General features: G+C 48.6%; 8 protein-coding genes, 2 long non-coding RNA genes and 1 other non-coding gene across 22 annotated transcripts; 6 read left to right on the top strand and 5 right to left on the bottom strand.

The window, feature by feature from the left end:
- The first annotated feature begins 14,823 nt into the window (after positions 1-14,823).
- On the top strand, positions 14,824-16,508 carry LOC149346628 (uncharacterized). Of its 3 annotated transcripts, XM_089586545.1 has the most exons (7): positions 14,931-15,006; positions 15,076-15,186; positions 15,274-15,522; positions 15,581-15,752; positions 15,886-16,034; positions 16,115-16,312; positions 16,398-16,508. In XM_089586545.1, exons 1-6 carry the CDS (start codon positions 14,943-14,945, stop codon positions 16,294-16,296), a joined length of 927 nt encoding a protein of 308 aa, XP_089442671.1. In that variant the 5' UTR covers positions 14,931-14,942; the 3' UTR covers positions 16,297-16,312; positions 16,398-16,508. The 3 variants fall into 3 exon arrangements, with proteins under 3 accessions (XP_089442669.1, XP_089442670.1, XP_089442671.1); XM_089586543.1 differs by having other exon boundaries at positions 14,824-15,186; XM_089586544.1 differs by lacking the exon at positions 16,398-16,508 and having other exon boundaries at positions 14,824-15,186; positions 16,102-16,309.
- A 319-nt stretch (positions 16,509-16,827) lies between these two features.
- On the top strand, positions 16,828-17,736 carry LOC149346627 (uncharacterized). Of its 2 annotated transcripts, none has more exons than XR_016292437.1 (2): positions 16,828-17,122; positions 17,261-17,736. It is a non-coding gene; the product is annotated as an uncharacterized LOC149346627 (long non-coding RNA). The 2 variants fall into 2 exon arrangements; XR_016292436.1 differs by having other exon boundaries at positions 16,828-17,181.
- A 6,544-nt stretch (positions 17,737-24,280) lies between these two features.
- Positions 24,281-26,067, bottom strand: LOC149346626 (uncharacterized). Its single transcript, XM_089541401.1, has 2 exons — positions 25,589-26,067; positions 24,281-24,437 (listed from the first exon to the last, which is right to left on the bottom strand). Exons 1-2 carry the CDS (start codon positions 25,852-25,854, stop codon positions 24,281-24,283), a joined length of 423 nt encoding a protein of 140 aa, XP_089397527.1. The 5' UTR covers positions 25,855-26,067.
- A 34,406-nt stretch (positions 26,068-60,473) lies between these two features.
- Positions 60,474-61,400, top strand: LOC149346625 (scoloptoxin SSD976-like). Its single transcript, XM_089541400.1, has one exon. It carries the CDS (start codon positions 60,474-60,476, stop codon positions 61,398-61,400), a length of 927 nt encoding a protein of 308 aa, XP_089397526.1.
- An 8,896-nt stretch (positions 61,401-70,296) lies between these two features.
- On the bottom strand, positions 70,297-206,113 carry LOC149346620 (uncharacterized). Of its 4 annotated transcripts, none has more exons than XR_016292434.1 (6): positions 206,020-206,112; positions 205,080-205,250; positions 203,532-203,633; positions 203,090-203,175; positions 138,803-139,054; positions 70,297-70,392 (listed from the first exon to the last, which is right to left on the bottom strand). It is a non-coding gene; the product is annotated as an uncharacterized LOC149346620 (long non-coding RNA). The 4 variants fall into 4 exon arrangements; XR_016292432.1 differs by lacking the exons at positions 70,297-70,392; positions 138,803-139,054 and adding exons at positions 198,838-199,072; positions 199,647-199,983 and having other exon boundaries at positions 206,020-206,111; XR_016292435.1 differs by lacking the exon at positions 138,803-139,054 and having other exon boundaries at positions 70,302-70,392; positions 206,020-206,113.
- LOC149346623 (uncharacterized) lies at positions 120,712-163,559 on the top strand. The gene is made up of 8 exons (XM_089541399.1): positions 120,712-120,820; positions 121,404-121,528; positions 125,471-125,491; positions 129,448-129,495; positions 156,421-156,519; positions 156,772-158,704; positions 160,012-160,038; positions 163,415-163,559. Exons 1-8 carry the CDS (start codon positions 120,747-120,749, stop codon positions 163,548-163,550), a joined length of 2,463 nt encoding a protein of 820 aa, XP_089397525.1. The 5' UTR covers positions 120,712-120,746; the 3' UTR covers positions 163,551-163,559.
- On the bottom strand, positions 137,589-138,459 carry LOC149346624 (uncharacterized). Its single transcript, XM_089585427.1, has one exon. It carries the CDS (start codon positions 138,433-138,435, stop codon positions 137,797-137,799), a length of 639 nt encoding a protein of 212 aa, XP_089441553.1. The 5' UTR covers positions 138,436-138,459; the 3' UTR covers positions 137,589-137,796.
- On the top strand, positions 168,026-168,188 carry LOC149346622 (U1 spliceosomal RNA). Its single transcript, XR_016282592.1, has one exon. It is a non-coding gene; the product is annotated as a U1 spliceosomal RNA (small nuclear RNA).
- Positions 168,060-189,767, top strand: LOC149346621 (uncharacterized). Its single transcript, XM_089541397.1, has 9 exons — positions 168,060-168,076; positions 169,160-169,281; positions 170,295-170,451; positions 172,287-172,449; positions 173,435-173,559; positions 180,368-180,515; positions 183,662-183,829; positions 186,315-186,476; positions 189,585-189,767. The coding sequence occupies exons 1-9, from the start codon at positions 168,060-168,062 to the stop codon at positions 189,765-189,767; spliced, it is 1,245 nt and encodes a 414-aa protein (XP_089397523.1).
- Positions 206,114-213,381: 7,268 nt separating the features above from the next.
- On the bottom strand, positions 213,382-243,456 carry LOC149346619 (uncharacterized). Its single transcript, XM_089541396.1, has 10 exons — positions 243,441-243,456; positions 239,283-239,392; positions 236,390-236,624; positions 232,496-232,597; positions 227,306-227,413; positions 226,503-226,574; positions 222,047-222,143; positions 220,460-220,582; positions 216,673-216,790; positions 213,382-214,513 (listed from the first exon to the last, which is right to left on the bottom strand). The coding sequence occupies exons 1-10, from the start codon at positions 243,454-243,456 to the stop codon at positions 214,487-214,489; spliced, it is 1,008 nt and encodes a 335-aa protein (XP_089397522.1). The 3' UTR covers positions 213,382-214,486.
- Positions 243,457-251,049: 7,593 nt separating this feature from the next.
- Positions 251,050-282,322, bottom strand: LOC149346618 (uncharacterized). Of its 6 annotated transcripts, XM_089586537.1 has the most exons (13): positions 281,866-282,322; positions 279,715-279,839; positions 277,556-277,648; positions 276,697-276,802; positions 275,766-275,861; positions 274,180-274,302; positions 271,326-271,403; positions 268,342-268,459; positions 258,144-258,247; positions 255,292-255,393; positions 254,850-254,935; positions 251,871-252,209; positions 251,050-251,292 (listed from the first exon to the last, which is right to left on the bottom strand). In XM_089586537.1, the coding sequence occupies exons 6-10, from the start codon at positions 274,254-274,256 to the stop codon at positions 255,384-255,386; spliced, it is 387 nt and encodes a 128-aa protein (XP_089442663.1). In that variant the 5' UTR covers positions 274,257-274,302; positions 275,766-275,861; positions 276,697-276,802; positions 277,556-277,648; positions 279,715-279,839; positions 281,866-282,322; the 3' UTR covers positions 251,050-251,292; positions 251,871-252,209; positions 254,850-254,935; positions 255,292-255,383. The 6 variants fall into 6 exon arrangements, with proteins under 6 accessions (XP_089442663.1, XP_089442667.1, XP_089442664.1 ...); XM_089586541.1 differs by having other exon boundaries at positions 258,144-258,257; positions 271,326-274,302; XM_089586538.1 differs by lacking the exon at positions 251,871-252,209.
- Positions 282,323-286,910: the final 4,588 nt, after the last annotated feature.

Below are 286,910 nucleotides of genomic sequence, written 5' to 3'. Positions count from 1 at the left end.
CGGATGTCCCAGAGGCGAGCAGCGAAGGGAGAGCGCGACCAGGGCAGTGCGCGCGGTTCGAACTGCTTACCCTGCTTGCTTGCCTGTGCTTCCTCTGTTGTTTTGCGTGTGTCGGTGCTGTAACCAAGCGGAAATGCGTAACGTCTTCATAGAATTCGCGCCGTGCTCGCGAAAACAACAACCCCGCGGGCACTGGCGTGCTATTGGCTCCTTATGTTTGAACAAAATTCTCCTGATTGGTTCTGACAAGCGCATTTCATATTGGTTGCAAAAAGGGTCCCCAGGATGCTGGGCAATGGGATTTAAGGGCGAGTTTTTGGCGCGAAAAGGGAGATCGGAGGACGGGTCGGTGGTGAGCGCCCGTGAAATAAACTACATAGTCACGAAGAAGTTGTCCACTCTGTTCCTCAACGTGTCGCCGGATCACCGAACCATCAGAAGACATCGAGCTCAACACCATCGATCGGTCGATCAACGCCATATTCAAAATTAACTGTCTCCACCGAAACGCGGCCTCAACGTGGGCGACTGATGACTGGTTATCTTATATTCTTCGCCTGGCAGGCGCGGCTGACGTGACGTAACAGATCACTGTGCCACTTTCATGTCCATCCTTACGGTGGTCTCGTTTGCCTGTGAGTCGTCATGACCGCTATAGGGGCTTTCTTTTCCTCATCTGTGGCCACCCTCTTTGCCGTATCGCATCCTCTTTCGGTTTTCGCTCTCATCCATCCGTTTTTGTTCTCGCTGACTGCGGGTGAGATGCACTCCTCTTATACCGCAATGTATTCCATGACTGTCCAGATCCGGCTGGACGGAGCCCACTGGCCGAAGAGAAGCGGCGTCTCCGTCTGGCTGGCGGCCGCAGTTCTGAGGTCGACGTTGAGTTTAGCACAGCCGCTAGAGCGGATGCACCGAATGCATTGACGAAGGCTTCAATAAAATTGGTTTAACCACTGCCCTCTTGGGATCCACGTGGTCCTGGGCCCTTCCGATGTCTATCGTGATTGTTCATAGTCTAGAGGCTGCTGAAATTCCACCAAAATTAGGCAAAGTTTATGAATCCCATGTGAGACAAGTTTGCACACGCCGGCGCCCTAGCGGCCCCCTCGATGCAGTAAAGAAAAAAATGGATTGTGGCAGTGGTCGTGTGGTTAGAACATCAGCCTAGCTCCCAAGAGGCGCGGGTTCGAATTTTACTTCAATGTAATTTTTTTCTCGATATTTACATCCGCGAGTTTTCCCCTTGTGTGGATGGAAAGCGGACGGACGAATATTTTCGTACACGGAAGATCAAAATGCAACTATTGAACGCACCCTGCATCAAAAACCATAATATAAAGTAGCTTACAATATTGCCACGCATCATTGTAGCGTCCGTTCGTTTGCGAAAGGCCGTAGGAAAGGGGTGTTATTATTTTTGTTCGTGATGCGAGAAGCGACCGGACTAATCTCGATTGATCACAGCCATGAAGAGCTGTGTCTACGTTTTTCCAGATTACAGTAGGTGATCTTGACCTGTTATCTCGAAGCTTCCTTGCCGGCTTTAAACTGAGCGATGCAGGGAGCGACGGGCATTCGTAGGTCGACGACTGACGAGCACGATTGTTTCTTACGCCGCTGCCGTGCTGTTCAGTTCTTTTGCGGGCGCAAGTCAGCCCTAATAAAGAGCTTCGTTTGCAAGTCATGTTAGTGTCTTCTTGACCGCTGAACTGCCTTCACTACAACGTGACAATATACATGATTCACCAGTGTGCTTGGTGATTTACTTTAAAGGGTCAGTCTACTGAATTTTATCGACCATATTTTCTTTGCGGCAACCGATAGCTCTTTACTCAAGTTACCGTTTAGCCAGCTGTGGTGCCAAGGAGTGCGGCAGAACAATTTAAAATAGCATTTATTAATGTGGGAACACATCTGTATGAGATGGTAGTCTCATCTGGCAACAACCTGGATTTCCGCCGCGCGGCGACAAACATGGCGGCGCCCGTCGAAGCCGGACCTCTCGCTTCGGACTGAATTCTCGTTGTTGCTGCCTTTTTCAGCGCGTTCACTGGCCATAAATGGGGCGCCTGTCTTTCGCTTCGTCTCATCTCGCGTATAAGAAAACATATAAGAGATAAATTTGCTTTATTTTAATCATTAGGGTGACGATTCTGCCGCTCCTAGGCTTAAGTGGAGAGTCGGGTTGTTTACAGCAATGGTTCCCGTCCTGACGACCAGATGGCGCCACTATAGGCTAAGTTTATTTTTGCGTCGCTGCTAGCATACGCTGAACTAAAAGTGGGAATGTGCCTGCGTTTTGCGTACGTGTAACTATAAATATTCATGTGATTTACAGAAAAAGCGAGCGGTACGCCTTCTACAGTTTACTAGAACAAAACGTGCGTTTCTCTGACATTGGGGCATACAAATGGTACGTAGTATATTCACTTATGCTTCTACAAAAAAAGACTACCACTTTCTTGAACAAAATGAACGTTTGGGGTCGCCACCATGCGTTTTTACGCGACTTTTAACACCGAAATAAAATATAAATTCCTGCCTAAACCGGGCGCAGACCCCTCATTATTGATGTTATAGGGTGCCAACTACCAGAATATGCCATTATTTATACACTCATCTCGGTGAGTAGACTGACCCTTTAAGTGTGAACACGCGAGTGCATGGCCGCGTGCTTCGGAGACACAATACGTCGGTATTAGCTGCCCATCCAAGCGAAACGTTATACTACGTGAATGAGCTCCTCCAGGTCGCTTTCCTTCTGCGCCACTTTGCTGCGATGCGCGGCCGCGACGGAGAGGGGATAATCTTGAAAACAGAAGCAAACTCAGGTTGTGGTAACGGAAGTTCGGCCGCTTACGTATCTTTATGGATAACATGTTTCTATCATCGCAATATACAGATTTTCGATCAGAATGCACCCACTAGGACAAAATTGCTGTTTCCGTAGTGTCTCAGAACAAGCGGTATAAGAAAAGGCCGACTGTGGTACTTACGTCAACGTCTGCCCGTTAACTGAACAATTTCATTTCATTCTATGGCACCCGTCCCGACGCCGCCGCGTCGTTGCGAAACGCACCATGAGTTCTTTAACTACTTTAACAAACTATCCTTCTCAGGCTAAAAGTCCTGTATGCTAACAATTTAGTTGATATTTACGTAGCCTTTATTTTTTATATGTTTTGTACCTGTGCACCTCAGCGTAAAAATTTGCAGCAAGTGTTGCAAATTATGATGGAAAGTGACTCTCCGTAGGGCCTTCAAATCTGAGATGGGTGCTCCTGATGTACTTGCCGAGGTGCCTGCGTTGGCTGGTACCTCGAAGCTTATTCCATCAGGGGTGGTTTCCTGCGCTTGGTAGTAGATACAGTTATTGTCGTGGCTTCACGTACTGATCATGAAGATCTTTTAAAATAGCTCTGGTTCTGCCCCCAGAGTCTGCAGAAGGCATTAGCCCTGTGCGAGCTGTGGCTCGAATGTCGTGTACAAGTTTGATAGCTCCCTATTTAACGACGTCGAGGCCCCTTCGTGGGTGGAAGATGATTTTGATGTCTTTTGAGGGGAGTGGCGGCAGGAAAGGAAGGCGTTTGCCTTGGGTGACCGTTTGCACGGGTGATGAGTATGGCACACCTTTTCTGTGACAGTACTCCATGCCAGAGAATGTCGCTTGATTTGATGTAGGTGTCTATTCAACTCTCGCCTTGGCATTCGGCCGGGTCCATGGCTTCGCCGGCTACCCAGATCTCTATGCCCGACGAGCCTAGAGCCCAGCTGGAGTTGCTTCGAGGCGGCAGCAACGTCCGTCGCCTCGATTACGTACGTCGGCGTTAGGCTTAGCCAGGCCCGTCTTCGCTTCCAGTTTTCAGAGTTGAGTCGAATGGGCAAATTGAATTCACGGTGGTGGCGAGCAGTATCCATGGCGTCTTCTCGTAAAGCGGCACTCGATGATAAAATAGCGTTGCGAAGGGTAGCCGAGATTTGCGCTCAGAGGGTGATACAGCCGGAGTCCTTTCCGAGTAAAGCCGCAACCTGCTGAGCGAGGGGATTTAACGGCCTTTAGTACTCTTTCCTGTAAAATCGTGCCAAAAGACAGCGAGGCACCAAGGGTGGGCTTATCGATCTAACAAGTGGAACAGGTATATAGCTACAGTTAAATATGCACGCATTGTTTTTACTTTTTAATAACAAAAGAAGGATAAGCTTTATCGCAACGGTGTAAACTTGGGCCTAGTAGCTCATAGTCGGTTTGAACAAGGCGGGTTACTCCCAGCCGAAAGAAACTAGTTAGCGATGTTAAGTTTCGGACTCAAGTGTTGAAACATGCCGAGATACAAAGCGGCGTGCTTTTTTTTTCAGCTATCGACACCCTGGAATAGCATTCACAGTAGCAGCAATTAATTATACAGCGCCAATATATGAAGTTTTGTAGTAAAAAGTATTTAAGGCGATATGTGGCAGGCGACAACTTCTGCGCTGAACTATTCGCCAGATAGAGATCCAGGTTTACCGGGGAAGGTAACGCCCTCAGAAATGCGCAATATCCTGTGTGATCACTTGACGTAGACGAAGTCATGCGGTCAGGATCGAAGAAGGGCATTTCAGGTGAGCATGCTGCGGGGCTAGCTGGTGCAGCATGATGAAAAGAAGTGAGCGCGAAATCTGGACGAGCGATGGGAGAGAAGACGCTGGAGGATGGGTTATGTGTTTTGTTATCTTCACCTCGTCTAGGTTTCGCTTCGACTTCTTCATAAAATTGCATTATAAACGAATATGCGAAAGATCCGTGAGGAATACCGAAAATGGGTTATTTTGGCCCCTGTAAAAGGCAGCACAAGCCTGGGGCCGCGAAAAAGATGACACTGGAACTTCCAGGCCATATTTCTTGCCAGTGTCCTGTTGGCGGGTGTGCAACAGTAACAGAGCAAAATAAAGCAACTTAAACATTCTATGGAATATATTCAAGGCCGCTCAATGAGCTGATGCACAAGGGAACGCGTTAGCATCTGTGCTCAGATTTCATAGCACTATCAATAGTGGCGCCTTCTTTGCACAGGGACGTAAACTAGCGCGTGTGTCATGTATTTGTGACGCCCTCTGTACGCAGCTGGGCAAGCTAGTGCACAGCGCAAGAGGCTGGCAGTTTAAAACAAACGGATTATGGTTGTTCTGCATGTTTTCAGATTCTTTGAAATCATTTTGGGTTTTATCCATTCGTTTAAATGCGATGTAAAGTCGGGTCAAGTGTTTGGTCGAGTCACGCGTGTTCATCCTTTGGCTTGCTCTTGCGTTTGGACTATCGAGCGTGGTTAAACTTGATCAAGACGACAATATCCAAGGCACAGTGCGCGATTCAGGCAGTTTAACCTGCAGGGATATAAGCCCTGCTGAAAAAAAGTTGTATGATGCAATATACTCATGCAGTTTATCATACAAATATCATAGACGTATCATGCAAATCATAGAAAATTATCGTACAAATGTCATACATTTCTGTAAAATCATAATATCATCTTAGAGATGACATACAATATCATACAAATTGTATGATATATCATTCAGATTGTATGATATTCTATGATGAAGCCTCTATGAGGTTATTGCATCATAGAACTTTTTTTCAGCAGAGGGAGGAAGCGAAACTCATTTATTCGCGCCGTCTCTGCATATAATTCCACTGGACAACGTTAGCACGTAAATTGTTTTGCCTTCTCGGAGCCGATACTTGTAGCCTTATAATGTTAACGCATTCAAGCCGCACCTCGTATATGCCCTCTACTTGTAAGAAATAAACTGAACTGAACTGAGCGAGCTTGATCATCGCGATGTTGAAGAGCAGGGGTGGTATGACAGATCCCTGCTGCGTGTCTTTGTGTGGCATTTCTCGAGCCTCGGAGCGCGTTTGGCCTATCCGTATTGTCGCTGTGCGTTCCGTGTGGAATGCTGGTGCGTAGGAAAAGACCTTTTCGCCGCAGTTAAGGTTAATGATGCTTTGAAGGATTGTTTCGTTCGGGATGTTATCAGAGGCGCCCTTCAGATCGAAGGTGAGAATGATGTGCTCTTGACCTTTGGGGATAATTGTGAGGACCTCTTCTCTTATTAGCAGGAAAGCGTCTTGAGCCCAGGGGCCCGGCCGAAATCTAATCATGATGGGGAGAAAGAGGTTGTTGTTCTAGGTGTAATTTTGAAGCCGGGTATGGACGACCCATTAGTAAAGTTTGTCTATGCAAGACGTTAAGAGAATTGGTATTGTGTATCCAATGTAGGCTTCTTGCCTTGTTTGGGATCCATTCCTTTATCCCATAGCTCGTTGTTGGACTAGTTCGTGAGAGCCTGACTGTGATCTCATCTGAGGTTACCAATGATGGCATTTGTTTGGTCGTCTTAGGGGGCACTGTTTCGCTGCGAGGCGTGAACTACCGCTCGGACCTCTGTCACTGTAATAGGGCGTCCAGCGTAATATTGGGGTGGCCGGTGTAACGAAGCATACAGGGAAGGATGAGAGTGTCGCCTACATAGCGCGTCAAGACATCTTCTGGCAGCGCCTCTTCCGTGCCAAGGGATTTGCAATTGTTTGAAGCGTTCGATCTGTAGCCGTTTTGGTTTTATCAGGTTCAATTATACTGCAGAGGATTGTCCATGCCTGGGCGGTGCTCAGGGTGTCCTTAAGGGATGAACAGAACGGGGCCCAACTTTGTCTTGCCAATTGCGTCGAGTATTCTTGGGCTTCCTCCGTGAGAGAGGCTGTGCGAAGTTTGAGTTCTTTGTCGGGACATTGAGGCTTCCATCGTTCAATGAGTTTTTCTCTATCCTGCCTTAACGCGACGAGATGGCGATCTGTATCATGTGCTGAGGCTGTACGCTGTATGGGTCACTTGAGGGCTGGTTGTGTGTTCTTCCCTCAAGTGTTGTGTCCATTCTCTGATGTTGGCGCTCCCTCCTTCGAGGGGGGGGGGGGTGAAGTTTTTTGGAAGTTGTCCCTATTTGTGATTTTGGTGTCTCCGAGTATTCTTCTGAACTCGGGCGTGGAGACGTCTGTACTGAGGATATAGTGATCAATGCCTAACGCCTCGCCTAGATGTGTCCAGGTGACCATGTGGACATTCTTCGCAAAGGAGAAATACGGTGTGTTGTCTCCACAAACGCGACTGCATATGCATTATAGCGAGGTCTGCGCTCAGGTGGAGGCCTTCCCTGTATGTTGCTTACAGGAATGAATAGCCTTTTGGGGTGCGTCTATCATAGCTCCAAGCCATATGAGGTGCGTTGATGTCCCCTGTACCAACAAGTCGATTGTTGTCTGCTTATTATTGTCGAAGGCTTTGGTTAGATCTAAACATAGAATTACCTTCTCGTCTTTGGATCTCGAATTTATAATGTCGTGTGGTAAACGAAGCACCACGTCCTGCTTGCATAAGTTGGGCTGGAACCCGACCATCTTCAGCGTACATAGTTCGTTCTGCTCGGTAAAGTGCGTCAGTCTGGCCTGAATCACGCATCTCACAAGCCTCCCTTCCATTCTATAAGTTAGGAAAATGGACCTGAGATTGTCCAATTTGGGTGGTTTAGCGGGTTTGGGATTAGTACCAATTTTGCAATTTTTCATTGTTGAGGGCGACGGCCGCCACTCCTCACCTCCTGCATGTATTCGGTGAGTGCTGTTGTAGACGTGTCGTCCAGATTCCTTAATATTTTTTTCATAACTCCGTCTGGGCCGCGTGCAGGGATCTTCAGGAGGGTCGCGCTCAAGGGCAGAGGCTTCAAAGACCGTAGCCTTCTGAAATTGACGCAGGCCTAGGTCGTTAGCAGAGTACGCTACACCACGCCGTTTCTCGATACTAGTGCGAGCGAGAAAGATAGGAACTACGCACTCATTAGGCGTGGCGTCAAGAGGGCGCTGAGCCTACCCATGCCTATCTCTACAGACCGCCTGTTAGAAATGGGGGCTCATAATAGTTGGACTCAACTTGCCGAGGCGGTGCGAATCGCCCAGATCTAAAGAATGAGAGGACGAGTATGGGCCGGACAATTTTTTAATGGGTCGGCCGAAACTTCTATACACGCTGATATTATCGCGCCACAATGCCGCGATAATATCATAATGCGTCCCCCACAACATGCACACAGAACACCATAGGGAAAGGCGGGAGGAAAGGGCGGAGTCGCTGGCTAAAATGGCCGGGAAATTTAGAGCAGGAGAGGTAGCCTACGTGGCCTCAGGGAGTGCCAGTCGGGGGCGGCAGTCGCCTCGGCAGTCGACGGCCGAGGTGCACCAGTCGTTGCCGCCTCCATTAGGAGTAGAAACGTAGATACAGCTGAGGAGGCCGCAAGAGCGGTCACTTGTGCCGGAACCAAGGCTAATTTGATTCTTAACGACAGGAAAACTGCAATCTGCAACATCGGAAAAGGTAGGGTCTCTCCGGAAACGGCTCGCATCCTGAACGCAGCCAAAATCGACCTCATGATCGCCTTAATTTTGGACCCAGCACACACATCTATCTTCAGTAGCCAGGCGGCCCACTGGGTCTCTACTCCCGGGTAACCGTTGAGTCACCCGACTGCCAGGGGATGGACGAACGCTTGCAAACGTACGCGGAAATCGTCCAGAACTATAGGTGAAGAAGACATCTGGTTCCACCACCGGATCGAAGCTGAAACAATAAATAGTTCGTCTCCTGACGACGATTACAGGCCGAAAATTTTGCGAGCCCTGTCTGGCTAATTCGCACTTAGGTAGACGATAGGAAAGACGATAAATTTAAGACCTGCGGAGCGAGGGAGACCCCGACCACATAATTCGAGGATGCCCGAGATCTCCGGGCGCATGGGACAATATTGAAAGTAGAGAAGCCTGGGAGGCACTGCTGCGGAGCGTGGTTCAGCGCCTAACTTCCGAGCAGTTGGAGGCCGTGCTGCTCAGCCCGGATCCGGAGACCCAACTCCTGGAAGTGGAGCCAGCCAACGAGGTCACCGTAAGCCACGGGCTGACGGCCATCTATAGCGCGACCAAAATCTCACCTTAAACCGCTTTCTGGTGGTGAATAAATGTATTCAAATCTAATCCAGTCCACATATCTACCGCTACATTATATTCTGCCAGCGCATGCTTCGCTTGCCTTTTTTTGGAACCCGCTCAGTTAAAATTTATTCTTATCGGTTATCTTGCGTTACAGGCACGTGCCTCCCCTTGCCTATTTTTATGCAATGACTACATCCGCCTTAAAGCCAGCGCTGCTTTGTTCCTTTTCTGTCATCTCTTTGCTTGCTTGCACACTATTTTGGACCTAATTCTAATATGATACTCAAAGAGTTGAATGCGCATACATGCGATGTTTTTTCAGAGTGACGTATGTAAATTTTTATTTCACCTCGTGGCACTGGCTGTGCCTTTAATAATATCGTTTTTTTTTAAAGAGGCAATGAGGATAACCTATGTGGGCTGTCTGGAAAATAAGTGCCAAAAAATTAATTAGCCGGTGTTTGCAACAGCGGGTGGCGGCAAATCTTTTAGAAGAGTTTTCGCGTATTGCAGCATGTTATAAATATTCCGTTTTCATTTTAATTGATGCGTTTTCTGTTGACAAATGAAGCAATAGTTTGCCAGAGGACGACTGCAGCTCGTCTTCAGTGTCATTTATATCATGACAATGTGCTCTGCCATAAAAGAAAATCTCGGAGAGAGAAAATGTCAGCCGTGAAAGGGCAAGTTTTTATCTGTAGCAACTTGACCTACCAGGCGCCTGCAACATGTTTTTTGCCCTTCTAGGAATTCGCTGCATTGGGGGTCCGCTCAGCGTGGAAATTATTCATTTCTAAGAGCGCTTGAATTTTAGAAACGTTAAGGAAGAAGCTGTAGTAACAAGTAGTATCTTGTTGGTACTCCTATACCTAGAATTCTGGGCTTGCCAACAGGTTTGATGTATATTCGTTTCTTTATTTTTTCAGTTGGTATTTCTTGTTAAACGGCTCAAAACTTTCTGGTGGTTTAGCACTGCTAAGCACGGCTTATTATGCGATAGCAGATTTCTGCCGGTCGACACCATCACCACTTAGGTGAAAGTGCGAATGTGGCGTCCACGCACACAGGGGAGGCCAGCTAAGCGCTTTTCGTTACCTCAAAATCAACGGAGTCTACATCTTTGACACCCACAACCTCAGTGAACCCATGAATTGGGTTAAATATTTGTTTTTTTTTTGGAAAAGAAATGGCGCAGTATCTGTCCTACATACCTCGATGGACGCCAGAACTGCACCGTAAGGGAAAACACGAAGGTAGGACTGAAAGAAGAAAGAGAGAGAAAGGTGCGATAGTGAAGGCCTCTGAAATAATTTTGTCCACCTCGGGATCATCAACGTCCACTGACATCTCACATCACACGGGCGCCTTTTACGTTCCGCCTCCATCGAAAGGTGGCCGCCATGGTCGGGTTTGAACCCAGTACTCCGGCTCGGTAGACGAGCTCCTTAACGACTGAGCCACTACACCGGGTGCCAATTGCTCCAGTGCGGTTTCTGCCAAAACATTGAACGAAAACGCAGCAGCGCAAATCTGTCAATACCGCCACGTAGCTTAAAGCACAAGTGAGGTGTCCACTGACCCAGGGCGCCCGTTAACTACCTATTGCTCCAGTGGCCCGTTTCTGCTGCAACATTCTGAACGGAAACGCAGCAGCGCACATCTGTTAATACCGCCCCGTAGCTGAAAGCACAAGTGAGGTGTCCACTGACCTAGGGCGCCAGTTAAGTTCTCCTATTGCTCCAGTGCCGCGTTTCTGCTGCAACATTCTGAATGCAAAACGCAGCAGCGCACATCTGTCAATACCGCCACGTAGCTGAAAGCACAAGTGAGGTGTCCACTGACCCAGGGCGCCAGTTAAGTGCTCCTATTGCTCCAGTGCTGCGTTTCTGCTGCAACATTCTGAACGCAAACGCAGCAGCGCACATCTGTCAATACCGCCACGTAGCTGAAAGCACAAGTGAGGTGTCCACTGACCCAGGGCGCCAGTTAAGTGCTCCTATTGCTCCAGTGCCGCGTTTCTGCTGCAACATTCTGAACGCAAACGCAGCAGCGCACATCTGTTAATACCGCCCCGTAGCTGAAAGCACAAGTGAGGTGTCCACTGACCCAGGGCGCCAGTTAAGTGCTCCTATTGCTCCAGTGCCGCGTTTCTGCTGCAACATTCTGAACGCAAACGCAGCAGCGCACATCTGTCAATACCGCCACGTAGCTGAAAGCACAAGTGAGGTGTCCACTGACCCAGGGCGCCAGTTAAGTGCTCCTATTGCTCCAGTGGCGCGTTTCTGCTGCAACATTCTGAACGCAAACGCAGCAGCGCACATCTGTCAATACCGCCACGTAGCTGAAAGCACAAGTGAGGTGTCCACTGACCCAGGGCGCCAGTTAAGTGCTCCTATTGCTCCAGTGCCGCGTTTCTGCTGCAACATTCTGAACGCAAACGCAGCAGCGCACATCTGTCAATACCGCCACGTAGCTGAAAGCACAAGTGAGGTGTCCACTGACCCAGGGCGCCAGTTAAGTGCTCCTATTGCTCCAGTGCCGCGTTTCTGCTGCAACATTCTGAACGCAAACACAGCAGCGCACATCTGTCAATACCGCCACGTAGCTGAAAGCACAAGTGAGGTGTCCACTGACCTAGGGCGCCAGTTAAGTTCTCCTATTGCTCCAGTGCCTCGTTTCTGCTGCAACATTCTGAACGCAAACGCAGCAGCGCACATCTGTCAATACCGCCACGTAGCTGAAAGCACAAGTGAGGTGTCCACTGACCCAGGGCGCCAGTTAAGTGCTCCTATTGCTCCAGTGCCGCGTTTCTGCTGCAACATTCTGAACGCAAACGCAGCAGCGCACATCTGTCAATACCGCCACGTAGCTGAAAGCACAAGTGAGGTGTCCACTGACCCAGGGCGCCAGTTAAGTGCTCCTATTGCTCCAGTGGCGCGTTTCTGCTGCAACATTCTGAACGCAAACGCGGCAGCGCACATCTGTTAATACCGCCCCGTAGCTGAAAGCACAAGTGAGGTGTCCACTGACCTAGGGCGCCAGTTAAAGGTGCACTGAAGAGGATTCTGAACATGTCTTTTTGCCGCGGGAACTTGATGTACACGTTCCCAGCATTCTTAGGAGCTGCGACTTATTGCCCTGTGTGGCCGATTTCCTCAATTAAATCTAATTAACGTCCGGCTCCCGCCTTTTTTTTTTGAATTCGGCCTCATACGATGGGCGGAGTCTACAAACGCGTCGAGTGCCTTTCAGTCAGCTCTGTGGAGGCTTTGCTTTGGATTTATTTTGTTTTTTAAGTTTCCGTGAATAAGTAGTTGCATTCGTAGATAATATAGCCGCAAAATAAGCCAACAGAAATAAAATTACGCGCGGACTATTTGCTTTCGCCAATGACTTGACTGAAGTGAAATGAAAACCGCGAAAATAATCGAACTAATTTCTATTACTCTTTCTGGACACGCAGGATACAATAATTTGATAAATCCGCGACATAGTTGTGGTTCATAGAGCGTATCACTAAAAAAAACAAGCCCGAAGCAGCCGGACTATGTTTTCTCCTCGTCTGCTGCCATAGGAGTGATGCGCCCTACCGCGGTGGCTTCGGCCTGCTCCGAGGAAGCGCTCGCCTCGCTTCTTTTACTTGTCGGTTGTTGGTGCACGCGGTCCTTACTCCCAGAAGGTCCTGTGTGCCCCACTTCCTACTTTTGCTATCCTGCGACATCCTTGGATCTACACTTTTTCGTGTGATCTGTGGGACGCCATCGCGTTTTGTTGCGAGTGTTGTTCGGTTCGCGAGTGATATTTTCGCGATGCCGGACGTTTGTGCGGTGATGTTGTGCCCTCATCGGACTAAGAAAAATTGGCACAAGGGCCTACGTTTGTTCGCCTTGCCGAAGGACGAACCGCGACGTAGTGCATGGCTACGTTGCGCGGGGCTCGATAACACCGAGACGCTACCAAAGTGTGTCCGCTTCTGCTCTGAACACTTCGAGATAAGCGCTTTCCATCGGCCCGACGTGAGTCACTCTCGCCTGCGTTGGAACGCTATGCCCACGCTTCGACTTCCCGTCGTCGATGGAACCGAGCAACAAGCCCCGAAGCGCCAAAGAGTACTGGTAAGTATTTCTATGAATTAATTTTCTTAGCATGGCTCGACAGTGTCGTTCTGTAGGATCGCTGACTCGAACATGCGTCAGGCTGAAGATATAGTTTGTTCTAAAAGTTACGTGGCTGTATCATGACGCGAATGGTCATCATTTGCAGAAGCGAAAGAAGTAACAGTGTTCCGTGCTTCGCGTTCGTAAGTGTGGGGTCGGCTAAATAAGCTTAGAAACTTTGATATACAGCTTGTTCGGCAATTTTACGCGCGCCGTACAATGCTTCCGCCGGCTAAAACGGTGCATTGTTCGCGCTCAAATTTCGCGCAGACATGGCGTTTGGTTGTAAATGCTGTGATTCACGATGCCGTGCACCCGATAGAAACTAATCAAGTTCCCAAATCGGTGTATTTATAGTGAAGGCATGGAATGTAGAGCAATCCTGAAATGCTATGTTGCACCACCTCCAGCTTTGTAAACCGAAGTGACTGATCGGCCTTTGTACAACCATCTTTCAGAGCAAGGATCTTCAACCAGATCCCTCTGAGGCAAGGCTTTCAACAGCTGCAGCCAGCAGTGGTCCGTACCAGGACAATGGTTCTGTCGAACACAGCACTAGATCTGAAGCTGTCTGTAAGTCCTTATTGCATTTCGTCCATTCTGTGTGGATAAATATTTGTTTCCCTACAGTGACGCCAGCTGCGACTTCTCCTGGCCGTGTCACAGAGGAGCCCTTGCTGCTTCCACCCTTCGTCCCGGCCACATGCAGCAGTGATCCACTTGACTGCACATCTCCACAGGGTGACAGGCTAGACTCTGACTCCAGCTACTCTCCAACCTACCATGACGATACCGAAAGGTGGGCTCTTCACAGCTGCATGGGTTTTGGGCCTAACAGTTGGCTCTATTCTGATTCCAGTGAGTCATCCGCAGAGAGTACACCGGCCCCCCCAGAAGAAGAACGGCAGTTCTTGGTCTTTGAGAGCTGTCTGAGGGAGCTGTTCCAGACATGCCCAGAGTGCTCGAGGCCTTGTGAAACCACCACTACCACCAAAGGCAGCTTCATCAATGTCATTAGCATCTGTCCTCTGGAGCATGTCCGGACGTGGAACAGCCAGCCTGTCATCAATGGAAGGGCAGCAGGAAACCTTCTGCTGTCCAGCCACCTCCTTTTTCAGGAGCAAATGTAGCTTCCACACTGAGGATGCTGCGCCACATGAATGTGCAGGTCCCAAGTGACCGGACCTTCTACAACTATCAGGATGCCCTCCTTTTTCCTGCGATAGAAAAGGTGACCAACAAACCATACTGATATATTTACCCCAGCTTGACCAGATGTTTTCAAAAAAGTTCAATTCTCGTTAGCCAGAAGGCAGAAATGAAGTTCAGATTAAACGAACACACTTCTCCTGACATCACTTTTTTGTTGTTTTGTAGTAACTACCGCTGCAGTAGTGCACAATCAAACTAAGTTGTAATTTTACACTGGGCTAGTCAAGAAATGGAATAACATTTGAACAGATCTGGCTACAAGAACAAGCTGAACTCATGGACCAGTTGAACAACCAAGAGGTTGATGTCACCGGTGATGGACGATTTGACTCCCCTGGGTTTTCTGCCAAGTTCCTGACATACACCACGCATGTTGAGCAGATCAACAGAATTCTTCACTCGGTCCAGGTCCAGCTGGGGTAGGTCAGTAGACACGTCTGTGGAAAGTTGTTGCAGTAATTCAGTGATAAATATTTATGTAAGCCGTTGGTAAGTAGAGTGGAAATACAGGAATGTAATGTTTGAAACCCGTCTTCATGCAGTCGGAGCAGGCAATGGCCAGCGTGAACATGGAGAAGGAAGGCCTAATCAAGCAGCTGGAATTCTTCAAGGAGAAATGTATGGCATGCCACAAAGGTTTATATGGTAGACAATTTATCGTTATCCCACCGACAATGCATAACACAGGTATCAAGATCCGGTCTCTCACAACTGACCGTCACCCTGCCATACGAAAGCACATGCAGACCCGTGAACCCAAGATCAAGCACTACTTTGACATTTGGCACATCTCAAAAGGTAAGAAAGTTGAGAGCATGATTGAAAAGATGCTTGCTTGCACAGAATGTGCTGCAGGCTTCCTTGATATGCCTTTTTAAAATTAAGGTGTCAAGAAAAAGCTAGCTGCGGCAAGCAAGCGGGCTGGATGCAAGGAGCTGGACCTCTGGATTCAGTCAACTACCAACCACATGTACTGGGCAGCCCGCGCTGGAGGGGGCAATGCAGAGCTGGTCGTCGACGTCTGGCGGAGTATGAAAAATCACGTCATCAACCAGCACTCTGGACATGGTGGACTGTACCCAAGGTGTCTCCACAGCGACATGCCAGAGGAGACAAGAGTTTGGATGGACCCCAGTGAGTTGTTTTTGCCCTTGTCTAAAGAACTTGTTTTAAAGCATACCTTTTCCTCAAGAGTCCCAGGCATACGAGCAATTCAAGCACATCACTGAGGACAAGCGTCTCCTCGAGGATATCACACAGATGTCCCCCCATGGCCAAACGTTTGCTCTGGAGGCATTCCACAGCATCTTGATTGACTTCGCGCCAAAGTCTATGGCATTTTCTCCAGCAGGGATGCTCGCAAGGTAATATTATATTGTAGTTCTGTCCTCTGTCTAGAGGCAGTTGGTTTATTCCAAGAGTCAGCACGTAACCACATCCACGTACTCCAGATCATTAGGCAGCATTGCCATCCGATGCGATATCCTCAACTTACAGGACGCAGCTTGCCATCCTCCACTTCAATGAAAATGCAGACCGGTCCCAGGCGAAGACAAAGGAAGGCAATTCACGCTGGATGATGAAGACTACCAAGGCGCGAAAAGGCCATCACACAGTGTGCCCCATCAAAACAGCTACCACTTACAGTAAGTATTATGCTTCATCCCAAATGAGTGACTTGAGGGGAGCCTTTTGGAATGAAGTAATGTGAAGATTTCATTTCCAGAGTATGTCGGAAAGCTTGTAAAAGAAGTTATCAGCAGCAGCGAGCTCTGGCAATCTCTCTCTGATGCATCAGAGGCCAACACAAGTACTTTCCCAGCACCAATGACCTCGGCCTTCACAAGGCCTTCTCTTCAGGACCTTGTGGAAGCAAGGAGGTCCCGCTTCAGCCTGGGTCCCCAGTGAGGCTAGACCAAACAAGGTGAGGGCGACAACATCCAGCGTGTTTGAAAGTCTGAACTGTCTGACGAGCTGCAAGATGTGTGTTCCCCCTTCTGCTGCACCAGAGGCCGACATAGCATCTTCGTGGCAGGGCTCGGAATCCTACTTTGCAAGTGTAATGAGGACCAATGGCTGCCAATGACATCACTCACACTGTGTCCCATGCAAACACTTCCAACTTTCAGTGAGTAACATGTGTAACTTCTGCATGAATGACATTCGGGGCGTATTTTCGAACAATATCATGCTCCAATTTCCCTTCCAGAGCGCACCTGAAAGTTTGAGAAGGAAGTTATGAGCAGCGCCAAGAGTCAGCGATCCTTCTCTGATGCATCAGAAGCCAGCATAAGTGCTTTCCCAGCACCAACGATCGGCTTTCGCCAAGGTGAGGGTGACAACATCCAGCGTGTTTGAAAGTCTGAACTGTCTGATGAGCTGCAAGATGCGTGTTCCCCCTTCTGCTGCACCAGAGGCCGACATAGCATCTTCGTGGCAGGGCTCGGAATCCTACTTTGCAAGTGTAATGAGGACCAATGGCTGCCAATGACATCACTCACACTGTGTCCCATGCAAACACTTCCAACTTTCAGTGAGTAACATGTGTAACTTCTGCATGAATGACATTCGGGGCGTATTTTCGAACAATATCATGCGCCAATTTCCTTTCCAGAGCGCACCTGAAAGTTTGACAAGGAAGTTATGAGCAGCGCCAAGAGTCAGCGATCCTTCTCTGATGCATCAGAAGCCAGCATAAGTGCTTTCCCAGCACCAACGATCGGCTTTCGCCAAGGTGAGGGGGACAACATCCAGCGTGTTTGAAAGTCTGAACTGTCTGACGAGCAGCAAGATGTGCGTTTCCCCTTTACTGTAACGGAGGTCGACATGAACGTCTTGTCAGCACATACTTTTACAAGTTTCTTGCATGCAGGTCCAACCAGCTACAGATTCCCAGGTTCCTGTCTACCCGGCCCCAGATTGTATGGACATGCCAAGACACGTATCCTTTGTTGAATGGTCACCTTGGCAACCAACATCTTTTGCAGAAAAATGACTGGTTCAGCCAGATCACACAGATTTTTCTCTCGGCAGAACCTGCCTGCTAGAGAGCGCGTATCCCAGTTGGCGGATAGGGATGCTCTTATCACAGTCTGGCCGTTCTCCTCTGCAATTTGTGCAGTCACTTGCAAGACACTGTTAGCAGGAATAAACTTTGATTCAGTGCACCTGCAGTTACATTCCCCTTGACTGGCAGAGGAGCAATTGAGGCAAGTGTGATAAGAGTGGTGCTTGCACCCGCGGACCAACAGGCATTCAGATTTGAGCAGGATCCCGGCCACCTACCAAGTGCCGGAAGGATTCTGCAGATACATCTAAGCAAGTCAATAAACTATTTTACAACTGCTATTCTGAGTGGCTTTGTGCATCTTTTCGTACTTTATCGCATGGCTGAAATACAGAGCTATACATTATGCTGCAAAAGAGCAATGGAGCCACCTAACTTACTGATTTTGAAACGCTGCTAGGCAAATACATTTCCTGCAATTCAGTTGTGTATGGCAGTTTGATGAGCTGCAGAACAAAATTTTGTGAAGATGTGGAAGGTTCACACCTTGTTGGTTCATGTATCAGCAGGTTAGTTGAAGTCTGAAAGTTTTGGTCCACCACCACAGTTCTGTAAGCCTTTTAAACCAACTCTTATAGAGCAGTTGAATTACAAATAAGTCTTTGCTACACGGAGACTGAATAAGCTTAGTACATTCCAAAAAAAAGTGGTCTGGATGAATTACAATGTGCAAAAGCTCTGATGCACTGCAAGCAAAAATGTGGTATGAGGTGATCCAGTTCTTTATCCTGCCAGTGGAAAGCTGAAATCCCATGTTCGGGTGCGTAGGATGCCTACCTTTGGACGATTTACAAGGACTGTGGGTCGGCACACTCACTCGTGAGTGCACTCTTATCACCTCACTCGCGTCTGTGAGCATGAGTGGTCATGATTGGAGGCAAATGCCGCGTGACAGTGAAGTTTGTTGCATGTGCTTATTTTTTTTCTGTTGATAGCTGAGGGAATTACATATTCACTGCCGAAGGCGCTCGAGGTAGCATAAGGCACCATACCGGTGTCTATTTACGAATGACGCAGAGGATTACGCTGGCGCGAGAATGGAAATATTTCGTTGTTGTTCACCTTACTAGTTCACCGTTGGCATGGGCGCAGGTTCGCGGGTGCAGTGAACCGATACGAGTTGTGTCCGATCCTTTTATCGAATTTCGCATTACCACAGCTAGAAAGGCAGATGTCTGTTGACATGCCTCCTACACGGCTCGAGCTCTGTACACAGAGTTCCAATGCTTGCTGCTGAAACCACGATGTCAACTTCTCAGCAATAACTAGCGTAAGGTGGGATCTCGAGTACTGCAGTGGACGCTTCGTTTTTTTTTTCTATGGCCGGCCGTGTGCACTGTAGAGCTCTGCTCGGGCCATAATTTTTTTTATTGGGCCAGACCCATGCAATGAGCCTGATCTACTTGGCCTAGCTCTTCAACCACACAAGCGAAGCTTGTGCGGTTGAGTGAGTGGTCATGAGTTTGGGTGACGGGTTGTGAATGTGAGTGAACATTAGTGCGAGTGTGTGAGAGGACGTGAATGAGTGCTTGTGAATGCGAGTGGACATGAGTGTAAGTGAGTGCAAGTGGCCGTGAGTGTGAGTGTAGTTGAGCAACCTCTCATGGTGCTGAGGTATGACAAGGACGAGCTTGTCCTTGCCTGTCAGGCAGAGACTTTGTCTATACTACTACACAGACACTGAATAAACTAAGCACATTCCCAAAAATGGTCTGCATGCAATCTGTAAATGCTGTGACGCATTGGAAGCAAAAATGAGGTGCGAAATGGTTCACTATTTTTCAATATATTTCAATGGTTCAATATATTTACAAATAGGGAAGAACAGCTGCGAGCGGCACCGAGAACACAGTCCGAACTTCGTTGTCGTCTTCTACTCTTCCCACGCTCTTGGTCGTCGTCTACCCACTTCAGGACCCCCGGCTGCTGAAACGCCGTCTCGGCGTTAGGGCGGCGACGTATGAGCGTCGTGATAAGGTTTAAGGCGACAGACGTGGACGATGTCGGTGGTGGCGCCAGAGGACGATGGCGAGGTTTCAAGGGGAGCAATTTCATAGTTCACGTCGGTAACACGGCACACGACACGGTAAGGGCCACGGTAGTGCGAAAGGAGCTTCTCGGAGAGACCGACGCTGCGAGAGGGCGTCCAGAGAAGGACGAGTGATCCTGGGGTAAATTCGACGGCCTGGTGACGGCGGTCGTAGGCTGACTTCTGGGAAACTTGAGAGGCTTGGAGCCTACTACGTGCTATTTGGCGCGCCAGCGTGGCCTGGGAGATGGCGTCCCGAGCGTAAGCAGTGGTGGGGGCTGAAGAAGGCGGCATGAGTGTGTCCAAAGGCAAGGTGGGATGCCTACCAAACAAAAGGTAGAAAGGAGAATAGCCTGTTCTGTCATGAAGGGAAGAGTTATATGCAAATGTCACATAAGGCAAGGCTGCGTCCCAATCTCGGTGGTCTGGCGATATGTACATGGCTAACATGTCGGTGAGCGTGCGGTTGAACCTTTCCGTAAGCCCATTGGTAAGCTGTCGCGAGCTGGTGCTGCGTGTCACACGAACGAAGAATGTCGTGAACTACTCTGGATAGAAAATGACCGCGGTCGGTGAGCAGTTGACGAGGGGCGCCGTGGTGAAGGGTGACGTCTTGCAGAAGAAAATCGGTGACATCGGTAGCGCAGCTGGACGGCAAAGCACGCGTGATGGCGTACCGAGTCGTATAATCAGTTGCGACAGCGATCCACTTGTTGCCGGAGAGGGACGTGTTGGAAAAGGGCCAAGAAGGTCGAGGCCAACACGGTGAAAAGGTTCCGGAGGTATGTCGATGGGTTGCAGAAGACCGGCAGGCAAAGTGGAGGGCCTTTTCCGACGTTGACACAGGTCGCAAGTGGCCACGTAACGCTTGACGGAACGATAGAGAGCAGGCCAAAAGAAGCGATGCCGCACCCGAGCGTACGTGTGGGACACGCCAAGGTGACCGGCTGTCGGCAGATCGTGCAGTTCTTCCAGGACAGAAGAGCGTAGACGTTGGGGTATCACGAGCAGGAGCGGAGGGCCATCGGAGCGTAGGTTTCGGCGATACAAAATGCCGTTCTGGAGCACATAAAGGTTCAGAGACGGAGATCGGTTTGCAGAACGGATGCCATCAAAGATAGGTCGTAAAGATGAGTCGTGGCGCTGTTCGTTGGCAATATCGGCAAGATCAGAGATAGCTAAGAGGCAGGGCAGGGTCTCTGCGTCCTCTAGGTCAGGTGGTTCCACAGGGTATCGGGATAAACATTCAGCGTCCTGGTGATGGCGCCCTGACTTGTACACGACGGAGTATGAGTATTCTTGGAGGCGCAATGCCCAGCGACCAAGGCGACCGGTGGGATCTTTTAGTGAAGACAGCCAACAGAGAGCATGGCGATCAGTGACAACAGCGAATGAAGGGCCGAACAGGTAGGGTCTGAATTTAGCTACTGCCCAGACAAGGGCGAGACACTCACGCTCAGTAATGGTGTAATTTTGCTCTGCGGCTGAAAGTAGGCGGCTGGCATAAGCGATGACTCGATCTTGACCCTGTTGACGTTGGGCTAGGACGGCGCCGATGCCATATCCGGAGGCGTCGGTGCGAACCTCTGTGGGAGACGACGGGTCAAAATGTGCTAAGATGGGCGGAGTGGTCAGCAAATGGACGAGGGATGAAAATGAGTTCTCTTGAGCAGGGCCCCAGGTAAAGGGGGTGTCGTTCTTCAGAAGATCGGTGAGGGGACGAGCGATGCCGGCGAAATCTTTGATAAAATGGTGAAAATACGAGCACAAGCCGACAAAGCTGCGCACATCTTTCGACGACCTTGGAAGAGGAAAGTCCTTCACAGCTTGAATTTTGATGGGATCTGGGCTTACACCAGAAGCGTCAACGAGGTGTCCGAGAATAGTGAGTTGGCGACAACCGAACTTGCATTTCGATGAGTTCAGCTGAAGTCTGGCGTTACGAAACACTGTCAGAATATTGGAGAGGCGCTCGAGGTGCGTGGAAAAAGTAGGCGAGAAAACCACAACATCGTCTAGGTAACAGAGGCAGGTGGACCATTTAAAGCCATGAAGAAGGGAGTCCATCATTCGTTCGAAGGTAGCCGGGGCGTTACAGAGGCCGAGCGGCATGACTTTAAACTGGTATAAGCCATCAGGCATCACGAAGGCGGTCTTCTCGCGGTCCTTTTCATCAACGGCAATTTGCCAGTACCCCGATCGAAGATCAATTGAAGAGAAATATTTGGCGCCGTGGAGGCAATCTAAGGCATCATCGATCCTTGGGAGTGGGTATACGTCTTTTTTTGTGATGCGGTTGAGGTGCCGATAATCAACGCAGAAGCGCCAGCTGCCGTCCTTTTTCACCAGGACGACTGGTAAAGCCCAAGGACTTGACGAGGGCTCGATGATGTCTTTTGCGAGCATCTTGTCCACCTCTTGATTTATGACGGTGCGTTCGGCGCTGGACACTCGGTACGTACGTCTGCGGAGAGGAGCGGAATCACCGGTGTTTATGTGATGCGTCACCACAGAGGTCCGAGCCAAAACACGGCTATCAAAGTAGAAGATGTCGCGGAAAGATGATAAGAGGCACCTAATATCGCGAGCTTGCATCGGCGGTAGGTCAGAAGCGATCATGTCAGGGTAGTCGTCCGTTGGGTTCACTGTTGATGGGGCCGCAGGCAACCGGCATTGCTGAGTGGAAGGTAAGCAGCTGTCCACCACTGATATCACACATTCGGCAGCAGGGCACAGCGTGGCGAGTGAGATGCCTTGCGGGAGCGGTTGGATGGATGAACCAAAGTTCAGGACAGGAAGGTACGCGCGGTTGGCCGACAATGTAAATACAATGTGTGGAAGCGCAATGCTGCGCGTCAGGGCGACGTCAAGTTCCGCAGTGACTACGTAGTGACCATCAGGTACAGGGGAACAGATGAGAAAGAAATGTAAGTTGCGGCTTGAGGCGGTAGACGAACAAAGTCGACAGCACAAAGACTGTATAACTGGGGACGGCGACTCAGCAGAAAGAGGAAGGTCAAGCTGAACAACATTAGTGGCGCAGTCAATGAGGGCTGAATGCTCAGACAGGAAGTCGAGGCCAAGAATGACTTCATGAGGGCACTGGTCTAGAACAGAGAACAGAATGGATGTATGGCGGCCGGATATGGTCACACGGGCTGTGCATAGTCCAACAACATGAGGCGTTCCGCCGTCGGCAACGCGGAGAACGGCTTTGGGTGCAGGGGTCAGTACTTTTCGGAGGCGGCGTCGTAGGGCTGAACTCATGACAGATACATGCGCGCCTGTATCGATCAGGGCTCTCACAGGCACTCCATCGACATGAATGGCGAGCAAATTATGGTGTGCACGAAGGGCTAATCGAGGATTTTGGGACTGGGGCTGTACTGCAGCATAACCTCCAGATACTGCAGCGTCTAGTTTTCCGCTTGCGAGAGTCCGTAGGGGCCAGGAGAGGAGCGACGGCATTGGGGCGAACGAGACTGTCGACGCAGGGGGGACGGGGAGCGGCTGGAGCGGGGAATCTGGCCGTCGACTGTAGCACCGTGCTGGGCTTGAGGGGGCGTGTAGTGGCTGGGCTGTTCGTCGTCGCGATGGGAGCTGAGAGGACGGTATGTGCTGCGACGGGACCAATAATTTCGACAGTGGCGGGAGATGTGGCCAATACGGTGGCAATGGAAACAAATGGGCCTGTCGTCGGTTGTCCGCCAGTCGTTAGGGTTTCGGCGACGTGGAGTGAAGTACGAAGGTCGTCCAGGAGCAATCGCAGTGATTTCGGGTGGTGGTGAAGACCGTACAGGGCTGACGGGCTGGAAACCAAGGTTTGCAAACTCTTGGCGGACGACAGCTTGTACCAGAGAGATGGTAGGCAAGCGGTTGTCGCCATCATGTAGATGCAGGGGGGCAGGGGACATAGCTTCGAGCTCGCGTCGGATGATGCGGGTCACATTTTCTGGGGGCGCTGAAGTTTCCCTGTGTCGCAGGTCTTCACATGAAGAAGTCGCAGCCGTGTTGGGGAGGCGTGTGTACGGCTGGCTAATACGCCTGCTTTTGGCTTCCTCGAAGCGTCGACATTCCTTAATAATTCCGTCGACTGTAGTGCAGTTCTTGTATACGAGCAAGTTGAAGGCATCGTCGGCGATTCCCTTCAACACGTGGCCGACTTTGTCAGACTCGGGCATGTTGGCGTCAACTTTGTGACAGAGGGCCAGCACATCTTGAATGTACGACACATAGGACTCCGTAGATGTTTGAGCTCGGGAGGCGAGGTCCTTCTTAGCAGCAAGTGTTCGGCCAAGCGGCGGTCCAAACAATTCGCGGAGTTTCTCTTTGCACACGTCCCAGCTGGTTAGATGGTCTTCGTGGGTCTCATACCAGACCCGGGCAGTGTCTTTTAGGTAGAATATTACATTTGCGAGCATAAGGGTCGGATCCCAGCGGTTGTAGGTACTCACTCGCTCGTACATGTTGATCCAGTCGTCGACGTCAGTGTTGTCGGTACCAGAAAATGTCCCAGGGTCACAAGGGGGAGAAAGAACGAGTGATGTCATGGCCGGGGCTGAGGTTTGCTGGGAGGCGTCTTGGGTCATGATGAGGGAAGGCAACTGGCGGCCGCTGCGGAGCTCCGTCGTTGGTAGACGTAGGGGAAAGCCGCACCTCCACCAAATATGTTGCGGGAAAGAATATATTTACAAATAGGAAAGAACAGCTGCTAGCGGCACCGAGAACACAGTCCGAACTTCGTTGTCGTCTTCTACTCTTCCCACGCTCTTGGTCGTCGTCGTCGTCTACCCGCTTTAAGGAGTTGCAAGCTGAAAACCTACATGGTTTTCACCAGGATATTTTGCCCTTATTGCTTTCACCATGCAGGCGGGCAGGGGCCTTCTGTTGTGGCACCCAAGCCGCCCCCACAGCCAGAGCACACACTGCCTGTAGGCAGCAAACCGGTAGTGCCTGAAACAATGCCAATGATTAGATGTAGCAAGCAGTACACAGGATGAAGTTGATCAGATGCGCATCCAAGTCGGGAGGGGACAGAATGTTCTGACCCCTAGCCGCCTCCTAATTTTTTTAATTCAGCCAGAAGAGTGCCTGTTCTGCATATTTACTCATTTGAACCAAAAACAATCATTCCTGTAACTACACTAAACAATGGTGACTTGAGTAAGCATGCACACCAAGGTTGAGGCCCAATGTTCACTCTTTTCTAGATGTCTCAAGCTGACCTCCCTTGTTGTTGCTAGTGGCTCTTTATTGATAATAAAAAAAATAACAATGGAAGCTAACGATGTTGCTAGCCGCGGCATCTGCCATCCAAACCTGAGCTGCGGCTAGCGAGAATAAAAGGACAGGGAGAGGGAAAGAAAGGGGGGAGCGATAGTAAGAAAGGATAGGTGTTGGGCGGCAATATACACTTTGTACAATTCCATATATGGGAACCAAGTTCTACAACTCTGCTAAATGCTCCAAAAGCACACTTTTCATCACACTTACTAGTATTTATGTTATCACTGCAACTAAGGAAATTTATATATATAGGTGCCAGAAGCCCACTTCTGATAGGACAATCTCCTTTGAAATTTCGAATTGGCTCAGCAGTTGCTGCCAACTGCAATAAAGATAAATTTAAACCAGCCAAAATCCCGACGTACCTGAACCCGGACATGTATTAGACTAGCAGTCAATAAGGTCTGCCTTATTTTCAGCCGTTCCTGAAACTGTAAATAAGGTTCCTTTTTCTGAAAATGACAGCATGTAAGGTAAAAAAAGGTTCCATGCTTCTTATGCTATATAGCTCGTAATCTAATTCCTGAAAGGAGAATGAGTCTGTCTCCTGCACAGTAATGGGCTTTGTCAGTGCAAACTATCCTGATCCCATTTGTTTGCGCAGTGGACAGCTGCAGTCTTTTGCAGTGGTTATGGCCATAGCACACCGTGATTCCGCACTGTATACGAAGTTTTAGGCATTCTCTGTCGTTTTTTTTAAATAGAACAGCACCGCATGCGTATGCGCTTTAGATCGCACTGTGGTCAATAAACGTAGTTGAAAGAGCTAGCACCGGTAGCGTTATTACGCAATCCGTGAAGCTTGCAGTTGTACTTACTCGTTCGCGGTGTCGCCCATGCCTGGCTGCCGGTAATGCCGCATGTTTAAATATGCAAGCTGCAGCACACCCTCGTCCAGGCAAAGATACCCGAACTCGGGGTGCGCTGTGATGCAGTTGTGTCCCGGCTGCTTTTTAACGGCGGCCGGGCATTCCCGGCAGCAGACGTTCTCGATGGCTGTCGGCATGGCAGCGCAGCCGTCGCACTGGCACCTTCGCAGAAAACGGATGTCAGCGATGCGTGCCACGAGCATAATAGAGTTCATATCACTCACCAGTCCATGTTTCCCACTCGTTGCCAGCCGTCCTCGGAGCCATCGGCGTCCGAGTCTTCGTCCGTGGTACGGCCGGACGGATGGCCACTGCTGCTATCTTCGGCCGTATCGCGCAAAGGCGTACTATCGTAAGAGATGGCGCCTAAATCTGCCGTCCGCCGAAGAATCTCTCTTTCAAGCTCTGTGAGATCGTCGATGTCCATCTCATCGGTTTACAAAAACACAAATGGCTGAACGTAGTTCGGCCAACAACGTGCGCATTTTCAAAAAGTCACTCCGCGTATTACTACGTATTACTCCGCCGATGACGGAGCGGCAAGCCTCCACGGAACTGGCTGAAAGGCACTCGACGCGTTGGTAGACTCCGCCCATCGTATGAGGCCGAATTCAAAAAAAAAAGGCGGGAGCCGGACGTTAATTAGATTTAATTGAGGAAATCGGCCACACAGGGCAATAAGTCGATGCTCCTAAGAATGCTGGGAACGTGTACATCAAGTTCCCGCGGCAAAAAGACATGTTCAGAATCCTCTTCAGTGCACCTTTAAGTTCTCCTATTGCTCCAGTGCCGCGTTTCTGCTGCAACATTCTGAACGCAAAACGCAGCAGCGCACATCTGTCAATACCGCCACGTAGCTGAAAGCACAAGTGAGGTGTCCACTGACCCAGGGCGCCAGTTAAGTGCTCCTATTGCTCCAGTGCCGCGTTTCTGCTGCAACATTCTGAACGCAAACGCAGCAGCGCACATCTGTCAATACCGCCACGTAGCTGAAAGCACAAGTGAGGTGTCCACTGACCCAGGGCGCCAGTTAAGTGCTCCTATTGCTCCAGTGCCGCGTTTCTGCTGCAACATTCTGAACGCAAACGCAGCAGCGCACATCTGTCAATACCGCCACGTAGCTGAAAGCACAAGTGAGGTGTCCACTGACCCAGGGCGCCAGTTAAGTGCTCCTATTGCTCCAGTGCCGCGTTTCTGCTGCAACATTCTGAACGCAAACGCAGCAGCGCACATCTGTCAATACCGCCACGTAGCTGAAAGCACAAGTGAGGTGTCCACTGACCCAGGGCGCCAGTTAAGTGCTCCTATTGCTCCAGTGCCGCGTTTCTGCTGCAACATTCTGACCGCAAGCACAACAGCGCACATCTGTCAATACCGCCACGTAGCTTAAAGCATAAGTGAGGTGTCCACTGACCCAGGGCGCCAGTTAAGTGCTCCTATTGCTCCAGTGCCGCGTTTCTGCTGCAACATTCTGACCGCAAGCACAACAGCGCACATCTGTCAATACCGCCACGTAGCTGAAAGCACAAGTGAGGTGTCCACTGACCCAGGGCGCCAGTTAAGTGCTCCTATTGCTCCAGTGCCGCGTTTCTGCTGCAACATTCTGAACGCAAACGCAGCAGCGCACATCTGTCAATACCGCCACGTAGCTGAAAGCACAAGTGAGGTGTCCACTGACCCAGGGCGCCAGTTAAGTGCTCCTATTGCTCCAGTGCCGCGTTTCTGCTGCAACATTCTGAACGCAAACGCAGCAGCGCACATCTGTCAATACCGCCACGTAGCTGAAAGCACAAGTGAGGTGTCCACTGACCCAGGGCGCCAGTTAAGTGCTCCTATTGCTCCAGTGCCGCGTTTCTGCTGCAACATTCTGAACGCAAACGCAGCAGCGCACATCTGTCAATACCGCCACGTAGCTGAAAGCACAAGTGAGGTGTCCACTGACCCAGGGCGCCAGTTAAGTGCTCCTATTGCTCCAGTGACGCGTTTCTGCTGCAACATTCTGACCGCAAGCACAACAGCGCACATCTGTCAATACCGCCACGTAGCTTAAAGCATAAGTGAGATGTCCACTGACTAAGGGCGCCAGTTAAGTGCGGCTCCTTTCCGGTCCTGAGTTTTGCGTAGAGATGAAAGTTGATGATTATGTGCGCTGCACATCGCGAGAATATGGCAGTTTGTAATTTTAATTTATTTCATTTTTTAATGTTCTGAGCTTTTTTCAGTCGCCGCCTGTGTCTTGGCCAATCCCCCGCTGTGGTTACGCCTCATTATCTTCTTGAGGACAAGTTTAACACGCAGCATTATCGACTGCGGCGATACCGCAGTGCTCTCGTGCAATCAATCACCAGCGAAGTTGATTTCTTCACGCCGCAGATGGAAGTTGATAAAGTCGAAGATATGCAATACACAGCGCGATACTGTCGCTGTTCGCGAGACTGCTCCGGTGAAGTGATGGTCCCGGGTTTGATCCCCGGACCAGGACGAATTTTTCATTAACTTTGAAGTTTCTGAGAAAGCTGTATAGCTTTCCCCTGTAGCCGTATGGCTGCCCTCGGGTGGATGTCAATGAGCAATTACTGCTTTATAATAGTTTACTCTATGATGGCTTCTTTGATGTGGACCGAAGGAAAGTTCTGTGCATGTACAGTTGGTTGATCAAGTGTTCTAGCAACTCAAAGTTCGTCTAAAAATCCAATAACGTCTAAATAACGCAATTAGAGTATGATTTAACGTCACTGCTAGCTGTAGCAGTCTAAAAAACCTAATATAGAGTCCAGTGTCAGTGGCACTAAGCTGACAGACTGCATGCATTCTCCAAGGCGCACACGTTGATTGGCGTGCGTTGGACATTCGAAGAGGATATGAAGTACAGTCTCAATTGAGCTGCAGTTATCACAATAGACTGTCTGCTGGCTTGAAATGGTTTTCTAGACTGTTCGGAAGTGCAACAATAAAACAGAGGCGATGAGAAATTGCTTCTAGATGGTACGGAAGCCCCAGTGGTAGTCTTGATTTGAGCTGTGGGTCGATGGTATTGAGATAGGGGTACCGATGCCTTGGCAAGATTTAGAGGCGGTTATTTTCATCCTGGGTATATTGTTTGGCGAGTTGGGATGCATCTGATTTTGTGAAGAAGATGCGCACGCATATAATTACGGCGCTGTAGACCTTTGTGGGTCCTTCGTCTGCTCTCACGTTTGCCAGGATTCCGGAATGAGCTGGATTCCATGAAAAAATTATACAGTGGCCTTCAGCAACAGCGAAGTGGTGCAAGTATCCAATGTCATGGCATATTGGCTGGTGGTTTGCTCTCTTTAGTAGGTTGGACAAGATTTGTAGCGCTCCATGAGAGTCCTTGGTTTTTGAAGATCATCCAACGTCTTGGGTTACGGCGCAAGATATAGGAGACTGCTGCCTTTATTCCTCATAGCTCTGCTGTGGTGGAGGACGTCCTTCGCTGTATGCACCATGTAAACTTTTGGCCTAATCAGGGCACATAAAGGCCGCTTAATGAGGAGTTATGAGAAGTTGACCCATCAGTGACGATGTGTGTGTCTTGCGAATACAGCTCAGATGAGTGGACCAGAGCTGTTTGTAGCAGCACAGCCTACGGCATGCCATTCCTCGCAGTGACACTCGGTATTAACTGCCTGATTTCAAGGGGTGAGAGTGTGCAAGGAGGAAAAGTAGGAGCCAGTAGTTTACGTGGCTGACTGGTGGCAGGAAGGTGCCATAGCTGCACAGCATGACCAAAGCCGGAATTGCTGTTGGTTATATGAACTTGATGGCAGGAAGTGTTTCTTCCCTTGAAGTACATAACGTAAATGGGTTAGAACCTTTACCTGCGCGGCGATGACTTCGAGCTGCAGACATCCTGCTTCCGCAACTGTTCCCGAGGTGGAGCAGCTCTTCGAGAAGACGATACAGCTCCGCAGGCAAATGTGCCGCGGTGCTCCAGCGTCCTATTATTTGATGGAGGCATTTTCTGCAAAATCGGCAAACTATGGCACAAAAGATCAGCTACGTAGGCCTTATGAAGGAGAACCATAGAGCAACAATTGCAGCCCCAACGTGTTACAGCCGTAAATTTAATGATTTGTGATGCTATACTACTATTCTCGCATGGAGTTTTTAACATGAGGTGTCCAAGAGAGGTTTCGGTAGATGACAATACCGAGGAATTGTTGGGTGCGTACGTAGGGTGGCAGCTTCTTACCAAGAAGGAGCGAATATTGAGTCATTTTTTTTCCTGGTGAATGCTATGGCAACACTTTTTTCTGGGGAGTGATGAAGTCCTCGGGGACCCAGTTAAAGAAGCGGCAAGGCAAGGTAGACTGCCTGCTAAGCTAATAAATAACAATGCTGATATGTTAATAAATCAGCTGTTGTATATGTTTATTCACTATCTAGCAAGTTGGGTGTATCCATATACAAAGTAAGACCGTGCGAATGTCGTAGTAGGCTTTAAAGTCCATGCACAATCCACACTATTCAGTTACAGGCTGATACAACTGTTCAGGGCTATTAACAAGGCACTTGAAAAACTGTTTGCAGACGAATGTAGAATTTCTTAAGTAACTAAGCCAACATCTACACTTCTCCTTCCACGGCAACCCTCTTCCTCTTTCTGGGGTAACTACGCTCCAGTTGGTTCCCAGGGCCACCACCTACCTATTGCGCCTTCTGCTCTCGCTATACCTTCCTGGTTCCACGGTAGTCATCCGTAGCTTAAGGATTTCTCAGCTCACGCCACACCCTCCTCCTTCCATGGTAGCCACCTTCCGGATGGTAACCGCTGTGACCACCCACTGGATACGCCTTGCCACACTCTCGCCATGGTCTCCTCCTTTCATGCAACCCTTCTTCTTCCACGGTAACCCTCCTCGTCCTTCCACGGTAGCTACCGTGCGGATGGTTTCCGTGGCAACCACCGACTGGTTGCGCCTTCTTATGCCCTCCCCATACCTTCCTCCTTCCGGGGTAACCATCCAAGATTCCATCGCTCTCGCCGGTCCGTCCTTCTTTAGTGGCAACCACCTTCCGGACTTTTCCAGGGATAATCCCTCTCCGGTTACGGCTTCCTACTCTCTCGCTATGAAGCTTTCTTCTACTGAAACTTTCCTCGTTCTCCCAAGATAATTGTCTGCTGTTTCCGAGGCAACCAGCGACCGGTCGCGCATTCTGACACTCGCCGTACCCTCCTCCTCTCAGAGTGACGTTTCTCCAGTTGCGAAATCCTCCTCTCTCCTGATATCCTTCTGCTTACTCCGCAAGCACCATCCAGACAGTACTTGTGATAACCACATATCAGTTGCGGATTTCTCCGCACATATCGTACCTTAATCCTTGCACTGTAACCACCCCTAATAGGTTCCTATGGCAACGCACCCACCGGTTACACCTACGCCTACAACGTACTCTGACATGCTACTAATATGAAGCGCTACCCAGGATCGAAGTTTAACAGCCATAGCTGCAGATGTAATACAATATGGAGCATGGTGATCATGCTCCACCTGATGGCCCTTCCCATTCAATGGATACTTCCGTCCGTCCGTCCGTCCGTCCGTCCGTCCGTCCGTCCTTTATTCCAAAGTTTAAGGGGGCATATACTGCGGAGTACAGAAGTGTTGTGCCATCGAAAGTAAGGAGAAACTCATCGACGCCTTTGGCTGCGGAGGGTTCCAAAAACCCCCGTGGAGCTAGCGCTATACAATCTTAACTTTTCAAGCATGTAATTAAACTTCCTGAAAGGCGCCTTCGAAGCGCCGTGTAGTGGCAAAAACTCGAACTATGTCTAGGATTGCGCACAGCGCGGATGCTTTGTGATCCATTGCCGGCTAAAAAGAGACCGCAGCCAGCTTGTTTTATTGAAAGAATTGTAAGTTCTCAGTACGTTCCAATATATCAGCGATTTCATGATGTGCTCCTCCTGAGGTGATTTGACGGACGAAAAAGGAGCAAAGGTTGGGAGTATGTTCGAAAAGTGACAAGGAGGACGAGAACATACTTTTCAAATGCCATAAATAGAGAAACTGTAGTAGTTACACTTCTGCAGGCCGTTCACAATAGCCACACCTGTGAGGAGTACGACTGAATGCATAAGAAGCTAGTGAAGTTAAATATTTCAGTGAACTGCCTAATGTAAGTGGCCAGACAACCATGCTAGCACTGCATCCGCCACCTTAGATGGAGTGGCTGCCTACGTCCCGTCCTCCTAGCAGTAGCTGAAAATTGCCTAAAGATCCTAATGGAAGCTGAAACATAAGCTTGGTATGGCGGAAAAGAAAACAGTAGTTACATTTTGAGTGCATAAGGTAGCGCAAGATTTCGATAATGTTGCGGGGAAAGCAGAACGTCTGAATTGTGGCGCATTCCAAGCTGAAACTAAAAGGGTTTGACAGCCCGGCAAATGAGACAAAGACATGCCACGAGAAGAAGTAGCCCTTTTTCTCATGTGCCAACGGGACAGTATATTACTTCAGACTTTTCTGCCACAAGGCATATATATTCCAAAGTGGAGGATGAGATAAGCAGATTGACGGAAAGCATGAAAGAGTTGATTATTTACCACAAAATTAACAAATATGGCAAATCATTGTAAAAGATGTGGAAACTGTGCTGCATAATTTAAGAATATAGTTATTCTGGCCCAGTCGAAAGACAGGCTAGCACGTGAGATGCTAGAAGCGTGCCGTTTCTCTCTTGGAGAGCACTCGGCTGCCACATCGTCCCAACACTCGCTCTCACGAAGAAGACGGGAATCGACGGATAGAACGGCCATCATCATTTTGAAAACCTATCCAGTTGAAGCTAGAGCTCCAGAAAAAAAGCATTCAGCCATTTGATGCCAATTGGAACTTCACCCTACGTTTCTCTCATGTTTTGTCAGCTTTTCTATCATGTGTTCTAGCTCCCCGAACAAGCGCCTCAGCGGAGGTAATACTTAAGAATACTTAGTTTTGATTAGTTCATCACAAACTTTATTTTACATTTTCGAATGTAACTTTCCTGCCAGCGTACCAATTTCAAATTACAAAACCCTGGCAGAGGAGCGCTAAGAAGCTACTAATTGCAACCAGCAGCCACTAGTAGGTTTTTCGGACAAATACACAAGCTTGAAAGACACGTGGACTTCCCTAAAGCGTTTCGTTGAACCACTGGTCGTCTTAAAATTGAATGGTTTCCTTTTTTAAAGAAGCACAATGTTCATTTTTGAGTAATAATTGCTATATTACTATTGTCACGAAGTTGCGAGGACGGGAACGGGTTTATTTACAAGTCGGGATCGGGGACGTCACTGGACGGTCAGCGTCAGGCGGGCTCCACCACGGTCTCGCGCACACCGAGTTCTTCTTCTTCTTTCCGCTGCACTGCAGTGCGCCAGCGCCGCAGCGCGGCGTAACACTTCGCCCGGGGCAGTCGAAGCTCGACCTCGAGCGAGTTAGTCAGCGTTGTGACTGCAGCGTTTAAGACGGGCGACGTGAACGACCTGGACCTTGCGAGAGCGGCGATTGCCTGGGGTGACTTTGGCGATTGTGTAGTTAACGTCACTGAGGCGATCCAGAACAACAAAAGGGCCGCAGTACTTTGCGAGGAATTTCTGATAGAGGCCCCGTCGACGCAGTGGCGTCCACAGCCAAACGTAGTCACCGGGCTCATACGTCACCGCAATGTGTCCACTGTCGTAACGGCTCTTGGTGCGAACTTGTGCACTGAGTGTTCGGAGGCGAGCTAGTCGTCGCGCTTCCTCCGCACGGCAGAGAGTCTGCGCAATGGACGGATCACGATGGTCAGAAAAAGGAAGAATCGTGTCCAGAAAGGTGCGTGGTAGGCGCGCGTGGAGCAGAAAGAACGGGGAGTATCCAGTGACGTCGTGTGTTCCGGTGTTGTAAGCGTATGTTACAAACGGTAGCACAGTGTCCCAGTTCTTATGGTCGGCCGCTACATACACGGACAACATGTTCGTGAGGGTGCGGTTGATGCGCTCCGTCAGGCCATTCGTCTGCGGATGATAGGGTGTCGAATGACGATAGTCACAATTGCAGAGCCGTAGGAGTTCTTCCACGACATCGGCAATGAACTGGCGCCCACGATCGCTGATTACGACACGAGGAGCTCCGTGGCGAAGGATCACCGAGTGTAGCAAAAAGGACGAGACGTCTGTTGCTTTGGCGGACACAAGAGCAGCTGTCTCCACGTAGCGAGTCAAGTAGTCGACGCAAACTATAATCCAGCGTTGGCCCGTGGTAGACTTGGGAAGCGGTCCAAGCAAGTCGACCCCGATCTTCTCAAAAGGGGAGTAAGGTGGTCTGATCGGTTTCAAGAAGCCGGCGGGCGAGGCAGTGCGATGCTTAAAGCGTTGACACTGCAGACAGCCTGCAACGTACTGCTGAGTTGACTTGTAAAGGCCAGGCCAGTAAAAGCGTTGCCGCGTCCTGTGTAACGTGCGAGAAAACCCTTGATGTCCAGCAGAAATATCATCATGCATGGCATGCAGGACAATGCCACGAAGACTGGCAGGGACAACCAAAAGCAGACGTGCACCCTCCACGGAATAGTTCTTATAGAGCACGCCCTCTGATATGACGAACGGCGTTACAGGAGCAGACGTACGGGCTTGATCAAACAACGGCTGGAGACTACGATCCTTGAGTTGTTCTTGCTTAAAAGTCGCAAGGCTAGGAAACTCGGTAGAGACAGAAGATAAACAGTCATCGAAGTCCTCTTCACAACTTGCCGTGTCTGGCAGAGGGAAACGAGACAAACAGTCGGCATCAGCATGGTGGCGACCGCTCTTATACGCCACCGTAAAGTCATATTCTTGGAGGCGTAAGGCCCAGCGAGCGAGTCGACCGGAAGGATCGCGGAGGCCAACAAGCCAACACAACGAGTGATGGTCTGTAACAATCTTGAAGTGACGTCCATGTAGATATGGTCGAAACTTTTGCACAGCAAAGACGACAGCGAGACACTCGACTTCCGTCACGGTGTAGTTGCCTTCCGATTTGGTCAAAGTGCGACTTGCGTATGCGACCACGTGCTGGGCGCCGTTGTGAAGTTGGATAAGCACTGCGCCGACGCCCACACCACTGGCGTCGGTATGGAGCTCTATCGGCGCCGCCGGGTCGAAGTGGCGCAAAACAGGCGCAGAAGTGAGCAAAAACTTCAGCTGCTGGAAGGCAGACTCACAGGCAGGCGACCACACAAACGGGGCGTCTTTATGAAGGAGGGAAGTCAAAGGGCGAGTGAGCTCGGCGAAACCTTGGATGAAGCGGCGGAAATATGAGCAGAGGCCCATAAAGCTTCTAAGGTGTTTCAAAGAGCGTGGCTGTGGGAACTCCCGCACGGCAGCGATCTTCTGTGGGTCTGGCCGGATACCATCCTTGTCGACAAGAAACCCGAGGACAAGGGTTTGCCGTTCACCAAAGTGGCATTTCTTGGAGTTTAAGACCAGTCCAGCTCTTGCGAAGCAAGCCAGCACCATACCTAGTCTTTCGTTATGCTCGCGGAAGGTCTTTCCATAAATGATCACGTCGTCGAGGTAGCACATACAGACCTCCCACTTAAGCCCACGCAATATTGTGTCCATAAATCTCTCAAAAGTAGCGGGGGCATTGCATAACCCAAAGGGCATGACATTAAATTCATACAGTCCATCGGGCGTGATAAAAGCTGTCTTCTCCCTGTCCGACGGATGCATGGGGATCTGCCAATATCCAGAGCGCAGGTCAACCGACGAGAAGTACGATGCAGATTGAAGACTGTCCATGGCATCATCAATACGCGGGAGCGGGTAGACGTCCTTCTTCGTCACAGCATTTAACCGACGATAGTCTACGCAAAAACGCCAGGAATTATCCTTCTTTCGTACCAGTATAACAGGAGCAGCCCATGGACTTGACGACTCCCGGATGACGCCTTGCTGTAGCATATCCTGCACTTGCTCGTTGATTAGCTTCCGTTCAGCCTGGGACACACGATAAGGCTTCTGTCTGATCGGATGAGCAGTACCGGTGTTGATGTGATGCTGCGTGCGAGTAACTGGCAGCGAAGGTGGAATGGCTGGCTGAGCGAAGTCAAATACCGACGCATACTGGGTAAGAACAGTCTGTAAAGCAAGCCGTTCGGACGACGGAAGCGACTTGCTGATCATGCGCATGATATTGACGGAAAAGTCTTCTGCTCGACTGGAAGGCTCGCACTCAGACACAGATTGGATAGTAAGAATGTCGTAAGCATGAAACCGAGCGAGTTTAAGCCCCGATGGGATCAAAACAGGCTCCGACGAAGCATTCACTGTCCATAGTTGTGCGTAACCGTCGACAACGGCAACAATGGCCCGGGGCACCAGAACATTCTGTTTCGCGGCGTTGTGCACATCTGGCTCAACAAGCAAATGGAAGGTGCCTTTGCGGTTGTCCGAAGAGCGAACAGAGACGAACATTGCTGCCATGGCTGGCAAACGCACATCTTGCGTGACACTAAAGACACCATCACTGCAGTCGGATGAATCCTGCACAAAAGTAGATAGCATATTGCGCTGGAGAGAAATTTCTCCTGCTCCGCAATCCAAAGTGGCCCCGCATTGACGTAAAAAATCAATACCTAATATGACATCATGCGTGGCATGGAGTAATACGACAAATTTTGCTCGAAACTTCTCTCCAGCAATGGTGACTGATACGAAGCAGATGCCAACTGGGCGCAAAGTTTCACCCCCAACACCACGAAAACTGGCACTCTGGTCCCATGGAAACATCACTTTGCGTCCAAGGCGCTTTTTGAAAGAAAAACTCATCACCGACACAGCGGCACCGGTGTCCACTAATGCAAGAATGTTTAAGCCACCAACACACACAGACACTTTGTTCTTCAACATGATGACCGGCAGAGGAATTGTTGATGACGACCGTTCCGCGACCTCACCTCTATCGGCCGCAGGAGCTAGTTTTCCGGCGGTGGTGGGGAAGAACGACGACGAGGCGATGGTGAACGGCCACGTCGCGAAGGCGGTGGTGTGAGGCTGCGGTCGGAACTGGGAGAATTGGGGCGGAAGGGTCGGTCTTGGCGTGGCTGCCAGTCACGAGGAGGGTTCCAGGACTGGGGACCACGGAAAGCCAGGGACGGCCGGGCCGACGATTATGTGAAGAAGCGGGGTGGTTGGTCGCGACGCCGACAGTAACGGGAAGTATGCCCAGGACGACCACAACGGTAGCAAACTAGGGCCGCACGTGGAGCGTAAGTACCGGGGAAGTCGCTCGGAGGGGGGTAGGAGTTCCGAGGCGCAGAATAGTGCTCTTCCTCAGAGCGGGGATAGGACTGGTACGTTGGAGGTGCAGAGACGCGACCTTGGTCGGTATTAGTGCGTGGACCAGGGTAGGCCTGTCTGGCCCAGTTGACTTGTGGCTCAGGGAGTGGAGGCTGTAGCGAGCATGCGTTGTATACGGGAGCAGCGGCGGGGCGTTGAAATTGCTGGCTCAGCTCTTCTTGGACGATGCGTCGGACGATTGAAGCAAGGTCGTCACTGCCCGCAAAGTCCACGCTGGCGACGATGGGCACGTTGGAAAGACGGCCAAACTTGGGGGAAATGCGGCGAGTCTTGAGGGCCTCAAACGTTCGGCAATGACGAATGACGTCAGACGAATTGGCGAGGTCGTCCTTCGTTATCAGGAAATGATAGACGTCTTCAGCAATACCCTTTAAGAGGTGGCCAACTTTGTCGTCTTCAGTCATGGTGCGATTTACAGTGGAGCACAGCTTTAGGACTTCCTCAATGTACGTTGTACAAGTCTCGTTAGGTCGTTGAGCTCGTTGGGCAAGTGTTTGTTCGGCTTTCTTTTTTTTCGATATCGTGTCACCGAAACACGCCTTGAGCTCGTCGACAAAACTGTCCCATGTAGCTAGTGCGTCCTCATGGTTCTCGAACCATAAAAGTGCCGTTCCCGCAAGAAAGAAAACAACGTTCATAAGCTGCATCGACTTGTCCCAGCGGTTGTATTTGCTCACACGCTGGTAGTGCTTGAGCCACTCCTCGACGTCCTCGTCCGCAGCGCCAGAAAACATGCGGGGCTCGCGCTGAGGCGGCCAGAACCTGACCTGTTCGGAGCTGTCCCGGCTGGTTTGTGGACCCGGCTCAGAGGTGCTGGCAGGTGGTGGATTTGTGCCGTTGCGGGTAGCCATAATGGGAAATTCGGGTGGTAGCCCGTCAAAACCCCACCTCCACCAAGTGTCACGAAGTTGCGAGGACGGGAACGGGTTTATTTACAAGTCGGGATCGGGGACGTCACTGGACGGTCAGCGTCAGGCGGGCTCCACCACGGTCTCGCGCACACCGAGTTCTTCTTCTTCCCGCTGCACTGCAGTGCGCCAGCGCCGCAGCGCGGCGTAACACTATATTACTCAGCATAGGCTTTGTCAAAGTTTCAGGCTGCGACAGACCAAGTTCCGTGAATTTATTCCTCTCTTTGGCACCCCTACCTCGTTTAAGAGCACTATCGTTATATGACAGCTTATTTACAACGTTTATTTTTAGACCTTTCTATAATCACAGAGAAATGTCATCCCCTTTGACTCCAACTGGCACTTTATAAATTTTGATCCTTAAGAGCAAAGAAAACGCTACAGCAGTGTCTGCTAATTACAGAAGGTCACCTGACGTAGGAAAGGTGACATTTAAACTCGTACACAAAAGGTCTATAATGTGAAATGACGAATCGTGTCAGTAAACTCCTTAAGGGCTTTAGGAATGCTGAAATGCCATTAAAATAAAAAAATAATCACGAAATTAAAATCCTGACAGCCGACGAGCATTTTATTTAGATAACTGCAAGAAGAACCCTGTGAAAGACGCATATAAATTCGCATATAGAGTCCGCCATTCCAGGAGAAATAGCGTACATCCCAGACTGATACAGTTGGCGTGAAGGTTATTGTGAGTACATTTTCGTATTACGAATGACAAACTGAAAAATACATTTTGAAAGAATATTTACATCCGGTGACGTTTTTGAGAGATTATTGACATCCAGCGGAATAAGAGGCTATTTAGATGTTTCCAATACAAAGCTCTTGTGGCAGCAATTTCAGAGTAACTTTAGACTTTAAGGCGACGTAAATATGGTGATGCACTTCTCAGCCACACAAAATGGCTACTTCAATCTCACCAATCTACAATCTTCACCTCTTTGTCTACACCTCTGCTGTATACAGAGTTTTGTTCTGGCAACACTGCCGTTTCGCCACAGGACTCTTGCCGTTTTAACGAAAGCACTGCGACAGGCGTTGCCTGTACCGGAGCAAACATTTTCAAACGTAGTGCCATTCATAACAAACGCGCTGTGAGGCTAGTACCATCATCAGCAGCCACATATGTTCACAAACTTTAAAAAGAGGTATTAATCATAATGCGGAACGCTGTACCGTTTACATAGAGTACATAGCCCTCGACGACTTTGTCAGCCCACTCCACCGCCAAAACTTGCGTTCTGGGGTCAGAGCTAGCCAGCACGGTCTCCCACCGCTCGAGAGAAGGAGCGGTAACTAGACCAGCCCAGCCGGAGGTAGCTATATTTTCCAGTCCCACTGGATGTGATTGTAGTTGGCTCGTTGGCCGCAGTGTTTGCAGTTCGGGTTGTATAGATCCGGATAAATATGCACGAGGAGTGATGGGGTACGTATTGATCTCCTCTGTAGACGACGCTTGTTCTTTAGCCAGGCTTTTGTTCGGAGGGGGGAAAGTTTTGTCTGGTTTAAAAGGATTGATTAGATCATGGGGGCCTTCGTGAAATTCAGGGAGCCAGACTCACACTCTGCCCGGTCGAAGAAACTGCGGGCTTTATTGTGGGCTGCCTCGTTCCCCGGGTTCCCCTAATGGGCTGAGACTCATATCAGTTCAGAATAATTTGGAGGCGTTTAGAACTCGAAAGGAGCAGTTTGTAGTTTGCCCTTTTGCGAAATTATCGACAACCATTTTGGAGTCGCTGAGGATGATGCTCTCTTGGGTATGTGATAGGGCGAGAGCTGTAGCTGCCTCTTCTGTCGTTTCAGAAGATTTCGTTTTGAATGTTGCGCAGACGATGTGGTCACCGTTCTCGTCCATCGTTCACAGCCACAATTGCAAAGGCATTCGTATATTTCTAATCTGCGTATGTACAAAAATTGTTCCGGCACACTCTCTATATTACCCGCCGCGGTGGCTCAGTGGTTACGGCGCTCGGCTGCTGACCCGAAAGACGCGGGTTCCAAGTCTGGTTACAATACCCCTCCCAGTTCCGTTATTGGCTACTCTCCCCTCTTGAGCCATTAAACGGGCTGCTTTCAGTCCATTGTAGGTGTTGTGTTTTCCTAACCTCATAAGCCTTTCGATTGAGGCATTTAGTGGGAGTCCTAACGTAGCTTTGTAGGCCTGCCGTATCACGCTATCCAATTTGTCCTTTTCTGCTTTCGAAAATTTGAGATAAGGGGTGGCATAAAGTATCCTGCTTAGCGCAAAGACCTGCACTAGTCGGCATAAATGTCTTTCCCTCACCCCTTGTGTTCGATTAGCTGTGGGGCGTATTAGGTGCGCCGTTGCTTCTACCGTGCGTTTTGGCGTACTTAGTGTGTTATTATTCTTTCGATTTGTTTGTGAATAAAATCCCAGTATTCTTATGGTTTGTACCTCTCTGAAGAGTCGTCCATTAACATTGACGTTTACTTGGTGGAGGGAGGGGGAGCTGCATTTTTCCTACCTCTTTGTTTATGTCTTATCACGAAGAGCTCAGATTTTCATTTTGAACAAGGGAGGCCGGATTCCCATGCTCATGCCTCAGTGCTGCCCACTGTTTGTTGGAGTGTGTCTTTTGTGAAGCCTTCGCATCCTTTGGAGTTCAAAGCATGATGTCGCCTCCATAGAACGTGTGATGTAGGTCTGGTATTTTGGGGGGGTAGATTTTTATGACAGAGAGGTTAAAAGGAAAGGAGACAGGATGGCGCCCTATGGCGTTCCTTCTGTTCCAAGTGTGATTGGGGCTGGCGCGATCGGGTCCGAACCTGGGAACTCCGGCTGAGTAGCCGAGCGCCCTCTGCAATAATTTCGACCACCCGGGGATATTTAACGCGTACTGACACCGCAGAGCCCACGGGTGCCTTTTGCCTTTCGCTTCCATTGAATCGTGGCTGCCGGGGCCTGGTTCAAACCCTGCTATTGTTTCAATTCAGTAGGGTTTAATTTAGAAATTAAGCAATTTTTTTTCAAGGTGGCATGACTGCTTTACGTTAGTATCCATCGGAAGAGCGTCTTGCAGATTTGGATACAGTACGAAAAAAATACGAAGAAGAAATAACGTAACTGATCATAAAACGTGCACATGAATAGCAGCTATTTTGGTGCAGCTCGTAAAGCACAGCTAGTATGCCAACTTCGTATGGTAGAATTTGACGCAAAACGCGGCACAGAGACCAACTCGACACAGTTCGCACCAGTAGTACCAGTATTGCGTTTCCTTCTTTTCCCTCTGTGAAGCATCTTTGTTGCCAGACTGGTAGCACACTATGCATGCAGGCAGAGAGGCAGGCATGCTTCACGCGCGGGTGTGAGAAACGGAAATGTAACCGTAGGAGGTGCACAAATGGCACAGCAATGAAAAGTGCGGACACTTATTGCCGTTACTTGCATCTAGATGCAATAGGACGCGCATAGTCAATGTTTCACCGTCTAAGAAGATTTTGTTCAGTCATAAAGAAAAAATTTGCAGTTATTCATGCATAATGATACGCATGCATAATGCCAGGGGTAGCAAAATTTAATTATGTTGAGTGGTCCAGCAAATGTAGACATCAGCGTCAATTCCTCCCGTATTAGTCGCTACCAGTAAAGGAGTGCCAGTCAGCCTCTTACAGCGAACGCGCATCTCCCCGGTCTCCCAGGCCTGCGTGTCGGGGTCGGTGAGCAACGTCTTTTCTGATGGGAATAGAAAATTTTGTCCAATCAATCAATCAATCAATCAATCAATCAATCAATCAATCAATCAATCAATCAATCAATCAATCAGTCGGTCAGTCAAATTAATCAATCAATCAATCAGTCAGTCAGTCAGTCAGCCAATCAATCAATCAATCAGTCATGAAGACAATCAATCAATCAATCAATCAACCCTGTACTAGTTGGAGTGAACCACATTGGAGGGTCCTGTCTTCGTGATGGTAACAGTATCGAGAAGGAAAACCCCTATTCGGGACCGAGATTCAAGCCACTGCCGGTGAAAAAGCAGCAGTTTCATTTCGTCACGCTTCGCAAAATTTGGCCAGCTTTGCAAGATCCCCCGCTGCTGCGGGCTTTTCACCAGGTGCAGTGAAGTGGCCGAAACCGAAACAAATCGCTATTTCCTTGTCCTGACATAGGCATGCTAGCAGAATCATACTGAAAGGAACAGCGAGAGAACACAACCTCCTCTCAGTATCTGATAAGAGCAACCACGATGCCTAGAGTGACACAAATTTTAATTTCAATGTCTGCAAATAGGAGGGTGCGGGAGACAGTTACCTTCTTCCCTGCCATCCCCAGCTTGCCTGGGCCGCGTGCGAAAACGATTTGTTCTGCTACGCACTGCTCCCGTGCATGAAGTATTACACCGTTATAATAAACACAGTTCTTAATGCAATTCCATAAATTATCTTCTAATAATTTGTTCTAGTGTTCACATGCGGTTTATGCAGTTTATGCAACACCAAACGTAACAAAATTGGTAAGTTGTAAATGATTTGCTCATAACCAGGTTTGCAGCGCAAAGATAAGAGGCAATCCAATTTTGCAGGTCTAAATGGCACAAGCAAACTTAGTATTTATTTCAACTCGAGCACAAACTATAATTTGTTATCGCCTCATGATTACTAGGTTTCCGGCTCATAGCGCATGCTTTGAGCCGGCTCCGGTTCCAGCGTGCACCAAATTATTTTGCACAAGGTCTGACTGTTTTGATAATTCTTTTTATCGCTTTCTTTTTTTGTAGGAAGCTAAGGAGGGTTCAAGCAAAGATGGACAAGATGCTTTTAATTTTGTTGGCAGTTTTTCTTTGCGCCGGTGTTATGCACTGCAAGGAAGAAAAAAGTGAGCGATGCCTTGTAGGGCTAATATCACAAATGAGAACTTCATGCTGGGATTTACGGTTGCGCGAAAAGAATTTTTTCAAAACAGAATCGAATACGAACAATCCAGTCTATATGCTATGAGCGGTGTGCGAATAGTTTTTTTTTTCAGCACAGAAGCGAACACCAATGGTGTAGCTAAAAGCCTGATCGAAGATGAATTTAATTTGTTTATGCATATTCAGTGTATGTTCGGCTATTTAAGCAAATGACAAAGCACCCGCTGCGAATTCTGAAATAGAAGTTTTATTTTTATTCTTTTTATTTTGTTTTTTCTGCTCGCTGCCAGAAAGTCGGTACAGTGGATTGGTGCTCTTGCTGCGCTACCATGTGGGTAGTGTTAAGAAATCAACGGCAATATATATATATATATATATATATATATATATATATATATATATATATATATATATATATATATATATATATATATAGATATATATATATATTAGCTGGCAAAACTCAACACATGGTGGTCGCGAAGGTTCAGTCTCAGAACCTCTTCACCTGAGCGTACAGCTGGAAGTAGCTGGAAGCAGTACAGCTGGAAACAGTATGAGAGGCAACGTAGGAGAGCGTAGCCTCTGCGCTTCACAAAGCGCTTTCACCCATAGAGTACAAGAATCAGCAGTAAAGGCGCAGGCAAAGTAAGCGCGGCCGGCTGCTCATTGCTAGCATACCCCTGGTGCTGCCCGTTCTGGTCGTCTGTCCTCGGGAGCGCTATTTGAATCGCGGAGGCCACGCGCTATTGTGTTCCCTCTTACACTGCTTCTAGCTGTACCATCGGCGACAGCGCGGCGCCTACGTGTAAGTGGCAGCATTGGGTTAATGCCCTGCAGCCTAAGATGCTGCAGCTGCTTTATAAAAATTTCAGTGTAAGAGAACTTTTATCTTTCTTTCTAGAAGCGCGGCATTAAACAATGTAAACCCCAGCCTCTGTTATTTTTCCGACGCCAGGAAAAAGATTTCGGAAAAGTGAATTCCTTAAAGGTCCAGATTTTTGACCGCTTAGAGAGCAGTGAATTTTCTAGACGCCCATTGTTCAGACTTTTGATTTGGCTTATGGGGTTTAAAGTCCCAGAGTGACTCCGGCTATGAGGGACGCCGTAGTGAAGGGCTCCTGAAATTTCGACCACCTGGGGTTTCTGTAGCCTGCACATACATGGTTATAGTAAAAAGTGTTGGGCGAGGTTTTGAGACCCTACTGCGTTTCACATCTGCGCGGCAGCAACGGTGAGATATATGATGTGGACTGAGTCAGCTCAATATTTGAAAACAAATTATAACTTTTCCCATTGAAGCGTTTTAGGCCTCCAGGTTTAACGGTGGTAGGTAGGAGCTGCAAGAATTCCTAATAAATTTTCGAAAGTTACCACGACTGCCTTGTTCGGTTACAACGCTCACCCAGTATCGAGAAAGCATAGAGCATCTTGTTTTTCGCAAAGTTTTGCAGCGACGTTCTTTCTCCCTTAGTACGCACTTTTGGTGACAGAAGTGCCCAGGACTGCAAGCGCGCGCAAAATAAGTTGCGCTAAAAAAATGATTGTGCTCCAATTTTTTGCTTCGACACGAGAAGCTACGCTCCACCAGACCGCAGTAGCTAGATGCAGGCAAAATCCAGAAAGAAATGTAGCTTCCTGGCGCCTTATCTGAGAGCCGGCATATGCCACCCTGCTGAAAAAAAGTTCTATGATGCAATAACCTCATAGATCATTCATCATAGAATAACATACAATCTGTATGACATATCATACAATCTGTATGATATATCATACGAATTGTATGATATATCATACAGATTGTATGATATGTCATACAGATTGTATGATATTCTATGATGAATGATCTATGAGGTTATTGGATCATAGAACTTTTTTTCAGGAGGGCAGTGAGCTCACCAGTTTCTCAACTCGTCGTTGAGATATTTGTTAAGCACAAGGGAGGCAGAGCAAATACTTCAAGACGAGCCCCCAGAGGCACGAAAAATGGACGCCCCCCTCTTGGACCACTAGGTGACTCTTTTGTCGCAGATAAGCATTTGAGTCCGCAGCGACGCGTCATGGTCCCTTATTTTCACGACAGTACAGAGGCATATTCTTTTTAGTGAAGTGGACCACCGAGGATGCATTTTTTTTTAAATGCAATTCGTGAGATACCTTGCGTCTAATAAGTTCCATGAAGCAGTTACAGACGTCAAGCGACGGTATTTGAATGCTGAATGAAGAGCCAGGAAGCTAAGAAATATGTTGTCCAAAGCAGCACGCAATTTACGCCTGTGTGGGTAGGATGCTCAGGAGTGAAGGTTTGTGCCAGCAAATGAGGAACTTGGACAATTGCGTCTTTTGTTTTGTGCATAGCTTTTTCATTCAGAAGGTAGGTCTTCGTAAAGGTTTGTAGTCTCTCGTAACAGGAACCTGCATTGCTGCCTCCATTGATGTCAGTTCGTTTCTGCTCGTAAATATGTTGCTTCGAAGCTGAATTTTCCTGATAGCAACCCGAACAGCCTCCTCAAACATTTTGCCTAAAGGAGGCTACAAAAGTTATTTAGTTGTAAAGTGGAATCCGGCAGCTAATTCTGCTTTCTTTACAGAGTATTGTTACCATGAAGGAAAGTTTACAAATGTCTCATATGGAGAGTTGGTCTATCTGGAGAAGCCTTGCGAAGCTTGGTACTGCAAAGATGGACAGCTCCGCATCACAAAGTGAGGTTTTCATTTTATATTCCGTGTTTCGCAAGACAATTTGCAGTGCTTGAGTAATGTTGCGCATGAAAAGGCGCCGAGTGTTGGCAAAATGCTTTAATTTCACGTTAACGTTTTTGTCCACGAAAATATGGGCTTCTCGTAACGTTGCTCGATTGCGTGAAGAGCGATTCAATAAAGGCAGCAAAACGTCCAGGTTTTTTTCTTGAGACATGCACTTTTACAGGTGTGCGAAAAAGTGAAGACATCATCTGAGCGGTGCCCTAAATGCGTGCCAGTTCTCCCTGACGTCGAGCGCGTGCTGCCGGGATAGGCTCAACGCGTCTACCACAAATGCTGACAAACTCGCTCGTGAAGCTCGTTCAAGCATGGCTGTTTCGAGCGAAAAACAGCCAGAGGCATGAGTCGCATGGTTTAGCTTTTGCGCGAGCATGAAACTCTGCACTGCAGTCTGTATTCGACGGGCACAAAGCTCACATCTTACGAGATATCGTGGGGATGGTGGGGAGAGAGGGAACGTGCATGCTCTTGAAGGGCTGTGTCCATACTTGGGAATCTGCGACAGGTGGCACGGTATGGCTAGTTGGGCTGAGCTGGCTAAACTAGAACATAACTGAGAACTAAGGCAGAGAGAAATACCAGGAAGCGAAGAAAAAAAAACGGTTGCAGAGAAAGACGGAAATGAGGGGGAAGAGGGAGTGTGATAACAATGGCTTTCTGTGAAATGTTAGCAGGTGGTGCAGAGCTTAATGTGAGAGCAAGGGAAAATAAAAGAAAGAGACAAGAAGAAAAAAAAGAGCAGGAGAAGAGGATGGGTAGAGAGGGGTGTAGGATTAATTGTCAGTTCACGCACAGCGTTGATTTAAAAGTACAGAATTTATTGCGGGGCATGGAACACTGTCAAAAACACGTCGAAATCATACAAGCCGCTGAGATTCATCAAGACCATTAGGCACATGTGGCCAGGTAGGACCTTCATCCCAATTTCAGAGGCGTCCAAGTAATGGCAGACAACATGAAATATGCGATAACAAACACATTTAAGTGGACCTACATGCTCTGCCGCTCTATCCAGCGCTGAACAGCGGACTATTCACAAAAGCGAAAACACGCAGGAACACCCACGAACCCCCACTGCTAGGACCCGTGACACCTTCAAACAGCTGGAGCTTGACAACATCCTGGGTCCCCCACGGATCTGCACTCATGAAACCCGCTACACTTGCACACAGACGGAGGTTGTGGATCCAATACTAGCGGAACAGCACGTAGGAAGACAACAGCCAGCTGACAGCAGAGATTTTTAGTATAGCGTATGAGCGCGTACGTAAGTTATACGCAAGCATTTAGGGGGAGGTTAGAGTAAATTGCATGAACACCTTTAGTTTATCGTATGGTGACACGAAAGCAACGATAGCGCACGCCGCAGTGGCGCCACCTTGTGTTAAAATTTAAAAATATTTTGTGACACATTTTTCGCACTTAGCCCAGGTTATCCAAGACGTATCGCGTAGGTATCCGGTTGCATGGCTTGTTCAGTAAAGCAAGGGACTAATTTTTTTTGGTAACTTAACCGAGCAAGGCTTTTAATAACACCATGCTGAGTTCTTTCGGACCCTTCTGCTATTGCCGAAACGACTACCTTTGGTAAGGCTATGACTACCTTGACGTAAAAATCCAAATCAAGCCAATACATAGTCGGTGGTGTCTTGTTAGGATTACGAACGGCGGAATCGTTACACAGCATCGAAAATAGGGAATGTTTATCCCTCATTCGTTCGGCTGTCGGCGAGAGTACGCAAAGCGAAGATCACCTGTGCCATTAAAGACAATTAATATGCCTCAACACCAATAAAACTGACGAATTCTCTCCGAAGCGGGTGACATGGGCGCCACCATGTTGACAACGCCATTTTTCCGAGCGTAAGCAAGAGCAGGCATGCTAAACTCGAAAAACAGCGCACGTAATGCGGACGTAAGTAAAACCTCGATTTGAAATAACGTTTCGTGCATGCGCAGTACGAAGGACTATGTTTTATAGCGTTCGCTATGCCTTTGCGTATGTCTGTGTACGCTCTACTAAAAGTCTCTAGTCCTAGCTTCGCGTACGCAGAGCTGCCACGGGTGATCAGTGCGCATGCGCAGAAGGCACGGGGTCTAGCTCCCGTAAAGACGCCGGCGTGAACTTTGCCACCAACATCAGTCTTAAAGTGAAGTCCCCTAAACACTTGACACCCACCAGGAGAGTTTTTTTTTATTCGAGAAGTGTGCCATGAGGCATAAGTTGAGGAAGAAGGAATGGAATGCCGGAAATAGAAAGTTACAAGTTAGAGTGAAGACCAGTTTTGCTGAGCTAGTCGCAGAGGTTGCCGGAAGGTACGCTCGGAACAAGCATAAATGACTCAAAACTGGTAGCACTAACCATCCTGAACCCAAAAGAGCAGCATTCCTAGTTGCCAGAGACTAGCGCACAAAACAAACCGATTAAATATTCCACTTACAGGCTTACAAATTTTACTTGCGGCACAGAACAATACAAAGATGAATTAAAGTTAACGTCAGATGCTTCCTTAGTGCGCTTTGGACTGATGCTTACTCGATGGAAGAAGGCTTCAGCTGGCGCATCCCTGTCATTCAGAGCAATTTTAAAATAACGTTGTGAAGAACACTGAGTTCTTTTAAAGGCCAAATCTGTGAAATAGTCCCACAAGTAGGATGAAAAACAGGCACTGGCAGATTTTGTGGCGAAAGAAGAACGCAAGCTTCACGATAAACAGCAACGTAAAGAAAGCCGAGATAACCTTCCACTGGAAAAATAGACATATTATTAATTCTTTATTCAGGCGTCAAAACTGCAAGGGATATAAATTACCGAGAGACATTCCTAATCCACAAATTTAAAAGCTTAGAAGCAGTAGTGATCAACATCTCCAAAAGAAACTTACAATCTGTCCCGTGCATTCGGGCGCGGACCAAATTCTTTGAAAATTCTTGAACGTGATCTGAGAAAATAAAAACAATAAAAATCAATACCGTTTTTTTTTCAGTGCTGCGTATCGCCTCTTTATTGGGTTTTTCACTCTACTCTCCTAACAGACCCTTCTCTTCTCCTATCTTTTCCTTCCTTTTGTTATTGTTTATTCTTACTTACTTTTTTTTAAGCTCTGTACCGCCTAGTACCCTTTCACAGGAACCTTTGCTTTCACAGTCCCTCCCTCCCTCCTCCTTTCGCCCTATCTCTGCCCCCCATCCCTTTTTCTTCTTCGCTTCATGGTATTTCGTTCAGCGCTAGTTCTTAGTTATGTTCTAATTTATCCAGCTTAGCTTAAGTAGTCATACCATGCCACCTGTCACCGCTTCCCACATATGGGCACAGCCTTTCAAGCACACGCTCTCTACCTCTCCATCCCTGGGATTTTTTTCTACTCATCTGGCGTATTTCTTTTCACAGTTTTGCAGGTGAACCGTTTAATCCTCCTTAGCAGCCATAATGCGTCGACAAGATTCATGCTCCCCTACCCAACACTCTCCAATATTCCCGACCTCCTCTCCCTCACCATGAAGGGCATATTTAAACCCGCCTATGGTGAACGCTTTGCCCAGACAAGTCCTCTTATCGAAATGTTGTCAAGGTCCCTGAGGGTTCCCGCTTACTTTTTCTCCATGTGTTTACGCGAGAGCAGAACATTTAGGTTTATTTCCTCCAACTTGTGCTCTTTCCGTCTTGTTCTCCATCCAGCCATCGTACACTATCAGTGTCCATCACGTACTCGCGGCATTCTGAAACGGCAATTTCTTGTTGTCGATGAATCTGCAGAGAAATAGACTTAATCAAGGAAGACTAATGTATGGCATTTTACAGAAAAGAATTCTTCTCTTAGTTAGTAGTTTTAAAATATAATTCGAATATTCATTTATGTTCTTCACACAGGTGCGCAGAACACAAGGAAGGTCGCTGCCTCCACCGGTACTCTGGAGCGTTCCCCAGATGTTGCAACTGGTTCTATCTTTGCTAGTGGAGAGATTATGCTGTTCGGCGAGCACCACGAGTGCACGTTTGTGTTCGGGATGGTACCCTGGGTTTTTGTCTGCATCGCGCCACCAAGTTGATGTTGCTAATGCGTGTTTTGTTTTCATTCCTTTTGTTTGGGAGTAAGATTCTGGCAGCACTGGTGTTTTCAACAAACAATAAATTTTTTGCAAACACAAATGCGTTTTTTCTTGCGGGAACGGGAAGTCTTTAGTGGCGTTTCATGAACAGCTATGACACACAAGGGTGCTGTACGCTGTCATTCGCAATAAAATGTCCTTGATTCAGTTATGTGCTAGAGCAGTAGTAGTTGCACCAGCTCAACAACGAGAATATTGTTTATTTGCACAAAATAATACAGAACGCCGGTTTGTTTCGTTTTTATCGGGCCAGTACACCTAACGGCGCCGCCTGACACTACTAATTCTTGAATGTTGCAACGTTACGTTTATCATTCTAAGCCGGCTGGGCCACTTCAGCGTGCATCTGCTGCAGCTCATTCGGCGGTACACGCCACGGACGGAATAGTGCATTTGTAGAAAGCGCCTTATTACTCCCTGGTATACGTGTAGATATCACACCAGGTATTGCGTGGTTCAAAGCTGCAATTGCTGTATGGTGGAGAGAACGGCACACTGGTCATCCACTGCTCAAGATGATGAGCTCCAGTCGGTAAGACTGGAGAGGACTCCTAAGGTCTGCCTGAAGGGTATGACAGTGGGTTAGGCTTTCCATTCTTAGCCTGCAACGTTGTCAACGCCAGCGCTAATGAGTGCAATGGATGCCGGCGGCCAATTGCTAAAGAAAATTGGTTTTGAGGATGAGGGAGTGAAAGAAGAAAGAAAGAGGTGCAGTAGTGGAGGTATCCGGAATAATTTCGACCACCCGGGGATCTTTAACGTGCACTGACACCGCACAGAACACGGGCGCCTTTGCCTTTCGCCTCCATCGAAGCGTGGCCGCCGTGGTCGGGTTCGAACCCGGGTACTCCGGCTCAATAGAAGAACGCCTTAACCACTCAGCCATCGTGGCGGGTCGTATGATGGTAATTTGTGGTTTGAGGAACGTAAAGGCGCAAAGCAGGCTCCCTGGGTCAGTGGACGAAATCGGGCTTTGAGGTGTGCGGGGTGCTTAGAGAGAGAGATGTGCGCTGCATGTGTTGGTGCCGCTTGTAGCATGTGTCTCCTCTTATTTACACCTGGTATGTACTCATTTATCTTGAGAGGCGAGAGTGTCTAGGGTTGAATATTTGTAGGCAGGAATATTTTTGGCTTAGTAATATTAGGAAGGTTGAGCAGTTCCGGTGCTTGGCCGAAGCCAGTGTTCCTGTGCGTAATGTGAACCCAGTACAGGAAGCGCTTTTTTCCTTGGAGTACATGCCGGAGATGTGTTTGCATAGTTTTCTGAGCGCCGATGACGTCGATCGGAAGGCACCCTGTTTCGGCTACTGTTACTGAAGTCGATGAACCCTTTGGAAGGCCAAGACAGTTGTTATGCGCGGCCTCTAGTCACCTTTTACTTGTTAGCGGTAGTCTGTAGTCGTGATTTGCTCCTTGTGGAGGAGGGCTTCATTAGCGGAGGGCCAATTTGACCGGAAGATCACAGGTTCCCACTGCAGAATATCGCGTGCGAGGTGATGTACCAGCCTACTGCTTGTAATTATAGCGTGGCCAGGTATCCACTGGACCATTACTAGGGGAGTCTGGCGGAGAGGAGGGCGTCGGAGAGTTCACTGATGCGGTCTTCGGCGAGAGATTGTGAGATCGGAGAGCACGAACTGCGGCCTTCGAGTGGGTGTATATCGTGTAAAAGCGGGAGAATGGAAGTTGGGTGACTGAGATGATGTCATGAGCGAATAATAGAAGCTCAAGTACGGTGGTGAACGGAGGGGTAGTATACGGCCCCTCCGTGTGGGTAGTGCAAGGAGGGCAGTGGGGTTTTTAATTACAAAAAGGCCTGGTACGATTATGCCTCTAAAGGACACGGTGGTGCTCGCGGATGTAGTGATACGGTAGAAAGGAGGGGCAGGATGACGTAAGGGGTGGGTCTGTCTGTGGCCCGCGTGTAGGGTAGGGCACTTGTTTCGTGGGATTAGGGTGATACGGAGATTCGATGAGAGAGGACTTTTGGAATATGTTCAGGAAGCTCGATAGGAAGAATCTCAGCCCACTGCAGGAGCCAGCGGTCCTGCTGCATGCCTGAGAGTCGGGCAATCTGGCGGTCTTTATGGTGTTAGATGGCCATAAAGAGGAGCGAACATAACCCTGGCGTAAAGACTTTAGGTGTAGGTATGCACATATCAACGCAAAACCCACATCTTCTTTACGGAGACCATAAATTTTCAAACCCCGAAGCATGTTCCGTAATACATTTGCTACAAGTGCAACATCGGTGAAGTTGGCACTTGCTCCGCCTGTGCTCTATTCGTCTAATTAAATGCATACCTTTTAGCCATTGTCCTAAATGGCCAGCTTTCGCTGAGAATGAGTATTACTCTTGCTATGACACCCCTGGTAATTTCTAAGGCTGCTGAAAACACAACGCAAATGTTGTGTCTGTTCGTCTACCTCCTTAGATTGGAACAGCAAGATCAGCGCCGCAGGTGTGAACGTTGTACATCAACCTAAAAAAAGTGCTCCATCTCAAGACGAGCAAAGAGCTAATCGGACGGATGCTCAACGATCCATAAGGCCCTCAAGACTATTACGGAGGGCTCTAATTTTGTGAGCATGCTTTTCATTGCGTCAGACAAAAAGCAACTAAAATATGTGAGACGGACTCTGCCAAGGCAGGAAAAATGAAGGTTTGGTTCTTTTTTTTTCTTTCACTCACACTGGGACGTGCGCATGCCCTACGGAGCAGTATATGCAGGTTGTTCAAAATCGAGCGTTTCAAATTTCTTGAAATGAGGCACCGAATGGTGTGTGAGAACCAGCGGTGCACATATATTATGCGGTTATACGGCCAAGGGAAACCAAAGGGAGATGATAATTGCCATCGCAAGGCACGTAATTAACAGAAATATCTTAATGTATATTTTAGCAACTTAGGCTAACGAGAATGTCCATACTTTAAACACATAGTCGCATTTCCACCCGGCGCCTTTTGGTAAAATACTTCTAGAGCACTCAAGTTTCCAGATACTTGGCCCAAACGTTCCCACTGATTTGTTGTAATTACGCGTGCAAGGCAGTGGTAGTCGACGTGAAACCACTCATTAGTGTGACGCGGCTGTTGCATCGGGCGTTTCTTCCCTTATTTATAGCCGAAAGTGAAAGCAACACAGATTCAGCTTCATCAATCGTGTTATGGTGTTGGGAGACGAAACGCCGCATCACGCAGGTTACATGCGCATGCCCATTTACATGTATCAGGTTAAATGCACGGACGCGAATGTTCCACGAGCGTGCGGGAAAATTGTACAAAATGGTAATATTTAGAAATACGTCAACCTCTTAGTTTCGCATGCATTCCTAATGGGGTCACGAAAAAGTTCATTAACCGATTTTAGTTAATTAGGAGCTTGGCATTAAAATTACAATCTCAATTCTGTCTCCGAAGCCGCATATTTGATGTACACAGGTGGATTTCACGTTCCGCTCAGTGACTAATTTACAGAATTCTGCAAAGCCTTTTTTTTTGAAAACCTGGAACATACTTTCCCAGAAGTAAACATTGAATTGACGTTTCACTATCTTTGCTGTCTTATCTTTTACTGTCATTGCGTTAAAAGACATGCGGGAATCAAATGTTTCGTGGTTCATAAAAAATTCGATTTTTGGTTGGAGGGAACTCACGTCTCAATCCCGGATAACTCCCATTGCCTAGAAGGAAGTGACTTCACAATACTGGATAATTCACCTCTCCTTGATGAACGTAATATCATTACACGAAAGTTGCGTCATCTCACTAGAAGTCTTCTGGTAAAGGCATAAACAGCTTGTAATGCTACCCTGATGCCAGCACATAATGTACTTAGTTGTCTTTTCGAACTTTTACAGTACATATAGTTTTTTTAGTAAACTGAACCACGAACCACCCCTGCTTTTTTTCCTTGGCCGATTTGTATATCACCTACAGTCACCTATCTCAAGTGCCGATATCACGTATCACGTATAGCCGCCGCGGTTTCTCAGTGGTTATGGCGTTCGGCTGCTTACCCGAAAGAAGCGGGTTCGATACGGGGCGCGGCGGCTGAATTTCTGTGGAGGCGAAATTCTAGAGGCCCGTGTACTGGCGATGTCAGTGCACAGTAAAGAACCCCAGGTTGTCGAAATTTCCAGAGCCCTTCACTACGGCGTCCCTCATAGCCTGAATCGCTTTGGGACGTTAAACCCCATGAACCACAAACCAACCGATAACACGTATCTCTAGTGATCTTTTGCAGCTTTGTCCGCGTTAAAGCGGCATCGGTACGCAACCGATAAAACAAATTCTTTTGTTGGTTGTTGATCCCGCACGATACAAGGGAGGTAGCCACACGAAGCAAAGTTCTGTACCAACGGCTGCTTTTATAAATACTCGACTTGGGAACTCTCCCTGATGGTAGGCTTAAAGGACGAATGCACTGGTACATTACCAATGAGTCCAGCGAAAGAAAAGTCTTGTTTATGGACATTGTGAACCATTTACGCTTGAGTTTTTCTTTACACATGACCAAGCCTGAACCTGTCTAAAGATGTCCGACTTTGAGGGCACTGTAGCGCTGACTTAAAGTTACGAACATGGCACTCCAATATTCCGAGAAATGGTCATATTGTAATGGGAACGACCGGCATCCGTTCACGCGGTGCGACGAAGAGGTGAGCGAAGTGCTGTGCTGGTTCCGGAGTGACTCTGGGTGTGTGCCTGCCGTGACGCGTCTTTGATCAACGGCCTCCGACCTGCGCTTCGAAGACGCACCCGTACACTTGGTGGAGGTGCTTCGATCCCCGTCCCGGTGCTCAACCTGGAACTTCGGAGCGGAACGCAACTTGCACCGCCAACAATGCCAAACACTTCGACGCAGTCATCGCCGGCCATCCCTCCCACCGTCCTCTGTTCCGGAGTCCAACGCCAGCGCGACCCTTCCCCATTTAGCGGTACGGACGACCAGGACGTCGACGATTGGCTGGCCTCCTACGAGCGCGTTAGCACTTATAACCGGTGGGACGACGCCGTGAAGTTGAGCAACGTCCTTTTCTACCTCACAGACGTTGCAAACTTATGGTTTCGTATCCATGAGGCCGACCTTCCCACCTGGTCTTCATTCAAGGCAAGCTTCGCGGACGTTTTCGGCCGCCCCGCCGTGCGGAAACTTCGCGCCGAGCAACGTCTCCGTGCTCGAGCCCAGCTACCGGCTGAAACATTCACCAGCTACATTGAAGACGTGGTCGATTTATGTAAGCGCGTCAACCCTTCGATGCCAGAGACTGACAAAGTTAAGAACATTCTCAAAGGGATAGCCGATGACGCTTTCCAAATGCTCCTGGCGAAGAATCCCACCTCCGTCAGTGCCGTCATCGAGCTGTGCCAGAGCTATGACGAGTTGCGCAAGCAACGCGCTTCTACGCGGCAGTCTGGTGCGCCTACCGAGAGTCTTGCTGGCTTGTCTCTTGGTCCCTCGTCTTCGGACCAATCCCTATTCATGGAGCGCGTAAAAGATTTTATACGCGAGGAAGTCGCCCGCCAGCTTTCTCTTCTCCATCACGTTCCAGACCCTGTGTGCCCTACTGCCGACCTCGCGCCCTCCCTTGCGCCGACTATCCGCCGTGTTGTTCAGGAGCAGGTCGCTGCAGTCCTGCCATCCAGCCCCCCGCCTCCTCCTGTCGCCGCACCACTCACCTATGCTGAAGCCGTCACCCGGACACCGGGCTCGCTTGCCTCCCCCACGTATCGCAGCAGCCCTGCCTATTATGCTCCACCCCAGTCCATGCCACTTCCCCCAGCCTCGTTTCCTCGCACACGACGACGCCCTACGAACCCTTGGCGCACCGCCGATAATCGGCCCATCTGCTACGCTTGTGGACTTCCAGGGCACGTCGCACGTCTCTGCCGTCAGCGCTTGCCTCGCTCTGGGGAGGCGGTGCATCCGTACGGATACGATCCCGAGCCGCCCTTGACCAATGGCTCTTCTGGCTCGTCTATGCCTCGCTCCCAGTATTCTACTCGCCGCTCGCCTTCCCCTCGCCGCCGTTCAATTTCCCCAATGCTTCGGCGACCAGAACCCATCCGCGAGGAAAACTAACTGCCGCAGTTCCGGAGGCAAGAACTGCGTCTTTTGCGAACTCGCCAAGTCCTCCGTTTCCTCCCGCCAACGTGATTCATGCGATTGTCGAAGGTGTCCCTGTTCTCGCGCTCGTTGACACGGGCGCTGCCGTGTCTGTGATTAGTGACTCTCTTCGCCGCAAAATTCGCAAGGTGACGACGCCCCTGTCTGACTTTTCGCTCCGTACGGCCAGCTCACAGCGCATCCACCCCATCGCAGCCTGCACGGTACGAGTTTCTGTCAACGACGTAGCATATATCATCGAGTTTGTTGTGCTGAGTGCGTGCTCTCACGATGTCATCCTAGGATGGGACTTCCTCTCAACCCACCGTGCAGTGATTGATTGTGCTCGTGCTGAACTCGCGCTATCTTCGGTGTGTAACGTTTCCGTGTGCGACCTGCCAGTGCCCACCGCTAAACTTCTTGTAGCTGCCGACACCGCCATACCTCCCTTCTCTTCTGCCCTCGTCCCGCTCCTACCTGACTCCGCCTTCAGTAGCCCTGTTCTCTTCACACCCACCACAGCTGCCACCCGCCGACACCACCTTCTGATTCCTTTCGCCGTTCTCACGATTTCCGATGGTCACTGTGCCATTTATGTCTCCAACCCTTTTGCTTGCCCGTCCTCACTCCTTCGCGGTGAATGCCTCGGTCGTGTCGAAGAACTGGACCCTGCTCTTGCCCACGAGTTCTCCGATCACCGTGCCTGTCCCGAGATTGCTCCCCTGAACTGTTGTGCGACCACGCCCGTTCCGCTTCCCGTCGACGTCTTTCAACGCGCCATCGCTGCCGACCTTCCGCTCGCTCAACGTGACCAGCTACTCACACTTCTCCAGCGCTTCAGCACGTCTTTTGACCTTTCCCAACCATCTTTGGGCCATGCGTTTGCCGTCTCTCACGAAATCGACACAGGTACGCACGCCCCCTTGCGCCAGCGACCATACCGCGTCTCGCCCACAGAGCGCCGCGTCATCCGTGACAATGTCGACGATATGCTACAGCGCGGCATAATACAGCCCTCTCACAGCCCTTGGGCCTCTCCTGTTGTCCTGGTGACGAAAAAAGATGGCTCCATTCGGTTCTGCGTGGACTACCGTCGTCTCAACCAGATTACTCGCAAGGATGTTTATCCTCTTCTCCGAATCGACGACGCACTAGATTGCTTGCAGGGAGCGGAGTATTTTTCGTCCTTAAACTTACGCTCTGGCTACTGGCAAGTACCCATGGCTGCCGCTGACCGACCTAAAACCGCTTTCGTCACCCCAGACGGCCTGTATGAATTCAATGTCATGCCATTCGGCCTATGCAATGCTCCAGCCACATTCGAGAGAATGATGGATAATATTCTCAGCGGGCTCAAATGGGAAACGTGTCTGTGCTATCTGGATGACATTGTCGTTTTTTCCAAAGATTTTTCTTCTCATTTACTACGCCTCCAGCGCGTTCTCACGTGCCTTACTGCTGCCGGGCTACAGCTAAACCTGAAGAAATGTTACTTTGGTGCCACGAAACTGACGATATTAGGCCATGTCATCTCCAAAGATGGCGTCCTTCCTGACCCTGCCAAACTCCGCGCCGTCGCTGACTTTCCCAAACCGACCACCTTAAAAGAACTTCGCAGTTTTGTAGGCTTGTGTTCATACTTCCGCCGCTTCGTCCGGAATTTCGCCTATATCATTGCACCTTTAACACAGCTTCTTGCCGGCAGCCCGAATCTATCGTCTTGGTCCCCCGCTTGCGATGAAGCATTCACCACTTTACGTCGCCTCCTGGTCTCCCCCCCAATACTCCGCCATTTTGATCCCGACTGTCCGACCGAGATTCACACTGACGCGAGCGGTGTGGGGTTGGGCGCAGTTCTTGCCCAAAGGAAGTCTGGCCATCCGGAATATGTTGTGGCTTACGCCAGCCGCGCCCTCACCAAGGCGGAATCCAACTATTCTGTCACAGAAAAAGAATGTCTCGCCATCATTTGGGCGATTGCCAAGTTCCGCCCTTACGTCTACGGCCGGCCGTTCTATGTCGTCACCGACCATCATGCTCTCTGCTGGCTGTCCTCGCTCAAAGATCCCTCTGGCCGACTTGCCCGCTGGGCTTTACGTCTCCAGGAATTTGATATTCACGTTATTTATCGCTCTGAACGCAAGCACTCCGACGCCGACGCACTTTCCCGTTCACCACTCCCTTGCGATTCCGCCTCTGCCCTCGTCTGTGCCTACGATTTCTCGTCGTTCGGTGTCCCTGATATGCTTTCCGAACAACAGCAGGATCCTTGGATCAATTCCCTCCTCACCTTACTGTCTAATCCCTCGCCACTTTCTTCGTCCCGGACTCTTCGTCGCCAAGCCCACCATTTTGCCGTTCGTGATGGCCTCTTATACCCGCGTAACTACCTCTCCGACGGGCGGAAGTGGCTGTTGGTGATTCCTCGCCACCTCCGTGCTGCGATCTGCGCCTCTTTCCACGCCGATCCACAATGCGGCCATGCCGGTGTATTGAAAACGTATGCTCGCCTGCGTCTGCGCTATTACTGGCGCGGTATGTACCGCTTCGTACGTCAGTACATTCGGTCATGTACAGCCTGCCAACGTCGCAAGAACCCTCCCCGCCACGACCCCGCTCCATTGCAGCCGTTACCCTGCCCTGCCCGCCCCTTTGACCGCCTCGGCATCGATCTTTACGGTCCGCTTCGAACGAGTTCGGCTAACAACCGCTGGGTCATCGTGGCCGTTGACCACCTCACCCGCTACGTAGAAACGTCGCCTCTCCAATCTGCTACCGCACAGGATGTTGCTTCTTTCATCCTACACCGTCTTGTTCTTCGTCACGGAGCCCCGAAAGAACTGCTCAGTGACCGTGGCCGTGTTTTTCTCTCGGAAGTCGTCGCGGCGCTGCTAAAGGAATGCCAAATCGTTCATCGCTGTACCAGGGCCTATCACCCACAAACCAATGGCATGACTGAGCGGTTCAACCGCACACTCAGTGACATGCTCGCCATGTATGTTGATACCGCCCACTCCAACTGGGACAAAGTACTTCCTTTCGTAACCTACGCCTATAATACGGCTACGCAGACAACGACGGGATTCTCCCCTTTCTTTCTCTTATATGGTCGCGAGCCTACATCCACCATGGACACCATCCTCCCCTACCGTCCTGAGCCTTCCGAGACCACATCCCTTTCCGACGCTCACATGTATGCCGAAGAATGTCGACAACTTGCGCGCTCTTTCACCACACAACTGCAGGGGCACCAGAAGCACCGTCGGGACCCCTCGGACCCTCCCGTGTCATATCCCTCCGGTGCACTGGTTTGGCTCTGGGTGCCTTCCTCCACTCCCGGCCTCGCCACGAAACTGCTTTCCCGCTATCACGGCCCTTACCGCGTTCTACAACAAACTTCTCCCGTGAATTACGTAGTTGAGCCCCTTAACCCATCTCCGGATCATCGTCGCCGGGGGCGTGAAACTGTACACGTCGAGCGTCTTAAGCCCTACTATGACCCACCAACTCTTTCGTCCCCGTAAGTCGCCAGGATGGCTCCTTTTCGCCGGGGAGGTAACTGTAATGGGAACGACCGGCATCCGTTCACGCGGTGCGACGAAGAGGTGAACGAAGTGCTGTGCTGGTTCCGGAGTGACTCTGGGTGTGTGCCTGCCGTGACGCGTCTTTGATCAACGGCCTACGACCTGCGCTTCGAAGACGCACCCGTACAATATAAATAAATTGCAATGATAAGAGATTTCGTGACCATTGCGGGCACTACCTCGGAAGTAAGATCCTAGGAAATAAATTTTCTAAAAATTCACTTTTCGAAGAGTTTCCGAGGCTAAGCATACAGAAGTGAAGGAAAATGATAGCTCCATTTCAGCTATTGGGCCTTCAGTGCGCGCGTCTAGAATATCTCTGTATTCGTTGTTGAGATCACTGAGGGCCACAGAAGCCGCTCATGAAATGAGACCGATATAGAAAAAATCGCGCTGTCCAATCCCTACTTCGTAATCTTGATCCAGGATTTTAATGCCGCTAACACCAAAATATTTAGCCCAAAGTCACTTCTTTCTTGTGATCTGCATTGTCCTGGGACGGCGATTTTGTTCAACAGCGCTAAATTGCACCACGAACCTCCAGTAACGTCGTATGATAAACCGGCGACTACGCATTCGAGTCACATTTAGTAATTAATGGGATGTAATATAATGTCTTTTACCTCTCAGTCACCTACCTCACAGTGAATGACTTCGGTATTTATAATGCAAATCTGAATTCCTTTTATTTATTTATTGTTAATATTATTGTTGTTTCTGTTATTACTTTCAAAATTTGTTCATGTATTTTATTTCATTCTTTAACGTTTTGAGCCCCCGTCAGTCGCCGCCTGTGTCTTGGCCAATCCCCCGCAGTGGGCACGCGCCATTATCTTGAGGACAACAACAGCAGCAACATTGTTTACCATGCCTCTTCCGCTTCATGTTCAGTAGGCTGCCGGGAACGCGGCCCACTGCAGTAGGCGAAGAAAATGAAGCCAGCTTTCAAATATTTTTGTGTTGTACAAATTCTAGCTCTGCGTCCCAAAATTATCAAAATACTCCATTCCCTGTAGATGAGTGCGTTTGTATCCGCTATGCACCCTGGCCAATACCCCGCCGTGGGTATGTGCCATTAAGCCTGAGGATCTCATCATCATCATCATCATCATCATGCGCTTGAGGAAGAAGACTTGTAGACATGGAAGCACCTCGGCTCCTGCTCGCAGTTCTTTGCTTTTCTTCGCTCGTTCTGCCAGCTGTCCAGGAATGCAAGGTGGAGTACGTTAAGCGACGGCCAACCCACACGGCCTGCAAGCCCCCCAACAAAAACTGCTACATCGATAAGACGAAGGTGCTGGGCTCTGCCGAGCGCCGGCTGATTCTGAAGATGCACAACGACTACCGCAGCAAGGTGGCTTTGGGAAAGCTGCAGGGCTTTCCACCAGCTGCGGACATGTTTCGGCTTGTGTGGGATGACGAGCTGGCCTCAGTGGCTCAGGCACACGCGGAGCAGTGTACAGGCCCCGAACCTTACCCTGAACATGACGACGACCACGACCGCTTCACAATCAAGTTCAACAATACGGGACAAAACATGGGCATGATAGCCATGGATAGAGCGTTCCCTGGAAACCACTGGGCTAGCCGTCTCGAAGCGTGGTTCAATGAGCACACAAACTGTGCGCCGGACGAGGTTCGCAACTTTCAGGACAAAGGCCCGAGGACGTGCGGCCACTTCTCCCAGGTTGTGTGGGCCAAGACGAGCCACATAGGTTGCGGATATGCCGAGTTCACCGTCGTCGGGGCTACCCAGATGCCACACAGGCAGCTGTACGTGTGCAACTACGGCGTCGGGGGAAACGTTCTGAAAAGGCCGGTGTACAAGGCTGGTGAGGCATGCTCCGCCTGTCCGAAAGGGTCTAGCTGCGACAAACCCTCCGGACTGTGCACAACCGGACCGGAAGCAGCGGAAAGAAAAGTGGCCCACCATAGAAAGGAGAAACAACACCCGGCCGGCAGCGGCAGGTCGACTGCCACCAAGGTGTCATGGCAGAGGGCCTTCGGAGTAGCGACAGTGGTTGTTTTGGCCGCTTTGAACAGAGACGCTCTCTTACTGCTGCGATAAGTCAACGACATTTCCAGCCGGTCTCCAGTGAATGTAAGCTTCGGGCGTGAGCGACAAAAATTAATAACTGAATGCTATAAAAGCTGCATCAGCTGTTTTTGCAGAAGCATTGACCAAAGCCCATTTCTTAATTGCTTTCGGGAAACAAGCATATAGCACTAGACGTTCTTGACAACACGTCCAATAACGACAAGAATGCTCATGACGCAGCATGTGGCTCTGAAATATTTCCCGCCTGTGCGTATCGGTCCAACATGCACTTTTTCCAAACGCTATTAAGTACAATGATGAAAAACAAGTCATAAATTTCGTAATCAGGTTGAGTAGCCAGAAGGTAACGTACACTGTATAAATTTTAAACAAAGTTTCGTTAGTGTCCTTTGCAGCACATCCCAGACCAAAATTACATCCTTGCAGTTAATTAAAACTGTGTCCAATGGTTTCAGGTGCACTGCACAGACGACAGTTTACAGAAGCCACAAAATATTTTACTGCTGTAGCCACGGTTAAATTGGTAAAGCTTCGGTTTGTAATTTATAGCAAACGTTTTGGTGCAAGGAGGGAACAGCATTTTACCCAGTCGCTATAACACATCATGACCCTTGAGGCCGAAGTACACGGAATCATACAATGGCGGCGGAAAGATCATCGTTGTCGTATCTCTACATAGACTTTTACGCGGAACAGAATATGAGTACTCTTTAGAAAATCGAAGTGTGAAAATCCCCCAAGATGAACAAACTTTCTGCACTAAGCCTAGTAAAAAGGGGCGCTCAGTAAAATATCAAAACAACGCACGAAGTTTCAATACAGGGCCACGAAACTAAACTGCAGCAGTTCTCTGATAATCGGATTGGAACAATCCCAAAAAGAAGAAATGGGCTACTAAATGCATTGGAAACAGACCAACTAGGTCAAATACTCAGACAAATAGTCCTGAAAAGGTTATCACTGCTCATCGGGTCGACACTGGATGCCTGAATAAGAGTGGCAAATATTCGATGAAAATGCTCGATGTAATGCCTAGCGCAGCGCAAGACCTGGTGTGTGCGTAACTAATTTTTAGGGCAGAAAGGTATTGCAGGCCTGAGCACGACCAAAAAACGAAAGCCTATGTGGCACAAAACATGTGAGCATAACACTGAACTCCAGAACCCGCTCCTTCCAGTTTTGTGCACTTCACTCAAATGCATGAAGTGAAACCTCGAGACATTTACACGACACACATGACCATTCTATTCCGGTGTAAAGGAGTGGCGTTGAGCCCCATGAACTTATCCGCAGAGCCCAGCTATTAGATCGATTCATTTGAGCTCCAGAGAGGATGCAAAGTTGATCTATTGTGAATGCAGCTTCGTTAATGCTGTACTTGTCAATGCAGAAAAATCAAGAACGTCAGCATACGCTAGCACTTGACTTCATTACCCAAAATAGAGGAGCCATGGATATTATTTGTATACAGAGCACTGAAACAGAGCGGCTCCAGATAAACGGCAAAATGCGGAGGGGACATCGCGTAACCTTGCCTCACAGAAGAGAGTATTGTCACTGTCTTTGGCATAGACCATTAATGCTTGCGCTATGGCTTTTGGCTTAGTAAAGTGTCTTAAAGGCATGGACATTGGCGTACATAAGTAATTATGACTGTGCTAATTCGTACTTAGGTAACTGAGCAAGCGATATGAACGGGACACAGTAACTCTATCGCATTCCAGTCTTTAAAATGAAGCTTCAGCGTCCCCAAGTTTTTTTTTTTCGGAACGATAAGGTGGGAGGACTTATTGTGAATGTTTTCGGGTGTGGTGTATTAGGCTGAAACAGAATAATGGGTGTGCCGTGAGAATTTGCACGAGATCACTGCATGGGCCTCATTCTGAGTCCCAAAAATAACCCATTCCGGGGGTTTAATCATGGCCCCACTGGAAGCCATGGATATATCATTTTTCATTTGTTCAAAATTTTTACTCTCACAGAGTGCGTGGGAGATAGTCTGTAGTCACTCGTGACGTCACTGTGTTCGAACTACTCAACGTGTTGCTAGGATGCAGAGGCTATTATTGTTAAGATTAGACGGCAAATGGGCGATCCCCTTTAAAGGTCTGTGTCAGATAAGCAGCTGCCTAAATTTCTCGCGCTTCGTTATCTTTTTCTTCTGCTTCCAGTGGTAAACGGAGATACACTTGTTCCCGGGTCGTCGAAGCTTGCCATAAAGCAAGCGCGAAACCTAAGTTGACAGCTTTTCAGTCCATCACATGAGTGATCTATGTCTCCCCTGAGAGGCGATTTGAGAGGTATTTTTGAACAGCACCGTGTTTCCACCCTCTAGTTTCTCTCTCAGCCAAGATGCCGAACTAGACGGGTGCCTTCGCGTTCGCACTGCAGGACGCAGGCCCTTCGTAATAACTACCTCCCATTAGCTCTTTAACAGCACTGCATCATAGCCTAAAAGATTAAACCGAGGAATAGGGGTGCCATACAGATTGTCCTGCTTTTGAGAAACTCAAATCTCCCCGAGCTCTGGTGACGCTGAGAGACGAATAAACTAATGGTCTCAAAAAATAAATTTTGTTATTCGCCACACCTTCAGTTCCATTGGGTTATCTAGAGTGACTCCGTGTTTATCAGCACTTGGACGTCACCTCGTGTGCTTCGCGGGTGGTCCACAAAGTACGCTTGATTCATGTGATCATTCTCTCGGTGCCTTCTTTCATTTGTTTATCATTCCACTGAGTGCATTAGTTGTGCAACTAATTTATGGAAACAATACTTTTAGCGCATATATATTGCGCACATTACGTAAGTTCAAAAGGATTTTTTACTGAGCAAGTTACGCACTGAATGCGCTTTAGAATTATTTGTAATTGATTACATAATCGCTCGTACCGTGAATGAATGCTTTAGTCGCGTCATCACCTGTGGTGGCTTCAAGTAAACTTGCCATGGGGGCTGAGCTTCCATTGTACATTTTACCTGACAGACGGCACGCTTTATCTGAATGAAGGGTGGTTCTGCAGGTTAGCTGTGCACAGTCATGTGTGAACAAAGTTGACGCAGCGACTGCGCGGACGGCGGTGGAACAGCGAAAATTTGTGCTGTTTCTGTACACCTTACGGCAGCTTCTTTCGTCCTAGTAATAGCTGCACTCAAGTTGGGTACTTTATTAGTTTGCTTTGGTTCACGGGGTTTAACGTCCCAAAGCGACTCAGGCTATGAGAGACGCCGTAGTGAAGGGCTCCGGAAATTTCGAACACCTGGGGTTCTTTAACGTCCACTGACATCGCACCGTACACGGGCCTCTAGAATTTCGCCTCCATCGAAATTCGACCTCCGCGGCCGGGATCAAAGCCGCATGTTTCGGATAAGCAGCTGAGTACCATAACCACTGAGCCACCGCGGCGGCTTTGGGTACTTTATTAATAACACAGTCTCTTGCACCTTGAATCGCTGCGAAATGAATACAGCAATCGAAATTCGATCGGAAAGCATCGCGAAATTCGTATGGATTTATTAATTTCACCACTTCAGTTTCAAATGTCACACAATCCGTCCGTTAGCTTGCGTTCATCCCGCTAATTTTCGCCGCTTCTCTACTCTTCTGAGGCAGGGTTAGCCATATGTACCGCTCATTTGGGCTGCGTTTAGATTTCTTCAGGAGAAATACGGTTATGGAATATTAATTAGTTCCTGACTAGAACCCACTTTGCACTGTGGGCTAAGGGGTAGTTATAGCTGAGGGCTACCTTACTGCAAAACATTTTGCGCACACTTCCCCGATAACGCTGGGGATCATTCATCACATACTCAGGACATAGGCACGCACGCAGAGTGACAGGACGCCACGGCAGGATACCTCAGCTATTCACCTCAACTCTAAATTTCAGTATAAGCTTTCTCCCAGATGCCCAATCTTGTGTAGCTGTTTCTCAAACCGAAGATTTGTTAGACACAACAACTGTGTTCGACTGTGCACCCTAATAAAAAATTGACCATAAAGACTCGCAGAGAAAACGTAGGAAGATAAGCTGCCTTAAACAAGACAGCGTTTAATTTACTCCTATACTCGCCTTCAGAGCTCAACGTTTTTTCTTGGCAAAAAACACAAACCGTCCACGCCTCAAGTTGCAGGGAGTCAAGTACGTTTCTTAATTTGAAATCGTTGTATAATTGTGATAAACAATGTATTGATTCAATACGTCTGCACCTTTCAAACATTTAAACGCGTGAATGTACCCGGTTGCTACTCTTGTAGGCTTCCTGGCTCATAAAGAAAATCCTTTCATTCCATGATCGCGTCTGGACGAGGCCTTGAAGAAGCCTTTGTTCGTAGAGAATACATGCCTGTGTTAACTCTTTTTGTACGCGGCATCGTTTCAAAAATCGTATTTTTAGCTATATTTAGAGTTTTAGAAATGTACTATCGCGGACAAAAGTGCTATACTCCACGCGGCGCGAGCTGGAGCAATGGAAAACTGCGGCATTATGGTGAGCTAAAGCACGAAACACTGAAACGAGCCAAGTGACATGCCTGCTGATAATAAAGGTCACGCATTGGCTGTCTCCATCCCAGATGCCGACTGTAGATGGCGTTGCAATGCAGTTTTCTGTTGCTTCTGCTCCCTCCGCGTGGCGTATACCACTTTTGTCCCTGATAGTTCGTGCTGTAAGAAGCAGCGCCAAATCAGTACCAAGGCATATGAGCTGTATGTTTTTTTTTATCGAAAAAGCAGGAAAAAGAAACGCCAGCTTTATTCCACATTTGATGTGTTCAAACTTTTTGCTGGTCCGTCTTGTTCACAGCCGTTGTGCGCCACCTCATTCCTTTCCTGGTGATTCAGCTTCTTCATCGATAAAGAATCTTGCCAGGACTTCTGGGACGTCTCGGGCATTCTCGTCATCCGCTCCGGCGAAGAAGATCATCACGGTTACTGCGAGCAGGGAAACGAAAAGCGATTATGATGATGATGATGAATTTTAATGGGGCAGGGGCAGCTTTGGTCAGAGAGTGTGGTGGAACAAGACAGTTTTGTTGTACAAGGTGGTTCAAAAAACCCATTTCCGAACATTTAACCTCCCAAATGCTGAAAATCGGACCAAAGAAAACTTCTACGTATTTTTTCACTTGCGGGCAAGCTGCGGCACTGGGTATAGAAAACCTCGCCTCCCGTATGCCAGGAAACGAAAAGGAACCCCTTCAGCCTAAGGTCGAGGTAGAAAAACGCCTGTAAGAACACATTTGCTTCTGCTTTCACGTTACAAGTTCTAAAACAGAGCATGTTCATCACAAGTATGCTCTTCGTTATTTACGACAGATTGCTGTACTCTCCTCTTTCGATGAGTTTCTAATAAGACACCTTCGTTTTAAGACTGAGAGCTTCTTTTAAAATGAACGTACCTGCAGTATGAACACCTGCTTTGCTTTATTGTTTAGATATATCGTGGCTTGTGTACTCTGCAATGTCAGTGAACGTTAAAGAACCCCAGGTAGATGAAATTCACTGAACCTACCACTATGGAGTCCCTCATAGCTTGAGTCGCTTCGGGACGTTAAACCCAATAAAACCAAATCAAACCATTGTTGGGCCTGTACATTAGACGACGCTTCAGTTTACCTTCACAGTAGTGCGTCCCGTTAAATATGGCATTGTGCATGTCGCACGCAGTTTTCTTTCACAGGATGAATATGTTTTTTTAGGTGCACTTGCGAGTGTTAGAGAAATTTTAAGTTGCGAAATTATTTGAACAAAACAGTAGATCACGCTCAGACTGTCTTAAAATAATCTGAGGGGAAACACTAGAGCTGACAACGATTTAAATTGAAGGTACCAAAGTATGTACTTCGAGGCTCAGTGGTCGTTTTCAGTTGTCGAGACTCAGTTGTCGATAAAGGCCTGGAACTAAGACCAGCGGCCCACTTCACATTAATGATGAGAAATATTATTCTTCAGCTACGCTGCTTCGAAGGAAGCACACCACCGACTTCTAGCAGCACCTTGGGCATCGCATTTGGCATATCAGTGTTTCCCGCAGAAGCGCAGCGGAAGCGACGTCTATCGACACGCGATGCAGCTCTATGAAGAGGCGACACTCAGCCAGTAGCCAATACTTTTCGCGTTTAGCGAATGCTCTCAATTTGAATTAAATTACGATTACGTGCCCGTGCGCCCGGAATGGTACGCCTGGACGTGAGCTTTGTATTTTGGTCGCGGCAAGTTCGACAGCTGTTCCTCCACTAAAGTAGTCTGTGATGGCTTGTCGTGTCAGAAAAAAAGGACGCTTACGGTTTTATGCTCGATATGCGGGAGATATCTTCTCAATTCTACCGCTAATTTACAAACCCATTCGCTTCTTGAGGTAGCGTTCCTGAGAAAGACTTCATGCAGTGGTCTTTCGGTTACCCTTTGTAGAAGAAAACGCTACAATATGTTTAAAAGGAGGGGAATACTAGGTCTAGACCGAATGAAGGGATCGAGAGTAAAGTTGCTGCCGTAACTTTTTGGTCTCGAAGAGGGCTGAACAATGTGGTGTTTAATTTTCTCTTGTGATGCAGAAATTGTTCGGAGGAATTACATGTGAGATTTTTGTGGCAGTTTATTTGTGTTCACGTTTAATAGCTCGTCAGGTTGACAGAAGACAGCTATCAGCCTGGTGAGCTATTAAACATGAACCATGCGTAGTTTGGCGGCGTCAATGTCTCAGTGGTTAAAGCCGGTACGCCTGTACCTTCAGTCTCATTTTCAGATGCACAAACACACTTCTAACAGCAGAATGTACACAGCAAAAAAGGTTGTTTATAGGGGTTAATCGAAATGCGAATATGATGCGCTAAGCACTTCGATTTTCAGCTCCGTTTAGTTTCAGGGTCTGTAGGGACACTTAAGCTCCAATTAAAGGGCACGACGGGATAGCGTTCATGGCTTATGCACATATACGCGGAATTAGTTATTCTGTACTTTACACACGAAAATCACTGGGAGTCCTCATACCATTCCAGGCGCAGAGGTGCAGCGCTTAAACGATGCGCTAATGACCTGTGATGGCAGGCGCTGTCATCGGTGGGTCTTGTGAGATCCAGGCTAGTCGTCCCGAGCAACCTCTCGCGATCAATCATTAATTAAACTGCCACAAGCTACAGAGGGCAGTTTCCTCGCTATCCGGTGGGTAGGTTGTGATTACCTCCTAAAGTCATGTTACCTAAGCGGCCCACCTTACTCGTCCTGTGCAGTTTGGATGAGCCGGAAATAATCGAGAACGGCGAAATCGTTGAATGGGGGCTCTAGTGCTAAAACACTAAAAGGAGCATAACAAAAAGTCCTGAGTAGATGTTAAAAGTCTCCTCTTGTTGTTTGAATATTTTAATTAATCGACCACAAGCTATAGAGTTGACGGTAACAATATTTTTCGCAGAATAACGGAGGGATGCGTGCTGCGAAAGACAGACAGCGAAATCCAAGCGAAACCATGGTCGCTTTCACACAGCACAGGTAATCTAGGCCACAGTACTAACGGAAAAAGTGCACTCGCACTCGGTGTTAAGTCCCTTACATTTGAATTTCTCGACCATTCTTACTTTATGCTCTAATTCTGCGCTATTTCTCTGCTGTGTCCGTCTTTGAGTGTGAAATTGGAATTGCTTAAACTGTTCTTAAATGTTCTGTTTTTGGCCGATCTCCGAAATCGACCAGGTTGCTTTTTGGAGTGCTCTTAAGGTTTAAAAACGCGTGGAGTTGAAATGTATCTGGCGCTGCTTGCGTGTTCGTCTTCTTATTGAAAAAAAAACAACCTGTAAATTTTTAAAAGAGAAATACTCACAGAAGAGCGCCACCACCAACAGTTGCACTGCACTCCATTCCACGTTCTTTCATATGTCATAGAAGAGAAAAAAAAAAGAAACAGAAAGACAAAATTGCAGCACAGCAGAAATAAAATTCCCGTTCGAATGTTTGTTGTGGGGTTTCTCTTGGGTTTAAAAATGTAAACAGCTTAAGGGCTTCATGCCTACATTCCGCAGAAACTTTCATCTCACATTCTTGCTCAACAGCTAATCGAAAACTATTCTGAATCTCCAATTTCGTCATAGTGGTCAACGTGTTTGGAAGGATGTGCAGAACGGGAGCTTAAATTTTATCCTACTCACTCTGTGTAGAAAGCATGCCCTTATAGTCAACTCTGTATGCATATTGTAATATTGTGGCGGCTTGATACTTAATAATTAGCCTAGCAGCCTCAAGGACTGATGGAAAATATTGCAGACAGTTGTTGCGAGGCATTAGAGAGACCCTGTATGGGCAAAATGCTTATTTTCGGCAGGTCATTGTAGGTTGTTGTAACAGTACCTTTCTTGGAAGTCGTCTCGCTGCTGCAGAATTGTATTTGAGCGTTGGCTAAACTCTCGTCCTCGATCAGACCGCAGGTTCTGTGCCAGTCGTCGGCGGCTCGCTAGATATAGCAGCGAGAGCAACTCCAGATTGCACTCGTACAGGAAACGACCCACTCTGGGCGGTAAAAAAGCAGGCACCTACCAAAGGTGCAATGGAACCTCATAACTGTACTGTTTTTTGGTGACTGCTTCCATATTGACGCTAGGTTTCACTCGGCCGCTTAAAGCAACGGTATTTCGCTTTTGTATGAGCGACTGATGTGGCCAGATTGCTGCGATATGCGAGCATCGTCTATCGAGGCAAGGTGCTCGTGCATGATTGTTGCAGACCGTAGTAAAATATATACGGTTCGCCGCTGAATGCTGAAGCACTGCTCTGCGGATGCGATAAACAAAAGCTAGCTCTAAAAGGATCAAGAAAGTTATTTCCCCATTAAAACCCTGACTATCAGCGGAGCCAAGCTAGCATTCAAGGATTGTAAAAATACTGGACAAAGCTGAGCAGCACTTTCCTTTTACCATGCCACGCGATCTTTGCTTTGAGCCATAGCGTTTTCGTCGCCGCCAGCGTCTTCAAGTAGTGTGTAGGAACCACTTCGTGCCACACCGGCTTTCCTGCGAAACCGAAACATTAACGCAGTTGCCCGTTATTTGATTATGATAAATTGAGTAAAACCATTTTATGCGCATAGATCTACAGTGATTATAAATTCGAAACAAGTATAACGAAAAATAATAGCTAACCTCGAAATTATAGTCCGCAGAAGCCTTGCATCAGGTCGATCCTAAATATGTATTCAGCCGTATTCGCAGTGCGAGGAAAAAAATAGTATGAACTAAAACCGCTTTCTGTGGACGTGTGCATTGCAGACGTACTCCGGGATGTTTCCGGCGGATGTTACATCCGGCGCATGTGCCGTGCGCAGATGCTGCAGCCGATGTCAGCACGGTGGAATAAACCCGCATGACGTCTCCGGAAGTGCAGGTCACAAATCGCGGTTATGCTGCCAACTGTGCATTGCATCCAAAAAGCGCATTCGCATTAAGTGATAGGCCTGTTTCAAAGTCAATATGTATATAAAAAATCGTTTCTTTTTAATTTTTCTCGTAAAAAAGTGAATTCATTCATGAAAAAAATTGCAACAGACTGTTTTTGATTATCATAGTTCCAGATATACAGCCAAAGTTCTAACCTCCTTCACATGTCACCAAACCAAGACATGAAGTTCTCCAGCAAAATAATTCTCTGCTTTTAGCAGGATTAACTGTTTTTCCTCGATCATTTTACGGTGCATATTCATAATATTTGTTCGGCAACATCGAGGCTCTTTTTGTGTTTAATAACTAAACAGTCCCAACAGAGATGCACGACATTTGAAATTTATTGAAACGGATTGGTTGGCTGCTTAAGCCTACCAACATTGGTCGGCTTACACATCCTGAAGCAATCTTATGTCAAACCTCCTACACACACACTGAAAGCTTGCTAGACAGGTCGCCAGCAGCGCATTTGGAAATTCTCCCATCAGTATCATCATCATAATCATCATCATCAGTCTGACTACGCCCACTGCAGGGCAAAGCATCGAATTAACCCATTACATGGCCTGCCCAAGCCAATTTCTTCCTTATGATTTCGACTAGGATATCATTAACCCGCGTTTGTTCCCTCATCCACTCTGCCTGCTTCCGAGCTCTTAATGTTACACCTATCAGTTTTCTTTCCATAGCTCACTGCATTATCCTTAGCTTAACCGGAACACTCTTTGTTAGCCTCCACGTTTCTGCCCCATAGGTGAGTACCGGTAAGATACAGCTGTCGTATACTTTTCTCTCGAGGAATATTGGTAAACTGCCATTCATGATCTGAGAGAACCTGCCATATGCGCTCCACCCCATTCTTATTCTTCTAGTTTTTTCCCTCTCATGATCCGGATCAGCGGTCACTACCTGCCCCAAATAGATATAGCCGCCGCGGTGGCTCAGTGGCTATGGTGCTCGGCTGCTGGCCCGAAAGACGCGGGTTCGATCCCGGCCGTGGCGGTTGAATTTCTTTAGGGGAGAAATTCGAGGCCCGTGTACTGTGCGATGTCAGTGCACGTTAAAGAACCCCAGGTGGTCGAAATTTTCGGAGCCCTCCACTACGGCGTCTCTCATAGCCTCAGTCGCTTTGGGACGTTAAACCCCATAAACCAAACCAAACCAAATAGATATACTCTCCTACCACTTCCAGCACCTCGCCACCAATTGCGAACTGCTGTTTTCTTGCTAGTCTGTTGAACATAACTTTGGTTTTCGGCATGTTAATTTTTAGCCCCACCATTCTGCTCTGCCTGTCTAACTCCTTGGTCATGCTTTGTAGTTTTTGTCCTGAGTGGCTTAGGAGGGCAAAATCATCAGCGAATCGCAGATTACTTAAGTATTCTCGATTAACTCTTATTCCCAACTGTTCCCTTTTCACGCCCCGGAATATCTCCTGTAAACAGGCGGTGAATAGCATAGGCGAAATCGAGTCTCCCTGCCGGACACCTTTTCTCAACTGGTTCCGTCAGCATACCGATGCTGAAAATACCAAGAGGAAAGGAAGTGTGTCGTTACACGACCACAAGCAAGTAAAAGCAAGACTAACGAGAAAAGAAGCTAGAGATATGTGAGGTCTTGAACCCTCCTGCACATTGCTTTATGGTGTAACATGTGCAATGTTGACTTGGCCAATGTTGGCCAGTTGACTTTGTCCACTTGAATATTGGTCCCATTGGATATTGAAACATGCCTGTCTTAACAGAATTACTTTCTATTCTTAACATCAGGCCATACAAGTGCTGGTATGGGTGCTTTTATTATTACCTTTGCTGCACAGCCTTCCGTACTTACTGTGACTTCCCATGAAATGCTGACAGTTGTAAGTTTCGGTGCTTTATGCGCCATTGCAATCTTTATCATGCCTTGTTTCGCGTTTTTTTCTTTCATTTATCAGACAGCGGGGCCAGCAGCCTTCTTTACTACATATAGTTCGTTATGTGCTTATTATGCAGAATTGCCTTTTAGGATGTCTATATATTTTGTCTTCCGAAAGGACCTTTAGATTTTATTTTGTTACCGATATGTCAGGCATTTTCGGCTTTTTCATAGTTGCGTGTACTACGCCGACATTGAATCCGCCATGGATGATTACCATTGAATTCGCTAAGAGCGGCAAGAATTTTGCTGAGCAGACCGACATCTGATGCATGCGCCTGCCGAGAAAGAGCGCCAGCAGAAAGAAAAAATGTTTCCATACGAATGAATTCACCGTCTTCCCGCTAACGTGGATAAGGTTAAAGGGAAGCTAGCCTAACAGAGCCTTTTGTTCAAGAGGCCTAAAAAAGAACAAGAACTCTTGATATTCCAAATAAATGAGCGTTCGCACAAAGTGCTGTGAAATTCTAATAGCATAATTTTATTGTTCGGGCATAGTGGTGCCAGGTTGGTGGACCTACATGCTTACCCCAAATCACTGATACTCGAGCAGCCGCGCAGCGAACACGACAGCTGTATCGTGTTGACTTTAGACGGAGCACGTGCGCCTTGTATGATGATTTTTATCTGCTTATTTGTAAGTTTGCGGCTGTCGCTGCAGCATATTGCCACATTCCTGGACATTCTCGTGGCGCCGTCTCCTGGGCGATGGGGATCGAGACTGGCGTTGCGGCACGGTCTGAGCCTGCACGTTGGACGTCAGGTATTGTTCAATCTCCTGGGGTCGCTCGCCGTAGCGTGGTCGAGGAGCGTCTGAAGCGAAACCCCTTAAACCCATCCGACGGTAGGGGCAGTGGCGCAGGATGTGGCCGGGCTCACCGCAGTGGTAGCAGAGTGGCCGGTTCCTCGGCGTTCGCCTCATGTCCGCTTTATGCATGGCGGGCCGGAATTCCTGCGGCACGGTGGTGGGCACAGTTGGACGTGGGTACTGCACAGCCGGCACAGGTGAAAAAGCTTGTGCCACTGCCGCAGGCCGTCGAAGTGCCTCGCTGTAGGTCATGATGGAGGGTTGCGGCTGCGGCTCCGGAACAACTGGTGCTGGCTGCACCACTCGACGGATTTCATCCCGTACCACGTCCGACAGGGCGGCGACGCTGGCCTGTGGAGCTTCGAAGCGGAGTTTCGCGAGTTCTTCGCGAACGATGCTCCTTACAAGGTCTCGAAGATCTTCAGGAGGCAGCGTCGTAGGCGTGCAGGTTTGAGCGGCTGCCATACTAGCCTGCCGGCCGTACTGTGCACCGCGTTCCTGCAAGGAGCGTTCCATGCTCACTGCCTCCTTCGTAAAATCGGCCACTGTCCTTGGAGGGTCGCGGACAAGTCCAGCAAACAGCTGCTCCTTAACGCCCCGCATCAGGTGCCGCACTTTCCTTGCCTCGGCCATAGCAGGGTCGGCTCGACTGAAGAGGCGCATCATGTCCTCAACGAACATAGTGACGCTCTCATTAGGCTGCTGCGATCTCGAGTGCAGAGCGACTTCCGCCTTCTCTTTTCGTTCACTGCTGCCGAATGTCGCCAGCAGCTCGCGACGAAAAACCTCCCAGGTGGCAAAAGAGGACTCGTGGTTCTCGAACCAGATCTTTGCCGAGTCCTCTAGCGCGAAGTAAACGTTCCTCACCTTGCGCTCACCGTCCCACTGGTTGAAGGCTGCCACACGGTCGAAACTGGCCAACCAGTCTTCAACATCTTCGAACCTGTCACCGTGGAACGTCGGCGGTGACCTGGGCGCGTGAAGTACGAAGGGAGTGTCAGCTCCAAAATGTTGAGTGGTCTGGCTAGCTGTGGTTGATGTCATATCTCTTGCCGGTTTTGTCAGGCCGCTGAACTCTGGCTGTAGGCCTCGCAGGCGGCGGCTCGCTTTGTGGACGGGGGTTGTGTCCACGCACTGAGGGCTGGCTTCAAAGGTGTCTTCAGAGTCAGTGTGCATGGGACGTTACCCAGCCGGCTCCACCAAATATGTCACGGCTATACAGTCGGGACAGCCAGGTCACGTTTTACTGAACAGCGCCAGGTAGCAGCGAACTCCCGAGCGGAACCCGAAGAAGAGACGACGAAGAAGCCCCGCCCGTCATCATGTGTCTTGGCCACTCCCCCGTAGTGGGTATGTGCCATTCTACTTGAGGCCAACCAACCAACCAACTAAGGCTAGCCAGGATGGCGGTTGAGACAGTTCGGCCAGGAGACGGCGCCACGAGAATGTCCAGGAATGTGGCAATATGACCTTGAGAATCATTGTTTGGGCCCGAGGATAGAGGGTGCGGCTAAAAATCGACTTCCGTTCCCACCGACGCTATTCCCCCAACTTCATACTCATCCAATTTCCTGAAAATGAGATCGGGAAAAACAAGTGCACGCTGCGAATTTCGCAAAGCCGGCATCTGCTACCGCCAAGGCTGCGTACTACATGTAAAATTTTGAGCTCGGAAAACAGGGCACCTGATGACCTCGTTTTAATTTGTTCACGTCCTATAGAGGCTGGGAAAAACAAACTTTGCGAGTGGCCTTATTCGAGATTTCATCGCAGCTGGCTAAAAAAACTGAGCCGTTATGAGGTTGCGCAAGAGGAAACACACGTTTCATAATCGGTGAAAAAGCATACAATAATCGGCCTTGCGCCAATGTTGCTACCTAATTACAGAGGCATTTCGATGGGCTAGTCTTCACCGCGAAGTGCTGGAAATTAAAGACATTCGCTTCTGCGAAAAATGTTTGCCTGGCTTAACTCCAATAATTGTAGCTTTGGGGCTAAATCAGGACCAGTATTCTGCGTATAACCGTTCTGAAATCCGCTCATTTATTTTTGGGCCTCCCACATTTCTTTATTCGCTGAAACCGATGCACACCCTTCCATCCTTTGCAGAAAGCGTGCAGGAAGCATAGATAACACGGTGAAAAGCTTCTGAGCCCCACAATGGGAGTTCCTTCAAGCTGTAGTCGATGTGCGAGTCGAGACAGTGAGCAGAGCTCTTCTGTGCAAACTGGTTCGCCTATTGGTAAGGTGCGTTCTTCTGGATAATGTGCGTACCTGCATCGCTCGGCGTTTAGAATCCTTACTTGTTATTCTAGACCTTACGCTTCTTCCAGGAAAATTTAAAGGCTGCTCACACCCCAGGACTAAACTTTCGAGCTATGAGTGCTTTACTGGACTGCTTTATTTTGCATACAACGAACAGTCTAAAAGCTGCTTGTCTGGCGACGAAACAAAAAAGAGACAATCACGCTGGGGTCATGTCAGCCCAGGGCGTCATATAAACATGTTTTCTCGCGACTGAACGACTCAACTGCTCGTACTGAGCATAGGGGTGTGGGCTGTTCATTGTTCAAGCTCGGGGTTCTGAGGGGTGAAGCAGGGAAATTCGAGGGGGACAAAGACAACAAAAGTCTTTGCCTTTCCCTTTTTTGTGTAGCTTCTGACTGGTCTCAGCGACTTCACCACAATGTGCTACAGCCGGACTGAAGGAGGCACGCACTGAGCAACGCACGGATCGAGTGAGCGGAAGTTGAAGTTTTGCAGTAGACGACGGCGCTGACTGGTTATGACGTCCCTCAGGCTGCTTGACTATGGCCGCCGCCGCCAAAAGGTGGTGCTAAGGGGCGATAACTTGAAATGAAAATTTTTAGCCGAAATGCAAGCGTCGAGCCTTCGTTTTTTAAGTACGCATAATAACGTTGTGGCTAGTCTATGCTGCAACGCGAGAGCACGATTTGTTGTTAGACCATGTCAAGAACTGATGCAATATATCCGGATCATTGATTGAATGAATCCGGCTCATTGATCGTTACTAAAATTTTATGAGGAACAAATTATTTTTCCCTTAAGATTTCCCTTAAGATTTCCCTTAAAGAGAAATTATTTCAGACTCATGAAATATTCCGTTCAAGAAAATATCTTATAATGTTTGAAACACTATAAAACAGCGAGGAAAACATTACATCTCTCAAGCCCTACGTCTATTGCGTGTTGGGCTCAAAGAGATTTTCGTAAGGGTGTTGCCGGATATATTAAGTATGCATTGCCGTCAACTGAAAATTTCCCCGGCAGTGACAAGAAATTTTGTCTTAATGAATGCACCGCTTTTTTTCCCATATAACTTAACACAGAAAAACATGGTGTATAAGCGATAATTAACAGATTTTGTTGGGCGCAGAAATTCTTACTTTGAAGTCTGTTTAGCAGGAATGTAGTAATAACGTGAGAAATGGCATAAGGTAGAAGAAAAATCTGTGCCTCCCCCGTAACCGAGAGTAGGGTAAGCATGAAATGCAGAACGATGCAGAAGCGTATGCGGACATGACGAGACGCAGGCCTGACAAGAATGTATATGCAGCACGTTCGAAACTGTGTAAAGTGCGCAGAGGCGAAAGTGTTTTCCGCACCATTTTGCCTATGTGACACTGGTGACGTGACCACTGGATTACGTCACACATAATTGATGACGCAGTAATGACAAATTACTAATAGGTGACTAATTTGTGATTAATTACAAAATACTAATTAACTGCTAATTAACGACGCTTAAGCTTCGCCTTTAGGAGTGGAACGCGACAGCGTGTTGTAGCGCTGCCAGGCAGTCCACGGACCGCCACCACCCGTTCGGCGCGATGCCCTTCGAACGCGACGCTTTTTGAGGAAAGGAAATGGCGCAGTAATTCTCTGTCATCTCGGTGGACACCCGAACCGCACCGTGAAGGAAGGGAGGAACGCCACCACCTGTTCGGCGCGATGCCTTGCCCTTTGAACGCAACGCTTTTTGAGGAAAGGAAATGGCGCAGTAATTCTCTATCATCTCGGTGGACACCCGAACCGCACCGTACAGGAAGGGAGGAACGCCACCACCCGTTCGGCGCGAAGCTACCGGCGCTTGTATGCCGGTCCTGTAGGACGGCTTAGAGTGTCTCGTTAAATCTCGTACGGTGCCCGGATGTTCTCGTTTTAGTGCCCGGATGAGTGGAATTCAGAGCCTGGAAGAGTGGAATTCAGTGCCCTATGTTGGCTCTCGGTCTCGGCGTGACGTCACCCCCCTGCCGACAACGGGAGCTAAAAGCATTTCATGCATAAAAAATTGGCGCGGGCTTAGCTTTGGTTCAGCCTGGTAGGTTGCGAAAGCAGATGTTTTATACTGCATATGCAGCGCCTCTAGTGGGAAGAGTGCGGCGAGCCGTGCCAAGCGGCCTCCGTTACCCGACGAGCCGAGTTGGTAGCCCGTCCCTCGCTCCTAGTATGAAGTCACGCCATAACGTCACTAGCGCCTCTAGTGGGAGGAGCGCAGCGCGCCGTGATAAGCGGCCGCAACGCCGTCGTTACCGACAAGCCGAGTTGGCAGCCCGTCTATCGCTCCTGGTATGATGTCACAAAATTCGGCGCATTTTTGAAGCAAAGAAAAACAGCGCCGCGCGGACGCGTCTCGCCGGCACGAGACGAACGGGAGAGGAGGAAACCCCCCTCGGAGCGCCTAGCCCCTGTGTGCGTGTGCTCTCTCTCCCCTCCACCACCGCTCACCGACACGGCGTGCGCCGAGGGGATGAGTCATCCACGCCGAAGATTTCTCTAGAACATCCGAGTGGCTTCTACAGCTGACGGGGGGAAGAGGGGGAAGCCCTGCGTGCGCTAAGACATGTCCCCCTCCTCTGCACTCGGGCGTCGGCGACGCCGCCACGATGGCGCCACGCCAGAATACGCTCGAAACTTCGAGACGCGACCCCCGACCTCTGACCAATGGGTACGCGCGGCTGGCGAGAGAAAGGAAGGGAAACTGTACGGGAGATGCTGCGTGTATGTGAGCGCCTACTTTGGCGCGTAGAACAAACAGACGTGGAAGCGAGCCTATAAAAGAAGGCGTTGACCTTCCGGAGTATCTGTTCTCGCTTCGGCGAGCGCGGCTTCGGCCGCTTATCTGTTTTTTGAGCAGCGTCCGCTCCGGCGGACGCAGTTGTTGCTGCGACGCGCGTCTTTTCTTTCCTGTTTCTCTTTCCTCTGATCTTTTAACTCTCCTCGGTCTGCACGATGGCAGCGGTGGTGGCTCGGCTGGAGCCAGTAGCAGGCCCGTGCAATTTCCTTTTCATCCTTCTCTCAGTCACAACAACAACAACAACAACATCAGTCAGTCCGGACCGCCGTTTAAGCTTCATCGAAGCGCGCCCGTTCGACTCCCGGGAAAACACCACCCGGCCAGCATCGGGCCAACGAGGTAACGGTCGCCAGTCTGCGGGACGGCATCGTCGTGGAACTCTGGTCGTCGGACTGCCGCAGTGCCCGGTGAACAAATTGTGTTTTGCTTGTTTACCTCTCTCTCTCGTTTTAGTGCACTTTAGGTGTAATATTTCCTTTGAATTGTATTCTCTCTCGAGTTTAACATTGCACGAAGTTGCATTGTTCTGTTAATCACTTTGTATGTGCGTGTACTAGTGATTGTGAAATCCTCTGTATCGTGTCAATTGCTGTATAAACTTTGTTTTGTTTTGTGAACCTTTGGCTCCGACCCATTCTCTGGCTTGCGTCCAGCGAAAGGTGGGCACCGAACGCCCAAAAACCTCTTGTCACTTGGTGGCTGGTCTCCGCTGAGCTTGCCACGCTGAGTCGAGGGCATCTCCTTCAAGTCCGAGACCGCTACCCCCACACGCTCTAAGGGTGTCTGGGAGCTTCCCACTAAAAGTGCGCGAAGTGTGGGTGACATATGAGTCACGCCATAACGTCACTAGCGCCTCTAGTGGAAGGAGCGCAGCGCGCCGTGATAAGCGGCCGCAACGCCGCCGTTACCGACAAGCCGAGTTGGCAGCCCGTCTATCGCTCCTGTTATGACGTCACGCCATAACGTCACTAGCGCCTCTAATGGGAGGAGCGCAGCGCGCCGTGATACGCGGCCGCAACGCCGCCGTTACCGACAAGCCGAGTTGGCAGCCCGTCTATCGCTCCTGGTATGACGTCACGGCATAACGTCACTAGCGCCTCTAGTGGGAGGAGCGCAGCGCGCCGTGATAAGCGGCCGCAACGCCGCCGTTACCGACAAGCCGAGTTGGCAGCCCATCTATCGCTCCTGGTATGACGTCATGCCATAACGTCACTAGCGCCTCTAGTGGGAGGAGCGCCGCGCGCCGTGATAAGCGGCCGCAACGCCACCGTTACCGACAAGCCGAGTTCGCCGCCCGTCTATAGCTCCTGGTATGACGTCACGCCATAACGTCACTAGCGCCTCTAGTGGGAGGAGCGCAGCGCGCCGTGATAAGCGGCCGCAACGCCGCCGTTACCGACAAGCCGAGTTGGCAGCCCGTCTATCGCTCCTGGTATGACGTCACGCCATAACGTCACTAGGGCCTCTAGCGGGAGGAGCGCGGCGCGGCGTGCCAAGCGGCCGCAACGCCGCCGTTACCGACAAGCCGAGTTGGCAGCCCGTCTATCGCTCCTGGTATGACGTCACGCCATAACGTCACTAGCGCCCCTAGTGGGAGGAGCGCCGCGCGCCGTGATAAGCGGCCGCAACGCCGCCGTTACCGACAAGCCGAGTTGGCAGCCCGTCTATCGCTCCTGGTATGACGTCACGCCATAACGTCACTAGCGCCTCTAGTGGGAGGAGCGCAGCGCGCCGTGATAAGCGGCCGCAACGCCACCGTTACCGACAAGCCGAGTTGGCAGCCCGTCTATCGCTCCTGGTATGACGTCACGCCATAACGGCACTAGCGCCTCTTGTGGGAGGAGCGCAGCGCGCCGTGATAAACGGCCGCAACGCCGCCGTTACCTACAAGCCGAGTTGGCAGCCCGTCTATCGCTCCTGGTATGACGTCACGCCATAACGTCACTAGGGCCTCTAGCGGGAGGAGCGCGGCGCGGCGTGCCAAGCGGCCGCCGTTATCCGACGAGCCGAGTTGGCAGCCCGTCCCTATTTAAAATATTGAGCGTGAATTCTGCGTGCCTATCTTTGCGTGTTTATTGCCACGCAAAATGCAACGATTGAGCGAGGTCGCAGAACGCGAGACATATATCACATAATTTGCGCAAGCCGAGCAAGCTCGCAAGCTCGCAAACGCAAGACATCTCTCACATAAAGTGCGCAAGCCGCGTAAGGCTCGTAAAGCAGGAGACGTCCTCGCGTAATATGCGCAAGCCGGGTGAGGCTTCCAGAATGTCCGAGAGCCGAGGGCGAGTCCCAGAATGTTCAAGAGCCGAGTCTGGCTCACAGAGCACTAGTCAGTGTCAAATGGAGTTACCATCATGATAGCGATAATACCTTGCATGGCTGCAAGGCTCCTACATCACTGCTCAACACGTTACGCCAATCCCCTACCTTAAGGCCTCCTCATCTGTCTGTCACTGCCTCATTCAGCATGCATGTTGTGAGATAACAAGCTTTGCAGAAACGGTGCTTCGTGGCATGGCTCTCATGTGTGTAGCATGCTTGCAAAAGGACATAGATAAGGTCACCTTAACTGGCTTTATTAATGCCACATCCCTCATGATGAGTGCCACACAGTGGCTAAACAATTTCTTCAGTTTCTCCAAGTCCAGCAGGTTGGCGTCTTGATACAGGTTCTCACTATGCAGCACCTGCAAAAAGGTAGCAGTATATGCAAAAAAATTCAGTTCATCTGTTTTCTGGAAATTCCAGAAAAGGGCACAAGTAGTTCTTCCATTAATGAACTAATGATGATTTCGAAAAGTTTCAGGTTTGAAATGCAGACATTGGAAAACCCGACTCAAGCACGCAGGCTGCTCAGCATCAAACCTGCACAAAATCTAATAACCGTGTCACACAGGCATTTTGAAGGCTTTCAAATGGCTATCAGCTCAGTGGCACTTGAATGCAGCTAAATGGGCATTTCCAATAGCCACAGAGTCCCTAGAACAGAGTGGACATCTATCAAGATTTTGAAGGCTTTTCAGTGGTAGAAATTTGCACTCAGACATGAAGCACTCGCAACTTACACTAAGGAATAAAATCAAAGCAATTTAACCGCTGAAAGAATACTCAACATGAAATGTACAACTTATTTCACTGAAAAAAAAAGAAGGCTGGCCACAAAACACTGCAGCAAGCGTATTATCACTGTTGCCAATAGCACAAAAACAATGAATACCACCTTTTCAAAACTGCGTGAGTGCTACAACAGCTTCCCAGCAAAATTATCAACTGTGACAGTGGCGCCACAGCAGTTTGGTGCGAGATGATGAAATATCTCTACGGCGATCAAGCATTCTGTGTAGCAGTGGCATAACTCCAGAGTTGAAGTGCAAATCTCAATCTCCCACCTTAACTGTTATCTTTAAATACATATTTAATTTCATTGCAGCGTGCTGCAGAAGTAGGTGGTCAGATCATTCGAGAGGATACCTGCAAGCTATCTCAGGAGACGAAAGATCTGATGAAGAAACGCCAAAGCATGAGGACGTCTAACTTCAGAGATAGAATAGGACTAGGAGAGCTATCGAAGTTATTTATAAGTGCAAGGTAGCCAGCATAAGAAAGTTTAACATGGAGAAAACCTAGCATGCTCTAAAGCATGGAGGTAGCCTAAAATCAGTGAAGAGAAAACTAATCACTGGTAAAAACCAGATGTATGCGCTAAAAGACCAAGAGGGCAATGTCATAAGCAATATGGATAAGATAGTTAAAGTAGCCGAAGAGTTCTACACAAATCTCTACAGTAGTGAATGTAATCAGAACGTTACAGAGAGAGGCAGTAGAGCAGAGCAATGGGACATCCCGCCAGTAACGAGGGAGGAAGTAAAGAAAGCCTCAGGAGCAATGCAAAGGGGTAAAGCAGCTGGTGAGGATCAGGTAACAGCAGATTTGTTGAAGGATGGAGGAGAGATTATGCTAGAGAAACTAGCCACCCTGCACACGCTTGCCTCGTGACCACGAGCGTATCAGGAGCTTGAAAGAATGCGAACATTACTTTAATTCATAAGAAAAAAGATGTCAAGGACTTGAAGTTCTACAGACCGATCAGCTTCCTATCCATTGTCTACAAGGTATTTACTAAGGTAATCACTAATAGACTCAGGACAACCTTCGAATTCAATCAATCAAATGATCAGGCAGGGTTTCATAAAGGATACTCAACAAGAGACCACATTCATCCAATCAATCAGGTGATAGAGAAATGGGCAGAATACAACCAACCCCAATATATAGCCTTCATTGACTACCAGACAGCAATTGACTCGGTGGAACTACAGCTGTCATGCAGGCATTGTGGAATCAGGGTGTAGAAGAGTGTTATGTGAAAATATTGGAAGATATTTATAATGACTGCACAACTACCATAGTTCTCCATAAGGTCAGCAATAAAATTCCAATAAGGTGGTGTCAGGCAGGGAGACACGATTTCACCAATGCTATTCACCGCCTGTTTACACGAGGTGTTCCGGGGCCTCAAATGGGAACAGTTGGGGAGAAGAGTTACTGGAGAATACCTACGTAATTTGAGATTCCTTGATGGCATTGCCTGGCTAAGCCACTCAGGATATGAACTGCAAAGCATGATGAATGAGTTAGACAGGCAGAGCAGAATTTTGGGGCTAGAAATGAACATGCAGAAAACCAAAGTAATGCTCAAGAGTCTAGCAAGCGAACAGCAGTTCACAATTGGTAGCGAGGTGCTAGAAGTAGTAAGAGGATATGTATACTTCGGGCAGGTAGTGACCGCTGATCCGGATCATGAGAGGGAAATAACTAGAAAAATAAGAACGGGGTGGAGCGCATATGGCAGGTTCTCTCAGATCGTGAAAGCCAGTTTGCCAATATCCCCCAAGAGAAAAGTCTAACACAGCTGTATCTTACTGGTACTCACCTATGGGGCAGAAATGTGGAGGCTAACAATGAGGGTTCAGCTTAATTCAAGGACAACGCAGCGAGCTATGGAAAGAAAAATGATAGGTGTAACGTTAAGAGACCGGAAGCGGGCGGAGTGGGTGAGGGAAAAAACGCGGGTTAATGAAATCCGATTTGAAATCAAGAGGAAAAAATGGGCTCGGGCAGGGAATGTAAGGCGAAGGCAAGACAACCGCTGGTCCTTGAGGGTAACAGAGTGGATTCCATGAGAAGGTAAATGTAGCAGGGGGCGGCAGAAAATTAGGTGGGCGGATGAGATCAAGAAGTTTGCGGGGATACGGTGGCCACAATTGGCAGAGGACAGGGTTAATTGGAGAGACATGGGAGAGGCCTTTGCCCTGCAGTGGGTGTAGTCAGGCTGATGACGATGAATTTTAACTAATGTATACAGCACTCTATGCATTACAGTTATATGTGTCTGGCCTGCTACAGCCTAGAAATCTTCCATTACAAAATAGGGAAGTGGATAGCAAAACTACAGCACAACAGTGGCTGTGTTACAAACATCCCTTTGTAACACTGGCCTTGAATGCACCACTATACTTTTGTGGCAGGCCAAATACTTATACAATTTATGTTTTAAAACCACACAGAAATCCACAACTGCCGTTATGAAAACAACGTAGTAATGTAACCATAAGCGTACCTGGCCAGCATAATCAGCATGGAAAGGCGCACAGCTTGTGTGCAGCTCCTAAAATGAAAGCAAATTCACATGATTAATTGCAATTTCCACAAAGACATTCTTGAAAAATCATGTTTTTGCACCACTCAGCCTCAAGCCTGCCTTACTCCTCCTGCAGCATTGAGGCAAATCTGAGCACAGCTTGGGGTGAGCTGGTGGTATCACATTACGCACCTGACACTAGGTGCATCAATCCATTTGTATGATTGAATTTCAGAATGGCGAAAAAGACAGACACACAGGAAAAAATGGTGGGTGGATGAGATTAAGAAATTTGTGGGGATACAGTGGCCGCAAGTGGCAAAGGGCAGGGTTAATTGGAGAGACATGGGAGAGGCTTTGTCCTGCAGTGGGTGTAGTCAGGCTGCTGCTGCTGCTGCTGATGATACAAAGCACACGTACAAAGTAAAACTGCGAACTCGACCCAGCAGCACTTTACTGTGTTGAAAGAGAACAGGTACAATTGAATTACTGCATTACCTTGTTATTATCATTAAAAAGTACAGGGCTCTAAGGACTTCCTAATTTACATGGAAACGAATGGGTTACAGTGAACTTTCACGGATTACACTAACAGGCACTGAAAGTCCAACACAGCTGCCCAAGAGAATATTAGGCAGCCGCGCTAGCCTTCTTTTGCGCTATGCTACCTGATACCAGATTAAAATTCCAGAGCAATTTACTCATACTCTAGCACTGGGATACGTTATGCCCCAGACTGATGCAGCTGTCTTACTAAAGGCAGAGAAGCTTTCAGTGTGGGTCATGTGTGCTGTGGCGTGAACACATGCACAGGATCACCTGCTACCATTCAAGTCCTCTGTGTACACAAATGCAGGTGCAATAGAAAACCCACATCACAAATTTGGCTAGTCTGGTCGGCCAAGCATGGGCCAGCTGATAGCACGAAGCAGCAGGTGCGACACATACCATCATCATCAGCCTGACTAGGCCCACTGCAGGGCAAAGGACTCACCCATGTCTCCACATTAACCCTGTCCTTTGCTAGGTGTGGCCACCATATCCCCGCAAACTTCTTAATCTCATCCGCCCATCTAACTTTCTGCCGCCCCCTGCTATGCTTGCATTCTTTTGGAATCCACTCCATTACCCTTAAGGACCAGCAGTTATGTTGTCTTCCCATTACAAGCCCCGCCCAGGCCCATTTCTTCCTCTTAATTTGAAGTAGCATGTCATTAACCCGCGTTTGTTCCCTCACCAACTCCGCCCCCTTTTGGTCTCTTAATGTTAGACTTATGTTATACTCTCAGTGAACTCATCGACCAGCGGGTGGCAAACAGAGCTCGCAAACAGTCTCTACAACTTCATCGTTTAAAGACGCTCCCTCCGTGGTCGTATTGTCAGCTCACAGACAATCGCCCCACTGTTTCCCCGTCGGTATCAGCCGCGCATCTGCCTGAAGGGTGCATATTGTACACCGATGCATCACATACTGCAGAGCGGGGAGTTACTGCTGTATATAGTCCCTCCCATCCGCATCTCAACTCTCGTGCCACGTACACCGCAGATACATGTACCCCCCTGGCATTGGAACTTCAAGCCATTTACAATGCCATTGCTTCCCTTCCGCTCGTTCCTACATTCAATGCAGTTCATATTTATACAGACTCCCTCGCCGCCCTTAAACAGTTTAAGGCTGTTCGACGCACATTCCAGATTACACAATCAATTCACCTACTCTGCGCAAAATACAAATGTCCTGTACGCATACACTGGATTCGCGGTCATGCTCACGATCCACATAACATTCAAGCAGATGCTATGACTCACATTGACACATCAGACGATCCGCCACCTTCCCCTCTTCCCCCAGATCCGTTCCTGTCCCATGTCTGCGATTCACAAGCTCTGCGCCAGCGAACACGCGCTCTAATTCCTCCGTGTTCGCACCCTCTCCCCCGTAGTCTTACTCGGCAGGAGGAGGTATCAGTGCGCCGGATTCGGGCAGGCGCGGCCCTGACCCCTTCTGTCCGTTATCGGTGGGGTGATAAATATCTGCCAGCAACTGACAGGTGCCCTCACTGCGGCGCTGCACCGGACATTTGTGATGTGCGGCACCTGTTGTGGACTTGCCCAGCGACGGCCCCTATTAGAAAACGGCTCCTCAGGGAGGTCGGCCTGTGGTGGAACCGCGACGGGGACTATGTGAAGTGGACTATGGACAATCACTTCACAAGCAGCCTATGCGAGTACCTCGCCGAAACTGGTCTACACTCTTTCTTTTAACTTTCTGTAACCTACATTCCACTCCCCCTTTTCTCAACTTATGCCTCATGGCAGACTTCTCGAATAAAAAAAAAAAAAAAGACTTATCATTTTTCTTTCCATAGCTCACTTTGCTGTCCTTATAGTTTCGCACGTGTTTGTTTCTTTGTAATAAGGCATAAAGTATTATACAAGTATTACCACATGGCATCCTCCTACGACCGCTAAATAATTTATAATCAAATTTCTTTCTCCTGCTGTATTTGTTTTGGTTTCGACAGCTGAATGCTGGCTGTGACGTCAAAGCGAGGTTATTGGTCACGTGAGGCATGAAAAACTGCAATACAATTGGTACTTCTGGCTCTTAAGGAATGCTGGCGTCTGCGCTGTAGTGGATTAAAATGATGAAGCAGCGATTATAAGTGCAGTTTTTCCATGCCTCACGTGACCTATAACCTCTCTTTGATGTCATAGCCATAGTCAAATTGTTCACCGAAACAGGATGGCAGAAAAAGTTGTTTATAAATTATTTAGCGGTCTCGCGCGAATACCAGATGGTGATTCATGCATAGTGGTGTCTTCCGCATCATTATAGAGAAGAAAACATGCCACCAAGATTAGGTGTCTATACTCTTTTAAGCTGAACTCTTTTAATTAGCCTCCACGTTTCTGTCCCAAAAGTGAGAAACATGCAGGCTAAAGAAAAGATTTCAGCTTAAGTACCAAAGTGGCTCTAATCACACGATGAAGCGGAAAAACTCTCGACACTTGAACAGAGAACAAATAGGAATTCCAACAAAATTTTAGATTCTTGTAAGGCTATCAAGCATTTCTGAATATTGTAAACGGCACTTTCACACATACAGTACGCATGTATGCCAAGCTCACATTCAGTAGCCCTGTTTTCCGGCTGTAATTATCACGGTTTGAGCTCAGTTACAGATTTAAAACCAGCCAAAAGATGCAACACAGGACAAGAGAAGAAAACAGGTTGGACTATCAATTGAATTTTTTGTGAAGGAAAAGAAGGCTCGCATGAAGATGCGCCACACATGACCCACACCAGCGAAAGGCAGGACAACAAATAACTGTCACTGACATACAAGCACGTCATCTAAAAGAGAAAATTCTTTCCGTTGAAGATTGACTAATGGCTTCGCTACTCATACAGCCGTTGCCTTGGAGATATGCATCAAATACCTTACAGATTTGTTTACCACTTCTATACACCACTGAAGTCACAGAAATCAGGCGTACACACTGATGGGTCATCTTATGATTTACACTCACGACATTGGCACTGTAGTGCCAGATTAGAAGCTGCCTTCCCCCTAACGAGTTAGTGCTCACTCAGGAACACATTAGAGATACCTGCACATATCCCTGAAGTAGTTTCTTGCACAAGCTAGCGGAATGTGATAAACCACTTCCTGCAAGTCCTGAACCTAGCTTTATGAGATACCATACTGCTATCCCGGTTTTTAAAAGCAGCGCAAAGGCCACCAACACAACGCTTGGCGCAAAAATTACATTTAAAAATTTTCCCACCACTCGATTTGAACTCATGATGTCTACACAAAGGACTCCATGATAACCGTTCTGAGGTGAATGGCAGTTCAGCCTAGCCTCTGGAATCTGTGCCAAAAAAAAAACGGAGTCAGCGCATCGCAATTTACTTCCGAAATCAGCCGGTGCTGATGACAATTGTATGTTTTGCTTTCTCTGGCTTATAAAGCTCCTTTCAGAAAAAGTGTCGTCTTTGTGGTTAGGATGCGGAACTTCATCATCACAGGTCAACTTCAGCTTGCCATCAGTGTCCCTTTAATGCCTCAAAGTTGAACAATAGCTCCATTCATAGAGGAGGGCTGTGCATAAATTTCGACCACCAAAGATTCTTTAACATGCACTCACATTGCATAACACACGAGAAAATATGCATTTCGCCTTGTCGAAACGAAGCCACCACAATTCAATCCCGCGTCTTTGGGCTCAGTAGCCGAACACCAATGCAGTAGGCCACAGCAGCAGGTGAAAAACAAAAGAGAGCCCTTAATAGGCAACCTAACTTGCCAAAATCAACATAACGAGGGGTCACACAAGTAGCAGTGGACTAGGAAAATAAAAGCTACTTGTGTCGGAAGATGTCTTCAGTGCTTACCTCAAAAGCCTGCTTGCTTGCTGGGCATCCTAGCACCAAGTGAAAGGCTGGCACAGCTATACTGGAGAGCTTGGAAGAGGCATTGCTAGTAAAGCTATGTGGAGGTTGCTGCAAGGTAAAAAGACACATTTAACAGCAGCACAGTGCAAAAAATGGACTAGAATCAAGCATGCAAGGCACAAAAAGGAGCCGGTCGCAGAATGGAACACGACTGTTTAACCACATTTCGAAGCGGGCCAGACAACAAGAAATTCATAACCACGGCAGTCATTCACAAGCTAGCCTCAGACGAGACATCGCTTGCATATCGATATCCAGCATCGTTTCTACAATACATGCCACCATTCAAAAGAACAGACCACAGCACAACAATATTTTCAGTAGAAGGCTGGTTTGCTTCAAATTCTGCATGCGTCCCTCAATTTGAAATCTGGCATGATTAGCACTGATTTCACATTCACACAGGTATGATGAATTAATAGTGCCAATTGCAGAAAAAGCACACTTTTTTCTTTAACATCAAATAAGGTATTGGAGAGGTACCTCAGCATATTTAAGTCAAAGCCAGATTTATTTGCGCCATTGGTTATAATCATGAAACAATCAAGTTTATTCTTCGTACATATTAAAAGCTCAATTACCCTTAAATTTCACTGCAACTTCGGGATTTAGAGAAAATGGAGCTAGGGCACCTGTGTGCATTTTGCAGTTGTTTGTACCATTTCAGCTCCGAGCCAAAGTATGAAAAAGCGAATGCCATAATAGAGGCGAAAAACTTCAGAGCAATTTGTTTTTATCTCACCGTTCTGCTATTCAAGGCTCGACTACACTGGCTCGGCTATAAGTACGAACGGAGCTGGATCATACGGAGCTTCGTACCTTAAATACACAATTTATAAAAGTACAAGTGAAATACAAGTGAAAGAGGAGGAAGCTCAATCCTAACGCATACAGCTGAATCGCAGTCTACGTAGTTAAACTGCTCGAGCGCTGTTACTTCAATTACAGCGTAACATGCGGCGAGAATGTAAAGCCCGGGCCGAAGATCTATTGGCGGGCACATATTCCATTCTCGGCGAGAGATGAATGGCAGTACGGCGGCAGTACGGCGCCGATATCGTGCACCCCGCGATCGGATCAGCTGTGCATATTTGCATGGCATACTGACCATGACCGTGTGACCACTGACACTACACGCGCATTCATGACCGTGTGCCGCCAGCAAACAACCTTTCAGCGCTGCGTGCTGCGGCGATAGGCACTGCGTCTTCGCGTCTCTGTACTAGCTGTGTTGACGTGGCCAGTTGTGCGCAAAGGCTTTGAAATAATGAACAGGTCCGAAGAAAATTAACTTACCCCCAAGATGCGAGATGTCACCCGGGTAGTGGTCTCCCACCAGCTGCTCCGCCATGGAGGAAATGAGCCCCGCCGTCAGCATAGCGTTTCCAGTGAAAGCGCGCAAAGGACGACGCGCTATCCGTCGAGCCCGCTGACGCACGCTATACACACAGGTTTACACAGCACCTTACCACGTTTTCGTACATCGCACCAGCGAATTTCACTGCTGTCGGCACATCACATATCGGAAGAGTGACAAATGCTCATGCCAGCGATGGTTCATGCCCTCGGCACCACAAAGGAGGACCACGACAAACGTAGCAACGCTGACCGCCATGCCGTCCCTCCCCAGACGCTGCGTTCGTTGGCTAGCGCTTCGGCCAGTTCCGGCTTCCTTCGGCCCGTTTAGAAAGGCATCGCCTCCAGGCAATCCTCCAGGTCGTCTCTTTCAGGCTCTATGCTTTTGGGCAGTGCGATAGCAAAGGACTAAACCCAAATGAAACTTTCGTTACAAAAATAATTAAGTTCTTGTGCACATATTAGCATTAAAAACTTGAGAAATTTGTGACGCGTGGACGCATGAATATGCGTGTCGGTACATGCGGGTGTGCGTGCGTGCGTGAGTGGGCATGGTCTAGCGCGTCAAATCCAAAGCCTATCCGACATGCTGCATCATGGAGGAAGGAAAAAGAGAGGAGAGGCCTGCGCCGCACCGCAAATGCTACGCCATGTGCTACGCCGCGACCGTCTGCTACCGCCATGTTTGCAAGCAGCAACTACGACGCCGTTGCTAAGCTGCCTGGACTAGATGGCCTCCCGATCGCGAAAAAACATGGGAGAGGCCGAGAGGCCCTTTCCACTCAACACCATGGGAGAAAAGTGTGGAGGAAATCACGTGGTTTTTTCGCGATCGGGAGGCCATCTAGTCCGGGCAGCTTAGCAACGGCGTCGTAGTTGCTGCTTGCAAACATGGCGGTAGCAGACGGTCGCGGCGTAGCATTTGCGGTGCGGCGTAGGCGTACTTTTCTCAACTGCTCGAGTTTGTTTTTGATCGTGCTCACAGGCTGACGTTGGCGCCGTTCACTCATATCTCAGGTGGAATTCGCTGCAAAACTCTCGTTGTTGCGTGCATTGATTTCAACGTGCTCGGCGACCACGATCGCACGGGCATTTCGTCTACTGCGTCACTGCTCGGAGCCGTCGGGAGACTACCGCTGCTCACTGAGGAGCACTCGCGCTGTTCGTTCACCAGTGATTCAATACGCCGTGCGCTAGAGAGGTCGTCGGCGTATTGTGCGGACGTTTCACGCCCTGTGCGTGCCGTGTGCGTGTACCATTCGCGCTCCCGTTTCCATCGACAGTGAATCCTCGTTGCTATTAGGCGTGTTCTCGCAACGCTCCAGTGATCGTCACTGGTGTTAGTGTAACTGTCATTTTCGTTTTTCGCGATTGCGCTTGTGTGAGCGGCGGGGGCCATGACATGGGCGGAGGGCGATATTTTAAAGGAAGCATGCAGCTGCGCTCACTTTGCTCTTAGTATACTGCAGAAACTTTATTACTCGCCCGTTTCAAGCGTGTAACGTTTGAAGCGTCTAGCGAGCTCTAGCTTCTGGGACGTGCCGGGCTCAAGTGTATTCGTTCATATCGTGGCTAAGTCTGTGTTTCTGGTCGCGCGCTATGCTTAGACCGGTTTCCTGTTGCAGGTTTGCAATTGCTTTTCTATCTGATGTCATAGTCAAGAAGTGCCCAAAAGGCGAAGCTCTAACATAATTAGGAGGCCTTTTCTCACGTGTTTATTGTGCCCATGTCCTGTGATTGTGTTTTTTGGGGTAAAAAGTACTTAGTGAAATGAGGACCCACATGTGCGCTGAATTTTATTGATGTCGGTGGTTATGTTGAAGAAAAATAATTTGATGCATTCAATCATTACGTACAATAGATCAGCTTTCATTTTATGTGTTGTCATCACGAGTAAAGTGTGCTACTATGCAGTGACATTAGAAGCTAGTATTTCATCAAGTAGCGAAAAGCGGTGCGTACAGCTGCAGCTCTGCACATTAAACATGAAACACGGCATTGAAATGATGCACAACACCGCGAAACTTATACTGCAGCCACTGGGTACTCCTAAACTTCTAGAAGTCTGAAAAGCTACGGTAATATATATTATGCACAATACTAGATCTGTGGATATGTGAAACATGCTATGTTGCCATGCTACAAAGGATGGATTTATGGAGAGGGGCAGTCACATTTTAAACATTTATTTCTTGGACTTTTTTCATTCAGAAAAAGATGTTCAGAATGGTTATCCTGTGTAAAATTTCACATAAACCCTTCCCTGCTGTCTACTATATGCACTTTGGCCCTCTCCGTTTCTGTCACCTGCGTGAGTGGCTCTTGGAGTTGTGAATCAAAAGTCATTGCTGGCACGGCCACCAATACAACACGTTATGATATTACATTTTGCATTCAGGGTCAAGAACTCAAACCTTTTAGTATACTTGCGAATCCTCACTGCTGTATACGAGAAAGCATTCCTTGCATCACCAGCCGCACGAAAACATGCTATGAAGATAAGTATAGTATTTATGGCCAATAGCAAAGTACTGCAGAATTTTTCCTACCCTCACTGCTGCAACACAAGGCAACGTTGACATAGCCAGCTTCCCAAACATATGCAATGGAAGCAGACGGCAACATTCAGCAGCAAGAGCTGCATTAAAAGGCAGGTTGAACACTAAGGTGGGGTGTGACCATGCACGGCAGCATTGTTCACGACTCAGCCGAAAGCAGACAAGTGCACACTCATTCAGCATAAAACAGAGGTTTGTGCTATCCTCCAGAGAGCGCGATTAAAGTGCGGCCAGTAGCGGCACACTTTTATGCGAGCATAGCATGCAAACAACCCAATATCTATAACCTTGCTCAGGGATCTCGTGCATGAACCTCTAAACTCATTCTAGCAAAGAAGGATTTTTTTTACAACCTCATGAGCACATTTGACACCTGTCCACTCAAAAATCATTATGCTCTCAAATAGAAAGTGTTGCAGAGTACCATTCAAATATAAGTCTCGTGCAAGCAAGCTGTACATGAAAGGCTTCAAGCGCAGCCATGTACTAAAACATTTTAGGAAGCTTAAGTTTAAAGGCAGTACTTTACACTGCATTAAGGTGGGATAGTTTGTTCGGAAGCTTCATGAAATACACTGTGAGATCCAAGACACAAAGCATTAAAAAGAGAAAGAAAAAGAAAGGAAGAAGGAAAAAGAAAGTGCTTTCAGGCAATCGGTATGTGAAATCTCTTGACAATTTGACAAAATATTTTTGCAGAAGTGACAAAAAACCTGAGCTACTGGTGACTATTGCATGCCATACTTAGTAAAGAATGCAAGGGCTCGTTCGATCGAATGTGAAATTTACCGTTGATTTTATATGCGACTATTGCTGCGTATACCTTTATGCACTCGCTATACTTTCTACCGGCATCTTGCTTACACCTGCGATTAATTCGATCCCGACTTTACGTTTTCATTGATCACACGCGCCCTTAGGTTATTCTAAACTCAAGGTAGACACGTGCGCCGAAGCAGATGAGTAAATTTCTTTCACAATACAGCCACTACCAGTGGCGTAGGCAGAAGTATATTTCGGGGAGTGTTATACGCCGCTGGTAAAAAGAAAGAGACCCTGCGCTTAAATAATACCTTAGAGATTTTTCTTCTTGAATAAAGGCGAAGGGTTAGTTTTGTTCACTGCAATATCTATATAAAGATACGTATGCACACAGGATCCCGAGAACTTCATTCATAAAAAACATTTATTTTCTCACAAAAAACAACTCATACGGAAAAACGTGGCTATTTACAATATTTTCACATCATATACAACAACACAAAAGCTTCTGCTCTACAACAAAGTCATCAACTGCAAACAAATGGCATTTGTCAAAACTTCTACCCCGTACATGCAAACCTGCGGGGGCCTGTGCCCGTGCGGTAGCACGCCCCTTCGTTGGCTTTGAAACGCGCGCGCAATCGGCGCGGCGGCGAAACGTCAGCATGACGTCAGCCCGGACAAGATGGCGCCGAGCTTGTTTTTGGCTTCACCATGGAGGAAGGAAAAAGAGAGGAGAGGCCGTTTCCACACAACACCATGGGAGAAAAATGTGGAGGAAATCACGTGGTTTTTTATGCGATCGGGAGGCCACCTAGTCCGGGCAGCTTAGCAACGGCGTCGTAGTTGCTGCTTGCAAGCCGGGCGGTACCAGACGACCGCGGCGTAGCAGTTGCGGTGCGGCGTACTTTTCTCAACTGCTCGAGTTTGTTTTTGATCGTGCTCACAAGCTTACGTTGGCGCCGTTCACTCATATCTCAGGCGGAGAATTCGCTGCAAAACTCTCGTTGTTGCGTGCATTGATTTCAACGTGCTCGACCACGATCGCACGGGCATTTCGTCAACTGCGTCACTGCTCGGAGCCGTCGGGAGACCGCCGCTGCTTACTGAGGAGCACTCGCGCTGTTCGTGTACCAGTGATTCAATACGCCGTGCGCTAGAGAGGTCGTCGGCGTATTGCGCGGACGTTTCGCGTCCTGTGCGTGCAGTGTGCGTGTGCCATTCGCGCTCCCGTTTCCATCGGCAGTGAAACCTCGTTGCTATTAGGCGTGCTCTTGCAACGCTCTAGTGATCGTCACTGGTGTTAGTGTAACTATTTTCGTTTTTCGCGATTGCGCTTGTGTGAGCAGCGGGGCCCATGACATCGGTGGAGGGCGATATTTTAAAGGAAGCCGCTGCGCTCGCTTTGCATGCTCGCACGCCCCTATTATACGCCACCGGTAAAAATGAAAAGAGACCCTCCGCTTAAACAATACCTTAGAGATTTTTTTCTTTAATAAAGGCGGAGGGTTAGTTTTGTTCACTGCAATATCTACATAAAGATACGAATGCGCACAGGATGCCGAGAATTTCATTTGTAAAAAACATTTATTTTCTCACAAAAAACAACTCGCACGAAAAAACGTGGCTATTTACAATATCTTCACAACATATACAACAACACAAAAGCTTCTGCTCTATAACAAAGTCATCAACTGCAAACAAATGACATTTGTCAAAACTTCAACCCCATAAGAAAACTTGCGCTCGGCTGCAGGTCCTTTAAAAAAAAAGCACTTTTTATTTTCGCGATACCTGCATTTGAGGAGAATGCAAAGGATTAAAAAGTAAACTGGCGTAAAAAGGTCTGTTAATAATGGGGTGAACTGTGCCTAGAATTAAAAGGAGTGCCATACGCCGTGCGACGGTGAAGAATAAATGGGCACTCTTATTTTCATTTCCACATTTATTTTCGGTTCCATTATTTTCGTTTCCAATAAATAAATATAACATGTGCCCCCATCGAACAAAATTTCTGGCTACACCACTGCTCGTGTGGAATTCGCGCGGCTAGGGGCCCGCGTTTCTCGCGTGTACTTAGTTGTCCTTCGCCCACCGCAGTAATTGAAAGCGACGGTCACTTCCCGAGCTTACAAGAGTTGAGGAACAGGGAGGAGATTTTCGATACCGGACGAATGCCCTTCCCGGGCATCGGTGGCCGTCGTGTGGTTTCGCGCGACGAGGGGCCCACGTTTCTCGCGTGTCCTTCACCTCACCCGGTGAAGGCTAATTTCGAGCGCTGAGCTAAACAAGGAAGTATACTAGTTTCATCGGATGCAGCCTTCAACTTCAGAGTCCCAGGGACGGGCGTTGCCAAAGGGGGGCCACCAAAGATAACCACCGCAAGATGGGCCACCGCAGTAATTGAAAGCGAAGGTCACTTCCCGCGCTTGCAAGAGCTGAGATAAGTATTTTTCTCGGCTGCTACTAATTGTGACCAGGGCCGAGCAGTTGGAGACGGCGCGGAGACGACGCAGTACGAAGCAGTAACTGAAAGTAGCCGCCTGTCTCAAACGGGTATTTCCGCTTTATTAACTTTTCCGCTGACGAACACCGGCATAGGGCGCCTTAAACCGGCCGGTAAGCAGCCAAGCGCCACCAGCGCGGGGATCTGTGCCCCTGAGGTAGCACGCTCCTTCGTTGGCTTTGAAACGCGCGCGCAGTAGTCGAGGGCGGGACTTAGGCTATGACGTCAGCCCGGACAAGATGGCGCCGAGCTGGTTTCCGGCTTCACAAAATGTCACGTGACGGCCTCTCCTCTCTTTTTCCTTCCTCCATGGGCTTCACAAAATGTCACGTGACGGCCTCTCCTCTAATTTTCCTTCCTCCAAGTGCTGCATGGTTTCTGAGATCACCGCCGTGAGCTTCGCTTGTTTTCTCGTGCTGCTGCTGGGCGGTCTTGCGCGCCGCTGTTACTGTGCTGGAATCGCAAAAGAAGAAGGATTACCGGTGTGTGCTGCCGGTGGGCGTGCTCTCATCCAAGAGTAGTAGCAGCTCCCAATTAAGCGATCCGTCGGGGCATACGTGTTATGGATGTCTGGTCGACAACGATAATGAGGTCAGCAGTGCGGTGCCGTTGTTTGACGAGTCGAACCTTTCGGCCTATTGCACTGCTAACTTCGTTGCAAAAATGCCTGGCTCATAAGCAGCGACAGTGGCCATTGTTTCTGTGGTGTGTTTCGATTACAAGACGGCGCTCTTCTACAGTGTGGCTTCCTTGGAAACTTAGTCGGCGGTGTGCCTGCAATGCCTGTCGCTGTCAGCTCAAACTGAACGCCTGCGAGCGCTGCCTTCTTTTGCGATGTGAACGGTGACGGGACACTTACTGCCTGTGGCCGGAGCTTATAGCAAAAGCGAAGAGTGTTTTGTGTGAAGGTTTGACGAAGTGCGTGTGTCAGTCTGGACCCTTAGCAAGTCATACGAGATGCGACATGCAAAAGTGGTCCACCAGTCGCTTCAGCAGAAAGGAGTGCGGAGGTTTTTTACGTTACTTCAATCGAGAACTGCCCATGCAAATATTTCAACTCGTCTCTTGCCTAAACAGCATAGTAAAGAAGCTAAAGCAACAAAACTGCTGTTTCCATGCTGTATATTGATTCCGCACTCGTGCTAGAGGTGGGAAATATTGAAGGGGGTAGACGACGACGACAAAGAGGATGGCACGACTGGTGAGAGTAGAAGACGACAACGAAGTTCGGACTGTGTTCTTGGTGCCGCTCGCAGCTGTTCTTTGCTATTTGTAAATATTTGTAAATATATTCTTTCCCGCAACATATTTGGTGGAGGTGCGGATTTCCCCTACGTCTACCGACGACGGAGCTCCGCGGTGGCCGCCAGTTGCCTTCCCTCATCATGACCCAAGACGCCGCCCAGCAAACCTCAGCCCCGGCCATGACATCACTCGTTCTTTCTCCCCCTCGTGACCCTGGGACCTTTTCTGGTACCGACAACACTGACGTCGACGACTGGATCAACATGTACGAGCGAGTGAGTACTTACAACCGCTGGGATCCGACCCTTATGCTCGCGAATGTAATATTCTATCTAAAAGACACCGCCCGGGTCTGGTATGAGACCCACGAAGACCACCTGACCAGCTGGGACGTGTGCAAAGAGAAACTCCGCGAATTGTTTGGACGGCCGCTCGGCCGAACGCTTGCCGCTAAGGAGGACCTCGCCTCCCGAGCTCAAACATCTACGGAGTCCTATGTGTCGTACATTCAAGTAGTGCTGGCCCTCTGTCACAAAGTTGACGCCAACATGTCCGAGTCTGATAAAGTCGGCTACGTGTTGAAGGGAATCGCCGACGATGCCTTCAACTTGCTCGTATACAAGAACTGCACTACAGTCGACGGAATTATTAAGGAATGTCGACGCTTCGAGGACGCCAAAAGCAGGCGTATTAGCCAGCCGTACACACGCCTCCCTAACACGGCTGCGACTTCCTCGTGTGAAGACCTGCGACACCGGGAAACTCCAGCGCCCCCAGAAAATGTGACCCGCATCATCCGACGCGAGCTCGAAGCTATGTCCCCTGCCCCCCTGCATCAACATGATGGCGACAACCGCTTGCCTACCATCTCTCTGGTACAAGCTGTCGTCCGCCAAGAGCTTGCAAACCTTGGTTTTTTAGCCCGTCAGCCCTGTACGGTCTTCACCACCACCCGAAATCACTGCGATTGCTCCTAGACGACCTTCGTACTTCACTCCACGTCGGCGAAACCCTAACGACTGGCGGACAACCGACGACAGGCCCATTTGTTTCCATTGCCACCGCATTGGCCACATCTCCCGTCACTGTCGAAATTATTGGTCCCGTCGCAGCACATACCGTCCTCTCAGCTCCCACCGCGACGACGAACAGCCCAGTCACTAAACGCCCTCTCCAGCCCAGCACAGTGCTACAGTCGACGGCCAGATTCCCCGCTCCAGCCGCTCCCCGTCCCCTCTGCGTCGACAGTCTCGTTCGCCCCAACGCCGTCGCTCCTTTCCTGGCCCCTACGGACGCTTGCAAGCGGAAAACTAGACGCTGCAGTGTCTGGAGGTGATGCTGCAGTACAGCCCCAGTCCCAAAATCCTCGATTAGCCCTTCGCGCACACCATAATTTGCTCGCCATTCATGTCGATGGAGTGCCTGTGAGAGCCCTGATCGATACAGGCGCGCACGTATCCGTCATGAGTTCAACCCTCCGACGCCGCCTCCGAAAAGTACTGACCCCTGCGCCCAAAGCCGTTCTCCGCGTTGCCGACGGCGGAACGCCACCTGTTGTTGGACTATGCACAGCCCGTGTGACCATATCCGGCCGCCATACATCCGTTCTGTTCTCTGTTCTGGACCAGTGCCCTCATGACGTCATTCTTGGCCTCGACTTCCTGTCTGAGCATTCAGCCCTCATTGACTGCGCCACTAATGTTGTTCAGCTTGACCTTCCTCTTTCTACTGAGTCGCCGTCCCCAGTTATACACCGTCTTTGTGCTGTCGACTTTGTCCGTTTACCGCCTCCAGCCGCACCTTACATTTCTTTCTCATCTGTTCCCCCTGTACCTGATGGTCACTACGTAGTCACTCCGGAACTTGACGTCGCCCTGACACGCAGCATTGCGCTTCCACACACTGTATTTACAATGTCGGCCAACCGAGCGTACCTTCCGGTCCTGAACTTTGGTTCATCCATCCAACCGCTCCCGCAAGGCATCTCACTCGCCACGCTGTGCCCTGCTGCCGAATGCGTGATATCAGTGGTGGACAGCTGCTTACCTTCCACTCAGCAATGCTGGTTGCCTGCGGCCCCATCAACAGAGAACCCACCGGACGACTACGCCGACATGATCGCTTCTGACCTACCGCCGATGCAAGCTCGCGATCTTAGGTACCTCTTATCATCTTTCCGCGACATCTTCGACTTTGATAGCCGTGTTTTGGCTCGGACCTCTGTGCTGACGCATCACATAAACACCGGTGATTCCGCTCCTCTCCGCAGACGTCCGTACCGAGTGTCCAGCGCCGAACGCACCGTCATGAACCAAGAAGTGGACAAGATGCTCGCGAAAGACATCATCGAGCCCTCGTCAAGTCCTTGGGCTTCACCAGTCGTCCTGGTGAAAAAGAAGGACGGCAGCTGGCGCTTCTGCGTTGATTATCGGCACCTCAACCGCATCACAAAAAAAGACGTATATCCACTCCCAAGGATCGATGATGCATTAGATTGCCTCCACGGCGTCAAATATTTCTCTTCAATTGATCTTCGATCGGGGTACTGGCAAATTGCCGTTGATGAAAAGGACCGCGAGAAGACCGCCTTCGTGACGCCTGATGGCTTATACCAATTTAAAGTCATGCCGTTCCGCCTCTGTAACGCCCCGGCTACCTTCGAACGAATGATGGACTCCCTTCTTCGCGGCTTTAAATGGTCCACTTGCCTCTGTTACCTAGACGATGTTGTGGTTTTCTCGCCTACTTTTGCCACGCACCTGGAGCGCCTCTCCAATATTCTGACAGTGTTTCGTAACGCCGGACTTCAGCTGAACTCATCGAAATGCAAGTTCAGTCGTCGCCAACTCACTATCCTCGGACACCTCGTGGACGCTTCTGGTGTACGCCCAGATCCCATCAAAATTCAAGCTGTGAAGGACTTTCCTCTTCCAAGGTCGTCGAAAGATGTGCGCAGCTTTTTCGGCTTGTGTTCGTATTTTCGCCGTTTTATCAAAGATTTCGCCGGCACCGCTCGTCCCCTCACCGATCTTCTGAAGAACGACACACCCTTTACCTGGGGCCCTGCTCAAGAGAACTCATTTTCATCCCTCGTCCATTTGCTGACCACTCCGCCCATCTTAGCACATTTTGACCCGTCGTCTCCCACAGAGGTTCGCACCGACGCCTCCGGATATGGCATCGGCGCCGTGCTAGCCCAATGTCAACAGGGTCAAGATCGAGTTATCGCTTATGCCAGCCGCCTACTTTCAGCCGCAGAGCAAAATTACACCATTACTGAGCGCGAGTGTCTTGCCCTTGTCTGGGCAGTAGCTAAATTCAGACCTTACCTGTTCGGCCGTTCATTCGCTGTTGTCACTGATCACCACGCTCTCTGTTGGCTGTCTTCACTAAAAGATCCCACAGGTCGCCTTGGTCGCTGGGCTTTGCGCCTCCAAGAATACTCATACTCCGTCGTGTACAAGTCAGGGCGCCATCACCAGGACGATGACTGTTTATCCCGATACCCTGTGGAACCACCTGACCTAGAGGACGCTGAGACGCTGCCCTGCCTCTTAGCTATCTCTGATCTTGCCGATATTGCCAACGAACAGCGCCACGACTCATCTTTACGACCTATCTTTGATGGCATCCGTTCTGCAAACCGATCTCCTTCTCTGAACCTTTATGTGCTCCAGAACGGCATTTTGTATCGCCGAAACCTACGCTCCGATGGCCATCCGCTCCTGCTCGTGATACCCCAACGTCTACGCTCTTCTGTCCTTGAAAGACCGGAACGATCTGCCGACAGCCGGTCACCTTGGCGTGTCCCGCACGTACGCTCGGGTGCGGCGTCGCTTCTTTTGGCCTGGTCTCTATCGTTCCGTCAAGCGTTACGAGGCCGCTTGCGACCTGTGTCAACGTCGGAAAAGGCCCTCCACTTTGCCTGCCGGTCTTCTGCAACCCATCGACATACCTCCGGATCCTTTTCACCGTGTTGGCCTCGATCTTCTTGGCCCTTTTCCGACGTCCCTCTCCGGCAACAAGTGGATCGCTGTCGCAACTGATTATGCGACTCGGTACGCCATCACGCGTGCTTTGCCGTCCAGCTGCGCTACCGATGTCGCCGATTTTCTTCTGCAAGACGTCATCCTTCACCACGGCGCCCCTCGTCAATTGCTCACCGACCGCGGTCGTTATTTTCTATCCAGAGTAGTTCACGACATTCTTCGTTCGTGTGACACGCAACACCAGCTCGCGACAGCTTACCACCCACAAACCAATGGGCTTACGGAAAGGTTCAACCGCACGCTCACCGACATGTTAGCGATGTACGTATCGCCAGACCACCGAGATTGGGACGCAGCATTGCATTATGTGACATTTGCATATAACTCTTCCCTTTATGACAGAACAGGCTATTCTCCTTTCTACCTTTTGTTTGGTAGGCATCCCACCTTGCCTTTGGACACACTCATGCCGCCTTCTTCAGTCCCCACCACTGCTTACGCTCGGGACGCCATCTCCCAGGCCACGCTGGCGCGCCAAATAGCACGTAGTAGGCTCCAAGCCTCTCAACTTTCCCAGAAGTCAGCCTACGACCGCCGTCACCAGGCCGTCGAATATACCCCAGGATCACACGTCCTTCTCTGGACGCCCTCTCGCAGCGTCGGTCTCTCCGAGAAGCTCCTTTCGCTCTACCGTGGCCCTTAATAAGGGAGTAATTACTCATTGACGTCCACCCGAGCCCAGCCATACGGCCACAAAGGAAAGCTATACAGCTTTCATAGAAACTTCGTAGTTAAAGAAAAATTCGTCCTGGTCCGGGGTTCGAACCCGGGACCACCGCTACACCGGAGCAGTCGCTCTACCAATTGAGCTAACCGGGACGGCAAGCTTATGGTAGGGCGAGAGCGAATTGATCAATAACTCGAAGTGGGAAGTGTTGACCAAATATTTAGGGGAATCCCCCAAGGTGGAGTATATTTGTAATAAGGGAGTAATTACTCATTGACGTCCACCCGAGCGCAGCCATACGGCCACAAAGGAAAGCTATACAGCTTTCACAGAAACTTCGTAGTTAAAGAAAAATTTGTCCTGGTCCGGGGTTCGAACCCGGGACCACCGCTACACCGGAGCGGTCGCTCTACCAATTGAGCTAACCGGGACGGCAAGCTTATGGTAGGGCGAGAGTGAATTGATCAATAACTCGAAGTGGGAACAGTGTTGACCAAATATTTAGGGGAAATATTTCTTTAATTTTTTATTTCTTTAATTTCTTTTATTTCTTTAAGGGAGTAATTTTCTTTAACTACGAAGTTTCTGTGAAAGCTGTATAGCTTTCCTTTGTGGCCGTATGGCTGCGCTCGGGTGGACGTCAATGAGTAATTACTCCCTTATTACAAATATACTCCACCTTGGGGGATTCCCCTAAATATTTGGTCAACACTGTTCCCACTTCGAGTTATTGATCAATTCGCTCTCGCCCTACCATAAGCTTGCCGTCCCGGTTAGCTCAATTGGTAGAGCGACTGCTCCGGTGTAGCGGTGGTCCCGGGTTCGAACCCCGGACCAGGACGAATTTTTCTTTAACTACGAAGTTTCCGTGAAAGCTGTATAGCTTTCCTTTGTGGCCGTATGGCTGCGCTCGGGTGGACGTCAATGATTAATTACTCCCTTATTACAAATATACTCCACCTTGGGGGATTCCCCTAAATATTTGGTCAACCGGGGCCCTTACCGTGTTGTGCGCCGTGTTACCGACGTGAACTATGAAACTGCTCCCCTTGAAACCTCGCCATCGTCCCCTGGCGCGACCACCGACATCGTCCACGTCTGTCGCCTTAAACCTTATCACGACGCTCATACGGCGCCGCCCTAGCGCCGAGACGGCGTTTCAGCAGCCGGGGGTCCTGAAGCGGGTAGGCGACGACGACAAAGAGGATGGCACGACTGGTGAGAGTAGAAGACGACAACGAAGTTCGGACTCTGTTCTTGGTGCCGCTCGCAGCTGTTCTTTGCTATTTGTAAATATTTGTAAATATATTCTTTCCCGCAACAATATGTAGCAGTTATTGGCGGAGTTACAGCCTATGAAGCACGTGCAGCTTCATGTAATTGCAGGTTAGGATATGCGCCTTACTTGGTATTGACTTTGTGACCAGACATAGCCATCTGTCAACTAAAAGAAATTTTTTTGCTATAGGATTCTGCAGCATTATGTATGCTTCTGGACACTGAATACCGGGTGCGTCACCTCTCTTGAAAGCTCTCAGATTTGTGTACTTATCAGTACGTTTGAGATGAGAAAATTTTATCAGCTTCTATTCTTTATTTTATAATTAGCTACACAGCATGTTGTAAAAAAATGTTTTAAGGGAAAGTATTTCAGTTTAGAGTAGAACAGTTCAACAAAGTTGTTTTTGACATTCTGGTAACTTCAAGATGGTATCTTATGGTTGCATACAGACGCGCAAGTCAAACCTCAAAGGGCATCAAACTTGACAGTACCGCTGAGCTTATCCTTTCGTGCTTTTTATGTGTGTGTAGATCATCTGGGGAAGTTTAGTATTGGATGTTGGATTTCATAGTTCTGCTACAACTTTTATCTTCCTTTCTACACATGAAACATGACTGAACTTGATTACATTCCCCAAGCAAATACCTGACGCCTTACAAGCGTTCCTTACTGTGCACAGTTGTCCCAGTGCATTATATCCACTCATGTGCAGCACACTGTTGTGTTGCTCTTGGTCTCCGAATGTGACTCTCAGCAATATGATGGAATCATAGTTCATCCAGATGGTCTTTGTGGTAGTGCAAATTTCAAAACAGATTGAAGAAGAATGTAGAGTGTGATACTTTGTCATGCATCATGCAATGCTGGTGCTAATCAGGCAACATGTGTGGTATATATACTTCGCACATTTGAGATTCATTGGATTTGTTCTGGAGCCATACTGGGAATTAATTAATCGATCTGTGATTTGTCACTGAAATTGAGAGAGGGCACTAATTTCTGAACTTTTGACACCAACTGTGAATTCAAAACTGTCTTTTCATGCAGGCTTACATGACCTTTTTACGTGTATGTAAATTTATGCTAATGACTTTGGAAATTGCTTTGGAAATGGTTTTGGAAATTGCCTCGTAACATTCCTGTTACAGATCACAATTCGCTTTCTGCACGTCATGTTTGATTGAACCTGATTATATCCCCAAGCTTGTTTGTTGCACCTAACAAACACTGTTGCCCTTTCAGAGTTATTCCATTGATTGACTCCTTTCGAGTGCAAGCAACAAATGGTGTGTTGCTTCTGATTTCGAAATATGGCTGTCTGCATGACGGGCACAACATAAGTGCTCTGGATGGCTTTCATCATGCATCTATAAGATATCTGTAACTTTCAGAATTGGTTAAAGGAAGAACTGAAGGATGCTGTAAGAGTCATTAGCAGCTTGTTTTTTACATTATTTTACAATGAACTTGCAATGTTGACAAGTTCTTGCTCAGTGTGCATGTTGTCATGTACAGGTCCCTGCGGTATCGAAGGGAACCATTTTGCACTAAAAGATAATTTTTTGGTTATTTGTTTGCTGAAGTTGAAAATGATTAATGGGTACTTACGCCAAGACGAAAATTATAAAACAGCAAAACGTGAGCTTATTGCTCATTATTGAGAAGTAATCATTAACTGAATGCTCGAACTTTGTTTTAAATGGGCCTTTACAGTCTCGACAAGTTGCTACTAAGCAAGCAAACGCACACATGGCCACACGCAGCCTCACTGAGCTTGCTCAGTATGCACATAAGCACGCACAGCTTCGGCAAGCCCCCTCTCAGCACGCAGATGTCCACGTACAGAGTTGTCCACGGGAGTCCACGATTTTTTACATGCAAAGAGTGTGCGTGGACGTCTATCAGCTCACAGTACGCGCATATGTACACACAGGACGCACAGAATGCGTACAGGTAACGCACAATTTCTGCGCATTCGTGTGCAAAATGAACGTGATCGTTCAAAAATCACTGTTCTCGTGCAAACTCACGCACAGTTTTTTCAATAGGGGTCTCTCGCTCCTGGTATGACGTCACGCCATAACGTCACTAGCGCCTCTAGTGGGAGGAGCGCAGCGCGCCGTGATAAGCGGCCGCAACGCCGCCGTTACCCGACAAGCCGAGTTGGCAGCCCGTCTATCGCTCCTGGTATGACGTCACGCTGTGACGGCACTGGTACGACCTCAGTGGTCATTCTAAAGGTCAAACGTGCCAAGTGGCCGCCGCTACGCGAAAGGCCGTTCTTGGGAGCAGTATTGCTTTCGTAATAAAAGAAACCTTTTGTTGGCCAATGAGACCAGCACAAACGGTCTTACGGCCAGCAAGGGTGGCATACTCAGAAAGGTAAGTATGTCTGAGTGGGGTTCAACTGTGCGCCCATACGAACATTGCTCAGTTGAAAAGGCATCAGGAAGGTAACTCCCGCGTGAACGATGCTACCACAGTACAGGACAATGCAGTGTACGCGTGCAGAGTGCGCATATTAATTGAAGCTATATTCCCACAAACCGACAGCAGGCAAAATATATTGAGAAATGTCATCGTGAAAGAGTGTGTAGTCTTATCGAAAATAAAAAAAAAACACATGCATGCATGAATACTTAAATACTCTTTTTATCCGGAGTTTATCAAGCTAAACACCCCTACATAGCATTCGATTGTATATAAAGGGTGATGTTTGAAGGGGAGATGAGGGTCTTAAAAACTTTTTTTTTTATTTCTTAAGATATCTTTGTGAAACTTAGCACCTAGGTATAGCACTGAATGCTGATTTCGAACAGGCCTTTACATTTCAAATATCTCTGTTGGAAGCAAGTATGTGGCAGAATAAAATAACCTAATTAGGTCATTTCTTACGGGCCTTTATATTAATTTAGCAGTTAAAGAAAGATTTTTTTAGGAATAAGCAGACATTTACAAAGGTTCAAAGCCTATCCTGAAGCTAACAAAATGTCTACAAAATCATTTTGTTGATCATAAATAAATAACAAAGTAGGGAAAGAAAAAATGATGTGGCAGTAATTAGCCCACACTTGCCCTAATTGCTCATGTATCAAGTTTAAAGGAAAAATGAAAGCTTCTGGATATGCTTTGCTTCTTTGCAAATGTTTGCTTATTCTTAAGAAAAATATTTCTTTAACTGATAAATTACTATAAAGGCCTGTAAGAAATGGCCTAATTTGGAAGTTATTTTGAAAGAAATTTTCTTCCAGGTGAGATATTCGGTATTTAAATGCATATTCGAAATCAGCAATCTATGATACACCTGCGTACCAAGTTTTCAACAAGTTATGTCCACAAATAAAAAAGTTTTTAAGACCCTCATCTCCCCTTCACCATTAAAGCCTTTTATTTTGAAGCCTCTAAGTAATACATTGGTGCGGTATGTTTAAGTGATTACACAGCAGGATGTTCATTATGTCCTCATCTGAATAAATAATAAGATTATAAAACCTAGATACATCGTGAACTTCTTATTATTCATTTTTAAGCTGACAAGGCTATATTGCCCAACTGATGGTCGTCAACATGAAAGCTGAGCTGCGTTTACAGTTTTTCGTCATAGGTAATGTGTTTCTAAATATTGAGGGTAAAAACAAATGCATTTGAAAGTTCGTTGAGTTGGCGTTTTCCCAGTGCGTATTAATAAAATGGCGTCTCCCTCTCTTGTGCAACAAATGTAAGGACAGTTGGTGTATTCGATGATGTAGAAGCTAACTCGAGTTCTGAAACGATACGAGGCGCAGCGGCGCCGTTTTATATTATGTAATGCTGAACAGCCAACTTAAGGGCACAGGGTAAGGTAAAATTAGAAAAAAAAAAGTTTTTTTTTCTTTTGCAATTTGAGAAGTTCCATTCCTTCTACATATGTTCCACGATCGCGCTTTCCTCAGAAAGCCATATTTCGGGCTGAAAAACGCTTTTTCCGAAACCAAGTAGTAAGCGGCCACACCCCCTTTCCGGATACCCTCCGCGTTTATCGCCAATTTTTTCAACCAAAAAGTCCACCATCTGATTTGAAAGCTTGTCTGAAATCAGCTACATATAAAAAATTGTTTGCCAACTATTGTTCAGCTGTCTTTTTTAGCCCAGATAATCCTGAGACGCTACGCACGTTTTTTCCACGTTTCTGCAACTTCCATGCAGCTGCGTACGAGTGCTTTCCCTTCCGATGAGTATTGTACTTTGTGCCGGTGTTGGCTGTTGTTGATAAGATGAGATGCCTAGGGCAAAGAAGGCCTTCGGCAGGCGCGAATTTCACGGCAACCGTTAGACTCATCGTGAAAAATCAAAAGGATGTCCACACCCTAATGAGACGCCGAACGCCAAACGCGCCAGCTCCTCGAGATAGAAGGTTTCCAGATTTTCTGTGTGCTTCCAGGAACAGGATGTGATACAGAGCAGCAGCGAATATGTCTTAATGGACATGGACGGCATTTGTTTCGCAATCACACAGAGTTGTGTGTGTAGACAGTGCGGTGGAAGGGTTGAGCTCACTGAAATTCTGACAAAGCGCGTGTTTGTTACGCTTCAGACCCTAAGGATGGCAGCACTGGACGCTGTTATTTCATTTAATGATGGTAGCATCGCAGGGGCCAACGTTTTGAAGGCGTGTGGATTGAACCCAGGGCGCAACATCATCGAGTGGCTGACGGAAGCTGACCACAAGCGTATGTACTTTGCGGACCGAGCAACACGACCGCTGACAAAAGAGGCCCAGCAAGCAAAATTACAAGCCCAAACGCTTAAAAATTGACTGCGACCGTGACCACGAAGTAGGGGGCTATGAAACCAATGGCTATGAATGTGTTTTTTCGAATGAAACATTGTTTTTCACATCTTTTTTCACTTTAAGCTCAATTATCTCAAAACAGTGTTTTTTCTTACAAAGGTACCATTATTTCCAATGTCTTTCAAGACAGACAGCTCATTTTCTTTTGCAATCATCTACATTAGTGTTGGCAACTATTGAACTAGAATTAAGCAATTTCACTCAGTAGTTTTTCCGTTATGAATTTTCAAATGTGAAAAGAAAGCTGAAATTTATGTACTAGAGTTAGAAATTTCATTAAAAATAAAATTTTCAACACATTTCAATTATTCTAGTTCAGTAAAAAGAGCACAAAATGTGGAACAAAATGATATATATATTACCAGGGTAAACCTATTAGTTGACGAGAAACATGTACCTCAACATGGCCTAAAATGCATGGGAAGTATAGGGCTTACCCTGTGCCCTTAAGAAGTTTTAAAAATCATATTTTTGAAGGTCGGCATTTGGAAACACAATAGTATTAATAAAATTTAAAAACTGCGCTCAATTTCGATGTTGATGGTCATCAATTCTGCCATATAACCTTCCCTTCTAAGATAGAAAATGTAAAGTCATTTAGATACTTCAAGTTAATAATGGTCTAAATATTTATCTATATGAGCTGTAAAATCTCTGCCTTATTGCACAGTTTACCTCCATACACTGCACCATTTTTTAAATTAATTTCACCTATTTTGAAATTCAAATCTGCAAGGTTAAAAGAACTAACCCTGCACAGGATAATGGCCAGTTAAAGATATGCTCAACTAGTATTATGGATTGCTCTTCCAAATTATGCTCTATTCATTGCGCCACTTGCATTTAACCTTGTAGCAGCGTAATGATTTCTGCTTCTGTTGTAGGATATAAATGAGCTGTGTAGGCAATAACCGGCCTGATGTGTACTGTACAAGTCAAGGTAGAACTATTCGTGTTGTTTGTATCATGAATTGCACCAGTGTTTAGAAAGTGTTCATTAAATTTGTTAGCTAGCGAGGTTTAAGCGTAGGCTGTAAATTAAAATTCATCTTTTGAAGCTCTTTCTTCTCAATCCTGGACATGAGGCGGTTAGGCATTAGTAAGTGTTCTCTTGGGTTGCTCCATTAGATGGTAATTTTTTGTTCGTTTTTTTGTGTTGTTTATTAGGGTTTAGCCTCCCAAAGCAACTCAGGCTATGAGGGACGCCGTAGTGAACGGCTGCGGAAATTTCGACCACCTGGGGTTCTTTAACGTGCACTGACATCGCACAGCACACCGGCCTCTAGAATTTCGCCTTCATTCTAGAGGCCCGTGTACTGTGCGATGTCAGTGCACTTTAAAGAACCCCAGGTTGTCGATATTTCCTTGTAAACTAGTATTTCCTATATGGAGATATCATGTCGCCAGTAAAATAAACACTGAATAAAACTAAAATACTTCAAGGAATCAACATGTGATGGGCTGCTGGCGGTGCAAAGAGAAATGAGCTCTGGATGAGTAACAGAAAAAAACAACAATCGAACATTCACGAAATTAAAGTGAGAAGAAAAAATTGCCAACTATTACGCTACTTCCTAATGCGAAATTCGAGCGCAGCTCATCAGCTGTTTCAGCTTTTCGATAGATTGAGGCAATTAATTCGAGCAAGACATGTATGAATAATTAGAGGAAACTTATTTTTCACACATTTTAAGGAGAGAGCCTTTAATCCTTCATCGTTGTCGACAGAAGGCTGTCAGCAGAGGTTGAACGCTTTTGACGGGTGTCCACCGAGACATGAGTGACAGTTACTGCATAATTTCCTTTCCTCAAATACAATTTTCATTTCTTTACTGCGCCCCTCTTTCTCTTTCTTCTTTCATTCCCACTTTCTCCCTTCCTGTACGGTGCGATTCAGGTGTCCACCGAGATGACAGAGTATTACTGCGCCATTTCCTTTCCACGAAAAGCAAAGGGCAAGGCATCGCGCCGAACAGGTGGTGGCGAAGCTTAAGCGTCATTAATTAGCAGTTAACTAGTATTTAGTAAGTAATCAGTAATTAGCCATTAATCAGTAATTTGTAATTACTTAGTAATTAGCCACTGTTATGTGTGACGTCACCCAGGGTGACGTCACCAGTGTCACAAAGGTAGTCAAAGTGGTGCGGAAAACGCTTCCGCCTCTACGCATAGTCAAAGTGCCCCCTGAATTTTTGCCTTCTTCAAGAAACACTCCACTAAGAGTTGATTGTCATGAAGGAAGCTTTGTGGTCTGAAAAATAGATGCCTTTGCTCGACTTGCTGCACCAATGCCTGCTTCCCGCATAAATGGTTCCCGCATAAGCATGTTTTCCCGCGTATGTGGTAAGAAATTCCTGTTTGTATATATATGGACATTAAAGTCCCTACCCACCCTGCCACCTGCCAAGGTGGCAGTTAATGGCTGATCGCGAGAGTTAACTCACTATTGTTAGCGCTAAAGCAAGCAGCCAACATCTCTGTCTCTTATTACCCCACGTACCTATAAGCGCGATTCAGGCGTCCACTGACCCAGGGAGCCAGTTATGTGCACTTCATTTCCTCTAAATGCCACAACGTTGATTATGCCAACGCATGCAGCGCACATCAGTCACTACTGCTACGTAGCTTAAAGCACCATTGAAGTGTCCACTGTTCGAAAACTCCAAAACTCGGAAACTCGGAAACTGTAACACTCCAAAACTCCGAAACTCCAAAACTCCGAAACCAAGAGGGCAGTTATGCGCCTTACCTGTTTTCCATGCTCCCGCTACATCGGTTTCGCGACTAAGGTGTCCACTGCTGGTTACAACGGACAACGGCGACGGACAACGGCGACGGCCGTCCAATTCCAAAAAACATGCATTCAGATATACATAAGACGAGAAGAGAGAGAGAGAAACAACTTTATTGCCAGAGATTGGCGGGATTTAGGGCAGGTGGGCTTGGTGTGGCCCCCAGGTGGGGGCGACTTCCTGGGCCCACGAAATGAGTGCCAGTTGGATGCTCTTGTCTGGCCTTTTGAGGAGTTCGTTCCATCCGTCTTCGGAGGGAGCTGGCAGTAAGGTTCGAGGGGGCGGATTTCGCGCGCAACCCCAGAGGATGTGAGCCTGGGTGGCGATTTCTCCCTGGTAACAATTTTGGCAGACGGGGTCGTATTCCCCGTCTGTGATGAGTGAAAGTATAGAATGGCTAAGGATGGAGTGTGTCTGCAACCTGCGGAGCAAGGTGGCTTGCGCTCGATTCAAGTCGGGGTGTGGAGGCGGGAACTGGCGTCTCATCTCTCTGTAGAGGTTGGTAATTTCGGCAAAGGTCTGGGGAGCCTCGGCAAGAGCGTCTGGGTCCGTGGGGCCGGCCGCCCGATTGGTTAGTCCTCGGGCTAGTCGGTCGACCCCTTCGTTTCCAGAGTTTCCCGCGTGGGCGGGTACCCAGACCAGGTTGATCTTATGGTCGGGAGTGCAGCCGCGAAGGATGCGTGCAGCGGGGTGGCAGATAAAACCTGCCGAGTAATTTTGTATTGCTCTTTTGGAGTCGCTGAGGACTGTGCGCGTACGTGGGTCATCGATGGCCAGCGCGATGGCGGTTTCTTCTGCCTCTGTCGGAGAGTGAGCTACTACTGTGGCGGCGGTGACGAGGGTAGACTGTGGCGTGGTTGCACAAGCCACGTATGTGTTTGCACTTTGCCGTGCAGCATCTACGTATATTGCGTGTTCGTCGGCAAGGTATGTGGCATCTAGTGCTTGGGCTTTCAGCTGACGGCGCGTATCATGGCGGCCAGGTAGCATGTTTTTGGGGATTGGTTTTATAACTAGGCGGCTATAGACCCCTATCGGAATGGGCGTCGTGGGGTGGACGTCGCCTATGGGGTTGATGTTGAGACGGTCAAGTATGAGCCGCCCGTGTTTAGTGCGGGAGAGGCGGTGGATTTGGGCGGTCTTGTATGCCTCTATGAGTTCTGTGAGCGTGTTGTAGATGCCGAGTTGGAGGAGGTGCTGTGTGCTGGCGTACTGAGGTAGCCCCAGTGCCGCTTTGTACGCTGAACGTATAATGCTGTTCACAGCTTCCTCGTCCTTCCGGCGTAGGTGATAGTAGGGGTAGGAGTAGACTATCCTGCTAATGAGGAAAGCTTGCGTGAGCCGACAGAGGTCATCCTCCTTCATACCTCTGCGGCGGGTGCTGATGCGGCGGATAAGGCCGTTGATCTGATTGGCTGTGGTGCGGAGGCGCTGAATGGCCTCCGAGTTTTGCGTGTTGTTCTGTACTAACATACCCAGAACGCGGATAGTGCGGACCGCAGGTATGGGATGTGTGTCGACTTGAAGCAGAATAGGGTCTTGCGGGTCGGGGACGGGGAGGCGAGCTAGTCTGTCCCTGATGACTAGTTATTCGGACTTCGTGGAGGAGCATGTGAGTCCGTTCGCCTGTACAAAGGAGTGTACTTTATCGATTGCTGTTTGGAGGGAGTTTTGAATTTCCCCTTCAGAGCCAGAGTTGGTCCACAGGGTAATGTCGTCGGCATATATTGAGTGTTTAATGTGAGGTATCTTTTCCAGGAGCGGAGGGAGGCCTCTCATTGTAGTGTTGAAAAGGAACGGAGATAGGACTGCTCCTTGTGGTGTTCCTCGGGTGCCTAGTGTGATCTTCTCGCTGTGGAGGTCTGCAATGTGAAGTTCTGCTGTACGGTTATGAAGAAAGTCGGCGATGTAGTTGTAAGTGCGAGTGCCTACATTCATTTTTGAGAGGTTTGCCAGGATGGAAGCATGTGACACGTTGTCGAAAGCCTTGCTGACATCTAGGCTTAGGATGGTTCGTGTAGCTCGGATGGGTCTCGGATCGAGGATGTCGTGTTGGATTTGCCACATAATGTCTTGAGTGGAGAGGCCGGTTCTGAAGCCGATCATAGTGGGGGGAAAAAGGTCCTCTTGGTCTACGTGAGTGTGGAGTCTTTTGAGTATGACGTGTTACATGACCTTTTCCAGGCAGGACGTGAGCGAGATGTGCCGAAGGTTGCCAAACTCGAGTCGTTTGCCTGGCTTAGGTATGAAAATCACTTTGGCATGCTTCCAAGTGTCTGGAAGGCGACCCTCATGCCAGTGTTGGTTGAAGAGGTCCGGGAGTGCCTCGACGGACTGATCTTCGAGGTTACGAAGCATCTTGTTGCTTATGTGGTCGTCTCCAGCGGCCGCGGTGGTTTTAATCTGGTTGAGAGCGGCGCGGACTTCTCCTGCCGTGATGTCGGCGTCCATGTTGGTGTTCTGAGCACCCGTGTATCCTGAAGGGATAGGAATTTCAGTGGAAGTATTGATGTATTTGCCTTTCAGGGTAGCGAGGAGTTCCTCATTTGTTCCCTGAAAAGCGTGTATGACACGGGTGAGGTTCTTGTGAGATGTGGATTTGGTGTGAGTTGGGTCCAGTAGATGTCTGAGCAAGAACCACGAGTTTTTGCATCCTAACTGGCCGTTAAGACGGTCGCAGGTTTGATGCCATTGCTCCTGACTCAGTTTGACGGAGTAAGCTTCGATCTCTCGCTCGAGGCGAACGAGACGGAGCTTGAGGGGTCGATTGTGTTTTTGGCGGAGCCAGCGAGCCCTAAGACTGCGCTGGGCCTCCCACATGTGTATGAGTTTGGCGTCGGGAGAGGGGCCATCCTCGTTCTGGGTAGTCGTGGAGGTGGCATTGGCGGTGTCTTCGAGAAGCGCGTTTGTCCATGCGTCCAGGTCGTCTATGGGGGCCGAAGTGCGTTTGGCGCGCACGTATCGGAAGGCGTCCCAGTTAGTGTGCCTGATTGTTCGGTTGGGGGCTTTGCTGTGTGTAGCCGTGAAGGTTGTGCTAAGAACATAGTGGTCGCTACCTATGTTCATGCCGAGGTTTTCCCAGCGTGCGTCTGGGATGTTGCGGGCGAAAGTGAGATCGGGGCAGCTGTCCTGTGTGACACTGTTTCCAATGCGAGTAGGCCTGTCGGGGTGTAGGAGTAGTGTCAGGCCCAGTGTTTGGGCTGTCTCCCACACTTTGGCTCCCTTACGACCGCATGCTTTGGGGGGGTAGCCCCACTCGGTATGCGGCGCGTTGAAGTCACCTAAGATGAGTAGCATCCCTGTTTGTGCAGTCGCGCAGGCCTTACGAACGAGGGTTGCCACTCGTGTGCTTTTGTCGCTAGGGGTGCTGTAGACGTTGAGGATGTGGAGCGGGGCTTGTGAGCGACTGTTCGGTAGGACCTGTACGAAAGTGTGCGGAACCTCGGGGTAACTAAGGTCTATATGATTAGCTGCTAAATTTCGGTGGACCAGGATGGCGGTGTTGGGCCGGTGGTGTGGTGTCATTTGTTGGTTATATGCGGCGTAGCTGGTAAGTTTCGTGTCCATGTATGTTTCCTGAAGTGCGATGATGTGGGGGGTGTGCGGCTGGGCCTGCAGGGTGTGCTCCAAGGCTCGCCGCTTCGCCTTGAAGCCCCTGCAGTTCCATTGCCAAACTGTGAAGGGGGAGCTAGCCATCGCGTTTCCCGTAGGGTTCGGGGCGCTGTGATAGCGCGACGGGTGATTTAAGAATGCCGCCTGCACGTGAGCGCGCGGTTGCACTCTCCGATGTGGCGACAATAATGGCAGCTGGGTAGTTAGGAGGGGTTGTCGACTTCAAGGGGGTTGCTGATGTCGGGGGATTCGTGAGGGTATCGAGCCTGGCATGAAGGGTTTGGGTGTTGGCTGCCATTGTGGCGCAGCTTTCTACTAGACGGTCAATGGTGGGGGCGAGTCGAAGGAGGGCGCTCTCGAATTGGGCCATTCGAGCATCCGCTGCCTCGAATTTGGCATCTATGTCTGCTTGTGAGGAGGGGGGAGGTGCTTTACGCTTCGTGCGCTTAGGCTGCTCAGTGTCCATGCGTGGATCACCTACAGGGTCGGATGTGGGAGCGTGAGCCACCTGCTGCAGTTGTAATTTGGGGTTTGCCTGTACTGATTCTAGGCTATGAATTTTAGCGTTTGCTTTGGCCAATTGTAGCTGTAGTTCCTTGACCATATCTGCCAGCTCCCTTACCTGTGAATCTGGTGGAGAAGCGGTGACTTGTGCAGGAGTCTTCATTCGAACTTGTTTGGCTGCTTTGGTCTCCGGCCGGGCTTGAGAGCTGGCCCGAGAGCTGGGTGAGGCGGATGTGGAACGGCTGCGAGTGCGGCTGGAAGGGCTGTCGCTACCGTCGCTGCCAAGCGGGGGGAAGGAGCCGTCCCGCAGTAGGTTGTGGTCGCCGCGTTTGCGGTCTCGGGACCGGGACTGGCGTCCGGGGTTTGCCGAGTTGGAGCCGGTATCGGCGTCAGTGACCGATGGGGAAGACTTGGGCCGCGTGGAGGACGTGAACCGGTATTTGCAGCTTCTGCTGCCTGTAGGGTGGGAACCTTTGCAGACGATGCATGAGGCTTGGTACGTGGGCGGTTGGCCAGCTGGAGGAGGGTCATGGGCTGCGCCGCAGCGTCGGCAGGTTGGTTGTCGCGGGTGGGGGCACACATCCGCCCTGTGGCCTAGCTTCCGGCAGTTGAAGCATGCCTCCGGACGGCTTTTGTAGCGAGAAGAAAGGCAAGATCCGAATTCCACGAAAGAAGCTTCGCCAGGGCAAAAGACGTATTATACGTTGATGCAACAACATACAGACACCGACACGGCTCGGTAGCCAGCGTGCTGGATCAGCAGCTCAGGGAAATCAACTGCGCTTCGATAAAAACCAACAACATCCTCGAGGCTGAGGAAGCAGCAATTGCACTCGCCATCACCCAGCAGAGTGACGAGCCCCATGCACACATCATTACAGACTCGCAAGAGGCGTGCAGAAGGTACAGCAGTGGACGCATATCCACTGCAGCCATTCACATGCTCAAGGCGAGGACAATCACCTTTACGAGATGCTTCATCACATGGACACCAGGCCATGAGGCTGTCAAAGGGAACCAATGTGCGGACGCCAACGCCCGAGCATACGCCAACCGGGAGGCGCGCACAGAAGGGGAACTGGACGCAGTCACTAGACGGTATGGAGCCATCTTAGAACACCAACGAGCCCTCCGGAGGACCTACCCTCCTCCCCACAAAGACCTTAGTAGAGAGCAGTCGGTTGCCTGGAGACGACTGCAGACTAATACATGCCCCAATGTCAGTTTACTCAGCAAAATCTATCCTACCACGTATGACAACAAATGCCCGCTATGCGTGGAACACCCAACGCTTTACCACGTTGCATGGGCCTGTCAGAAAATGCAGGCAGCGCCGATAAACAACACACCAACACCGGAGCAGTGGGAGGCTGTGCTGTCCAACTCGAAGCCTGAAGAGCAGCTCAAGCTGATCGACAGGGCTCGCAAGACTGCAAAGGCCGCTGGGGCCCTGGACTGAGGGCTCCACCTACGCTGCGAGAAAGAACCCTTGTAGTACAATCAAGTTTTTCATTCATTCATTCCAAAAGGTATCAAACCAAATCTCTAGTTCTGAAAGATAAGAGGAGATCCAACCATAAAGTCGGATATCACCAGGAATCAAAGACCGCCAAATATTCAATAGAATAGAGAAGGCGACAGAAGCTTGTACACGCAAAAAGAGCGTCTGTCTTGAAAACAAAAGGTTTCTCTTCGAGCGGGATATTGCTGAATCCAGGCACCAAGCTAGTGCGGAATGTGAGCGTTCACTAAAAGAGAGACCGACGCTGCTATGCCCTTTCGCAATGTGTAAAGCGGACAATGCGGCCATCTCTCTGGGCCATCCGGCCAGCGGAAATGTGTCCATCAGTTAATGCGCTCTGACCAGACGAAGCATTCTGCTGAGAAGCCAGTCTGTCCTGGACAAAGTATGTCGCTTCGGTAAATAAACTACACTGGTCGGATATGTTGTTTGGAGGACATTCTCCGATGCAGTTTTCCAAAAGCCAGGCCACCACTTGGCGTCACTTGCAAATGAATACATTTCCTAACCCGGTGACAAGCAGGCTTTATAACCCGGGTCAATATTAAAATCTCTGTAAGCACTTTAAAAATAAAGCGAACCTTATCGTATCCTTCGGGAACGCCCTCTTGTTCCTGCAGAGGGTCGCAAAATAAAGTCCCTCGCCCTGTGGGAGGCTTTGCTACTAAGCTTTAATTCGAAGACCACAACTAGAAGCCCTGCGATGGCCGAAGCCGCCGTCAAGAGTCAGGACCTGTTGGCCGTCGTTTAGCGGGGAAGCCTAAAAAACTCTCCTTTCTCCTGGACAATAAATGGTTTGAAATAAAAATAAAGCTGTGTTTCTTGCCTGAAGGAAGTGGTAGGGTACGTAATTATGATTGAAACTAAATGATGCCTAAATGAATAAAAATGGTAGGAGGAGTAATGAAGCAGAGGGGCAAGCGGCGAGGTGTGAAAAAAAAAAGATAATAGGTGTAACGCTAAAAGACCGGAAGCAGGCAGATTTGCTAGGGAACAACAGAGGTTAATGACATCTTAGTTGAAATCAAGAGGAAGAAATAGGATCGGGCAGGGCATATAATGCGAAGGCAAAATAGCCGATGGTCCTTAAGGATATACGGAGTGGATTTCAAGAGAAGGCAAGCGTACCAGGGTGCGGCAGAAAGTTAGGTGGGTGATGAGGTTAAGAAGTTTGCGGTGATAGTGTGGCCGCGACTGGCAAAGGACAGGGTTAATTGGAGAGGCCTTTGCCCTGCAGTGGGTGTAGTCAGGCTTATCATGAGGGGTCAGCAGCTGGAAAAGGACAGGGTAAATTGGAGAGACATGGCAGAGGCATTTGCACTGCAGTGAGCGTAGTCAGTCTGATGATGGTGATGAGACGTCAGCAGCTGGAAAAGGACAGGGTCAATTGGAGAGACATGTGAGAGGCCTTTGCCCTGCAGTGGACGTAGTCAGTCTGATGATATTGATCATGATGAGGGGTTACCCAGTGGCAAAGGACAGGGTTAGTTGGAGAGACGTGGGAGAGGCCTTTGCCTTCAGTGGCAGGGTCAGGTTGATGATGATGATGATGATGATGAAAGGTCAGCGGTGATGCGGTTACAGCGCCGAAGCGGTGTATGACGAAGGAAGTTCGGAGAGAGTCCCACTGGCGCCATGTGCCGGATCCTCGTCAGTTTCGGGGCCAGGAATATCCGCAGCAGGTGGTAGAGATTAGCCTAAGTATTCCAGGATTTGTAGGCTAGATATCCGGGTTGGGGATATATGTCTCGAAAATTGAGGCCACTTTCGACATTCGGCTGGAATGAGGACATTCCTGAACCGGACTTTTTTAAGCGCAACCTCCTCTGCACGGGTAAGACCGCGGAGGACGTTTACTGCACAAGGAAGGATGATGATGACGATGATGTTGTCCTCAGGCTTAATGACAGATACGCATGGCGAGGCAAAGGTGAGACCACATGTGCGGAGCAGAATGTGCTTCTTTTTCGTTAAAAGAAGAGTGACAGCTTTTTTGGGGGCATAGTTTTGGGCCGGTAAAAAACAAGAATGGTGGCATGAGGATATAGTTGTCTTCCTTCTTCTTTCCAGGTGCTGGGCAAGACGCACCTTCAGCAATAATATATCATCTCCAATACTTTTTGCACTGCGCGATGACAATCCCCGAAACCTGCTTCGTTATTTTTTATTGAGCGGCCGACAGTAAGTCACCAAGTGCGGCTTGTTCCGACACCATGTTGTCTTACGTTCATGATATGATGCCTGAGCAGTGACCATTTTCAAGAGAAAGAAGTTAAATCTTTTGTCCTCGAGGCCACGCCCCAAGCTCGAGAACAGAAGAGGAAGAGCTCTGAAAGGCCCCTGGAAGCGCGTCACCATGTCGTACGGTGAGAATCCTCAAAATATTTTTCTAGGGCGTTTATAGAGGTTGTGTACACCTTTCTTGCTATTCGGAAACCCTCTTTACGCCGTACGCTGAAAATGAGCGCTTGTATGTAACGAAAAATTGCATTTGCTCCACTTACTGGTTTTCGCTAGGACTAATCGTTCCGTGGAGTGCAGCAGCCGCCTTAGGTCATCAGGGGGAGCAGGGAACAAATGCATGTATTCGTGTTCAGTGTGTCAAGGAAGCGGAATTTCTCAATTGTTTTACCTAACGAGGCAAGTTGCCGCAGACCGCACCGCAGCCCAAGTGTTGAAGTGCTCTGAGTGAAGTAGTAAGGCTCGACAGCTCATGCTTTACAAACGTCAGAAATTTTCGTTGCAGGAACCCTGTCCTACGACACATACTTAGTACCGATTGTAAACGACTGCCTACAGGCACTTCGCTTTATGTCAAGTTATACAGCGGAGGACATGTCCTCACGCAATGCTAGAAGTCCCTAGCTCCGCTGTAATGTTTGTATGTCTTCAGACGCGCAAGCAAGGCGGCCACACATGCGTTAGTACCTGAGATATTCCTTTACATCACGCTCAACGCCTTCGAAGCAAAAGGAAGTCTTTACCTATGTATCCTAACCGAACGCAAAAATAAGAGCAACGTGTGAAGTCACTGCATTCGTTTTGCTCTTTGCGTTCTCTGCCAATCTCTCCATTAATGTAGGCGGTTTGTTCCTCAGATTTATGCAAAAATTTTAAAGTAATTCACTTCTTTGACAAGTTCGCTGGGAAACATGAGACAAGCGACGTTGCGTGCAAGAGATCCTGAAACTGTTTGTTCTTTGGCTGCGACAGGATAGAACTGGATTGCTTGAGTGATCATTGAGCTCCATATCACTGATGTGGGGGTCAACGTTAGCCATTTTCCGCTGTTGGCAAAGCGGTCGTCGGGCTGCTCACTTTATCTATAACAGCATCGGTTCATTGTCGAGCCGATTTCGCTACTCGTTTAGCTTTTTGACGACAAGTTTCGTTTCTGAACGAGTACGTCGTTCGCCTTTCACGAATGCCTATTCGCTTTGGCCTACAGCCTGCCGGTGGATAATCTTTCTGCATTGCGTCCTTTCAACCAGCGGAGACTCGTTCTTAATAGCAAGCATTGCAACGGAAATTTCACTGGCCTAGTGGTTTCGTGGTTAAATCAATAAAAATGGCGCGGGAAACGCAAGAGATGGTTTCCTTGCTTTAAAGGGAAGAGCTCGTTGGAAATATTTCTTAACTCTCGCTGACTCCAGCTAGCCATTATTAATCCGTGCCATGCTGACTTTCTTATCTTTGACTGCAATGCGCAGACGCCAAGTGGCCAAGACTGCAGTTCAAATGATATTTAGAGCAAAGCAAGATAATTTTGAGTGCAAAATTAACTATGGTTCTTTATGGGTATGATCACGTTTGCTCGGCAGGAAAGGGCTCATATGTTGCTTGAAAAATGGGATTTGAAACTAAGATCTTTTTTTTGACAGTGCAGTCAAGCTTTCCACGTCAACACTCCCAAGTTTTCTATGACCGGAGTTTCGTAATAAATTGTGGTGCAGGCTAGTCTGAGTGATCCGTGTGGAAACAATCATGACATCTCCGCACATTGTTTTCATAAAGGGCTGGTCGTGACCGCACGTATATTTGTTACTGGCCTTTAAAAGCTCCAGTCTCAATTGAAGTCTCCCCCTGGTCTTGTTTGGGTGTTCTAGCCACACAGACTAACTTCGATTTGCCCTCAATGCTGCTTTATCAGCTCTGGGGTGATGGTTCAGTCACGGAAAAGAAGCTCAGATTGCTACCGAATATGCAGCTTAGCAGCCACTCCAAAATAGCTGACGAAAATACACCGTTGTCTTCAAAACATTCGATTTTCAGCGACGCAGAGCTTCGCGGAATCCACGGCTTCCACCGCCGCCATGTCCACAGCCACCGGCAGCGCGTCTACAGTCAGCGGCCAGTCAACTTCGATGTCGTCCGAGGTTGCCGTGACGTGAGTTCGAAAGAAATATTCTCACCTAGCCTTTTTCTATGTTTACGGTTCAGTTACTAGAGAGGAGCTGCACGTGGCAAATCTCATGAGTCCCACCAAGGCAAACTGGGAAAAGCAAAGAACCGCTAGAGGAAAAGAATTTCGCAGAGAACAGCAGGCCTACGTGCAATAGACAGCCTCTCAAACAGCTACGTCTGCTGAGATGAGCTTTGTGCCAGGCATTCCTTCTGACCAGTCGCTTCCTCGCCTTGCGAGTATCGATTAGTAATGGCAATGGAATAAAAAAAAACCACAATGAGAATGGAATTAGAGTTTGAATAGAGTCAGAATTTGAATAGATTCATGATGGGAGTCTACTGATAGAGAATTAAAATTGATAAAGAAGGAGGAAAAGAATGGCGAGTTAGAAAAGAATACTATCACATTTCCTTCTCCATCAGTCCAGTTGGTTACCACTAATTATTTTTTTTTACTATTCGTATAAGAAATGCTCACTATGCTTGCACACCATTTTCGTTGAAAATTCTACCTCGTAGCAGGTTTAAAGTTAGTTACTCTAATCAACTTTCTTGAACCTCTGCAGGGGTGGCGACCAGAAAGATGAAGACACGTACCCTGACGAAGTGATCCCCATAATATGCTGCATCATCTGCGTCCTGTTCATCATTATGATCATCCTCTTACTGCTTGTCTCCACCACCTATATATGTAAGTGCCGGTGTAACTTCGCTTTCAACCTTCGTTCTCCTAAATGCATTGCTGGCCAAATGAAAACACTCACCCTTTCTTACCAGCCGCAGTGGCTCAGTGGTTAAGGTGCTCGTCTACTGAGCCGAAATACCCGAATTCGAAGCTGACTGCGCTTGCTGCATTTCGCTGGAGGGGAAACGCAAAAAAGGCGTCCGTGTGCTGTGCGATGTCAGTGCACCTTAAACATCTCCAGGTGGTCGAAATAACTCCAGAGACCTCCACTACGGCACCTCTTTCTTCCTTTCTTCTTTCACTCCCGCCTTTATCCAATTTATTAAGGCGCGGTTCGGGTGTCGACCAAAACATGTAAGACAATTACTGCTTCATTGACTTTTCTCGAAAGCAAAACCGATTTCATCGTTTCCGGAAAAATTAGCTTCACCAGCCTCTGCCCTTCGCAGTCTTCTGCGTACACCGTGACTAAAAACCGCAGGCTACGAACGACTGAAGAGTGCGATTTGTTCGGTATACACATTTAGTCATGTATCGCCGAAAGAAGACGGACACGAATGCATACAAAAATATGTTACACTAGAGTTCGAACGCAAAAACATCGTCTCGAGTGATTTTCAAGTTTACGTAATGTCCTGTTCAAGGTTTGGGTTTCCAAAGTCCATGACAAAATTGTCCGTGATGTGAAATTCATTTGTTCTTGTTAGCTGCAATGCACTGTAGATAGAATATTAAGCTGATCAATTCCATTTCAGACCTGGATTCTCTTTCCACAGAACTGATAGTGTGTACGGGGGGTTTCATTTGTGAACCGACCCGGATATGGCGTTGACAAACTACAAGGACGTGTAACATGCGGGATAATACCATTGGCTTATACCGGGAGAGGTTTTTACTGAATGCACCTTGTGGCCACTTCTCTTGTAGTTAACCCTAAAATCACAGCGCAGAAAAAGAAAAGAAAGTAACCAAGTTGGTTTATTGGCTTATTTGGGTTTAACGTCCCAAAGCGACTCATGCTATGAGGGACGCTGTAGTGGAGGGTTCCGGAAATTTCGCCCGCCTGGGGTTCTTTAACGTGCACTGACATCGCACAGTACACGGGCCTCTAGAATTTCGCCTTCATCGAAATTCGCCCGCCGCGGCCGGGATCGAACCCGCGTCTTTCGGGTCAGCAGCCGAGCGCCGTAACCACTGAGCCACCGCGGCCATCGGCACAGTGTTTAGCAAGTTTTTTTTTATGAGGTCTTCTCGCTTAAAAGATATGAAGTTATGCCGCCGCATTTCTGACCCTGTTCCCCTTTTCGTTCCTAGCGTTAATTGGCACCGCTCTGTAACGAATGACGTTCATACATTCTTCAAGCGTTGCGGAAACAAAATGCTGTGCTGAAAAACGCTTTTCCAGACATACAGGCCCACCTAAACCTATTGAGAGTGCTTCTGAAATGCGCTAAAGATTCTGAAGCTGGTTATTGTGCCTCAGAATATAATTTATTCTGCTTGCAAGATACATTTTGGGCCTTCAAATGACGGAGTGGCGAGACAGGGGTGTGCAGTGCCCGTAAATAGGTAGCTGCGCATTGGTTATAGATATCTTACAGTATTTCCACTATTATAATTATAGTAATAGTGCGCGTACTGTGTGCTGTCAGTGCACGTGAAAGAAATCAAGCGGCCGAAATTTCCGGAGCCCTTCACTACGGCGTCTCTCATAGCCTGATTCCCTTTGGTACGTTACACCCCCATAAACCATCAGCGTACAGTAATAGCGTGATAATAGTACTTATACTATCATCATCTAATTTCTCTGTAGGTTTTCGGTTATAAATCACAATAATGCATGAATAAATAGCAGGTCTTCATCATTCAAGGTAAATATAGTTCCTAAAATATCTAAATTGGGACTATGGTTCGAGATATCGGAGCTGAAATTATGTGCGAAAATGACCCGATACAAAAATAGACGCGCGACATGCGCCAGAAGCGGTATAGCCTCACTACAAGCTGGCAGCTGGTTCACAATCTAAATTAAGATAGAGAGGCTGCGGACCCACATCGTTCCTCACTAGGCGGTCGCGAATCGCTAACTTCAAATGGCCTACCCTTATAATTTTTTTAGACAGTCTATAGACTGTCTATAAAGTCTATAGGTTCTGTATAGACAGATCCTAGAGAAAAGTCTAGAGGCAATACGAATGCTATAGACAGTCTATAGACAATCTATAGATTTATGGCCATACACCTTTAGTAGAGTTTTGTCTATAGAGAGTCTATGGACTATGAGTAGACGTAAAGAAATATCTGTAGGAAGGGAATAGAGTCTATAAGAAATATATAGACTGTCTATTGACCATTATAAGGGTAGGCCTGCAGGCGCATGCTACATAAGGGCTCCGGATCGCTCCTGGTGATTTCGAAGCAGAGGAGGCAGTAGTCTCGCATGTCGCTTAGTCCATTCAGCTGCACCTATGTACTGGTCCCGCTGTTCTGCCATGCTGAACACTGAGCCAGTTTTGCAATCTACTGCCGAAAAAGACCACCACTCATTTGATGTCATTACTGTGGTTTAAGTGTGTCACCTACGGCTTAAAGTTGGCGATGAAAATCGGTCGCAAAGAAGGAAAAGGCACACAGGTTGGCCCGACACACTACCACGGCTGCTTTGTGTTTTTAACCCTTAAACGCGTTTCCTCCGCGTGAGTTGCAGCGATACTACTTCCGGCTCATCTCGTGAGTGGGTTGCGGTACGGGCTTCCTTCCGCACGTGATTCCAGGTTGCGTTAACTCGAACCACAACTGCGGATGGTCCAAAGTCGGCGCACACTAAATAACCCCCCAGGTGGTCGAAGTTATCCGGAGCTGTCCACTAGGACGTGAAATTCAATAAACGAAAGAAAAAAACTTCAGTTTTCTTTCGGTCTTTAATGTCTTCGATTGTGGCTGGCAGTATTGGGTCTAAAGTCCCAAATAAAAAGGTCATTAGTTAATAATAGTTAATTGATCGCACTTCAAATACCGGCTGTACACTGGTATACTGTGCGCATTTGAGTATAGCCCACTTGCAGAGACCACGGTAGTGTATCTTTCATGGTCTTTTAAAGAATAACCTGCACAAATTAAAAAAAAAATCGTAGTATGACACGCAGTGCGTGAAACACCCAACATGCCGACGCTGCCATCTGTTTGTTCTGTGGCATAACTTCGATTTTCACCCAGTGGAGGCAGGGGATTTCGCAGCGTGATTTCGCCCCTTTCACTCGGTGAGAGGTTGCGGCTGGCTCTTTAAATACTGAAGATAGCCCTAAATGCAGCGGTGGCAACGAGAGCTAGCTGCATGGCGATCGTTTTTTCTCCAGCAGCAGCTAGGTCGGCAGGGAGGTGGTCACTTTTCTCTGAAATTCTTAGATTTTATCAGCAATGCGCACATACGCACAAACATTGCTGAAGCCTTAATTTTTGCCTGAAGCCGTAATTTTTGACGCCAATCTCGGAAACCGGAGTACTAACCGCTGCGGCGATTCGGCACCGCTCGGAGTTGCACTATGACAAGAGTTTAGTACATGCTTAGTAACTAGCGTGACCCTGCGCAGTTCAGGCGGCTACAAAAGTTGGGACCACGGAGCTCCCGCAACGCGCCAGCAGCTGCTTCTAGCGGTGCTCCGCGAGAGCCGTCGGGCCAGCACCGCCAGAACTGTTCCGCTTGAGGACGGCCGAAATCTGAATCATGTGTGAGGGTCCGGCCTGCGCGCTTTGAATCTCTTCAATCGTCGCCCATCTAGGTGGCAGGTGATACGTACTTTGGCTAGTGCTCTGTTTACGTTTATCCGCACCTGGTCGTAGGGACAACCCTTAATCTGTTAACTTTATTTCAACCAAGATTGCGGCAACGACGAACATTTACACCTCATACATGACCTTTTGTCTTTTTTCTTCTGGCTTCTTCTGCAGATGACTACGAGACTGATGAGAGTAAGCTTCCACTTTTCTGGTTGGCTCACATGCACTGAGATAACTTCGCCCATGAAATGAAGCGAAATAGCAAGCGGTTTAGCATGCCTAAGCACGCAGTATCGTGTATTAAAACTTGTTACAGTGGGCACTAAAGGTCCTCACGTGGTAAAGGCATTTAGGTCAAATGCCATTACATTAAAGACCCTTATATTAGGCCTTCTACCTCAAGGCTTTACTCTCTTCAAGCCAAAAGCCCTCAAGTAAAAGGCTTTGTGGTAAATACCTTTACCCTAAAAGCTTTTACCATACGCCTTCTAACTTAAAAGGGTTTAGTCAAAATGTTTTTACCAAAAGACCCTTGACCAAAATTCCTTTACATTGAAGGCATCTACATTGCAGGCCTTCACCTAGGTATGCCTTTGATCAAGGGATGTCAGGTGCACACACCTGTCAGGAGTTGGCATGTGGGCTGCCTGGAATCTTTTTCGAAGAATGCTCCTGGTAGTGCTATCGACCATGGCCTCCTATATTTTCTCTGCTTTGTCATCGGAGCCAGGATCCATGAATGCCAAACGTTGCACTTTTCGTCAAGGCTGGGAGCACCGCCTCTCGGCAACAACCAAAAGTAGGCGTGCGACGATGAACGAGGCGCTCGCCACGGTGAGCCACTCGCATCGCAGAGTACCAAAAACATCACGGCCGGACTCGAGCGGCGGCGGCAAAGGCCGTGCTGCCGCCTCTCCAATCCGGCCGTGTAGCGGCGCGCCTAGTTTTGCCACTGGCCGTTTCCAGGCGCGCGCATCGCAGGCAACGAGCAGCAGGCGCCCTAAAACCCTCTCCTGACCGCCTGACCTTTTTCAGTTCGCTTGCAAGGAGCGCTGGTAGCTTTGATTTTTCCTAACCGGCCGCTCCTCAGCCGATGACCAGTCATGGAAAATATAGGATGATATGCTACGGCATTAAAAGCAGCGGCTTGGGGGAAATAGTGATTTACCTGCTATTACCGGCATTCGTTATTCGGAATCAATTTTCTTTGTCACACGTTCAAAGTGTGCTTGGTTGTTCGTTGAGCAGACTGTGATCTGTCTGCGCAGTCGCAGGATAGTGCTTATTAAAATAAAATATCTGCTTTTTCTAACGTATAACCGAGAACAAGAAATGTCACTTTGATTGCCCTTTTTCCTCTGTCCACTGCACACGCAGTCATGAACCTACTACATTTTGCATCTCCGATAGCAGGAAGTATGTGCTCTTCGCTATTCTTCAATCTTGTCCTGTCTGTTTATTGGCGCTTTAAGATCCAAAATGTGTGAAATATTGACTCAAAAGATTGATTTGTGGAGTTCCTTGTCTTTTTGCCAGTCCTGTCACCTGAATCGCTGTCTCCAGCATTGGCGGATTTTTCCGGGCACGAACTGTTCACCATCCACGGTCGATTTAGGCCTGGTTAAGCCCGGCTATCGTCCTAATTAACTGCCAATTAATACTAAAGTATCAGGATGCAAAACGGAATGACAACGATGCTATTTATCTGCACATAAAGTAGTGAAATTAACAACAATTACAAGTGGGGATCGATACGGAGTATTTTACTCCGTGTGCTGTAATTATCCAATAAAGGTAAACAGCATATAAAAGAAAGTGATATAACGCTGCGTAGGACTGGCGAAGAGATGGAAGTGATCGCTTCCTCTCTGAGCGAAAATTTTTCTTGTAATAAAAAAATCCTGGTCACCCTCGTTCTTCTGTGGGGAAAGTTCAAAAATAGATGGGCACTCACGTGGTCTACAGCTTGTTCCTTCTTTCTTTCCTTCTTTCTTTCCTTCTTTCTTTCCTTCTTCCTTGCCTTCTTTCTTTCCTTCTTTCCTTCTTTCTTTCCTTCTTTCTTTCCTTCTTTCCTTCTTTCTTTCTTTCCTTCTTTCCTTCCTTCTTTCATTCCTTCTTTCCTTCCTTCTTTCCTTCTTTCTTCCTTTCTTTCTTCTTTCGTTCTTTCCTTCTTTCTTTCCTTTTTTTCCTTTCTCTCTTTCTTTCTTTCTATCTTTTTCTTTTTTCTTCCTCCCTTTCTTTCTCTCTCTCTCTCTCTCGCTATTTTCTTTCTTTCTTCCTTTCTTTCTTTCTCTTTCCTTCCTTCTTTCTTTCTTTCTCTCTTTCTCTCCTTCTTTCTCTCTTCCTTCCTTCCTTTACTTTTCTTTCCTTCTGTCTTTATTTATTTATTTGTTTCTTTATTTCTCTCTTCCTTTCTTTCTTTCCTTTTTCTTCCTTTCTCTTTCTTTCTTTCTTTCTTTCTTTCTTTCTTTCTTTCTTTCTTTCTTTCTATCTTTTTCTTTTTTTCTTCCTCCCTTTCTTCCTCTCTCTTTCTTTTTTTTTTCTCTCTCTCTTTTCTTTCTTCCTTCCTTTCTTTCTTTCATTCTCTCTTTCTCTTTCCTTCCTTCTTTCTTTCTTTCTCTCTTTCTTTCCTTCTTTCTCTCTTTCTTTCTCTCTTTCTTTCTTTCTTTCTTTCTTTCCTTCTTCCTTTCTTTCTTTCTTTCTTCCTTTCTTCCTCTTTTCCTTTCTTTCTTCCTTTTTTTTCGGCAACATTTTCCTTTCGTTACGCAGTAAACTATACGAGGGGGTACCCAAAAGAAACCGGACTAAATTTTTTGGTCGGCAAAGCTTCTGTGGTACCGCGTTTTGTCACTAGGAGCGCATAGAACGAACATTCCAGAGTCAGTAAGCCGAGTGCCGTCGTTGAAGGAGGTCAGACTAGTTTAGGCAGAGTTTTAGAGTGACGACTGTTTTGAGTGAATGTCGTTTTTGCAATGGCTGATTTTCGTGAACAGCATGCGCCGGTGAAATTCTGATTTTTGCTCGGAAAAAGCTGAATGGAAACTCTTGAAATATTAAGAAAGACGAACAAGGACGATGCTATGGGGACAACTGAAGTGTTCCTGAATCCAATCCTGAATCAAAGCAACAGTCATGCCAATGGAAAACTTCAAATTCACCTCGCCTCAAGAAAGCTAGTCAGGTGAAACCAAACCTCAAAACAATGCTGATTTGTTTTTTCGACGCGAGAGGAGTCGTCCATTGAGAATTTGTTCCGCAAGGTCAGACAGTTAGCCAGGCTTTCTACTTGGATGTTTTGAAAAGATTGGGCAACAGTGAGCGGTGGAAGCGGCCAGATTTGTGGCGGTCGGGTGACTGGTTTTTCCATCATGGCAATGCCCCTGCTCACACAGCCCTGTCTCTACGACAATTTTGGACCAAAAATGGCATGACCCCTATTCCTCAACCCTCATACTCTCCCGACCTTGCCCCGCGCTACTTTATTTGTTTCCTAGAATGAAAAGACAGGTGAATGGAAAGCGTTTCGCTGATGTTGCTGAGGTGAAGAAAAAAACGACGGAGGCACTGTCAAGCATCACAAAAGATGAATTTAAAGAATGTTTTGAAAAATGGAATGAAAGATTCGACAAGCGTATCTTTGCAAGTGGGGAATACTTTGAAGGAGATTGAAGGTCTGTGCTTAAAATGGGAACAAATAAGTTCAAACGAAAATAAGTCCGGTTTCTTTTGGGTACCCCCTCGTACTGTGAATATGGTACCACCCTGTTCCAGATTTCCGCAAACCCGCATCTGGAATAGATCCAGGGCAAAGATTAAAAGCTATAAATGATCCATAGATACTAGCCGTAAGCACAGAACAAAGCCAGTCATAGGAAGAGTGGATGCTTCACATTTTCTTCGCTCAAGACAAATCTGATAAAAAATTTGTTTACGCCGCCGCCGAAGCAAGTGATTACCTTGTCGACTGAACAGAAATTGTTTGTGTTATTATACGGTCTTGAATGGCGCGACAAACCATGCATTTTAATTTTGAAATTTTTGCCACCGTTAACAGAAGCTGGTTTAATTTTATGCAGTCTGGAGTCTAGAATTATTATATAGCCAATATTATACTGTCTCTAATGACCTATTTCCTATCCTACATGCAGCCACAGGAAAAGTGACGTACCGCACGACTATAACGCCAAGATACCCAAGTAAGTTGTGCGAGCGGTTTCTTGGCTGAGAACCTTTCTGAGGGAAACTACAAAATAACGGCGTTTTCACTTAAGATGACCTAGAAGTGACTCTTGGTTCTACTGAGGGCAAGCACGCTTTATGTTGTGCATCTCTGGCATCGCTCACGTTCCTGACAACTTGCACACAGTACAGTGAAAAAATTATACCGGGTGTGAAATTTGTGCCCGGTACACCTATGTGGATACAAAACCCTACCGGTGGCCATGTTCGCAATATCGGCTAGTTTGCTTGGCCCTCTTGCGTAAAACTGTGGAAGTTTTTTGTCCGTTGGCAGTTGTTCATCCTTCGCTCCATGACCTACCCCTGATAGCAGATAATCAGCACCATAAAACGTGATATCGCACACCTTCCTGCCAACCACGTACAATGAGGGGGTGCGAGTAACAACAGGCTACCTTGTAGAGTGTGACGAAATAACATAGACGGAAAAGGAGCGCCTTCGTCTGTGTGCCTGTTTTTTTTTCTCAAAGGGCTCATCTGCCGAAGGTATGCAGGGCAGCAATCGTCCAAATAGTTTTTCGATTGTTATGTATGAACCTAAAACCCCTGGTGCAATCACTGCTAACACTTCTTGCTCGCCTGAATGCGCCGATGAATTTAATTTATTTAGCGGTTTTTCACTCCAATAAATTTCCTTCCGATGCTGTGTTCGTATCAGGTTGCGTGGGAATCAGCAAAGCTATTCGCGTAGTTTGGATCCAGGAAAGTCGCAGTGTGACGAACGGCTTAGTTTATTATTGCATTATCACTGGAATACGAACTGTCAACGCACCCTGGTGTCGGCACCCTGGTGCCGACACCAGGGTGCGTTGACAGTTCGTATTCCAGTACCGGTACCGGAGAACCCGGTACCGGAGCCCGTCCACCAGCGCTGAGCACGCGCTGATTGGTCCCGATAGTGCAGGCGCACGCGCCGCTGCCGGGTACGGGGTGCCATCTGGCGACGTCAAGGAGATTAGCGCAGCTCATTGGCTGCGCGCGGGCTACCGGTACTCCGGTACCGGTAACGGGAACGCGGTACATGGTATGCTAGACGTGTCTAAAGAGGCGATAAAGAAATCGACCTTTCGACTTGTTGGGCCAAGGAGAGGGAGGTAGGAAGCTGGCAGTCCCGGGAAGAACCCCCCCCCCCCCCCCCCCCCCCCCCCCAAATGTAATTTCAGGAATCTCTTCGTAAAATGGATAGTGACTAAGAATGATTAAGCAAAACTGAAATTGAGAAGTAATGTCTAAGGAAGAGTGAAAATGAAAGGACAACGAATTTCTAGCAGCGATGAAGTCGGATTAAGGTTTCTACTTCTATAATAACCACAAAGAGACCTCGGTCTCCTCTCTGCCTAACGGTACTCGTCTGCAAGTTGACATAACCGGCAAATCGACGCAGCAGCTGTATAACCTGAAAAAGTCGCAACGTTCGAAAAAATTGGCGCGTACGCTGAGAAGATTTTAAGCTATATAAATCGCTGCATAGTGCACAAAGCAACCTCTCGCTAATGTATTTCTTTTCTTTCTTTCTTTCTTTATTTGAGACAATTTGGTACAAATTGGCTCAGGAGGCAATAGCAAAAGGCCCTGATGGGGCCTGACTAGGCTATGCCCCCCTGACAGCACAAGCAGCACAAGTGTACACATGATTACACATCATAAGCAGACCAAAGTAAAACATATCAATACAGAATACAGAAAGATACAGATACACACCGTGTTAGAAAAGGAAAATAACTTATTTGAACTGTAATAATACAAAAACATTTTCTCATGTACTGCATCAAGTTTACAAAAATGTTTCACCAAACAAAAATTTATAATCTGAAATGCAATCCAGTGTGCATAAGTAATGGAATATGACCTATAGTGCACGATGATAATACAACATAATACAGAGTAATAGCACCAAGAGTTGGCTCAGGAGTTTAACCCATGCACCTCCTGCTCAGATAAAAATATTGCTTTAACTTGCTTTTTTAATTGAACAGGAGACACAACAGAACTTATTAAGTTTAATATGTCAGGGTATTTGTTGAAGAGTTGTGGTATTTGCGACGATAACCTCTGTAAGCCATAGTTTGTACGTGATCTGGCCCTAACTATTTCGCTCTGTCTTAGTTCATACGGGGACTGTTTAGCTTGATAGTTTTCTTGAAATTTCGGTGTATCTGCACGGTATGGCATAGCGCTTCCAGAGATAGTTTGTTTAATCAGTTGCTTTATCTGAAGAAAGATATATCTGGTAAAATATGGGGCAGTGCTTTCCGTGTAGGGCACGTTTTCAATGGCCCGCATAGCTCGTTTTTGTAATGATAATAGGTATTTCATATTTGTCTCGGTTGTCGTTGACCACACCAGAGAGCAATAAATGAGACGCGAGTGGACAAGTGCATAATATATTTTACGTTTAACCCCAGACGGGAGAAATGATCTTATTTTATTTAGTAAACCAACTGCTCTAGCTATATCTGCTCTTAAGGCGTCGACATGAGGTGTCCATGACAGGTTTTCATGGAACACAATTCCTAGGAATTGGATCGTTGATGTGTGTTGAATGGATACTCCCTGAAATTCTATTGGTAAGGGTGGAAAATGTGTTGGTCCTTTCGACCTAAACAATAAATATTTTGTTTTTGTCGTATTCAGTTGCATCCTATTTGAGTTTAACCATGTATTTAAATTTCTAAGCCAACTATTAGCTTCCGCGCATATTTCATGTATTTTATTTCCTGAGAAAAAGACGTTTGTATCGTCTGCATACAAAACCATTTTTTTGTGCCCTTGAATATTAACAATATCATTAATGTATAGCAGAAATAATACAGGTCCAATAACAGACCCCTGGGGTACTCCATATTGAATAGTTTCCATCTCCGATTCGACTTTATTTATTATTGTGAATTGTGATCTGGAAGTTAAATAGCTCTTTATTAGAGCAAGTGCTACACCTCGGATCCCGTAATAGGGGAGTTTACGCAAAACAAGTTCATGCTGTATGCAATCAAACGCCTTTCGGAAGTCTAAAAAGATACCTAGTGTGAACAGTTTCTTTTCTATGTTATCAAGAATTTCTTCTTTAATTCTAAGGACTGTTTCCACCGACCTATTTTTGCAGAACCCATACTGCTCCTTCGTTATTATGGTGTGTGTACTTAGAAGACTGGTTATCCTATTGTTAATGATATGCTCTGCTATCTTAGAGAAGACAGAGAGGATTGATATAGTCCTGTAGTTATTTAAATCATCAAAAGAACCTCCTTCATGAATGGCTGTGATTCTCGCTAACTTCATTTTGCTTGGAAACTCGCCTGTTGTCATGATAAGGTTACAGATGTGGGCTAATGGGACTGCTGCAATACCACTCACTGCTTAAAATGGTTTTGGCTTTATGTCGTCGGGGCCCGAAGCTGAATTATCTTTCATGGACAAAATTATTCCCTGCACTTCATATTGGTCTGTTGGGGCCAAGAAAAGAGTCGAGGAGCAGTTATTGGCAGTATTGTCACGGCTTGACGTACAGGCCGGCGGCGAGAACGGGTGAAGACAGAGAGCACAGAACAAAACAGGCAGGTCCACCAGCAGCAACGTCGTCGTCGGCGCGCCGCAATCGCTACTCGTCTTTTTCTTCCACTCGCGACACTACCTCCCCCTATAAAGAAGCATCGTCCCGATGCTAACACGGAAGCAAGAGCACACGAAGGAAAACCACACGCGCGCCCAGCAACTCCTGCTGGCCAGTGTAAAAGGGAGTGGTAAAATCACTTCGGGTCCAGGCGGTCATCGCGCGTAATACGGTTTAAGCCGCACTACGTGCACTATTTCAGGGCGGGGTGAACGACGTGATGACGGTCGGGTTCCTTCGGGCAGCACCTCGTAATTAAGTTCACCGAGGCGGCGAACAACTGTACACGGGCCGAAGTAGCGCTTCATGCGTTTTTCGGAGAGACCTCGACGGCGCACCGGCGTCCACACCCAGACCTTGTCTCCAGGGTAAAAATGGACGTCGCGTCGACGGAGATTGTACCGACGAGCGTCGGCATGTTGTTGATGTTGGGTACGGAGTCTGGCGAGTTGCCGAGCTTCTTCTGCGCGCTCGCAGACTAGTCGGGCATCATCGGCGACGTCGACAGGTGGCTCGTGCGGTAGCATAGCGTCAAGCATCGTGGTGACCTGTCTTCCATGGACCAGCTGGAAAGGAGACATACCTGTCGTCTCCTGGACAGCGGTATTATAAGCGAATGTAACGTAGGGGAGTACCGCGTCCCATCTGCGGTGGGCGACATCCACGTACATGGCGATCATGTCGGCCATGGTCTTGTTCAGCCGCTCCGTCAGCCCATTCGTTTGCGGATGGTACGCAGTAGTTCGGCGGTGGCTGGTGCAGCTGAGACGGAGGATCTCCTGTGTGAGCTTGGCCAGAGACGCGGCACCCCGGTCAGTGATCAAAACGGCAGGGGCACCGTGACGGAGCACAATGCACTCAATAAAAAATTGGGCTGCCTCAACAGCTGTCGCCGACGGAAGTGCTCGGGACTCCGCGTATCGTGTTAGGTAGTCCGTCGCTATGATAACGTACCTGTTGCCCGACTGCGACGTTGGAAATGGACCAAGAAAATCCATTCCGACAGTGTGGAACGGAACAGGCGGTGGTTCGAGTGGTTGGAGAAGGCCAGCTGGTCGTATGGGCGGTGTTTTGCGCCTTTGACACTCTCGACAAGTTCTTATGTAGTGACGGACGTACTTAGGAACTTGTCGAGAGTGTCAAAGGCGCAAAATACCGCCCATACGACCAGCTGGCCTTCTCCAACCACTCGAACCACCGCCTGTTCCGTTCCACACTGTCGGAATGGATTTTCTTGGTCCATTTCCAACGTCGCAGTCGGCGCGCCGCAATCGCTACTCGTCTTTTTCTTCCACTCGCGACACTAGTGTCGCGAGTGGAAGAAAAAGACGAGTAGCGATTGCGGCGCCATATTCAAGGAGAAAATCCATTCCCAGAATAACATCTTTAGAGCAATTCTCCAATATCACGAATGTGGCGGGGCACGTCTCACCGTGGATCTCGACGCGGGCAGTGCACTTGCCAACAGGGTTTACGATGTGGCCTCCCGCGGTACGTATGGGCGGTCCGTCCCACTGGGTGGTAACCTTGCGAAGACGCCGAGAGAAACTTCAGCTGAAGACCGAGTAATCGGCGACGGTGTCCACAAGCGCCGTTACGTCGCGTCCGTCGATCAGAATGTGCACATTGCTAGAGGGTACAAAACGATTCGCGCTTCCAAGGATGCCATCGGTCGGGTTGGGACATTCCAACGTAGGCGGAGGTTCTTTACTTCGTGCGACTCCGGCAACGCCACCTCCAGGCGTCGCCGTACTCAGTTTTCCCGAAGTGGCGAAAGGCTCTCACGGCGAGACCCGCGAAAAGGGGATGGTGGGCGGCGAGGTGGCGGCGACCGGGAGGTGCGAGGAGAAGCTATAACCGGTGATGGAGAACGTCGAAGGTAGTCTTGTATGTCGCGGGGCTGTTCACCGTAGCGGGGGCACGGATCAGCCAGGTTAAAACCCCTTAGGCCAAGCTCGCGGTATGGACAGGAGCGATACATGTGGTCAGGCTCACCGCAGTGAAAACACAATGGTCGCCGCTCCGCAGTCCTCCAGATGTCGGTCTTCCTGCGTCTCGGCGGTCTCAGGCGGGCATCAGACGGGTGCAGGAACTCGCGGCGTTGAAGGCCAGAATCGGGAGCGCTCTGGACTTGGCGATGGGCGGGAGGCGGACGACGAACTGCGGCGGCGTAGCTCAGAGTTGGTGGGTCGGCTGCAGCTACAATTGGGACGTCTTCTGGCGCCAGCGTGTGTCGCAGTTCCTCGCGAACGGCCGACGCGATGGAGACAGAGGCGGGCTGCTCAGGAGAAGGGAAGAGCTTTTTCAGCTCCTCGCGGATGACGTCGCGAATTATTTCTCGAACATCGGCTAGACCAATTCCGCCCAGACCAGACGAGGCAAGACTTGAGACGGCAGGAAGGGCGCTCAGTCTCTGAAAGTGACTGGTTCTTGTCGCCAATGCGTGCTCGATATTTGTAGCTTCGGCGACAAATCCGGCTACTGTGGTCGGACGATTGCGTATGAGGCCTCCAAAGATGTCATTCCGGACACCCCTCATCAACGTCCGTGCCTTTTTCTCCTCAGTAGCCCGCGGGTCGGCGCGGGCACTCAGACGCAGCACGTCTTCGACGAAGCTACTGACGATTTCGGTGGGTCTCTGGATGCGAGCGTGGAGCAGATCTTCTGCTTGCTGTCGCCGGTGTTGGTTCGCGAACGTGTGTACCAGTTCGCTCTTGCATGTCTCCCATGATGTTAAAGAAGCCTCATGGTTCTCAAACCAATACTTTGCTGTGGCTTCCAGGGAGAAGTACAGATTCTGCAGGCATTGGTCGGGAGTCCACCCGTTATGTCGAGCTACTCTTTCATAGTGCTGGACCCAGTCTTCAACATCGTCGAGGCCATCGCCACGGAACGGTACGACAGATCTTGGAGTGACAGGCACGTAGACGATCCTCGACGCAATCGCGGGGTCGGTTTGTTGTGACTGGGACGCCATGGTGACGTTGGCTGTCCTAGATGTCCGCGATCCCTCGGGCAAGAGTCCGAATTCCGGCGCTTGGCCTTGCTGACGTCGGCTAGCGCGAGTCTCAGTTTCTGCCGAGGGCTCCTCCAAGAAAACTCGACGGCCAGGACTTAGGACGGGGCTCGAACTACGAGGCGGGGTGCGCTGCATGAGATGCGTTACCCAGCACCTCCACCAAATGTCACGGCTTGACGTACAGGCCGGCGGCGAGAACGGGTGAAGACAGAGAGCACAGAACAAAACAGGCAGGTCCACCAGCAGCCACGTCGTCGTCGGCGCGCCGCAATCGCTACTCGTCTTTTTCTTCCACTCGCGACAATATAATGTTCACAGGGTATGGCAAGGGGGACATCAGAAGAGGAACCTACTGTGAGAAAATGTTTGTTGAACAAGTTTGAGATCTCCTTTTCAGAGGCACCAAGCTTATGAAAATTAATCTTCTTGGTGCTTGGTTTATTATTTACTAATTCTCTAAATGTCTCCCACATAAGTCTGGAATTGCTGGCAGTACTAAGGAATTTGTTTATATAGTACTCAGATTTAGCTTTCTTCATGTCCTTATTCAGTTTATTGCGTGCTTTTTTATAATCACGGAGATCATTTGCATCTCTAGTGTTTAAAAATCTTTGGAAGAGGTTGTCACGAGATTTCATCCTCTCGTACAGTTCCATAGTTATCCATGGTTTCCGCAGTTTCCTGCGCTTTTTTTAAGCTTGAGGGGGAACACTGCTCGTAAAGGGACATAAATGATGATATGAACACATTGTAAGACTTATTGGATTCAGTTTCAACTAATACGTCATTCCAATCAAAATTTGACACAAGGTGTACAAACTTTTCCACGTTCCGCTCAGAGTATATTCTTTGCAAGAGCTCTTCATTTGATCGAGTTGGTGGATTCCCAGGTAGAAAACAAAATATTGGGAAATGGTCACTTATATCTGATTTTAAAGCACCCGCTTTGACATCCTCAAAATCAAAACTCGTGATACAGAGGTCAAGTGTCGTTTCCTTGGTCAATGTTACTCTTGTTGGTACACTGATTACATTGCAGCACATATATGCGTCTAAAATTTATTTGAAATTTTTGTACATTGGGTTGTCAGCGGATACATTGATGTTGAAATCAACAACCATAACAATTTGAAGATTTAGTTGAGAGCCTTTTTCTAGCAACCTTTCTGTAAAGGATAAAAAATCTTTGAAATAAGCACATAGGGGTCTGTATACAACAGAAAACAATATATCTGAGCATTCTATGGCTATACATTCATGACTCTCATCTATTACCTTAAATTCAGAAACTATTTTATACTGCAAATCAGAGCGGACATATATACACACACCACCACCCCGTTTTTCTGAACGAGATGCTAAGACACAGTCTTATCCATCAAGTGGCAGATATTCCTCCTCGGATGAGAGCCATATTTCGGTGAAACAAATAAAATCAAAAGAATGATTCATGGCAGACAGGAGTATCTGAATTTCATCAAACTTGTTACGTAAACTTCTCGCATTTAGGTGAAACGCCGACAGTTTACAGTTCTTATTTAACTGCGGAACAACTTGAGAAAATTCAGAAACTGAAAACAACATTTCAAATTATAATAGCCAAGGATTGCACTGCATCTAGCTATTACATCATGTGAGGCGGTCCAGGTCTTCCTTCTCGCGGATAACAATCGCGCTTTCACCGCTTGCGCGCCTCACTAGGACTTTGCCGTTGACGTGCCATACAAATTTATAGCCTGAAACGGCTGCCCATTCCTTTTCTGTGGTAAGGAGGTTGCGGGAGTGTCTGGTCATGTTCTCGCAGATATATGTGTTATCAGTTACGTCATTCAACTCCTTGTTTGACAGCCAGTTATCACGTATTTCTTGGGACTGAAACCGGACAATTACGCCGGGCGTCTTGCCTGCTTTCGCACGTAGCCTGTGTACCTTTGTGATGTCGTTTCGGGTCACCGGCGGCACTTTAAGTTTCAGTGCTACTTCGTTCACTTTCTTCAAAAGATCTTCGTTTTCGCTAGCGGGGATGCCATGTATTTCAAGGTTTAGGCGCCGGCTGCGGAATTCGAGATTATCTAGGTCTTGTTTGATTTCAGTCAAGTCTTTACTAGGGCACTCTTTCTCGAGTTCATTCACTCTTTTCGTCAGATCTTTTGTCAAATTTTCTTGAGTAAGTAGCCTTGTCTGGAATTCGTCAAACTTATCTGACAGCATCTGCACTGAACTTTCCAAGCCTGCTACTTTGCTAGGCAATGCTAGGATTGCATCCATTTTTCGTTCCAGTGAGATTAGGTGTTCCGCTATGGTTTTTTCAATTTTTTGTCCTTCAGCAGCTAACTCTGAGGTCTCATTTTTAGCCTTATCACCTTTACAAGTGCAATATTTCCATTTCCATGCCTTCTTTAGCTTTTTTTCGCGTTGTATGTTTCTTCAGTTACATTGGAGCATTCATCCAAATGAAAGAGAAATTTGCGCTCACAGCATCCGAGTTGAATGTCATCCTCGTCAAATTCTCGTCTGCACGAACAACAACGCAACTGGGACATGGCTATCTAGAACAGACACTGTTTAACATAGGGACAACTTGTGGCAGCAGCGGCAGAGAGCAAGGTACTTAAAGGCAAAAAAAGCCACCAACCTGCAAAATTGAGAGCAAAGCTCAGTTGGGTCCGTACTGCGCTGCCGCTGCTGCCAAACGACGGGCTATGCCCCTCGTTGATTATCAGTTGGCGGTGACGTCGCTTGTAAGAAGGTGATGTCGCTCCCAATTTGGCCTTCACTTGTAACTGCTGGAGACAGGAGCGGATTGGCACAACAGTTGCAGTCGAGAGAATGGTGGTTCAGATTTTCTCCAGTTGAGGCGGAAGGGTTCCTTGCACAGGAGTACGTTCTGCAAAATTGAGAGCAAAGCTCAGTTGCGTCCGTTCTGCGCTGCCGCTGCTGCCAAAACGCGTTATGCAATTAAATGCCACTGTTGCAAAATTCAAGCCGAGCGTAATATGAAGCGTGCACCTACTAACATTGATGCATCTACCTAAGTCATACCCAGCAATGCTGAACAAAAGCATTTTCGAACTGGAAAGAGTTTCGTAAATGCAATTGCTTCATAGATTTTAAGATGGTCCTATAATTATCAGTGTATATCCTCACATCTCCCGTCGTCAGGTTTGTATTTTTTCGCTGTTAACGTTTTCGCTATTCTAAAAAGAAACACCATAGGTTTCTATGATAGTCTCAACTGCTCGATGCAAGATATGGCAAAACTTTGAAAGAAAGATCTTGCTTGACGTCGTAAGAATGGACCATTACCTTCAATATTTCCGCACCAGTACCTTCCAATTTTCCAATATCCAAAATTATTTTCCAAGAACGTTTCGATCTAGACCATTCAGCAAAAAAAAAGTGCGCAATCATACGATGTGACGCGGCAAGTACGCGTTTGCAGTATTGGTTGTAGGTGAGTAGCGGCGGAGGCCTGATGGAGAGGGCAAAGGCGAGAAAAAGATGGAAAGGAGGTGGAGAGGACAGAGGGATATGTAGTGGCCAGGGAAGAATGAAAAGAGGGTTAGAGAGGGTGTTCGTTGGAGGCGACTGGCGGGGAGACAGAAAAAGCAGTCTGAAATGAGCTGAGAGTGGCTTGGGGGTATGGCGTTCCACGCAGTGATTTATGGACAGGATTATGCCACTCGGCAAAGCTAGGGAAAAACTTGCGGTAAGGGATACTCTACGGCATGAACCGCATCGGTCGCCTTGGACTTTTCATTTTCTTCTTTCCGCTTTAACATGGGCAGGAAAAAAAATTGTCAGTGTATTTGAGTAGCTACGTCAAACGCGAATAGGGTCCGCTAGAACTTCGGTTTCGTTGTTCAAGACCATTGTTCACGGATAAAAGCTGATCGGACGCGATAATCTGTTGATTTCCATATATTCGAAACTTCCTTTTCTGCACTGTAATCATAGATCGCTTGGACTTCCTCTTATCAATCCTGGCGCAGCAGTAAAGCGATGCGCCACTGCCCTGGGATGGCAGCTCCTGTCACTGGGGGGCCTTGTGCGACCCACATTGCTCTTCCCGAGCGAACAATCATGAAATTAGCTGCCAACCTCCACTGCAGTCAGTTTTCCGCAATCAGGTGGGCTGGTGGCCAGGTATGTATATATATATAGCAGATAAGTGAAGGGGTATGAGGGGCTCGTTATACATTTTTTTAAGAGAAGCCAACAGCCAGAGAAATCAAGGAACAAAGGGGATTTTTTAAAATTAGTTTATTTATTTTGTGGTGTTGATGAATTTAGAATAGTACTGAATAAGTCATCGCTTAAAGTTAATTGATTAGAAAAGCAGAAGAAAAAACAACCACATGCCGCCGGTGGGATCCGAACCCATGACCTCCGAATTACGCGTCCGGTGCTCTACCTCTGAGCTACGGCGACGGCTGTCAAATCTTCTGCTTTCGGGGGTATTTATGTTTACAAATAACCTAACCTTGAGAGTGTTCATCAGCACCACCCACGTTCGTATGCGGCGTACGTAGCACGTCATGAATTACCGCCAGTGTGACTTAGAACGTCATCGAACGGCGAGGGTGGACGCTGTGTGAGAACCCTCTTATGCTTCCTATGGCGTGAAGGCTGCCAGAACCGAGGCCCTCGCTAAGCAATTAAGCAGATAAGTGAAGGGGAATGAGGGGCTCGTTAAACATTTTTTTTAAGAGAAGCCAACAGCCAGAGAAACCAAGGAACACACGGGATTTTTTATTTAGTTTATTTATTTTGTGGTGTTGATAAATTTAGAATAGTACTGAATATGTCGTCGCTTAAAGTTAATTGATTAGAAAAGCAGAAGAAAAAACCACATGTCGCCGGTGCGATCCGAACCCACGACCTCCGAATTACGCGTCCGGTGCTCTACCTGTGACCTACAGCGACCTCTGAGCTACCTCTGAGCTACCTGTAAGCAGTCAAGTACTTCATGCTCTCGCAACCAATTTATATATATATATATATCCTCGTGGGTTCGGATTCCACCGGCGGCATGTGGTTGTTTTTTCTTCTGCTTTTCTAATCAATTAACTTTAAGCGATGATATATTCAGTACTATTCTAAATTTATCAACACCACAAAATAAACTAAATTAAAAAAATACCCTGTGTTCCTTGGTTTCCCTACTGAAAAATCCGGTATGAATTTTATACCGGAACCGCATACCGGGTTATTGTACAGGATTTGCGATACCGGATTACCGGAATATCCTGTATGAAACAGGACAGTCCTGTATAATACAGGACTCTCCTGTTTTGTACAGGATACTCCGGTAATCCGGTATCGCAAATCCTGTACAATAATCCGGTATGCGGTTCCGGTTTAAAATTCATACCGGATTACAGGACAGTCCTGTATTCTACAGGCTAGGCCCGTATTATACAGGAGGGCCCTGTATCACAGGACAAAGGCAGGAATAAAATGCTTCAAATATATTCCACTTGGACTAAATCTGCCCAAAAACCGGGGCCATAAGTGTACGTGCCAAATGCTGCAATATACAGAGCCTCAGAAACTGGTAATCTGCGATTATCAGCGGCTCGTATTGCAGTCGATGTGCAATTGTGTTATTTTCTCCCAGCTTTTACCAAGTATTGATAGCTTGGTGAGTATTATAATGCATCAAAAACTCCAAAAGATGTTTATTTTTTTCGCATGTCTTGAACCAGCTCACATAGGTAATAATTTAACTCTTTGCGACGATCTACCGGCGCTGGGGTCTCTACAGGGCGCTGGCCAATGAAGTAGTGAAAAGCACCTGCAGAAAAGAAAATATGATTGGTAGAACATAATGCCCCCACCTTATCATTTAATTGGGCACTGACACACAACATAATGCATTGAGCACTGTGACATGCAACTTACGGCCAATGGCTTGTAGCTTTTCAGGGGTCATTGGCTGCCTGCCCACTGTCGAGGCTTCTGACTTCAGGTTCCGATGGCAAGCTTGCCCTGTAACGCTCCTTTCCAGGAGTTGTGGAGTCGTCCAAAGGCTGCGTCCTTGCAGAAACGCGAATCTTTGGGTGCCACCATAACTGCTGCCCACGTTGCTGAAGGAATAAAAATTCCATTCCCGAGGTGGACCTGTATGCAATAATTACAAATGCATACCCCAGTAGCACAAACGGGGCTCTGAATTGCGGGCCCTCGTGGGCCCAGACAAGCCACAGACAAGCAAGGCGTCTCAAGACGCCAGGCCCTGAGCATTGGCAATGCTCAGTATCGTGACTGCATCTCACGCCTTCCATATTTGAATCAATAATGTATTGAAAATCTGCGTCGTAACATTGTTGGTGTGTAAACAGGTTGCTCGGACGATTCCGATGCTTGCGTGGTCATCCTCCATTATTTACGGCACATACCGCAGCATCGATGCGATGCTTGATGTTTGTTCAAGGGCTTGAGCCGCTCCCCCTCAGGACGCTTATCGATGATTGCTCTCGCACGTGTACACCACATGCCTCTGTAAAGAAAGAATACAAACTATAAAACTAATTTTAGTCGTGTAATCATGAAGGACAAGCAATTTCGGAATGTAACTGAAAGAAAATTTTGCGCTATTTCGTATATGTTTCCTTTAACGAAGCATATACTTCGCTATATACCCTGTAAGCAGTCAAGTACTTCATGCTCTCGCAACCTATATATATATATATATATATATATATATATATATATATATATCCTCGTTAGACCCAACCAAAAGTACGGCTTGACCGCGTTAATCCACAAAGATATATCAAGCCTCAGTGGTGCAATGAATGTACACGCAAAATTTGGCAGCCGTAGGCCAAGTATTTCTTCACTTACGGGTTTTCTCCATGCTCTCTGCTACTGGCCTCTGAGCTTACATAAACGTGCGACAATGTTTCATGGCGTATAATTAGCTGAATACATGCATGAAAGAATCTGTATATAAATGAAAGTGACAAGAAATCGCGTGAAAAAGCACGAGAATCTTGGGAGCAGCTTGGGCGCTGGGAACAGAAATCTGGTTTAGTCGAATCAACCAACTTGGAAGGCTGCTCAGAGCGCTCCTATTGTTTCACACTAGTTGAAGAGCTGGCCACGTGGTAGTATATTGAGTACTCTTTGACTTCGAATGGCACTTGCGCTGCGGGAGTGATGAATTTTTCAAGAATTGCGTAAAAGACAAATGTGCATTATAGTGTACGCGGAGTCATACGAGTTTATATATATATATATATATATATATATATATATATATATATATATATATATATATATATATATATATATACAGGGTGTTCTTTTTAGAAGGTCCAAAATTTTTAAAGAAAGGTAAATTCCTTTAGATTTATTTTAACCCTGGGGCTATACTGAGGGCTACGGCGGACACAAAGGAAAGAGGCAAACTACTTTAATTAGTTCGCTGATTAACTGATTACGTTAATTAACTTTTATAATTTTTATTTTAGGGGATATGTTGTATTAGCAGAATTGGAGATAATCTTCCAAACAGTCCAGCCAAGAAAAAAGATTTTCATGAAAAATTTTTTTGCGCGCGTAACGAAGCGAGAAAAAGTCTCCCTGGTACGCAGCTTCACACTGTAACACAGCATCTGTGAGCGCTCGCTCCGCCCTGCACTTTGTGTCAATGCGTTTTTGTTCCAGCGCGGCATTCCATGAGGCCGCGGAGCGAAGCGAGATAAGCAGCGATAGCGCAGGCCGCCAGTCCGGGACGCTTGACGCAAAGCGCAGGGCGGAGTGAATTACGTCAGAGGCGCTCCCGCCGCTGCGTTACGGTGTGAAGTTGCCTACCAGGGTGACTTTTTCGCGCCTCGTAACGTGCATGAAAAATTTTTAATTAAAATTGTTTTTTCTTGGTTGGACTGTTTAGAGGACGATCTCCAATTCTGCGAATACAACATATCCCCTAAAACAAAAATTGGAAAAGTTAATTAACATACTTAGTTAATCAGCGAACTAATTAAAACAGTTTTCCTCTTGCCTGGCACCCGCCGTAGCCTCCAGTATAGCCCCAGTGCTAAAATAAATCTAAAGCAGTTTACCTTTTTTTAAAAATTTTGGACCTTCTAAAAAAAACACCCTGTATATATATATATATATAGAAAAAGGGGGGGGGGTTACACCTTTGCAATTATCTTCATTTAATACCGACAGTTTCGAACGGAGGACCGTCCTTCCTCAGGGTGTATATACATATATATATATATATATATAGCACAGTAAGGTAAACGTACTTGGTTGCTAGTTTAAAATAAGATGCGAAATTGAGAAACGCTTCGTTTATTGGGAGTCGACGTTTCGGACAGAGCCTGTCCTTTTTCAAGACTGAGGTTACATGGTTCTTGCTTCTCTTCTTAAAGGGTCTCCATCTGTACACGTGTTCGACACCTGAGCCAAAACAAGCCGACACTGCAGAAGGAAGAACGGCTCAGGGAAGAGAAAAAAAAGAAAAAATTAACAAAAAATACACAAACGGGGCAGGGGGTGGGGAGGGTAAATGTCGTCGCCCGCCACCCACGTATGCGGTCGCGGGGAGAAAAGAAAAAAAGGAAAAAAGGGGGAAAAAAAAGGAAGAGCGGGAGGGGAATATGGACAGAGAACTGAGTCCTAACACAGCGGACAGCTAGCAAAGTGTATAGAGACAAACAGTGGCCGACGCACAGCATAGATTTGAGGTGCACTCAAATGTTGTCCACTTAAACGAGTAAACAAGATACAATGGCGCAAAAGGGCGGGGAAAAAAAAAGACTTCCGCCATGTGCAACTTCTTTGGCAGGATGAGTCAAGGCGGGCAGAGTGGAATTTAACGAGACACACGTGGAGTGTACCTGCACACACCCACACAGGCAACAAAAAAAGGAAAAGAAAAGGCCGGAAACGGAGGCGACTTTGGGGAAGAATCGTCGCGTGGGGCCACTATGAATGGCGGGGGTGCTTAAGTTCTTTGACGGCGCCGCTCTCGTCAAGATGGTCGAACGGGGGAAGGTAAGAACGCTGTGGGCGATGAGGCCATCGGTGTAAGCGTATGGGAGAAAGCTTGCGAGGCCTGTCAGGCCGGAAATCCAAGGTCAGTACTGGATTTGAGGGGGCGTATTGAAGACAAAGCGCCCAGGTTCTCATTAATGCCTTGGGCAATTTTTCCAAACTTATAAATAAAGTACGACTCGCGTTGCTCCCGCTCCCGGGTGTTGTTGAACCCACCCTGTAAGACTGTTAATTTAAGTGCTTCAAATGGGTGTTTTTTGTCATTAATGTGTTTTGACAAGGGGAGGTTAGGTAGAGATAGGGCATGAGCGCGGTGGTTATTAAAGCGAAATCGTAGAGGGTTAACCGTCTGCCCAATGTACTGCATACTGCACACACCACATTCTAGGAGGTAGATAACGTTGGAGGAGTCACAATTAAAGTCGCCATTGATTTTCCATTTAAGGCCTGAGGCTGTGCTTATCGCACAGCTGGTTGTTTGCATATGTTTGCAGACGTGGCATCTACTTTTGGCGCAGGGTCGGCAACCCAACCCAAGGTGGTTATGTGTTTTTGAGTGTACGAGAATGTTTTGAATGTTTTTCGGTCGCCTGTAGACTACGTGAGGGGGAGTAGTGAAAATTTTTGCGAGGCGCTCGCTTTGTTCGAGAATGTTGAAATGTTTTTTAAGGATTTTGTTTACGTTGGGGGGATTACCTGTGTAGGTGAGTACCAAGTTTGCCCGGTGATCTGTTTCTTCGCTGCGTCGACGTCCATCTAGTATTTCCTCTCGGTTGAGTTTAGATGCCCTTTCAATTGCATCGTCGACAATGGCGGGGGGATATCTTTGCTTGGTGAGGACCTCTCGCATGCGATTGGAATTTCTCTCGAAGTCTTGATCTTGTGAACAGATTCTTTTAAATCGGTGTGCCTGAGAGTATGGAATACTTGTTTTGGAGTGGCGAGGGTGACAACTTTGAAAGTGTAAGTATTGTTGACGGTCCGTCGGTTTTCTATATACGCTGGTGTTAAGTGAGCCTTCCGTTACCGAAATCTCGACATCTAGGAAGTTAATTGAGGTGTGGGAGTACGCGTGAGTGAATGATATGTTGGGGTGGACAAGGTTGAATTGTTCAATAAAATGTAGGAGTTCTTGCTCTGTGTCAGTCCAAATTAGAAAAATGTCATCCAAATAGCGTTTGTATAGGATGGGCTTGATGAGAGAATCTTGCAAGAATTTAGATTCAATACTATGCATGAAGATGTTGGCGTAGGCGGGGGCCATCCTTGTACCCATGGCTGTGCCATTAATTTGTAAGTAGTGTTGATTGTTGAATTCAAAGTTGTTGTATTCGAGTACGATTTTCGCAAGTATTTCTAGAACACGTGTGGCAGGAGACTCCTCTTTTCTATCTTGTCTGTACGCTTCGGTCAGAGATCTGATGCCATCGGAATGAGGAATATTAGTGTAGAGTGAGATTACATCTAATGTTACCAGAAAGGCACCTTCCGGAAGTTTAAGGCCCTCTATTTCGCGAAGGAAATGGTTTGTGTCTCGTATGTAGGATGGGTGTGTTGTTGGAATATGCCTGATTAGTGTGTCAATGTAACTGGAAATTGGTTCTGTAATCGTGCCAATGCCAGATACTATAGGGCGGCCAGGATTATCCTTTTTGTGGATTTTCGGTAGTAAGTAAAATCGACCTGGCGACGGGTGTGGTGCGAGGAGGGCTTTAGATAACCTTAGGGTTATGTCCCCTTTTTGCGCAAGCTGATCCAGAGTCTCTGCTATATATTGTTGGTGTTGTGGAGTTGGGTCTTTTTCAAGAAGCTGGTAGAAGCAAGTGTTAGAGAGTTGTCTCAAGCCTTCCTCAATGTATGCTTCACTATCCATTACTACTATACCGCCTCCTTTATCTGCTGGCTTTATGGTTATATCTGTCCGTCTGCTGAGAGCCTTCAATGCATCCCGTTCTTTTTTGGACAGGTTCGGTCTCCCTGGAGTGTGGCTTTTGTAAGCGTGAATTATGTCGTTCTGGACCGCATTAATATACATATCCAAGTGTTTGTCTCTTCCCATGGTAGGAGTCCAGTGTTGGTTTGTAACGCAGAATTCTCTGCTGTCTGCACTAAGTTGGGGCCTGTCACAAAAGTATTCTTTCAGTCGCAACATTCGTGCAAAATTGTCCAAATCTTTTAAAACTGAGAATTCATTGTATTTACTTGTGGTGGGGCAGAACGTAAGACCTCGAGAAAGAACTGATTTCTCGTCAATTGTTAGGGCGCTGGATGATAGATTAATAATGCTATCCTGGAAACCGGACCCAGAGCTTGTAGCAACGGGTTTATCATTAGTGGCTGCTCCCGTTCCAGAGCGTTCTGCTTGTGTTGTCGGTATTAATGTCGTTTGTGTCGTTGCGTTGAATTTGTTGTTGGGGCTTGCCGTAACAATGGGGTGATTATTAGTAGCTACCTCCGTTTCGGATTCTTCGCGTTCAGCTGGGTTTGTCCACGCGAGGTGTGGAATCCCGTCCCTAATGAATTTTTTGCGTTTTATCTCGCGTACCTCGCGGGTTCTCTTTTCCTCAAAGAGCGTAAGTTCGGTGGCCTCAGGCGCGGTTAGGGGAATGTGTTGACGAGCACGACTCTCTTCTTTTTTCAGAGCCCCCAAGACCCTCTCAAAATGGCCAATCGTAACTCCAAGCAAATCCAAAGAGGCAGATTCTAGTACACGATTCCAATTATCCTTTTCCTCATCACACAGGTTACCCATTGATGGTGTTAGTGAAATTTGTAAACCTTTTGGTGCGATTTTGGATTGCATATAGATCTTTAGGCTATGGATATGGAGTTCGTGCCTTATTCGTTTATCCACGATTTTTCTCAACTTTAAAAATTTGGAATTATTTGAGGGGGGCTGTCGGTAGGGTGAGAAAGAGAGAGTCGGCGTACTCACGCGGCCTGATTGTCAGTGTTGACGAACGCGTTGTGCTGAACCACATCGCTTTCGGAGATCGTAGCGAGACAGAGGGGTGCTTCGGATTTCCGGTCTCGAGCTGGTGTCGGCACCCATGTGGCCTTCCACAGTGGAAGGCGTTTGTCGCTGTGCCTGGTCTGGATGGCCTGAGGCTGCGCCGGGACTTGCTGGAGTCTTCGAGCTGTTTTCGGTGGGTTTCTGTGCTGTGCTTCGGGAGCACAGAAACCCACCGAAAACAGCTCGAAGACTCCAGCAAGTCCCGGCACAGCCTCAGGCCATCCAGACCAGGCACAGCGACAAACGCCTTCCACTGTGGAAGGCCACATGGGTGCCGACACCAGCTCGAGACCGGAAATCCGAAGCACCCCTCTGTCTCGCTACGATCTCCGAAAGCGATGTGGTTCAGCACAACGCGTTCGTCAACACTGACAATCAGGCCGCGTGAGTACGCCGACTCTCTCTTTCTCACCCTACCGACAGCCCCCCTCAAATAATTCCAAATTTTTAAAGTTGAGAAAAATCGTGGATAAACGAATAAGGCACGAACTCCATATCCATAGCCTAAAGATCTATATGCAATCCAAAATCGCACCAAAAGGTTTACAAATTTCACTAACACCATCAATGGGTAACCTGTGTGATGAGGAAAAGGATAATTGGAATCGTGTACTAGAATCTGCCTCTTTGGATTTGCTTGGAGTTACGATTGGCCATTTTGAGAGGGTCTTGGGGGCTCTGAAAAAAGAAGAGAGTCGTGCTCGTCAACACATTCCCCTAACCGCGCCTGAGGCCACCGAACTTACGCTCTTTGAGGAAAAGAGAACCCGCGAGGTACGCGAGATAAAACGCAAAAAATTCATTAGGGACGGGATTCCACACCTCGCGTGGACAAACCCAGCTGAACGCGAAGAATCCGAAACGGAGGTAGCTACTAATAATCACCCCATTGTTACGGCAAGCCCCAACAACAAATTCAACGCAACGACACAAACGACATTAATACCGACAACACAAGCAGAACGCTCTGGAACGGGAGCAGCCACTAATGATAAACCCGTTGCTACAAGCTCTGGGTCCGGTTTCCAGGATAGCATTATTAATCTATCATCCAGCGCCCTAACAATTGACGAGAAATCAGTTCTTTCTCGAGGTCTTACGTTCTGCCCCACCACAAGTAAATACAATGAATTCTCAGTTTTAAAAGATTTGGACAATTTTGCACGAATGTTGCGACTGAAAGAATACTTTTGTGACAGGCCCCAACTTAGTGCAGACAGCAGAGAATTCTGCGTTACAAACCAACACTGGACTCCTACCATGGGAAGAGACAAACACTTGGATATGTATATTAATGCGGTCCAGAACGACATAATTCACGCTTACAAAAGCCACACTCCAGGGAGACCGAACCTGTCCAAAAAAGAACGGGATGCATTGAAGGCTCTCAGCAGACGGACAGATATAACCATAAAGCCAGCAGATAAAGGAGGCGGTATAGTAGTAATGGATAGTGAAGCATACATTGAGGAAGGCTTGAGACAACTCTCTAACACTTGCTTCTACCAGCTTCTTGAAAAAGACCCAACTCCACAACACCAACAATATATAGCAGAGACTCTGGATCAGCTTGCGCAAAAAGGGGACATAACCCTAAGGTTATCTAAAGCCCTCCTCGCACCACACCCGTCGCCAGGTCGATTTTACTTACTACCGAAAATCCACAAAAAGGATAATCCTGGCCGCCCTATAGTATCTGGCATTGGCACGATTACAGAACCAATTTCCAGTTACATTGACACACTAATCAGGCATATTCCAACAACACACCCATCCTACATACGAGACACAAACCATTTCCTTCGCGAAATAGAGGGCCTTAAACTTCCGGAAGGTGCCTTTCTGGTAACATTAGATGTAATCTCACTCTACACTAATATTCCTCATTCCGATGGCATCAGATCTCTGACCGAAGCGTACAGACAAGATAGAAAAGAGGAGTCTCCTGCCACACGTGTTCTAGAAATACTTGCGAAAATCGTACTCGAATACAACAACTTTGAATTCAACAATCAACACTACTTACAAATTAATGGCACAGCCATGGGTACAAGGATGGCCCCCGCCTACGCCAACATCTTCATGCATAGTATTGAATCTAAATTCTTGCAAGATTCTCTCATCAAGCCCATCCTATACAAACGCTATTTGGATGACATTTTTCTAATTTGGACTGACACAGAGCAAGAACTCCTACATTTTATTGAACAATTCAACCTTGTCCACCCCAACATATCATTCACTCACGCGTACTCCCACACCTCAATTAACTTCCTAGATGTCGAGATTTCGGTAACGGAAGGCTCACTTAACACCAGCGTATATAGAAAACCGACGGACCGTCAACAATACTTACACTTTCAAAGTTGTCACCCTCGCCACTCCAAAACAAGTATTCCATACTCTCAGGCACACCGATTTAAAAGAATCTGTTCACAAGATCAAGACTTCGAGAGAAATTCCAATCGCATGCGAGAGGTCCTCACCAAGCAAAGATATCCCCCCGCCATTGTCGACGATGCAATTGAAAGGGCATCTAAACTCAACCGAGAGGAAATACTAGATGGACGTCGACGCAGCGAAGAAACAGATCACCGGGCAAACTTGGTACTCACCTACACAGGTAATCCCCCCAACGTAAACAAAATCCTTAAAAAACATTTCAACATTCTCGAACAAAGCGAGCGCCTCGCAAAAATTTTCACTACTCCCCCTCACGTAGTCTACAGGCGACCGAAAAACATTCAAAACATTCTCGTACACTCAAAAACACATAACCACCTTGGGTTGGGTTGCCGACCCTGCGCCAAAAGTAGATGCCACGTCTGCAAACATATGCAAACAACCAGCTGTGCGATAAGCACAGCCTCAGGCCTTAAATGGAAAATCAATGGCGACTTTAATTGTGACTCCTCCAACGTTATCTACCTCCTAGAATGTGGTGTGTGCAGTATGCAGTACATTGGGCAGACGGTTAACCCTCTACGATTTCGCTTTAATAACCACCGCGCTCATGCCCTATCTCTACCTAACCTCCCCTTGTCAAAACACATTAATGACAAAAAACACCCATTTGAAGCACTTAAATTAACAGTCTTACAGGGTGGGTTCAACAACACCCGGGAGCGGGAGCAACGCGAGTCGTACTTTATTTATAAGTTTGGAAAAATTGCCCAAGGCATTAATGAGAACCTGGGCGCTTTGTCTTCAATACGCCCCCTCAAATCCAGTACTGACCTTGGATTTCCGGCCTGACAGGCCTCGCAAGCTTTCTCCCATACGCTTACACCGATGGCCTCATCGCCCACAGCGTTCTTACCTTCCCCCGTTCGACCATCTTGACGAGAGCGGCGCCGTCAAAGAACTTAAGCACCCCCGCCATTCATAGTGGCCCCACGCGACGATTCTTCCCCAAAGTCGCCTCCGTTTCCGGCCTTTTCTTTTCCTTTTTTTGTTGCCTGTGTGGGTGTGTGCAGGTACACTCCACGTGTGTCTCGTTAAATTCCACTCTGCCCGCCTTGACTCATCCTGCCAAAGAAGTTGCACATGGCGGAAGTCTTTTTTTTTCCCCGCCCTTTTGCGCCATTGTATCTTGTTTACTCGTTTAAGTGGACAACATTTGAGTGCACCTCAAATCTATGCTGTGCGTCGGCCACTGTTTGTCTCTATACACTTTGCTAGCTGTCCGCTGTGTTAGGACTCAGTTCTCTGTCCATATTCCCCTCCCGCTCTTCCTTTTTTTCCCCCTTTTTTCCTTTTTTTCTTTTCTCCCCGCGACCGCATACGTGGGTGGCGGGCGACGACATTTACCCTCCCCACCCCCTGCCCCGTTTGTGTATTTTTTGTTAATTTTTTCTTTTTTTTCTCTTCCCTGAGCCGTTCTTCCTTCTGCAGTGTCGGCTTGTTTTGGCTCAGGTGTCGAACACGTGTACAGATGGAGACCCTTTAAGAAGAGAAGCAAGAACCATGTAACCTCAGTCTTGAAAAAGGACAGGCTCTGTCCGAAACGTCGACTCCCAATAAACGAAGCGTTTCTCAATTTCGCATCTTATATATATATATATATATATATATATATATATATATATATATTGTAATAAAGAGCATTGGGGTTTGCTGCCTCAGCGGCTAGCGCTGCCGAAGGAGAGGAAGATGACAGAAGAAGACAGAAGACGAAGCTGACGAAGCTCGGGTGCGCGCTTGCGAACGCCGGCCTGCTGAGCAGCACTGCTGGGACAAGGACTGTGCCCGACCACACTAACTGTGCGAGTTTCCACATTACACTTGGTGGAGGTGCTCCTTGTTCTCCCCGTGGAACTACGCCACGATGCCCAGGATACCAGGCTCTACCACGACGTCCGACACCTCGGTCCAACCTGCCCAGGCTGTCATCTGTTCCGGTGCCGTCCGTCAGCGCGACCCGACAGTCTTCAGCGGCACTGACGACACCGACGTAGAAGATTGGCTGGCCTCTTACGAACGCGTGAGCGCCTTCAACAAATGGGATGACGTCGTTAAGCTCACGAACGTCATCTTCTACTTGACTGACGTCGCCAACTTGTGGTTCCGCAACCACGAGGCGGATTTTACTACCTGGGCGGCTCTCAAAACCAGCCTGACTGACGTCTTCGGCCGCCCCGCTGTCCGAAAACTTCGCGCCGAACAACGTCTGCGCAGTCGTGCCCAGCAAAATGGCGAGAATTTCACCAGCTACATCGAGGACGTTGTTGACTTGTGTAAACGGCTCAATCCATCTATGAGCGAGGGTGACAAAATCAAGCACATTCTGAAAGGGATTGAGGACGACGCATTTCAAATGCTCGTGTCTAAAGATCCTCAAACCGTCTCAGACGTCGTCTCTTTGTGTCAGAGCTACGACGAGCTCCGAAAACAGCGTCATGCCACCCGGCGTGTCATTTGCACGGACGACAACCTTTCGAGCTTAGCGGTAGGCGGTCCTGCTAACGATCAGTCGACCCTTCTTCAGCACATCAAGCAGTTTGTGCGAGAGGAGGTCGCCCGTCAGTTATCGATGGATACCTCCCAACCCGCCACAACGCCATCACTATCGCCTTCGATTCAGCGTGTAATCCAGGAGCAGGTAGCTGAGGTCCTGCCGCCCACTAATTCACCTACTCTGGTCACTGCACCGTTGACATACGCAGAAGCAGTCGTCCGGCCACGACCTCAGCCGGTTCTTCCAACTTATGCGCCGCCTGTCAACGTCTACCCTCAGCAGCAGCTCGCCCCTGCACTGCCACGCACTCACCATACTTTGCCTCGCACCGGTCCCCGCCCTGTGAATCCGTGGCGCACCCCTGATAACCGCCCCATATGCTATGCCTGCGGTCTCGCTGGTCATGTGGCCCGCTGGTGCCGCACGCGAGGATCCGGTCCTTACGACTACGGGCGCTCGCCAACGTACGACGCTTCATTTCCCTCCGTCCCTGTCTCTTCTCCTCTGCCGCCTCCGAATCCCTCTCCGCCTCGCTCCGACTCTTACAACCGAAGCCATCGGTCACCGTCTCCTCGACGCCGTTCGCTCTCTCCTATGCGCCGCCGGTCCCCACCTCTTCAAGCGGAAAACTAGGCGCCGCAGTTCCGGAGGCAAGAACTGCGCCGTCAACGACCGTCTCAAGCCCTATGAACGTTATTGAAGTTATCGTTGAAGGTGTTCCTGTTGACGCGCTTATTGACACTGGTGCTGCCGTGTCCATCATTAGTCGTAACTTGTGCCGCAAATTAAAAAAAGTGATGACGCCGCTTTCTGACCTTTCGCTTCGCACCGCCAGCGCTGACCCCATTCGCCCTATCGCAGCGTGCACTGCCCGCCTCGTCATCCAAGGCCTCCCATACACCATACACACACACATATATATATATATATATATATATATATATATATATATATATATATATATATATATTTATATATATAATATAAAAAAGGACAGGCTCTGTCCGAAACGTCGACTCCCAATAAACGAAGCGTTTCTCAATTTCGCATCTTATTTTAAACTAGCAACCAAGTACGTTTACCTTATTGTGCTATATATATATATATATATATATATATACATACACACACACAACGCTGCGAAGGTTGCCCACGGCCCAGTTGGCAGGTGGGCAGCCTGCCCCAACGCAGGCATCGCATCAACAAAAACGAACAAATACAAAACCATTAAATGCTTGAAATGGCCACTACAAGTGGTGCAGCATTAAAAGTCTGCTCTTCCGTGATGGGGAATCATCGTAATTATACATGCGTGATTGTATTTGATGACACAAGCCTGCAAAGGGGCACACTCGATTGTCGGCCGTACCCAGCCGATATTGCTGGGGATACGATACCAAGACAAGCAACCGCCGCCTGGCGCGCGCAAAGGCAAGTGTGTGCCAGTGTGCGGTATTGATTCGGGAGAGATATTCTGTCGGGGGGTAATTTGTCCGTTTTCCGCTCTCCCCAGCGCAATCTTAATCGTAGTAGATTGGGAGTGCAGGGTAGCCTGGACTACACCGTATAGATGTAGTTATGTTTTCGTAGTTTCGTCTATAAGACAGCGTTTTAACATTTGCCCCTGGAGGTGCGTGTGCATGCGCGTGAAAGGCTGCCGGGGGAGTGAACGCAGCATTGCAGCTTTGCTACCCTGGCAAGTGTTTTCAACAGTAAGGAATTTGTTACAGGATCCATGAGAAAACGAATGCGAAAACAAGACGGCAGGCGAAGGCAGAACACACACGAAGAGCGTGTCTGTTCTGTCTTTGTCCGTCGTTTTGTTTTCGCGCTTCTTTTCTTATGGATCATCGATATCTACTCGCCCAAATTTCCGCCCTTGTGACCGGAGTTATGACAGGATCTCCTTAGGCTCCCAAATATTGAGTATTCGACTGAATACGATTATTCCCGCTTTCTGGAAGAACTAACGTTAAAGATAACGAACTGATTTTTCCGCAAGACTGAAGTTCTCTGTGACCACTCCCACACGCCCAAGAAATAGAAAGTCAGGAGAAGCGTTCGCTTCACTCGAGGTGGTTGGAAACCGTCGGCAAAAAACATAGGAGTGAAAGCAATCAGGCTTCTCTAGCAGGAGTAGAACGCATCAGTTGAAAATACACTGCACGCGATCAAACTGCAAATAAGCAGATAAAAGAAAGGATACTCTTGCACCAGGCAGCAACATAATGGCGATCGACAATAGGACACAAATGCTAAGCGGTCATGAACCTCTCTAACCGTGCGTAACCATCACTAGGTCAAGTATACCGCTTACCCTTTTCACGTTTACTGCTCCACCTACACTCTAGGCTGGAAAATAGATAACGTTTCCAGATTCGTACGGAAGAAATATTTCAACGCGCATTATTGGTTACAGGACTATGCAATGTTTGACTTTTACCGATTTTATTTTTTATGTCTACCTATTTATTCTCGGCTATGTGTAACCGCTGGAAATATTTCCATTCGCATATGTACCATTGCTTAGAACAGTTTTCTCTCAAACGCTGATGGCATGACTGCCTCACACTGCAGCAGTCTATTAGTTTGCAACAGTAAGAGCTTAAAACAGAGGCGGCTTAGAAAAAAGTTCCGATATCTCTCTAGATAGTAACAATAGTTGACCTTCTTAAAGCATTAGTCCCTTTACAACTTTTCATTGTTTACTTCAAGCAGCGGTGAGCAAACGCTTGACCATCCCTCTCTGAATGCATTACTTAGACTTCTCACTGGACTTCATACGGTTCACCTATTAGTTGTAGGTTTTACACTTAGCTCACGCTACATATCTTGGTGATAGTAATCAGCACTCTTTTAATACAGGTGCCAGTGGGCTATTAGCCAGCCTGAGCTCTTAGTGGCGGTCGACGTGTAAAACGCGTAAAAATTGAAAGTTATTGCAACTATATTTATTCCACTTACAAACAGTATCAAAGCGACCTGCTACACTATGTCGCAAAGATAGAACTGACCACAAGATCCAGCTGGTGCTCTTATTGCCAGCACCTTATGAAGTGGGAGCCATCCTTTTTGAAACAGAGATTGAAATGCATGCTTATATATTTAGTCACTTCGAAATGGAGGGTTCGTTGTAGGGACTGGACAGCAACCAGCATTGACAAAAAGATAGAACCTGACAGCTGACATTATTATAGAAGTGAAGTGACGAAAGCCACCTTCTTAACGCCATACTAATAAAAATTTTTACTTACATTTTCTTCCAAAGTAACACGCAAGAGCACCACCAGGAGCACTACGAGGACAAGACGAGGTACAACGCCCAATGCCAGTGGGCCGACTGGTCCGCCACAAAGGTCTACCACAGGTAAGAGCTATTGGCCAGTTCAGGCCATTCTTTCTATAATAGGCAAAATATGACACAACTTGGAGCGATTCTAGTTGTCATAACAGCTGAACACCACGTTCTGCAGGACTATCGAGTACGCCACACGGCTCAAGAGCGAGCACGAGCCGGACACCTCGTGGAGGGCGCACAACTACTCAAACTAAAGGTCCTGGTCCAGGAAGGACAACACCTGGTGGTGGTCCAACCGGCCGGCCTACACACTCTAGCCAGCCGACCAGTACCCGGCGCCCGGGGCCGGGAAGAACAACACCCCGTGGTCGCACGACAATCCATCCGACACATCCGAGTCCGGGAACTGGATTTCCTGGCCCAGGAGGGACAACACCTCACGGTGGTCCGACCGGCCGGCCTACTCTCTCCAGCCAGCCGACCAAGACTCAGAGCCCGGGTCCAGGCAGAACAACAACACGTGGTCGCACGACGATCCATCCGACACATCCGAGCCCGGGCAACCGGACTGGCCCTCCTGGCCCAGGAAGCACAACACCTCACGGTGGTCCGACCGGCCGGCCTACTCTCTCCAGCCAGCCGACCAAGACTCAGAGCCCGGGCCCGGGAAGAACAACACCCCCTGGTCGCACGACAATCCATCCGACACATCCGAGTCCGGGAACTGGATTTCCTGGCCCAGGAGGGACAACACCTCACGGTGGTCCGACCGGCCGGCCTACTCTCTCCAGCCAGCCGACCAAGACTCAGAGCCCGGGTCCAGGCAGAACAACAACACGTGGTCGCACGACGATCCATCCGACACATCCGAGCCCGGGCAACCGGACTGGCCCTCCTGGCCCAGGAAGCACAACACCTCACGGTGGTCCGACCGGCCGGCCTACTCTCTCCAGCCAGCCGACCAAGACTCAGAGCCCGGGCCCGGGAAGAACAACACCCCCTGGTCGCACGACAATCCATCCGACACATCCGAGTCCGGGAACTGGATTTCCTGGCCCAGGAGGGACAACACCTCACGGTGGTCCGACCGGCCGGCCTACTCTCTCCAGCCAGCCGACCAAGACTCAGAGCCCGGGTCCAGGCAGAACAACAACACGTGGTCGCACGACGATCCATCCGACACATCCGAGCCCGGGCAACCGGACTGGCCCTCCTGGCCCAGGAAGCACAACACCTCACGGTGGTCCGACCGGCCGGCCTACTCTCTCCAGCCAGCCGACCAAGACTCAGAGCCCGGGCCCGGGAAGAACAACACCCCCTGGTCGCACGACAATCCATCCGACACATCCGAGTCCGGGAACTGGATTTCCTGGCCCAGGAGGGACAACACCTCACGGTGGTCCGACCGGCCGGCCTACTCTCTCCAGCCAGCCGACCAAGACTCAGAGCCCGGGTCCAGGCAGAACAACAACACGTGGTCGCACGACGATCCATCCGACACATCCGAGCCCGGGCAACCGGACTGGCCCTCCTGGCCCAGGAAGCACAACACCTCACGGTGGTCCGACCGGCCGGCCTACTCTCTCCAGCCAGCCGACCAAGACTCAGAGCCCGGGCCCGGGAAGAACAACACCCCCTGGTCGCACGACGATCCATCCGACACACTCCACCCAGCCGACCAAGACTCAGAGCCCGGGCCCGGGAGGAACAACACCCCGTGGTCGCACGACGATCTACCCGACACATCCGAGCCCGGGGAACCAGACTGGATTTCCTGGCCCAGGAAGTACAACACCTCGTGGTGGTCCGACCGGTCGGCCTACACAGCCCAGCCAGCCTACAAAGACTCAGAGCCCGGGCCCAGGAAGAACAACAACGCGGGGTGGAGTGACGGGCCATCCTACATATCCGAGCCAGCCAACCCCGACTCAGAGTCCCGGGCCAGGGGGGACAACACCCCGTGGTCCGACCGGCCTTCCTACACACCCGAGCCAGCTGACCAGGACTCCGAGTCCGGGCCCGGGAAGGACAACACCTCATGGTGGTCCGACGGGGCTTTCTACACAGCCGAGTCAGCTGACACGGACTCCGAGTCCTGGCCCGGGAAGGACAACACCTCAGGGAAGAACTACGGGCCATCCGACACACCCGAGCCCGGGCAATCAAACACGTATCCCAACAGTGAAAACATCTCCTGGTGTTCTGACCAGCCTTACTGCCCCAACGTCAACGACAAAAATCAGCGGAAGCACGAGTGAGTAATTTTGTCAACAGAAAAAAAGCGTTTTAGAGCACAGCCTTTCGGCGCACATTCATAGATTCTAGTACTAGTCGTTGGCGTTGTCGGCGTAACGGAGCAACTGACAGCCATAGCAGGTAGTAGCACAGCCAAACGGCACCTGCCACAACGAGAATGGAGGAATGAACAACCAGGCGGTGGCTGTCATTGGAATGTCCTGGAGGGTGGCTAGAAGCCTAACACTCCGCGGACAGCTAGTAGCTGCCACGTCTGCCACGGCTAGAGAGCTACGCTAAAAGTTATCATTACACATTATAGTAATCATCTGCCAATTTTTTTTCGAGGAGAACAGAAGTCGCTTTTCGAGTACGTGGAAGGTACAAAGTCGTGAATTTAGCATTTTTCGTGTGCCAGTGAAATGAGCCATCTTTTCCATCAATTCTTATGGCGGACCAGTATCTTGAGATTCTTGAAAAACTAAGTGCACTACATGGCACGCTATGCCCCCATTCGCTCGCAGAACTTTAACAAGGCATGAGGAAGTTTTCCTTCTTGTTTGAGGTAGGTACCCATTCGTATAAATGAGCGTCGATAGTTCAATGCGTGCTGTTGAACAGAAAAGTGGTCAGAGTAAGATGACTGACTTTTGCTGACATTTATAAAAAGGAGTCCTCGGTTTGAACGGCCTTTTTTTAAGCCTATGAATGTTGATGCGGCAAAGCGCGTGGTCTTGTTAGCCTAGGCAGTTTTTTCCTTATTCATTGAGGTACTAGTGAATACCCAATGAGCTTGCGCTTTTTTTGCACGTCAGTTCTATTTGGGCGTTCGTAGTGCCTGCAAAGATCATCTTTGGAGATATAGTTTCCAGAGATTAGGGTTTTGTTATGTGTGTATGCAGTGCTCTTCAGTATTCCGCTGGATCGGAACTCTGTAAACACTAAGCGATAGCCGAGGCGACATTTTTTCAGTCGTGTGTGCAGCAATTCCCAGACTTCTACTCTACCAACTGCCGTCACTGAAACAGAAGCACGCATGTTCCATTTAGATCAGACGCCCCTTCTTAGCTAAAACCGTCCGTATTCGTAAAACAAGAACTACAGTAATTGGCTCTAGTCAAAGGCTTCGACAGGGCCCTCAATTTAGATTCATGTAGGGCGCACACTAGTGAAGGCGTATTACCTTGTGGCGTAATGAGAACAGATAACTGGAAATAGTATTTTCTCTTGTATATACTGTGCGACTGCCCGGGATTTTCTCTATTCTGATTAGATTTCTTGTTTATTCTATTATGGGCTAACCGTTTCTTCTTACATTTTGTGCAGGTGCGTCGACGACAGTCAAGGATATTCGTAAGTACTGAACGCCTGGCGTGATGTCAATAATTAGAAACTTAGATAGGAATTCTGTCGTGTAGACACTCCCCCAATCGTACATTTAAGCACCGGCCAATTTGTCCCATATCCGGTAGGCCACAGGCGAGCGGAATTTCGTACACCGCATCCTTTTCACATATGGCGCATTGGTTTACATGGTTCATTGTACAGTTGGGGACAAAAGTCTCCGGACCACGCGTTGCTCAAACGAAGCCGATAGCTCTGCAATTATTCGGCGGATGGAGACCACACTTGTGGAAGTAAAAGTTAGTTTTTTGTTCTTTCATCTCCACAAGTGCGGTCTCCAGCCGCTGTATGACAGTGCCACGCAGTGCCAGCCGTGCCCCGCAGAACAGTACTATAGCGTGTGCCGACCATACCTAAGGTCCTGCCACCTTTTTTCTGCGCAAAAAATTCACTTTGATACCATGACAATTGCCCATATCTTTTAGTTGATTAGAGAAACAGTGAATTTTAGGAAGAGGCGCTATTTATTCTTTTTGTTCTCTATTTATTCAGCCCAGTGCAATACCCTTTTGTCATTCTTAACCTTCTTAAACACCTTGTAGCAGGCGAGAGACGAGAGATATTCTTTAAAACCAGCCAACCTTGATTTCTAAATTTGTTCAACGAAAACTGTGATTCACTCAGTGCAAGACTTTTGGAAAGGTAACCCCAGGCGAACCATAGCCATGAGGCATTTCGCAATTTCCTAATGTACCGAATTAAAATTTAAAAGAAGCTTTACCGGCCTTGAGAAATACTTCGCGCACATGTCATTTGCTGCAAACGGAGCTTTATGTCTGGGAACTGTAAACACTCGTTGCTGGGCGTTGCTTCTAAGTTGAACGCAAGTACAAATTCATTTTATTTAATCAATTTAATGCCATTGAACAAGGCGTCCAGTAAAATCAGGTTTTTCCGCGAATACAAGATTGTTATCAACGTATATGAAAGACCAATAAGTTCTTATCAGTGCAACTCTGAAACCTGAAAATCAAAATATCGCTAACATTGCTGCTAACAACACCAAAGCATTAACCATCATACGGCTACATTAAAACCTAACGCAGGTGTTTTCTATTTAGCGATCGATTTATTTTATGGTTCATTTATTTTTATGCGTTGGAGTTTGTAGATATTTATTAGCAGAAATTAGCACTAAATGATGATTTCTAAAAGCATTGAATACGTTTTATGGCTTCACCTGCGTTTTATTCTAATTTCTTTTCTAAATAGGCTTGCGGGAAGAATATTAATAAAGACCAGAACTACAACCTCGCGCTTACTTTCCTGGAGCATTATCTGGCTAAGGCAATGGCAAGCGTTGCATCACTGTCGCTCGAGCTGCAATTGCTTCGCTCAGCACCTCGTCGAGGTTATCTACCGCTGCTTGATTTTAAGGCTTCTATGTATAACTGCAGAGCTCGTCATCGATTTATTTTTTGGATCCTGGCCTCAGCGGCAGAGAATGTTACCCACCACAGCAGATTTACTCAGTATCGAGCATTGGCTACAAATTGTGCTCGGCACACAACTCGATAGCAGTGCGGCAATACACAGCGCTAAACCTCGATTTTCTCGATGTAAACCGACGTAAACCACGAAAAACAGCAGCTGGCATCAATTACCCGTACCCTGGTTTCTGCTATTTTACTAAACTGACTAATCAAAGCAATGAATAAAGAAAAGTTCCGAAAGAAGCTAAAGTATTTTTTTTGCCTATGCTTTCCATTTTAAGACCAGACAATTCCTGTAGCGAAGAAACACGGGCAAAGAAATATTCGAAGAGGGGACCGGAACAATTAGTAACTACAACGAGGAACCTGAACTGAGGATCACTGCAGTCTAAGCGGGATCGGAGTCGAATTGCAAAGTCGGGCAGAACTATAGCGGCTTCAAGCGGCACCAAGTTGTTCGTAGTTTAGTGCCTCCGTTGTCCATGCTCCGTCATGTTTGTTTTCCTTTATTCGGCAGTAAGAGTGTTATCACTACCCTTGTTTTGCTGAAAGCTGCGATAAGAAGCCGGACTGAACGCGTTTAGTTATTTTGCTATTTATGCTATTAAATGGACAAAAACTGGAAAGCACGTTCTGCGCCGGCCGCGATTTTAAATTGCGCTCGTCCTTTCCACCGCAAAGTACAGGCCAAGGACTTGGCTCCGCGAAGTATTCAGTAGTGGCGGTCAAGTGTGAAATCCGCCCGGCTTCGAACCTCAGCAAATTAAAAATAGACCTGATCAGCGAGTTAACGCCTCGAATGATCACCAGGGACTTGGTGTGTTTCGGTGGGGGCAGGATGGAAACAGGGACAACAGGGTCACATAACCCTTACAAAAAATTTTTTTTGACAGCCTCTAGACTACCTAAACACTTCTTTCTATGACCTGCAGAGACTCTATATAGACAAATCCTAGAGAACAGTCTATAGGCAATACAAATGCTATAGACGGTCTATAGACAATCGATAGATTTATGGCTATACACTTTTAGAAGACTTATGTCTATAGACAGTCTATGGGCTATGAATAGACAAAAATAAATATCTATAGGAAGGCAGTAGGGTCTATAAGAAGTTTATAGACTGTCTAGAGACCATTTTTATAAGGGAAGTACGAGTAAGAAAGCCACACGCTTGCAGGCGCATTGCCCTCCGTTATGTACCAATAACAAGGCATGGTAAAAGTGGTCCGCATATGAAAACAAAAATTCAAAAGGGGTTCCACTGCAGTTTCGGCGAAAGTGGTAACAAAAATTGTGACACACTTGGTTTACAATTCAAATGCTTAAATGCTTAAAACAAAGACGCCCACCTAGTTGCCACAATAAAGAAAAAATGAGGTATACTTGATGCAAGCGGCGGCCGCCTGCGGTACTGAATCGAGTTTGTTTCCAAAAAAGCGGTACTACTAATTATAAAATTCATGTTATGACCTTAGACAACGGACGCGCATTGACGAAAAACAAAAACCACTCTGTATCCTTTTGGAAACGTATGTGGTGTTCGTATATTTTTTTAGAAACAGTAAGAAATATTTACAGACTGGAGAGCATTACGAAAAAAGAATACAGAAATGTAAAAGTCTTGTACAGATTCCATGCTACGTACTGAGCATCTGATGAGTCATGAGAGTAATGTGCAGAAAGGATGTGGAAATCGTACGGAAAACATGCAGAAGGCATGCCGAATTCTGTGTATATTTCATAGCATGAGTGCCTCGCACTCGTTTAATTTATAAAAGGATTTCCTGTTTAATGTTTCAGTAGAGACGTGGGAGATTTGTTAAATAAATGGTTTAATATACGGGTAATAGGGACGTGCATTTTCTCCGACTGTCGCATTTGCTTTGCAGGATCCTACACGCTCATATGTGTGTTCGAGTACCTGTCCCAGCGGCTGAGGAACACGATTCCTGCGTGCACGGACTACGTATACATACGATTCTTCGTGTACTCGTACCAAGCCAACCAGCAGCCGCTCGTGTTTGAAGGGAAGAAGGCACTCGGTCAGTAATTTGACGCGCTGATTTCTCCTTTTTATCTAGACCTGCAAAAAAAAAACGAAAAATTCGCATTGGTTTAGCTCGGCTATGCCAGGATGTACGTAGCGAAAGCGAGCGCAACAACGAGGCAAGGGGTGTGACGTCATACCAAATGGCGGCGGCGGCTCCGCGGTGAGGCGCGCGGTGTGACGTCATGCCAGATGGCGCGGCGAGCGCGCGGCTTCTGCCAGCTGCGGCGGTTGCTAGGCAACGGCTCAAGGTCGGTATCTGTGCCTCCTCAGAGCACCGCCGCAGCGAAATCGCAAGTTCGTGGCCAATGCAGCTTTGGCTACAAAATTCTGGGAGGCACACAAATGCATCTAGATGGAGGAGCCAGCTATAGTAGGATACAACTTAAAAAAACAACAGTTGCTAACACTGGGCCGCGATCCGCGGCGTCTTGTATTACTCCGCTGGCCAACCACAACTGTAAACGAAATCAGCTTTTTAATGCTTGACTATATCAAGCAATCCACGTGTCAAAATCCTAGAGCTTATAACTTTTTTCTTGTGATAATCTTCTTGTTTACGTAACAAGAAACGTTTAAGCAGCGGACTAATTTTTGTCGCGTAGGAATTCTGTGCTCGGAGGCTGAATGCGGGCGGAGCTTCACTGCAGACTTAAGTTGTATCCGACTATAGGCGGCTCACTAACCCGTAGGTAGTAAAATCATCGCCTTCTTGTCCGGCCGGGCAAGCGAGCCTAGCGCTTATCCCGGCCGAGCGCGAGCGCTCCATCTTGGGGAACTGCCCGCTCATCGTCGTCTTCTCCGTGGCACTGATCTGTGCTTTCGTACTGATTTCTAGCTCCCCGCACCGAAGCCCACTGCACAGGGTTAAGGACTTCGATGGCAGCGGTGATTGAGCGTGACGGTCCATCACTCGGCTCTTCCAGAGACTGAGCGTGTCGCCATGCTCTAACCATTAAGCCACCGCCGCGGGTACCGCTACGTACCGTAAAGCGGGATTGAGGCATTCAGGTGTCCATTGACCGAGGGAGCCAATTACGTGGCTTTCCTGTCCTCAAAATCAATGAAATCGAAACCTTCTCCTGGTTTTCAGAAAAGGAAAAGCGCAAAACTGCCTCATCTTGTAGATGAGGCAGTCTATACTCACAGTATAGAGTCGCTCGATAAACTTATCGAGTGACTGTAACTCACAGATCATCTGAGGTGTTCATTGATCCAGTCAGCCAGTTGCACGTGCTACTTAGATGCTTCACACAGACGCACACAGCAAAAACCCGGGAAGTGCGGCTAGAAATGCTTTCGCCCTAAATACAGCAGCAACCGCTGCGTCGGCCGCCATCCACTCCAGGTTTATATTGCATAGAAAGGGAACCAGTGAAAATAGACGCGAGACAAGAACAAAGAAGGCACACACCACAGCGCTGCTGTGGTGTGTGGCGCTGTTGTGGTGTGAAGGCACACACCAGCGTTGTGGTGTGTGCCTTCTTTGTTCTTGTCTTGCGTCTATTTTCGCTGGTTACTTTTCTATGCAATATGAACCAACTAGCTCGTGAACTCGTGAACTGTTGTATGTGTTTCTTTCTGTGTCCTGTCTAAGTTGTTGCGCATTTCACTTATACACTATGATGAACCAACTAGCCCAGCAGTTTGCACACCAGGTTCCTTTGCCGACGCCGCAGACCAACCTGCATTCTTCGTGCCCTCTAGTGCTAGGTATTACATGCGGTAGCCTCTTGTTCGATGTGTTCGAAGTCATTTTTGTAGCGAGAGCTACACTACGCTACCCAGTCGAGCATTTCGCCGAGAGCCTGGGAGGCCGATAGTGCGCATGCGCGAAACCAGAGAGGAGCAGCAAGTGCGCGGCGCATGACGTCAGAGCTCACCGCCGCCGCCGCGTGAGGAGCGGCGCCGGCCCGACTACGCCCGCCGGCGCCGCGCGTGAATGCGCATGCGCGGCAGCCGAAGAAGGGCAGCAGGTGCGCGGAACTGTAGCTCTCGCTACGTATATCCTGGCATAGCTGAGCTAAGCCACTGCCAATTTTTTCCTCGGTTTGTTCTGCGTCGCGAATGTTCGCTAAGGCCGTTGAAAGTAGGGCGAGTGCTGCGCCCCGTCAAATAGCGAAAGCAAGGAGGGAAGCTGAGTGCTGCACCCTGCAAAATAAAGTGAAGCGGAATCTCGTCAAGACGAGAAAGCCGCCACGGAGACCATGCGCGCTTCTTAGGTGGAAGAATAGAGTGTGCGAAAGGGGGCGACGGTCGGCAGCTAGAGACCTGGCCGTTACTAGAGTCACTGAAGCACTATACTAGTGCTGCTATCGCCATCTATGAGCTCTCTTAGAATGGGCACTTCCTAGATGCATTAAAACTGCAGTGTCTCGAACACTTTAATTGCAACTGACACTTGCACCTATCACGTGAGACGAGATAGACCAATATTAATGCGAAAGCATTTTTTTGGCTCAACAGTGGCATTCGTCCGTCGATAGAGATCCGTAGCCAATCCAACACTAGCCACATAACAATCCATACAGGGGCTTAACTGGCTAAGCAGTCCTATCTTGGCAAAAAAGCTGAAATGAAAACAAAAATTAAAGAAAAAACATGATAAAAGTAAAACAAGTACCAAAAATGAAAAAAAAAACTGGTTGGAGAAAGAGCGGACAGGAAAAAGATGTCGCATTTCCGCTCTTAAACAGACAAGTGCAACGCTGTAATTTTTTCATCTGCTTTCTGATCAATTATTCTTCAGCCCCAAAGTATTTACACAAGTAATTTTTTATTGGCCAGCCTCATGTATCAAACAATAGAAACATTCTGCTGTGCTTTCTTTGGTTTCATTAACTGTTGGCTTCCTGTATTAAGCATGAAATGCTTTTAGCCCCCGTTGTCGGCAGTGTGGTGACGTCACGCCGAGACCGAGAGCCATCATCCGGGCACTGAAATCCACTCATCCGGGCACTGAAATCCACTCATCCGGGCACTGAATTCCACTCATCCGGGCACTGAATTCCACTCATCCGGGCACTGAATTCCAGTCATCCAGGCACTGAATTCCACTCATCCGGGCACTGAATTCCAGTCATCCGGGCTTTGAAGAGAAGTTTATCTTGGACTGATTATTCATACAAAGGGACCATAGTCCCTCACAAAGACAAAAACACCAAGGCAGCGACTAGTGTCGCTCGGTACAAACAAGCTATGAAACAAGAACACGACGGCGACTGCTGCCGCCGTTCACACAAAATCATTCACAGCACAAAATGTTCAAAGGGTCCATAATGTCCATGCATCGCGGGGAAGCACGCTCACTGAATACGATGAACGCGCACCGACACCGCGCACCAAACACTCAATACGGCAGGAGCCGCACCGTCACGCGGCCCCCGCTGGCGGCGATGAAGCGGGTGCTCCACCGCCGCAGGAACTCGTCTTCTGGGAGGGTCACATGATCTAAACACGCCTGTTGAAACAGGCGCGCCCGAACCCTCTGCAGCATGGGGAACATGGCGCGTTGAGGCCGGCCCTGCAAGGAAGCGACGCCTCTCTGGCGCCACAAAAAAAAAAAAAAGTCATCCGGGCTCTGAAACGAGAACATCCGGGCACCGTACGAGACTTCACGAGATTTAACGAGACTCTCTAAGCCCTCCTACCCGACCGGCATGCAAGGGCCGGTTGGTCTCCAAATGAGGCAAAAAATAACTGCTGCCAGTGCCTTCTCAATGTTTATCAAGATATCAGTGGAGCTGTGGGTTTGATAATGCACGGAATTATAATTTCCGATTTCTAATAACGCGTGCAAAAACCACATAAATGCTACGTTACACTTCGTTGTCATACGTGATCTCTTAGGGGCTTCGCGCATCGAAGCAAAGCCGCGCAGGCGCACAGGCGCCCGGGGGAGAAGCGCTGCGTTCAAAGGGCAAGGCATCGCGCCGAACGGGTGGTGGCGTTCCTCCCTTCCTGTACGGTGCGGTTCGGGTGTCCACCGAGATGACATTAGGCCCGTAAACATTTCATGCTTACTCTACTCTCGGTTACGGGAGAGGCAGAGATTTTTTAATTGGGGGCTAGTTGGCTGTTCATGTTATACCCTGGACCAAATTTACCGTATTCGTATGTGATTCAAAGGGGCGTGTTACTTTTGTTTTCGTCCAGAAAAATCGAAAAAAAGAGCTGCAAAAAAAAAATCGAATGCAGGTGGCGCCACGGCTGCTGAAGGAACGAAAACTCAATACTTTGAAGCGTTCTAAGTGCAGCCAAGCAACTTAATTTTCAAGTAAAATTACCGTTGAAGTTAAAGTTTTAGAGTTCTAGCGGCGAACAAGCAGCAGTAGCAGAACTGAACGACTGAACCCTTGTCTTTGAGTTTACGATTTGTTCATAACAGAACGCTCACTGGCAACGGCATGGCGGTCGCCTTTGATGGGTTCGCAGGGCCTAGCAAATAACAGGCATACTTACCTGGTGCCGGGGCATCGTTGGTCAGGATGGAGGAGCCTTCGGGGTGAGACGCGGGCATTGCACTGCGCCCGCGTTGACCCCTGCCACTGCCTCAATAGAGGCAGATGGGGCATGCAATTTTTGGTACTGGGGGACTGCGTGCGCGCATCCCCCTAACCATAAACAAATTCAAAAAGCAGACTTTCACCACATTTTGTAACGTATTTGCCACTTTTTTTGCCACTTAATTTTTTAGTGTCACGGTCGTCTGAAAGGCTGGCTTGTACAGCGTGTAGCGCGTTACGCGTAACGTGTTAGATGGACACTGCCACCACATATTTCAAATCGCCAGTGAGGTGTATACTGGCCCATGGGAGCCTGCTACGCGGTCTAAACCCTCTGGTGGTTTTGAAAATTGGTTTGTAGCGTGAGCTACACTGGCCGAGGTTGAGCAGTTTCGCGTGCCTCCTGGAGAGCTGCGCATGCGCGAGGAGCAAGTGACGTCACTACGCACAGCTGGCGTGCTTCGCCGAGCTTGCTTGCTTTCCTTTCCTTAATGGGGTAGAGACATCAAATTTGACACTATCTAAGGCGCACGCGATCACCCGAGGGCTGACTTTCCGATCTATCGCCGCTGACGTCTCCACGCGAGGAACTCCTCCCTTCGGATGATGAACTCAGAATGTTGCACGATAATGATGATGATGAAAACTTTATTTGTAACTAGGGAGTTTTGGACACGTCGGTCCTTGGGCCCCCGCACGGCCCCACTGCACTCAAACATTCATGTCCCGGAGGCTCATGACGCTGGCAGCCCGGCCGGTGGCGATGGCTTGCTTGGCCGGGTCCTCGGAGCGCAGTAGGGTCTCCCAAGCCTCCCAAGTGGTAAGGGAGGCTTGGGAGACCCTACTGCGCTCCGAGGACCGAAATCATTTATAATTATAAGCTTGGTCGTAACACCTATGCAACAGCGGATAAACAGCTCAGCAGAAAATAGGAAATCATGTGGAGGGAACTGTGAACCTGAGTGTTTCCTAACCCTCAACTGTGCGGTAAATGGCATCTAGAAGCCTTTAATCCTAGATGCACGCTTTGAAATAGCATTGCAGATCCTAGACCACATGGTCTGAACCTGCCCCTCTTATAGCGACCCGAATAGAGACGAAGAATTCTGGGAGACCTTATCACTCCACCACGGAGAAGGAGAGCAACGCAAAGCCATCGGTCTCGCCCTGACCGCCACCGAGTCCCAAGAGATTCCGGCCGACGGTTAGGGGAATGAATGGAGTTTTAGGCTAAAGCCTTCTGCCCCGTCATTTTTGACGGGTGCAAATCAAAGTTACTTCTTTCTCTCTCTTACCAGTTCCTATGAAAGGACTGAAGGCGATACCAAAGGCGAAAAAAAAAGGCGATACCCAGTTCCTATGAAAGGACTGGGTAAAGCTGGCGAACGAATTCTCCTCAGGCTCTTTACAAACACCGTGCTGTGCCCGGCGGTTCTCAAGCACTTTAATCCTTCTTTTGACGGCCGCTGCTCATTCTGTGGGGAGGTGACCGACACCTTCCACATGGTTTGGGCATGCAGAAAAAATCCTTCTCTCCCCCCAATCACCCCTTCCCCTACCCGAGAGGACTGGGAGGCGGCCCTACTCAGCTGCCAGGAACTATCGGCCCAGGAGGCCCTGGTTTGGCGGACTTGTGTAGCGGTCTCGACCAACGGGATCCCGGAATGAGGGACTCCGACTAGTATTGTAAGGGGTGAGACCCACTAGGGGCCTCTCCCCGAGCACCTCTCTGTACATTACCAAATAAATGCTTTTCTCCTCCTCCTCCTCTCTCTCTTAGTCTCTCATCGACATGCGGATAGATACGAGGTGTAGTTTAAACGGAACTACATATCCTGTTCCCCTTGGCCAATCGCTGTTCAACCTCTTTGATTTAGCCGTGTTTTCTCGCCTAAGGCCACCACCAAAGGTGTCTAGACTCGTGTTGTGTTCTTCCGACTCCTTATTTGCGTCTTTTGGCTGGTTTTAAGATGATTTGGTACCAACTCTCCCAGTCATCATCCTTGTGTACAAACGACTTTGGGCGCCAAGCTCACCGGACAAACTGCCAATATTTCACGTATGCTTTTGGGGCTACAGCTTCGGACGAAAATGTTTAATCATTCTGTTGACTTGCTACACTTTTTGTACGAGCAATTCCAGAGCTTTTGATCAGAGCTTATTTGCAGGCGTCGGTGGTTTTAGCAGCGTCTTTCGATTGCTTTCTTGGCTTTGCAGATAACACCGTAAAACTCTACTACGACGACAACGCAGACGTGTGGCGAAGGTTCCGTTCCTATCGGACCTTAGACGGCAATTTCAAGAACAGCAAGCTAGCCTTCAATCAATCCCGCTGGCTTCTGGGAATGTGGGGCACCGCCTACATCAGGCTAATGTAAGTCTCTACTGCACTTCGTGGTGGTTTGCCCGTTACTAAAGGAGATAATGGAGCAAGGATTTCGATGTGATTCTGCTAGCGCCGTATGTACGCAGGTATAAGCCTGGCACGCCGCAATGGATGAGCGGTTATGAGATTCAGGTGCTGAGCATGCAATGACGGCAGCAAATGAGGACCGTAGCACATCTGTTTCGACGGAGACGAAATGCAAAATTTCTTAGTCAGCATCCAATAATAAAATGCCTAAAAATTTGTAGACACTGGTAACCATGACAGGAATAACCCTCACAAGGTCCCCTCAATCTCGCCGTCCACCAAGAGGGTACCTGTTTTATTGAAAGGTTCTAACTTTTGTCCATGAGAGGCTATAACGCATTGCAGCGCTTGCATCCTTCACAACTCTTGAAACGCAAGGAAAAACTTCCTCTGGTGACCCTGCAGCAGCACAGAACGTTAAACCATAAACATAAGTATCACGTAAAGGAATCGTGTCACAGTCAGTGTCAGTGCCGCTGACAATTAGTTCCTGCTATATGTGAACCCGTGTGAGCATCCGTACACGCAGTAGTAGCGCATGTCAAACAACGATGCTGTACCGCAGCAAATTTGCACTTGCATATGCGTGTGTAGGGCTCCCACTGGACTAGCTCTTTTCTATTGGTGTAGCTCCAGGAGAAAGGCCGCTTCCCTGTCGAATAAAAAGTTTCAGCCTTTTCCAGTGAACTGTAAACACCTTCACTTCTTTAACGGTGCTTTAGTGAAAACTTACCTTACATGGTAATACACGTGCGCTCGAAGCTTGTAAATTGGGGATATCAAAATTGACTGCTCGGTCTCAATCGGCCTGGTAGTATAACAGCACGGAAAAAATAACGAAGGAATTGCAAGAATTCAAGAGGTAGTTTAAACTTTAAATCCAAATGCAGAATAAGACCAAAAATAGGCCATGAAAGAAAACATGCCAAGTTATTGCAAATGTGGCTGCATTTTTCACCGTATTATTTTAGAAAGCATATGTCAGTTGTCAGAAGAAATTTTCGTCTTTGAAACACTACTTCTTAGCGCGGCGTTTAAAAGGTGAATGGAACTACGCTAGAGAACATTGTCATTCATATTTTTGAAGACGATGTGGGTTCACCTGTACCTGGTTTCGCCTTAAGAAAAAAAAAAGCCTGCTAGCTGACTTTATGAAAATGGATTGAAACCTGCCTGATAATATTTTTTAAATACTGAAAATCAAGGCGAAATTATCTGCGGATCACGGGCGGCATATCACATAGTTGTACGACCATCAGCTGAAACAAAATTCATGTGCTATCTTAAAAGGCATCTAAGCAAATTTGGCATGTTGCTCTGCGCAGAATGTCAAGCAAACTCTTAGAATGTGTTCTTAGTCAGAGGTTGTAAATGCTTTCTGACACCAGCGACAACGCCTGTAGGTCTGTCTGAGGATAGCAGCCCCACTTATACTGGTGACGACGCAGTGACAACATTAATTAGAAGGCCTCTTCACGAAGAAAAAAATAAAAAATAGATTGGTGCGCTGGAGCCGACGGCTTGCTGAAGTGCTGAGCTGTACCGTGGGCGTCTGAAAATTCAATGGTTGTGAAAATCCGCCCATCGACTTTTCTACCTTGCATGCATTTGCTAGAAATTATGTTTTGTGTTAGACATTGCGCCGTCTTTGAATGAACTTATTGTTCTCACCTCTCCTTTAGTACCCCTCCCTCCTTTCTCACGGCACATTAAGCGCCTACCCATAGGTCATCTCTTACGGCATGTTTTCTTCCCCGATGCGCCCTTCTCCTCCCTCCCCCCCCCCCCACCCGCAGGGCGGGTCTATGGGACGCCAAAACGCTGCGGGATGCACTGCACACCACCCTCCACAGCAACTTCAGCGAAATGCTGACTACAGCCGACTTCAGCGGGTTTGCCATCATCAACAGCATCGTGAAGGACACGAGGCCCCGAGGTCTCTCGGAGTCATACAGCCAAGTGAGTTGCATAGTAGCCACCCCGGTGTCTCCTTCTACAACTTTGGCACAGATTCAATTACGCCCTGTAACATCCTAGAACTCAATTTGGACCAACCGTACTTTTTTGCTCTCCTAAGGCGTTCTCACCGTTGAAGGCTGCTTAAGAGGAGAGAGCAACATTTTTCGTGTACCACTGAGCGCTCGACCTTAGCGTCGCATTATCGACTTGCGCCCGACGCCGACGGAATCATACATTTGGCCGCCATCCTCAGCGGTGCCAATAGACCACTACGGACGCTTATGCAAAGTATGCTCCGCTTCCAAATAAATGAAGTTTAAAGAGCAATTGATGTCGAACCCTCTGGATAATTTCCGCGTTCTTATGCAGAACAGCCATTTGGCCCCAAATATGGGTTTTTACGAGCACTCAGCTTATGCTGGTGACGAGGGCCAAGGCAGCGGCGGAGGCCAACGGTATCCTGGACTAGGGAAGACCGACCACTGTAGCTCCACATCTATCTATCCCCATCCCCCTACTCCCTAACTCTTCCTTTTGAAAAAAAAAAATAAATGTTTTTACTACTACTACTATGAACCACAATAGGACAGAAGAAATACAGGTATTCTAACTATCGGCCCATTTCTCACGAACAAGGAAGCTGCAGAGATGCAAAGCCAGTCGTCGGCGCCGAGCTCTGAGGCCAAGTTAAACCACCGTCCACTTCCACTCGCTTATCACGGAGTCATTTCGCGGTCTGGACTTTGCGAGATTGGACCGAGTGGTGGAAACTAAAACCTTCACTTTCAGAACAAATTTTCCAACAATGATAGCTCCTTGATCTACCACACTGATATCAATTCAAGGAGTAAAAAGCCGTAGGATCGGTTTGATGAGAAAAGATGTTACATGAAACTTCACTCACATTCGGGGCAGCATAATTCGGACCCAGCTTACGCGCAGTGTGGATCCTTATTCATTGTGATTTAATATGTGTTTTTTGCAGATATTTCGAGGCAGCAAATACGGAGGTCCTGCCCTGGATCCAAACTGGTTCTTCATTCACACGGCGGCGATTTGGCCTGGTGGCAACTCCTATATCCCGGAGAAAATGGTCGCCGACATACTAAAGTGCGGCAAAGCGCCTCTTGGTGCCACTTTAATCTACTCTGTTTCGTTTATTGCGAACCAGCAAAGAGGTCGTAAGCTAAGCTGAAGAAACAGCAGCAGAGAGATGGAGGCAAAAATTTGCTACCATGTGAGAAGCACAATTAATCCTGTGCTCTAACAGGTGTTTCCGGGAAGAATTAAAAAAAATTTAAACATAAACTTCTTTGAGTAAAAAATTAGTTTCTGCGTAGTACTACTAGTGTTGGCGGACACCATAAATCTTGTGAATCTTCTTAAGAATCACCATCATCAGCCTTACTACGCCCACTGCAGGGCAAAGGCCTCTTCCATGTCTCTCCAATTAACCCTGTCCTTTGCTAGCTGCGGCAACCGCATCACCATCATCAGCCTTACTACGCCCACTGCAGGGCAAAGGCCTCTCTCATGTCTCTCCAATTAACCCTGTCCTTTGCTAGCTGCGGCCAGCGCATCCCCGCAAACTTCTTAATCTCAACCACCTACCTTTCTGCCGCCTCCTGCTACGCTTGCCTTCTCACCCACTCCGATATCCTTAAGGACAATCGGTTATCTTGCCTTCGCACTACATGCCCGGCCCAAGCCATTTCTTCCTCTGGATTTCGACTAGGATGTCATTAAAACGCCTTTGTTCCCTCATCCACTTTTCCCGCTTCCTATCTCTTACCGTTGCACGTATGATTTTTTTCCACATCACGCTGCGTTGTCCTTAACTTAAGCAGAACCCTTTTCCTTAGCCTCCATGTTTCTGCCCCGTAGGTGAATAAGTAGCAGAAAGCTGGTTAAATAATTTTTAGTAATAAACTTTTTAAGCAGCAGATTTCGGTGCCAAGTTGCAATATTTTATTATAAATGGTCATTAGTAAGAGTTTCTTTGGAGGAGAGATTCTAGAGTCCCGTGTGCTGTGCGATGTCAGCGCACGTTAAAGAACCACAGGTGGTCGAAATTTCCGGAGCCCTCCACTACGGCGTCTCTCATAGCCTTAGTCGCTTTGGGACGTTAAACCCCAGAAAACCAAACCAAGAGCCACATCTGTATCTGTTTTTACAATTTTCGGGAACGTCATTTTCTTTGGCGTTGTGCCTGGACAAAATTTGGCACTTTAAATAGTTACGTGCACTGGAGAGTTTGCTTTGCCTGCATGCTTTCTGAAACGCGTGTGTTCTGGCACGATGTAGCCAGATTTGGTCGAGGAACAGCGGCGAGGGTTATCACGTTTCCAATATTCTAAACACTGATATAGCTATTACTTACGACTGGTTACAGACCCCTATTTGCAACTAGGCGCCTAAATCTACTAGTTAAAAACTATAGTACTTAAGACGATTCGCCGGTTTTCTGGTGTCCGCCAACACTGGTAATACTATGCCGGAGAAACCAGATTTCTGCTCCAAAAAGTCTACTTTTGGAAATGTTTTAGTCTTCTCTGAAACGACTTATCTTGACAAATGAAAATCTCGATCGAGGCTGGCACTTTTTCCGCATTGAATGGTTTGTTGTCGGTCCTGCTTAAACGGCGTTGTTGATATGCCCTAGAGTGTAATAAACTATGGGCAACGGAGAGGTTAGCCTGAGTCATTAAGAATCATGTTTTGTAAGGAGTTTAGGGCAATACATAAGAACGCGAAGGTGAACTAGGATGGAAGAAACCATTCAGGCTGCTGCGAGTATTTATACAAGAGGACGAGTGTTCTCGAAACGCGTTCTTATCTTTGTGATAAGACGATTTACTTAATAGTGAAGTCCTGTAGTCGAGACATTAGTTAACGGAGCGAAGCTTCGCTCCAACTATTGCTAGGTTGATTCGCAAAAATTTTCGTCCTCCTCCTCCCTCTAACGTGGTTGGTCAGATGTCGGGCTTTCGCTATGATTACATGATATGACTAATCCACAATAAATGTCTCACGTGACCCAGTGGTCGCACTCAACATTCAAAATGCCAACAAATGTTACCACATGACCCATAGGCCACGAGAGCGACGACAATGTCGGCTTGCCTTACACAGGATGACGTCATTTCATGCTGACGATGAACGCAAGGTCTAGGCAAGTTGTAGGGAGTGTAGGTGGTTTGCATAATAGCTGGCGTCGTAAAACAAATGCAGAGGGGGGCCTCTGCAGAGGGGGGCCTTTGCATATTAGCAGCAGGCTCTACACGATTATTCGCCGACATGGGAAAATTCTTTGCGCCCAGAGAAAAAAGCTCTCTAATCAGTCTCTTTCTTTGGATATAGTAAAACGCTTTGTTAGGCAAGTTACCTCAAAGGGGAAAAGGAACACGTTTAGCGCGAAACTGAGGAAGGACGAGCAGAGAACACAAGACACGAAGAAGCGTTCTGGATACCCTGTTAAATTACATGCCTCAAGGAGTCACGAGAAGGAGTCACACAAGCAACCCATTTTTCCATTTATTCACTGTATCGTCACAGGTACTCCCTAGAAGTCATTGAGTAAAGTGAAGGTCGCTGCAGGTGAGGATCGAGCAAAAAGTTTTCACGTCAAAAGAATAACATTACAGTAGCCTAGTATGAAGGTGAGAGGGAAAAACAATTCAGATTGGGTGCGAAAGTAAACGCAGTAACAGACAGCAACGAAAAATATTATCGGCAGGCTCTACACGATTATTCGCCGAAGACAAGACATTCGTTCGAAGTGCTTGCAGTTCGAATAGAAGTAGTTTATTTAATACACGTTTTTAGCGAGGCAAAGCGTCTGTTCGGAACAACGAAAATTTGAGTCAGGCGGGTTCGAAACACAGCATTTCAAGTTCACAAAGCAGGCTTCAGCGCGACACTGAATGAAGTTTCCATCAGTTTCGAACGACGTTAACCTCGCATTGAATTGGTCATTTAGTTTCCTCATCTGTCATAAGCAAGTTAGTCGTAGAAACGACCAGTGGTGGTGCTACCTGTTCTCCCCGCTTTTATATTAAGGAGAAAGCCTTTAATGGGTCATACTATCCTCCGTTAACAAAGCGTGTCACACGCGTTTAACTCGGGAACTAAAAATGATAGATGAAAACCAACGGTTTCTTCAGATAGAAGAAAAAAATAACCTAGAGGCTAAATTTGGTGACTGCAGGGTAATTAATTAATTATAGGGGAAAATGTGCTGACCTGAAAGACGTGGGTTCGATCCCGGACGCGGCGGTCGAATTTCTTTGGAGGCGAAATATTAGAGGCCCGTGTACGTGCGATGTCAGTGCACGTTAAAGAACCCCAGGTGGTCGAAATTTCCGGAGTCCTTCACTACGGCGTCTCTCATAGCCTGAGTCGCTTTGGGACGTTAAACCCCATAAACTAAACCAAACCTACAGGGAAAAATGTCGAAATTGCGTCGAAATAGCGCGGACCTCGATATAGCCAGGGGAACGATGTGACGTCACATCCACCGAAAGTCGTCACGTCATAGTGAAAATTGTCAGATTGGCCGGAAAAACGTCGACTTTGTGTCAAATTAGGTGGAAAAATGTGTAATTAAGCGGAATTAACACTTATCATCCCCGAAAGATGTATAATTTAGTATCGATATAGCCACGGGAATGGTGTGACGTCACTTCCACCGGAAGTCGTCATGGCATAGTGTTTTCGGCTTTCGTCTCTCAACATTTTAGTTGCCAAAGTGTCATCGCAGTTTTTATCTTTCCTCCACGTGCCCGCATGTACAAAGAATAGAGAAGGCCGCAAGAAGGAACTAAAAACATGGTTACCCAGCCCGCAGTTTCCTGTCAGAAAACTTCAAGGCTCTGTAAATGGCCCAGGAGCGGCTACACTCCGCTAACGGGGCTGTGCTATCGGCGGTGCACGCCGCCGCTCGCTTGCACCGAGGATAAAGAACACGAGGGAAGCTAGGCCTCCTCTATCTGGCTTTCCTTGATAACATTGCCCATGAAAATCTAGTGTGGTGTTCGTTCTGCCCGGAGTATCAAGGCGAAAGCCTTTAGTGGCTCATGCTAGCGGTGTCCGTCCATGCTCGCGGTGTCCCTCCGCGCGCTGGAGTCTGTTTGTTTGTTAGTTTGTTTGTTTATTGGTGTTTAACGTCCCAAAGCGACTGAGGCTATGAGAGACGCCGTAGTGAAGGGCTCCGGAAATTTCGACCACCTGGGGTTCTTTAACGTGCACTGACATCGTTCCAAATGTGGCCTCTCCTCCGTGCAGCGGCGCAACCTCCTCCCCTCCTTAGCAACCGGCGCCCCGGTGGGGGCGCAGCTGTGCATAGCAACTGTGACGTCATTCAGTAGCGGTATAACGAGCGCGCGCGTAGGCGGCGGCAGCTGCACCGCCGCTCCTTCGCCAGATGTCTCGTTGCAGTCAAGTGAGTGAGACGCATGGCTCCGAGGCGGCCCAGTGATTCCGCGCCAAGCGGTTCGGGGAAGTGGCAGTGGGTTGACTACAAGGCTTTCGCTAAGCACACTTTAGAATTTCCAAAGCGTCTTCGGTAATTTTTACTGAATCAATCAATCAGTCAACGGAAGCTTTATTTGCTCATTTAAAGAAATTTGTACAAAATGTTTGGACCGATAACCTACATGACTAGTATCCGGTCCAATACAAAGCGACACATTTGGGCAACCAGAATAAGAAATCGGTAATATTTTGACTGTTTCTGCCAACTAGGGGCTTGTCTGACGGGTGCCGCGTCAACGGCGGTTTGTGCGAGTGAACGCGGCGGCCAGGTTGAAGCTGCCTGGTTTCCATGCAATACGCCGTGGATTAAAAGCATTCTAATTGTCAAAATTATTTATTATAAGATTTGTATCCTACAAACTCAGAGGCCCAAGCGTTCATTTGTCCTAATAAATATTTTGCGCAGGGTGGTGGGTTGACAGATAAGGGCTATTATTTTCAATGTGCTACTGTAATTTAAAGCTGCAAATTTCACTAGTGATATAAAGTTTAGTTTGTGGCTGCCCCAGATAATTCCTGCCTGCCGGCATCTGTTAATCAAAACTCGACAAAGTCTCTGCTTTGGTTTAAGGGCATAAGGCCCACAATTTTTTTCAATGCCATCTCTAAAAGAATCTTCTCATAGAGAGAAATTGCGGCCCAGTACAATGCATCCGAAGTACCTCTTACCGTGACGTTCGTGGCAGTGACAGCCATAGCCGGCGTGACGGCTTCACTATGCCGCAAGGTGATAGGCTTGTTGCCATGGTCGTCAAGATGCACTGCAGGTTTAACGTTTGTGAGATCTACGTTGCGTTAACATTCACGCTGTCGTCGTGCCCAATCAGGACGTGACCCACTCTAGCCTGGATAAAGTACGCTTACAAGCGCGCGCCAACGGGAATGCGACAGGTTTCTCCTGGTAATCAAAGAGGCCAGACAGTGGGCACTTTTGAAAGTGGGGAGCGAGTCGTTATAGGTATATTGGCTACACTGCATTGGCGAACAATCGATAATGCTCAAATGTTTTCCCATCCGCACTGAGGATATATAATGAGAAGCGCAATGTCGAGCGCAAACACACTTGATTCTTAGTGGATAAGTCTGGGCTACGGATTTCAAATGTTGCGTATTTGAACGATAATGTAGTAGAACTTTTTGACGGGTTAGTTGGTACAGTCTTTGTCAAAAGTAACCAGGCTGCATGGTTTGCTTCTCATTCCTCACGGCTTCCCTAAAGATCAAAAAGTTCTTTGAAGGTGTGAACAGGGGTTCTTCTTACCATGCAGAGATTTAGAGCTTGAGGGCTGGAATAATAGCCTTAATATACGACTGAGAAGAAAAACGTGCGGCCTGGTTACTTTTGACAAAGACTGTACATCGTCTTGAAAGAATGACGCCAAAAAAGGACGAAACAGGAAAGAAACATAGAACAGGAAAGAGGCGCAACTTCCAACTTTAATAACAGGAAAGGTAACCAGGCGCTCTTTTATAGCCGCTGAGCTGCATGAGGGTGCGTGAATTGGCTATTCTCATGTTCACGCACCCTCATGCAGCTCAGCGGCTATAAAAGAGCGCCTGGTTACCTTTCCTGTTAATAAAGTTGAAAGCTGCGCCTCTTTCCTGTTCTATGTTTCCTTCCTGTTTCGTCCTTTTTTGGCGTACGACATCCTTTCAAGACTTTGAACCATGATTACGGGCCCTTTCTGAAGGAAGCCTGTGTAGTCGAAATTGCGGCTTTTGATCTGGTTTTAAAAGAACGATTGGTAAATGGCCGACATGTTACAATGCAACTTGCTATTGTGCAAGACTGCACTGTAAAAAACAGGGTTACGCTTCAACCTTGGGCATTCACTACAAGCAACAAGAGATCGAAAATACGAACCCAGAACTGTCGGCCCAACAAAGAACGCAAAAAATCAATGAGGATAATGAGAAGGCTCGGGCCTCTGAATGCGTAGGATACAAATATGTTAACGAAGAATTATGCCGGCTACAGTTACAAATATGTTAACGAAGAATTACGCCGGTTAGGCCATTTTCTATGCCAGAGTGCGTTGCATGGACAACGAACACCTTCGCCATAACCACGGCATTCACTCTCACAAAGTGCCGTAGCGAAGTGGCACGACGACAAAGAAGTAGCTAAGAAAGAACACCAGACTAGCTTTTCACGGGCGCAAGCGACTATAGTCCCGCGACAGCTTAGCGCAGCCACTCGTGGTCCATTCACAGCAGCCTGAAATTTTTTGTCTAGACTTCACCGTATGACAAAGGATTCGTGTTTACCAGCAGACGAGATGCAGGGTTTTTCTGTGTTTGCACAGGGCGTTGAGGTCGTTTATGCTGGAGAAATTCATCATGCATTATTGACTCCAATGAGTTTTTTCTCTTTCCACTTCCGCAGAGAAGCCGACCTGGTAGGAATCAGCACAAGCAACAGTACGGACGAGCCAAATATTATATTACAGCGTGGGGGCGGCAACAGTGTTCCGTACCTGGCCGCCTCTCCTCCCAACCCCCTGAGGGCGCCAGGTCCGGGAACGCGAGGCATGGTGAGTCTAGATTTTCTCTTCTCCGGTGGCTTCTTGATCTTCAAAATTGAGTTCACGTAAAAAGGTGTATGCAGGGGCAAGAGACAGGAGGAACATTACTGGATGTTAAAATAAAGTCAAAAGGCGATTCTCAACTTGCCGAACCTGTAATAATGTCACGTAGTGGTGACTGCAGTCCGGCGAACGGGAAAACAATGAGGACGTCTTCGAAACGGAACTCTCTTATTTGGGCTGACTTGCGCCCGCAAAGAACTGAATCACTCGGCGGCGTAGCAACAAGCGTGCTCGACGTTCGTCGAACAGAATCCCCGCCGCTATCGGCGTGCTCTTTTTAAAGCTGATAGCGAACATTCGAGATAAAGCTTGGGAAGTTACTAGAACATTCTGGTACAAAGTAGAATCGGCTCCACCTGGATGCGATCAATCGAGATAATTCTAGGCGCGTCTTGCGTCACAAACGAAGCAATAAAGCGGCGTGCCGGCAGTCTTGAAGCCTGAAAAAATAAACACAACAAACAAACGCTACAAAGATTCGCGGCAATATCATGCTTATCGTCTCTCTTTGATACGTCCCTTGCAGGAGAATAGCGTCTACCCTTGAACCGTGTCCTGTGCTAGTCGCGGCCACTATAATCGGCGTATGGTATGATCTTATGTCCCAACGAACCTATGTTCTCTCTCCAGCTGTTTTGTTTCACCTGGAATGCATTCTGTCACGTAACAGAGCAGCGCATATTTGTTCTCCAAGTTGCAAGTGTCGCCCGTACAAAGGCCTGTTACGTCCTTGGGCTATTGAATCTCCGGCTGTGCTTTCGGTGTACTGAGGACCAGTAGATATGTTCATGCTCTGTGTTTGCATGCAATTCAGAAGGAGGGTGCAGGGAGAGTGGCAGACAAATTCCTATATTCAGTTCTAGGAGAACTGCGTGTACTCTGTTGACAGCCAAATCCATAGATAGGTTGGCCACAATGATAACTGGCCTAAGACCATACCGTTCGACAATGCTCGCTAGCGCAGCTGAATAGTGGAGGATGTATCAGTTTGAATACGAATATAAATTGTCTGCCTGCCCTACACCACACCGAGAGGCTTCGTTTCGATGTATCAAAAAGCCTGAAAGTCCTAAACATTAGTATTTTTTAGCAGATGCATCTTTTTTTAGTAAATCATTAACATGCGGTAAATTTGGTTTCCTTTAAGCGGATTTCTCTTAAACGGAAGCTTCATGCACGCGATGTGAAAGCTGTTATGTCGCCCATCGAATAAATGGGAAGTTCGGAGTAATTCATTTCATTTCATTTCATTTCAGTTATTACCTTAAAGGCCCCTTAAAAGGGGTGTTACATAAGGGGTGGCAAGAATAAAAGCACAAATTCACAATAACAGGAAATTTTCTACATTATCAGTGAAAAGACTTGGGCAAGTGATGATGGCAACGTTGTTTGGAAGGCCGTTCCAGTCTGCGGGTGCACGAGGGAAGAAGGAATTAGAAAAAGTGACGGTGTGTGATCGTGGACGGGCAACTTCTAGGTGATGGCTGGTGCGGTGAGATATGCGTGCGGGTAGAAGAATATAAGGTGCGATGTGCACAGGGCTGTGGATGAATTTGTGAAATAAAGACATTCTGGCAATGTGACGGCGGAGCGATAAGGGTGATAATCCGGATGCTGTTTTTAAGGACGAAACACTGATGTCATAAGAGTAGGATGAATGAATGAAACGAGCAGCGCGATTCTGAACAGGTTCGAGGGCATTGATGAGATATGCTTGATGAGGATTCCAGATGGGCGACGCGAATTGTAGTTTGGATCTGACGAACAAAGTCGGAATTCCATTTTGCAAAACCAATGCCATGTTTCAGTCATTTCTTCCGCGCACATCTGCTGAGTGGAATCACCTTCCTGCATCTACCGCTACCATTACTGACAACCAACGCTTCAAAACAGCATTAGAAAACTTTGTATAAGTAGGAGCATCATCTTCTTTTTTTTTTTATTCTATATTCTTGTTGTTTTTTGTACGAGCGTTTTGTTTGTTTGTTTTTCACTGTATTGCTGCGCTGTATTTTGTGTATTATACACTATTAACCAGCACACCAAGAACCCAACAGCTAATAATGTATAACTAGGAGCAATCATTTTTGTATTACTAATTAGTTTGCTGCACTGTACATTTTTTTTCTTAAATTTTTGTAACCACTCCCCTCTATAATGCCTCTGGCCCTGAGGGTACACGAAATAAATAAATAAATAAAAATGATTTATAAGCTAATAACTTGACATGATGGGGAGCATGATGAAGATGGCGCTTTAGGAAACCTAACGTCTTGTTAGCACACACCAACTATTCCCAGTAGTTTAATCTGCCAGAAGCTGCCAAGCTGACTGGCGCCATGAATGGGAGTTTTTTAGGCTATACACAAATCTGTTCCCATTACGCGAAGCATATGGAGCCATGTGAAGCCGTGATACAGCGCCTTCTGACCCGCCGCCAATAACGCATTTTAAGTGGAGAGCGCACGTTTGGTGCGCTTTTTTTAGAAGCTTAGGCTGTGTGCCTTTAGCAGCTTAGGCTGTCTGCAAAATGAGTTAAAGTCGATTATAAAGGAACAAACAGTGAAAGATTGAGAAATTTTCTTGCGTTCATCGGGCGCCAAAAGAGAGCTTTTAATTGAATGTACCATCGCGCAGGAAGCGTGGGTAGCAAAAAGCATGAGTTTTTTGACCACGGCGTAACGCTATGCTTAAAGCAAATTGCATCAGTTATTTCTTCCTCTAACGCGTTTATCTGCACCTAACGGGAGCCCAAGGCTGGCCCGCTTCTTCAATATTTTCAAGATTATAACGTCTGTGTACGTTGTACATTTCTGTAGAGCGCTATCCTGTCATTCATTTAAAATTACTTCAGTGCTTGTCGGAGCAGTGGTGCTAATATTATGTATTTATATTATGTATATTGTGTATTATGTATTATGTATATTATGTCAGCAATGCTGACAATATGATCAAGGCACTGCCTAGGGTTAACACTGTTTCTGAAAGCTTCACATGCTCCTTGATTGCCATCCCCTCAGCATGACCCCTCAGGCTTTGCCAATGGCCTTCTGTAAACAATTGTAATGTCTTTCTGTTGCATCTTTGCTCAGCTGGACACACTGCGCGAGTTCCCGCACTGGAAGCAAGTGTTGGGTCGAGACAGGCTATGCTTCTCCGTCACCTCGTCCATCAACTACGTGTACAGCAGCGCGGCCAAGATTGACTTTGTCCTCCCGATGCGCGACAATGAGAAAGTGCAGCGGTACCACCGGTTGCGGGTGAGTGGGGAAGAAATCTTTCCGCTACAGTGAGATTCCTTTCGCATCTAAGAATGACAAGAAAGTTAATTTTAAAAATTGGAGGGGAGACCTAAGCTCCGCCTTGAAGATATTACAGGATAGCGTAAAAGGTTAAAGTCCATATATGTAGAAATGATCACTTTTTTTAAGGCGGAAGCCTTTAAGGCCTCCTCGTTGTAAGCAGGAGTTGTCGACAGAAATGTCACGCTTTTCAATTGGTCGAAACGCTCGTGACGTCACAGGGCGCAAATTTCAAACGGGGCGAATTGTACTTTGGCTCGTAACCATGCAATTTTTTTTTTTTGCGGTTTCAGATGGAGTCTTCCACCTTATCATCAGGGTCGGTTCCCCTAGTCCAGGGCTCCGCTGAGGGTAGCTGCCCTGCGTGCGCGCCTTAGTAGTCCTTGTTGGTCTTTCAGGATGTCGCTGGATAGCATCCTCTCCCAGTGTTCCGCACTCAGGTTTTCAATTATGGATAGCTTCTCTATTATCTGGCATGCCCATGTAGTATGGTATAATGTTGGTTTGTCTCCACTCCACGGGCACTCGCTCTTGTACTGTGTGGGGTAGATTTTACTTAGGATGTTTAGGCACGGGAATGTTCCCGTTTGTAACTGTCGCCATGCTACGGCGTCTTCTCTATTGAGTTGTTTGTGTGGGGGCGGGTATTTTCGTCTGATCCCTCTGTAATAGTTAATGTCTGTATAGCTTTGGGCTGCCGGCTCGGGTTCCTCAGCGGGGGCGTACCCTCGAGCTAACCAATCCGCCTCCTGATTTCCCGTAGAGTCGGTATGTCCCGGCACCCAAACTATCGTGTGTTTGGCCTGGTTATTTTCGGTTACCACTTGAGCGTTGAATGCGGAGCGCGCTGTGGCTGATTCTGCCGTTTAGGTAGTTGCGGCATGCAACTTGTGAGTTGGTGAGTGTTGTTAAGGACCTGTTGGATCGGTAGCCCTCCGCTGCCGCTAGAGCCACGGCTGCCTCTTCTGCCTCGACTACCGTACAGTTCCGGATTGACACGCTGGTGATTTTTTTTTTAGGTTCGAATTGATCACCCTTGCCACTTTGCTTTTCTTGTGGTTTCTGTTACCAGTATATGTAGCGGCGTCTACGTACACAGCCAACACAGCGTGTTGTGGTCAGCACAAATGGCGAAGGCGTGCCGTTCTGGAAGGACCAAACTTTTTACGTGGCTCCCACTATCCCAAGGCACCTCATTCTCCGTCGTGGAACAGTCGGCCTTTGACAAAGAGCGGTTGGTGTATGTGAATACTACCTTGCGGTCGTGCTGCTTCTGGGCAAGAACGGAGCAAGCCCCACGCTTTTTGCGTCCGCATGAATTTCGGTACCGGCATTTTTGTTCAAATTTCCAAGGACGGGTGGCTGCAGTAAGCAACTCTCAAGCTTCTCGTGCTCTCTGTACCAGGGCCCGATGGGCCTCCAGGTCCGAGCTGGACAGGGCCGCCTCCCAGCCCTCCCTGGTTGGCTGACTTATAACGGCTATATGTGCATTGCACTGGCAGGCCCACACCATGTGGTATAGGTCCGCATACTGCCCGCAGAATTAGCACCTGCCCGTGAATGTCGGGTCCACGTGTTTTAGTACGGCGGGATTTAAGGAAGACCCGGTTTGGAGCCGTCTAAGGTATCACTCCTCGGTTCTGTCGATACCCTTGGCAAGTCCCGAGACTATCCTCCTGCAGAGGCCTAAATGATTTGTAATATCCGCGTAAGAGATTAGCGGAATCAGTATGATTGGCGCGGCAGAACCGGGGGATTGAGCGGAACCCGACGGAAGGAACGCTCGGGAAGCCGCGTGAGCGGCCTCGTTCTCTCAACCCCCTGGTGACCGGGCACCCATACTCTGTTTTTTTTACTCATAGGCGAATCCGGATTGCTCTCAAATGCCAATAGTATTCCGCGGGCGAGTGGCGCTATCCTACCCAGCACGTAATTTCGGCAAGCCCGCTGCGAGTCCCACACTATATACGCCTTGTGTGCGCAATAACGCGGCTCGAGCTCGAAATTTGAAGGCGCGTATCTCGGAACCCACGCATACTAGGCAAATTTTACCGGATGGAATGCGCATTAACGCGGCTGCTTGTAAGTTTCGAACGTAAACATGCCCGCTTATTGCAGTGAGTAGAAAGTTTCCTATTTTATCTGAGTTCCTAAGGTGTTTGACGGTGTCAGTATCTACAACTATGTTGGCCTGACCACGTAACCTGTGTCCATAGGTGGATTTCACGCAACAGCAGGCGCGTGATTTTATGGAATCTCTAAAGCGCAATTTTGATCACCCAGAACAGAGGCGTGTGGAACGTTTCTTTCGGCAGCTGAGAACTGCAGCTGTGAAATTTGAAAACTTACTTGTCTCTTGGTAGGCTGAGACTGTCTCGTTTCGCTCACCTCGATTTCGGCCGTTTGCAAGTGGATTGTCTTCTCTGCGCGGCGATATTCGCAGTTCGTCGCCAAAGACAAGAGCACGGGCAAGTACCCGGTGGAGGAAATAGATGCGAGTTACTACTTCGACAACACCACGCATACCCACTTCTGGCGCTATCTCAGTGGAAACGAACTGCGGCGTTTTTTTGCCTACGACACCGGGGACACGCTGCTGTACAAGGTGGGTGTAGCTTGGTTCCCTTCAAAGCGACAAAAGAAAGTGAAAGGCCATTCGCGTAAACAGGCAACAAGTTAAATATTGATGTGTGGGTCTGTAAGGACGATGTGGAACAATGCCAGAAGAGAATATGCTGAAAACATTGAATATCCTGTCCCACTTAAAATGGCTATGGGACCCATCGTTGTGTTTTGTGATGTCTTTTCATGCAGGCGAGAGCCACAGGACCTTGTGGTGAGAGGTGTTGTGACTGGTTACAACAATGTGCAGTCTAAAATACATCATGGTCTGCAGAAACACAGGGTTGCTTTGGAGCTGTAGAAAAAACTCGGGGAGCCTTCATAACTACATTCTGAACGAACAAATACGATATCATTTAGTCTAATGTTCGCTAAGGTCTAAGGCGTGTCTAAAGTCCTTGTGATTTTAACGCAACGCAAAACTCCAGTTGGAACCGGTTTCGTTGATCTTGTATACGTGTGTATGAGTCATCGCCTACAATGTTCGAGTACATTCGAAGTAATTATCATATGGGATTATACTAACCTGACCCACTAATCCACTAAAATACATTTTCTAGGGTAGGCCCACTTTCTAAGTTTTGGAGTCGTTGGGAGTTTTCCGCACTGGACCAACTTCAAAATTTTGAGGGTCCTCTATATTCAACTGAAGTGGTGCCCTATGATTGGTACACTGGTGTCCACGCGGTGTTAATGACGTCAAGACGCTGTCACGCACATTCATTCCTAGAACATTCTGGGAGGTGCGGGGTTCGATCCCCAGTGCCGCCAGGTACTCACCGGTGATACAACGGGTACAAGCTTCCCTGGCCTGGTGCTTGGCTTAATCAGGGTGAAATTGTTGGCGAATGGGTATTTGACCTCACCTTCAGTAAAAACGAAAACACCTTGCGCCATGGCGCTGTTTGGCCGCAGATGCCTTTGCGCCATTTAAATTCACTATCTTCATCACAGTCATAGAACGCGGGGAGTTCTCATACGCCCAATGCCGCAGCGGTGCAGCGATTAAGCGATGCGCCATTACCCCGGTAGGTGGCTGTTTCTAACACAGGTTGCTTTTTCCTACCTGATGTAAAGCTCTAGCGCTGCCTTACAAGTGGGCAGGTATCAACTGCACTGAATTTGGCAACGCTGGGAGGGTTGCTCACAGTGCAGTGGCCAGGTTGGTCATGTCACCTCTCCAGACCAAAACGTCTGTGGGGGATTTCAAATTTCTCAGTTCTCAGAAAAATTTGGGTCACGTGAACTGATGAAGTCAGGAGGAAACTGACCAATAAATGAATTTTTATTACAGAGGAGTACGGAACTGCATGACGATAGCGTAAATGCTCTTGCATTGAAATCTCCCAAGTCGTTTAAGGTCGAGTCACACTGCGGAAACAGTCCGCCAACCCGTCCGACAAAACAGTGTTTTCGTCGGGTTGGCGATCCTGTCACACCGCGTCAACACGAACAGAGGGTAAACATGTCGCTGTCTCCCGCCAGCCTGTGTTGGCCACATGTGCGCCGCTTGTTCACAAACTCTCTGTTACACCGGAAAAACCAACTCAGTCGCGTTCCCCGGCGCTTCTCTGCCTTTGCTCGCGCGCTCTCCTCCGTGCGTGTGCACAACCGCGGAAACTGGAGACACCTTGCGCTGTCGTAGCTACTGGCGGTTTTGCAGAATATCGGACGAACTATGATCGTGCGCGGCGGCTGAGGTGCAGCCTTGCTCGATTCTGACTCGGACGACCAGCCGCCACCGCAGAGAAACCGCGCTGGATGATCGACTGGCTGAGAAGGGCGCCCGAGAAAGGCGTTTTCGAAAACTTCATGCGAAAGAATTAAACACGGACTACATGCGTCTACTTTCTGTGCCCTGTGTCTACTTCTACACATTTTGTGTTTTGCGCTGCTGTTCCATAATGCATTATCAACCCGGCCGGTCACTACAAATCACGCCACAATCTCGGCATATTCATCGAGTTTGTTCCACGCTCTGAGAGTACTAAAAAAAGATATAATTGTACACATCATTCTTGCATTCAAATGGGAACCCAGTAAAGTTATTCTGATTGCTATCTCAAAGAAAAAATGCAGCACTGCTTTCTTCTTCATCTCAAGTTCAAAAATAGCAGGACAGGTAACTGGTAACTCGCGCTCACCTGTGAAATACAGTCCCCACTAGCGATCTCTTGAAACACAGATTTCTTCAGATCACACCGTTGATATTTTGGGTCTCTTATATCCCATGGAAAACGCCTCTCTTCAATCATCGCGATCAGGTCACTTTCCTGGCGGCACGAGTACGACGGCGGCATGTTCACGCGAGCAACTGGCACGCTCGTATGCCGGCTCCTGCTCGGGTGGTTCTCGCGCACAAACCCGTCAAGAAACTTCTGGAACTCGCAGCCGAGGCAGTCCCTGGAACAGGACATTCCTTTTGGCTCCCTACAGAACCGCGTTCGTCAGAAGTGTACGCTTGGTCACAAGAATGCGACGGGGATCGAACGTGCTTCTCCACGGCGGCCGCACCTGCCAGCCGACGGTGGCCACGGCAGCCTTCCCGTCTGTATGCACCCGCCTGCAAGACGCCGTACCGCAGCAGACAGCATTACTACGAAAGGAAGCGCTCTTTTTTGCACTTTACAAACGAGGTTTGCAAGCACGAAAGGCACCAAAGCGGTGAATCACCGCAAAGTGCTTGGTTTGTTCGTGCGGTGTCGCCAGGAAATTCGCCCGGCCGGCGAACAGCGCCAACCGTGTCCACGAACGCTGTTTGTTTGTTGTTCCGGTTCCCGGAAGCTGTCATACCGAGGGAACACCCCAGAAACCTGTCTCGTTTCCCTGCCGTTCGTGCAGTGTGACAAGAAGTTGTGGGACAAGTTGGTTGGGCGACTTGTTGACGGCTCGCTTGCGAACATGTTTGGTTCATGTCGTTGTTGTGTTTGCGCAGTGTGACTCGGGCTTTACTTAGCCATGTTTGAGAGGCTACACGAACTAGTATTTACAACATGCAATATTGAGCAGTGACCCATCGGCATTCCGAAACCCTAATCCCTCACTCAGAGGCGATCAACTACAGAACTACGTCACCCCGGCGCGTTCGCAGGTGACGGAGATGCTGAAGGCGTACAAAGGGGACAAGTGCGTCGTGTTTGACGACCTCGGCGAAGACTCTGAGCCGGCGAACATCACTGTCGCCGGTCGGAGGATATCCTTCGCAAAGTACGAGCTCCTTGGGGCCGTGAGCAGCGCCCTCGTGAACATCTACGGAGCGCCCTCTGCTGGCTAGACCACGTAGCTGTCCCAGAGTGGTTGCAACTGTCACGCTTCCGTTTTTCTATGCGAGCGCTGCAGACGTCAGCAGGTCGATGAACTTGAACACTCCTTTTACCTTCGCACCGTACCCGTCACTCAAATACCTCTCCCTTCCCTCCTCTTCGCACTCCTTTCCTCCTTAATATAATGACGTCGAAATGCTATCATCGATTTCACTGCTACTGCATTTTAAGCTGCTTGCCACTTTATCCAAGAGTGTACATTGAAGCATTGCCACTACCTCTATCAGGATTACAATAGAATTTGACATTTCCACTACCTCCTCTTGTTTTTTATAATGGTAGTCGAGCATCTCTCTGTACCGTCCTGCTTAGCCTGCAGCCTGTTGTAGGGTAAGGCTGCTGTAGTTTTGAAGTGAAGCCATCGATTTAAAAGTTGCTGTAGTTATATGGGAGTGTGCTCATATTGTTTACGACATTGAACTTGCTTAGGTGCGCAAAATTAGCTACTTGCACTGGTCATCGGTCTGTAACCAGAGGGGAATCGCCTCTAGCATGCTTTTATAGTTGCTTTCTGCCGAAAGTTTAGCTCAACAAGTGGTTCCAGAAGCATAACCTTGTTCGATTTATTCTTCTAGATGCGCTTTTTGTACACGTCATGAATATTGATTCGATACTATTTATGATGCGACAACATAAGTTTCCTCTTTTAAAGAAGTAATGTTGCTTTTTTGATGCTTACTAGTAAGTAACGAATACCGAAAAAGTACTGGAATCAAACTTTTTGTTAGGCCTAAGAACTTCACCGTTGTACTCGCACGTTCGTTTTCTACATTGTTGCATGTTTAGCCTTTTTGGACTAATATTGTGCAGCAATTGAAGTTCACAGAAGCGGTTTAACGCCCTGAATCTCTGTAGGCGGATTTCGCTACCAATATTTTCTCAACAGTATTCGTGTTTCTCCGTAACGACCCATTTAGATGATTTAGAAAAAAGCACAGAATTTCCCTCTTTAGCCGTATGTAGAACATATGAATTTTGATTAAATTAGCGTTGAAGATTTCACCAGTGCGCGCAGTGAAAATTCTTGGTAGAAGAGTCGGAAGTGTCTCTAGTGGATTGATGCGAAATAAAGATATGTGCCGCAACTTTGGATTGTTTTGTGTGTCTTTGTACTGCAAGGATGCCGATTATACAGACCGGGTCCGGCCTATGGCGGCGTGCGGTGTCACCAGCGCCTGTTTAAGCAAGCGCGAACGTTCTTTCATTTCTTCGAGAAACGGCGAAGACTGCGCCTTTATTTGAAGAGTCGGGCTCTTTACCTTGGGAAAGAGGATTACGGCTAATAGCTTTTAATTGTAAAGGTCAAGGACAAAAGGAGATTTTTCTGGTTAGAGTTCGGGGAATTCGAACATGCATGGCAGTGTTGGTGGCGGTAGAGCAAACAATGGGCAAAGGGAACAGTCAGCATGCGCCCAAGTACTAGTACAGTGGTGGTGTTGACGGTGCAGTAAGGGAACCGAGAGCTTCTATGTCACATTTCTTTCGTAATTGAAAGAAATGTCCAAAGTTGGTCAACAAGACCAGGAGGTTGTTCAAGATTGCGGGATAGTCTATGCACCGCGTAATTACTTTGGATCCTAGTGAATTTGCACTGTGAACATTAAATGTCATAAAATACAGTAGAAAGAGTAAGCTATCCTCTAGTAATAGGGGCAATGAATGATGCCCGATCCTGGGAGTATATTTCTATCTCTAAAAAATTCAGGGGGCACTTTGGCTCTCTAAAGTGCTGCAAGGCGAAAGCGTTTCCTGACGCACTGTGTTTATATTTACCTTTTTATTTTTCATATTTTGTTTTTTTTGCCCTTTACATTACTTTATTGTTTTTATTTTTATTTCCATATCTTCTTTTCATTTTGTTTTTATTTTTGTTTATTTTCTGATTTTTTTTCCTTTCCTTGACTTCATTCCTTTTATTTTGTTTACGAAACCCATGCATTCACTACATGCGCCTTTATTCATGCTCAAACCTTGAGCCTTCGTGGAGGTGTGGTAGCGTCTCCGCTTCGAATTCCAAAGGCCCTGGTTCGATTTTCTCCCTCGGCGCAGTTTCTTTTTAAGCAGTGACGCCGAAAGGCGGGCAAATCTGCCGACACTCCTGCCGACGCATCTGTCGACACGGCTGCCGACGCGTCTGCTAACGCCATTATGAGGCATTAAAGGCTTTCGCCTTAAAAGAACGGAATACTTACAGTTAACAACCAACTAGATCCTCAGCAGTCGCAGGTGCCATGGACACGGGCGCCACTCATCCGGGGCCACACCTTTCCCGCTAAATAAAAGTTTGCTTTTTTTTTTTTGCTGGTTATACTTTTACTATGTTCATCATTAGGCAGGAAAATGTTTGTGTCCGCCCGTCCTAAAATCGTTTGGTTCATGGGGTCCAATGTCCCAAAGCGACACAGGCTATGAGAGGCGCCGTAGTTGAAGGCTTAAGGAAATTCTAACACCTGGGGTTCTTAAACGTGCACTGGAACCGCAGAGTCCACGGACCTCTGGAATTTCGCCTCCATCGAAACTGCACCACCGCGGCCGGGATTGAACCCGCGCGTTTCCGGTCAGCAGCTGGGCATCATAGCAACTGAGCCATCACGCGGCCGTTGTGAAACGCCCGGCCATCACTACATCGTTATCATTCGCACGACTGCACCTGCTTAAAGAACGAAATCATGCCTTCTTGTGCGCTAAACCTAAGCGACCAAGCCTCGTTTTTATTCGTTTTGCTTTTTTGCTTGCTTGCGTGTTTTACTGAAGATTACACTGTGCTATGCTGCCCACCTTCCCATTGGTTTTGACCAACTTCCACAGGGGTAGCTTAAGCGGATTAGCGCCATGCATGCGGTAAACTAAGGTGTAAGCTCTGTGTGATGATAAGTGCTGGAGCTAAGAGTAGAGCCTCGCCATTTAAACTGGAGATGAGAGGTAATTTAAGTTCGACATCGCTAATTTTATCTAACTCCTGGAGTGTGCCAAAAGAAGGGTACAGTGTATTGGACGACCAGCTAGATACAGCGTTCAGAACTCGACGCAACAACCATAGATTACATGCACAGCTCCTGTCAACAGTATAGGCCTCTTGCGCTGGAGTTTGAGGTAACGTGGCGGCGCCTGGTGGCGGCAAGGAGAAGTTGGCTGGGTAGTACCAGGTTGGGCCCTGGCTGTGGCGGCGCACCTTTCCAGCCTGCGTTTTGCGTCGATTTGCACGTTTTTCTGCACTGCTATGAGTGCGATAAGGCTCGTCACTTGTGACCAACCACGCCGCGGCCTGGCCGTGGCTTAGTATTTAGAAAACCGACGCTCCGTGTGCCTCAGCACGAAACGCAGGCAGCAGAAGGAATCGGCGACGCCGATCCGCCCGAGAGACCTCGCTCAGTCCCGAAAAAGCGTCACCGTCGTTACTGCTGCGTTGTGGGCTGCCACGAGCAAGAAGGTCTGAATCCCAATATAAAATTCCACCGTTTTCCTTCAAGGTCTCACGAAGCGGAGCGCCGGTCGCGCTGGATAGCTGCAGTTCGACGCACTGAGTAAGCGAACCTTCGCGTTGTGCTGGCTGCTTCGCCTGCCTTGATGTTTGTTTGGTTATCCGCGTTGCTGAAATTCGTTCTTTTTGCACATGCAGTCCGGACGGCAAACCGTGGGATGCAGTGCCGAACATCAGGATATGCAGTCGCCACTTTGTGGGTAACGAGAAAAACAATCCGGCCAGTCATCCCGCATATGTACCTACAATTTTCCCCGCAGTCTACAGCCGGCCTCATCCTCCTTGTGTACGTCTTCTTTTGGCGCTTACCTCTCTCAAAAAATGTATATTTAGCGAGCAGCCGCATATGCAGGCGTAGAATGAAAATTTATGCATTCTACAACACAACTTGTCTAGTAGATCCCTACATAGGCAGTTGGACCAAGCAAGCAGCAAAAAGTGTCCCATGACAATCACCAAACAGTAGGAAATGCACAACAGAGCAAGCAGCAAAAAGTGAGAAACGAACAGCATAATTCAGCGATCATATCAAGGGAATGCACAACACAGCAAAGAGCGCAAAAAAAAAATACATAGTATAATTCATATGTCATGTCAACCTTTCACTTCAGATAATCACTATTAAGGCAAATCGACAAATCAGCAGGCATGGCTGGTGATTCACGACTAGAGACCCGGCCACTGCGACAATTCTACTGGTGCAACGTGGTGAGGTGGCCAGGTGCGTGCAAATGACCACAAATGGGCGGGTTGAGTAGGTGCGAATTGGCTACGCACTACGAGCAGCCCAGCGTCGAAAGTGAAATGTGCACATTTTCGACCTCAAACCAGCACGTATGTGGCAGCGCGGCATCACTGATAACAGCGAACGTATTCGAGCGATGTCGTTTTAAGGATGAAAAGCTACATCAAGAAAACGACATCAAGCGCGCAGCGCACGAGCTCGCGCTGCAGCGTTATTCGGCTGCGAGCTCATATATGCATTGCATCATGTTAGCATTTGCTGAAGGAACAGATGGCGGCTACTACAAGGCAGGCATGACTACTTGTTTAGCGAGATGCAGTCAAGAAAGACTGCAGGAGGCCCACCATTTCGTGGCATGCTGAAAGACCGCTGCTGGCGCGGCGTGTACCGTCGTGCGCTCGAGCAGTCCCGTACACATGTCTGTTTAGAACTGCTGCGAATTCATATATTGCAAGTATTTCATCGCGTTGGTGCGCTTGAATCTCGAAGCGTGCAGACCTTATCTGAAGTTCAACTTCGTACGCGACTCTCTTCACTTGTGAATGACACCGCGTTGAAACTTCGCCGCTTATTTCTTGAACAGAGTGCACGTACTTGGCGTTGCATAATTTCTTCCCTTTACACATTGTGCGAGCCCTGAAAAAATCTTCGGCGCCCGATATTCGCTGTAGGCCATGGCACAGCACAAGCGAAAGTCGCGGGTCCGTACTGCCAACGTGCTTTCTGAAGCAGACGCCAGAGCCTGGTACTACCCAGCCGAGGGCAGAGGGCGCTTTTGAGCACCATTTTCGCAGCGCCCCCTGGGCAATGCAAGAGGTCTATACGGCCCAAGGGTTTTTATTCTAGGCTGTTTAGCGTGCCTCCCTAGCACATTAAGCAGTACAAACCTTGGGATGATTGAGAACGCAAAGGCATTCCTTTTTTGAGAGATTACGGTCGCTGTGCATGGATAACGAGGCATCCTGCAGGCCTCACAAGGAAATCTCTTGGGCTGTATACGTTTGACGGGGGGAGGGGGGGTTGCACTAAGAAAGCCTATTCTCCCCCCCCCCCCCCCCCTCCAAAAACATGCGTTTGAAAACACAGGGTTCAAAGCATATCATCACAGCGAAAGACGTGAATCATACCTGACAGAGAAATTAAACATTCTCTGGCGGCATTAGCGGATAAGTCGAGAGGCTGTCATACCTCTCAAGCAAGCCTAACGCCCTAATAATGAAGAAGTGAAATATACGAAGAAGTTGAGAAAGATAGAACCGAGTAAAGTAATAAACCTTGTTTTTCGTTTCTTGGTTGCTTGTGTTACACCCACATATTTTTTTTTTCTATAATCAACAGCGATGTGACGGCTGTATTCTCATTTTCTATGCTTTACACTGAATCTCTGGTCCAGCTGCAGATACAACTCCATGAACTCATGAACGTATAGTGCAGTGGATGGAAAACTATTTTGCAAGTGGACTTGGACCGTTCAATTTCTCAGGGCCACCGCGCAGCACTCACATTACGCGCATGTGTCCAGGCCTCGTAGGGCCATGGCACTGGCACCCCGGTTCACACAGCGAAGTTGCGCGTCCGGGTCCTGCGACGCAAGGAGGGCTTCCCATTCCTCCCATGTACCGATGGCGGGCTGTTCCTGTGGTAGAGGATCGGCAGGGAAGCCGAAGAGGATGTGGTCCAGGGTGGCGTGTGATTCTCCGCAGAGAGTGCACTCTGGGAAAACGAAGCGGAAGTATTATAGAAGCTGAGGGCTGGGAAGAGTTCGGGTCTCGAGTCGCCTCCCGAGGGGCCTACGTTTCTCTAATTCCTTGATTATTAGTTATCTATCTCTTCGTGTTGTTGAACACTAAATATGTGGCACTCGCTCATTATTTACATTGATCCCATTGTAATTTGTTGGGTTGTGGCCGAGCACGGTTCCATGGTGTAAAAATTCAGTTTTTGAAGACATTCTGAGAGCATTCTGCTGTCTTCGAATTTATTTGTACAGGAACAGGGACAGGGTTAATTGGATAGACATAGGAGAGGCCTTTGCCCTGCAGTGGGCGTAGGCTGATGATGATGATGATGTTGATGTACGCGCCTATGAATTTCTCGCACGTCTTCCGCTGCTGAGTACTGTAGAGTGAAATATTCATATATCCTTTTCTTCTCTCTCATTCAGTTGCGGTTCTCCGCCATGTCGTCATCGTCTGAGAACCTCATCTGGTCTGCGCGGTTCACAAGGAAACGATTTGAACCATTGGTTGTCTGAATATTCATGCATGGTGTCACGCGGGGCGCACAGACGCTCCGGAGGCACTGCAACGCTCACAAATAGCGCGCACTGCAATTCTTTTGTTTATTTTTCGCCGTTATCTTTTCGTTGACCCTGTCGCGTGCGTACCATTAATGGAGGATAATTATGTAGCGTCTGATGACATCCTGAGGGTGCTACCGTTCGGTGCAACTTGGCATCATGTCGCCTTCCAGTGATGGGGCAGAAATTCATCGGCCTCGGACAGTGACGAATTCGCACTGGAGATTAAAGTCGTTTAGCATGTTAGTTTAGAAGTCTTGAAGCGAAAGCTTCATTACGGGACCTCTAGGCCCGCCGCGGTGGCTCAGTGGTTACGGCGCTCGGCTGCTGACCCGAAAGACGCGGGTTCGATACCGGCCGCGGCGGCCGAATTTCGATGAAGGCGTAATTCTAGAGGCCCATGTACTGTGCGAAGTCAGTCTACGTTAAAGAACCCCAGGTGGTCGAAATTTCCGGAGCCCTTAACTACGGCGTCCCTCATAGCCCGAGTTGCTTCGGGACGTTAAAACCCACTAAACCAAACCAAACTACGGGACCTGGTGATTCGATCACCGTGTGCCTAGTTTTCACATTCAAATGACCGTGAGCTTTGAAAGCAAAGGAAAGGCGCATAACTGCCCTCTTGCAACAGTGGACACTCAGTCGTGCTTTAAGCTACGTGGTGGCAGTGACAGATGCGCGCTGCATGTGCTGGCATTGACAACGTTGTGACCGAAGCCACGTCTCTCGGGTCAGCAGTCGAGCGCCATAACCAGTGAGCCACCGCGGCGGCTTAGAGAGTTTAGGGCTGCAGGCATTGACAGCGTTTTCCCGGAAACGCGGCGCTGCAGCCATAGGCCGTCGGCGTTCATTGTGTTCATTGGCGTTGGCGTGGACAGCATTTTACACTCCGATGATTCGAAGTAAAGGAAGTGCGCATAACTGGCTCCCAGGGTCAGTGGACGCCTGAATCGCGCTTATCGGTACGTGGGGTGATGAGGCAGAGATGTAGGCTGCTTGCGTTAACGCTGACAACGTTGTGGCAGACACGCGGCACTGCTGCAATAGGCCGCAGCGTTCATTGGGTGAGCAAACTCTTGCGATGAACCATTAACTGCCCCATGCCAGGGTGGCAGGGTGGGTGCGCTGCCTATCCAGTGTCCGGAACGCACTCATCGATCTGAACTATAGTTGCCAAGCCGCTTATATTTGCCCGATACGCCATAGCCTTCGCTCTCTAACAAGGTTCAGCAGTAGTTGAACCGCAGCTAATTCTTTTTCCGACTTCGTTTTGTTCTCAAACGAGCTTGGCGCGAAACTTACTCCCGGCATCAAGCTTGAAGCCTAGCTTTCCTGCAGTTCACCAAGAAGCGACATAGGTACGCTTCTAGTACTGATAACCGAGAAGGAATGGGGATGTGGTCAGGTTGCTCGGATGACACCACTACCGCACGGCAGACAAAATGCTGTCATTAACACGAGCACTTAATGAAAAGTCGTTTGGTTTACTTGGTTTATTGGTTTATTGGGGTTTAACGTCCCAAAGCAACTCAGGCTATGAAGGACGCCGTAGTGAAGGGCTCCGGAAATTTCGACCACCTGGGGTTCTTTAACGTGCTCTACCATCGCACAGTACACGAGCCTCTAGAATTTCGCCTTTATCGAAATCGGCTGCCGCGGCCGGGATGGAACCCGCGTTTTAAGGGTCAGCAGCCGAGCGCCATAACCACTGAGCCACCGCGGCGGATAAAAAAAGTGCTCGCCAACAAGCACACCTGCAGCGGCATAGCGGCAAGTGTTCTCGGTGGTCTTCGCATTTAAAGCTGAATCTCGGAGTCGGTCGCGATAATTTTAAATATGAGGAAGAATTTTGAGGGTGGGATACGGAACGTTCTGACTAAATTCTGAAACCTTACAGAGGCAGTTGCGTATTACATAGTTGCGAGACATTTCCATAGATCTGAACTAAAGAAGACAAATGTCACGCGCCCTTATTTTCGCCTCAAACATCGATAGGGTGCTGAGCTGATGCCCCAATGTATTAATAGTAATGTTGAAATTTTCCGCGGTAATGTCGGAAGCTCAGCGCCATCTGTATGCAACGCACTGGGAGCTGCGCAACTGAAAGAGGTTTGCACATTTTCTGACATTGGCTGCACTCACGCGCTGCCGAGCTAGCCGTATCACTGCGGATGCCATTGTTCCTGCCCGTATTTTCCAAACCACGTCCTTGACCTCGCTCAAGTGACTTCTCCGCTACATACGCAGTGGCCAGTGAAGCTGACTGCATTGCGCCGCCACGAGTTCGAGTGTCTGCAAACTATATTGGCTTCCCTTTTATTTCACTTGCCACGAACACACAAGCGCTGCAAGCATACGAAGATCGCAAGATCTTGCTCAGGGTCCACCAATGGAAATAATGCTTTCGTACCATTATACTCTAGTAGGTATTAGGCCTTGGCTGGTATAACCAGTATTGTCAACCTCGGGGGAAGAGAGCATGTCCGAAACACTAAAACACACAATACCATGTTTTTTATTCTTCATTGTTCAAACAATGATGGGTCGCCGGAAAGGTGTGCGCATCCAAGGCGACGCTCGTTTTCCACGTCCAACTAACTCAGCACACCATAGCATGCCGTTGTACGGTCACTGAAACTAGAAGCACGATCCCCTGTGTATGGCTGTTTCAGGATGACATGTCGCCACAAGAAGCCTCGTTCGCTGCCCCGTGTAGAATTTGCTGCAGCATCTGCAAAATAACGAAATCGTCTCTGATTAACCTGGCCCCTCTAACAGCTCTTTCAAAAAAGAAGACACCATATCTCGGTGCAAGTAGAGCGCATTTCGAACGAATGCCTGCAGTTTTTCATTTCACAATGGTGCAGCCGCCATCTCCACGTCGCTGTATGAAACGAGCTATCGTGAAGTCCACCCTGCGAAGGATTTCAAATAATGTCAGCCGTTGATATTGCGGAAGTCGTAAATTGTGGTTGTCCGTAACTTACGAACCGTCATTGCCGCAACCTCTACGTCCGACCGGAATAATGCCTCTTCACACGAGCACCCAGGACAAAGACTCTATCCAGCAAAACATGATTGCCGTTTAACCGCAGTTACCGTGTCCAAATAAAAACATAACACCGGTTAGCAGTTTCGGTTTGTGAGAAGCTTTTCGTCAACCTCATGCACACGATTAGGCCTAGCCTTTAGTGTTGAAATATAGAGATTTTCTTCCTTTGTCTTTCCTTCGCGCCGTTTGTCCTTTTCTCGCTTTGTTCATGAAACAACGGGCCCACTAATGCCCCCTTCTGCGGCCTACTCACTTTTGGGGGAACTGTGGAAGGTGATCCACATTTATTGAAGGAAGCCCGGTAGCCGCGGCTGATGCCGGCGGAGCGGGCTGTTGACACTCCTGGCCAGGCTGGTTAGAGACTGCTCTATCCTGCGCAACCGGGGTCGCGCACCAAGCTTCCTCTTCGTTATCAGTGCCGCTTTCGATGCCAACGCCGCTACAGAACGTCGACCACGCACTCGCCTGCTCCATTAGGTGGGCTGCGATAATTGCCGAACTAAGCACATCTTCGAGGCTATCAGTTGTCCAACTGCTGTTTCCCGCTGGGCCGGCGTGCTCCTGTAGCTAGGTAAAATGAGCCCAGCCGCCTGCAATAGAATCATTTGAGACGGCATGTTGTGTTGAGTGATCCGCAACTTGATCGATTCTTCTTTACGTGCATTGCACATTGTTTTGGAGCCGCCGCAGTGGCTCAGTGGTTATGGTGCTCGGCTGCTGACCCAAAAGACGCGGGTTCGATTCCGGCCGCGGCGGCTAGAATTTCTTTGGAGGAGAAATTCTAGAGGCCCGTGTACTGTGCGATGTCAGTGCACGTTAAAGAACCCCAGGTGGTCGAAATTTCCGGAGCCCTACACTACGGCGTCTTTCATAGCCTTAGTCGCTTTGGGACGTTAAACCCCATAAACCAAACCAAACCATTGTTTTGGGGTCTATGGCGCCTCAGGAACAAAGGTTGTCATGAGGGAACTAAGCTTGACACTGTTATTTTTCAACACATCTCCTTCGAGGAGCCTTAAGACACCTGACAAGCCCCATTTGTATCGCATTTATAAGACGGGTGCATGGTTGCCTGCGCGCGCCAGCACAATGGTGTGTTCTATAGCATGGGTGCTTGTATTGTTCAACCGCTCATTGTCAGTGCTAATTATTTAATAATGCAAAGCTTAGATTATTCCCCTCGCAAGAATCAACGTCAGCAGCTCTGCAATCAACATGAAATTCCTCTGTCCCTGTTGTTCTTTCAGACGCCCCTATGTAAATGGGTAGTCGGGAGGGAGATGTCCGGAGGTCACCTGCTACACACCGTTCCTGGCCTGGTCACCTGGAACTTCTGAATTATCATAAGACGGCTGTCAGAAGATACTCGTCCGCGCCGCAAGTAGGTTCCACTTTTTATTCGCAATAAACACGCATTGCGCAGTAGAAAAATATGAAAGAGCCGGTTCGAAAATAGAATTTTCAACCCTTTCGAAAATAGAAGACAAATTTTTGCTGTGCTGCCGTAAAAGGGCAGTGGCGCATCGCTTGACCGCTGCACCACTGCGCTAGGAGTGGCAGCAAGACCACTAGGGATCTATGAATGTTGAGAATTACCAATTCTGAATATATGTACACTGACCCGTTATCGATATCCGAATAGCTGCCATCCGGGAACACTGAATCTTAACACTGGTACCGAAGTGAGAGCCTAACTGCTAGCGCAGCTAATTGACATTTGGCCTGACTACGCAAGTCGAGCACCATTTTTTGCATCGCGAATCTGGCGTGAGGTTTGCTTATCTAATTTAGCAACATAAGTTTAGAAGAGGAACAAGACGGGTAAATAGCAGAAAAAAACACGCCCTTTATAGAGGGCATGACCCTCTGCGTGACTGCACTTTCCTTGGTTAAAAATGTAGGTACAATTCCACCTGGATTGCCTGTAAGGAGCCCAAGGAAATGTGCACTAAAGCACGGTGCAATAGCATGCTGCCCTTCATGAAGCAGTGTGATCCACATGTAGCACGAATTAGTCTGAAATCTGCGTAACCGCGGCGGAAATTGTGCCCTTAGAAAAATTCCGGCGTTTTGAAGCAAGCAATGCGGGGAATGTCCGATTGTCCTTTGCACACTCACAAGCACTACAGCGACGTTGTCAAGCGGCCACCAAGGAGATTGTTGTTGAACTGAGCGTGCTTCAGTACCTGTGTTAAGATCCAGTGTTCCCGGATACACGGAGGTAAGCAAGCAAGTTAAATGATGAGGATTTAAATTTTTGAACCCCATTTATTTACTGCTTCTAAAACGCAAGGAAATAGGACATTTTAATCATCTCTCGTTCTTTAGCTGACCACACACTAAAATTTCTAGAAAGCCGCGCTAGTTGGTTCATCATTTTATTGGTTTGGTTTATGGGGTTTAACGTCCCAGAGCGACTAAGGCTATGAGAGACGCCGTAGTGGAGGGCTCCGGAAATTTCGACCACCTGGGGTTCTTTAACGTGCACTGACATCGCACAGTACACGGGCCTCTAGAATTTCTCCTCCAAAGAAATTCCAGCCGCCGCGGCTGGGATCGAACCCGCGTCTTTTGGGTAAAAGAGCATAAAAAAAAAACTCGGCCAAGCAAATACACGAGACGCTAGTCCGAGCAGCCGAATAGTTATCGCTGATCTTGTCGACTTCCTTGTCTATGTCTTTCGAGCTATTTTTTCCCAATACACATAATAAAATTTGATGCATTGAGGTTTTCGAATAAATGTGCGCGGAAAGTAATTACTTGTAACGTATTGGCATATAGTAGTGGTTGTATATATTCGTATATATCATAGTGAAGGGAAAGGCACACACATATAACTTTCAGTGGACCAGAATAGAACGGGGCAAATTGACTCGAAGGAATCACTGAAATACTAAAAACGTGCATAGATACTGTCACCATACAGCAGCAAAGGAAAATTACCTCCTGGGTACCAGTTTTAGGTAATGAATGAGCAGACGCTCCAGCTGCTGTACGAATAAAAATCCGCGCGTTACAGCAAAGTGATAAATAACGCCAACAGTGCAAAAAATATAAACTTGTTTGCTAGCGCGAGCGAATTATTTCTCCTTTTTTATTTTTAAGCTGGAAGGTCCAACTAGTGGAACGTCCTCTGCAGATATGGGTACAAATTCCAATTTCTCCTGCCTTTCAGACAGTGCTTCTTCGCGAAAATTATTTTTTTGGCGCTGACGGCAGCCTCAATTAAGTAACTGATCAGTTGCCGATTTATTACTAAAGACGATAGACACAGAAATAAAAATTGAAGGTAGCTTTTGTGGCTATTTTGCCTAGTAAGTGTTTTCTAGGTGGTTTAGCTGCACGCTTGCATTCTTTTTTACCCCGTAAGGGCTTACTTCTGACAGCACATGGCGCCAGTATTTTTTTGTGACCATTAGGAGTCAAGTGGCACTTGAGAGAGGGGTGGACAGCCCTTCGCGCTCTCAATTCTCAAAATACAATACTCCAATGCTTACTTTTCCATAAAAAAGACAGTCAGCGTCACTTGCTTCAACGAGGTATTAAAGCACGCAGTAGAATCCGAGGGACGCTTTCTCTCTGAATGAAGTAGTCACTTCTCACGAGAACAAAATCGCATCATCCTCAACTGTCTGCCATGTGTAAACCTGAATGAAAAAACGAACTTCAGTCGAAGAGGTCTCCCCTCTCACTCACCCTATGCCGGACCCGCGATGAACCACAGCTCAGGACGCACAAAGCTGCCTGCAGCGGGCTGCCACATCCAAGACGCCTGAGGCATGCTGCGAAGGCGTTCGGAAATAAAGATGATGCTCAGAAATAAAGGCGATGCAAAAATGAAGGTGAACTACTCCACTCGTTATTCCCCTACAGCCTTTCTAGCGTTTTGTAAGCTAAAAAATTTGTTCTAGAGTTTTCAGTGACATGTATATGAGACACTTTGTGTTTAATAGCGCTGCATAGCAGCTGGCACTAAAACCATCTCGTCGACGAACGCTTTCTGAAGTGCGGCCAGACACATATTGGCAGCACTTACATTTCAGAGGTATTTACACCAGCCACTTAATCGGAAATGCAGAAAATTCATTCTAGGTCTTGCCTGCAACGAACAGAGGGCTGACTGCTTAGCACTACTCACCCGCAGTCTATCACATGGAACTGAACTTTCGTCTGGGTACGCGGGTGTAGGCACCCGCGTATAGCCATCAGAGCGTTTGCGACGAGACCCAGCTGACAGGCGCTGCATTCGAAAAGACAGGCAGAGTTGAAGGAGTACCGGCAACTCAACAGCAGTAATTTGGTACGTACAACTGTCGCTACAGAAATCTCTTCACCATTACGTAAGACATGTTTACGTGAACGTCTTCTCTACAGAACAGCCTGGAGGATTACGAATACAATTTAAACCCATCAGAAGGACCAGTATTCGAAAAACAAGTTGTGCCAATCAAACAAAGCCCAATCATAATCCAAGCGTAATGATAATCATAATTTACGCGCTTTAGATATGCGAACCCTTGAAGCTCGCAACTGTGCAAAATTTAATTTTTGTGCAGCCTTCCACAAGAAAAATTTAAGCAATTAATAAATTATGCGACATCTATCAGAAACTCCGCACAACAAAAGTACGCATTCGAAATGTCGCGCTTAGTTGTTATTTATGGTCAAAGAGCACTATTTTTGAGTTGCATACACTAAAATATTACATTTCTTCCATCCCATTTCATTTTGCGACGGGCAGAATGATCTATAATCACATTTAAAATTGTGTATTCTGCTCCCCTTTAGCATGTATTTTTTTCAGCGAACATCTCGCTAGAAACACTTGCTATTGGGCGAGTCTGTTTCTATGTGGGCACACCTATGAAGTCAATGATAAATGATAGCCTTTTTCGAGGCGAATCCCCGGTCTAATTCAGGAAACATTCTATACAGAGCCATATATACAGCGCTATATATACAGCGCTATATATTTATGATAAATTTGAATTATTGAATGTGCACGGCCACAATATAGGTTATTTCTTTCCATGTTGAACCGGCACCACGGTTTCTCGCCCTAAACATTTTATCTTGATCAAAAAGCGTGACAGGGCATGGAAATACATTATTTGCGGCCAGCTACCTGTCATAACTTTTTGGAAATGATCGGTTTATAGCACGAACTTCCATGACAACAAGTAAAGAGGCAGATCTAACCAAACTGCGCACATTTGAGGGGAATAATTCGACCAAAATTCAAACTTCGATTCCATGTGTGGAGCGATGGCTAATCGCATATGAAGCATTCCTTTGACCGATGGACGTGAAATTGTAGAGGCCCGTCTACTGTGCGATGTCAGTGCATGTTAAAGAACCCCAGGTGGTGGAAATGTCCGGAGCCCTTCACTTCGCCATCCCCATAACCTTAGTCGCTTTTTAACTTTTGTCCAGCACGTCAGCTAGAGTACAGGATACAACTCGTTCGAAAAAAATTCTCACTTAGCCATGGTAGCCCAATCCACATATTTTCACGAGACGAACTAAGTGCTTATTATTAAAAAAGGAACCATTGAAAAGATACGGAAATTTAGCTCAGTTACTCTGGTTTTGAGTGTTGCAGCATATGAATTCTTCTCTTCTCCATATTTTTTTTAATGCACATTTTTAACTAAGATACTCGAGGTCAGACCTAGGAAAGACTTACACTTTTCTGCCGTACAGAATATCTGCGGGAGAGTACTGCACCGCAGGCAGATGTTGCCGCTCTGTGAAGCGTCTTTTGACCCCCACTCAAGGCACGCGACGCTTGTGTTGCAGATGACCCAGTATGCATCCAGAGCTGCTGCTGTCATGTGCTCCTCAGTGGCTGGTCCACCTGCAGGAAAGAAAACCGGGTTTCCGCCACCAAAACGCCACCACAATGGAGTACTGTGTTAATTTTTAAGGCGAAAGCCTTTAATGCCTTATCATTGTCGACAGAAGGCTGTCAGCAGAAGCTTGTCAGCTGAGGTGCCTTGCTTTTAATTGCGAAAGCAATACTACGCCAGGTGTCGCCTCTTCGCGGTACCGCAGCCTACCCTTCACGGTTGGTGGTCGGTCATGTGACCACTGACGTCATACCAGAGCGAGAGATGGGGCACCAAGCCGGCTCTTCAGCGCGACGCAGCTAGACTTCGCGGCCCAACGATTGTTGGCGGTCGGTCATATGACTACTGACGTCCTACCAGAGGGAGAGATGGGGCACCAAGTCGGCCCTTCAGCGCGCCGAAGCCAGACTTCGCGGCCGAAGGACAGTTGGCGGTCGGTTATGTGACTACTGGCGTCATACCAGAGCGAGAGATGGGGCACCAAGCCGGCTCTTCAGCGCGCCGCAGCTAGACTTCGCAGCCGAACGATAGTTGGCGGTCGGTCATGTGACTACTGACGTCATACCAGAGGGAGAGATGGGGCACCAAGTCGGCCCTACAGCGCCCCGAAGCTAGACTTCGCGGCCGAACGACAGTTGGCGGTCGGTCATGTGACCACGGACGTCATACCAGAGGGAGAGATGTGGCACCAAGTCGGCCCTACAGCGCGGCCGACTTGGTGCCACATCGCGGCCGAACGACAGTTGGCGGTCGGTCATGTGACTACTGGCGTCATACCAGAGGGAGAGATGGGGCACGAAGTCGAATCTTCAGCGCGCCGCAGCTAGACTTCGCGGCCGAACGACCGATGGCGGTCAGCAGCCGGCAGCGTTCGTCGCCGCCGCAGCGTCTACTGCTATAGTCGGATACAACTTAAGTCTGCAGTGAAGCTCCACCCACATTCAGCGTTCGCGCACAGAATTCCTCCTCGGCAAAAAGTAGTCCGCTGGTTAAACATTTCTTGGTACCTAAATAAGAAGCTTATCACAAGGAAAAGATTATAGGCTCTAGAATCTTGATACATGTATTGTTTGGTATAGTCAAACATTAAAAAGCTCATTTCGCTTACTTTTGCGATTGGCCAGTGGAGTAATACACAACGCCGCGGACCGCGGCCCAGTGTTAGCAACTGCTGTTTTTTTAAGTTGTATCCTACTATAGCCAACTCCACGCTCTAAGGGACGCCAAGAGCTACGGGCCCACGGACGCATCGCAGTCGGCTGCGTTCGTCGCCGCCGCCAGTGCCTCCGTGCCTACTTCGGACATTAGCAATGTGCACCACCCTTAAGCAAAACATATTGTAGCCAAGGGGGATAGTGCTTTCGCAATTACTTAGGCTGAACCAAAGCTAAGCCCCAGCAATTTTTATGGGTGTCCACCTGCGTAATTGCTGTCACCCACACTTCGCGCACTTTTACGTGGGAAGCTCCCAGACACCCTTAGAGCGTGTGGGGGTAGCGGTCTCGGACTCGAAGGAGGTGCCCTCGACTCAGCGTGGCAAGCTCAGCGGAGACCAGCTACCAAGTGACAAGAGGTTGTTGGGCGTTCGGTGCCCAGCTTTCGCTGGTCGCAAGCCAGAGAATGGGTCGGAGCCAAAGGTTCACAAACAAAACAAAGTTTATACAGCAATTGAGACGATACAGAGGGTTTCAGAATCACAGTACAGACACATAGAAAGTGATTAACAGAACAATGCAACCCGTGCAAAGTTAAACTCGAGAGATAATGCAATACAAAGGCAATATTGCACCTAAAGTGCACTAACACACGAGAGAGAGGTAAACAAACAAAACACAATTTGTTCACCGGGCACTGCGGCCGTCCGACGACCAGAGTTACTCGACGATGCCGTCCCGCAGACTGGCGAACGTTGCCTCGTTGGTCCGATGCTGGCCAAGTGGTGCTTTCCCGGGAGTCGAACGGGCGCGCTTCGAAGAAGCTTAAACGGCGGTCCGGACTGACTTGACAGCAGTCCACGTCTGTTTGTTCTAGGCGCCAAAGTAGGCGCGCACATACACGCAGCATCTCCCGTGTAGTTTCCCTTCCTTTCTCTCGCCGGCCGCGCGTCCTCATTGGTTGAAGTCAGGAGACGTTTCGCGAAGGTTCTGGCTACTTCTGTCGTGGCGCCGCCGCTGACGGGCGAGGGGGACGTGTCTTAGTGCACGCAAGGTTACGCGCTTTTCCCCCCGTCAGCTGTAGAAGCGACTCGGATGTTCTAGAGAAATCTTCCGCATGGATGACTCATTCTCTCGGCGCACGCCGCGTCGGTGAGCGGTGGTGGAGGGGAGAGAGCGCACACGCACACAGGCGCCCACCGGGGGTTTCCTTCTCTCCCTTTCGGGTCGCGCCGGCGAGACGCGTCCGCGCGGCGCTGTTTTTGCTTCTTTGTTTCCAAAATTGCGCCGAATTTTGTGACAATTGCCTTTCCTCTAATACACGAAACCTTGGAGCCGCCGTGTACACCAGAGAACATTTTTCTCAAAACAAATGTCACAGCTTGCATTTTCATTTTTTCATTGAAATATAATTTATTCAGTAAGTCACGGGGCCACACGCAAATACTAAACACTTCTGCAACGTTCACGAAAACGACCTTAACGGATAACTTCACTGGATCTTCCATGGAAAAGCATGTTTGTTTGAATAACTTCGAGTAACCAAATTATCTGCTCAGCGCGTTTATGTAGTGAATCTTCCGATAAATAGCATATAAAGAACTGACTCTCCTGACCTGTTCAACATATTGTAACGTACTTGCTGACGAAGGGGGGCTTTATTAGCAGGCACGAAAGGGAAGGCCAGGCAAGCTGGGGCAACAACAGCGACAGACTCCACACGGCGCGAGCCCTACTTCGTCGGCGTCGCCCTACTTCGTATGCGCCACCTGGCAAGACTAGGTGGCATTATTCCCCCCTTATGAAGGAAAAAAAAAGAGCGCTGTCGCTGTCGACGTAAGGGTGAAACAAAAAATAAACAAAAAAACAAGCAAACTGCCGCAACTGAAGCGCGCGAAAACATCAGCACGGTTGCGTCACCGTGTATAGTACGGCTTAAGCCGCACAACGTGCACAATGTCAGAGTCGGGCTGTCGGCGTCGCGGTTGTGCAGCACCGTCCGGAACCACTTCATAGTTAACCTCACTCACACGCCGTACCACTCTGTAAGGGCCAAAATAGCGGGAGAGCAGTTTCTCACACAAGCCTTGGCGACGAACAGGAGTCCACACCCAGACTTGGTCACCGGGTTTGTAGTCAACCTGTCGGTGGCGAAGGTTGTAACGGCGCGCATCCGAGCTCTGCTGTTGCCCGATGTGCACGCGGGCCAGCTGACGGGCTTCTTCAGCACGTTGGGCAAACTGTTGGGCGTCTGGGGCGAGTTGGTCATCCTCTGGGCACGGGAGCATGGCATCAAGCATGCTCTGGACTTCGCGTCCATACACATGGCGAAACGGGGAGAAGCGCGTAGTTTCCTGCAGGGCGGTGTTGTAGGCAAAGGTGATATACGGCAGGACCTCATCCCAAGTTTTGTGTTGAACATCTACGTACATGGACAACATGTCCGCAAGGGTCCTGTTTAATCATTCGGTCAAGCCATTGCTCTGCGGATGGTAGGCCGTGGTCTTGCGGTGTGTTGTGCAGCTCAGCCGAAAGATGTGGTCGATTAGTTGCGCTGTAAACGCCGTCCCTCTGTCTGTAATCACGTGCGAAGGAGCGCCATGTCGCAGGACGATGTTGTGCATGAAAAACTCTGCGACTTCTGAAGCTGTGCCACGAGGGATCGCCTTGGTCTCGGCGTAGCGAGTCAAATAGTCGGTAGCAACTATGATCCACTTATTGCCGCCCTGCGACAAGGGGAAAGGGCCGAGGAGGTGCATGCCGATCTGGTCGAACGGAGCGCGAGGGGCAGTAACGGGCTTGAGAAAACCCGCCGGCTTAAGTGGTGGCGTTTTCCGGCGCTGGCATTCTCGGCAGCTTTTAACGTATCGTTTGACATCAGCAGAAAGTCCAGGCCAGTAATACATGTTCTGCACTCTGGCGAGCGTACGTGAAAAGCCCAAGTGGCCAGACGTGGGCTCATCGTGGCAGGCGAAAAGAACGTCAGATCGGAGGTCGGCTGGAATGACGAGAAGGTAAGGTCTATCGTTGCCTCTCGAGTTCTTCTTGTACAAGAGACCTTGCCGCAAACAGAAGGAGCCAAGACGTCGAGAGAAGTGGCGAGGTATAACCGTATCACTACCTTCAAGGGCGTCAATGAGAGGGCGAAGGTCCGAGTCCGCCCTCTGCCGAGTCAGTAGGTCGGAGGCGGTGAGAGTACCAAGGAAGCCGCTGTCGTCATCGGGCGCTGCGTCGGCAGGATCAACTGGTGCACGCGACAGTGTGTCGGCGTCTTCGTGTCTGCGGCCGGACTTGTAAACAATAGTAATGTCAAATTCCTGGAGCCGTAAGCTCCAGCGTGCCAGGCGTCCAGATGAGTCTCGCAAATTTGCCAGCCAGCATAGGCAGTGGTGATCGGTGACCACTTTGAATGGGCGGCCGTAAAGATAAGGGCGAAACTTCATGGTGGCCCACACGACCGCAAGACATTCTTTTTCAGACGTGGAGTAATTGCTCTCGGCGCGGGAGAGAGTACGGCTAGCATAGGCGATAACCCTCTCAAGGCCGTCTTGGTGTTGAACAAGGACCGCGCCAAGACCGATGTTACTGGCGTCGGTGTGGACCTCGGTATCGGCATCTTCGTCGAAGTGCGCAAGAACGGGAGGTGTCTGAAGGCGCTGGCGGAACGTAGAGAAAGCGGTCTGTTGCTCAGTGGTCCAGACAAAGGAGGTGGTATTCCTTGTGAGGCGCGTCAACGGCTCAGCAATCGTGGAAAAGTCCGCAATAAAGCGCCGATAATACGCACAGAGACCCAGGAAGCGCTGGACAGCTTTCTTGTCGGTCGGAACGGGAAAACGTGCGACGGCGGCAGTCTTTTCGGGGTCCGGCCGCACTCCCTCAGCGCTCACAACGTGACCCAGAAATTTGAGCTCTTCGTAACCGAAATGACACTTCTGGGGCTTCAGGGTAAGGTCTGCCGAGCGGAGGGCTTCGAGGACAGCCCGCAGGCGCTGGAGATGTTGGTCAAACGTTTCCGAAAAAACTACGACGTCGTCCAAGTAAACAAGACAGCTTTGCCACTTGAGGCCTGTGAGGACGGTGTCCATCATCCGTTGGAACGTAGCCGGGGCGGAGCACAAACCGAAAGGAAGCACTTTAAATTCATAGAGGCCATCTGGAGTCACAAAGGCGGTTTTTTCGTGGTCCCGTTCGTCTACTTCAATTTGCCAATAGCCGCTCTTTAAGTCAATGGATGAGAAGTACTTAGCGCGCCGTAATCTATCCAGCGAGTCGTCAATGCGCGGCAACGGGTAGACGTCCTTTTTGGTCACACTGTTCAGTTTGCGATAGTCGACACAAAACCGGAGAGTGCCGTCCTTCTTCTTAACAAGGACTACAGGTGAAGACCACGGGCTTTGGGAAGGTTGAACAACGCCGTCGTCAAGCATTTCCTGAACCTGAGTTTGGATAACCGCCCGTTCTTTAGCAGAAACACGATAAGGCTGCTGTCGTATAGGGCGAGCGTCGTCATAGGTGATGATGCGGTGCTGCGTGATGGGTGTTTGACGAACCTTCGAGGAGGAAGCGAAGCACGACTTGTATTCCTTCAGCAGCTGTTACAAAGCCAGGCGTTGCTCCCGAGACAGGTGGCAGTTTATGTCGACGTTTTCAAGGGAAGGTTCGTCAGTGCCGGCTGCCGCGGACGCAAAACAAACGGAAATATCGGTAACAGGTTCGGCAGAAGCGATAGCCGTTCCTGCAAAAAGGTGCCGGTACTCATTAGAAAGATTAGTGACCAGGACCGCAGACCGGCCACCACGAAGCGTCAGTAGACTGCGAGCGGCGCAGATGCCTTGAGTAAGCAGGAGTGAACGGTTAGCCTCGGCGACTGCTTCTGCGTCATGCAAGTCGTTGCAAGTGACTTCAACCAAAACACTGCTCCGTGGCAGCAACGTGACACTGTCTGCAGAAACACGAAGGGCGGCACTGCGGTGGCAAGAGTCGGCGAGGTGGGTCGCGTTACTGGTCGAAAAGGTGATGATTCGTCGGCGGAGGTCGATGACAGCGCCATACTCCCGCAGAAAGTCAATGCCGATAATGAGATCGCGGGAGCAATTGCACAGAACTACACAACTGGCGACGAACGTAGATCCCTGAATCTGAACGCGAGCCGTGCAAATACCCTTTGGAGTAACGAGATGACCACCGGCAGTACGGAGATGCACTACAGAACAAGGCGTAAGGACTTTTTTTAGAAGAGTCGCTAATTTATCACTGATAATTGAATAGTCGGCCCCGGTGTCCACTAATGCACTGACTCTGTGACCGTCGAGAAGAACAGGTATGTCCAAGGAAACGCAGCTGTTTTGGTCAGATGACGGTACTATCTGTTCACGGTCGGAGCGTAGCGGCGGCGGCGGGAGGTCTTCAGCGCAGCGACTCCCAGCGACCTCGCCCCCGAAGGTCGCTGGTCTCAGTTTTCCCGGCGAGGGCTCGGCGAGCGACCCTGTACTGCTCGCGGGGAGCTGTGCGGGTTCGGGGAAGAGCGCCGCGGAGAAGATGAGCGCGGCTGATGCGGCGCACGGGCTGAAAGTCGCTGTTCCGCGAGGAAGTCTTCAATGGCTGGAGGCCGGTGGCCAAACCGGGGTCTGGGCGAATCGGCTCGAAAGCCCTGCAGACCGAGGCGTCGATAAGAGCAATTGCGGTAGAGATGGCCTGGTTCTCCGCAGTGAAAGCAGAGTGACCGGTTGTCAGGTGTGCGCCAGACATCGGCCTTCCGCAAGTGCACTCGGCGATCGTCGAAATACGGGACTGGTGGAACTGGGGACAGCGGTGCAGGAGGCGTTACTGGAATCGGCGGTGGCGAAGCTGCAGCCGGGCGTCTCGCAACTTCGGCATAGGTGGGGCGGCTGTAGTCTCCCGGCAGAGGTGGTGTTTCGACGGTAGGACCCCTGAACGCCTGTTGCACCTCCTCGCGAACAAGAGCGGAAACCGAACCAAGTGCAGACTGCGAAGGGCTGCAAAACTTGAGGACCTCTTCACGCACGATGGTGCGAATCAGTTCGCGCAAATCGTCAGGGTGGCTCCTGGCGGTGGCAAACGATTCGGTGACTGCAGCAGCATGCACGGGCCGGTTGTAAGTCGCAGAACGTTGTTGAAGAACCTTTTCCATCGTCGCGGCCTCGGCAAGGAATGCAGCGACGGTCGATGGTGGGCTGCGCACGAGGCCTGCAAAGAGCTGTTCTTTGACGCCGCGCATGAGTTGGCGCACCTTTTTCTCTTCGGGCATGGCCGGGTCAGCTCGCCGGAAGAGCCGAGTCATATCCTCCACGTACATGGCTAGAGACTCATTCGGCATTTGAATGCTAGACTGCAAAGCCCGTTCAGCCCGTTCTCGGCGATCCGTGCTGGTGTAGGTCTCCAGCAGGCGTCGGCGGAACTCATGCCATGATGTTAGCGCATCTTCTCGGTTCTCGTACCACGTACGTGCCCCATCCTCCAGGCTAAAGAAGACGTTTCGAAGCTTGGCTGCGTCGTCCCACTGGTTGAACGAGGCCACGCGTTCAAACTCGATCAGCCAGTCTTCGACGTCTTCGAGCTGACTGCCATGGAATGGTTTGGGCAGTCGCGGATTCTGCAAGGTATAGTAGGCTGCAGCTGGCATAACAGGTCGATGGGTGGGTGCTCTTGCAGACTCCAAAAGCCCGTGTTCGGGAGGTAGGCCTTGGTTTCTCCGGATAGCACGGTGCACAGGGGTGTCCACCAGCGAAGGACTGGAGCCCAGGGTATGCGGAGGAGTATTAGACATATACAGGGATCTTACCCAGCGCCTACACCAGACTGTAACGTACTTGCTGACGAAGGGGGGCTTTAATAGCAGGCACGAAAGGGAAGGCCAGGCAAGCTGGGGCAACAACAGCGACAGACTCCACACGGCGCGAGCCCTACTTCGTCGTCGTCGCCCTACTTCGTATGCGCCACCTGGCAATACTAGGTGGCAATATTCTTTTTGCGTTTTCACAACACAAGATATGCTGCTGGCAGCAAGTTCAACCTTTCGTTCCATAACAATACGTAAGGTGAAAGATTAATTGAAATCCCGACGAAGGTCGGCAAAACATGGCTAATAGAAATACTGCTTTCGAGAGATGGTAAGCTTTCTTCGGAGCTCTTTTTCTGGTACAATCAACTAAGAATGTAATTCAGCTAATAGCATTTTAGATGAACTCAATGCACATTTTGTTCAAAAGTTGATTCCCACCTCCCTTAAGTGGTTGCCCAAATGCCTTGTTTTGTAACCGACCGGACACCGGATGATTTCGCTGTCTTACTTCGCTGTTGATATTTTGCTGAAATATTAGTTTCGACATTTGTTAATGCGGCTGCCCAAATGTCTCGTTTTGTATTGGACCGGATACTAACATTGTAGGTCATCGGTCCAAATATATTGTACAAATTTTCCTCGAATGAGCAAATAAAGCTTCCGTTGACTGATTCAGTGATGCAAGAGATGGGGTCATTCAACGGAGCCGCGCAGATATGTCCGCCACTTTTCTCGCATTTCAATACCGTCCGCTGCTTGAAAGCTAGAAGCGAGTTGCACTCGTAGGCTCGATTAAGCTTGCACTCAACCTGAAAAAGGCCTCCCACTTCTCAGGATGGGTCGCCAAATAGATCGGAACATATTACGCTTAGGCTGGCAATTTGTTCTCTAAATTTTATACGAGTAAAAACTTTTCATTGTTCTTAAATTCTGGTTCTTAAATGCACCACCGCCAAAAAGCGCACCCTGTGTCTCCGCTCCCTCGCTCCACGATGTGTGTCCCTGATAGGACAAGTATAAAATAAAGTTGACAGAGGGTGGACGCAAAAGTGCCCCGCCATAATGCTTTAGGGGGCGTTGGAACCACAAACCCACAATAATAGACAATTGCGGCGTGCAAGCTAAGCAAATCACTAATGAATAGTTAGTAGCAGTGGAATAAAGAAAGAATTGGACATCAAAAATAACTCACCTGGTCAAAGTCATGTGACAAATGCTACAGGACTCGCTGCCGCCGGGACGCCAGCACGCGATGCAGGTATTCCCCACGATCCCATGGCCATCGACATCAGGAGCAGCCGTGAGCTGCTGATGTCTGCATCGTTACGTACAGTTTCAGAACGCGCGGCCCATCATGGCCCAGTCACAAAAGCACGTCAACCTATACAGTGCCTCAATTATTGTCAATGCTTGTCAAGCTATCCACTTTTCGAAGGGAGTCTCCAGCCTAGTCGCCTCGGTCAGGGTAAAGCACGATTCGCTCCTAGTACAGTTTGGGTCTTGAGCCAGAGCGTCCATATTAAGGACACACGACTGCACTCGCTAGAAACGGGAATTTAGGAACGATCAATAATGGCCCCGCTGCTAGATGTAAATTAATGTCGTCGACGATAACTCCGTAATAAGTTAAAATTTCCAAACCATGCATACCATGCCATAATACCAACCCATGGTCACCAAAAATGACCGTTATCATGCAGTTCACTCGTGAAAGCAGAAAGTTGCAGCGAAACCTGCATTGGTTTTAGAGGCTATCACTCAAATTTGTTTGAAGTCTGCTTCACTGTGGCAAGTGGCAACGTGCCCACAGCGTTGTGTGCAACTTGCCCACTTTATTTCAAGACTGATCATACAAATCGAGCCTCTAACTGAAAACAAAATGGAAGTTAAAACCGAAGTGCTAGTGCACCTGATTAGCATTTCGTCTGAGCACTCTAAATCGTCCGTCATTTTGTTTCCATTCATAGCTATTAAAAAACATCGTTTTCTTTTATGGGGCCTTTCTGATAAGAACGCGCTAATCATTCGAGGCGCAGGAAATTCAGTTATTCTGCTCTGCCCTACATGCGTGGTCACACCGTTCATCATGGCCGTACAGTGATGTGTTCTGTAAAATGGTGAAGGTAAAGAGCACCAAACAAGCCGTCATGTTTGTGGTAGGAGCTGCTGCCCGTTCATCCGACTTTTACTACGCTACATACGTGTCGCAAGAGTCGTTCAGCCCGTCCTGTTCTTGTAACGTTCTAGGTTCGCGTTCGCTAACCTCACAGTGATAGCGGTCCGTTAGGCGGCTCGCCGGTCCTCATATACTCCCATATCAGTCGCGGTAAAAGCAGCACGCATAGCCTTCGCAGCGGGCCACTCTGAACACGCCTTTAGACAACTACTGTTTATTAGGCAACCTCCATTCAATACCATAATCACACAAGGAAAATATCCATAATTTCTGCTCACATGGAATCAGCAGTGAGGACAGGCGCTGTAGGGTAAGCTACACTAAATTTTAAGGCGAAAACCTTTAATGGCTCATACTGTCACCTGTTAACAAAGCGTGTAACACACGTTTAACTCGGGAACTAAAGCAGATAGAAGAAACTTAACTCGGGAACTAAAGAAGATAGAAGAAACCCAAAGGTTGCTTAAGATAGAGGAGGTTTGGTTTGGCCGAAGCAGCTCAGGCTGTGAGGGAGGCCGTAGTGAAGGGCTCTGGAAATTTCGACCACCTGGGGCTCTTTAACGTGCACTGACTCCGCACAGTACACGGGCATCTGGAATTTTCCCTCCATCGAAATTCAGCCGACTCGGCCGGGATAGAGAAGGAAAAAATAAACCTAGGAGCTAGGTTTGAAGGCTGTGTAATAATTAGTTCATTATAATCAAAATATCAAAATTGCGGCGAAATAGCACGGGCGTCGATATAGCTACGGGACTGGTGAGATGTCACATCCACCGCGAGTCGTCAGTGCATAGTAAAAATTCTTACAAAATGGTCGGAAAATGTATAATATGTGTGAAATTACATAGAAAAATATGTAAGTAAGCGTAATGAACACTTAAGATACCTGAAAAGTGTTTAATTGCGGTATCGAAAAAGCCACGAGAACGATGTGACGTCACATCCACCCGAAAGCGTCCTCGTCTTTTTCTTCTCAACACTTTAGTTGCCAGAATGGCTTCGCAATTTTTTTTTTCTTCCTACCTTACCTTTGTCTGGAAAAGCCAGATTTTTTGGAGATGAAAAATTTTAAGACTTTTAAATTTATTTCGTGAAATCACGACCGAAATGATCATGTGGTCCCAGTTTATCTTTGAATGGCAATGGGCACGAAGATTTGTTTCACGGATCAAGTCGAGAAAATTGTCCACCCCCTCCATAGCTTTCGAGGAACAGCCGACGGCGGCGGCATCAAAACTAGGCCGAAATATTCCTTGTGACGATGCTTCTGCATATTTTGGGATAAAAGAGGTTCTCACCTTGCTGGTAAGGTGTTGCTTTTGGCCTGACTTCCAGCTGCCGTGAGGCGGACGTACTTCGGCCGGTGTAGCTGGCCTCGACTGCCCGTCATCCGGGGACCTGGCCTGAGACCGGCTCCTGCAAAGTGCAGCGCGCAAGCGGCAGAAAAAAAATTTAGAGGGGACACTTATGATCCGCATTCACGGCATGACGCAATAGCTTAATGGGTTAATTCTCATGTATGCAGAAGGTAATTTTCTACTTTCATCGAACCGTGGCAGTCCGCTCACCTCTCCTGGTGCAGTGGTTCAGTGGTTAAGCGATGCGCCCCTACCCTGCGATGACAGGTGCTCCCAGAGGTGGGCCTTGTGCACCCCAGGTTGCTCTTCAAGATCGATCAGTCATTAATTAACTGCCACCTGCCAGTGTGGGTAATTTGCTCACAATCTGGTGGGCAGGTTGTGATGACAACCCAACGTTACATGACCTAGCTGGTCTACCTGCCTCCTAAGATTGCTTTCCTGGAGATTTATGGGGGTTTCTCGCCTACGGTCAACGACGACTACGACGTCGCCGGTTTTCCTGGGGCCGACGCTGTCTAACGCTACCGTGTTAATATACTTCATCAGATACCTTCCTTAGTTATAGTAAAGCTCTGCTTAAGATATCGACGAATGCATCCAATCTCAATTGCAGCGAAAATCGTCAGCCTTCACTGCAAGTCCTCTGTACGGAAGCATTTTCCGCCATGTAAGAAGCGATAGCCCTGAAACCGCACCAAAAGAAAGAGCTAGGCCACCGGACGTCCACCACAAGCAGGAAGGGCGCTGTCAAGGGGGAGCGGGAGGCAGAGGTAACGAATGAGGCGGCGATCACTGTCGACAGTCAAGTGCTTACGCCGAGTGTGGTAGGTACAACAGTCGCTAGAGAAATCCCTTCACCATTACGTCTGATATTTTACATGAACGTGTTTTCGACATAACAGCTTGGAGGATTACGAATAGAATTTAAACTCATCAGAAGGACCAGTATTCGAAAAACAAGTTGTGTCAACCAAACACAGCCCAATCATAATCCGGGACACTGGGGCACCGCTGAAGTGAGAGCTATATGCATAAAAATTGGAGGCGTCACTTTTACCCGCATTTATCTCTCGATTGCGTAAATATGTTAATACCGATATGCGGAATTGGTACTCTCGTGCTTACATTCATAGGCCGCTCAAAGTCATCATACCGATATGGCTCAGTTGAACAGCGGTTAAGGGATGCGTCACTGGCCCGGCAGGTTACTGCCTCAAACACAGCCACCGTTGAGCCTTGCGAGACCGAGGTTACTCTTCTGGAGCAGTCTTTTTTGAATAATCATTACTTTTACTGACATCTCAACGAGGGTCCGTTTGCTTACATTTCAGTGGGGAGGTTGTTACGACGTCGCAAGGTCACGCGGCAATGGTGACTGGGTTGCTCGGAGAGAGCAACCTGAGCAGCAAATCAGCTGTGAGGAGAGGCGCTCTGTAGGGCAACCTGTCAGAAGTTTTCTCCTATTCTTTCACATTCTTTATTTCTGTGCCGATGTTTTTGCGGCAGGGAAAGTTAAATTTACTGGCGATAAAAAAAAGATGAAACATTTGATTCCAATTCGTCAAGTCACGATCAAAAAGGATCCTGTGGTCCTAGTTTACCAGTGATTGGGAATGGTCACGAAGGTTTGTTTCAGGGATCGACTCGTGAAAATTGCATACCCCTCCGAAGCTTTCGAGTAACCGCCGAATCAAAACTAGGCCCGAATATGCCTTGTGACGATTTCTCGACATATTTTCGGATAAAAGAGGTTCTCACCCCTGCTGGTGAGGTGTGGCTTTTAAGGCGAACGCCTTTACTGCCTCATCGTTGTCGGCAGAAAGTTCTCAGCAGAGGTGTCATGCTTTTTCTAGTCAGACCTGAAAAACCTTTGTCCACAATGGAATTGGAACCCCCATGCTTCCGTTCCGCAGTCGAGAGCGTGCTAATGGCTAAGCTACTTCCTGACAACGCATATGTAGGTCTCCTTGTCTAGGATGCAGCAGACTGTTTGCAGAGAGGCGTCTAATCAGACGAATGGCTCCCAAATGCCCTCCCGTGTCTCCAGCATCTAAGATTCACAATAAGTGGTGTGCTAAAATAAAGATCTTAACCACATATCCTTGACACAAACAGCAACACTGCGCAAAAGGCTTTCGCCTCACCGCACTTTAGGTGAACAAAGTGCCCCCATTAAATTTTCTGGCCTGACTTCCGTTACCCGTGAGGCGGACGCACTTCGGCCGGTGTATCTGGCTACGACTGTCCGCCATCTAGGTAGCTGGCTCGAGACCGCCTCCTGCAAAGTGGAGCGCGGAAACCAGTAAATACTTAGAAGGGGACACTTATGCTCTGCCTTAAGGGCAAGACTCAATAGCGAATAGCGTAATGGGTTAAATCTCACGCTAGTAAACGGTTGTTGTCTACTTTAATACACCCTTGACAGTATGCACACCCCTCCTAGTTCCGTGGTGCAGTGGTTAAGCGATGCGCAGCTACCCTGCTATGTATGACAGGTGCTCCCAGCGGTGGGCCTTACTTGTGCGCCCTAGGTTGCTCTTCCCGATCGACGAATCATTAATTAACTGCCACCTGCCACTCTGGGCAGTTTGCTCACAATCTGGTGGACAGGCTGGGACGACGCCACAACGTCGAATGACCTAGCTGGCCCACCTACCTCTTTTCTGTAAGGGTGTTTTTCTGTGGATTTTTCGGTCAGTTTTTACTCACGGTCAATGCCGCCGCCGCCGCAATTTCTCGGGCACAAGCTCCCTAACACCATCATGTTAATATACTTCACCAAATATCTTCGTAGTTAAATAAAACTGTGCCTAAAATAACGACGAATACGTTAAGCCTCAATTGCAGTGAAAATAATCAGCTTTCACTAAAAACCCTCTGTATGAAACCATTTTCCGTCATGTAAGAACCGAGAGCTCTGAAACCGCACAAAAAGAAAGAGCAAGGACACAGGACGTCCACCACAGGCAGAACGCGTACTATGAAGGGGACGCGGTAGGGAGACGTAACAGATGAGGCGGTGATCACTGTTGACAATCAAGCGCTTTCGCGTAGTGTGGTACGTAGAACTATATTTACGGAAACCCCTTCACTATTACGTCGACATGTTTGCGTGAACTTCTCTGCAGAATATCTCCGAGGATTATGGATAGAATTTAATTCGTTAAGAACGCACAGGATTTGAAAAACAAGTTTTGTCGGCCAAACACAGCTAATCCGGTCATAATTCGGGACACTGCGGTGGCACTGAAGTGAGAGCTATACGCGTAAAAACGGGAGGCGAAACTTTGTTCAGCACTTGCCTTTCGACTGCGTAAATGGGTTAATACCGAAATGCGGGATTGACATTCTCTATTGACATTCATAGGTACTCATGCCTCATGCCTTTTCAGGATGGGTCGCCAAATAGCTCGGCAAAATACGCTTAGGCTCGTGCTCTGTTCTCTAAATATTATACGAGTAAACACTTTTCATAGTTCTTAAATGCTGCGCGCACCCTGGGTCTCTGCTCACTCTCTCCACGATATGTGTCTTTCATAGCACAAGTATAAAATAAAGTTGACAGAGAGTGCATGCAAAAAGCTCCAAGACAAAATGCTTTAGTGGGCGTTGGAACCACAAACAAAGAATAATAGACAAACGCGGCATGCAAGCTAAGCAAATCACTAATGAACAGTGTGTAGCAGTGGAAAAAAGAAAGAGTTGGACGTCAAAAACAACTCACCTGGTCAACGTAGTGTGACAAATACTACAGGAGTCGCTGCCGCCGGGAAGCCAGCACGCGATGCAGGTATTCCACACGATCCCATGGCCATCGACATCAGGAGCAGCCGTGAGGTGGTGAGGTCTGCATTGTTACGAAGAGTTTCAGAACGCGCGGCCCATCACGGCCCGGCCACAAATGCACGTCAACCTATACAGTGCCTCGATTATTATCAATGCTTGCCAAGCTGTCCACTTTTCGATGGGAGTCTGCAGCCTAGTCGCCTCGGTCACGGTACAGCACGATTCGCTCCTTGTACAGTTTGGGTCTTAAACCAAAGCGTCCACATAAACGACACACGACTGTACTCGCTAGAAACTGGCATTTAGGAACGATAAATATTGGCCACGCTGCTAGATCTAAATTCATGCCGTCGACGATCAGAAAACTCTGTAATAAGTTAAAACTTTCGAAGTATGCTTACCATGACATGATGCCAACCCACTGGTCGCCAAAAATAACCGATATTATGCAGTTCACTCGTGAAAGCAGGCAGTTGCAGCGTATCCTGTATTTTTTTTAGAGGCTATCACTCAAGTTTGTTTTAAGTCTGCTTTACTGCGGCAGGTGGCAACTGGCCAAAAGGGTTGTGTGCAACCTGTCCACTTTATTTCAAGACTGATTGACCGTAAAAATCGAGCCTGTAACTGAAAACAAAATCGAATTTAGAACCGACGCGCTAGTGCACCTGATTAGCATTTCGTCTGACCACACTATATCGTCTGTCATTTTGTTTCCATTCATAGCTATCAAAAAACATCGTTTTCTTTAATGGGGCCTTTCTGATGAGAACGCGCTAATCATTCGAGGCAAAGAAATTCGGTTATTCTCCTCGGTCCCTACATGCGTGGTCACTCCGTTCAACATGGCCGTCCAGTGACGTGTTCTGTGAAATCGTCGCGGAGGGGAGCAAACAATCCACCATGTTTGTTCCAGGCGCTGCCGCCCGTTGACCGGATTTCTACCACGCTACATCCGTGTCCCAAGAGTCGTTCAGTCCGTTCTGCTCAAGGGGCTTCATGTAACGTTCTAGATTCCCATTCACTAACCTCAGAATAATAGCGGTCCGCTACGCGGCTCTCCGGTTGTGATACACTCCGTATCATCCCAGGTAAAGGCAGTACTCATAGCCTTAGCGACGCGCCACTCTGAGCACGCCTTCATGCGATTACTGTTTTTTAGGCAGCTCTATTCAGACAATGAAAATATCCATAATTGCTGCTCACATGGAATCAGCTGTGAGGACAGGCGCTGTAGGGTAAGCTGTACGCAATTTTTCTTTCTCAGGAAAAGCAAATTTTATTGGAGATAACAATATTTTAAAACTTTTGATTCTAATTCGTGAAGTCACGACCGAAAGGATCACGTGATCCTAGTTTATCAGTCAATGGGAATGACCACGAAGATTTGTTTCAAAGATCGACCCGACAAATTGTCTACCCGCTCCGAAGCTTTCAAGGAACAGCCGACGGCGGCGGCATCGAAAATAGGCCCCAAAAAGCCTTGCAATGATGTTCAAACATATTTTCTGATAAAAGTGTTTCTCACCCCTGCTGGTCAGATGTGGCTTTTCGGCCACATACTTCGGCCTGTGTAGAAGGACCACGACTGCTCGTCATCCGGGGACCTGGCCCGAGACCGGCTCCTGCAAGGTGCAGCGCACAAACGGCAGAAAAAAAATGAAGGGTGCACTTTTGCTCCGTCTTAAGGGCATGACGAAATAGCTTAATGGGGTAATTCTCATGTATGCAGAAGGTAATTCTCTATTTTTATGGAACCGTGTGAGGATCTCCTGGTGCAGTGGTGCAGTGTTTAAGCGATGAGGCACTACCCTGCGATGGCAGGTGCTCCCAGAGGTGGGTCTTGTGCACCCCAGGTTGCTCTCACCGATCGACCAAACATTAACTGTCACCTGCCACTGTGGGCAGTTTGCTCGCATTCTGGTGGGCAGGTTATGATGACACCACAACGTTACATGACCTAGCTTGTCCACCTGCCTCCTAAGATTGCTTTCCTGGAGATTTATGGGGATTTCTCGCCTACCGTCAACGACGACTACGACGTCGCCGGTTTTCCTGCGGCAGACGCTGTCTAACGCCATCGCGTTAATATGCTTCATCAAATACCTTCCTCAGTTATAATAAAACTCTGCTTAAGTTAACGACGAATGCATCCCCTCTCAATTGGAGCGAAAATCGTCAGCCTGCATCACAAACCCTCTGTACGAAAGGAGACGCCAAGGACTTGAAGAATTACAGACCGATTAGCTTACTGTCTGTTGCCTACAAGGTATTTACTAAGGTAATCGGTAATAGGGTGAGGACGACCTTGGACTTCAATCAACCAAATGACCAAGCAGGCTTTCGTAAAGGACACTCGACAATGGACCATATTCACGAAATAAATCAGGTGATAGAGAAATGCGCAGAATATAACCAGCCCCTATATATAGCGTTCATTGATTACTAGAAAGCATTCGATTCAGTAGATCCTTCAGCAGTCATGCAAGCATTGCGGAATCAGGGTGTAGAAGAGGGTTATGTCAAAGTACTGGAAGATATTTATCGCGATTGCACAGCTATCATAGTTCTCCATAAAGTCAGCAATAAAATTCCATTAAGGAAAGTTGTCAGGCAAGGAGACACGATCTCGCCTATGCTATTCACTGCCTGTTTGCAGGAGGTATTCCGGGGCCTGAAATGGGAACAGCTGGGGATAAGAGTTAATGGAGAATACCTAAGTAATTTGCGATTCGCTGATGACACTGCCTTGCTAAGTCGCTCAGGACATGAACTGCAAAGCATCATGAATGAACTGGACAGGCAGAGCAGAACGGTGGGGCTAAAAATTAACATGCAGAAAACCAAAGTAATGTTCAACAGCCTGGCAAGGAAACAGCATTTCGCAGTTGGTAGCCAGGTGCTGGAAGTAGTAGGAGAATAGTCTGTTAAGGGCAGGTAGTGACAGCTGATCCAGATCATTAGAGAAAAATATGGGGTGGAGCGCATATGGCAGGTTATCTCAGATCATGAATGGCAGTTTACCAATATCTCTCAAGAAAAAAGTATACAACAGGTGTATCTTACCGGTACTCACCTATGGGGCAGAAACGTGCAGGCTAACAAAGAGGGTTCAGCTTAAGTAAAGGACAACGCAGCGAGCTATGGAAAGAAAAATGAAAGGTGTAACGTTAAGAGATCAGAAGCGGGTGGAGTGGGTGAGAGAACAAAAGCGCGTTAATGATAACCTAGTTGAAATCAAGAGGAAGAAGTTGGCTTGGGCAGGGCATGTAATGCGAAGGCAAGATAACCGCTGGTCCTTAAGGGTCACGGAGTTGATTCCAAGAGCAGGCAAACGAAGCAGGGGGCGGCAGAAAATCAGGTGAGCGGATGAGATTAAGAAATTTGCGGGAATATGGTGGCCGCGGCTGGCGCAGGACAGGGTTAATTGGAGAGACATGGGAGAGGCCTTTGCCCTGCAGAGGGCGTAGCCAGGCTGATGATGATGATGATGAAGAAGTGAGAGCTCTGAAACCGCACTAAATAAAGAGCTGGGCCGCAGGACATCAGCCACAGGCAGAACGGGCGCTGTGCAGGGGACGCGGGAGGAAGACCTAAGAGATGAGGCGGTGATCGCTGTCGACAATCAAGTGCTTTCGCCGAGTGTGGTACGTACAGCTGTGGCAACAGAAATCCCTTCACCATTAGGTAAGATATGTTTACGTGAACGTCTTCTCTACAGAACAGCGTGGAGGTTTACGAATAGAATTTAAACCCATGAGAAGAACCTGTATACGAAAACCAAGTTGGGTCAACCAAACACAGCTCGCTTAGTCATATTCCGGGAAACTGGAGTGCCACTAAAGTGAGAGCTATAGCATAAAAATGAGAAGCGACACTTTGACCTACATTTATCTCTCGTTTGCGTAAATAGGTTAATGCCCGTATGCGGAATTGGTACTCTCGTGCTTATATTCATAGGCCGCTCAAAGTCCTCACACCTATATGGCTCAGTTGAACAGCGGTTAAGCGATGCGTCACTGGCCCGGCAGGTTACTGCCTGAAACACAGCGACCGTTGAGCCTTGCGAGACCCAGGTTACTCTTCTGCAAGAGGCTTTTTTGACTAATCATTAATATAATTTACATGTCAACGGGGGTGCGTTTGCTTAGATTTCAGTGGGGGGGTTATTACGATGTCGCAAGGTCAAGTGGCTAAGGTGACTGGGCTGCACGTAGAGAGCCACCGAGGCAGGAAATCAGCTGTGAGCACAGGCGCTCTGTAGAAGATGTAAGAAATTTTCTCCTATTCTTGTTTCGTATTCTTTAGTGCAGTGCGGATGTTTTTTTTTGGCGGGGAAAGTCAAATTTATTGACGAGAAAAAAAAAGAACACATTTGATTCTAATTCGTGAAGTCACGACCGAAAAAGATCGTGTGGACCTATTGTTGATCTGTGAATGGCAATGGTCACAAACATAGGATTTACGGATCTACTTAAGAATAATGTCTACCGCCTCCTAAGCTTTTCGAGGAACTTCCGACGGCGGTGGCATCAAAGCTAGGCCGAAATATGTCGTATGACGATGTTTCAACATATTTTCGGATAAAAGTTTTCGGATAAAATTTTAAGGCGAAAGCCTTTAATGCCTCATCGTTGTGGACAGAAAGATGTCAGCAGAGGTGTCACGCTTTTTGCAGTCAGACCAGAAAAAAAAATTGTCCCCGATGGAATTGTCCACGATGCGATTCGGCCCGCCATCCTTCCGTTCCGCAGCCAAGAGCGTGCTAATGGCTTCGCGACTTCCTGCCAACGCATATGTCGTTCTTGTCTAGGCCGCTGGAGAGTGTTTGCTGAAAGACGTCGAATGAGACGGACGCCTCGCAAGCGCCTTCCCCATATCTGTGTGCATTGGCCCATTATCGCTATTCGTATAACTGCCATCTGTGCACACTGGATCTGAACACCGGTACCGAAGTGAAAACCGAACTGCTAGAGCAGCTAATTGACATTTGTCCTATCTACATCAATCGACCACCATTTTTTGCATCGGGAATCTGGTATGAGCTTTGGTTACCTACTTTAGCAACATGAGTTTAGGAGACGAACACGATATTTAAGTAGCAGAAAAAGGCAACCTTGAAAGAGAGAATGACCCTCTGCGTGACTGCACTTTGCTTGGTTAAAAAGGTAGGTACAAGTTCACCTGGATGACCAGTAAGGAGCCCAAGGAAAGATGCACTACAACACGGTGCAATACTATGCTGCCCTTCATGGTGCAATGTGATCCACGCGTAGCACGAGTTAGTCTCAAAGCTGCGTAACCACGGAGGAAATTGTGCACTGAGAAAAATTAGGGTGTCCTGAAGCAAGCAATGCGGGGAACGTCCGATTGTCCTTTACAAGCCTGAAAGCACTATGGCGACGATGTCAAGCGTGCACCAGAGAGATTCTTATTGAACTGCTCATGGTATTGCCTAGGATGGAAAATTGATTCCGAACAGTTCATGGAGACCCAGAGGCAAGCATGCAAATTATATAATAAGGATTTAAATTTTCGAGCTTCATTTACTTACTGCCTCAAAACGCCACACAACAGAAAACTTTAATCATCCCATACTTTAGCTGAACACACACTAAAATTTCTCGAAAGCCGCTTAGTTGGAACATCATATTAGGATAAAAGAGTATAAAACATTGGACAAGCAATTTGACGAGACGCAAATCCGAGTAGGAGAGTTATCACTCATCTTGTCGACTTGCTTGTCTGTATCTTTAGCGCTATTTTTTCCCAATACGCAGAATGAAATTTGATGCATTTAGCTTTTTGAATAAATGTCTAAGGAAAGTCATTATTTGTAGCCTATTTATACAGTGGTGGTTGTATATATCTGTATTAGCGCAGTGAAGAGAAAGGCACACACATCTATCTTTCAGCGGATCATGACAAAACGGGGCAAACTGACTCAAAGGAATCATTGAAATCCTAAAAACGTGCATACATACTGTCACCATAGAGCAGCAAAGGAAATTTCTTCCCCGGTAGAGGTTTTAGGTAATGAGCAGACGCACCAGCTGCTGTATGAATAAAAATCCGTCGGTACAGCAAAGTCATAAAGCAAGTACAAAAAACATAAAATTCTTCATTAGCGCGAGTGAGTTATTTCACATTTTTTATTCTTAAGATGAAAGCTCCCACTAGTGGAATCTTCTCTGACACATGGGTATACATTCAAATTTCTCATGCCTTTCAGACAGTGCTTCCTCGCGAAAACGAATTTTTTGCCACTGACGCCAACATCAGTGGAGAAACAGATCAATTCCCGATTTGGTACGAAAGACGATGCACACACAAAATGAAAACTGAAGGTAGCTTTTGTCCCTACTTTGCCTAATTAGTGTTGCCTAGGTGGTTTAGCTGCACATTTGCTTTTAACTAACCGCTTTTACGAAGCATTCCCGAGGCATCGTGGCAAGCGGGATTTTTTTTAAATCTTGGGAAATACAGCGCTTATTCTCTTTTGAACTTTGCCGGACAACACAACCCCGTAAGGGCCTACTAAAAAAAGTCTCGACAGCCCTCCGCGCTCTCTCTTCTCAAAATACATTACTCCAATTCTTAGTTTTCCGGAAAAAAGACTGTCAGCATCAATTGCTTCAGCTAGGTATTAAAGCAGCCAGTTGAATAGGAGGGACACTCTCTCTCTGAATGAAGTAGTCACTCCTTACGAGAACAAAATCGCATCCTCCTCAACTGCCTGCCTGAATGAAAAACTTGAACTTCAGTCGAAGATCTTCTTCTCACTCACCCTGCCGACCAGCGACGGACCACAGCTGAGGACGTGCCAAGTTCAGGGCAGACAAGGCGACAATGACAGCCTGCAGTAGGCTGCCACATCCAGAACGTCTGATGCACACTGCGAAGGTGTTCGGAAATAAAGATGGTGCTCAGAAATAAAGGTGATGCAAACGGGAAGGTGAAATACTCCATTGGTTATTCCACGATGGAACTTCTAGCGTCTTGTCAAGTAAAAAGTTGGTTCTACTGCTTCCAGTGACATGCATATGAGAATTCATTTTTAATAGCGCTGCATAGCAGCTAGCGCTGAAATCATATCGCCCACGTATGCTTTCTGACGCGCTACCATATACGAGGTCTGTTAGAAAAGTATCCGATCTTATTTTTTTTTTGCGAACACTTGACGGATATGAAACAAGGCGCTTGCACCAGCCGGCTAAGAACCTTCATGCGCGTGCGCGAATTATTTCACGCCTGCCGAGAGCGTCAATCGCTGGGACGCAGCGTTAGAGTGGGGTAGTGCGCAGTGCTCTCGTCGGTTTTTTATTGCAAGGAAAATGGAGAGCGACTGGAGCAACGCTACTGCATAAAGTTTTGCCAGAAACCGGGCAACAGCCAAGTGGAAACGATTCGGAATATTCAGACGGCTTTCGATGACGATGTTATGAGCAGCACACAGATTAAGCAGTGGTAGAACCGGCTTAAAGACGGCCCCACATCGGTGGAGAGCGAGCCACACACCGGTCAGCCATCAACATGCCGAAATGACCAGGTCATTGCCGAAGTGAATGCTGTAGCGATGCGTGACCGTTGTGCGACTATCCCAGAAATTGCGGAAGAGGTGGGCATCACCACTTTTTCAGCACATTCCATTATCACCAAAGATTTCGCCATGAAGATAGTTGCAGCGAAATTTGTGGCCCAAGGTGCTCACGGTGGAGAAAAGCAACTTCGTGTTGAAGTCTCATAGGACATGCTGAATTCCAGAAACAGTGACCCCGACTTCATGAACACCATAACCACTGGTGACGTGTCTTTGGGTGTACGGGTACGACCCGGGAACCAAATCCCAGTCGTCACAGTGGAAACATTCCATGTCCCCAATACAAAATGAAGGCCTGCCGAGTGCTCACCAACGTCAAAGTAATGCTGCCTGCTTTCTTTGACTGCCGCGGTGTGGTAAACCGCGAGTACGCACCGCAGGGTCAAACAATCACCAAAGATTACTACAGGGATGTCCTCCGTCGCCTACGTGATGCTGTGCGGCGCATGAGACCCGAGTTGTGGTCAGCGAGAAATTGGCGCATCCATCACGACAATGCTCCTGCACATTAATCACACTTGATTCAGACTTCTTGTCGCGAAAAACCACACTCATCAGACTTCTTTTGGCGAAAAACCAGACTCCTGTACTTGAATAGGTTCCTTACTCTCCTGATATGTCCCTCTGCAAATTCTCCTGTTTCCCAAAGTCAAGAGCTCATTGAAAGGAGCGCGATTTTGAGATAAGAGAGGACATTATGGCTGCAACGACGGTTGAGCTAAGCACCATGCCGAAAGAGGCCTTCTCGGAGTGTTTACAACAACGGCAGTATCGCTGGGAGAAGTGGGGAGTCCCAAGGAAACTACTTTAGGGTCATTAGGTTTCCAACGCTCCAGTTATACCAGTTTTTTTTTTCTCTGCCCAAAGGTCGGATACATTTCGAACAGACCTCGCACATACGCAAATACGGCAACACACATTTCAGAGGTATTTACACCAGCCACTAAATCGAAAATGACGAAACTGCACTCTCGGTCTTGCCATCAACAAATAGAGGGTTGGCTGCTTAGCACTACTCACCCGCAGATTGCCTTATGGAACTGAACTTCTGTCTGGCTACGCGGGTGTACGCGCCAGAGTAAAGCCATCAGAGCGTCTGCGACGAGACCCAGGTAACAGGCGCTGCATTCGAAAAGATAGGCAGAGTTGAAGGAGTACTGGCACCTCGACAGCAGTACTTCAGTCACACTGAATCCTTACCTCTTGCACGTTCACGTTCAGGAGAAGACAGTGCGCACCTCTAATTGCTTCTTTGCCTGTCGATATGCGGCGTCGTTGGATCCAAGTCTGCAAAGATTCTGCGCCTGTAGTGATGACCCCAATTCCTGGGCAATACGTTACCGACCAACCGGGCCGGGGTTTCACGATTAATGTAGACCTATAGCGATATAGTGCCGAAGCTACAGGGCGAGGAATTACCTTAATCCAGATTATGGTTCTTTTCAGAATACCTAACTCCACTCTTTGGAATACGCACTGGTCATTGTGATGCAAAGGCCTACTCAACTTCGCAAGAAGAACAGAAATGTTGCCCTCAAAACTCCTGATCCACCTGAACGCTCTACCCAGGCCCTCTTCTCTCTTCGCCGCCGCGACAGCTTTGTGATCATGGTGATCGGCTGCTGATCGAAAGGCACAGGTTCCATCGGGGCCGCGGAGGTCAAATTTCAATCGAGGCGAAATTGTAAAGGCCCGTATACTCTGCCACATAAGGGTACGTTAAAGAACACCAGGTGGTCGAAATTTCCGGAGTCCTTCGCTACGGCAGCCCTCATAGCCTGAGCCTCTTTGGTATGTTAAACACCCATAAACCATAAAGCAATTTTCCCTCTTCAGCACTAACCGCACGGGAGAAGTTCCAGTTCCGAACTGTTCCAGTTCGAGAGGCGAGGATAAGACTAAGAAGTTAATAAAGTAACGAGCGAGAAAGAGATAAGACATTAGGAAAAAGTAGAATGAAAGGTAATGTAATTAGCAGCGTTTATAGCAATCTACCTATACAGAAATATCAGCATAATATAATAAGTGAAGTGGACATTCAATAAACAAAAAATTGAAACATTTATTAATGTGAAACCAATTTTTGTATGGGTAAACCACTAGCTAGATCATGCGATTTTCGTTGGTTTTCGATGTTTCTGGCTTTCAGTGAATCGAAGTAAATAAACAAAAATAAAATACCCGCGACTGGGATTCGAACCCGTTGTGGCACAAAAACATCAGCTTCACTAGCCGCAGCGCGATAGCCTAGTGTTCTTCCAGTCTCGACTGAGAACTGTTTGAGACACTTCGTGTTTAAATGCTCTGCATAGCAGTTGGCCCTGAGACCGTGTCGTGCACGAATGCTTTCTGATCAGCTGCCAAACTCTCCGCCGAGTAGGGCCACAAAATTTCTCCTCCATCCAAGGCAGGCACTCCATTAAAGTGAACCCGCCACCATGGTCTACACCCGTGGAATTAACTGCTTTCGAAGTGTGTTCAAGAGTCTGTATTAGATACGGCGGCGGGGCTGTCACACGCGCGCGGTTTCGCCTTCGTAACAAAGGACACAGTTGATCTCCGTGTCCGTATTTTGCACCGAGTGGGTGGAGTCATGGCCACTACATTTGCTCGGTAAGCTGAGGGCTCGCCACGCAGGCTTGCACATCTAATGTATTTGCGCTAACCATTCATTGCGATGCTGACAACATAACTACAAATGTGAGCGCCGTGGTGATGGTAACTGCAAAAGCACCTTGAAGGTAGCGCGTTTGAGTGCAACCGTGCTATGAATAATTCATCACGTAAAGTCTGTGTTAAAAATATACAGCCCAAGAGGTTCGATTTAAAGCCTTGTAGCGGGGCTCTTTAGCCTATTTGACGCCAATAAGCATAGGAGAGAGTTAAGGACATAAGTTCCTGCCGCCTTCGTGAAATAAGGACGCCTGAGTATGCAAGAGGACATGCGCTATACGGCTCAGAAGCAGACCCCTTGGACTGTATAGTTTTGACAAAGACTACCTCCAGAGGTCTACGCCAGTGCTTCATAACTGAAAAGTTCTATGATTAAGGGGCGTACACGTCAGGTGGCCCGTCTTCACAACACCTGTTTCGATATATTGCGCAAAGCGGCATTAAGAGCAAGACAATTGTTTAGGTATCCCACGTCTGAAAATAACAACATTACTACGCCCTTGTCTTCGCAACAAACGCCCTGGAACCCTTCCTGAAAACGTGACAAGAATGTACCCATCAAAACACCAAAGACAAGATTGAAGCTAATATGTACTGTACTAGACCCAGTAAGCCTTTATCGCTTGACAACAAATGAACAGGAGGCAAGCCCAGATAATTTGTAGGAGTAACTTCACTGCACTGCACCCAATGCCTGAAAATTTCGTTCAAAGAGAACAACAGCACGCTGACCTAGAAGCATAGATACATAAAATTTGGCTCGCCTGAACGGACCCGGAGCAGCCAAGGAGCGTAGACGATGCCAACACAGTGTGGCAGCACTCACATTTTAGAAGTATTTATGCCAGCCACTTAATCGTAAATACAGAAATTTAATTCTAGGGCCTCTCTGCAATAAAACAAAATTCCGGGGGGGGGGGGGGGGGGGCGGGGCTTTGTTGACCTAAAGTGCGGTGAGGCAAAAGCCTTAAGCGCGGCGTTGCTGCTTGTGTCACTGATGTGTGGTTAAGATCGTGTACGTCCTTCATCGTGTACAGCGCCTGTGTACGTCCTTCCTTGTTTCTTGTGTCCCGTCCTTTGCGCTGCTCCACCACGATGCAACAGCACCAACTAGCCCAGCAACTTGCTTTTCTGTGGTTAAGATGTTAAGCTTGACCTCTAAGAGTGGAACGCGACAGCATCTTGCAACGCTTCCAGGGAGTCCACAGAACGCCGTCGACCGTTCGGCTCTAAGCCTTGCTCGTCGGTAAATTGGTTCTTGATGAAAGAATATGTATTCTCGCATATCTCGGCGGACGCCTGAACCTCACCGTAAAGGAAGGGAGGAAGATGAGAGTGTACGAAGACGCCGTATTCACCAGACGCGCCTTTGTTCATTCCAAACCATCGAGCTGGCATGGCGGAGTGGATAGCGTGCTCGTCTCGCAGTCCGGAGACGCTGGTTAGATTTCCCAACGACCAATCTCTTACTCGGTCCCATTAATTTGTTTATTTTACTTGCATCATAACTATACAATCCCAATAATTGGTTGCATGGTTACTAGCCAAAGTACAACTGGCCCTGTTTGAAATTCGTGCACATTGACTTCAGGAACATTTCGACCAGTTGAAAAGCGTGAAATTTCTGTCGACAACTCCTGCTTACAACGATGAGGCATTAAAGGCTTCTGCCTAATAGAGGTCTGGTTGCTTAGCAGTACTCACCCGACGGCTGGCTCTTCGAACTGGCCCGACGTTTCGATACGCAGGTGTAGCCGCCAGCGTAAAGCCACCAGAGCGTCTGCGACGAGACCAGGCTAAAAGGCGCTGCATTCGAAAGGAGAGGCGGGGTTGAAGGAGTACCGGAAACTCAAGAGCAGTACTTCAATCACAGTGAATCCAAAGTTCACGCACATTTACATTCAGCCGAAGAAAGTGCGTGCCTCCAATTGCTTCTTTACCTATAGCTATACGGTGTCGTTGGATCAGAGTCTGCAAATACGCTCTGCCCGTTGTTACCACCCCAATCCCTGGGAAAATAGGTCACCCACCTAACCGGCCAGTTTCATGACCAAAACTGTACCTAGATCGACATAACACCGAACCCTCAGGCTGAGGGTTACGGGTCCCGTCAGAATATCTAACTTCCCCCCTCACCCATTGCAATCCTCAATGGCCATTGTGATGTATGGGCCAACTCAACTTCGCAAGAACGAGAACAGAAATGTTGCCTTCAGAACTCCATCCATCTGAAACCTCTACCCAGCCCCTCTGCTCTCTTCGCTGCCGCGGTGCCTTAGTGGTTTTGGCGTTCGGCTGCTGACCCGAAAGGCTCGGGTACGATCCAGGCCGCGGCAGTCGAATTTCCCTGGAGGCGAAATCCTATAGGTCCGTGTACTGTGTGATGTCAGTGCACGTTATAGAATCCCACGTGGTCGAAATTTATGGAGCCCTTTACTACGGCATCACTCATAGCCGGAGTCGCTTTGGGACATTAAACCCCTCTAAGCCAATCTCTTTGTAACAATCACTGGACAGGAGAACTGCAGGCGTTCGAGAGGTGAGGATGAGAGGAAAAAGATCATAAAGTAACGTGCGCGAGAGAGAAATGGCATTAAGGAAAAGAAGAAAAAGGATAAGCAACAAAATTAGGATGGTTCGTAACAACCTTACCAAACAGAAACATCACCATCTTATAGTAAGTGAGGTAAACACTTAATAAACTAAAAATGAAAACATTTATTAATGCGAAACCAACTTTTATACGGGCAAACCCCGAGCTAGGCCTTGCGATTCTCGTTAGTTTGCGATGTCCCTGCATTGTGTCGAGTGAAATAAATAAAATAAATAAAAGAGATGGATTTGAACCCGTGGAGGCGCAAAAATACTTTCGGTGGCCACTGCGCGAGAGCACTAGGCTTTCGGCGCAGCCTAAAATGCCAGGCGTTAAACTGCAACACACTCTCGCGCTGTGCATTCAACATCGCCTTCATCAACTAATACTAATATCGAACTAATATTCACGCTCTGGTCTATGGTTTGGTTTGGTTTGGTTTATTCGAGTTTAAAAAAAGGTGGTAGTGACAGAGATGTGTGCTGCCTGCGTTTTCGTGGACAGTGTTGTGGCAGAAACACCGCATTAGTGCAATGCGCGTTGGCGTTGAAAACACTGCTGCAAAAACTCTGCACTGGAGCATAGGCCGGCTTACATTGGTTAAATTGTAATTGATGAGGAAAAGGTTAAATACGCGCACGACTGCCGCCTGTATCAGTGGACGTGGTTATGGTGTCCGCGTGCAAGAAACTAAGATTTCGCACAATTTTTCGTGCCTATAGCATTGCTAAACCGGCAGGAATATTTGTTTCAATATTAACATAACCAACTACCATGAAATAATATCTTCGAAGCATAAAGGAAAATTGCTATCATTAACAACACCACATATAAACTACCCAAGGTAGCAAATCGCAATCCAACTTGCAACACTCACAACACACCTGGGGACAGCAAAATCACATTAATTGATCATTTTGCCGATAGGAAGGGTCATCAGCGTACACCACTTTTTTTTTACAGCCAACCCTGCACTTTTACTAAAAACCGCCATTATCCCCCACCTGCACGCCAGAACCCTCTTTGGTACCAAAAGTTACTCGCTGATCATAGGGATATCATGATTAATGTCGACAACAGGAGTAACAGTATCAAAACTCGAGGCAGCTAACATAAAAACAGCTCTCTAATGAAGTCCCATGCATCAAATAAAGAAATAGTTTGTAAACAGCGCAAAAAATTACAGCTCTGACCTATATTATTCTTTCTAGTCTAAGGGGAAACGGCAGCTACAAAATGACATATAGGGGGGTGAAACAAAAAGCTCTCCTCTTTAGTGAAAAAAATAGAGCTTCTCTAAAGAATTCCCTTAGCTGAGGAAACAATCACGACATAAAATTAGCGAAATATTTTAATGCATCCGGCTTCTTTGTAGAACTAAATGAAATATTTTACTCTAACTGACACGTCACATAATACAATAAGTTCCCTGCCAGCGTGGATGGTCGTTGCTAACACAATGCTATAGTAACTGTGCACCGCAGTGTATATTATGGAGCACAGCCAGCAGCTACCGCTTCCACAAGCGAGCTATTCACACGCCCCATAAGCCAATCATAGAGTGTCACACGCCTAGTTATGGAAGCATTGACAGCACTCGGTGCACTCAATATACAAGCCCTCAGGTGGGCTCTTAAATAAGGTTTGGTTTGGTTTGGTTTATTGGGGTTTAATGTCCCAAAGCGACTAAAGCTTTGAGGCACGCCGTAGTGGAGGGCTCCGGAAATTTCGACCACCTGGGGCTAAATAAGGATCCCTCAGCGATCGTGGCCACACTTGCTGGTCTTCAGGAGGCATGCGAGACATGTTCTCAACTGAGGTGCCCCAGAAAGCTGTCAGCACAAGTTAAAGCAACATGCACACATTTCCACCACCTGCATTTATCCAAGCGGTGAGTCACCAGTTATGGAACATAAAGGGGCTACAGCAGCGCACTAAGATTTAAAACTCGCACATTACCATATCAACTCAGAGTACGTTAGTGGGAAAAAATGTTTAGAGCAAAACGTCTTCAAGAACCTCTGTGCATTCATAAAATAAATAACCGTTATAAGGAGTGCACAACATCCGCGACGCTTACACCAATATCATTTCACTCCTGACGTGAGTAGGATTATGTTTAAAAGAAGTGCATGTCTTACGTCTTATTGAAGGGCTGTAGCAAATGCGCAACCTATCCAGAACCGTAACAAAAAATTCGGCAGAGACACTTTACATTGATGAAGTGTGAGAATGCGAAAGCGTTAGAGTTATGAGTCTTGATATGTTGCACAATCGATATGAGTCATGAGTATGAGTATGAGACATTTCTAAGCACACTTTGTACTAATATGATACACACCTTATATTGCGTTACTTGTGATGTGCTGAGTAATGCTACGTTACAGAAGGGGTGGGCCATACGTCATGAAAATAACTACGAGCCTTGATTCCGTTGAGTGTCAGGGGCTGAGTCCTACGTTCCAGAATGATTGTGTGTCAGGGGTTATGAGTATGACTATATGCCATAATTACGCGCACTTTGTACGTACTCTGTGCACCTTATATTATGTTACTCTTAAAGTACTGAGTCAGGCTACTTTGCAGAAGGAGTGTGTGATGCGTAATGACTATGAGTGCGCATGAAGACCGCGCTACTTCTAGAGTGCTGAATCGTGTTACGTTGCAAAAGTGAAGTGCTGAGTGATCATACATTGCAAATGATTTTGAGTGATTGTTTTTTTTTTATTGGGGTTTAACGTCCCAAAGCGACTCAGGCTATTAGAGACGGCGTTGTGAAGGGCTCCGGAAATTTTGCTCCGGAAATTTCGACCACCGGGGGTTCTTTAACGTGCACTGGCATTGCACAGCACACGGGCCTCCAGAATTTCGCCTTCATTGAGTGAAGACTCATGACTATAACTACGCGTCATGACTGCATATACTTTGTAGAAACTGCACAGACTTGAAATGGTTTGGTCCCATCTTCAACGCAAAAATTGCGGATGCGAGCGCTTCCGCCTCACCGGCTCCATAGGGGATGATGTGCGACCACACCGCGACTTGGTGGATGACGACTGTCCATCGCACGCTGTCCTCATCGGCGGCTTGCTCGCGCAGTGGATTCTCGCCGATTCCAGCCTGGCCCGGCTGTCTGCACGCAGAGAGTTTGCCGCGACAAGTCCTGTTGTACGCGGCTCCGCCGATCGGCCCTTGTGCGCATAAACTCAAAGGAACTCTAATGTTTTTAATCCAGAACAACTACGCGCAGTGATGTCCATGATCACGTCAGGTTGGAAACTAAAGTTTAAACTTATAGAATTAATTTCGCACATTGACGGAAACATGAGTGTGGAAAGTATGCGTGCTGTATATCACGCAATTTTCTTGCTCACTTAGCGGTTATACGAACGCGAACGCGCAGTACGTTTCTCATTAGTTTCCCAGCAGTGCATTTCTTTGCATAGCTTAAGATTCGGAGTAACACCAAACTCGGCGATTGTTTCTTTGTCTTCTACTTGTAAGCAAAATGAGATCCTGCTTGACTTTTCGCGATATTAATGCTTCACATTGAGCATACCACCACAGGCGTTATGTTGCCTTTCTGCTTTTATTTTAAATGGAGGGTGGGGGTGCTTGGAAATTTCCGCACACGACCTGAATATGCGAGGGGAACTCAGGAGAAATCTGGTACTTTTTTTAAAAGAAAATCATTCTTTCGATCGCTTTTATTAGACTCGGCAGGAAGACGCAATACTATCTTAACCCGTTAATATTAACCTCTTTAGTATGACAACTGCAATTATCCTGCAGTAAAACACATTTTTGGGCAACTTGGTAACATTCTTGAATCATCCCGGCAGCGAAGAGGAAACCACACACACACACACACACACACACACACACACACACACACACACACGCACGCACACACACACACACACACACACACACACACACACACACACACACACACACACACACACACACACACACACACACACACACACACACACACACACACACACACACACACACACACACACACACACACACACACACACACACACACACACACACACACACACACACACACACACACACACACACACACACACACACACACACACACACACACACACACACACACACACACACACACACACACACACACACACACACACACACACACACACACACACACACACACACACACACACACACACACACACACACACACACACACACACACACACACACACACACACACACACACACACACACACACACACACACACACACACACACACACACACACACACACACACACACACACACACACACACATTTGTCGTTACAGACGCTTTTCACCATTACGTAACATGTGTTTCAAGAAACGTGAGCTTCTCTGCAGTCACTGCAACCACTAAGGGTGAACTTGTCTGATGCCATCTACGTTCGTGGCACATGTTTAGCGCAGAATGCTTCCTAGGAATAAGAAAACACTCGCTGCCGAAGGTAAATGGCACGCTGCGTTGCGTTGCGACATTCGATGAAGCCTGGCAGGGGGCGGGTAGAATCCAGAACTAGACGACGTCATCGGGCTCTTCCCCACAAAACAACAGTGGCTGAGAAATCCTGAACTTCGGAGTTACTTTAATAGCCGATTTGTTACCCATCTATGTCGCACCAGGAAGAAACTCTTGAGTTTCTTTACTTACGCACTTTAGATATTCGAACCCTTGAAGTTCTCAACTGTGTACACCGACACTGAAAAAGGCAATTTTTGTGAAGCCTTCCACAAGGAAAAATTAATAAATACATGAAGTGTGCGACATTTATCAGAAACTCCGTACAACAAAAGTACGCATTCGAGACGTCGCCCACAACATATGCACATAGCTGAAGTTTTTTACGTTCAATGTGCACAATTTTTGACTTGCATACTTTAATATTACATCTCCTTATTTCATTTGATTTTACGACGGGCAGCGCGATGAATAATGACACGTAAACTTTTCTATTCTGCACGCCTTTTGCATGCCTTTTTAGCAGGAAATATATCGCTTGGAACATTTGGTACTGTGCGAGTTGAGTTGGTTCTTTTCCACGTTTTAACACGTTAAGACACATAATCAATCATAGCATTTTTCGAGGGGAATCGTTGGTATAATTCAGGAAATAGCCTAGAACAGCGCTACATATTTCGATCAATTGGAAGTCTTGGATATGCACAACCACCATATGGGCAATTTCTTCCCCTATTAAACCTGTACCATGGTTTCTTGGCCTATACAGTTTTTCCTTAACACAAGCGTCGGCAGAGCGTGGAGATACATTATTGGTGGCAAGCTAGCGGCTATAATATTTTCAAAATGATCGGTTTCTAGCAGGATATGTCACACCGATTAGAAGACCGCATATCTTGTCGCTAAACTGGGAACAATTCAGAGCAACGACTCAACACCCATTCAATCTTCGATTCCATATGAGGAGCGATGGATAATCGCATATGAAGCATTCCTTTCACCGATGGAGGCGACATTCTATAGGCCCGTCTACTGTGCGATGTCAGTGCACATTAACGAACCCCAGGTGGTAGAAATATCCGGAGCCCCTCACTTCACCATCACCATAACCTGAGTCACTTTTTACCTTTTGGCCAGTACGTCAGCTAGATTACAGGACACAATTCCGTCGAAAAAATTTCTCACTTAGCCATGGTAGCCCAGTCCCCACATTTTCACAAGGCGAACTAAGTGCTTATTAGTCAAAAAATAACCACTGAAAAGCTATGCAAATTTAGTTCCGTTACACTGGTTGTGAGTGTTGCAGCATATGAATTCTTCTCTTCTCCATATTATTTTAAAAGCACATTTTTAACTAAGATACACCAGGTCACCCCCAGCAAAGACTTACACTTGAAGTGTCCTTTGACTGCCACTCAATGCACGCCACGCTTATGATGCAGACGACCCAGCATGCATCCAGAGCTGCTGCTGTCATGTGCTGCTCAGTGGCGGGTCCACCTGCAGGAAAAAGAAAACCGGGTTTCCGCCGCCACAACGCCACCGCAACACAGTACCGTGGTAATTTTTAAGGCTAAAGCCTTTAATGCCTCATTATTGTCGACAGAAGGCTGTCAGCAGAAGCTTGTCAGCTGAGGTGTCACGCTATATATGGGTGCCCACCCGCGTAATCGCCTTTCCTCAAATACAATTTTCATTTTCGTCATTACGGCCTCTCTTTCTCTTTCTTCTTTCACACCCTCTTCTGGCCTTCCTCTACAAACGGATGACGGGTGTTCACCGAGATATTTGAGACAGTTACCACGTGATTTCCTTTATTCATAGCCCTTAAGTAGTAATTTCTCATTACTTAGTAATAAGTGCTTAATTATGTGCGACTGCATCCAGTGGTGACGTCACCAGTGCCACAGGGGCAGTCAAGTTGGTGCGGAAAACGCTTTCGCCTCTATGCACTGTAGACAGTCTAAGTGCCCCCTGAAGTTTTTGCCTAGTAAGGACAACTTATGGTAATGAAGGGTTAAGATTAAAGCAGGAAAGTATGAAACTATCTGGGTGGTAGTTTCAAACGGGAAATTTTAGGCTTGTTTCAGTTCGTAGTGCAGCGCCAGTAACTGATACCAGAGGAACGTGAGTTCGCCGAGGCAAAATAACGGAACTGCCATGAGCGCGTCTATACAGTATCATATGACATACTCACTTCAAGAATAAATTCTGTTAGAAGAACAAAGCGCTGAAGCTAAGAGCAGCGATTTAGCTAAGAGCTAAGCCAAGCTAAGAGCAGTGCTTAGTGCATTTTAGGGCTCTCTAAAGCGCAAAAGACAAAATGCAATTTATTCTATACCCCTAGTCAGACAGTTTTTGTGGTTTTCTCAATATAAACATTCATTCATGACGACTTCTATGGTTTAATGAAGGACACGAAACCTTGGCGCCACCCTTTTCTCGAAACAAATGTCAAAGGTTGCATTTTTCATTCATTCATTGCCAATATTTGTCCGTTCAATGTTTTCTGGCCTGCATTGCGTTTCTTTTCTGATGTACGGCTTCAGGTTGTTTTAAGGTTTTGTTTCTGGTGCCGCTTCTATCATCTCTGCTTGCCTACCCACCCACCCACCCACCCACCCACCCACCCGCCCGCCTGCCTGCCTGCCTGCCTGCCTGCCTGCCTGCCAGCCTGCCAGCCTGCCAGCCTGCCAGCCTGCCAGCCTGCCAGCCTGCCAGCCTGCCAGCCTGCCAGCCTGCCAGCCTGCCTGCCTGCCTGCCTGCCTGCCTGCCTGCCTGCCTGCCTGCCTGCCTGCCTGCCTGCCTGCCTGCCTGCCTGCCTGCCTGCCTGCCTGCCTGCCTGCCTGCCTGCCTGCCTGCCTGCCTGCCTGCCTGCCTGCCTGCCTGCCTGCCTGCCTGCCTGCCTGCCTGCCTGCCTGCCTGCCTGCCTGCCTGCCTGCCTGCCTGCCTGCCTGCCTGCCTGCCTGCCTGCCTGCCTGCCTGCCTGCCTGCCTGCCTGCCTGCCTGCCTGCCTGCCTGCCTGCCTGCCTGCCTGCCTGCCTGCCTGCCTGCCTGCCTGCCTGCCTGCCTGCCTGCCTGCCTGCCTGCCTGCCTGCCTGCCTGCCTGCCTGCCTGCCTGCCTGCCTGCCTGCCTGCCTGCCTGCCTGCCTGCCTGCCTGCCTGCCTGCCTGCCTGCCTGCCTGCCTGCCTGCCTGCCTGCCTGCCTGCCTGCCTGCCTGCCTGCCTGCCTGCCTGCCTGCCTGCCTGCCTGCCTGCCTGCCTGCCTGCCTGCCTGCCTGCCTGCCTGCCTGCCTGCCTGCCTGCCTGCCTGCCTGCCTGCCTGCCTGCCTGCCTGCCTGCCTGCCTGCCTGCCTGCCTGCCTGCCTGCCTGCCTGCCTGCCTGCCTGCCTGCCTGCCTGCCTGCCTGCCTGCCTGCCTGCCTGCCTGCCTGCCTGCCTGCCTGCCTGCCTGCCTGCCTGCCTGCCTGCCTGCCTGCCTGCCTGCCTGCCTGCCTGCCTGCCTGCCTGCCTGCCTGCCTGCCTGCCTGCCTGCCTGCCTGCCTGCCTGCCTGCCTGCCTGCCTGCCTGCCTGCCTGCCTGCCTGCCTGCCTGCCTGCCTGCCTGCCTGCCTGCCTGCCTGCCTGCCTGCCTGCCTGCCTGCCTGCCTGCCTGCCTGCCTGCCTGCCTGCCTGCCTGCCTGCCTGCCTGCCTGCCTGCCTGCCTGCCTGCCTGCCTGCCTGCCTGCCTGCCTGCCTGCCTGCCTGCCTGCCTGCCTGCCTGCCTGCCTGCCTGCCTGCCTGCCTGCCTGCCTGCCTGCCTGCCTGCCTGCCTGCCTGCCTGCCTGCCTGCCTGCCTGCCTGCCTGCCTGCCTGCCTGCCTGCCTGCCTGCCTGCCTGCCTGCCTGCCTGCCTGCCTGCCTGCCTGCCTGCCTGCCTGCCTGCCTGCCTGCCTGCCTGCCTGCCTGCCTGCCTGCCTGCCTGCCTGCCTGCCTGCCTGCCTGCCTGCCTGCCTGCCTGCCTGCCTGCCTGCCTGCCTGCCTGCCTGCCTGCCTGCCTGCCTGCCTGCCTGCCTGCCTGCCTGCCTGCCTGCCTGCCTGCCTGCCTGCCTGCCTGCCTGCCTGCCTGCCTGCCTGCCTGCCTGCCTGCCTGCCTGCCTGCCTGCCTGCCTGCCTGCCTGCCTGCCTGCCTGCCTGCCTGCCTGCCTGCCTGCCTGCCTGCCTGCCTGCCTGCCTGCCTGCCTGCCTGCCTGCCTGCCTGCCTGCCTGCCTGCCTGCCTGCCTGCCTGCCTGCCTGCCTGCCTGCCTGCCTGCCTGCCTGCCTGCCTGCCTGCCTGCCTGCCTGCCTGCCTGCCTGCCTGCCTGCCTGCCTGCCTGCCTGCCTGCCTGCCTGCCTGCCTGCCTGCCTGCCTGCCTGCCTGCCTGCCTGCCTGCCTGCCTGCCTGCCTGCCTGCCTGCCTGCCTGCCTGCCTGCCTGCCTGCCTGCCTGCCTGCCTGCCTGCCTGCCTGCCTGCCTGCCTGCCTGCCTGCCTGCCTGCCTGCCTGCCTGCCTGCCTGCCTGCCTGCCTGCCTGCCTGCCTGCCTGCCTGCCTGCCTGCCTGCCTGCCTGCCTGCCTGCCTGCCTGCCTGCCTGCCTGCCTGCCTGCCTGCCTGCCTGCCTGCCTGCCTGCCTGCCTGCCTGCCTGCCTGCCTGCCTGCCTGCCTGCCTGCCTGCCTGCCTGCCTGCCTGCCTGCCTGCCTGCCTGCCTGCCTGCCTGCCTGCCTGCCTGCCTGCCTGCCTGCCTGCCTGCCTGCCTGCCTGCCTGCCTGCCTGCCTGCCTGCCTGCCTGCCTGCCTGCCTGCCTGCCTGCCTGCCTGCCTGCCTGCCTGCCTGCCTGCCTGCCTGCCTGCCTGCCTGCCTGCCTGCCTGCCTGCCTGCCTGCCTGCCTGCCTGCCTGCCTGCCTGCCTGCCTGCCTGCCTGCCTGCCTGCCTGCCTGCCTGCCTGCCTGCCTGCCTGCCTGCCTGCCTGCCTGCCTGCCTGCCTGCCTGCCTGCCTGCCTGCCTGCCTGCCTGCCTGCCTGCCTGCCTGCCTGCCTGCCTGCCTGCCTGCCTGCCTGCCTGCCTGCCTGCCTGCCTGCCTGCCTGCCTGCCTGCCTGCCTGCCTGCCTGCCTGCCTGCCTGCCTGCCTGCCTGCCTGCCTGCCTGCCTGCCTGCCTGCCTGCCTGCCTGCCTGCCTGCCTGCCTGCCTGCCTGCCTGCCTGCCTGCCTGCCTGCCTGCCTGCCTGCCTGCCTGCCTGCCTGCCTGCCTGCCTGCCTGCCTGCCTGCCTGCCTGCCTGCCTGCCTGCCTGCCTGCCTGCCTGCCTGCCTGCCTGCCTGCCTGCCTGCCTGCCTGCCTGCCTGCCTGCCTGCCTGCCTGCCTGCCTGTATAACGTAACTTATGGGGTCGATCAACGGAGTGTCGTGGTCATTTAAGCCGCTTTTCTCACATCTCAGAACCGCCCGCTGCGTCAAAGCTAGCACCCCTTCCTAGATAACTAACACGCAACACTCTGGCGCAGACTACAGACACACACACTCCCTTCACCCCTTACCCCAGCCCATTATCATCCCTTCTTCCCCACTCTGGCCTGCACTCTATGCCCAGAACCCTTCGCCTCTTCCTTCCACATCATTTCCGTCTGCCCGGCGGACCCTCCCCCGCGGGACCTAGAGAACCTCAAGACCTGGGAGGACTGGGAGACCCTGCTGCGCTCGGAGGACCCGGCCGTGCAGACCATCGCCACCGGCCGGCCTGCCAGTGTTATGGACCTTCGGAACATAAACACTTGAGTGCAGTGGGGTCGTGCGGGGACCCTGGGGCGTGCCCCGAATTCCTCTGTAAATAAAGTTTTCTCTCTCTCTCAAAGCTAGAAGCGAGTTGAACTTCTAGGCTCGAGTAAGCTTGCAGGCAACATGAAGAAGGCATCCGCCTTCTCAGGATGGGGCGGCAATTGGCTCGGCCAAATTACGCTTAGGCTCGTGCTCTGTTCTGTAAAATTTATACGAGGAAAATTTTTCATTTTTCGTAATATCTTTTTCCTAAATGAAACAGCGCTAAAAAGCGCATTCTTGGTATTCGCACATATTCTCCAAGATATGTGTCTTCAATAGCACAGCTATGCAATAACGGTGACAAAGTGGACGGAAAAGCGCTCCGCCAAAATGCCTTAGTGAGCGTCGGACCCGCACACACACAATAGTAGACAATCGCGGCATGCAAGCTAAACAAATCACTAATGAGCAATGTGTAGCACTGGAATAAAGAGAGAGTTGGACGTCAAAAATAACTCACCTGGCCAACGTAGTGTGACAAACATTACAGGACTCGCTGCCGCCGGGAAGCCAGCACGCGATGCAGATATTCCACACGATCTCATGGCCATCGACATCAGGAGCAGCCGTGTGGTGCTGTCTGCATCGTTACGCAGAGTTTGAAAACGCGCGGCCCATCATGGCCCAGTCACAAATGCACGTCAACCTACACATTGCCTCGATTATTATCAATGCTTGTCAAGCTATCCACATTTCGACGGATCACTGCAGCAGAAATAGATGTGAAATTTTACTATCAACAAAAATTATTTGCAAAGATTGAACAGCAAATTCACAAAGAAACAACGAGCAGGAGTAAATGAGAGGAGTTAAACAGCAAATTACAAACAATTCATTATTTGGAAAATCAAGTTATTCACTGGACAGAGCACACGTTGTCCTAGAGTTACCATATAGGAAATTCACTGAAAACGACCTCAAGTCGGGTGATGAGAGTAACAGGGGTAAGTAACGTCATTTGGAAGAAGACGCAAAGAAGCTCATGCTTGGTCCACAATCAAGTCCCCATTTGCAAAAGATTAGCGAATGTTCGAATAAACACGCGATATTTGTTTTAACGTTGAATTAAAGGCATCGTTCCTTGGGGGTCGTGTGATCCTCTCGGCTATTGCCGTCACCGGAGGCGAAATTGTGGTGCTTGGAAGGCGTTTGACTGTAGTAGTGGTGGTAAAACCCACAGTAGGTGTCCTGAAGGACACTCGGCTAGCCTACACCAAGAACAAGGAACATTGAGACAAAGTGCTAAAAAGTGCTTCACTGCACGACCAGCTTCGGCTGTCCAGGGGGACCGCGCGGCGGCGAAAAGCTTTGGGCTCTCTGTGCCGACGTGGGAGCTGACTGTATTAGACCGGCTACGCCAGTAATGAAGTACTATGTTTAACTTGCACGTCTATTCTCGAAATAACTTAACTTTCAGGTAGTTTAGCAGGTTTTGAACTGTCCCACCATTCATTTTGTGAATACGTGCTTCTCCACCGCGGGCGATAGTAGATCAATCCCACTCAGGACGCAATTACCTCCAAGCATGAACGCCAGGTGACGCCTCTGGTTCGTACTGAAGGCTGAACCCCATGGCAGCGTTCCTTCGGCGTCGCAGCAGCATCTCGGTTGGTTTGGTTTTGGTTTATGGGGTTTAACGTCCCAAAGCGACTCGGGTTGTGAGGGACGCCGTAGTGAAAGGCTGCTGAAATTTCGATCACCTGGGGTTCTTTAACGTGCACTGACATCGCACAGCACACGGGCCTCTAGAATTTCGTCTACCGCCGTCACCGGAGGCGAGATTCCGGCGTTTGCACTTCTGATATTGGCTTCAATTTTCAAAAACAAATTTCTCATTTTTTTTCTCCACTGACCAGTGTGCCTGTTGGACTAGCTGACCAAAGGCCCCCCCCCCACACACACACGCACATGCACACACACACACACATATACACAGGCACGCACACACATGCCCATAAAACATGTGGAGCGCGGCTAGAAGTCTTTTCGGGAAAAAAAAAGTCACAATAGCGTTGCTGTAAAATACCCTCAAAAAGCGATCCACCTGAGGTAATGGTTACGGTTTACGGAAGTTTAACGTCCCAAAGCGACTCAGAGTATCAGGGACGCCGTAGTGAAGGGCTCCGGAAATTTCCGCCAACTGGGGTTTTTTAACGTGCACTGACACCGAACAGCACACAGGCCTCTAGAATTTCGCCTTGATAGAAATTCAACCGCCGCTGCCGGGATCGAACTCGCGGCTTTCGCGTCAGCAGCCGAGCACCATAACCACTGAGCCACCGCGGCGCACCTGAGGTAATGGTTATGGGTTATGGAGGTTTAACGTCCCAAGGCGACTCGGGGTATGAGGGACGCCGTAGCGAAGGGCTCTGGAAATTTCTACCACATGCGGCTTTTTAACGTGCACTGACATCGCAGAGTAGACGAGTCTCTGGAATTTTGCCTCCATCGAATAGTTATCACCGATTAAGGAATTCAATTTAGGAATTCGAATTATGCCAACTATACGTTTTAACGACGTATAAATGGTACTCACGTCAGCGTCGACGATTTCTGGATGCGGCGCTGGCGGCGCTTGAATCCTTTTTTCACTTTGATGCGAATTTCTTCTAAAAAGTGTAAACGAAAAGCTTCATGTGTTTCGTAGGCAACTCGAATAGCGGCAACCAATCACGCCTCCACAAGGCCTGCTCCACCTACGTCTTCCGAGAAGGGTCTCTGCCTGAAGTGCTTATAAGGAACTCGAACAATGGCAACCATTCACGTGAGCTCAAGGCCTACTCGCCTTGCGTCGTCAAGACGCGTCTCGTAGCGATGAGTCTCATGACGTAGCTTCAATTTGTCCACCGATGTGGCTCAGTGCTTCGGGTGCTCGGCTGCTGAGCCGGAGTTGCCAGGTTCGGACCCTGCCGCGGCGGCCGCATCTCGCCCGTGTGGTGTGGGATGTCAATTCACGTTAAAGATCCCCAGGTGGTCCGAATCTTTCCAAAGCCCTCCACTAGGGCGCCTATCTGTTTTCTTTCACTGCCACTTTCCTCCATTTTTTACGACGCAGTTCGGGAATCCACCGAGGTGTGCGAAAATTACTGCGCCATTTGCTTTCCGCAAAAACCAAAAATGAATTCTAATATTCTTTCGCTCTCTTCTTTATCCTGTTCTTACGGAGCAGTTCGGGTGCCACTGAGATAAGTGATACAGTTACTGCGCCATCTCCTTTCCTCAAAAACAAATTTTCAAATGAAATGGGTTCTTGAGGAAAGGAAATAGCGCGGTATCTGTCTCACATCGCAGCGTAAGGAAGGACATAAAGGAGACGGGGAAAAAGAGGTGCCGGAGTAGAGCGCTCTGGAATAATTTCGACCACCTGGGGTTCTTGCACTGACATCGCACAGCACAGGAACGCCTGTTGCGTTTCGCCTCCATCGAAACGCGGCCGCCGCGGCCGGGTTCGGACCCGGATACTTGGGCTCAGTAACCGAGCGTCCTAATCACTGAATTCCTGTCCTCTTCGCTGTCAAAACGCCAAGTTAATTTTTTTTTCAAGAGAGACTAGTCGACTAAACGGTTCTCAGCACTAGGCCTAGCTGCGGATGCTAGTGCATGGGGTTGCAATGGTAGGTGGACACAATCGTAAGAATGTGAGTCACCGCCGCTTGAGCACACAAAACGCAGGAACCCGTTGCGCTACCTAATAGCCGCGGACACTCATGTAATAATAGCTCGGAGACAATGCGCGTGGCCAAGAGTAAGCCGCAGACGTAACGACCGGCTACCGCTTCCGTCATGTAGTTACAAACGCTTTGAACCCACAGCATGCGTCGAAGAAGCAAACTGCGACGTGCGTCGAGTACTGCTGCAGCGGCATGCATTGCAGAGAGAACGGTGTTACTGCTGAGCGAAACAAATAAATGCGGGAGCGTTTTCGATGATACCCAGAATACCAGTTTCCAGGCAAAACATTCTACCAAAGTTTACTTGCGGTACCTTATATAGCTATGTATATACCTTCCTGCCGCCCTGTTCTACGAGCTCTGAACGGGCACTGAAGTGCTCACCGTGTACGATGACGTGTACTTACATCCAGCGCCGGACCGGTTGTCGTGGAAAGCTGCTGGCGGTCGACGTCTCTGCACGTAGCTATCAAAGCACGTCCTGACAGTTGCCGTCGTCTTCAAGGAGTCCCACTCTGTGCGTTAAGAGGAACGCTGGCCTAGGCCACTCGGCTGCGTCACGGCCCTAAGACATTAGGGTCATCCCGGACTGACGTCTCAGACCCGTCTGATTCGACGCAGTGCCACGACATCAGAGCAAATAATGATGATGATGATGATGATTGTGATCACGTGCATCTTCTCCTTTTAACTGCCTCGTGGGCCCCTTCGCGTTCACTTATGCTTTGTGAGCGAAAGTTGTTGCGACTGAGAGGAGGATGAAAACGAAAGTGCACGGGCCTGCCGACTGAATCAAGCCGAGTCAGCCCCGCTGCCACGTGCAGATAGAGGAGAGCTAAAACAGGAAAGAGTGGAAGAAGAGACGCGCGTCGCAATAACCGCGTCCGCCGAAGCGGACGCTGGCTGAAAATACAGATAAGCGGGCGTACCCTCTCCGTGAGCTACAGAGCGAAAGCACAGCGACTCCCATTTATGCAGAACAGTGAAAATTTAAAATTGGTTTTTGAGGAAAGGGAATGACGCAGCATCTGTCTCACATCACAGTGGACGCCCGAACCACTCCGTAAGAGAAGGAAGGAAGGCAGGAGAGAAAGAAGTAAGAGAGAAGGAAGAACCGTAGGGGAAGAGTGTGGAGTAATTCCTCAGCAACGAAAGCTATCCTAAACATGTCACGTTTAGCCTTGTTCCCTCTGTCAGTCATCGATCATGGATCTCACAGTATTTGTTTAGTTTACTTCAATTTACAAATCTGAATTCCTTTAATTTATTTTCTAATTATCATTATTATCATTATTACCATTATATATATATGTGTATTTTGTTATTTATTTCATTGTTTAACATTTTGAGCACCTGTCAGTCGCCGTGTCTTGGCCAATACCCCGCAGTAGGCGCGCGCAATAATTTTGAGAACGACAACAAAAAATGGCTGAGGCTTAACTTCGTTAAGCCTGGAGAATGCGAAGCATCATCGTGTCGCGTAATTTGGAGGCACACAACCACAGCGACAGCGCGAGGTGGGCCCCCGTTTCTCCACTGTCGTGACGTCATCGTGTCACGTGGTGTGACGTCATGTATCACGTGATTCGGAGGCGCATAGCCACGGTGAAGGGCTGAAGTGGTAGCTAAAGTAGTATGCTTCGCATAAAAAAATTTGGCAGAGCCTTTGCTTGGTTAAGCCCGGTAAGTTGCGAAAGCAATAGCCCTAGCTGCGCCTGGTTTGCCTGGTGGTGTGTCTTGGTAGTGCTCTTGATGATGATGAAAACGTTTATTAAAGCCTTAGTTGAAGGGAAGGCTGATCGGGTCCCTAGTCCGGGACGCCGTTGGTGAAAGCCGCTGCCCGTGCTCTGGCGACGAGGGCTCGTTGTTCCTCGAGGTCCGAGCTGGACAGGGCCGCCTCCCAGCCCTCCCGCGTTGGCTGATTTATGATCTCAATGCTGTCATTTTTCTGACAAGCCCATACCATGTGGTACAAGTTTACCTTCTGGCCACAAAATTTGCACTGTGCCGAAAAGGACTCGGGCTCAATGGCGTGAAGCGTAGCTGGGTTATTGAAAGACATAGTTTGTAGCCTGCGAAGGTGACATTCCTCTGATTTGCTGAGACCCTTAGCGGGCCTCGGGAGTGTCTGCCTTTCAAGGCGCAAATGTTGCAATATTTCTGAATATGTCGTTAGCGGAGAGGGGGAGCCAGAATCAGGAAGGGAGGACGTAGAAGGATGCCGGGGAAGAAAAGCTCGGGCCGAAGCGTGTGCGCGCTCGTTTCCTTCAACTCCCTGGTGACCTGGTACCCATATTAATTCCTTCCGTTCAGCTGAAGTCCTACATTGACTAAGAATTTTGCAGGCTAGCGGCGTGATTCTGCCACGCATATAGTTTTATAAGCCGCCTGGGAATCTGTAACTATGTATTTAGATTCGGAGTGCGTTGCGGCTAGGGCTATCGCTACTTCCTCCATAGCCTGTGTATCCCCGTTACGAACTGAAAGGGTAGTGCTCTTAGTAAAGCTTATTTATGAAAGTTTTGCCCATTTGTTTTACAAGGCATTATGCTCACCACACGAGGGCCCCCACGTGCTGGGAGATTTGTGCGTGCCTCGGTCGCCAAAACGAGCGGATGACGCTAACGGATGATTGTCTAGAAGCTTCCCTCTTCTTTCACTCCCACTTCCTCCCTTCCTGTACGGTGCGGTTCGGGGGTCCACCGAGATGACAGAGAATTACTGCGCCATGCCTTGCCCTTTGAACGCACCGCTTATTGAGGAAAGAAAATGGCGCAGTAATTCTCTGCCATCTCGGTGGACACCAGAACCGACCGCTAAGCGCGCCGCGGGGAGTTAGGCCGCCCTTGGTAGCTGCGGCCTCGCTACGCGATGGCGCAAGTTGGAGCAACACCACCTAGTTCGTCTAGGTGGTGTTGGTTGGAGCCCCGCTCTTGCAGCTGTGACGTCAGACCGCTAAGCGCGCCGGGCATGGCAGGAGCAGGCGTTAGGCCGCGCTTGGTAGCTACCGGCCTCGCTACGCGACGGGCTGGAAGTGCAAGCAGTATTGCTTTCGCAATAATTTCGTGCGCCTGGGGATCTTAAACGTGCACTGACATCGCACAGCGCAAGGCACCACTTGCGTTTCGGTGCCATCTAAACTTTCTCCATTTTTCTTTCCTCAAAAACCAATTTTCATTCTCATTTCATCTAAACACAGCCGCCCTGGTCGGGTTCGTACCCGTAAACTCCGGCCCCAGTAGCAGAGTTCCCTAACCACTGAGCTACCACGGGGGGTGCAAGGCATTGGAAAAGTTTGGTTTTAAGGCGGAAGCCTTTAATGTCTCATCGTTGTAAGCAGGAGTTGACAGAAATGTCACGCTTTTCAGTTGGTCGAAATGGTCTTGACGTCACAGCTCGCGAATTTCAAACTGGACCAATTGTACTTTGGCTAGTAGCCATGCAATTAATTAAAGGGATCCTATAGTGATGTTCCAAGTAAGTAGGACTGAGTTTAGTTAAACTTAATTAACCAATTAGCCTAATTAACCTAACTCGCTCGGGGTCTACCAATGGTAATAAGGCTTTCTCACGATTATACTCTAGTAGGTATTAGGCCTTGGCTGGTGTAACCAGTATTGTCGGCCTCGGGGGAAGAAAGCATGCCCGAGACACTAAAACACCCAAAACCATGTTTTTTATTCTTCATTGTTCAAGCATTGATGGGCCGCCGGAACGGTGTGCGCATCCAGGGCGACGCTCGATTTCCACGTCCAACTGCCGCAGCACACCATAGCATGTGGCTGAACGGTCACAGACGTCCGACTAGAAGCACGATCATCCCTTCTGTATGGCTGCTTCAGGATGACACGACGCCACAACAAACCTCGTTCGCTGCCCCGTGTAGAATTGGCTGCAGCATCTGCATGGCAACGAAATCACCTCTGATTAACATGGCCCCTCTAACAGCTCTTTCAAGCAAGAAGACACCATAGGTCGGCGCAAGTAGAGCGGGGACATACTTCGAACGAGTGCCTGCAGTTTTATTTCTCTATTGTGCAGCCGCCATCTCCATGTCCATGTGTGAAACGAGCTATCGTGAGGACCACTATGCGAGTTTCAATTAATGTCAGCCATAGATATTGCGGACGTCGTAAATTGTGGTTGTGCGTAACTTACGAACCGTCGTTGGCGCAACCTCTACGTCCGACCGCAATAATGCCTCTTAAAGCGAGCACCCATGACAAAGGCTCTGTCCAGCAAAACATGGTGCCGTTTAACCGCAGCTACCGTGTCCAAATAATAAAAACATAACACAAGTTAGAAGTTTCGGTTTGTGAGAAGCTTGTAGATGAACCTCATGCATACGATTTGCCCTAGCCTTTATTGTTGGAATACAGAGATTTTCTTCCTTTGTTTTTCCTTTGCGCCGTTTTTCCTTTTCTTGCTTTGTTCATGAAACAACGGGCCCACTATTGCTCCCTTCTGTGGCTTACTTACTTTTGGTGAAACTGTGCAAAGTGATCCACATTTACTGAAGGAAGCCCGGTAGCCGCCGCTGATGCCGGAGGAGCGGGCTGTTGATACTCCTGGTCAGGCCGGTTGCAGAGACTGTTCTGTCCTGAGCAACAGAGGTCACGCACCAAGCTTCCTCTTCGTTGTCAGCGCCGCTGTCGATGCCAACGCCGCCACAGAACGTTGACCACGCACTCGCCTGCTCCGTTAGGTGGGCTGGGATAATTGCCGAACTAAGCACATCTTCGAGGCTATCAGTTGTCCAACTGCTGTTTCCCGATGGGGCGGCGTGCTCCTGTAGCTGGGTCAACTGGGCCCAGCCGCCTGCAATAGGATCATTTAAGACGGCACGGTGTGTTGGGTGATCCGCAACTTAATCGATTCTTTGTTACGAGCATTGCTGTGTTGTTTTGGGATCTATGACACCTCAGGAAAAAATGTCGTCATGTGAGAAATAAGCTTGACACTGTTAATTTTTCAACACATCTCCTTCGAGGAGCCTTAAGACACCTGATAAGCCCGATTTGTACCGCATTTATAAGACGGGTGTATGGTGCTCTGCGCGCGTCAGCACAAGGGTGCGTTCTATAGCATGGATGCTTGTATTGTTCAACCGCTCATTGTCCCAGTGCTAATCATTTAATAATGTAAAGCTTGGATTATCCCCCCCCCAAGTATCAACGTCGTCAGCTCTGCAATCAACATCAAATTTTTCTGTCCCTCTAGTTCTTTCAGCCGCCCCTATGTAAATGGGCAGTCGTGAGGGAGATGTCAGGATGTCACATACTAAGAAGCCCAGTTCTTGGCCTGGTCACCTGGACCTGGACCTCCTGAATCAGCATATGACGGCTGGCAGAAGGTACTGGTCGGCGTCGCAAGTAGGTCCCACATTTCATTCACAATAAACACGCATTGTGCACTAGAAAAATATTAAAGTGCCGGTCCAAAAATAGAAGACAAATTTTTGTTGTGCTGCCGTAGAAGGGCAGTGGCGCATCGCTTGACCGCTGCACCACTGAGCCAGGAGTGGTAGGAAGACCACTAGGGATCTATGAATATAGAGAATTACTAATTCTGCATATATGTACACTGACCCGTTATCGATATCCGAATAGCTTCCATCCGGGAACACTGAATCTTAACACCGGTACCGAAGTGAGAACCTAACTGCTAGCGCAGCTAATTGACATTTGGCCTGACTACGCAAATCGAGCACCATTTTTTGCATCGCGAATCTGGTATGAGGTTTGCTTATCCAATTTAGCAACATAAGTTTAGAAGAGGAGCAAGATGGGTAAATAGCAGAAAAAAACACGCCCTTGATAGAGGGCACGACCGTCTGCGTGACTGCACGCTCCTTGGTTAAAAATGAAGGTACAATTCCACCTGGATTACCTGTAAGGAGCACAAGGAAAGATGGACTAAAGCAAGGTGCAATAGCATGCTGCCCTTCATGCAGCAGTGTGATCCACATGTAGCACGAATTAGTCTGAAATCTGCGTAACCGCGGCGGAAATTGTGCTCTTAGAAAAATTCCGGCGTTTTGAAGCAAGCAATGCGGGGAATGTCCGATTGTCCTTTGCACACTCACAAGCACTACAGCGACGTTGTCAAGCGGCCACCAAGGAGATTGTTGTTGAACTGGGCGTGCTTCAGTACCGGTGTTAAGATCCAGTGTTCCCGGATACACGGAGGTAAGCAAGCAAATTAAATCATGAGGATTTAAATTTCTGAGCCCCATTTATTTACTGCTTCTAAAACGCTACGAAATAGAACATTTTAATCATCTCTCGTTCTATAGCTGACCACACACTAAAATTTCTAGAAAGCCGCGCTAGTTGATTCATCATTTGATCAAAAAACTCGGACAAGCAAATACACGAGACGCTAGTCCGAGCCGGATAGTTATCGCTGATCTTGCCGACTTCCTTGTCCGTGTCTTTCGCGCTATTTTTTCCCAATACAAATACGAAAATTTGATGCATTGAGGCTTTCGAATAAATGTGCGCGGAAAGTAATTACTTGTAACCTATTGGCATACATTAGTGGTTATATATATTTGTATATATCATAATGAAGGGAAAGGCATACACACAACTTTCAGCGGACCAGAATAGAACGGGGCAAATTGACTCGAAGGAATCACTGAAATACTAAAAATGTGCATAGATACTGTCACCATACAGCAGCAAAGGAAAATTACCTCCTGGGTACCAGTTTCAGGTAATGAATGAGCAGACGCTCCAGCTGCTGTACGAATAAAATCCGCCGTTACAGCAAAGTGATAAATAACGCCAACAGTGCAAAAAATATAAGCTTGTTTGCTAACGCGAGTGAATTATTTATACTTTTTTATTTTTAAGCTGAAAGGTCCAACTAGTGGAACATCCTCTGGAGATATGGGTACAAACTCCAATTTCTCCTGCCTTTCAGACAGTGCTTCTTCGCGAAAATAATTTTTTTTGGCGCTGACGCCAGCCTCAATGAAGTAACTGATCAGTTCCCGATTTAGTACTAAAGACGATGGACACACAAATAAAAAATTGAAGGTAGCTTTTGTGCCTACTTTGCCTAGTCAGTGTTTTCAAGGTGGTTTAGCTGCACGTTTGCATTTTTTTTACCCCTTAAGGGCCTACGTTTGACAGCACATGGCGCCAGTATTTTTTTGTGACCTTGTAGGAGTGTAGGAGTCAAGTGGCACTTGAGGGAAGGCTGGACAGCCCTCCGCGCTCTCAATTCTCAAAATACATTACTCCAATTCTTAGTTTTTCGGAAAAGACTGTCAACGTCTCTTGTTTCCGCAAGGTATTAAAGCACCCAGTAGAGTCCGAGGGACGCTTTCTCTCTGAATGAAGTAGTCACTTCCCACGAGAACAAAATCGCATCATCATTAACTGTCTGCCATGTGTAAGCCTGAATGAAAAAACTTGAACTTGAGTCGAAGAGGTCTCCCCTCTCACTCACCCTATGCCGGACCCGCGATGAACCACAGCTCAGAACGCACAAAGCTGCCTGCAGCGGGCTGCCACATCCAAGACGCCAGAGGCATGCTGCGAAGGCGTTCGGAAATAAAGATGATGCTCAGAAATAAAGGCGATGCAAAAGTGAAGGGGAACTACTCCACTCGTTATTCCCCTACAGCATTTCTAGCGTTTTGTAAGCTAAAAAGTTTGCTCTAGATTTCCAGTAACATGTATATGAGACACTTTGTGTTTAATAGCGCTGCATTAGCAGCTGGCACTAAAACCATCTCGTCGACGAATGCTTTTTGACGTGTGGCCAGACACATACTGGCAGCACTTACATTTCAGAGGTATTTATACCAGCTACTTAATCGGAAATGCAGAAAATTCATTCTTGGACTTGCCTGCAACAAACAGAGGGCTGGCTGCTTAGCACTACTCACCCGCAGACTACCACATGGAACTGGGCTTCCGTCTCGCTACGCGGGTGTAGGCACCCGCGTAAAGCCATTAGAGCATCTGCGACGAGACCCAGCTAACAGGCCCTGCATTCGAAAAGACAGGTAGAGTTGAAGGAGTACCGGCAACTCAACAGCAGTAATTCAGTCACACTGAAACGTAAGTTCGCGCACATTCACGTTCAGGCAAACAAAGTGCGCACCTCTGATTGCTTCTTTACCTGTCAATACACGGTTTCGTTGCAACCGAGTCGGCAAAGATTCTGCGCCCGTAGTTATGACCCCAACCACTGGGCAATAGGTTACGCACCTACCCGGCCGGAGTTTCATGATTAAAGCTAGACCTAGAGCGACATAGAACCGTACCAACAGGCTGAGGAATTATCCCACTCCAAATTATGAGTATTTTCAGAGTACCTCACTTCACCCTATGCAATACGCACTGGTCATTGTGATCTGGCGGCCAAATCAACTAAGCAAGAACAGAAACAGAAATGTTGCCTACAAGCTCTGAAAGCTCTACCCAGGCCCTCTTCTCTCTTCGCCGCCGCGATAGCTCAGTGGCTATGGTGCTCGGCTGCTGATCCGAAAGCGCGGGTTCCATCCCAGCCCCGGTGGTCAAATTTCGATTCAGGCGAAATTCTAGAGGCCCGTGTGCTGTGCGATGCCAGTGCACATGATAGAACTCTAGGCGGTCGAAATTCCCGGAGCCCTTCACTACGGCGTCCCTCATGGCCTGAGTGGCTGAGGGACATTAAACCCCACAAAACCATAAAGCATTCTTCTGTCTTCATCACGCACTGCACGGGAGAAGTTAGAGTGCGAGAGGTGCGGATGAGAGGAAAAAAGATCATAAAGTAGCGAGCGAGCAACAGAAAAGGCATTAGGAAAAAGGAGAAGGTAAGGTAAAGTAACTGGCAGCGTTTATAACAGTCTCCATAAAGAGAAACATCACCATCATATAATACGTGAGGTAGACACTCAATAAACAAAAAAATTAAGTTTCTATTATTGCGAAAGAAATATTTCTATGGGAAACCTCGAGCCAGATCTTGCGATTTTCGTCGGTTTGCGGTGTTTCTGGGTTTTGTCAAGTGAAATAAATAAATGAAACGAATATCCGCAACTGGCATTCGAACCCGTGGTGGCGCGAAAAGATCAGCTTCACTGTCCCCTGCGTGATAGCCCTATGCTCTTTCAATTTCGAGTGAGAACTATTATGGACACTTCGCGTTTAATAGCACTGCATAGCAGCTGCCGCTGAAACCATTTTGTGCACGAATGCTTTCTGAGGCGCTGCCAAAGTGTCCGCCGAGTAAGGCCACATAATTTCTTCTCCATATAACGCAGGCGCTCCGTTAAAGTGAACGCATCACCATGGGCTACACAAGTGGAATTAACAGCTTTCGAAGCGTGTTCACGAGCCTGCATTAGACACGGAGGGGGAACTGTCACACATGCGTGTTTTCGCCTTCGTAGCAAAGGAAATAGCTGGTCCGCGTGTCCGCATTTTGCACCGGGTTGGTGGAGTGACGGCCATTTCATTTTCTCAGTTAGCTGACTGCTCGCTACGCAGGCCTGCACGTCTAACGTATTTGCGCCGACCATTCATGCGACGCTGACAACACAACTCGAATGTGTGTGCCGTGTGTGCCTTCAAGTGTGTGCCTTAATGTGTGTGAATTAAATGTGTGTGCCTTAAAGAATAATAACTTCACTGGATCGTCCATGGAAAATCATGTTTGATTATCTTCAAGTAGCAAAATTTTCTGCTCTGCGCGTTCATTGGGTGAATCGTCTAGTAAATAGCATATTAGGAACAAACTCTCCTGTCCTGTAGATCATATTAACTTTGTCTTTTAACAACACAAGACATGCTGTTGGAAGCAATTTCAACCTTCCGTTTCATATTAATACGTAAGGTGAGAGATTATTTCAATTCATCCCGACGAAAGTCAGGAAAACATGGCTAATAGAAATACTGCTTTCGAGAGATTTGAAGCTCTCTTAGAAGTTCTTTTTCTGGTACATTTACATTTTTTGGTAAATGTACATTTTGTTCAAACGTTCATTTGCACTTCCCTTAAGTGGTTGCCCAAATGCCTTGTTTTGTAACCGACCGGACACCGGATGATTTCGCTGTCTTACTTCGCTGTTGATATTTTGCTGAAATATTAGTTTCGACATTTGTTAATGCGTCTGCCCAAATGTCTCGCTTTGTATTGCACCGGATACTAACCTTGTAGGTCATCGGTCCAAATTTATTGTACAAATTTTCCTCGAATGAGCAAATAAAGCTTCCGTTGACTGATTCAGTAATGCAAGAGATGGGGTCATTCAACGGAGCCGCGCAGTTATGTCCGCCACTTTTCTTGCATTTCAATACCGTCCGCTGCTTGAAAGCTAGAAGCGAGTTGCACTTCTAGGCTCGATTAAGCTTGCACTCAACCTGAAAAAGGCCTCCCACTTCTCAGGATGGGTCGCCAAATAGATCGGAACATATTACGCTTAGGCTGGCAATTTGTTCTCTAAATTTTATACGAGTAAAAACTTTTCATTGTTCTTAAATTCTGGTTCTTAAATGCACCACCGCCAAAAAGCGCACCCTGTGTCTCCGCTCCCTCGCTCCACGATGTGTGTCCCTGATAGGACAAGTATAAAATAAAGTTGACAGAGGGTGGACGCAAAAGTGCCCCGCCATAATGCTTTAGGGGGCGTTGGAACCACAAACCCACAATAATAGACAATTGGGGCATGCAAGCTAAGCAAATCACTAATGAATAGTGAGTAGCAGGCAGTGGAATAAAAAAAAGAGTTGGACGTCAAAAATAACTCACCTGGTCAAAGTAGTGCGACAAGACTCGCTGCCGCCGGGACGCCAGCACACGATGCAGGTATTCCACACGATCCCATGGCCATCGACATCAGGAGCAGCCGTGAGCTGCTGATGTCTGCATCGTTACGCACAGTTTCAGAACGCGCGGCCCATCATGGCCCAGTCACAAATGCACGTCAACCTACACATTGCCTCAATTATTATCAATGCTTGTCAAGCTATCCACTTTTCGAAGGGAGTCTCCAGCCTAGCCGCCTCGGTCACGGTACAGCACGATTCGCTCCTAGTACAGTTTGAGTCTTGAGCCAGAGCGTCCATATTAAGGACACACGACTGCACTCGCTAGAAACGGGAAATTAGGAACGATCAATATTGGCCCCGCTGCTAGATGTAAATTAATGTCGTCGACGATAACTCCGTAATAAGTTAAAATTTCCAAACCATGCCTACCATGCCATGATACCAACCCATGGTCACAAAAATTACCGATATCATGCAGTTCACTCGTGAAAGCAGAAAGTTGCAGCGAAACCTGCATGTTTTTAGAGGCTATCACTCAAATTTGTTTGAGGTCTGCTTCACTGTGGCAAGTGGCAACGTGCCCACAGCGTTGTGTGCAACCTGCACACTTTATTTCAAGACTGATCATACAAATCGAGCCTCTAACTGAAAACAAAATGGAAGTTAAAACCGAAGTGCTAGTGCACCTGATTAGCATTTCGTCTGAGCCCTCTAAATCGTCCGTCATTTTGTTTCCATTCATAGCTATTAAAAAACATCGTTTTCTTTTATGGGGCCTTTCTGATAAGAACGCGCTAATCATTCGAGGCGCAGGAAATTCAGTTATTCTGCTCTGTCCCTACATGCGTGGTCACACCGTTCATCATGGCCGTACAGTGATGTGTTCTGTAAAATGGTCAAGGTAAAGAGCACCAAACAAGCCGTCATGTTTGTGCTAGGAGCTGCTGCCCGTTCATCTGACTTTTACTACGCTACATACGTGTCGCAAGAGTCGTTCAGCCCGTCCTGTTCTTGTAACATTCTATGTTCGCGTTCGCTAACCTCACAGTGATAGCGGTCCGTTAGGCGGCTCGCCGGTCCTCATATACTCCCATATGAGTCCCGGTTAAAGCAGGACGCATAGCCTTCGCGACGGGCCACTCTGAACACGCCTTTAGACAACTACTGTTTATTAGGCAACCTCCATTCAATACCATAATCACACAAGGAAAATATCCATAATTTCTGCTCACATGGAATCAGCAGTGAGGACAGGCGCTGTAGGGTAAGCTACAATAAATTTTACGGCGAAAACCTTTAATGGCTCATACTGTCACCTGTTAACAAAGCGTGTAACACACGTTTAACTCGGGAACTAAAGCAGATAGAAGAAACATAACTCGGGAACTAAAGAAGACAGAAGAAACCCAAAGGTTGCTTAAGATAGAGGAGGTTTGGTTTGGCCGAAGCAACTCAGGCTATGAGGGAGGCCATAGTGAAGGGCTCCGGAAATTTCGACCACCTGGGGCTCTTTAACGTGCACTGACTCCGCACAGTACACGGGCCTCTGGAATTTCCCCTCCATCGAAATTCAGCCGACGCGGCCGGGATAGAGAAGGATAAAATAAACCTAGAAGCTAGGTTTGAAGGCTGTGTAATAATTGTGGGTTTCTACGTGGACACAGGCCACCACCCAGCGCGGGTTCGAGCTTCGCGCGAGCCAAGGGCCCCGATCAGCCGTCACCACACACACACTGGGACACCGACGCGGTGCACTCAACCTCCGCTGGGAGGAGAGCGATAAGCCGCAAAGAAATAGGCCTCCAAGTTCACGAAGGAGACGTTTATTCACGTCGTCCTTCAGCAGTACACACACACTCAATCGTCACCCCGTCCCGGGGGAGCGCGAGGAGCAAGGCTCCGCTGCGCGCACGAAGCGACTCGAGCAATGCGCGCCGCTAGCACGCCGCTGCAGGAGAATGTCCCCGCGGCAGTGCTTTGATCTCTCGTGTCGACCGTTGGCCGGTTGCGAGAGAGAGTGGGCAATCAACGCAAGGTACGCCTGTCGGAGGTCGCTGGACCCCGCTGGACAGGCTCGAGCCGCTGCAGGTCAGAGGACACGTGCGGGCGAGCTCGAGTAAGCACTGGTCCGAACGGCAAAGGCCGCCACGGACAAACAGTAACGTACGCACCTTACGCTGTCTCGGAGGGATCTCTCTCTGGGCCCCGCTAGGACGGTCGCGCAGTGCGCGGCCACCGAAGCGGCTCCCGGAATTCCCGCCAAAAGGCGCCAATGGCAAAGGCCATTGGGGAGCCGGGGCGGAGCTGTGGCTAAAGGACAGTGATTAGTCACCCAGCCGCCTCTCCACCGCCTGAGGCCACACACACACTGGGACACCGACGCGGTGCACTCAACCTCCGCTGGGAGGAGAGCGATTCGCCGCAAAGAAATAGGCCTCCAAGTTCACGAAGGAGACGTTTATTCACGTCGTCCTTCAGCAGTACACACACACACACTCAATCGTCACCCCGTCCCGGGGACGCGCGAGGAGCAAGGCTCCGCTGCGCGCACAAAGCGACTCGAGCAATGCGCGCCGCTAGCACGCCGCTGCAGGAGAATGTCCCCGCGGCAGTGCTGTGATCTCTCTCTCGTGTCGACCGTTGGGTCGGTTGCGAGAGAGAGTGGGCAATCAACGCAAGGTACGCCTGTCGGAGGTCGCTGGACCCCGCTGGACAGGCTCGAGCCGCTGCAGGTCAGAGGACACGTGCGGGCGAGCTCGAGTAAGCACTGGTCCGAACGGCAAAGGCCGGCACGGACAAACGGTAACGTACGCACCTTACGCTGTCTCGGAGGGATCTCTCTCTGGGCCCCGCTCGGACGGTCGCGCAGTGCGCGGCCACCAAAGCGGGTCCCGGAATTCCCGCCAAAAGGCGCCAATGGCAAAGGCCATTGGGGAGCCGGGGCGGAGCTGTGGCTAAACGACAGTGATTAGTCACTCTGCCGCCTCTCCACCGCCTGAGGCGGAAGCAAGGGAAAGAGGAGAAACAACGCGGGAGGCCGGCACAGCCGCGCAAAGGCGACGGCGGAAAGCCAGGATTCCCACATTCCCCTCTCCTTAAATGCCCTCCTACCCATCGGCATAGCACGCGGCCAAAATAAGGAAATTAATACACAAAAAAAAATAATCTACACTTCAGTTCCAAAATAAAGAAATGAATAGACACAAAAAAAACTAGCTACACATCAGTTACAGCCAAAAGAAACTAAAACACACAAACGAAGGAAAACAAGGTAAACAAACAAGCACTGCCATACGCTTCAAGAAAATCAAAACAGCTTGCAGATTATATACACGGTACACAAGGCGATGTGAATTCAACTGTATAACTATGTGACATGTGGATGTCAGCCTCAAAGTTCGATGGCGCGGCCCAGTAGGCCGGTCGGCGACTCACCGCTCGCAGACTTCAAGTTGAACGGGTTGGGAGGGCCGACGACTGATGGTGGTCTTTCCGTTGATGACGACGGGGCCGCGGCAGAGCACTAACCTCGCGCCCTTGGACACGACGTCACGTTCGGCACAAGACAGTTAGGGCACCCTTTTCACGCCGACTGAAACGGGCGAGGTCGTTCGGCGGCGTCCTGATGTGTAACCTTGGCCACAGCGAGGGGTCCTTCTCATCCTCGCGCTCACGCAGAAGAACACAACGGCACAACTCACAGGCGTCGCCTTGGCTCATGGTTACGCGCGCACACAGTCAAAGCCACAACCACGCATACACCGGCAAGTGCGCGGACGCTGGTCGGCGACACCGATCCCCTTATCAGAAGCGTCCAGAGGCGCCGCGGCGAGGGTCAAAGGGAGCACTTTCCGCCCCCCATCGCCCCAAACGCCCCGCCAACTTCCCCTCCATACGGGCCGCACAAAACTCGCGCACCGCGACACACGGCTACTTAAGGAGCCAACCACCCACAGTCGGGCCGGAAATGAGAAAAGGCGCGCTGTACAAACGACACCTAATCCAATCTATTCCTTCTCGAAGATAAGAGCAAGCACGAGCGGGCTGAAGTTTGCCTATGTACATCTCGGTACGTTAGAACAAAACAGACGAAGCGGGAAACGAAAGTGGCTAGAAACTGTCTAAAACAAAACAAATAAATAAATAGATAAACACGCAAGGCTGGAACTGAGCATGCTGCCAAACAACAACAACAAAAAAACAACACACCGTGCTTCGCCTGGGTAGGGCCTGACGAGAAAGCTCGCCAGCTAGCTGAGGCTGCGTGCCTTCGGTTGCGGAAAAGTCCGCCGTCCGGCATCAATCACACCGGTGACCGTCGCCTCAGATTGTACCGGTGCTCCGTACGCTTGCGTTCCGCGGCACCAGTTGTGCCTTTGCGCTTGCCTTTGATAGCAATGGGTACCGGCGCAAGCTCGTCAGACCGTGACGCGTAGGCCTTCAGGTCTAAGAGCCCCTGCTTGGTCCTGGGGAAAGGCCCCATCAAATCGCAGGTGGCCATCTGCCACGGACGCACACTGTTAATCGGTTTCATCATTCCAGGCGGCTTGCCGCCCCGTGACTTCACCGCTTGACAGACATGGCAGGAACGGCAATAGCGGAAAATGTCACGCTTCATGCCAGGCCACGTCACCGAATGACTCAGTTTTGCAAAAACTTTGGAGCCACTCAGATGACCGGCCAGTGGTTCGTCATGAGAGAATCGCAAAAGTGCGCCTCTCAGACTTTTGGGGATAACCACCTTGAACGGGTCGATGGACTCGTCATCGGTGGCTATGTACTTCAGCACGAGCCCGTCACTGTCCAGCAAATATGAATCCCCGGGGTTCGCCGCGACACACGCTGGCTTCTGCCCACCTGCGCCCGCTACAATACAAGTAGCGTCACGGCGCTCCGTCTCCCTGAGACCGTCGCTCACCTCGCGACAAAAGGGGTCATTTTGCTGGGCTTTCAGTAGCTCTTTACGGATGAAAACGATTCCAGTCATCCCAGAGGGGAGCATGGTCCCGTCCCCACTCAGGTTTGCAGCCAAAATTTCCGTTCGCGTCGGCACTTCCGAGGCGCTCACGAAGAGCTTTGCCTCTCGTCCGCTTTGCGAAGCGCTGCTTGCCTGGTTAGCGGAATGGGTTAACCCGTTTCCGGGCTCCCCCTCCTTGCCGCCCGGCGGCTCGTCCGCTGTTTCGCCCCCTCCGCCTACAGGCGTCAAAGCGCCGCTGGCGAGTGGGGCACGGGATAGCGCGTCAGCTACCACGTTTGTGCTCCCCTTTCGATACTGCACAGAAAAGTCGTAATGCTGTATCAGGAGAGCCCAGTGCGCCAGCCGACCCGCAGGCTCGCGGAGCCGCATCAGCCAGCTGAGCGCACTGTGGTCTGTCTGCACCACGAATTGCGTTCCATCAAGGTAGACGTCAAATTTGCGCAGTGCAAACACGATGGCGAGGCACTCCTTCTCGGTCACGGAAAAATTCCTCTCCGAGGGCAGCAAGGAGCGGCTGGCAAAGGCCAGCGGTTGCAGCACGCCATCGAATTCCTGTAGGAGAACTGCTCCTAAACCCAGATCGCTCGCGTCAGTCTGGACTACGAACTGTCTGGTCAGGTCGGGTAGCCTGAGCTGCGCTGTCTCGGCAATGGCACTAGACAGGAGGCGAAAGGATCGCTCTTGCTCGGGCCCCCATCGCCACGCTGCAGTCTTTCCCAAGAGCTTGGTCAAGGGTGCCTGCACGCGGGCACAGTACGGGATGAACGACCGATAAAAATTGGCCATTCCCAGAAAGCGGCGGAGGCTGCGTACGTCCTTGGGCGCGGGAAATTCGAGTACGGCTCGAAGTTTCTCCGCATCAGGCTCAATGGAGCCCTCGCCCAGCGTGAACCCTAGTAACTGAACCCGGGTCCGCGCTATTTGGGCTTTCGCAGGATTCAAAGTCATCCCAGCAGCCCGTACCCTCTCGAGCACGTCGGCAATGTGGCCTAAGTGCTCATCGAAGGTTTGTGAATAAATCACGATATCGTCCAGGTAGCACATGGCGTGGGACCATTTCGCTTCCCCCAGGACGCGGTCCATGAGCCTCTGAAAAGTCGCAGGACCATTGCAGAGACCAAAGGGCATACGAGTGAACTCAAACAGCCCTCTGTGACACGTGAACGCGGTCTTAGACCGGTCAGTGTCAGCCATCTGGACCTGTAGGTAACCTTTGGAGGCATCTAGCGTGGAAAAGTACCGCGCGCTGCCCAGGTTTCCTACGATTGAGCTGATCGTCGGGAGCGGATAGGCATCCTTGCGAGTCAGCGCATTTAGACGGCGATAATCCACACACAAACGGTGGCTGCCATCTTTCTTAGGCACCAACACCACCGGAGACGCCCAGGCGCTGGACGAGCGGCGGATTATGTCCGCCGACAGCATCTCATCCAGCAACCCATCAATCACCTGCCTTTTCGCAAGGCTGACGGGTCTAGGGTTGCACTTCAAAGGAAGCGCGTCTCCAGTGTGGATCTTGTGGCTCACTAAAGTGGTACAGCCAGGTTGATCCGTGAATAGCTCATCGTACTGACGCAATAGCGCTGTCAAACGAGCCTTCTGTGTGTCATCCAATGTTACCGCACAGGCGGCCAGCGGATGTGGTGCCTGGTCGTGCCGCGCCGCTCGGTCCCAAAGGGGAGGCTGAACGACGGAACGCTCGACACAAGGGCGTGGCCCTGTCCGCTGAGCGTGGCACTCTCCGAACGCTTTCACTGCGCAGGCAGATACTGACGCCGGTGGGCTAATGAACGGCTTAAGCTGGGAAAATGGTCCGTCGCGATAGGCGCCATTCGCAATGTCCACCACGATCCCGGTTTTCAGGAGAAAGTCCCGTCCGAGAATCATGGGCACACTGAGCCCTGGGAGATGGATGAAACGCGTGCGTCTCGTCCGCTCTCCCCACCTGACAGTCAGCCTCGCGGCGCCAGCCGAATGGGCTACGCCTTTCGCAAGGTTGAATGCCGTACGGCAGTCCCGCAAGCGCACAGAGTGCTTTTGCAAGTGGGACAACACCTCTTCACCGAACAAGGAAGCGCTGGCTCCCGTATCCAGTAACGCCGAAAATTCGCGGCCAGCAATGGTGACCGGAATAAACAGCGCGTGCGCATTAGCAAGGCAGCTTGCTCTGTACGCAGAGGGAATTAGCAGAGGTTGGGCCGGTGGTCCCTTTACGACCGACCCCCGCCGCCGTTTCCCTGCCTCGCACGAGGCCTGGCTACGGTGCATTCTCTTGCTAAGTGGCCCCTCTCTTGGCAGCGGAAACAGCGCACACCGCCGCGAGCTTGGTCGCGGGACAATGGCGCCTCTGCCTGCCTGGGTCCGCCCGCTGCACGACCAAAGGGTCGGCCGAGTCGGGTTTCCCCCTCCGCTGTGCGTTGGAGCGCTTGGCGCCCCTCAGCACGCGCGTCAGAAAACGGTGCAGCGCAGGCTGCCCGTCTCCCGTACGAGTAGGGATCGAGAGCTCTGTCGCTCAACTCCCATGCCTCGTTTTGCCCGCTAACAGCTGCAAAGGCAGGTTGTGCGGGTGGTCGCCGGTTGGGTAAGGGCAAGGCCCCTCTCCATGCACAGCGTGGCTCAAGGGCCTCGCTTGCCGGCGGTGGCGGACGATAGGCGCGCGCGGCGAGAATGTCGCCTTGAATGCGCTTTGCCTCGGCGGCCAGCTCCTCCAAATCTCGGAATCGGCCGCCGCGCAGGTAAGCCGAAAAGGTCGGATGTGCCTGCCTGATCGTCCTTTCGACACGCTGCTCGTTCGAGGCTCTGGGCTCGGCGATTGAGAAAAGGTCTTCCATCGCACGAACATACTCTTGCAGCGACTCATCCGGAGCCTGAGTACGGAGCTCCAGCTCTCGCCGCATCCTACGCTCGTAGTCAGCGGGCAGGAATTCGCGCAGGAATGCTGCACGGAACTCCTCGAGAGTCGCTGCCCGGTGGCCGGAAAGCCGATGCCACCGAGCTGCCGTGTCAGTCAGTGCTGCGGGGATGATGTGTGCAAGCACCACCTGCTCAGTGAGACCCATAGTTCTCTGATAATGGGTGAGGGACTCAAGGAAATTCCGGGCACTGAGTAGGTCATCATACCCGCGGTATGTTGGCATGGGCAACTTGACCGCGGGGTGAGACAACTTCGGCGTGGCCAAAAGCGTCCCAACAGCCCCTGACAGCGACTGGATCATCTGGGCAGCACTGGCTAGCAGCGCCTGCGCCCCGGCCTCGGTGAAGGTTTGGGTGGGCTGCACGAACGAGGGAGGCAAGGCTCCTAGTTCGATGAGCGGCGTGGTTTCCACAGGGAACCGGGCCAGCGCCTCGCCGTTCCCAGTGCAGAATTGACTGCTCGCGGGGCACGGCTGCTGCTGTTCGAAGCTGCCGGTTGCGGCAGCGTGACACGAACTGCTTTCGCACTGGGCGGAAAGCGTGTACAGCTGAGGCATGTGACCAGCGGATGCACCGCAGGGTGCTTCCGATACAGCTCCAATGGGAGCCGCGTGGTCGACATTTTGGGTTGTGTCGCCGTAAACCCCAACGGGGGCCGCGGCCAACCACGGTGTCTGGCTGGCTATTCGAAGGAACAGCAGCCAGCGGATCAAACGACGCTACAACTCCGTAGGGAGCCGACATGTAGCTGCCGAGTGCCCCGCTGGGAGTAGACATGATGCGCAAGCGTGATCGGCAAGGCGACCTGCTCGGCTAATGTGTCATCAAAGGCGTAAGCGCCAATGACTTAGCACGTTGGGCGCCAGTTGTGGGTTTCTACGTGGATACAGGCCACCACCCACCGCGGGTTCGAGCTTCGCGCGAGCCAAGGGCCCCGATCAGCCGTCACCACACACACACACTGGGACACCGACGCGGTGCACTCAACCTCCGCTGGGAGGAGAGCGATTCGCCGCAAAGAAATAGGCCTCCAAGTTCACGAAGGAGACGTTTATTCACGTCGTCCTTCAGCAGTACACACACACTCAATCGTCACCCCGTCCCGGGGGCGCGCGAGGAGCAAGGCTCCGCTGCGCGCTCGAAGCGACTCGAGCAATGCGCGCCGCTAGCACGCCGCTGCAGGAGAATGTCCCCGCGGCGGTGCTGTGACCTCTCACTCGTGTCGACCGTTGGGCCGGTTGCGAGAGAGAGTGGGCAATCAACGCAAGGTACGCCTGTCGGAGGTCGCTGGACCCCGCTGGACAGGCTCGAGCCGCTGCAGGTCAGAGGACACGTGCAGGCGAGCTCGAGTAAGCACTGGTCCGAACGGCAAAGGCCGCCACGGACAAACAGTAACGTACGCACCTTACGCTGTCTCGGAGGGATCTCTCTCTGGGCCCCGCTCGGACGGTCGCGCAGTGCGCGGCCACCAAAGCGGGTCCCGGAATTCCCGCCAAAAGGCGCCAATGGCAAAGGCCATTGGGGAGCCGGGGCGGAGCTGTGGCTAAATGACAGTGATTAGTCACCCAGCCGCCTCTCCACCGCCTGCGGCGGAAGCAAGGAAAGAGGAGAAACAACGCGGGAGGCCGGCACAGCCGCGCAAAGGCGACGGCGGAAAGCCAGGATTCCCACATAATTATTTAATTATAATCAAAATATCAAAATTGCGGCGAAATAGCACGGCCGTGGATATAAATACGGGACTGGTGAGGTGTCACATCCACCGCAAGTCGTCAGTGCATAGTAAAAATTCTTACAAAATGGTCGGAAAATGTATAATATGTGTTAAATTATATAGAAAAATATGTAAGTAAGCGTAATGAACACTTAAGATACCTGAAAAGTGTTTAATTGCGGTATCAAAAAAGCCACGAGAACGATGTGACGTCACATCCACCCGAAAGCGTCCTCGTCTTTTTCTTCTCAACACTTTAGTTGCCAGAGTGGCTTCGCAATTTTTTTCTTCTTCCTACCTTACCTTTGTCTGGAAAAGCAAGATATTTTGGAGATAAAAAATTTTAAGACTTTTAATTTTAATTCGTGAAATCACGACCGAAATGATCATGTGGTCCCAGTTTATCTTTGAATGGCAATGGGCACGAAGATTTGTTTCACGGATCAAGTCGAGAAAATTGTCCACCACCTCCATAGCTTTCGAGGAACAGCCGACGGCGGCGGCATCAAAACTAGGCCCAAATATACCTTGTGACGATGCTTCTACATATTTTCGCATAAAAGAGGTTCTCACCCTGCTGGTAAGGTTTGGCTTTTGGCCTTTTTTCCAGCTGCCGTGAGGCGGACGTACTTCGGCCAGTGTAGCTGGCCACGACTGCCCGTCATCCGGGGACCTGGCCCTAGACCGGCTCCTGCAAAGTGCAGCGCGCAAGCAGCAGAAAAAAACATTTAGAGGGGACACTTATGATCCGCATTAAGGGCATGACGCAATAGCTTAATGGGTTAATTCTCATGTATACAGAAGGTAATTCTCTACTTTCATCGAACCCTGGCAGTCCGCTGACCTCTCCTGGTGCACTGGTGCAGTGGTTAAGCGATGCGCCACTACCCTGCGATGGCAGGAGCTCCCAGAGGTGGACCTTGTGCGCCCCAGATTGCTCTTCCGGATCGACCAATGATTAACTGCCGCCTGCCACTGTGGGCAGTTCGCTCACAATCTGGTGGGCAGGTTGTGGTGACGCCACAACTTCACATGACCTAGCTGGCCCACCTCCCTCCTAAGGTTGCTTTCCTGGAGATTTTTGGGGATTTTTCCCCTACGGTCAACGACGACTACGCCATCGCCTTAATATACTTCACGAAATACCTTCTTAGTTATATTAAAACGATGATTAGAGTAACAACGAATACATCCACCCTAAAATGCAGCGAAAATCCTCAGCCTGCATCACAAACCATCTGTGCGAAAGCATTTTCCGTTACGTAAGAAGCGAGAGCTCTGAAACCATGCCGAATAAAGAACTAGGCCGCAGGACATCCGCCACAGGCAGAACGGGTGCTGTAAGGGGACGCGGCAGGCGGAGGTAACGAATGAGGCGGTGATCCCTGTCGACAATCAAGTGCTTTCGCTGAGTGTGGTACGTAGAACTATCGCTGAAAGAATCCCTTCACCATTACGTAAGACATGTTTACGTGAACGCCTTCTCTACAGAACAGCTTGGAGGATTACGAATAGTAATTAAACCCATCAAAAGGACCAGTATTCTAAAAACAAGTTATGTCAACCTAACACAGCTTGCCCAGTCATAGTTCGGGACACTGCAGCGCCACTCAAGTGAGAGCTATATGCACAAAAATGGGAGGCGACACTTTGATCTGCATTTATCTCTCGATTGCGTAAATGGGTTGATACCCATACGCGGAATTAGTATTCTCGTGCTTACATTCATAGGCCGCTCAAAGTCCTCATATCGATATGGCTCAGTGGAACAGCGATTTAGCGATCCGTGACTGGCCCTGCAGGTTACTCCCTGAAACACCGCCAGCGTTGAGCTTTGCGAAACCCAGGTTGGTCTTCCGCAGAAGACTTTTTTGATTATTAATTATTTTGACTGACATCTCAACGGGGGTCCGTTTGGTGACATTTCAGTGGGGAGGTTGTTAAGACGTCGCAAGGTCACGCGGCCAATGTGACTGGGTTGCTACCAGAGAGCAACCTGAGCACGAAATCAGTTGCGAGGACAGGCGCAGTGTAGTGTAAGCTATAAGAAATTTTCTCCTATTCTTCTTTCTTACTCTTTATTCCTGGGAAGAAATTTTTGCAACAGGGATAGTCGAATTTTCTGACGAGGAAATACTGATGAAACTTTTGATTCATTCTAATTCCTGAAATCACGACCGAAAATGTTCATGTGGTCCTATAGATTGTCAGTGAATGGGAATTGTCACGAAGATTTGCTTCACGGAACTACTAGAAAATTTGTCTACCCCCTCCGAACCCTTTCGAGGAACAACTGACGGCGACGGCATCAAAACTATGCCGAAATGTGCCTTGTGACGATGCTACAACACATTGTGACAAAGACGAAGCTGGCAGTGGCGCGGGACGGAGCGCTCGCGCTAGGCCAGCGGTCATAAAATCATCTCTTGTTCATGGTTCACCACGTCTCATTCTTCGGCTGGCCGGCACGTAACATTTGGTGTGAGGTGCTGGGGTCCCTTCACCGCCATCCTGGTCACGGAGCTTCGGCGTCCTGCGCCTGCCGTGGACGTCGGCCGTGGGTACTTGGTCCGCCCCGCACGGCCGTGCCCCAGCCCGCCCGACCTGAACCGACCACACCGCACACCCCAGCCCCGGTCCCCCGCCCGGACCACAAGACGCGACGACTCAAGACCCATCCGACCCAAGACCCGACCGACCCAAGACCCGAACGACGCAAGACCCTGCCCACACATGAGGACACCGCCCCCCTGTCCCTGCCGTTCGGTGCGTCCAAGGGCCTCGGCCGTCAGCTCCTGGCACCCTACTGCCCGGATGCTTCGTGGACCGGGACTCATTCTCTCGTCTTTCTCATCGTGGCGGCCAGCACTGCACCATCTTCCACAAACTGTTCAACCCCCCACTCAAGACCATTGCCATTCCGCCGTCTGTTCGTCACCGATCGGGACGATCGCTCGGAGGCCCCGGGTAGTGTGACAAAGACTAAGCTGGCAGTTGCGCGGGACGGAGCGCTCGCGCTAGTCCAGCGGTCATAAAATCATCTCTGGCTCATGGTTCACCACGTCTCATTCTTCGGCTGGCCGCCACGTAACAATATTTTCGGATAAAAGTGGTTCACACCCCTACTGGTCAGGAGTGGCTTTTAAGTCGAAAGCCTTTAATGCCGCGTCGTTGTGGACATAAGGTTGTCAGCAGAGGTGTCACGCTTTTTCTAGTCAGCTAGGCCTAAAAAAAAATTGTCCACGATGGGATTCGAACCACCATCATTCCGTTCCGCAGCCGAGAGCGTGCTAATGGCTACGCTACTTCCTGCCAACGCATATCTACTCCTTGTCTAGGATGCTGGAGAGTGTTTGCAGAAAGACATCGAATCAGACGGATGCCTCCCAAACGCCCTCCAATGGCGGCAGCGTTTAAGATTCACAAAGAATTGTGTACTTAACATCTTAACCACACATCAGTGACACAAGCTGCAACACGGCTCAAAAGGCTTTCGCCTCACCGCACTTTAGGTTGACAAAGTGCTCCTCTAAATTTTTTGGCCTGACTTCCGGTACCCGTGAGGCAGACGTACTTCGGCCGGTGTATCTGGGCAGGACTGCCCATCATCCAAGTAGCTGGCCCGAGACCGGCTCCTGCAAAGTGCAGCGCGCAAACGGCAAAAAAAAAAAAAAAATTGGAAGAGGACACTTGTGCTCCGCGTTAAGGTCATGACTCAATAGCGAATAGCGTAATGGGTTAATACTCGTGAGTTAATTCTCACGCTTGCACACGGGTATTGTCTACTTTAATACACCCATGGCAGCCTGCACACGCCTCCTAGAGCAGTGATGCAGTGATTAAGCGATGCGCCACTACCCTGCCACTAACCTGGTGTCAACCTATATATGTGAGACAGTTACCGCGTGATTTCCTTTCCTCAAATACAATTTTCAATTCCTTCATTGTGGGCCACTCTTTCTCTCCTTTCACTCCCACTCAGGTTCAGGTGTCCATCGTTCAGGTCACTCCCACCGGTTGAGGTGTCCACCGAGATGGCAGAGAATTACTGCGCACTTTCCTTTACTCAAAAAGCGCAAGGCACTGCGCAGAACGGGTGGTGGCGTTCCATGAACTCCCTGGCAGCGCTACAACACGCTGTCGCGTTCCACTCCTAAAGGCGAGGCTTAAGCGTAATTAATTAGCAGTTAATTAGTATTTAGTCATTAAGACGTGATCAGTCACTAATTAGTAGTTATTTATTACTTAGTAATAAGTACCTAATTATGTGTGACCTCATCCAGTGGTGACGTCACCGGTGCCACAGGGGGAGTCAAAGTGGTGCGGAAAACGCTTTCGCCTCTACGCACTATAGACAGTCAAAATGCCCCCTGAATTTTTTGCCTAGTAAGGACAACTTATGGTAATGAAGGGTTACAGTTAACGCAGCAAACTATGAAACTATCTGGGTGGTAGTTTCAAACGCGAAATTTTAGGCTTGTCCGAGTTCGTAGTGTAGCGCCAGTAACTGATACCAGAGGAACGTGAGTTCGCCGAGGCCCATTAACGGAACTGCTATGAGCGTGTCTATACGGTATCATATGACATACTCCAAGAATAAATTCTGTGAGGAGAACTAAGCGCTGAAAAACAGGAAATGTACCGAAACAAGGCGCGAGTAAATGAAACTTCATTTCAAGATCGAAGAAAAATAAATTCTTTCCATTGAACCACCCAAAAAAAAGCGAACGGCTGGAAATCAATGCAACTCAGTTACATCAAAAAAAGATAAAACGAATGTTCTCAGAAAATAAAATACAGTATCTGCGGGAAGTGACATGGTGGGACCAGGTACTAGTTTTGCGAGAGGTGCATTCCAGTGCCACTTCCATGTTAGCCACTGTATCTCCTGCGTTGCTCAGTGCCTGCCAGCCTGCCCAGAGTCCTGCAACCCCTTCCAAGCTAAGCGCAGTGATGTCTAAAGCATTTTAAGGCTCTCTCCACCGCAAAAGGAGACATGCAATTTGTTCTACACCCCTTGTCAGAAAGTTTTAGTGGTTTTTTAAATATAAACATTCATTCATGACGAATTTTAGGGTTAAATGAAGGACACGAAACTATGCCGTTGCCGCCTACACAAGAAACGACTTTCCTAAAAAAAATCACACAGCTTGCATTGTTCATTTATTCATTGCCGCATAAGTTATTCTGTTAGTTATGGGGCCACGGGCAAATACCAAACACTTCTGCAACGTCGACGAAAACGACCTTTATGGATCATAACTTCTTCACTGAATCGTCCGTGGAAAAACATGTTTGTTTGAGCAACTTCGAGCAGCAACATTTTTTGGTCAGCGCATTTATATAGTGAATCTCAGAGTAAATAGCCTATTAACAACTAACTCTCCTGTCCTGCCGATCATAATCATTTTGCCTTTTCACAACACAAGGCATGCTGCTGGCAGCAATTTTAACCTTCCGTTCGATAACAATACATAATGCGAGAGATTAGTTAATGGAATTCATCCCGACGAAGGTCACAAAAACATGGGAAATAGAAATTCTAAGAGATTTCAAGCTCTCTTTGAAGTTCTTTTTCCGGTAAAATCAACTAAGAATGTGGTTCAGCTATTTGCATTTTGAAAGAATTATATGTACATTTTGTTCAAACGATGATTCACACTTCCATTAAGTGGTTGCCCAAATGCCTTGTTTTGTAACCGACCGGTCACCGGATGATTTCGCTGTCTTACTTCCCTGTTAAGATTTTGTTGAAATATTAGTTGCGACATTTGGTAATGCGGCTGCCCAAATGTCTCGTTTTGTATTGGACCGGACACTAACCATGTGTTATCTGTCCAAATATTATGTACAAATTCTCCTTGAATGAACAGCTAAAGATTCCGCTGTCTGATCCAGTAATGCAAGATATAGTGTAAATCAATGGAGCCGTGCTGTTATTTCAGCCACTTTTCTTACATTTAAGTTCCATCCGCTGCTTCAAGGATAGAAGTGAGTTGCCCTTGTATGCTGGACTGAGCTTGCAGTAACCTGAAGAACTCCTCCGTCTTCTTAGGATGGGTCGCCAAATAGCTCGGCCCCATTACGCTTAGTCTCGTGCTTTGTTCTCTCAATTTTATGCGAGTAAACACTTCATTGTTCTTAAATTCCTCTTCTTCAATGCACCACCGCCAAAAAGCGCATCCTGTGTTTCCGCTCAATCTCTCCACGATGTGTGTCTTTGATAGCACAAGTATAAAATAAAGTTGACAGAGGGGGGACGCAAAAAGTGCCCCGCTATATTGCTTTAGTGGACGTTGGAACCACATAGACACAATAGTAGACAATCGCGGCATGCAAGCTAAGCAAATCACTAATGAATAGTGCGTAGCAGTGGTATAAAGAGAGAGTTGGACGTCAAAAATAACTCACCTGGTCAACCTAGTGTGACAAATATTACAGGACTCGCTGCCGCCGGGACGCCAGCATGCGATGCAGGTATTCCACATGATCCCATGGCCATCGACATCAGGAGCAGCCGTGAGCTGTTGATGTCTGCATCGTTACGCACAGTTTCAGAACGCGCGGCCCATCATGGCCCAGTCACAAATGCACGTCAACCTACACACTGCCTCGATTATTATCAATGCTTGTCAAGCTATCAACTTTTCGAAGGGAGTCTCCAGCCTAGTCGCCTCGGTCACGGTACAGCACCATTCGCTCCTAGTACAGTTTGGGTCTTGAGCCAGAGCGTCCATATTAAAGACACACGACTGCACTCGCTAGAAACGGGAATTTAGGAACGATAAATATTGGCCCCGCTGCTAGATCTAAATTCATGCCGTCGACGATAAGAATAATGCGTAATAAGTTAAAATTTCCAAACCATGCCTACCATGCCGTGATACCAACCCATGGTCACCAAAAATAACCGATATTGCATTTCACTCCTGAAAGCAAAAAATTGCAGCGAAACCTGCATGCCTTTTAGAGGCTCTCAGTCAAGTTTGTTTAAAGTCTGCTTCACAGTGGCAGCTGGCAACGTGCCCACAGGGTTGAGTGGAACCTGCGCACTTTATTTCAAGGCTGAATGGCCTTCAAAGCCAAGCCTCTAACTGAAAACAAAATCGAAGTTTAAACCGAAGTGCTAGTGCACCTGATTAGCATTTCGTCTAACCACACTAAATTGGCCATCATTTTGTTCCCATTCACAGCTATTAAAAAAACCTCGTTTTCTTTTATGGAGCCTTTCTGAGAAGAACGCGCTAATCGTTAGCCGCACAGGAAATTCAGTTGTTGTGCTCTGTCCCTACATGCGTGGTCACTCCGTTCGACATGGCAGTCCATCAAAGTGCTCTGTGAAATCGTCGTGGTGGGGAGCAAACAATCCACCATGTTTGTTCCAGGGGCTGCCGCCCGTTGACCGAGTTTCTGCTACGCGATATACGTGTCCCATGAGTCGGTCGGTCCGTCGTGCTCAAGCGGTTTCATGTAACGTTCTAGATTCACATTCGCTAACCTCACAATGATAGCGGAAGGCTAGGCGGATCGCCGGTCGTTACACACTCCGTATCATCTCCGGTTAAGGCAGGACGCATAGCCTTCGCGACGCGCCACTCTGAACACGCCTTCATACGAGTACTGTTTATTAGGCAACCTCTATTCAGGCAATGAAAATATCCATAATTGCTGCTCACATGGAATCAGCTGTGAGAACAGGCGCTGTAGGGTAAGCTGTACGCAATTTTACTTTCTCAGAAAAAGCAAATTTTATAAGAGGTAAATACTTTTAAAGCTTTTGATTCTAATTCGTTGAGTCACGACCGAAAGGAACATGCAGTCCTAGTTTATCAGTCAATGGGAATGGCCACGAAGATTTGTTTCACAGATCGACTCGAGATATTGTCTATCCGCTCCGAAACTTTTAAGGAACAGCCGACGGCGTCGGCATCCCAACTAGGCCCCAATAAGCCTTGCAATGATGTTCAAACATTTTTTCTGATAAAAGTGTTTCTCACTTCTGCTGGTCAGATGTTGCTTTTCGGCCACATACTTCGGCCCGTGTAGCTGGCCACGACTGCCCGTCATCCGGGGACCTGGCCCGAGACCAGCTCCTGCAAAGTGCAGCGCGCAAACGGCATATAAAAATTAGAGGAAACACTTATGCTCCGTCTTAAGGGCATGACGCAATAGCTTAATGGGTTAATTCTGATGTATGCACAAGGTAATTAATTCTCTACTTTCATCGAACTCAGGGAGTCCGCAAACCTCTCCTGGGGCAGTCGTCCGGCCACCATTGAGCCTTACGAGACCCGGGTTGCTCTTCTGCAGCAGCCTTTTTTGATTAATCATTATTTTAACTTACAGCTCAACGGGCGTCCGTTTGCTCATATTTAAGTGGGGAGGTTATTACGACGTCGCATGGTCACGCGGCCAAGCTCACTGGGTTGCTCGGAGAGAGCAACCTGAGCACGAAATCAGTTGTGAGCACAGGCGCTCTGTAAGGTAAGCGGTAAGAAGTTTTTTCCTACTCTTCTTTCTTACTCTTTATTCCTGTGCCGATGTTTTTGCAGCAGGGATGGTCAAATTTATTGACGAGGAAGAAATGATAAAACTTTTGATTCATTCTAATTCCTGAAGTCACAACCGATAAAGTTGATGTGTTTCTAAAGTTTATGAGTGAATGGGAACGGTCAGAGCGTGCCAATGTCTACGCTACTGCCTGCCAACGCATATGTAGTTATCCTTGTACAGGACGCTGGAGAGTGCTTGCAGAAAGGCGCCGAATCAGACAGATGCCTCCCAAAAGCCCTCCAGTGTCGCCAGCATTTGAGATTCACAAACAATTGTGTACTTAATCACCTCCTTAACCACACATCAGTGACACAAGCTGCCACACTGCGCGTAATGCTTCCGCCTCACCGCACTTTAGATCAACAAACTGCCTGCCTGAAGTTTTTGGCCTGACTTCCGGCACCCCTGAGGCGGACTTACTACGGTCGGTGTAGCTGGCCACGGCTGCTCATCATCCGGGGACCTGGCTCGAGACCGGCTCCTGCAAAGTGCAGCGCCAAAACGGCAGAAAAAATTAGAAGGGTACACTTATGCTCCGCCTTATGGGCATGACTCAATAGCGAATAGCGTACTGGGTTAATTCTCGCGCATGTAGACGGCCAATCCATACTTTGATCGACTCCTTACAGTCCGCACACCCCTCCTAGTGCAGTGGTGGAGTGTTAAGCGATGCGCCACTACCCTCCGATGGCAGGTGCTCCAAGCGGTGGGCCGTGTGCTGCCCAGGTTGCTCATCCCGAGTGGGCAATCTTTAGATAAGTGCCGCCTGCCACTGTGGCCATTTTGCTCACAATCTGGTGGGGCAGGTTTGGATGGCGCCACAACGCCACACCATCCTGTTAATATATTTCACCTAATATCTTCTTATATAAAACTGTGCTTAAAATAACAACGAATACATCAAACCGCAATTGTAGGAAACATCGTCAGCCTTCGCTACAAACCCTCTGTACGAAAGCATTTTCCGCCATGTAAGAACCGAGAGCTCTGAAACCGCACCAAAAGAAAGAGCTAGGCCGCAGGACGTTTGTGTAATGGTGGCCCCCATCCACACATTTTCACGAGGCTGACTAAGTGCTTATAAGTAAAAAGAATACCATTGAAAGGTTATAGAAATTTAGCTCCGTTAAAGTGGTCGTGAATGTTGAAGCATATGAATTCTTGTCTTCTCCAGAATTTTTTAAATGCACATTTTTAACTAAGATACTCCAGGTCTCCCCCAGGAAAGACTTACACTTGGGGTGCCTTTTGACCGGCACTCAATGCACGCGATGCTTGCGTTCGACCCAGTATGCATCCAGAGCTGCTGCTGTCATGTGCTGCCCATCTGCAGGGAAGAAAACCGGGTTTCCGCCACCACAATATACAATTGCGTACGGTGTTAACAATTTTTAAGGTGAAAGCCTTTAATGCCTCATTATTGTCGATAGAAGGCTGTCAGCACAAGCTTGTCAGCAGAGGTGTCAGGCTTTTGATGGGTGCCCACCGAGATAAGTGTGTTACTGCATAATAGCCTTTCCTCAAATACCGTATTCCTTTTCTTCATTACGGCCCCTCTTTCTCTTTCTTCTTTCACTCCCACTTCCCCCCTTCCTCTACAAACAAATGACGGGTGTCCACCGAGATATACGAGACAGTTACTGCGCAATTTCCTTTCGTCGAATACAATTCTCATTTCCTTCATTGCGGCCACTCTTTCGGTCTCTTCTTTCACTCCCACTTTCTCCCTTCCTGTACGGTGCGGCTGAGGTGTCTGCCGAGATGACAGAATTGCTGCGCTATTTGCTTTCCTCAAGAAGCGTTGCGTTCATAGGGCAAGGAAGGCATCGTGCCGAACGGATGGTGGCGTCCGTGGACTCCCTAGTAGCGCTACACGCTTTCGCGTTCCACTCCTAAACGCGAAGCTTAAGTGTCATTAATTAGCAGTTAATTAGCATGTAGTCATTAATCATTAAGTGGCCATTGATTAATAATGGGTCATTACTTAATAATTAGTATTGTGTGACGTCATCCCGTGGTGACTTCACCAGTGCCCCAGAGGCAGTCAAAAAGGTGCGGAAAACACTTTCGCCTCTACGCACTTTAGAAAGTCTAAGTCCCCCCAGAATGTTTCGCCCAGTAAGGACAACTTATGGTAATGGATGGTTAAGATTAACGCAGGAACCTATGAAACTATCTGGGTGGTAGTTTCAAAGCGCGAAATTTTACGCGTGTCCGAGTTAGTAGTGTAGCGCCAGTAACTGATAAGGAACGCGAGTTCGCCGAGGCCCAAAAACGGAACTGCCGTGAGCGCGTCTATAGGTTATCATATGACATACTCCAAGAATAAATTTTGTGAAAAGAAGAAAGCTCTGCAAAACAGCAAGTGTACTGAAACAAGGCGCCAGTGACTGAACTTAATTTCAAAATCGAAGAAAGGTCAATTTTTTACCTGGAACCACTGGAAAGAAAGCGAGCGGCTGGAAATCAATGGAACTCTCCGTTTCATCAAAAAAGTTAAAACGAATGTTCTCAGAAAACAAAATGCAGTATCTGCGGGAAGTTACATGGTGGGACCAGGGACTTCTTTAAGCGGTTACACAAATGGTTTGCTTTCTATTCGACCCGACACCGGAGGATTTCGCTGTCTCACTCCCCTGTTTTTATTTTACTGAATTCTTCGTTCAGACATTTCTTATCGCGGTTGTTCAAATGTCTCGTTTTGTATTAGACCGGATACTAGTCATGTAGATTATCGGACAAAATTTTTGTGCTAATGAGCAAAAGTTTCCGTTGAATTAATTCAGTAACATGAGAGATGGGGTCGGTCAACGGAGCGTCTCGGTCATTTCAGCCACTTTTCTCGCAATTCAAAACCGCCCGCTGCTTAAAAGCTAGAAGTGGAACTTCTACGCTCGTTTAAGCTTGCACGCAACCTGATGAAGGCGTCCGCCTTCTCAGAATGGCTCGGCCAAATTACGCTTACGCTCGTGCTTTGTTCTCTAAAATTTATACGACGAAAACTTTTCATTGTTCTTAAATTCTTGTACTTAAATGCAACAGCACCAAAAAGCGCACTGTGGGTCTTCGCACATATTGTCTAAGATATGTGTCTTCGATAGCACACGTATACAATAACGGGTACAGAGTGCATGACACACGCACGCACGCACACGCACACACACGCGCACACACACACACACACACACACACACACACACGCAAACACACACACACACACACACACACACACACACACACACACACACACACACACACACGCAAACACGCACACATACACACACACACACACACACAATAATAGACAATCTTGACATGCAAGTTAAGCAAATCACTAAGCAGTAATCTGTAGCAGAGAAATAAAGAAAGTGTCGGACGTCGAAAATAACTCACCTGGTCAACGTAGTGTGAAAAAATACTACAGGACTCGCTGCCGCCGGGAAGCCAGCACGCGATGCAGGTATTCCACACGATGCCATGGCCATCGACATCAGGAGCATGCAGTGTGGTGCTGAGGTCTGCATCGTTACGAAAGGTTTCAGAAGGCGCGGCCCATCATGGCCCAGTCACAAATGTGCGCCAACCTATACAGTGTCTCGATTATGATTGCGAAAGCAATACTGCTTGCACTTTCAAGGATTTGCCGTGACGCGGCGGTGCCATGCACCACGTGTGACGTCATGTGTGACGTAACGCCGAAGAGCTGGACGACCATCTCGCGCCGTCGGAGGAAGCGCCAGTGCCTTCACCGGCGCCTAACACCCGCGCTCTCCGCTAGGAGCGCAACAGATGTTGTGACGTCACGCCGAAGAGTTGGGCGACCATCTCGCGCCGTCGGAGAAAGCAGCGGTGCCTTCACCTGCGCCTAACTCCCGCGCTCTCCGCTAGGAGTGCAATTGTGGCGTTACGCCGAAGAGATTAGGCTCAACTCACGTCGCTAGTAAGCAGTAGCTGTGCCAAACACCACCGGCTTAACATTGCTTCGCGACGATGCCGCCCACCGCTAGGGAAGCTCGTTGCAATGCGCGTAAGAGACAGCATCCTTCTCTCAGGTGCAAAAACGACAGCCGTCTACGCAGAGCGGCGGTAGACAAGGCGGATGCGGGCTGAAGAAACGGATGAAGTTGCTTTCGCAATTTCCTGGCTTAACCAAGCTGAGCCTCTGCCAATTTTTTTTATCAATGCTAGTCATGCTATCCACTTTTCGATGGGAGTCTCCAGCCTAGTCGCCTCATTCACTGTAAAGGACGATTCACTCCTTGTACAGTTTGGGTCTTAAACCAAAGCGTCCACATTAAGGACACACGACTGTACTCACTAGAAACTGGAATCTAGGAATGATAAATATTTTCGACGCTGCTAGATCTAAATTCATGACGTCAACGGTCAGAAAACTCCGTAGTGAGTTAAAAAATCCAAACAATGCTTACCATGGCATGATGCCAACGCATGGTCACCAAAAATAGCGGATATCATGCAGTTCACTCGTGAAAGCAGCCAGTTGCCGCGACACATGCATGTCTTTTAGAGGCTATCACTGAAGTTTGTTTGAAGTCTGCTTGACTGTGGTATGTGGCAACGTGCCCACAGAGTTGTGTGCAATCTGCCCACTTTATTTCAAGACTGACAGACCGTAAAAACCGAGCCTCTAACTGAAAACAAAATCGAAGTTAAAACCGAACTGCTAGTGCACCTCATTAGCATTTCGTCTGACAACACTAAATCGTCCGTCACTTTCGTTCATAGCTATTAAAAAACATCGTTTTCTTTTATGGGATCTTTCTGATAAGAACGCGCTAATCGTTCGACGACCAGGAAGTACAGTTATTCTCCTCTGTCCCTACAGGCGTGGACACTCCGTTCATCATGGCCGTCCAGTGACGTGTTCTGTGAAATCGTCGCGGTGGGGAGCAAACAATCCACCATGTTTGTTCCAGGGGCTGCCGCCCGTTGACCGGGTTTCTACTTGGCGATATACGTGGCCCAAGAGTCGTTCACTCCGTCCTGCTCAAGCGGCTTCATGTAACGTTCTAGATTCCCATTCACTAACCTCACAATGATAGTGCTACGCAAGTCGGCGTGCCGGCCGTCATACACTCCATATCATCTCCGGTTAAGGCAGGACGCATAGCCTTCGCGACGCGCCGCTCTGAACACGCCTTCATACGACTGCTGTTTATTAGCAACCTCTATTCAGACAATGAAAATGTCCATAATTGCTGCTCACATAGAATCAGCTGTAAGGACAGGCGCTGTAGGGTAAGCTGTACGCAATTTTTCTCAGGAAAAGCAAATTTTATTGGGCATAAAAAAATTTAAATCGTGTTATTCTAATTCGTGAAGTCACGACCAAAAGAATCATGTGGTCCTAGTTTATCAGTGGATGGGAATGGCCACGAAGATCTCTTTCACTGATCGACTCGAGAAAATGTCTACCCGCTCTGAAGCTTTCAAGGAACAGCCGACGGCGGCGGCATCACAACTAGGCCCAAGGAAGCCTTGCGATGATGTTTAAACATATTTTCTGATAAAAGCGTTTCTCACCCCTGCTGGTCAGATGTGGCTTTTCGGCCACATACTTCGGCCAGTGTAGCTGGCCACGACTGCCCGTCATCCGGGGACCTGGCCCGAGACCAGCTCCTGCAAAGTGCAGTGCGCAAACGGCATAATAAATTAGAGGGAACACTTATGCTCCGTCTTAAGGGCATGACAGAGTAGCTTAATGGGTTAATTCTTATGCATGCAGAAGGTAATTAATTCTCTACTTTCATCGAACCATGTGCGGATGTCCTGGTGCAGTGATGCAGTGGTTAAGCGATTAGCCACTACCCTGCAATGACAGGTGCTCTCAGTGCTGGACCTTGTGTAGCAAGGGCTGCTCTTACCGATCGACCAAACATTAACTGTCACCTGCCACTATGGGCAGTTTGCTCACAATCTGGTGGGAATGTTGTGATGACACCACAACATTTCATGACCTAGCTGCTCCACCTGCCCGCTAAGGTTGCTTTCCTGGATTTTTATGCGAATTTTTCACCTACCGTCAACGACGACTACGACGTCGCCGGTTTTCCTGCGGCAGACGCTGTCTAACGCTATCGCGTTAATATACTTCATCAAATACCTTCCTCAGTTATAATAAAACTCTGCTTAAAATAACGACGAATACATCCACCCTCAATAGCAGCAAAAATCGTCAGGCTGCATCGCAAACCCTCTTTTCGAAAGCATTTTCCGCCATGTAAGAAGCGAGAGCTCTGAAACCGCGCCAAATACACAGCTAGGCTGCAGGACATCCGCCACAGGCAGAACTGGTGCTGTGATGGGGATGCCGGAGGAAGACGGGGACGCGGGAGGAAGACGTAACAGATGAGGCGGTGATCGCAGTCGACAATCAAGTGCTTTTGCAGAGTGTGGTACGTACAACTGTCGCTACAGAAATCCCTTCACGATTACGTAAGACATGTTTACGTGAACGTCTTCTCTACAGAACAGCTTGGAGGACCACGAATAGTAAGTAAACCCATCAAAAGGACCAGTATTCTAAAAACAAGTTGTGTCAAGCTAACACAGCTAGCTCAGTCATAATCCGGGACACTGCAGCGCCACTCTAGTGAGAGCTATATGCATAAAAATGGGAGGCATCTCTCGATTGCGTAAATAGGTTAATACCCATATGCGGCATTGGTACTCTCGTGCTTAAATTCATAGGCCGCTCAAAGTCGTAATACCGATATGGCTCAGTGGAACAGCGGTTAAGCGATCCGTCACTGGCCCGGCAGGTTACTCCCTGAAACACAGCCAGCGTTGAGCTTTGCGAAACCCAGGTTGCTCTTCCGCAGAAGCGTTTCTTGATTATTCATTATTATGCGAAGCATATTACTCGCACAACCGAGCTCTTCCTTGCTGCGCCGCGCACGCCGCGTAGCTACCACTTGACCTTCATCGGCGCACCACGTGATATGACGTCAGAAGAGCTGTGAAAGCTGGGGCCTCGTGCGCTCGCTTGCGGACGGGCAGCCTCCGCCGGCGGCCTAACTCCCGCTCCTACCGCTAGGAGATACTGACGTCACGCAAAAGGCGGCGCACTCGTTGAGTCAGTTGAGCAGCGAGATGTCGGCCAGGTAGAGGGCGGCTCGCCAGACCGCAAAGCGCAAGTTACAAAGAGCCACGGGAACGGGAGAAGAACGAGAAGTACGGCTTGCCAAGCGACGTGCACAGTATGCAGCTAGACGGCAGCGTTCGACAACCGATGCCGAGGTGAAGGATGAAGCTTCGAGTACTTCTACTCGGTTCGAGCGGCGAAATGCTACCAAACGGAAAATGCGTGCTGAAGAAACTCCTGAAAAGCGGGAACAGCGCCTTGTAAAGGAGCGTGCTTACCGGAAGAAGCAACGTGAGAAACGAAAGGAGCAGCGCGCAGAAGAAATGGTTTTACTGCAGACTCAAGAATGTCTCACCGAAGCCGACTATGCTTCGCATCCTAGGCTTAACCATAAGCTAAGCCTGGCCATTTTTTTTTGACTGACATCTCAACGGGGGTCCGTTTGGTGACATTTCAGTGGGGAGGTTGTTAAGACGTCGCAAGGTCACGTGGCCAAGCTGACTGGGTTGCTTCCAGAGAGCAACCTGAGCATGAAATAAGTTGTGAGGACAGGCGCTCTGTAGGGTAAGCTGTAAAAGGTTTTTTCCTATTCTTCTTTCTTACTCTTTATTCCTGTGCCGATGTTTTTGCAGCAGGGATGGTCAAATTTACTGAAGAGGAAAAATGAACCTTTTGATTCGTTCTAATTCCTGAAATCAAGACCAAAAATGTTCATGTGGTCCTATAGATTATTAGTGAATGGGAATCGTCACGCAGATTTGCTTCAGGAATCTACTAGAAAAAATTGTCTACCCCCTCCGAAGCCTTTCGAGGAACAACCGACGGCGGCGGCATCAAAACTATGCCGAATTGTGCCTTGTGACGATGCTACAACACATTTTCGGATAAACGTGGTTCACACCCCTGCTGGTCAGGTGTTGGTTTTAAGGCGAAAGCCTTTAATGCCGCATCGTTGTGGACATGAGGTTGTCAGCAGAGGTGTCACGCTTTTTCTAGTCAGCTGGGCCAGAAAAAAATCTTTGTCCACGATGGCATTACAAAACCATCTTTCCGTTCCGCAGCCGAGAGCGTGCTAATGGCTACGCGACTTCCTGCCAACGCATATGTAGTTCTCCTTGTCTACGACGCTGTAGAGTGTTTGCAGACAGACAGAATCAAACGGATGCCTCCCAAACGCCTTCCAAGGCCGCCAGCGTTTAAGATTCACAAAGAATTGTGTACTTAACATCTTAACCACACATCAGTGACACAAGCTGCAACACCGCTCAAAAGGCTTTCGCCTCACCGCAATTTAGGTCGACACCCCCTAAATTTTTATGCCACACTTCCGGTACCCGTGAGGCAGACGTACTTCGGCCGGTGTATCTGGCCACAACTGCCCGTCATCCAAGTAGCTGGCTCGAGACTGGCTCCTGCTAAGTGCAGCGCGCAAACGGCAGAAAAAAATAAGAAGGGGACACTTGTGCTTTGCGTTAAGGTCATGACTCAATAGCGAATAGCGTAATGGGTTAATTCTCACGCTTGCTCATAGTCATTGTCTACTTTAATGCACCCCTGGCAGTCTGCGCACCCCTCCTAGTGCTGTGGTCGAGTGGTTAAGCGATGCGCCACTACCCTGCCAGTACCCTTGTGTACACCGAGATATGTGAGACAGTTACCGCGTGATTTCCTTTCCTCAAATACAATTTTCATTTCCTCCATTGGTGGCCACTCTTCCTCTCCTTTCACTCCCACTCAGGTTCAGGTGTCCACCGTTCAGGTCACTCCCACCTGTTCAGGCGTCCACCGAGATGGCAGAGAATTACTGCGCCGTTTCCTTTCCTCAAAAAGCGCAAGGTACTGCGCGGAACGGGTGGTGGCGTTCCGTGGACTCCCTGGCAGCGCTACAGCACGCTGTCGCGTTCCACTCTAAAAGGCGAGGCTTAAGCGTAATTAGCCGTTAATTAGTATTTAGTAATTTATAAGCGATTGACAACTCATTAGTAATTATTCATTACATCGTAATAAGTACTTATGTGTGACGTCATCCAGTGGTGACGTCACCGGTGGCACAGAGGCAGTCAAAGTGGTGCGGAAACCGCTTTCGCCTCTACGCACTTTAGGCAGTCGAAGTGCCCCCTGAATTTTTTGCCTAATAAGGACAACTTATGGTAATGAAGGGTTACGATTAACACAGAAAACTATGAAACTATCTGGGTGGTAGTTTCAGACGCGAAATTTTAGGCTTGTCCGAGTTCGTAGTGTAGCGCCAGTAACTGATACCAGAGGAAGGTGAGTTCGCCGAGGCCTAATAACGGAACTGCTATGAGCGCGTCTATACGGTATCATATTACATACTGAGCTCACGAACAAACTCTGTGAGAAGAACAAAGCGCTGAAAAACAGCAAATGTATTGAAACAAGGGGCCAAGAATTGAACTTCATTTCAAGACCGAAGAAAGGTCAATTCTTTACCTTGAACCACTGAAAAGAAAGCCAACGGCTGGCAATCAATGCAACTATGTTTCATCAAAAAAGATAAAACGAAGTTACTCAGAAAAAAAATGCAGTATCTGCGGGAAGTGACATGGTGGGACCAGGGTCTAGTCTTGCGAGAGGTGCGTTCCAGTGCCAATTCCATGCTTGCCACTGTATCTCTTGCGTTGCTCAGTTCCAGCCAGCCTGCCCAGATTCCTGCAACGCCTTCCAAGCTAACAGCAGTGATGTCTAGTGCATCTTAAGGCTCTCTACACCGCAAAAGGAGACATGCAATTTTTTCTATACCCCTAGTCAGACAGTGTTTGCGCTTTTTTCAATATAAACATGCATTCATGACGATTTCTAGGCTTAAATGAATGACAGGAAACCTTGGCGCCGCTGTCTACCCTGGAGATCACTTTTCTGAAAACAAATGACACAGCTTGCATTTTTCATTTATTCGTTGCCAGCTAAGTTATTCAGTAAGTCATGGGGTGACACGCAAAAACCAAACACTTCTGCAACTTCCGCGAAAACAAACCTTAAAGGATAATAACTTCACTGGACGTCCATGGCAAAACATGTCTGTTTGAGTAACATCGAGTAGCATCGAGTAGCAAAATTTCCTGCTGTGCGCGTTTATATAGTGAATCTTCTCGTAAATAGCATATTAAGAACTAACTGTCCTGTTCTGTTCATCAGACAAATTTTTGTTAACGAACAGTTCGGATTTCGTGAGAAGAAGTCAACAGAAATGGCATTGCTTAGTATAAAGGAAAAAATATTTTCTAATATGGATGACAATTTACAGTTGGACTTTTTTTAGATTTCAGGAAGGCATTTGATTCAGTTAAACATGATATTTTATTTTATAAGCTACCGTTTTATGGCATTCGAGGAGTTGCCTTAAATCTGATACGTACTTATCTTTCCGGTCGCGTTCAGTATACATGTTTGAATGGTCATCAGTCACAACCTGGTCAATTAATATACGGTGTCCCACAAGGGTCTATTTTGGGTCCAGTAT

This window comes from Amblyomma mixtum, chromosome 4, assembly GCF_055824585.1.
Source record: "Amblyomma mixtum isolate Tamu chromosome 4, ASM5582458v1, whole genome shotgun sequence".
In the NCBI taxonomy this organism is placed as follows: Eukaryota; Metazoa; Arthropoda; class Arachnida; order Ixodida; family Ixodidae; genus Amblyomma; species Amblyomma mixtum.
This window is presented reverse-complemented; position numbering and strand designations above follow the sequence as displayed.

Bases quoted from the DNA above. Each gene is read 5' to 3' on its own strand.
- LOC149346628 (XM_089586543.1), top strand. From the start codon at position 14,925: ATGCAGTCGGAGCAGGCAATGGCCAGCGTGAACATGGAGAAGGAAGGC. The intron at 15,753-15,885 runs GTAATATTATAT...CTCAACTTACAG, and splicing joins CCAGCAGGGATGCTCGCAAG to GACGCAGCTTGCCATCCTCC. The intron at 16,035-16,114 runs GTAAGTATTATG...TTTCATTTCCAG, and splicing joins CAAAACAGCTACCACTTACA to AGTATGTCGGAAAGCTTGTA.
- LOC149346626 (XM_089541401.1), bottom strand. From the start codon at position 25,854: ATGAACTCTATTATGCTCGTGGCACGCATCGCTGACATCCGTTTTCTG. The intron at 24,438-25,588 runs GTAAGTACAACT...GCATTGTTTCAG, and splicing joins ATGGGCGACACCGCGAACGA to GCACTACCGGTTTGCTGCCT.
- LOC149346625 (XM_089541400.1), top strand. From the start codon at position 60,474: ATGGAAGCACCTCGGCTCCTGCTCGCAGTTCTTTGCTTTTCTTCGCTC.
- LOC149346623 (XM_089541399.1), top strand. From the start codon at position 120,747: ATGTCCACAGCCACCGGCAGCGCGTCTACAGTCAGCGGCCAGTCAACT. The intron at 120,821-121,403 runs GTGAGTTCGAAA...GAACCTCTGCAG, and splicing joins TCGTCCGAGGTTGCCGTGAC to GGGTGGCGACCAGAAAGATG. The intron at 160,039-163,414 runs GTAAGTACTGAA...TTTGCTTTGCAG, and splicing joins GACGACAGTCAAGGATATTC to GATCCTACACGCTCATATGT.
- LOC149346624 (XM_089585427.1), bottom strand. From the start codon at position 138,435: ATGGATGCAATCCTAGCATTGCCTAGCAAAGTAGCAGGCTTGGAAAGT.
- LOC149346621 (XM_089541397.1), top strand. The intron at 169,282-170,294 runs GTTAGGGGAATG...TTGGCTTTGCAG, and splicing joins CCAAGAGATTCCGGCCGACG to ATAACACCGTAAAACTCTAC. The intron at 172,450-173,434 runs GTGAGTTGCATA...TGTTTTTTGCAG, and splicing joins TCTCGGAGTCATACAGCCAA to ATATTTCGAGGCAGCAAATA.
- LOC149346619 (XM_089541396.1), bottom strand. The intron at 236,625-239,282 runs GTAAGTCTTTGC...CACTGCGCGTAG, and splicing joins AGTCAAAGGACACTTCAAGT to TTGTTCTGGATTAAAAACAT. The intron at 220,583-222,046 runs GTGAGAAACACT...GTAACAATGCAG, and splicing joins GCCACATCTGACCAGCAGGG to ACCTCACCACCTCACGGCTG.
- LOC149346618 (XM_089586537.1), bottom strand. From the start codon at position 274,256: ATGTGGAATACCTGCATCGCATGCTGGCGTCCCGGCGGCAGCGAGTCC. The intron at 271,404-274,179 runs GTGAGTTATTTT...TGCACTTTGCAG, and splicing joins TGTCACACTAGGTTGACCAG to GAGCCGGTCTCGGGCCAGCT. The intron at 268,460-271,325 runs GTACCGGAAGTC...TGCACTTTGCAG, and splicing joins GAAGTACGTCTGCCTCACGG to GAGCCGGTCTAGGGCCAGGT.